At 34.6% G+C, this 287,398-nt stretch overlaps 20 protein-coding genes, 2 long non-coding RNA genes, 2 other non-coding genes and 4 pseudogenes across 47 annotated transcripts; 14 read left to right on the top strand and 14 right to left on the bottom strand.

Moving 5' to 3' along the window:
- Positions 1–1,297: 1,297 nt before the first annotated feature.
- On the top strand, positions 1,298–15,034 carry LOC132308799 (DDB1- and CUL4-associated factor homolog 1). The gene is made up of 14 exons (XM_059807028.1): positions 1,298–1,667; positions 4,520–4,601; positions 4,784–4,900; positions 4,992–5,170; positions 5,267–6,176; positions 6,286–6,383; positions 6,557–6,980; positions 7,150–7,752; positions 7,837–8,016; positions 8,139–8,699; positions 11,367–11,477; positions 11,755–11,873; positions 12,061–13,642; positions 14,109–15,034. The coding sequence occupies exons 1-14, from the start codon at positions 1,435–1,437 to the stop codon at positions 14,796–14,798; spliced, it is 5,889 nt and encodes a 1,962-aa protein (XP_059663011.1). The 5' UTR covers positions 1,298–1,434; the 3' UTR covers positions 14,799–15,034.
- A 733-nt stretch (positions 15,035–15,767) lies between these two features.
- Positions 15,768–27,976, top strand: LOC132308798 (uncharacterized). 8 transcript variants are annotated; one of them, XM_059807022.1, is made up of 17 exons: positions 15,772–16,083; positions 17,954–18,054; positions 18,549–18,723; positions 18,839–18,874; positions 18,986–19,135; positions 19,265–19,358; positions 19,537–20,072; positions 20,319–20,433; positions 21,160–21,215; positions 23,831–23,937; positions 24,054–24,141; positions 24,604–26,004; positions 26,095–26,179; positions 26,325–26,413; positions 26,546–26,829; positions 27,044–27,109; positions 27,908–27,976. In XM_059807022.1, exons 1-12 carry the CDS (start codon positions 15,952–15,954, stop codon positions 24,898–24,900), a joined length of 1,887 nt encoding a protein of 628 aa, XP_059663005.1. In that variant the 5' UTR covers positions 15,772–15,951; the 3' UTR covers positions 24,901–26,004; positions 26,095–26,179; positions 26,325–26,413; positions 26,546–26,829; positions 27,044–27,109; positions 27,908–27,976. The 8 variants fall into 8 exon arrangements, with proteins under 8 accessions (XP_059663010.1, XP_059663005.1, XP_059663007.1 ...); XM_059807024.1 differs by lacking the exon at positions 18,839–18,874; XM_059807019.1 differs by having other exon boundaries at positions 15,773–16,083; positions 18,839–19,135.
- A 2,688-nt stretch (positions 27,977–30,664) lies between these two features.
- Positions 30,665–31,750, bottom strand: LOC132308796 (uncharacterized). The gene is made up of 2 exons (XR_009482481.1): positions 31,038–31,750; positions 30,665–30,909 (listed from the first exon to the last, which is right to left on the bottom strand). It is a non-coding gene; the product is annotated as an uncharacterized LOC132308796 (long non-coding RNA).
- An 18-nt stretch (positions 31,751–31,768) lies between these two features.
- On the top strand, positions 31,769–33,025 carry LOC132310021 (F-box/kelch-repeat protein At3g23880-like). The gene has a single exon (XM_059808262.1). It carries the CDS (start codon positions 31,769–31,771, stop codon positions 33,023–33,025), a length of 1,257 nt encoding a protein of 418 aa, XP_059664245.1.
- A 2,148-nt stretch (positions 33,026–35,173) lies between these two features.
- Positions 35,174–36,905, bottom strand: LOC132308795 (uncharacterized; annotated as a pseudogene).
- LOC132308794 (uncharacterized) lies at positions 36,332–39,859 on the bottom strand. Of its 7 annotated transcripts, none has more exons than XR_009482480.1 (9): positions 39,778–39,859; positions 39,596–39,680; positions 39,357–39,459; positions 38,917–39,189; positions 37,797–37,865; positions 37,466–37,541; positions 37,324–37,388; positions 36,778–37,084; positions 36,332–36,400 (listed from the first exon to the last, which is right to left on the bottom strand). XR_009482480.1 is itself a non-coding variant. In XM_059807015.1 (9 exons), the coding sequence occupies exons 4-8, from the start codon at positions 39,142–39,144 to the stop codon at positions 37,013–37,015; spliced, it is 510 nt and encodes a 169-aa protein (XP_059662998.1). In that variant the 5' UTR covers positions 39,145–39,189; positions 39,357–39,459; positions 39,596–39,680; positions 39,778–39,859; the 3' UTR covers positions 36,332–36,912; positions 36,991–37,012. The 7 variants fall into 7 exon arrangements, 6 of the variants coding, with proteins under 6 accessions (XP_059662998.1, XP_059662999.1, XP_059662996.1 ...); XM_059807015.1 differs by having other exon boundaries at positions 36,332–36,912; positions 36,991–37,084; XM_059807016.1 differs by having other exon boundaries at positions 36,991–37,084.
- Positions 39,860–50,971: 11,112 nt separating this feature from the next.
- LOC132308793 (aspartate--tRNA ligase 2, cytoplasmic-like) lies at positions 50,972–59,276 on the top strand. 2 transcript variants are annotated; one of them, XM_059807010.1, is made up of 10 exons: positions 50,973–51,626; positions 53,615–53,725; positions 53,965–54,078; positions 55,012–55,302; positions 55,398–55,508; positions 55,709–55,762; positions 56,173–56,252; positions 56,368–56,483; positions 57,668–57,782; positions 58,888–59,276. In XM_059807010.1, the coding sequence occupies exons 1-10, from the start codon at positions 51,108–51,110 to the stop codon at positions 59,012–59,014; spliced, it is 1,638 nt and encodes a 545-aa protein (XP_059662993.1). In that variant the 5' UTR covers positions 50,973–51,107; the 3' UTR covers positions 59,015–59,276. The 2 variants fall into 2 exon arrangements, with proteins under 2 accessions (XP_059662995.1, XP_059662993.1); XM_059807012.1 differs by lacking the exon at positions 58,888–59,276 and having other exon boundaries at positions 50,972–51,626; positions 57,619–57,756.
- Positions 59,277–76,898: 17,622 nt separating this feature from the next.
- On the top strand, positions 76,899–101,203 carry LOC132310020 (aspartate--tRNA ligase 2, cytoplasmic-like; annotated as a pseudogene).
- A 1,969-nt stretch (positions 101,204–103,172) lies between these two features.
- LOC132308792 (aspartate--tRNA ligase 2, cytoplasmic-like) lies at positions 103,173–112,057 on the top strand. Its single transcript, XM_059807009.1, has 10 exons — positions 103,173–103,281; positions 106,035–106,140; positions 106,374–106,492; positions 107,659–107,949; positions 108,044–108,154; positions 108,257–108,310; positions 108,855–108,934; positions 109,074–109,189; positions 111,076–111,190; positions 111,979–112,057. Exons 1-10 carry the CDS (start codon positions 103,183–103,185, stop codon positions 112,055–112,057), a joined length of 1,170 nt encoding a protein of 389 aa, XP_059662992.1. The 5' UTR covers positions 103,173–103,182.
- A 469-nt stretch (positions 112,058–112,526) lies between these two features.
- Positions 112,527–118,181, bottom strand: LOC132308789 (beta-amyrin synthase-like; annotated as a pseudogene).
- Positions 118,182–119,706: 1,525 nt separating this feature from the next.
- Positions 119,707–130,244, bottom strand: LOC132308790 (uncharacterized). 7 transcript variants are annotated; one of them, XR_009482479.1, is made up of 5 exons: positions 129,988–130,243; positions 129,167–129,251; positions 128,605–128,685; positions 122,906–123,163; positions 119,707–120,173 (listed from the first exon to the last, which is right to left on the bottom strand). It is a non-coding gene; the product is annotated as an uncharacterized LOC132308790 (long non-coding RNA). The 7 variants fall into 7 exon arrangements; XR_009482473.1 differs by having other exon boundaries at positions 119,714–120,173; positions 123,073–123,163; positions 129,988–130,238; XR_009482475.1 differs by lacking the exon at positions 119,707–120,173 and having other exon boundaries at positions 120,182–123,163; positions 129,156–129,251; positions 129,988–130,244.
- LOC132310579 (U6 spliceosomal RNA) lies at positions 124,167–124,269 on the bottom strand. Its single transcript, XR_009482644.1, has one exon. It is a non-coding gene; the product is annotated as a U6 spliceosomal RNA (small nuclear RNA).
- On the bottom strand, positions 130,184–130,303 carry LOC132310581 (U6 spliceosomal RNA; annotated as a pseudogene).
- A 7,078-nt stretch (positions 130,304–137,381) lies between these two features.
- LOC132310578 (U6 spliceosomal RNA) lies at positions 137,382–137,484 on the bottom strand. Its single transcript, XR_009482643.1, has one exon. It is a non-coding gene; the product is annotated as a U6 spliceosomal RNA (small nuclear RNA).
- An 8,882-nt stretch (positions 137,485–146,366) lies between these two features.
- Positions 146,367–157,242, bottom strand: LOC132310019 (uncharacterized). The gene is made up of 6 exons (XM_059808261.1): positions 157,057–157,242; positions 150,941–150,962; positions 150,635–150,753; positions 147,607–148,223; positions 147,382–147,510; positions 146,367–147,183 (listed from the first exon to the last, which is right to left on the bottom strand). The coding sequence occupies exons 1-6, from the start codon at positions 157,240–157,242 to the stop codon at positions 146,367–146,369; spliced, it is 1,890 nt and encodes a 629-aa protein (XP_059664244.1).
- Positions 157,243–157,281: 39 nt separating this feature from the next.
- LOC132308788 (uncharacterized) lies at positions 157,282–162,862 on the bottom strand. 2 transcript variants are annotated; one of them, XM_059807008.1, is made up of 5 exons: positions 162,709–162,862; positions 160,619–161,224; positions 160,159–160,507; positions 158,559–158,839; positions 157,282–158,389 (listed from the first exon to the last, which is right to left on the bottom strand). In XM_059807008.1, exons 2-5 carry the CDS (start codon positions 161,160–161,162, stop codon positions 157,629–157,631), a joined length of 1,935 nt encoding a protein of 644 aa, XP_059662991.1. In that variant the 5' UTR covers positions 161,163–161,224; positions 162,709–162,862; the 3' UTR covers positions 157,282–157,628. The 2 variants fall into 2 exon arrangements, with proteins under 2 accessions (XP_059662991.1, XP_059662990.1); XM_059807007.1 differs by having other exon boundaries at positions 160,159–161,224.
- Positions 162,863–165,292: 2,430 nt separating this feature from the next.
- Positions 165,293–182,333, top strand: LOC132308787 (uncharacterized). Of its 2 annotated transcripts, XM_059807005.1 has the most exons (10): positions 165,293–165,338; positions 165,431–165,582; positions 166,379–167,683; positions 167,766–168,232; positions 168,456–170,186; positions 172,633–172,744; positions 172,864–172,953; positions 180,904–180,969; positions 181,049–181,144; positions 181,943–182,333. In XM_059807005.1, exons 2-10 carry the CDS (start codon positions 165,472–165,474, stop codon positions 182,060–182,062), a joined length of 4,098 nt encoding a protein of 1,365 aa, XP_059662988.1. In that variant the 5' UTR covers positions 165,293–165,338; positions 165,431–165,471; the 3' UTR covers positions 182,063–182,333. The 2 variants fall into 2 exon arrangements, with proteins under 2 accessions (XP_059662988.1, XP_059662989.1); XM_059807006.1 differs by lacking the exon at positions 165,293–165,338 and having other exon boundaries at positions 165,504–165,582; positions 166,384–167,683.
- Positions 182,334–184,215: 1,882 nt separating this feature from the next.
- On the top strand, positions 184,216–187,092 carry LOC132308786 (uncharacterized). Its single transcript, XM_059807004.1, has 4 exons — positions 184,216–184,668; positions 185,037–185,580; positions 186,219–186,501; positions 186,664–187,092. The coding sequence occupies exons 1-4, from the start codon at positions 184,265–184,267 to the stop codon at positions 186,798–186,800; spliced, it is 1,368 nt and encodes a 455-aa protein (XP_059662987.1). The 5' UTR covers positions 184,216–184,264; the 3' UTR covers positions 186,801–187,092.
- A 5,924-nt stretch (positions 187,093–193,016) lies between these two features.
- LOC132308785 (gamma-glutamylcyclotransferase 2-2) lies at positions 193,017–197,161 on the top strand. Its single transcript, XM_059807002.1, has 9 exons — positions 193,017–193,356; positions 194,922–195,045; positions 195,182–195,258; positions 195,463–195,519; positions 195,645–195,701; positions 196,021–196,061; positions 196,235–196,306; positions 196,408–196,487; positions 196,609–197,161. Exons 2-9 carry the CDS (start codon positions 194,937–194,939, stop codon positions 196,782–196,784), a joined length of 669 nt encoding a protein of 222 aa, XP_059662985.1. The 5' UTR covers positions 193,017–193,356; positions 194,922–194,936; the 3' UTR covers positions 196,785–197,161.
- A 2,587-nt stretch (positions 197,162–199,748) lies between these two features.
- LOC132308784 (proteasome subunit beta type-6) lies at positions 199,749–207,383 on the top strand. The gene is made up of 8 exons (XM_059807001.1): positions 199,749–199,978; positions 200,169–200,245; positions 200,838–200,893; positions 202,022–202,094; positions 204,943–205,054; positions 205,947–206,020; positions 206,856–206,930; positions 207,025–207,383. The coding sequence occupies exons 1-8, from the start codon at positions 199,870–199,872 to the stop codon at positions 207,154–207,156; spliced, it is 708 nt and encodes a 235-aa protein (XP_059662984.1). The 5' UTR covers positions 199,749–199,869; the 3' UTR covers positions 207,157–207,383.
- A 2,696-nt stretch (positions 207,384–210,079) lies between these two features.
- Positions 210,080–216,519, top strand: LOC132308783 (AIG2-like protein D). The gene is made up of 5 exons (XM_059807000.1): positions 210,080–210,343; positions 211,190–211,262; positions 214,254–214,346; positions 214,790–214,873; positions 216,158–216,519. The coding sequence occupies exons 1-5, from the start codon at positions 210,186–210,188 to the stop codon at positions 216,272–216,274; spliced, it is 525 nt and encodes a 174-aa protein (XP_059662983.1). The 5' UTR covers positions 210,080–210,185; the 3' UTR covers positions 216,275–216,519.
- A 4,056-nt stretch (positions 216,520–220,575) lies between these two features.
- LOC132308781 (glycosyltransferase family protein 64 C3) lies at positions 220,576–221,800 on the bottom strand. The gene has a single exon (XM_059806998.1). It carries the CDS (start codon positions 221,798–221,800, stop codon positions 220,763–220,765), a length of 1,038 nt encoding a protein of 345 aa, XP_059662981.1. The 3' UTR covers positions 220,576–220,762.
- A 93-nt stretch (positions 221,801–221,893) lies between these two features.
- Positions 221,894–225,529, top strand: LOC132308782 (uncharacterized). Its single transcript, XM_059806999.1, has 3 exons — positions 221,894–222,142; positions 224,337–224,468; positions 225,155–225,529. Exons 1-3 carry the CDS (start codon positions 222,020–222,022, stop codon positions 225,239–225,241), a joined length of 342 nt encoding a protein of 113 aa, XP_059662982.1. The 5' UTR covers positions 221,894–222,019; the 3' UTR covers positions 225,242–225,529.
- Positions 225,530–227,499: 1,970 nt separating this feature from the next.
- On the bottom strand, positions 227,500–228,036 carry LOC132308780 (auxin-responsive protein SAUR72). The gene has a single exon (XM_059806997.1). It carries the CDS (start codon positions 228,033–228,035, stop codon positions 227,538–227,540), a length of 498 nt encoding a protein of 165 aa, XP_059662980.1. The 5' UTR covers position 228,036; the 3' UTR covers positions 227,500–227,537.
- Positions 228,037–229,817: 1,781 nt separating this feature from the next.
- On the bottom strand, positions 229,818–253,136 carry LOC132308779 (uncharacterized). 2 transcript variants are annotated; one of them, XM_059806996.1, is made up of 19 exons: positions 252,884–253,136; positions 251,796–251,905; positions 251,440–251,667; positions 250,510–250,596; positions 247,511–247,600; positions 247,295–247,421; positions 246,706–246,806; positions 243,701–243,869; positions 243,399–243,520; positions 241,744–241,872; positions 241,565–241,663; positions 241,412–241,469; positions 241,254–241,329; positions 241,038–241,167; positions 237,700–237,857; positions 233,681–233,753; positions 233,265–233,459; positions 232,580–232,673; positions 229,818–230,934 (listed from the first exon to the last, which is right to left on the bottom strand). In XM_059806996.1, exons 2-19 carry the CDS (start codon positions 251,868–251,870, stop codon positions 230,027–230,029), a joined length of 2,919 nt encoding a protein of 972 aa, XP_059662979.1. In that variant the 5' UTR covers positions 251,871–251,905; positions 252,884–253,136; the 3' UTR covers positions 229,818–230,026. The 2 variants fall into 2 exon arrangements, with proteins under 2 accessions (XP_059662979.1, XP_059662977.1); XM_059806994.1 differs by having other exon boundaries at positions 251,796–251,900.
- Positions 251,885–256,181, top strand: LOC132310018 (uncharacterized). The gene is made up of 3 exons (XM_059808260.1): positions 251,885–251,930; positions 254,785–255,283; positions 256,160–256,181. Exons 1-3 carry the CDS (start codon positions 251,885–251,887, stop codon positions 256,179–256,181), a joined length of 567 nt encoding a protein of 188 aa, XP_059664243.1.
- A 7,618-nt stretch (positions 256,182–263,799) lies between these two features.
- On the top strand, positions 263,800–273,354 carry LOC132308778 (uncharacterized). The gene is made up of 15 exons (XM_059806993.1): positions 263,800–264,051; positions 264,651–264,778; positions 264,910–264,981; positions 265,063–265,176; positions 267,159–267,227; positions 267,322–267,378; positions 267,826–267,879; positions 267,988–268,050; positions 268,204–268,266; positions 269,194–269,358; positions 269,436–269,591; positions 271,217–271,297; positions 271,461–271,522; positions 271,662–271,778; positions 273,045–273,354. The coding sequence occupies exons 1-14, from the start codon at positions 263,883–263,885 to the stop codon at positions 271,741–271,743; spliced, it is 1,335 nt and encodes a 444-aa protein (XP_059662976.1). The 5' UTR covers positions 263,800–263,882; the 3' UTR covers positions 271,744–271,778; positions 273,045–273,354.
- A 3,126-nt stretch (positions 273,355–276,480) lies between these two features.
- LOC132310017 (NAC domain-containing protein 100) lies at positions 276,481–279,484 on the bottom strand. The gene is made up of 3 exons (XM_059808259.1): positions 279,313–279,484; positions 278,300–278,571; positions 276,481–277,041 (listed from the first exon to the last, which is right to left on the bottom strand). Exons 1-3 carry the CDS (start codon positions 279,482–279,484, stop codon positions 276,481–276,483), a joined length of 1,005 nt encoding a protein of 334 aa, XP_059664242.1.
- Between the last annotated feature and the right edge of the window lie 7,914 nt (positions 279,485–287,398).

The following is a 287,398-nucleotide window of genomic DNA, read 5'->3' as shown; positions in this document are numbered from 1 at the left end:
GTAATGGTGTCATCATAGTTTTCACAGTCAAGGAACCAACGAACTAGATTGATCTATATAACATTTTCTTTAAAAAGAAAAAGTAGGGAAAAAAAAGAAGAAAAGACGTATGAATAATGCTTTCAATGTATATATGTATCGTCGTCATTTTGATTTTGACATCGACTCAAAAGGCAATGTCGTGTGGACAATACAAAATTCCAACACTACCTTCATGGTCACGGAATAGGAATTGTATAGCCTTGATTGTAGCAAGACTTAACCTCACTCTCACAAGCAATATATAAAGTTCAACATTTGACTTCATTATTTTATTTACTACTGCACTAATATATACATATGTATGTGTATTGTGTAATGTCGATCAATACTTGTTTTCAGATAATGGATGTTGATCTTAACACAATCTCCCTCCATTGCACATGGAATAAACTAAACCCTAATCGTCACGAAACATAGCAGAATCTATAAACACTTTTGAGTGTGGCAACTGCCAAAGTTTAACCTCACTGTCACAAGGCAAAGTTGATGGATTCATTACCGTGTAATGTTTGAGTTCATTATATTCTATATATTAATACATTTGTGCATGCAAATAAAAAATGTGACAAGGGTTATTGTACAAATATGTACAGCACAAAAAAATAGGTGTGATATTGTTGTTCAAGTGACAGAGTAATATCTTAAACGACTACCACCATATGCTTGTAAGTGATAGTAAGTAAAATCTCTTGTAATATTAAAAATTAATGTGCAACAAATGACAGGGAACTATAAATTACAGGTATACTAATATTTATTTATTAATTTTTTTTTTAATGAGTATAAGTTTTGGATATACCATTCCACCATACCAAAGGTTATTGTTGGAATGACAGAGAGAAAAATTAATTATAAAATTCGTTTGCTCTTTAATTTAAAGTTGGGCCAATTTGGGCCTCTTTTATTATATATTTAATTTAAAAAATTATTAATAATAACTTATGAATCCAAATCTAAATATTATCAAAAGTAATGAAAAGATCAAAAATACAAATAATAAAACATATTTTTGAAATTAAACTAAGCAGATGAATTAAAGGACTTAATTTTTAACCCCGATTAAAATAAAGTAATCAAAACACTTTACTAGAAGAGGCACACCTGCGATTAAAAAATAAAAAAATAGTATTAAAAAAGGTGGTAGAGTGCGTCTAGATGCGACTCGGGTCAAGAGAAGTAGGGTTCGGGTTTGATCATTCGAATTTCGAGACGCAATTTCCCAATTATAAACACAGCATACGGCAAGAGAGGGCTTTGGTACTCTTCTTTTCTTGTGCCTCTGAAAACACAGTCGCACGAAGAACACAACACCAATAAAACGTATTTCATTCGTCCCCCCACTCTCTCTCTCTACATCTAACTCTCTCTCTCTTCTTTTTGGAGTTGTGACATATGGAGGCGGTGATGGGTCAATCTCAATCAGCGACACAACCATCGTCTTCAACGCCACCGCCACCGCCACCTCTAGCAGTTGAAGACGAAGAAGAGCAAGAATCTAACAACGAAGACGAAAGATTGATAACGAAGGCACAGACACTCATGGATAAGATCACTTCATCTCCGGATAACTGTAACCCCAATGTCCTTCATGCCCTAGCCTCCATCCTCGAAACCCAAGAATCAAGGTTATTTTCATTTTCTATATGTATGTGTGTGTATATATATGTGTGATTATGTTCGTACACGTATATCGTAATGAGGGTTCTTATAGTCGTCCTTGGGTTTATGAAAACTTTTGCTTTATATGGGTTTTGAAGAGTTCGGTTTATTAGGTGTTATTGGGTGTTGTGAGGTTACCATTGGGTGTGGCCTTTTTGTTTTTCAATTCACAAGAATTCATTTCTATTGTGAAATTAAGTTAAGCTTCAATCTCGAATGACCATTGTGTAATTCAAGACCTGGTGATCATTGTGTAATTCAAGACCTGGTGATCATGCTTTCAGAAGCTATGTTAAGGTTTAATTGTCATTAGTAATCATTTCTGCATTTCTGTAGGCATATAGTTAAGCACTCACGGGGATATGTGTGATTGTGGACAAGTTCGTTGATGTATTCACACAAATTTGTTTCATCTTATCTTCCTTTTCACTGTTGTGAGATAATTTTTAGAAGAGTTTCAAGATATGCTAAATAAATTTAGGAATCTGGCGTAAATATTTTTTTGTAAAATGCATTTTGTGTTCCAGTGCACTTTCTTTTGTTAAAACGTAGAAGAAGAGTGTTGATAAAAAGAAACATGTTATTGCTAGTGAGTTATTTAAAAAGCAAAGTGGCAGGTTAGTATTTTTACCCTAGAAAAACGAAGAAAGAAAAATCATACCACGAATTGAGATAATTTTAGAAATAGGGAAAAGAATTTTTATGAGTAGTCCTTTTTGTTTATAATGTTTTGATAAGTAAAGTGTATCAGTATATTCAGGGGGAAAAAAAAAAAGGGTATCCATATAGAACATCAAAAAGAGGCCTAAAGCCCATGCATACATGGCATCGCAACTTCCTCCCACTCTATAATTATTGAGGTCATCTGTGTTATTAAGTTCAATTTGGATACAACTTCTCAAGTGTTGATGTACACGCTGAACTGTCAGGTAAAGTCTGTTGGAGCAAGGGGTATGGTGCTCTTGATTGGGCTCTCTACATTCACATTGTGGAGAGCCACGTCAGCCCATTGGGATGACATGGCTCTCCATAACTGTGGCCAGCCCAGCCTACCGGTATGGTGCTGGCTGCGTTGGCTATCTCTATATATCTTAATTTGTTTCAGAGAGAGAGAGAGAAAGAGGGGGGAGGGAGAGAAATAGGAAGTGGGGCCCGCCTTTTATTTGTAGAGATTGCCAGCAGTGGTGAGTTTGCAAATATATATATATATATTTTTGTGTTGGGCCCGCCTGTTGGAGAGCCCCACACCATTGACTTGGGCTCGCCACGTGCCTCCATGAGCGCATACCGGTTGCTTTTACCGCTTGCTCTTAGTGGTTTTAACTCAAATTGAGGCTTAACGTTTTGCCTCATCTTGTCCTCACTTGCTGGCCATATTTTTTTTTCCTTCTCTTCTGACTTAATTACGTGTTCTATAAATTGATAGGGTGTGCTAAATAGCATGAAATATTCCATCATCATTTTTGCCTTAATCCCATATTCCCATATGAATGGGATCGGCTACATGAATTCTCTTGTTCTATTCTTTTCTATTACAAGCCTTCTCTCCTATTATATTTAAAATTTTAAAATCATTTCTTCGTCCTATGTTAGTCTTGGGTTACTCTCTGTCTTTTATGTCTAAGCAAACCAATCTTACTCTTTTTACTGGTGTATTTATATATGTATTTGTTGTATATATTTATACCCCCTAAGTCTACTTTTTCTTATCTTATTAACAATAGGCGCCACTTCTAGTTTCACCCACACACTTTGATCAGTAGTTCTATGTCTTTAGTCACTCCTAGTCTCTCCTACAATCCTGCTTAACATTCCCATTTTAGCTGTATGAATGCATTTTTTTTCTCTTTCCTGCCGCCCAACACTTTGCTCCTTATAAGATAGCTGTTCTAAGAACTATCATGCATAGTTTTCCTCTTAACATATTTGATATTCTTTTATGATATAAAACACCACTAGCATAGCTTGTAAGATTACTCGTTCTAGATACTATGTTTTTTTTTTTTTTTTTCCGGCTACCACTATGATAAATCTCCAAAAAAAATTATAACCTCTTCGTTTCATTTCTCGTGTCATGTGTCTTTGCTACTTTTTAAGTTGCTTAGATGATCCTCTTTAATAATATTTAACACATCGTTGGTTTTACTATGTTTGGAAGGTTTATGGGAGATTATGCGTTTTACTTGAGAAACAGAATGCTGCATCCTGTTCAGATATATCTTCTCAATAACATTCCACTAGTAGTTGTTTTTACTTATGAGTGCCTTGAATCTTGTAACTGATACAGAAATTGGATTTCAGTAGTGATCTGGAGCAAGATTGGGATCCATAGCACCCTTGCATTTCATCTCTTGATTTCCATATAATTATTTCACATTGTATATAATGTGTAACTGCAGGATTTTATTTGTTTAGTTGAAAGAGAAGCAGCTCTTTTTGGTTTTTTTTTTTTTTTTTTTTGGGGGTGGGTGAGTGGGTTGGGTTATTTTGGGCTTGTAAGATACTATCTCCATCTCTTTCTGTCTCTGCGGTAAAATTTCCACATACCATATGTTTAAAATGAACTTAGAATAGGCTGTAAGCTTTGCCTCCTACTTTAATTGCCGTTACAAAAATTTTTATGAATAATTTTTTTTTTTTCTTATATGAGTTGTGGTTTTCATACACACACACACACATAAGGAACATCAAATTGGTACTTTTATTTTTTTGGGCAGTGCATCATGCCTTGTACTCCGTAGATTTATTATTTTTGTTGTAGTTTACGACCTTTTTAAATTTCTTTTCTTTTCTTGTTTCTCTTTTTTGGTCAGTGCAGATACATGGAAGAGACGGGGCATTCCTCCTTGAATAATAGCCGGTCTTCTCATAACATCGGGCGGTTAGGGAACTTGGTTCGGGTAATTGATTCTAGTCTTGTTGACATCATACTTTTACTATTGGCTTCCTACTTGTTGCAGTTATCATTGTTTGCGTAGTTCATAGCAACTTTATTGAGTAAAGATACCTGGATTCTATCTAAAGTGGATTGTTTGTGGTTGATAAACATTCCTATCCTGAATTACCTTTTCTATATGTACAGGAGAATGATGATTTTTTCGAATTGATATCCTCGAAGTTTCTGTCTGAAACTAGATACCCAGTATCAGTCCAGGCTGCTGCTGTAAGGCTTCTTTTTAGTTGTTCACTTACTTGGATGGTAAGATGTGCTTTATTTTATTTAGTTTGATTTAGTATTGTCTTGTTTTTATACAATTTAGAACGATTTGATGAACTGTGAATGTATACAGTATCCCCATGTTTTTGAAGAAACTGTTTTGGAGAACATAAAACGCTGGGTGATGGATGAGGCAGCCAGATCTTCTGGTGAAGATCACAACTGGAAGCATGAACAGGGAAGAAAGAGATCATCAGACCATGATATGTTGAGGACCTATTCTACTGGGCTTCTTGCTGTGTGTTTGGCCGGGTATGCACCTGAAGCTGTTAATTTGTTATCCTATTCTCATGTATGCCTTTTTACTGGGTTGAAAACATTTATGGTTTTTGTTGCCTGATGATGCAGTGGTAATCAAGTAGTGGAAGATGTATTAACATCTGGATTGTCAGCCAAGCTCATGCGATATCTTCGTGTCCGAGCTCTAGGAGAGACGAGCACAAATCAAAAAGATGCTAATTATTATGCAGAGAGCAAAAACGCCTCTGCTGCTACTTGCACAAGAGGTAGAGAAGAAGGTAGAGGCAGGTTTCGGCAAGTTATGGAAGCTTCTCATGCGGATGTTCCTAGGATAATAGAGGATGGATCTTTAGATGATCAATGCGCTGAAAGAGACCATGACAGAAGCATTAGTAGGCAAGCACGTGGGGATGAATGCTGGGCTGATGGTAGTGAACCGCCTGATGGTATTGATGAAGGTGTTGATATATCTGAGGCAAATGCAGATGGCGAGGACAGATGGCATGATCAAGATTTTCATGATGGAAGGACAAAGTTTGGTGATAAAAATTGTCCCACCAGATCTGTACGGGATGAAGACTTTGCTGAGAGTGTCAGAGATGATTCCTTAAGGCGCAGGGCAAACCGTGGCTTGGCAAGATTAAGAGGAAAGGGAAGGGTCAGTGAAGGTGTTGTAGAGAATGAACAGGCTTTGGCCTCTCCAGGGTCTGGAAATAGATTAGGAGGACAGGGGCGGAGCATCAAGGAGAGGAGTCTGATTAGAAATCTAGATGCGAAAAAACTACCGGATGCCAAAAAGGGTTTGGGGAGGATCAGTTCTGATGGTTTTGCCATGGAGAGAGAGGATAATGATGAGTGCTTCCAAGAATGCAACGTTGGCACCAAAGATATCTCTGATCTGGTAAAGAAAGCAGTCAGAGCTGCTGAAGCTGAAGCCCAAGCAGCCAATGCACCTGCAGAAGCGATCAAAGCAGCTGGTGACGCTGCTGCTGAAGTTGTCAAAACTGCTGCTTTGGAGGTTAGCAGACTTCTTCTCTCTTTCTATCTTTATTTCCTTCTGATTTTTCTTTTAATCTGTATGCATAAGCTTTCACTTCTTATTTGTTCCTTACTCTATATGCCTTCAGGAATATAAAAAATCGAATGATGAAGAAGCTGCAGTTTTGGCTGCTTCGACAGCTGCATCTACTGTAGTTGATGCTGCTAATGCAATTGAAGTTTCAAGGTAGGTAATTTTGTTTGTATATGAAACATGCTTAGGGTAATTGATTGTGAGATGGAAATTATAATTATTCAGGGAAAAAGGGTGGATGTTAAATATGGCAATTGGTTGTTACATAATAATATTGTCAGGTTAACTTGGTCGGCAAGCTAATATGTTTCATGGGTTGTTGATAGGGCTTCGGGTTCTGTTGCTGCCGATTCAATGAATTTAGTGGGCACAGAACCAGAAACTAGTGAAGAAGCTGAAGAATTCTTCATTCTGGATAGTGATTCCCTTGCAAAGCTGAGAGAAAAATTCTGCATTCAGTGTCTTGTGATACTAGGAGAATATGTTGAAGTTCTTGGACCTGTACTGCATGAAAAGGGGGTTGATGTCTGTCTTGCTCTGTTGCAAAGAAGTTCCAAACATAAAGAGGCGTCAAAGATTGCAGCACTCTTGCCTGATGTGCTGAAGCTGATTTGTACTCTGGCTGCTCATCGGAAATTTGCTGCAGTATTTGTGGATCGTGGTGGCATACAAAAACTGCTTGCCGTACCAAGAGTTACTCAGACATTCTTTGGTCTTTCTTCCTGTTTATTTACTATTGGTTCGCTTCAGGTAATTACATGCAATTGTTTGGACTAATCATTAGTATTTGTGCTCTTCCATTGATTGATCTAGTTGTTAATTATTGTCCCGTTCATTCTGACCATTTACAGATTCTACTATTAGTTGTTCTCTTAATTTTTTATCCCGTTGGTTCCAACTTCATAGATTGTTCTTTCAGGGGATAATGGAACGTGTATGTGCTCTTCCTTCAGATGTTGTCCACCAGGTGGTTGAGTTAGCTCTTCAACTTCTTGAGTGCCCCCAGGATCAAGCCCGAAAAAATGCAGCTTTATTTTTATCTAATGCATTTGTCTTCAGAGCAGTCCTTGAATCTTTTGATGCTCAGGAAGGTTTACAAAAATTACTGAGTCTTTTACATGATGCTGCCTCAGTAAGATCTGGGGTTAATTCTGGGGCACTTAGACCATCTGGTGCAGTACCACTTCGAAATGATCGATCTCCTGCAGAAGTATTGACCTCATCGGAGAAGCAGATAGCTTATCATACCTGTGTTGCATTGCGACAATATTTCAGAGCACATCTTCTCTTGCTTGTGGATTCAATTCGTCCAAATAAAAACACTCGAAGTGCAGTCAGGAATATTACAAGTGCCAGGGCAGCCTACAAGCCACTTGATATTAGTAATGAGGCTATGGATGCAGTATTTCGTCAAATACAGAAGGATCGGAAACTTGGCCCTGCATTTGTGAGGGCTCGTTGGCCTGCAGTTGACAAGTTATTAGGTTCTAATGGGCATATTACTATGTTGGAGTTATGTCAGGTATGGTGTTTATATATTTCTCGAAATTTTATTGTTCTAACTTCTTGCTTCTCCTAGTTCTATTAATTTTTTATTTCGCTGTAGGCACCACCTGTTGAGCGTTATTTGCACGATTTACTTCAATATGCATTGGGTGTTCTGCACATTGTAACACTGGTACCTTACAGCCGCAAACTGATTGTGAATGCCACATTAAGCAATGATCGTGTAGGTATAGCAGTCATTTTGGATGCGGCTAATGGCATTGGCTACGTTGACCATGAGGTAAAAGCTTCTAAAGTGAATAACTTCTCTTCTTTGGGTGTGGCAATTGGATTCTTGCTGCATGTGTAGTCTTTATTTATTGATAATTCATACGTGGTAACTATTTATTTGTATTTCATCAGATAATTCAACCAGCATTGAATGTGTTGGTGAATCTTGTTTGCCCTCCTCCTTCAATCAGCAATAAACCACCTCTTGTTACACAAGGTCAGCAGTCTGCTTCTGTCCAAACTTCAAATGGTCCTCCTGTGGAGACTAGAAATGCGGAACGGAATATCTCAGATCGAGTTGTTAACATGCCGATACAAAATGAGCCGCGAGAGCGGATTGGGGACTCTAGTGTGGCAGATCGAGGTAGCACAGCAGTACTTGGTACCTCTTCTGTCAGTAACATTTTGCAAACAGCTGCTCCAACTGTTACTTCGGGATTAGTTGGAGATCGTAGAATATCTTTAGGTGCTGGAGCAGGCTGTGCTGGCCTTGCCGCACAAGTGGAACAAGGATACCGTCAAGCAAGGGAGGCCGTACGTGCCAACAATGGTATAAAAGTTCTGCTTCAGCTCTTCCAACCACGCATAGTCACACCTCCTGCTGCCCTTGACTGTCTTCGCGCTCTTGCATGTCGTGTCCTGCTTGGTTTAGCTAGAGATGATGCGATTGCACATATATTGACAAAGCTTCAGGTAGATGACCATTTTTATACCATTGACTGGTTTCATTATAGCTTCCATTATCATAGCCCGTGACATTGTATGAATACTTAACTGGTGTCTGAAATTGATAGAGACTGAAACCAATGCTTCCCAGTTCTGGCAGATGTAGAATGCTTAATTTGTTCTATGCATTATACAAGGTTTTTAGTTCATGCATTGCTTAGTATTCTGCACTTACAAGCTGATATTTGGATGAGGATAAGCTTGAATTGATTGTTGCTCTTACTGTTGTCGTCGTTGGTGGCATTATACTGCTCATAGTCATTGTCATGAGGTGATACTTGTTATCATCATTGTGATCAGGTTATCTAAGAAGCACAGAGGGCAGAGTTACGACATGACTCAATCATATTAACATGGGAAATTTTAGCAGATAAGATAAGGACACAAAATTGTAAATATATATTTTTATTTACATGATCATAAAATATAAGCACAAGTGCAGGGGTACAAGATCCCTGCACAGTGCGCACAAGTGCTATAATGTGTTGTTAATAGATGGCTTGTTTTTGTTATTGGGCCTATATTTATGACCTCAAAGATTGGCTAGACTCTAGAGAGTGATATTCTGTTGAGGCGATTAGTAGAGGGTGAGTATGGGAATGAGATGGGGGATTGGCAATCGAGAAAGGTCCTGATGGGTGTGTGTGTATGGGGGAGTAGCAGGAGGGCGTGTTGAATTCTCTTTTAGCGTGTATGGTTAGTAGTTGAAAATGAGCAACATGTTAAATTCTGGATCAATCATTTGTTTGATGTGGGGTTCGCATTTGGCCTTCCTGAACCTTCCAGAATTATAGCTGATTGTATTCTATGGTTGCGCTGACTGAGGTCCTTAGAGAGTTGGGTGGTGGGACATTCGTTTGCATAGGTTGCTGTAGGATTTGGAGTTTAGGGTGATTGTGCCTTTCTTTGACTTGTTATATGCTGTTGCAGTTGGTGAAGGAGAGGAGAATATTCTGAGGTAACGATATGTGTGAGAGAGAGGTTTTGGGTGGTGTGGGGGGCGGCATTCTTTGAGGTTCCTATTATGGGGTGCCTTGTGTGTAGGGTTGTTTGGGTTTTCATGGAAGGTGGTTTGACATGCCTAAGCTCCTCCAGTGATTTGCTTTCACGGGATGCAAGAAGATTGTCATCATTAACAAGTTTCGAAAGAGGCCTTATCTTATCAGGATAAAGAAACAATAGTCATATGCTATCAAACTGCCCCAAAAGTACGTGGTTAGAGGTTCCGTTATTTGCTCCCTCTAGTAATTTATGTGCAGATTGGCTAGAGATGTGCTTGCAAGTTGGAGAGATTGTAGTGTGGGGAGGAGAGGCTGGGCAATAAGGAAAGCATCTCCCTTTGTGACTTTGATGAAGCATACGGGCAGAGGGGAATATGAAGCTGTTTGAAGGACCGGACTGGTCAAAATTGTCTGTTAAGCACGAATATTAAGACCTTCCCCACCCCCTCGCCACCCTCTCTCTCTCTCTAATTAGAAGGGTCTCTTCTTTCTTGTTGGATTCTTTTTGAAGTTTTTGGGCGAGACAAGAGTATAGTTGGTTTGAATCCTCGTGCATACGTCTAGGGTACATGGGTTGCATCTTTTGGTTCTTTTAATGATTATAGTCACAAAAAATGGAAAAAAAGGGACACAACCTGTTACTCAAATCCTACCTTGGCTAGCCCTCAGCTCTGGTTTCTAAACCATGGAAATCCATGGGTCCCAATAGGAACATGATACAATACTGAGATCATATTTCAGCTGCTAGGATGGTGATGCAATCATGATGCCGCACTGTGGTGGCAGACCAATCTGAAGGAGATACTTGGGGTGTGCCTCGACCTAGGTAGGCATCAACACACAGTTGGATGGTCTAGAGGGGGTACCACAGGAGGTTGAGGGTAATGAAGTTCAGTCCTGTTGAAGGTCCAATTTTATCGTGTGAAAAGACTCCAATAATCCCCTTGTCTTGGTCCATGGTCCAGGCACTGCATGTGATACATTTATGTCCACAAAGAAGTTGAATTAAGTGATTGTATTCTGCATCCTTGTGGCATTTGACGGAAAGAATTTGTGGCCTGGATTGAGTAGCTATTTTGTGTGGTGCAGTTGCCTACCTTTCAAATTATGCATGAACTTTGAACAGGTTCTATGGTCCTTTTTTCTACACATAGAATATAGGTCTAAGGTGTAAACCAAACTCGTTTAAGAGCCAGAATCCTCTACAGTACAGCACACGTGGTAGTGTAGAGGATCTCAACTCATAGACATTCCCCTTTAATATTATTTGCACAAAGTGGTTGCCCATAGACTCTTAACTTGTGTTGTTACTCTAGACTAATACCAGCTTTTGCTGTTGCACCAGACAATGACCTCAATTTTCACTCCGATAATTTGATTATATACTTTAATTTGATGTTCACAGTAAAGCCACCTCCTGAAGGTGTTTGTTAAATGCAAGCAGAAGTATACTGCAGCATATTGCAAATGTGAACTACTTTAAAGTGCTTTTTTTCCCCCTCATGACAGCTTAGTTATCTGACAGGTGACAGTTAAAAAATTATTGATTATGTACTTTGCCTGGGGGAATGCCTATAGTAAGTATTGCATATTTGAGATCTCATATTTCTGAATTCAACCTCTGCTCTTTTAGGTTGGGAAAAAGCTATCCGAACTAATTCGAGATTCAGGCAGCCAGACTCCTGGAAGTGAGCAGGGCAGGTGGCAAGCTGAACTTGTTCAGGTGGCAATTGAGCTAATTGCGGTAAGTATCGTTATCAATGTAAACAACACAACTCTTCTTACTAGAAAGGGGTTGGTTCCTTCACAACAAATCAACCCACTTGAATCTTTTTTGTTGATGCCCTTGCACTTGTTCCGTAAGGCATTGAAACATATATTGGTTTACTGCTTTTTGGTAGAGTGAACGAGCATTAACAAGTTAAGCTATATGTTGTTATAAGAGATTAAGAGGCAAATCAAACTTCGATATCCTTTGATCTAATATGACAAATTTACATTGAAGTATTATTTTTGTGTAGATCGTAACTAATTCTGGGCGAGCAAGTACATTAGCAGCTACTGATGCTGCTACTCCTACTCTAAGGCGTATTGAGAGAGCTGCAATAGCTGCTGCCACTCCTATTACTTATCATTCCAGGTGCTTATTGTTTACTTGTTTCAGGGCATTTACACAATCATTCTCTCTCTCTTATCTTGATTCTTTTCTTTATTTTTTTGTTATTGTTATTGGTATCGTTATTGATATTGTTCTTATTCCATTGCTATTTTTACTTTAAATTGTTTTTTGTTTGTTTTAATGTGTGGCATGTGCATTTTGATTTCAGGGAACTTCTACTTCTTATCCACGAACACCTACAGGCATCTGGTTTGGCAACGGCTGCGGCAACACTTCTACAAGAGGCCCAGTTGACTCCTCTGCCATCTTTGGCAGCCCCATCATCTCTAATGCATCAACCCTCTGGACAGGAAACCCAGTCAATACAAATTCAATGGCCACTACGTACCCCAGGTGGATTTTTCTCCAATAAATCTAAACTTAATACGCGAGATGATGATTCCAGCTTGAAGCGTGATTCAGTTGCGTCATCAAAGAAGAAACCACTAGCTTTCGCATCTACCCTAAATCACCTGCACTCAAGCAGCATGACGAACAGTACTTCAAAAAAGTCCTCCGCACCTGCTGGCACACCAGAAACTCCTTCAGTATGTGCATTGAAACCTAATTTGGATGCAGACACTCAGTTTAAAACTCCAATTGTATTGCCAATGAAACGCAAGTTAACAGATCTGAAGGACACTGGGTCGTTATCAGGTAAGCGACTCAACACGGGGGAGCATGGACTTCGATCTCCAGTTTGTCCAACACCTAACTCCATCCGTAAAGGCTGCCTAGTGACCGATGCTAATTTGCTTTCCACACCTAGTTCTATTGTCAAAGATCATTTTGGGCGGCTGGTAACAAATAGTTCTTTAGCTGATAATTTGGATGATAACCAGTACAGTAACACTCATATGGCTCAGATGACACCTTCATTCCAGCTTGGACTTCTTAATGATTCACAACCTACCATCACAGAAAGGTTAACCTTGGATTCTCTAGTTGTCCAGTATCTGAAACACCAGCATCGACAGTGCCCAGCTCCTATTACCACATTGCCTCCACTCTCTCTATTGCAGCCACATGTCTGTCCAGAACCAAGACGAAGCCTTGATGCCCCGTCGAATGTGACAGCCCGACTTAGTACACGTGAGTTTAGGAGCATGTATGGTGGGATTCATGGAAGTCGTAGGGATCGCCAATTTGTTTACAGCAGATTCAGACCGTGGCGAACTTGCCGGGATGATGGTGGTGCTCCTTTGACATGCATAACTTTCCTTGGAGATTCCTCTCAGATTGCTGCTGGCAGCCATTCTGGAGAGCTCAAAATTTTTGACTCCAACAGCAGCAATGTGCTGGAGAGCTACACTGGCCTCCAGTCTCCCTTGACAATTGTTCAGTCGTATCTTTCTGGAGAGACCCAGTTGGTTCTCTCTTCGAGTGCTCATGATGTACGTCTATGGGATGCATCTTCAGTTTCAATTGGGCCTAGGCATTCATTTGAAGGGTGCAAGGCTGCACGGTTTAGCAATTCTGGGACCACCTTTGCAGCACTTTCATCAGAGCAATCCCGACGTGAAATTCTTTTATATGACATCCAAACATGCCATTTGGATCTGAAGCTGACAGACACATCTGCCAGTCCTTCAAGCCGGGGTCACTTGTATTCCCTCGTTCAATTTAGCCCTTCAGATAATATGTTGCTGTGGAATGGAGTGTTATGGGATCGACGGGGTTCAGGCCCTGTCCATCGCTTTGATCAATTTACAGACTACGGGGGTGGTGGCTTTCATCCTGCTGGGAATGAGGTACGGAGAACCTGACCCTGCTAAAAAATATTTTGGTATTTTCTTTTCTGAAATTAGGTTGGTCACTGAACATGGCATATGGAACTCACTACAAAATAAGCCTTGATGATCACAACAATTTTAGTAGTTCTAGATGCAATCTTTTTTTCTGAGAATTAGTTCTTATTGCAACTTGTAACCTTACAAGTTTATATCTATAACTTGGTCTTTTTGAATTTTTGTTAAAAGGTGTATATATTAGCAAATGATTTTTTAAGTTGAAATGGTAGCTGATGTTGGCAAATTTTGGGGTGGAGCAAATGTGAGAAATGTTTGTTGGGTCTTCTATAGGAGCTGTGACTTATTTTGCCTTCTTAGTAATTCCTCCCTTGCTGAGTGTTGATAATAACATTATTCTGCTACTCTGTGTTCATGCTAACTTGTTGCACTGCACATTTTGGCTATAACTTCTTTCTTTTTTAAACAGGTAATTATAAACTCTGAGATTTGGGATCTTCGGAAGTTTAGGCTCCTCCAAAGTGTTCCTTCCTTGGACCAGACGGTAATAACATTTAATGCCAGTGGGGATGTAATATATGCTATTCTAAGAAGAAACCTTGAAGACATTACTTCGGCATTTAACACCCGGCGTGTTAAGCATCCCCTCTTTAATGCTTTCCGCACGGTAGATGCTGTCAACTACACTGACATCGCCACTACTTCTGTAGAACGTTGTGTCCTTGACCTTGCAACAGAACCTACTGATTCCTTTATTGGGTTGGTCTCAATGGATGACCAAGAAGAGATGTATTCTTCAGCTAGGGTTTATGAAATTGGTCGACGGAGGCCTACAGATGATGACTCCGATCCTGACGATGCTGAGAGTGAAGAAGAAGACGAAGATGATGAGGATGTGGATGAGGACCCAATACCAGACCTTGATATGGATGGTGATAGTGATGCTGATGATATGAGCAATGATGATAGTGTGAGCGATCTAGATGATGACGATGAGGATGAAGATGCTGATTTTATCATCGATGATGTAGACTTCGGTGGTGGAGCTGGAATATTGGAGTTCATGACCGAGGGTGACGAGGATGATGACAGTGGGATAGTTGAATCTCTCAGTAGTGGGGATGAGGATGATTTTGTTGGCAATGGTTTTGGCTTCTAAATGTTATACAGTTATATGAATGGCAGATATTGTATTTATAGTATTTGTAGATGTAATTATGTTTATGGGTCTTAGGGAGAGGAAGAGGGATGATTCTTTTAATTTGAGGAAAGTGAATTGTCAGATCAAAATTTACTTTTTAGGGTTTCTTTTTTTCCCCACTCAATTACTGGGTTCAAGAAACTTGTGAATACCGATTTGAATGAAAATTTTGAATTGGCTCAGATTTTTCCTTAGATGGGTGTTATCAAACTCACAAACATAAAATGTGAAATGCAAATTTCTTTTTGAGCAAGCAAGGGATAGGCTCAAAGAAAGCATATTGCACATGGAGCTTCTCTCTCGAGTCGATGGACTCCATCACAGGGAGTCTCTCTCTCTTCCCCCACCCCCAACGCCAACGAGTAATGCTTATAGAAAAATATTTATTTGGCAGCCAGTCCATGACATATAAATAATTCTTAAACAAAAATAACTAGCAAAAGGTTGAATTCAAGTTATTTAGGCAGTTTGATGCATTCGTGTGGGAATAACTCGCAATTTGATGCATTCGAGTCATTTTTAAGAGTTTGATGCATTCAATTAATTTTTAAATAAATAACTAAAATAACGTTAAATCATGTAAGAGAGTTTTAAATGATTCATGTAAGAGAGTTTTAAATGATTCTTAACCAACAAACTAGCACAATGTTAAATTGCAGTCATTGTCACACATTTGATACATTTGTGGGTTCTTAAACAAAGAGCTAACATAATGTTAAATCATAGCCATTTGCACACATTTGATACATTCATGTGGGAGTATTTTAGGGTTCGCTGTCCATTTGATGTGGGAGGGTTTTAGCCTTATCTGCCATTTGATATTTGTTCATGTGGGACCTTTTACATGAATGCATCAAGTGGCTACAAATGGATCGGCCAGCGGCTAAGATACTGGATGATTGCCACACATTTGACACATTAGCTTGCCAAATTAGTCATAAAGTCCCCATGCGCATTCCAACCCTCTCTCCCCTACCAAGCACGTATAAATAGAGGAAGCAGAGGCATGTGTTTCATTTCTCATTTTCTACCGTAGGTATATAGAGAGAGAAGCACCGAGTTCTCTGCTTCACTCCTGTTCAATTACGTGCATTTCCGTGTATGATATGATATGGAAATCTTCTCAGAAAGCCCTAAATCGTTCAAGATCGATCGAAAATCTACCCTAGCTTCGAAGCTCAAATCATCTATTTCCAAGAAACTTTTCGAATTCCTCGGCAACTACACAGACGACGTTCTTGCTGTACTAACCCCCCTCTCTCTCTCACACACGCACACACAAATGCACTGGAAGTAAGATTTTGTAAAATGACTGTAATGTTATTTTCAATTGTTGACTGTGTTTGGTTGCCGAGAATGTTGCGGAAGTTGAAAAGAAGATTAGGGTTTATATCATAAATTATTGTCTCTCTAGTTTCTCGACAAACAAACTGAACGTGAATGATGTTAACTTTCCAATGCAAGTGCTGAAAAATTTCAGCATACGTAATAAGAAAAATGCTACTAATATGTGAACCTACCGATCGATAAATTTGTGCTTCTTGTTTATATGCTGCTAGTATGTGCATTGACCAGTCGGTGGATGCTTGAGAATTTAAATGGCTTCTCTGTAAACCTAGCTTTATTTTATTTTTTTCCTCCTAAAACATTTTTTCATTCTCAGACTTGAGCTTTCATACTGTTGTGAGTATTTGAAGTGGTAGGAAAGAATGACTCTCCATGGCTTTCTATGTTAATTGTAAATGGATTGATGCTTGCAGTGGTCAGAAGCTTTGTTAATTTTTTACTAAAAATACTGTTAATTCATGCCAATGGATGAGTTTGTGACTTAGGAAGAGAATATTCTTCTTCTGAAAGCACTTTTTCTGCATTAGCAGCCTAAAATATGATATGGCTATTATTCAGAAAAAAGATGTGATTGGGTTGCTTGGTTTAAACTTTAAATTAATCTAGAGCCTTCCCAACGAAAAATCATGACACTCTTTTCATCATTATTTTCTCATCTTTGCCGCAAAATTCTGGGGAGATTATTGTCTCAATGCTTGGACAAGCTTCCAGAAACTGGAAACTTTGGCCTTTAATCTTCCCTTTTTTATATAAAAGCTCTTAAAGGATCGAGAGTGAAGGGTCTTTTAGTCTGAATTTTATTGGGCTTGATAAGAGCAATAATGCCAATAACACTTTAAGCATCTTCAACTCTCAAACAAAATGGCGGATTTAAGTCAGACAGCTCAAAAGTTTCCTAATATTTTTTTCTTCATAGATAGACTGATTCTTCCTAATATCTTTGGAGGTTCAGGAGTCGTTTGGCAAAACTTTCCTTTTTACCCTCCTAGTTGAAGACTTTTACTTTGAAACTTGAGGAAGTACCACTAGGCTACAACCCTTAGTCATTTGGCTAAACTTTGAAAAGATTGTAGAATTGTTGCTTATTAATCTGGCAATTCTTTAAATTTTTCGTATCTCATAAGCTTATTTTATCTTGTCTGGTAAACTTGGTAATTTTTTTTTGATCAAATGAAAATCTATTTAAGAACTTCTAAAATGCCTTAGATATAGAACTTATTGGACCCGGAGACCTTAAAAGTTTGCTACCTTGTTACCATAATTCAAGCCCATCATAGTGTCCTTGCATCTATGTTCTTGTCATCCTAAATTTTATTATCTGAGTTCAAATTTTGGTACAACTTGGAAGTCCATATCTAATCTGAATATGTACAGATAATCTTGGGCTGACGAGTATGAGGACGCTATGTTTGACCTAAAATATTAGGTTTGTCTCTAATATTACACTATAAGCGCCCCACATAGTGGGACACATACAGGGTAATGCACTTTTTGATCCAATAATATTTGGTTATCATACTTTTGGGTTTCAAGTGAATTGCTGGTACTATAATTTGTTGATCATAGGACATTATTTCAGTTGAGACCAGGTAAGTAGACCTCCTTAGACTTGTTTACAGGCCTACTCTAAATGATGCTGACTTGTTTCTGAAAAGTAAAAAATTCTGGTGGACCCATCCTCGTAATGGTCAGATAAAAATAATGCACTGCAGATTGATCTATATAACAGGGTATATTACATTCTGATATTTTCTTTCTATTTTCAGGAGTATATTACAGTTCTTGTATGTAATGGGAAGCATCAGAATCAGGCAAGAGATAATCTGGAGGTATTTCTCGGGGAAAGGAGTGGGGAATTTGTATCTTGGTAACTTTTTCTTGACCTTTTGATTATTTTCAAATCTTCATCGAAAATACAAACTCAACATTTAATTTCAATAGAGGTTTCTTGAATATATTCATTGAAATTACGTGTTATTTATAGTTACTATATTATTTGAATTTTGCTTTTTGCTTCTTGGTGAGGAAATTGAGAAGCATGCTTGTGTTTGACCAAGATATGATGTTTAAAAAAAGCCATTACCCAGTGTTGATCCCTGTTAAGTAAGGGTAATAGGAGTAGTAGACTTTGCACAAATAGAGCATTCAACATTATTTGCAGTAAATTGTGTAATGTAGAAAACTTTAAAAAATATTGCCACAATAATGATTTTGCCTGAAATGGTGTAGAATTGCATGTGCTATCATGTCCAACACGTGAAAAATTCTAATATTTTATTTCCTTATCACAAGGATCATTTTGTTTTTATTGGCTGAATATTGTAGTCCAATCATTTTTCCTTCTCTTGTGTATTTGTGCAGGCTGTGGGACTTTCTCTTAAAATATGGCCATCAATCAGATTCAACCATTGGTTTATCAAACACAAAAGACGTCCCTGTGACCAGTCCCTGTATCAGTCATGCAAACAGGGAGTTGAGAAGCAGCAGGTCGCAGGACCATCAAAATCACAACGGTGGCAACACCGATAGCTCACTGGTAATAGTAGTATTATTTATGCATTTTTTCCATGCAAAATACTCTCCAATATTTTGATAAAATGTTACTTATCAAAAAAAATATTTTGATAAAATGTTAATAATACTGTTGGCAGACCAAAACTAGGAAATTCTATCAGCCTTCTACGGATGTGTGTAATCCTTTTCCTTCAAGTGATATGGTTTCTGCTGAAGGTTTTCAATATCTCAAACGTTCTGTTGGTGCTTTTAATGGGGTAAATTTCAATAAGGTTCAATTGCAGAAACAAAGAAGTGGGATTCTGAGGGAAGTTGGCGCGACTAAGAATATTCATGATAATTCCTTAATGCATGAACCTATTGGAATGGGAGGCTCTTCTGTGACTCCAGTTGGAGTTGAGCTAAGCACTCAGTGTCTGGATAAATCTAAGAAGGTTGGTAAAGCTGAACTTTTTTTCGTTCTCCTCCCCACCCAACACCCCCTTCCGTTTTTCCTTTTTCAGAGTTTTCAGTTAATCCTAATTCATAGCCCACCTGACTCTTGTATTGCCATTGTATGGCAGATTGTTGATTCTACTTGTGATGAGTTTCCTGATCATCTTTTGTGCTTACCTAAAAAGGAAACAATTTTCAGAAATATGCAGTCTTCTGTTGCAGGTACATGTGAAAGCTACCAATATGTGGATCTGCATGCTGACTTCTTTACGCATGCATGAATTATGAACATCTATGTTTAAGTTTCTTCATGTTAAACTTGAACTGAAATATAATGCGTTTAAGCATGTATCAAATATGGGTCCAACACATCAAGATAAGTGATCCTTTCCATGTGCAGAGGGTCCTTGCACTAGAAGAATTCATGCTGCCAATGTTTCTGCAAGTTCTTCTCCAAGAGAAGTTGGTTCAGTATCCAGTGGGAATAAAAAGTCACGGGGCAGTGTGTGGGACAGATTGGGCAAGCCTTGTGAAAACTCCTTCGTCAGCAAAAAAATCGACACGCATGGTGTTGATGTTATTGAGCAAGATCAGAAAACATTTGATGAGCATACAATATTGCGTCCTGATCTTAATGGGGAACTTGGTGAAAGAATGAAAAGTGAAGCTAATAAGCTTGATAAGAGGTGCAGTGTTAACAATTCTGCTGAATACCAGAAAATGGAGCACTATGCTGCAATAAGCGAACTTCATGTTGCGAATAATAATAGGCGGAAGAGACACTTCACGGAGAATACAACTGGCCCCAATTATTTTTCCGTTTCGTTGGTGGGTGAGAGTAACATGGATTCACAATATAAAAGAAATTCAAGGAATTCTAAAAGATCAAATTTGACCTCAGAGAAGTCAGAATCTGTTAAACCCGTTCTGGTTTCAGTATGTCCTCTTTTTGCTATTACTTTATTTCCTGTAAAATAGAAAACTTCTTGGTGCGATGGTAAATTCTTGTGCTGAAATACTGCTTGACCACGAAGTTTATGCATGCGCAAACTGTGACATCAACTTACTCCAAAAAAGGAAAAAAATAAATTGCTTTCTTGCTGTATTGTATCTCAAATATATCATGGCAGAGGGTTTCATTTGATCACTATGTTTACATGTCCTGGCTGTATTCTCATGCAGCAAGTGCAAGATGTGAAAAAAAGGTTGCATCAAATTGAAGCGGAAATGTCTAAGTTGCGGTCCAAGCAGCTCGGGATGAAAAAAGATGGTGAACCTAATGTATTATCAAATACTGGTGAGGCATCATCCATAATTGAATGACTTTTTGAAGTTATAATCATAAGAATGCCTTGTGCACACATGCATATATATTATCTTTAGTTTTGTATGTAACAATTTTCTAAACAAGGCTGTATGTTGAGAAGGGTATGATACACTTTTGGAATGGGCATGAATTACTTCTGAGCTGTCAACGGGGCAGGATTTCTAAGTCAGTAAATTCTACGGATTTGCTGATTTGTTAACTTCTCTATCATTTAAATAAAATTATTTAAAAATCAAAGAATTTAAATTTCCTTGGAAATGATCGAGAACAATGAAATGTTCCTTTCACTTTCTTTTCATCCTTTGTTTCCTCTTTTACATGCTTATAAATCGATAGCCACTATTTTGCATCCCAGCATTATATTGGCCTAGACAGATTAAGTTTTATCTGAGTGACACTATTTGGCATCAAAATTTGTGAATTGCTCTATTCAAACTTTTGATACTTTGAAGGCACAGCTTGTTTCATGTTGATCTAAAGCATCATCCAATGAAGCATGCCGTAATTTTTTTCATTCTTGAGAGTTCAGATATGCAAATTCTTCACTTTGGTTGTTAATCTCCGGATCTCACTAGATGAAAAACTGCAGAATATGTTCACTTAGCCTGGATAGTTGACATTGATGTTTTATGTATGCTGTATTGTATCTAAAGGCTCGTCATTGAGCAGGAAATTATTTCACTTATGCTTTTGCAGGTGCAATGAAGCTTTCAGAGGAAGATGTTGAGTCGAGAACTGTATTTGTGACTAATGTAAACTCAATAAGACATTTTCCTTGTGCATTCTTACAATTGTTTCTTGCTTATTTTTTGATACAGTTGTGTGGATAAAGCAAACTTCATTTTCTGCATTTGCAATCTATTAATGCTAGTGAGGTCATATAGAGGTTCAAGCTCATCATAGGCCTTTGTTGTACATGTACCTATGTGTCTTCAAGCTTGAGAAATAAATATACAGCTACTTCAAACTCATGGAACTGCCTACCCCTTTTTAGGCCTAGGCTCCAAAAAAGCCCCAAGCTCGTCAAGGCTCAGCTAGAGCGCCTATCCCGAGTATAGACCAGGCCCCTTCAGTCAAGCTCCAATAAATCCCGTAGGATTCTTTATAGAAGGCTCTAGGGCAAAAAAAAGGCGCACCTTTTATATCATATCATGATCATCTTTAATGGATCATATTGTTCAACTTTATAAAATATTTAATAAAATTCATAACTTCATGGTTCACTACTTACATTAAAAGCATTTAGTGCTTGATTCTGAATATTAATGATAAGTATGTTTAATGTTTGCATGATTAAAGTTTTTAATTGTTTCAGATTTGTAATCATGTTTAATTTGGCTAATGTATATGCATATGAAAGGATTTATGAGTATTAATTTACATGATCCTCTTGGTTGATATATAAAAAATTCCATTATTATGTGTGTTGCTTATCTTGAATTGTTCCGATTGTACATTGATTTATTGAATACATTTGCAAATAGAAAAGATATATGTATGTTGATTTAGTTAGTCCATTGAATTGGTATGTTGAAAGAATCCATTATTTTGGTATTTACAATTTTGTGGTGCATAGTTTAATTATTCTTTGTATACTTATAATTAATATGCATTATTACACAAGTGCCTTACTTTGATCAAGCTCGTGTATTCTATTGCGCCTCGCGCTTAGGCTCCAGGAGACCTTTGGGGACTTAGTGTGCCTTGAGCCTTTGACAACTATGCCCTTTTAGGATCCGTAAGTAAAAGTTTTTGCTTGCAGAGCTAGTAATCTTAATAATAGAGTTCATCTTTATATCCTGTTTATTTAATACAACTTTGGTAGTTGATGCGTAACGTTTCCAGCATCCAGGATATCAGATTTTTAGATGACAATATGTTATGGGAGAAGGAGAAAAATAAAATACTACATGTGGGTTTCAGTGGAAATCCGGCACAAATTTCAATGCAGTTCTGGTGTCGAAATTTGTAATTTGTGGGAATCTAAGATTAGATGGATGTTCACTAATTCAAGGTTATTCTTTTAGAGGCAAGGTTGCCGGGAAATTCCTCAAATAATTGCTTCATAGTCAGGTGTGCATTTTGTAGAGATTTGGATTTTTTTTGTTTAAAAAGAGAAAAGAAAAAGGAAAAAAAGGCTGTGCTATGTCAGTAGGAAAATGTTGAGAACGGCTCTAAAATCATGGCTATAAGGGATGTGAATGGGATTGGCTAGAATTTGATATGTGGTGAATAATCGTTGCTTAAAGACCTAGTCTGTGGTTCTGCAGTTTGGGCCAAAGACCAGCCCTATATCCTATGGCTTGTCTAATAGAATTGGATGGTTCTCTCTTGCTTTTGTCAGCCATTCTGACTGGCCAGTCCCTACTTTGACAATGCAACATGATGGATTAGTATTAAGGATGAGTTTCTTATATTGATTTAGTATTATATGTGTTCTTTTTCTTAGATGTTTTGAGTTTTAGTACAACTTTCTCTTCCTGTTTTGTGTTTTTTCAAGTTGTAGACAGATTAAATAGAAGGGGTTTAGTATATAGGGTCTCTATAGAATTGATTTTGCATCTTAAAAATCCCTTTAGTTCTTGTGGTCAAAAGTTATAATCCAGCACCGACAGTTATAGCTTGAAAGCAATACTTTACTGCCCTGTGGCAAGTTGAGTGTTGTTGGTGCTCCCTTTGCAGATGGTCAAATAGGAAACTGTGACTTTTTCAGGGATGATTTTTTTTTTTTAATGCATTCCTTTCCTGATGGTAGGGTTGTTCTTAAAACTATTAACTTCAGTTTTATTTTTGAGGGAGATTCTTCTATTGTCTAAAAGACTAAAAGTACTTTCTCAAGGCCCTTGGTGGTATTCTTATAAGATGTATGTTAAATTATTTAACCTCATTGTTGCGTCTTCTTTTTAATATGTTCTTTCTTGCACCAAATTTTTAATGAAAGAAATTTTAGATTTTTGTCCATTAGAAAAGATGAAAATTTTGGAAGGTCTAGCAACGAGATGGTGGTTTCTATATATTATATGTATCCCATTGGTTGAAAAACGAAAACCATTTTGAAGGCCATCCTTCATAAGAATCAGACATGTTGACTTGATTTGGGGGCGATGAGAGTTGATCATCCAGCTCTACTGATTTCTGAACCCAGAGTAAAGTGGTTCTATAAAAACAGTGTATATTTCAGTCCAACTAGTATTGACTTGAACTCTCTTTCAACCTGCTATATACCTGTTATCGTCATCTCATCATGAGCTCTCTATAAAAACAGTGTATATTTCAGTCCCAACTACTGATTTTCATCTTTTGCTAGCTTTAATTTGTACTTGCAGATGTTTCAAAGGCTCATGCCATTTGACTATTGGAATATCAGGTACATTTTGCTGCAACAAAGGAGGCTTTATCTTTGTATTTTGCCCAGTGTGGAGTAGTTCTTAACGTTGTCATGATGACTGACGGATTGATTGCCCAACCAAAAGGGTGATTTCTATTTCTCTACCTATTCCATTTAGCTATAAACAAGTACTATATTTTGTTTATCATTTTCTATCTCGAGTCTCTTCTGGATAATGATGTAATTTTTTATTCCAATCTAGGTCTGCTTACATTACTTTTGCCAGCAAGGAGTCAGTTGATAAAGCCATGGCATTGAGTGGGACCTCATTTTTCTCAAGGACTCTGAAAGTATGCAGTTCGGTATCTTAAAAAGATTATTTGTTAATAAATACAGAATTAAATAAAAGATTGAAAGAAAATAAATAATCGAATAAAGTTCAGGAGGAGCGTTCTTTATTGCAGAATGGACCTTGTTTGATAGACTCACCTAGTATCGGAACCATTTGAGCATATAGTGCGTGTGCAATAAAAGCAGATTTCGGAACATATCCTTTGTTCTCTCTTTATTTATATATTCTATTGCAATTGTATGCCATCCAGAATAGATAGAGCCAAGAGAATGATCAATGGTATCAGCTGGACAGGAAAGGGTATTGCCAGAGATAAGATGATCTTACTAGGATTAGTAAATCTGATGGGTGGGCTAACTTAATAATTGAAAATCATGAGCCTTGGTGTTGGATTCCTTTTTGTTTATTGCTTTTGTCATTGCCCTTGTTGTCAATCTTATTAAAAATAAATTTTGTGCAGGTTATGAGAAAGGCAGATGAAGCTGCACCAACCCAGCTTGCTGCGAAGCCATCACGAGCACAATTACCACGGATTAACCGAAAAGCAGTCACTGGCAGACCCTTTTATGCCAGTTATCATCTTAAGTGGCGGCGAGAACCTGTTCCTGCTGCATCTGAACCATCAGCTTCAACAAGCGACGAGGACAGAGTTGGTGCTTGTGTCTCCCAGCAGCAGCCTCCGAGTTCAGTTGCATCAGTAATGACCACACAAGCTGCTGCATCTTTGTCAACTGAGGAGGCTCCCATAGCTGCCTAATATCTCGGGGCAGAAACCTAACAGTGGGATTGGATTTTTTGTTCATAATGAGGGTTATTGACATAATTAGTGAAGGGGTTTGACTCAACTGATGCCACTATGTAGGTAGTTGCGAATTTAGTATACCATAATCAATCAAGCTGATTGTATGGACCTTTATAATACATATGCTAAATGCGATTTTGTAGCACCTTTTTATTGTTTCAGCAATAGATTTTAGCACAGGATTAATAATAATCCTATTCTACTCGGGATTTATTTATTCAATTCTAACTCTTTCCTAATCCAATTCTAATTCTCTTTACACTCCTAAAAACGAAGGAATTAAAACAAAGTTTAGGCTTGCTTGCGTAAGAAGAATATGGAGTGGAGTTACCAAAGTCTAGGTTTCTTCTTATAAGGCCTAAAGTAAGCATTGTTCATTAAAATTATACGTTACACATTTGTTACTGTTGTAATATGTTGGGTAAACGTGCAACTAGATTAAGCAAAGAGCAGTCTTGGCCAAGATCAACTATTCCATCACTTCGATTCTGAAATTGGGATTCCTCCAGCATTGCCCTTCCTCCAGAAGTATTCTCAATAATTGAAATCTGTCGCCCTCTTGCTACCGCCCTCCCCCAAGACCGCCGGACTGATTTCGCGCCTGTCATCCTTCATTAACAGCTAACAAGGCCGTTAATTGTGGTTATTAGCTTAAAATTTGATCCCCGACTATATTTCCCAGGTTTGGCCTAATTTTGGGCTTCTTTCCTGTCCCAGTTTTTGAGTATTTGGCCAAATGGTCGACATTGTAATTATACTTTATTCATTTATTACAGTTGCTTAAAATTCCCCAAAAAAAAAAAAATAAATAAATAAACTTTTGGTGGTCAACTGACATACCAGTGGAGTTTGAGTTCCATTTTTTCAGAGAAATGGGGCTATTACAAATAAATGATTTTTTACAGTTGGACTATTTACCTTTTTCACGCGAGATGACCAAATTACCATTTGACTACTCACTTTACCAAAGTCTTGATACTCTCTCGCACGATCTGATCTGCACACACCACCACACCCACATTCGAAACCCTAGCTCTCAGCAGAATGAACTGCTCGCAAGTAACTCTCGCCTTTCATATACATCTTTGATACACACACTTTTATCTTCACTTTGATCTCTGATTCGCCTGTTTCACTCTGTTCTTACAGTCTCAGGCGAGGTGCCGGAAAGCCGGTGGTTTCGAGGAAGTCTGGGTTTCTGTTCGTGAAGCGATTAATAGAGAGACATATATCGGTATGTTCTTCTTCTTCTTCTTCTTCTTTCTTTTTTCCTGTCTTGCGTGCTTTTCAATATGTTTTGTTTGGTTAGTGAGAAAACCGTAGGAAAAATGAAGAGATTAAGCTTCGGAATCTTACACGTTTCATTTTGAAGTTCTCAGGTTTGCTTTACTCAGCTTTCTAAAATCATTCGCCCCTGTAGCAAACCCACCATATTCAATCTTTCAGTTTAATCAATCACTCTCAATAGGTAAGATTGTTCTGCACTCTACTCTGTGCATATATAATTTATGTAAACCTTAATTTTAACCCTAAATTTGTAAATCCTTAGTTTTAGCTTATGAAAATCTAACTAATATGATTATCTAATTTCTCTAAATAGTCGTTCCATTTGAGCTCCAAGCTCATATAGTGTGTGTTGCGTGAAATGGCACCGGGAGGGATAGATGTCAGCTGCTCTGCCTCAAAGGAAGAAGTATTACCGGCTAATGTTGTTGTCGGCATGGACTGTTTGGGAATCGATGGAGGAACATCTTCTAATCTGATTCTAATGGAAGCTCCCAGAGTGACAAGGAAGATGACGAAGGTGGTGTGCAAATCAACTGCTTTTCCGAAGAGTCGGATAGTGTTACTCTCCACTTTCAGATCATACGTCTTCAAAAACAGGTTGGTTTTCGTCATTGAACCTTCCTTTCATGACTTGATTGCAGTGTCATCACTTATACAACCATTAATTTGATTATTCAATGATTTTTTTCTGCTTTATATTCGGATTCAAGCAATTTTCTTGATGCCCCATTTCACAATTGTTGGAACACTCTTATTGTTACTTGATTTTACCTGTTGAGGGTGGTTGTAATTTACTTTCGGAAAAACACAGATTATTGATGTGGTGTATGCGAAGCATTGCTCAGATGCAGTAAAATTACCCAATATAAGTAGTCAGGTTCGTATTTGTGTTTCTGTTTTTGTGTCAAAAACTAGATATTGTGTGATTATGTAGATTATATGCAGCTTTTATTTCCTATGTAAGTTTACATTTATCATACTTTGTCACTGGATTATTATGTACTTTAACCAATCTTTTTAAATTTGGACTGTCAATGTGCTTACAGATACATAAAGAATCAAGTGAAATTGATTCTCCAGGTCTAGTTTTTTGCTTTTGATTTTATGTTAATGTTGCCAAATTGAATTGACTTCATTTTTCCGAGAGATTATTAAAAGTCAAAGTGTCTAGATATTTCTTGATGCTGGCAGGAACTGTGTTCTGGATTGTGGGAGATGATTCTATTGACACTATATGAAAAATCACTTATTCTGAGGATACCACGTCAAAAGTCACTTTAACTAATCAATAATTTTATTTTATTATTATTATTATTATTATTTTTTTTTTTTGTGCGTCAAAAGTCACTTTCAGAAAGCTCGTGGCACCCTGAACCATTAGGCATTTGTTTTAAATGAAACTAACTTTGTGCGAACAAAAGAAATCAGCATGATGCACATTAGAACTCACAATTATCTAATATATAAATTTTTTTTTTTACTGTATTTATTTCTCTGTCTTCATTTTGTTTTTTTACTTGCTATGATATCATAACTGATACAAAGTATTACGCAGTCCTAAAAAGGAAAATAGGAAACTACTCAATGCTCCTAAACACATTTAAAAAAAGACTTTCTAGTCAGTTCTTTAGCTTTCTTCTCTCTGGTGGTTCTATTTTCTATACTGTTTTTGTAGATATATGCATGGATCGGTTGCAACTCAGCCAATTTCGGAAATTTATATGCCGCTCTGCTGGCAAGACCTGTAAGTTGACAATTTCTACATCATGCCTTTCTGCCATTCATTGTTGATTCTTTGGGATAAGATTTTCTATTATTTCAGCAAAAGTTTCAATATCTAAAGTTCAATTTTGATAATTTAGAGAGGGAATTATAAATAACTCCATGTGTTGATAATCTTGCCATACTTGCTTACAAATGTTCAAATCATCTGTCATTATTATTTGATTTGTCATCATCATCTTATAGTTTAATGGTTATGCGCAGAAAAACACAGTTAGTGTTACTTCCATAATTGGGGGAGCTTCTGATTATACAGGATCTGGCATTGCTCGTCGATTAGGTAAAATTGTGATATGCATTAATTACTATCACAATATTTTATTTGGGTTCATGGGCTGACATGCAACTGTCCTCACAGTTTTGAAGACTGGTCTAAATGTCATATTGGCTTGCAACATACCAAAAAACAGCCCCATGCTTGAGCTTTAATCTCTCTCTCTCTGTGTCTCTCTCAATGTGTATATGAACAATATAAATTTGCATAAATATTTTATTTCTCAAGTTCTATTTATTCCATATTTTGTGATGTTTAGCTATTAACAAACTGACTTGATAGTGTGGATTTCATCAATCAGCCTTGTTTGGGTGCATGCATAATTTAGCGTGTTGGATGTTCTTGTTCCTGGCTGTAATACATTGTCTGGCCTCTTTTTTCCTTAAGGTGGTTTTCAGGCAGATGCTGAGAAAAAGCTGGTGCAAAAACTAATCAATCTGGGATACGCTAGGCCAAAATCCAAAGGATGACCTTAGTAGCCGGAAGCTGAGACTGGTATGCTAAACATGAAAGATACAATTAGTTTGTTTATACTTTATAGCGATTCTGCTGGCACTGTGATACCCACTATAGCCCAGGAAACTGCAACCAGGAGTTCTGGCACCATTGATGGATCATGCTATAGTGTTTTACATTCTGGTATTCCTTTTTCCGATGATCCTGTGCTTTAATGTCCTGTTTGCGTTAAGTTCAACTGTTGGTAACAAGGTCTTGTTACATAAAACTCTTACAAGGTTTAGTCTGTACGCTGGCTTCTGTATAACTGAACCATTGTTGGATACTGTTGAAGCTCTCTTCCTTCTTACACGGGTCATCGATATAATTGCTCTATATTTAAAGGGTGCAACTGGAATTGTTAGTTTGCTTATGCGCAGTCTTTCTTAAGTTGTGATGCGCTTCTTGGAAATGTGTGTGTTTTTCGGTTTAAAAAAAAAAAAAGGTCGTCACCCATTATTAGTACCCACCTATGTGGGTTTCTTATTGGAAGTGTTTCTTTTCTTCTTTTCATTTTGTGCGCGCGCCTGCTCTCGTCTTCCTAGGGTGTAAAGACTTGTCATGGCAAGCGATTCATTGAGGTACCATGTAGCAGCAAATCACAACAATGGACAATCAGCTTGCGGTATGTGTAATTTAAAGGCAGAGCGAAAGCCTAAATTACTAAGCGTTTGAATGATTTATCCTTCAGTTGTCGTTGATTGTCTTAAGAATAAGTATTCATTTCCTCCTTTTCAGTGTCACAGACGTTCATTGTATTATAATTTTCCTGCTTTCGGTGTTTGGAGATGTTCCTTGTATAATAAGGTAGAAAGGATAATGAAAAACAAATATAAAGGTTAAATAAGGCCTTTACTGAGGATTAAACCAGAGATTGAAACAATTAATGAGAAACCATGCATTTACTGATTACTTCACAGTTAACAGTGAAACTTCAACAATTGAGTGCATTCACATGTTTTTGAGTGTGTTTGAATGCTGCCGTTAGGTCGTCTCTGCTTCTTTATAAAAGATATATAGATACATTGTATTAGAGTGCGGTGGCGGTATCGGATAGGTCTATTAGGGTGCGGTGGCGGTATTGGATACTTAATACACTTTTCTAATATGCGGATATGGCTCGAACATGTGTGGATACGGGTACGGCTAGAAGTATTCTGAATGGTAAATATTTTGTTTTCTGGTCGGACACGGCTGAGACACATGGTGGCAATGATACGTTTTGGATACTTTCAGGATTAGTCGGGTTGATTTTATAATTATTTGAAGGGAAAAAAAAATTCAATGCAATCTAAAATATATGTTGTGTTAATTAGAAAAACAATATAAAATTTAAGAAAACAAAAATAACGTGTAGATCTAAATTTCAAATTAGTGAGTTATTTATGACTATATGGATAAAATGGCAAAAATATATATTACTTATATCTTCTTCTTCTGTTTTTTTTTTTTTCTTTTTTTTTTTTATTGTTGTATCCTGATGTCGGAGGTGGTGGTGGTGGTGTGATTGGGTTGTTAAGTGGTGATGACTGATATAGTGTATTGTATTTGGTATCTCAAAACAGAGAGGAGTAAAATATCGACTTCACTGCTTCACACCGACCTGCAACGGAGTTGATATGGTGGTATACACTCTTTTCCGGGAGCCAATCTTGATTCATCGAGAGTTGTGATTATGTTTTTTATTAACAGGAACAAACCAACTACAAAGGAAAAGAAGCATCAACGAATAGAGCATGTATCTGAGAGATGGAATAACAGACCACTCAAAGATAGATGACTTAAAGACCTGAAACAATGGTTAGCGATGAGAATTTACTTTTTATAACATAAAGATTTCATCATAGGAAAAATGATTCAGATAATACAAAACAACAAAAGAGAAACCAAATGAGATGTTTTCAACAGAGGAAAAATGATTGAACAACACTGGGTAAATACAAGCAAGCCATATTGTTTTCTATCATAGGAAAAATGATTCAACAAGCGGAGTAAAACAAACCATAGATGGCTAATACAAGCAAGCCATGTTGTTTTCATTTATTCAACAAGCTGAGTGAACAAACCATAGAGTGCGAAAGAAAGAGTCCCTGCGAAACTTCCAATAGACAGCAGTCTTCCAGAACCTGCCATTTGCACCCGTGCTAAGATTAAGAATGATGGCAACTATATCCAGATTAATGGCAAATATAAACCCAGGAAATAAAAATAAAAATAAAAAGACACAGCAACACAAGCAGGAAATTATGTGTACCTCAGTGACATGATATCCCAATGGATCCGAATCGAAGGGCTTCACAATTTCCTACCCCGTGAAATCCACCAAAAAAATCCATGGGCAGCATGGTCTTCAAGAAGCTGCCATTGCCACCACCCCTCTCGTGATCCAGGTTCATGGTAAGTATGTCCGGCCCAAAATCAAATTCCCTCTTCACAATATTGAGAATCTCCTCGTCGGAAATGGTGCCAGTCCCGTATGTGTCTACAGAAACAGACAAAGGTTCGGGAGCACCGATATCATCATAAACATCCACGCTGCTCCTGATTTGCGAAGTCACCACGCAACCACGACCTTCTTTCCATCGATTTGGAAACATTTTAGGCTAAATCATACACAATCAATCATTTATATATGTTTCTTTCTTTCGTTCAGATTGTGAAAGTGCTAACTCCACTCCATATTCTTCTTACGCAAGCAAGCCTAGGCTTTGTTTTAATTCCTTCGTTTTTAGGAGTGTAAAGAGAATTAGAATTGGATTAGGAAAGAGTTAGAATTGAACTAAATAAATCCCGAGTAGAATAGGATTATTATTTTAATTGGTAACTTATTTAGTTGACCCTCTTGTTATATATGTATATATAGTCAGAAAGAAGAGCGCTCATCAAGCCAACTTTTCCCCTTCCTGCATGAATCCTTCTACCGCTGAGAAAAGCGAAGCCATGATAAAACGAGTGAATCCTTGTGCTGCTGACAAGAGCGAAGCCATGATAAAACGAAGAAGAATGCGAAGAAATTCATATGGTGACACGCCATATGAAATCATACACATTATACTCTTGAGACTACCCGTCAAGTCTGTGTTGCGATTCAGGTGCGTTAGTAAATCATGGCTTGATGCAATTTCCGATCCCCAATTCGCGAGATCACGTCTCAATGAATCAATTAAGTTTGACCGTCAAAGTATCATCCGCTGGGGCTACAACGGACGTAATCACAAAAATTTCGACTCCATAGCCTATGACTGCAGTGATAATTCACAGCAAAAACTATGCTTTCCATTTAAGAAGTATAGGAAAGCTGCTGTATTGAGTTGTTCTTGTAATGGTTTAGTACTGTTGTTTCTGGACGACATATGTGTACTGTGGAATCCATCCACTGGAGCATACAAGAGGTTCTCACGTCCTCCTAAATATCACAATTATCCACCACGTGGATTTTGCTATGATTCTTTCCTGGATGATTACAAGGTGCTGTTTTTCCGTGCAAGAGATTTTGTGGTTTACAGTTTCAGAAGTCAATCCTGGACAGAGGCTAAGCACTTCCCTTATTTGGGTTATCGCAGTGGTTCTGGCGTTATTGTCAATGGAGTGTTACACATGGTTGCTTATAAAGACTTGATCAATAATAATGATAATAGAGAGTCGTCGACCTCTGCTAGAGTTGGACCTCCCTCTCCCGGTAGATTGGGCATGGTTGGAACCTCTGATCCACCAACTTTTATGTTCGGTGATTCCTACAAAGAACATCTCCTCGTTTCTTGCAATGCAAAACCCGTTACAAACCAATCTAAGAAGCAATATGGGTGTGTGATTGTTTACTTTGACACGGTGGATCACAAGTTCATGGAGATGCCATCACCAAATTGTATAAATGATGGAGATATGTTTGATTTGACGGTTTTGAAGGGATGCCTCAGTTTATATTTTAGTACCAGTGATATGAACTATTTTGAGGTGTGGACTATGGAGCAATATGGTGAGCATCATTCTTGGACCAAGTTAATTGTCATCCCACACTGGATACGTGAGAGACATATAAGTTCTTTGAAGCTATTGTGTGTTACCAAGGAAGGTAAAATTGTGATGATACTTGATGACAAAAAACTATTCATCTATAATCCTAAAAACAACACGTGCACTCCTCTTGGACAAACAGAGGTTGACGCTAGGCTACGGGCAGTTTCTATTGTGGATAGTTTGGTTTTTCCCATTCCAACACCTCAAGGAAAAGGAAAGAGTTAAAAACCTACAATTGTAAGGAAGTCCATCAAATAATTTCTATTTTTCTAGTTTGTAAGTTAATTCATGTCTTATGATTGTTATGTTTGATATTAGATATTGAAAGAAATATAAATTGTTCCTTTTGTATGGAAAAAAATGGCGTAATTGTTCTGTTTTGTTTTTGTTGTGTTAATTAATTACCATAATTAGAATGTATATTCCCAAACTTCATAATAATCAGCATCAAGGTACATAACAGTAACGCATTAGAGAATCGCACACTCTCAACGATTAATCATCATTGAAGCTCTCCACGAACTCAAAATATTCCGTTACAATTCTTTGTTCGACATAAGCAAGGCTACAAACATAATTGATGACAACTTGGATCCGCTACTGCCAACAATGAAACTGTAAGCTCCATCTGCCGTAGGTTGTGGACAACATGAAAGAATCATGCAAATTGATCTTGCAATTTTGCATAGAGCACTACCAGGAACAAGAACCGAATTTGAAGACGCCACAAATCTCAACAATAAGCAAAGTTTATCGTCACCATGTCTATTTCAGTATGACGCACCATAAAGCACCAAAGTTCCATAACAATCTCCCAGCAAAGGAAGTGAGGATGCAAGAAGTTTTCGAGCAAAAAGGATTCCATTTCACCCCAAGCTGGACTGGAATTGACTACAATCACTTACGTTTTCAGTGCATGCAGAATGTTAGAAAACATAGGCTCATAAGCTAATTCCGGGGTTTTATTAGAACCATATAATATAGGAACTCGCAAAGCAAGGACGGAAGAATACACCTCCTCGTCGATTAAAACATTAAAAAGCCATCTAAGCTTTCTAGTGATCCCTAGTATTACATCTTCTTCAAGATCAGCAGCACTTTTCAAAAAACTAAGAAATAAAGCAACCCGACCAAGCAATAATATTCTTGCTCCATGCATAGCATTACAATTAAAAGATAGATTGAAGTAGTCCTATAGTTACCATTCTGACCTCCAGGGATAATCATTAAATCACTCTCATCAATGAACAACCAGTCCAGAATTTGGAACTTGTGTTCCTGTTTCACTTGAGCTGAATTTAATAAAGAATTCAGTAAATGTAACGCTGTTGGCTCTAGAAGTTCTCCCAACAATTCACTAGCCGATTTCAGGAGTTCCCCTTCACTCACTCAGATTCTGAAAGTTGAGATCGTCAGGACACAGTGTTATTTTTGTTTTTTTAAATTTTATGTTGTTCTTCTAATTAACACAATATATTTTAGATTGTATTAAATTTCATTTTTTTTTTTTAAATAATTACAAAATCAACATCCTGAAAGTGTCCAAAACGTATCATTGCCGTATCCATGTCGTGTCTCAACCGTGTCTGACCAGAAAATAAAATATTTACTATTCAGAATACTTCTAGCCGTATCCAATACGTGTCCGAGCCATATCCGCATATTATAAAAGTTTCCAAGTATCCGATACCGCCACGGCACTCTAACAGAAGTATCTGGGCTTCCTAGACTGCATCTACATATCTTTTATAAAGAAGCAGAGACCTAAGGCAGCTTTCTGACACACTCAAAAACATGTGAATGCACTCAATTATTGAAGTTTCACTATTAATTGTGAAGTCATCAGCAAATGCATTGTTCTTATTAATTGTTTCAATCTCTGGTTTAGTAAAGGCCTTCTTTAACCTTTATATTTGTTTTTAATTATTCTTTCGACCTTATCATACAAGGAACATCTCCAACACCGAAAGCAGGAAAATTATAATACAATGAACATCTCTGACACCGAAAAGGAGGAAATGAATACTTATTCTCAAGACAAACAACGATAACTGGAGGATAAATCATTCAAACGCTTAATAATTTAGGCTTTCGCTCTGCCTTTAATTACACATACCGCAAGCTGATTGTTCATTGTTGTAATTTGCTGCTACATGGTACCTCAATGAATCTCTCTCCATGACAAGTCTTTACACCCTAGGAACACACAAAATGACCAAGAAGAAAAGAAACACTTCCAATAAGAAACCCACATAGGTGGGACTAATAATGGGTGACGGACCTTTTTCTTTTCAACCCAAAAACATGCACATTTCCAAAAAGCACAGTACTACAACTTAAGAAGACTGCACATAAGCAAACGAACAATTCCAGTTGCACCCTTTAAATATAGAGCAAGTATATTGATGACCTGTGTAAGAAGGAAGAGAGCTTCAACAGTATCCTACAATGGTTCAGTTATATAGTAGCCAACGTACAGACTAAACTTTGTAAAAGTTTATGTAACAAGACCTCGTTACCGACAGTTGAACTTATCGCAAGCAGGACTTTAAAGCACAGGATCATTGGAAAAAGGAGTACCAAAATGTAAAACACTATAGCATGATCCATCAATGGTGCCAGAACTCCTTGTTGCAGCTTCCCGGGCTATAGTGGGTATCACGGTGCCACCAGAATCACCATAAAGTATAAACAAACTAATTGTATCTTTCATATTTAGCATACCAGTCTCAGCTTTCAGCTACTAAGGTCATCCTTTGGATTTTGGCCTAGCGTATCCCAGATTGATTAGTTTTTCCACCAGCTTTTTCTCGGCATCCGCCTGAAAACCACCATAAGGAAAAAAGAGGCCAGACAATGTATTACAGCCAGGAACAAGAACATCCAACACGCTAAATTATGCATGCACCCAAACAAGTCTGATTGATGAAATCCACAATATCAAGGCAGTTTGTTAATAGCTAAACAACACAAAATATGGAATAAATAGAACTTACGAAAAAAAATATTTATGTAAATGTATATTGTTCATTTACGCATTGAGAGAGATAGATTAAACCTCAAGTATGGGGCTGTTTTTTGGAATGTTGCAAGCCAATATGACATTTAGACCAGTCTTCAAAACTGTGAGGACAGTTGCATGTCAGCCCATGGGCCCAAATAACATATTGTGATAGTAATTAATGCATATCACAATTCACCTAATCAACGAGCAATGCCAGATCCTGTATTATCAGAAGCTCCCCCAATTATGGAAGTAACACTAACTGTGTTTTTCTGTGCATAACCATTAAACTATAAGATGATGATGACTAATAAAATAACAATGACAGATGATTTCAACATTTGTAAGCAAGTACGGCAAGATTATCAACACATGGAGTTATTTATAATTCCCTCTCTAAATTATCAAAATTGAACTTTAGATATTGAATCTTTTGCTGAAATAATAGAAAATCTTATCCCAAAGAATCAACAATGAATGGCAGAAAAAATAGGAAGACCGGCATGATGTAGAAATTGCCAACTTACAGGTCTTGCCGGCAGAGCTGCATATAAATTTCCGAATTTGGCTGAGTTGCAACCGATCCATGCATATATCTACAAAAACAGCATAGTAAATAGAACCACCAGAGAGAAGAAAGCTAAAGAACGGACTAGAAAGTCCTTTTTTTAATCTGTGTTCAGAAGCATTGAGTAGTTTCCCATTTTCCTTTTTACTGAGTAATACTTTGTATCAGTTATGATATCATAGCAAGTAAAAAACAAAATGGTAAATAAATACAGTAATAAAAAATATATATATATTAGAAAACTGTGAGTTCTAATGTGCATCATGCTGATTTCTTTTGTTTGCACAAAGTTAGTTGCATTTAAAACAAATGCCTAATGTTCAGGGTGCCACGAGCGTTCTGAAAGTGACTTTTGACACACACACACCCAAAAAAATTGACAAGTTAAAGTTTATGTAACAAGACCTTGTTACCAACAGTTGTACTTATCGCGAGCAGGACTTTAAAGCACGGGATCATTGGAAAAAGGAGTACCAGAATGTAAAACACTATAGCATGATCCATCAATGGTGCCATAACTCCTTGTTGCAGCTTCCCGGGCTATAGTGGGTATCACAGTGCCAGCAGAATCACTATAAAGTATAAACAAACTAATTGTATCTTTCATATTTAGCATACCAGTCTAAGCTTTCAGCTACTTTCATCCTTTGGATTTTGACCTAGCGTATCCCAGATTGATTAGTTTTTCCACCAGCTTTTTCTCGGCATCTGCCTGAAAACCACCATAAGGAAAAAAGAGGCCAGACAAGGTATTACAGCCAGGAACAAGAACATCCAACACGCTAAATTACGCATGCACCCAAACAAGGCTGATTGATGAAATCCACAATATCAAGTCAGTTTGTTAATAGCTAAACATCACAAAATATGGAATAAATAGAACTTAAGAAATAAAATATTCATGTAAATGTATATTGTTCATATAAACATTGAGAGAGAGAGAGATTAAACCACACGCATGGGGCTGTTTTTTGGAATGTTGCAAGCCAATATGACATTTAGACCAGTCTTCAAAACTGTGAGTACAGTTGCATGTCAGCCCATGAACCCAAATAAAATATTGTGATAGTAATTAATGCGTATCACAATTTACCTAATCGACGAGCAATGCCAGATCCTGTATTATCAGAAGCTCCCCCAATTATGGAAGTAACACTAACTGTGTTTTTCTGCGCATAACCATTAAACTATAAGATGATGATGACTAATAAAATAACAATGACAGATGATTTGAATATTTGTAAGCAAGTATAGCAAGACTATCAACACATGGAGTTATTTATAATTCCCTCTCTAAATTATCAAAATTGAACTTTAGATATTGAATCTTTTGCTGAAATAATAGAAAATCTTATCCCAAAGAATCAACAATGAATGGCAGAAAAAATAGGAAGACCGGCATGATGTCGAAATTGTCAACTTACAGGTCTTGCCGGCAGAGCTGTATATAAATTTCCGAATTTGGCTGAGTTGCAACCGATCCATGCATATATCTACAAAAACAGCATAGTAAATAGAACCACCAGAGAGAAGAAAGCTAAAGAACGGACTAGAAAGTCTTTTTTTTAATCTGTGTTCAGAAGCATTGAGTAGTTTCCCATTTTCCTTTTTACGACTGAGTAATACTTTGTATCAGTTATGATATCATAGCAAGTAAAAAACAAAATGGTAAATAAATACAGTAAAAAAAAATAAAATTATATATTAGAAATTGTGAGTTCTAATGTGCATCATGCTGATTTCTTTTGTTTGCACAAGTTAGTTGCATTTAAAACAAATGCCTAATGTTCAGGGTGCCACGAGCATTCTGAAAGTGACTTTTGACACACACACACAAAAATAAAAATTGCCAAGTTAAAGTGACTTTTGACATGGTATCCTCAGAATAAGTGATTTTTCATATAGTGTCAACAGAATCATCTCCCACAGTCCAGAACACAGTTCCTGCCAGCATCAAGCAATATCTAGACACTTCGAATTTTAATAATCTCTCGGAAAAATGAAGTCAATTCAATTTGGCAACATTAACATAAAATCAAAAGCAAAAATCTAGAGCTTGAGAATCAATTTCACTTGATTCTTTATCTACTGTAAGCACATTGACAGTCCAAATCTAAAAAGATTGGTTAAAGTATATAATAATCCAGTGACAAAGTATGATAAATGCAAATTCACATAGGAAATAAAAGCTGCATATCATCTACATAATCACATAATCTCTAGTGGCTGACACAAAAACAGAAACACAAATTTGAACCTCAAATGATGACTACTTATATTGGGTAATTTTACTGCATCTGAACAATGCTTCGCATACACCACATCAATAATCTGTGTTTATCTGAAAGTAAATTACAACAACCCTCAGCAATTAAAATCAAGTAACAATAAGAGTGTTCCAACAATTGTGAAATGGGGTATCAAGTAAATTGCTTGAATCCGAATATAAACCAGAAAAAATCATTGAATAATCAAATTAATGGTTGTATAAGTGATGACACTGCAAACAAGTCATGAAAGGAAGGTTCGATGACGAAAACCAACCTGTTTTTGAAGACGTATGATCTGAAAGTGGAGAGTAACATTATCCGACGCTTCGGAAAAGCAGTTGATTTGCACACCACCTTCGTCATCTTCCTTGTTACTCTGGGAGCTTCCATTTGAAGATATTCCTCCATCGATTCCCAAACGGTCCATGCCGACAACAACATTAGCCGGCAATTCTTCTTCCTTTGAGGCAGAGCAGCTTGCATCTAACCCTCCCGGTGCCATTTCACGCAACACACACTATATGAGCTTGGAGCTCAACTGGAATGACTATTTAGAGAAATTAGATAATCATATTAGTTATATTAGTTAGATTTTTCATAAGCTAAAACTAAGGACTTACAAATTTAGGGTTAAAATTAAGGCTTACATAAATTATATGTATATATAATTTACTTATTTTTTTACGCAGAGAGTGGAGTGCAGAACAATCTTACCTGTTGAGAGTGATTGATTAAACTGGGAGATTGAATATGGTGGGTTTGCTACAGGGGCGAATGATTTTAGAAAGCTGAGTAAATCAAATTCTTTCCCTGAGAACTTCAAAATGAAAAGTGTAAGATTCAGAAGCTTAATCTCTTCATTTTTCGTACGGTTTTCTCACTAACCAAACAAAACGTATTGAAGAAGCACGCAAAACAGGAATAAAGAAAGAAAGAGAAGAAGAAGAACATACCGATATATGTCTCTCTATCAATCGCTTCACGAACAGAAACCTAGACTTCCTCAAAACCACCGGCTTTCCGGCACCTAGCCGGACACTGTAAGAACAGAGTGAAACAAGAGAATCAGAGGTGAAAGTGAAGATAAAATTGTGTGTGTATTAAATATGTATATGAAAGGTGAGAGTTACTTAACAGTTCATTCTGCTGAGAGCTAGGGTTTCGAATGTCTGTGTGCAGATCGGGAGAGAGATTAGCGAGACTTTGGTAAAGTGAGTCGTCAAAGGGTAATTTGGTCATCTCGAAAAAATTCATTACTTTGTAATAACCTTTTTAAGAGATTCCATTTCTCTGAAAATATGGAACTTAGATTCCACTGGTTTGTAAGTTGACCACAAAAAGTCTTTTTTTTTTTTTTTGAAATAATTTTCCCTTGATATCACCCAAGCATCTTTCGAGTTTAAATACTGATATTACAATCTCGATTTAATCTACTTACACATTTATAAATCTCGATTTAATCTACTTACACATTTATACAACGTTTATACAACGTGTAACTAGTTATATGTTTATACGTGTAAATATTGATATATGTATATATAAATTTGCCGAATTCTCGTATTGTGAGTGTGCGGGTGGTGGTGATAGTTGGGTTTAATAATGAGAGTATAATAATAATTTAATTAACTTGATATTTAAGAATAAATGAGATTAAAAAATTAGGGACAAAGTTGCTTTTTTATTATTATTATTTTTTTAATTAATGAAGATTATGATGGAAAAGTAAAAATGGACTTAAGTGATAATTATTTTCGAAAGATATTTGAGAGTGATATTTGACCAAACTTGGGGGGTGCCAATGAAATTAATCCAAATATATATTTAATATTGTTAGGAGCTTGTTTTCTTGTTATAAGTGTCCATTAATATATTAATATTTAATACTTTAGTAATTTAAAGTTGGGCCAACTTTTTTATTAGCCTAATTTGATAACATTGAGCTAGTTTGTTTTTATTTATTTATTTTTTTTATTTTTAACTTTACATAATAATAAAAGTGGCATAAACCGCTCCACCTATCAATTAGACGAAGTACATGGGAGCGGAGTTAGTATTTTATCTACTGGAGTATGGATGGGGATGATATACTAATTAGAAATTTATTCCGAAATAGGAGCGGAGTTGGTAAGATGAAAATTCTAACGGGGCAGAGTAGGGTTAAGCCAAACCTGTCCCAACTCCGCCTCGTTGTCATCCCTACTTCCATCAAACATAGCTAAGCGAAATCTAGGGTGAGGTTGGAGTGAAGTCCGGTCCGTCCTGAGTAGCAAATTAATATTTTCTTACTTCTGTAAGTACATTATTTCTTTATATATTCCCATTGCTTAATTAGTTGTTGATAGTTTGTACTTCCTCTATTCCAAAATTCTTGACCTATTTGGGGATCCAACTTTTTATGAATAATAAAATAAAATAAAATTTATAGCCAATTTTAACCCAGCCAAAAAAAAAAAGTATTTGGCACAATTTTTAATTATTAATTATAGGCAATTTTATTTGGCCACCTCTATTGATAATTCCTAAATTCGCCCTTTATAATACTCTATAAATAGTGCACTTATTTAGTCAAAAAGATAATTTGATAATGTTATAAAAAATAGAACATTCATTTTTTTTAATGTAACATGTATTTTGGGCCATTTCAAAATAGACTAATGGACAAGTATTTTGAAACGGAAGGAGTATTTTATTTGCCTTTCCATTTTCTACAATTTATATATATATATATATATATATATATATATATATATATATATATATATATCTATATTGCACTACAATTTATATCAAAGAGTACTAAAACTGCTCTTAAGGATATTAATTTTCATCAATGAATTTTTACTTTCTTACATTTTCTAATGCTAATGTTTTGCTCCTTTTTTCAATAATCAATCTACATATCCTTGGGACTATGAGTATCTTATTTGTTCATTTATTTTTGCAGCTGAATTTAGTTTTCATTTGTGTTACCATTTTTCATTACAACAAATTCAGATTCAAACGGGCTATCTTCCAACGTGAACTCAACGACAGTGAAGTATGATATGATGTTGTTTTTCAAGAAAAGAGTGCGGATAATCTTACTAACAGTGCGAGACCCGTTGGACGATTTTCACTCTCTCTAGTGTACCTAGTCACTAACTCTATAAAATAATTTAATGAAAGAGTGTGAATTCGATGCAAGAAAATAAGAAAATTTAGTCCCCATACCTCAGGAAAATGAATTGAATAATAGGTAATACTTTTTCACATGAATCATGTATTTAATTTCATTTGGCCTTCCAAGTCTTCAACTAAGCTTACGGGTCCAAGTGACTCTCAGTCAACCGTTCGTGTGGCTTTGGTCAAAATAAGGTTTCAAAGACTCTAACTAAACCTGAAGAAAATTTTCATATTGCCAGGGATAATCCAATTTCAAATAAGACGATCTGAGTTATGTATATTATGATTAGTTGTATCGATCAATACGCAACGTATTGGCCGGTTTCGTAATATTTTTTAAAGGTGCGATATTATTACACTCTCATAAATCAGCTGATTAGACTGGTTTATATTTCGTTAGAGTCCGTTACACCTTGACTATTACTATTATCGTAACTAATATTGCGACTACGAACCATGATATATATATATATAGGTGATTGGATAAATGGATGGCCTAATATTCTTTAAAATGATTTGGAAATTTTGAAACACATAAATATGTCGAAATAATTAGGAGTCCGAGTCATCCCGTTAACTAGAAAATAAGAAAGTATTTTTTTATAGATGGTTTTAACACATATAACGAAAACTTGTAAATGGGCAAATACGACCGAAAAGACTAATTTTTATGAAGAGTACCAAGAAATGATGAAGGTGACTAAATAAAAAGAAATGATAGGCGACTTCAAAAATAAAGTTGAACACAATATGTGAAATAAAGTGTTATATAAACAAATGAAAATAGAGCGTTGAGGAGGCCCGAGATGACATGGGCCGGATATGACTTGCAAACGCGACATTCAGCCCGTACAGATGGGTCAGGCCCATAGAAAGACACTGCAATATGGGCCGAACGCGCATAAGCCCATCAAAGATGACCAGGACTCATGGAGGAACGGGCCTAGATCCAGCAATCCATCAACATTTGTAAATATCTATAAATAGGAGAAGTAATGGAAAGAAAAGGGAGAGATATTCTTTTGGTTGAAATACAAGAATTCTAGAGAGAGAAAGAAGGAGGGAATTTCTTGTATCTTCAATTGGCGCCGTCTGTGGGAACGCATGGAAGATTGGTTAATCAATGATTAATATCGCGTGGATTCAGACCAATTCGGTTGATCAAGTCTCGATCTTTGGGAGTTGGATCCAGATCTGAGCGATTGTGACCTACTCTGGAGGAATTTTAGTTCCTGAAGCTTTGGCAGAAGTGGCTTTAGATCTACGCAACAACGAGTTGTTCGATTGTGGCAGGATCTGACGGATTTAGAATTTGGACAATTCAGATCTCGTCAACCGTGAGCATAATTCGGAGAATTCGAAACCAGATCTGAAAAATTCCCACTCACGAAGCTCAGATCTACTCGCGAACTTGAGATTAATGCCTTTACTCCGTTCAGGAATAATGATAGGTGAAAGCTCCAATCCGATGGAAGCTGTCCAGCAAACAAAGCTTGAGGAGTTGATGAACTTGATCGAGGCTCTCAAAAAAGAGAATGCAGAATTGAAAGCTGGAATGCAACATCAGCAAATGCCCGCGGTTTCGCGTCCACCTCCGGCCGGAGAAGGAGGTGTTCAATCTAATATCGCGCATTAAGGCGAGCAGGACGAGAACAGTCAGTCAACTCTCCACCGTGATTTGCCGCCAAATGCTCGTCGAGTTAAGGATCACGAAGGATCGACTCACGTTGATCCGCGACATGAGCAGATCAGACAGAATGAAGCCATGACCTTAGATCCGCATCGGGAAAGGTTCAACCGAGAGGAGGTGATAGAGGTTGATCGCCGCCAAGTTGCGTCGCCTTGGCAAAGAGAGCTCATAGAGGAACGGTCGTTCGATCCGTCCTACCGGCCTTCCATGGCTACAATCACTTATCGCGGTTCGGAGAGCAGAACCGTAGCCCACAGAGCTACCACTGGGCGCCAAAGAGAGAATGAAGCGCTCCGATCCGCAGCTCGAATGGTTGATTCACCATTCACTGACGAGATCCTGAATGCCCCTCATCCAAGGAAGTTTGCTATGCCAGTATTTATTCTGTTTGACGGAACAACCGATCCGATCGATCATGTGTACCATATCCAGTTGAAGATGGCCCTGAATACGGAAAACGATGTTTTAATGTGCAAATGTTTCCCTACAAGCCTAGCTGGATCGACGCTCAGCTGGTTCAAGAACTTGCCTAAGAGCTCCATTGGTAGCTTCCAAGATCTGTGCGATCGGTTCATAAGTCAGTACTATAGGAACAAGCGTCCGCCAAAGGACATCTCAAGCCTATTCACAATGAGACAGCACAAAGATGAACGTCTCCAGGCTTTTCTCACCAGGTTTAATCTCACTAAGAGTATGGTGATCGAATGCCACCCTTCTACAGTGGTTCAAGCCTTCAAGTTAGCCATGACACGTGGCACTCCGTTCCATACCAGTCTGGTAGTGAACACGCTGACGACTATAGATGAACTTAATGAAAGAGCCGACGGCTTTGTGCGCCTAGAAGAAGAGGAGGCAGCCAATGCTCAGACAGCGTCGTTCGTGTCGACCGAGGAAAAGTCCAAGGCAAAGATCAGGCAGAAGCAGGCTCAGCCGCAGCGTCAGACCTCCTAGAAGGCAGAAAAGAGGTCCAGGGAGGAAGAGCTGATCACTCCGCTGAAGGTCACTCTGGCGAGGCTATATCAGGAGAACAAAGATAAGTTTCATCCACCACTGCCAATTAGGCAACCCCTCGAACAGAGGGATCAGACTAAACATTGTGCTTTCCATTCCGATTTCGGTCATCAGACTAATGAATGCAGGAATTTGAGAAGGCAAGTGGAGATGTTGATAGCTAGAGGGAAGTTCGCGAGTTACGTTCAAGGCTCGGCGACAGAGCAGAATCGACCGATGGAACAAGTAAAAATGAGCCATAAACAAAGCTCCCACAATTCACAACCAGTTCGTATAATCAATGCTATCCACGGTCGACCCGAGCCCAGCGAAGATTCAGATGAGCTGCTCCGACCGCGCTTACGGCAGGCGCAGATGAAGAAAAGGGTCAGCAGTGTGAATACTCTACACCAGCAGATCACATCGATACAGATAAAGTTCGACAGGACAGACCTGCAGCGTGTTCAAATCCCCCATGAAGACCCGTTGGTAGTCAGTTTGACAGTGGCGGACTGCTTGATACGCAGAGTTCTAATCGATCCCGGGAGCAGTGCGAATGTCATGCCGAGGGACACATTTGATCGGCTCGAGATTAAACCGGAGAGGCTCAAGCCCACTGGAAATCCCCTGTTAGGATTCGATGGCAAGAGGGTGGAGCCCGTCGGAATGGTGGAAGTAGAAGTTCAAGCTGCAGAACAAACTCTTATGGAAACTTTTGTGGTTGTAGAGATTCACCCATCGTACAATCTCCTGATGGGAAGAGGATGGATTCACAGAGTCCAAGGAGTACCCTCAACTTTGCATCAGGTCATGAGGTGCCTCGGACCCGATGGAAATAAGGTAATAGACGTTCGTGGGGATCAGGTTGCAGCCAAAGAGTGCTATTCCGTCACACTAAAGTATGCTGGGAAAGGGAAGGCGCCCGCCCGACCGGCAAGCCCCAGATAGCAATTACAGGAACCTCCACCCAAGCAGAGCAGGGTGGAGGGGTCAGTTGATTTGACCGAAGAGCCCCTTCTGGATGTGCAGATCGATCAGTCCAGGCTAGAACGAACTACCAGAGTAGGAATAAGACTGACCAGGGAAGAGCGGCAAGAGCTAGCTGACTTCTTGTCTCATAATGCCGATGTATTTGCATGGAGTCACCTAGACATGCCTGGAATTAATCCCTCCGTATCCTGTCATTCTTTGAATGTCAATCCCAATTTCAAACCAGTAAAACAGAAGCAACGAAGATTTGCTCCAGAACGCAACCAAATCATAGCCGAGGAAGTTGATAGGCTGCTTGATGCGGGATTTATCAGAGAAGTACACTACCCTGATTGGTTGTCCAACGTCGTTGTCGTGCAGAAGAATAATGGGAAATGGCGAGTATGCATTGACTTCACCAATTTGAACAAAGCCTGTCCGAAGGATAGCTTCCCGCTGCCAAAGATTGATCAAATGGTGGATGCTACCACCGGGTATGAACGCTTAACCTTTCTGGACGCTTATTCAGGTTATAATCAGATCCCTATGGACCCGGCAGATGAAGAAAAAACTTCTTTTGTAACCGAGCGAGGGACATACTGCTACAAAGTTATGCCTTTCAGACTAAAGAACGCGGGAGCAACTTATCAAAGACTTGTTAGCAAAATTTTCAAGGATCAAATAGGAAAAATTGTGGAAGCCTATATTGATGATATGGTGGTAAAGAGTAGGAAGAAGAATGATCATCTGAAACATCTGCAAGATATATTTGATGTGCTGAGGCGATATGGTATGAGGCTCAATCCAACCAAGTGCTCGTTCGGTGTGAGTTCCGGTCAGTTTTTGGGACACGTGGTCAACCGCAGAGGCATCGAAGTTAGCCCCGCTCAAGCAGAGGCTTTGATTAAGAATGCCGAGCCAAAGACGATCAGAGAGGTGCAAGCCCTTACAGGACGAATAGCTGCATTAAGTCGATTCATTTCAAAATTGTCAGACCGCTGCAAGCCGTTCTTTGACACGATTCGGAGTCATGGAAGATAGGTCTGGGGAGATGAGCAACGACAAGCATTGACCTATTTGAAGGAATATATGCAGAATCCACCAGTTCTGTCAGCCCCGGATCCAGAAGAAAAGTTATTTTTGTATCTTGGAGTATCTAGTGTTGCGACAAGTGCCGTTCTGATTCTTTGCAAGGAAGGCGTGCAACACCCGGTATTTTATGTCAGTAAAACAATGACCGAGGTAGAACGAAAATACTCAAAGGCCAAACGGGTGATACTTGCACTGGTAAACGCAAAAAGAAAGTTGAGGCATTATTTCGAATCCCACCCTATAGCTGTTCTAACAACTTTTCCAATCAGAATACTTATGCACAAGCCAGAACTCTCGGCAGAATGACAAAGTGGGCCATAGAGTTAAGTTCATTTGACATAACATATGAGCCGAGAACAGCTGTCAAAGGACAAGCGGTAGCCGATTTTCTGCTAGAATGTGACTCTGAAGATACGGAAGAAGACCTCAGGTGCGGCTCTTGGAAACTTTATGTGGATGGCTCCTCTAACCAGATGGGGGCTGGTATTGGGGTTAAACTGCAAACCCCAGAGGGTACTTCTTTGAGTCAAGCACTCAGACTTGAGTTCCGAGCCACCAATAACGAAGCGGAATACGAGGCGTTGCTGAATGGGTTAAAGTTGGCCAAAGAGCTACAGGTCAGAAGTTTGACTGTTTATAGTGACTCACAGTTGATTGTTCGGCAGGTAAATGGTGAGTACGCGACCAAGGATGACACGATGGGGGCATATCGTTCTGCCGTTCTGCATAAAGCCAAGGACTTTGCAAAGATTGAATTCATACAATTACCGAGGGAACAGAATGCAGATGCGGACCGGTTAGCATGTAGTGTTTCGAGTTCTGGTGAAACATTGGCGAGGGTGATTCCAGTAGGAATATTGACCCAGCCATCTATTTTCGAAGAACCTTTAGACTCAGACCCTTGGTAAGTCAACGTCATACCGTATGAACCGAGTTGGATTGACCCCATCATTACTTATATTCGAGATGGCGTTTTGCCTATGCAAAGGGATAAAGCTAGGAAACTCAAAAAGAATGCTGCAAAGTACGCCACCGTGCATAACCAGCTGTACAGAAGATCCTACTCTGGCCCATACTTGAAGTGTGTCACCCCCGCGGAGTCGCAGCAGGTATTGCGAGCTATTCATGAGGGTGTGTGTGGCAATCATTCTGGGGGAAGATCATTAGCGCATAAAGCAATGACACAAGGGTATTTCTGGCCGAACATGTCTAGAGATGCGGAGGAGTTCTTTCGAAGGTGCGATAAATGCCAACGATATGGACCGTTGATCCACCAACCACCTGAGGAATTGCACGTAATGGCCTCGCCATGGCCTTTCGCGCAATGGGGGATGGATGTGGTCGGTCCTCTGCCAACTGCAAGAGCTCAGAACAAGTATGTGTTACTGGCCACGGATTACTTCACTAAGTGGGTGGAAGTAGAACCATATCCTAGCGTGACTCAGACTCATGTGAGACGATTTATTTGGAACAATATTATTTGTCGTTTCGACGTTCCAAGATCAATAGTCATGGATAATGGCACGAACCTCGACAGCAAGCAAGTAAGAGAGCTGCTGGAGGAGTATGGAATTAACCAGAAGTTGGCTGCAGTAAGTCATCCTCAGGCCAACGGACAAGCAGAAATTACAAACAGAACCATTTTCGCCTGCATTAAGAAGAAGCTGGAGGACCATAAAGGGAAGTGGTTGGATGAGCTCCCGAACGTCTTATGGGCTTACAGAACCACCCCAAGGCGGCCGACTGGGGAGAGCCCGTTTGCAATGGCATATGGTACCGAGGCAGTTATACCGGTTGAGTACTTGGTCCCAACTATCAGAAGCTTAGCATGGAGTCGAGATCAGAACGACAAGATGTTAAGATTGAACCTCGATATGATAGACGAAAGGAGGGACGCTGCAGCAATAACGTTAGTATCATACCAGCAAGTATTGGCGAATAGTCACAACAAAAGAGTGAAACACAGAGACTTTGCCCCTGGCGATCTGGTTCTGAAAAGAAAGGTGGGGATAGTCAAAAAAATGATGCCACCCTGGGAAGGCCTATACAGAATTGCAGAAGTCATAGGCAAGGGAGTATATACGTTGGAAACCATGGCGGGAAGGTTGGTCAGCAAGCCCTGGAATGCCACGTCTCTGAAGAGGTACTACCAATAAAAGCTAAGTTTCGGCTTTATTGGGTGTTGTTTGTTGTCAATCAAGTACGTATGAATGTGTAAATTCCTGAAGTTTATAAAAATAACTTTCCTCTTCAATGGGTTGCTAAAAATAAAAAAATAAAAAAAAAATGAAAAGCCAAGTGGCAAGTGGCATTCTAGCCGAGCGCCAGGCACTTAAGCAAGATAAGTGGCAGCTGGCACCATAAGCCGAACGCCAGACACTTGCTAAAAAATGAAAAACCAAGTGGCAAGTAGCATTCTAGCCGAGCGCCAGGCACTTAAGCAAGATAAGTGGCAGCTGGCACCATAAGCCGAACGCCAGACACTTGCTAAAAAATGAAAAGCCAAGTGGCAAGTGGCATTCTAGCCGAGCGCCAGGCACTTAAGCAAGATAAGTGGCAGCTGGCACCATAAGCCGAACGCCAGACACTTGCTAAAAAATGAAAAGCCAAGTGGCAAGTGGCATTCTAGCCGAGCGCCAGGCACTTAAGCAAGATAAGTGGCAGCTGGCACCATAAGCCGAACGCCAGACACTTGCTAAAAATTTAAAGCTAAGTGGCAAGTGGCATTCTAGCCGAGCGCCAGGCACTTAAGCAAGATAAGTGGCAGCTGGCACCATAAGCCGAACGCCAGACACTTGCTAAAAAAAAAAAAAATGATGAAAAAAGCCAAGTGGCAAGTGGCATTCTAGCCGAGCGCCAGGCACTTGAGTAAGATAAGTGGCAGCTGGCACCGCAAGCCGAACGCCAAGCACTTGCCATAAACAAGCACACGACAAAGTTAATATAAAAGAAAAGAGAGAAAAGGTATATATATATTGAAAATGGGTTTGAACAGAGCGCAACACAAAGGAAAAAGAGAAAAAAGTTCTGTCATCTCATTCATAATAAGCATTGAGTTTACAAAAAATGAAATATTCAAGTCACATTGTTATAAAAAAGTATGGAATCGAAGAGTCCGGAGGAGTCCCCGACAGCATCCTGGTTGTGCCGACCCGCCTCTTCGGTCCCATCAGCCATCTCACCCTCACGAGGTGGGGAATCAAGATGAATAACAGAGTCATTCTGCTGGGGGCCAACGTCAGCAGTGGCTATGGGAGGTACCACAGTTGACGATTGAGGAGCGGTTAGAGGCAGAGCGGTAGGAGGAGCTGTAGTGATCTTTGAGGAAGCAATGTCCTGGCACTCATCAAATATGTGCTCCGCTTCGGTGGGTTCTGGGTCAACATAGACCCCCAGAGGGTCAATCCCTAAATCCTTATCGACCTCATCTGGAGTTGAGCTGGTCTGTCCCTCATCCGGAACTCGGTCGGAGAAACCTTCTCGGAATCCTTGAGCATATCTAAGAGCGCCGACCCTTGAGAACCGAGCATGAAGAGCCAGCATCCCACCGTTCACTCTGCTGATTGTATCAATCAGAGCAGTACGCTCGTCCAGAGCTCTCTTCTCAAATTGTTTCAGACAGATTACAGCTGACAACACGTATTCTATGGCCATTTTCACAACTAAAAAGCATATTGGTCAATTATTATGTTCTCTTTAAAGGAAAAGACATACATACATGCCCAATTGGGATCTTACTAGTGCATACAGTATACTTTCGCATGGTGAACTGCAGCATTTCATTAGTTGGTGTTATGTCACATGCAACCCATTTTATTATGGTAAATTGAATTGTATCCTACATTTCATTAATTTGCTAGATTTTCGAGGTGGATTTAAATTATACTTATACACCGTAATTTTAAGGGTTGGGTGATGATGCAAGTTCGACTACTTGTTAATTGTAGGAGAATATATATATATATATATATATATATATTTTGAGAACTTACATGGTGTAGTTTTCTTAACTAAATAAATAATATTTTTAAATATTATATATTTCATTGTCTAATTAGTTTTTCCTTTAATTGAATCAAATAAATAAAATTTTAAATATTATATATTTGTGTTATTATATATTTTATTCAAATATTATTATATATTTTATTCCCTAATTAGAGTACTTTTATTGAATTTTTAAATTGGAAACCTAATTAGTTATATTAGTAGAAGGAAAAAAAATAAAATTAGTAGAAGGATTTTAAATTAGAAATCCAGTTGAATTAGTAGAAATATTTTAAATTGGAAACTCAATTAGTATTTTATTTTTAGTTAAAATTAAAATTAGTTATTTTAATTAATTAAAATAGTTTTGTATTTTATGATAAGCTGGATATTACTGTGTTGCAGTAGAGATACAAATAAGAGGGAAGGTTAGCGTAATTTGTCCCCAACTTTTTCTTTGCCAAAACACACAACATTTCGGAATAGCTTTGCTTCACTTTCTAAACTTCTTCTGCAATCCTCTAATAAGACCTTGGAACCCTACCACACCTCAGAGCCGTACCACACCAAAAATGTCTGAACCCAAAAACCCTCCGGTGGACTCCGTGACGGAGGACCTACAAGAAGGCAGTCAAAGCAAGAAAGCCGCCAAGAAAGAAGCGGCTAAACTGGAGAAGCAGCGCCGCCGCGAGCAACACGCCTCCTCAGCCTCCTCCGCCTTGGCCGGTGTCTCCTTGGACGCGCCTGACCCTCTCGCCGCCAATTACGGCGACGTCCCTCTGGAGGACCTCCAGTCGAAGGCGGTCACCGGCCGTAAATGGACCGAGATCGGGTCGCTGACGGAGGACTTGAAGGACCAGAGCGTGTTGATTCGGGGCCGAGCGCATACTATCCGGGCCGTGAGTAAGAAGATCGCCTTCTTGGTGGTGAGAGAGAGAGGGTTCACCGTTCAGTGCGTGTTGACTGCTGCGGCGGACCTCGTCAGCGGCCAAATGGTGAAGTTTGCGACTAGTCTTAGCAAGGAGTCGTTTGTTGATGTTGAAGGGATCGTCTCGGTTCCCGGAGTTCATATTAAGAGCGCTTCTCAGCAGGTATTCATGTATAGACATGCATATATCGTATTCATATGTTCATAGATAATTTTATTTTAGCCTGAGCAACAATTTTGGCCTATGGTAATTGCGTACAGAGGCAAGAAATTTATACTCTCATTTTTGTCCTCTAGGGGATTCGAACCCTCCTCTCACATAGATACTACTAGACACTTTTGGTGGTGAATTATGAAGTGTTTTAAAAAACGCAACAAACTATTGACATTGCTTCAAACTTGATGATGAAATTAGTTAAAAACTGATCTTGGTGCTTGCGTTAGATCCCAAATGCATCTTTGTCTTAGCTCTATTGTAGGGCTTTAATTTTAGTTGTTTTTCTTTTTTCAGGGAACTGTATAGAAGACACAAATCACACAACAAAGACGAATCAATTAGGGCATTCTGTTCAATTCTAGTTACTATTATTCTTTGTCTTTACAATTATATAATTGTTTCAATATCTCTTTTTTATGTTGAATTTTGATTGGAGTTGCGAATTTACTGTGTGATACGACCCCTTAAGTATCTAATGTTAAATTTGTCTCTTAGGATTGATGTAGGACTGATGGGTTAGGCTAAGCACGTTAGGAAGTTTGAGGATGGAATTAAAGAATGAAGATTAATTAATGTTTATTATTATTATTATTGTGATTATATCCTATATGTCCTATTATTATTGTGATTATATCATTGATTATATTCAAATTTAGAGCCAATGCAACTCCTATTATTTTCTTCTTATAATTTGAGATCTCCTTGACATTATGCATTGTATGCATTGTGAAGAACGTATATAGTGTAAGCGTCAACCCTTGGAGAGTGAGACTATGAGAACTCTTAACGATTCAGTTGTCACATATAACTTGAGTATCAAATTTGATAAATGCAATCCTGTAGCTTTAGCTACTGGGCCATGTTGATTTTTCGGCTGAAAACCATCTAAATAGCCACCCGAATCGGCATTACAATAGCCAACTAAGCACAAATTTGAACCCTGATAACATAGCATGTAATCTGCAGTCTTATTGAATGGGAGATCCAAATTGCATAATTTATTCTTATATATTTGACAAACCCTAAAATAAATTAAAGAGAGAAGCGGCAGAACCTTTTTTGAGTTACAAATACTGTGATTGATAAATACATATGCACTTTTGATTGATCAATAAGATAATTATTGAACTCAATTTATCTGAAGGGATAATTAACACAGTAATTCTATTTCTAATATTTATTTTATATTTTGTGTGTGGTTCTAAATTTGGTTCTTGACAATTACAGTTGGGAAAATATTCTGAATTTGATTCATAGTGGTTTAGAAAGTATAAATTGGGTATCCTGGAGAAGATATGTTTGTCAAAGAGTTGAACAGTGATTTTTTCGTGTTGTCAAAGAGTGGAACAATGAAAGTACGGCATAGGCCATTGGGCAGTTGCCGGATCGGTCGCTCAAGATCTTTGGTCTCTATCCGGACCCGATTAAACAAAGCTGTGTCATTGTATTAAGCTTAGGGGGACCCATTGCTTTGGATAAACAAAGCTGTGTCATTGTATTAAGCTTAGGGGGACCCATTGCTTTGGACAAGCAAGCTTTGTTGTGTCAGAAAGCGGATTATGGGCTAAGTATATAGAAACTACATGTGGCTATATTACAATTTTATAGCTAATTCAAGAATTTTGTGGGTAAATTATACTCAATATTTTGAGCCTTTTGGATGTAAAAATGAAGGAAGAAATTTGGATGATACAGTCTAAATGAGTTTGGGGTTTTGAGAGTTTGTTTTGACATTAATAGTTCAGAATAAATAATTGATTTTTTGAATGAATTCGCAGTTATTGACAACATTTGTTATATATGGCACTACTTTGAGATTTTTATTATAATATATGGGAAATATTTGGTATTTTTGGTTAATAAGTTGTTTGGAAGTAACTTTGAAATTGCGTCTTAATTTTAATGATTCAAAGAATTTATATTTTCTGCTGTAGGTGGAAGTCCAGGTGAGAAAACTTTATTGTGTTGGCAAGGCACTGCCGGCGCTACCTATTAATATTGAGGACGCTGGTCGCAGTGAAATTTTTATTGAAAAGGCTTTACAGGTACCTGTAATTCTATTGATACTTTTAATGTTGCTTGTAATGAAATTCAAATAGCTTATCACTCTGTATGCAGTTGTATTCTGGTTGATATTGAGAATGTGTCCTCATTTTGCAGAATGAGCTTCCAGCAATTATCTATACTTTTTTGTCATTTGATAAAATCAATTAATCTACCTTCTATAGGAAAGTGCGTAACTGCGTATATTAATTTTGGTAATTTGGTATCATGATTGGTGCAGGCTGGAGAACAGGTTGTTCGTGTCAATCAGGACACTCGTTTAAACTTTAGGGTTCTTGACCTGCGGACACCTGCTAACCAAGGGATTTTCCGCATCCAGTGCCAAGTTGAAAATGTAAGTTCACATCCTTTGGTTTGAATATTCTATTTTCATCTTCCCATTTGTGTTCATTGCAAGATGCAGTATAGTTTCTTGGAGACCATTGATTGTTAGAAAAGGGAATAAGTAAAACACTTGATATTCTTAGAAAAGGATTTGTGGATTATATATGTTAAAGAATGTTTTCGTGAAGGACGAACAAATGCAACACCAGTTACACTAATATTTTGATATGTCACTAGCTGTTAGCCTTGCTAGAAGATACAACTTTAGGAATCCATCATAAATGGGGAAGGGCATTATGTTGAGTTCCATTTCGCAAAACTACCTATACCATATTTGATGTAAGAGCTGCTGTCATTCTTAGCATCAGTGTTTAAGAATATGCTAGTTTTCTATCCCTTTTGCTAATTCCAGTTTCTAATTAGACTAGAGGTTTTCTAACCAAATGGGCCTACTTGATATGCTAAATGCCTGAGGAGTTTTAGTGGACTTTGAGAATAGTTCTTTTTTATATGCAACCTTGATGCAACTTTTCATCCTTTCTTATTCCTTTTTTTCATATATTTTTATTTGTTTTGCAATATCTATAGTATATACTTATTTTTGCTAGAAAGTAGATGAGATGACCGCATCTTTAGTATAATATATGTATTTATTACAATTAGTATTAGTACTGAGATTATTCTTATTATGAACTTGGGTCACCTGTTCAGTGGAGTACTTATTACTATTCGTATTAGTGCTGAGATTATTCTTACTGCGAACTTGGGGCACCTATTTAGTGGAGTAGCCATTGTGTATTTATTTCTTTTTATTCAATTTGGGGTTGTCTCCTTTTTCATTTTCTTTTTTAACTAATTTTTACTATATTGCATAGTATACTTACTACTAATCTTATGAAAAACTGAAGAATCTGGTCCTTAATTATCGTGTACTGTTGTCCAGGTATTTAGGCAGTTTTTGCTGTCTGAAGGTTTTGTTGGGATCCATACACCAAAGCTTATAGCTGGTTCTAGTGAAGGTGGTTCAGCTGTTTTCAAACTGGACTACAAAGGGCAACCTGCATGTCTGGCGCAGTCACCTCAGCTTCACAAGCAAATGGCAATTTGTGGTGATTTCGGGCGTGTTTTTGAGATTGGTCCAGTTTTCAGGGCAGAGGATTCCTATACACACAGACATTTGTGCGAGTTTACAGGTCTTGATGCTGAAATGGAGATTAAGGAGCACTATTCCGAGGTAAATTTGAATGATTGGCTTCAGTTGGTGTAGGGACCAGCAATTAGCTATAAAATTATCTGTGCGTTAGTAAAAAATTGTGCTTATGTTTACAGGTGATGGATATTGTGGACCGCTTATTTGTTGCAATGTTTGACCATTTGAATGAGAAATGCCAGAAAGAGCTTGAGACTATAGGGAATCAGTATCCATTTGAGCCTTTGAAGGTTAATTACATTGATTTCTGCTATTGTTGAAACACTGATTCATTTTGTGGTAAAGCAAACTTTGATGTATTAATGTCCTCATTTATTAAAAAACTCTTTCAAAACGCAACATCTTTCAAACACTGATTTTTGAATTTTGAAAACCCAATAACAGTTTATCTTGTTCTGATGCTGAATATTAACTGTGTTTGAATTTGCAGTACTTGAGGAAGACTCTACGGCTTACATTTCAAGAAGGGGTTCAAATGCTGAAGGTATGCAGATATTTTTTGTATTAATTTTACCTGAATAGAGTTGGAAAGTCAATAAGATGAAAGTGGGTATGACATTAAAAAGCTGTTGCAGCTAGTTATTCCTCTTTTTTTTCTATAATTTTTTTTTCCCTTTTTTAGTTTCTTGGATGCATGTTGTGCCTCTTAATATTCAAACCATTCAGTACCTACCTGCTTTTTGGTTTTTGTTTCCATTTTTCGTTGTGTCATAATATAACTAAAGTTGTAGCATGAAGCAAAAGGAGATTTGTGTCGTAGATATACGACTCAGCAACATCTTCTGTTTTTAAGTTTCCTTTGGGACCTAATTACACTCATCTCACATGGACGTGTGGCATTTTGTTTCTTGAAAATATTCCTTTCTCTTATTCTTATAAGACTTGGTTGCACAGGATGCTGGTGTTGAAGTTGATCCTCTTGGTGACCTGAACACAGAATCTGAGAGAAAACTGGGCCAGCTTGTTGCGGAGAAGTATTTTGAAATCTCTAAACTTTAATTTTGCCTCCTTTTTTATTTTTATTTTTTGTTTCTTATATCCTAATTTTTCCATGGTAACTAATCTGGAATGAGCTGATTTTTCTTTTAGGTATGGCACTGAATTCTATATTCTTCATCGCTATCCTTTGGCTGTTCGACCATTCTATACTATGCCTTGCTTTGATGATCCAGCCTATAGTAATTCATTTGATGTCTTTATTCGAGGTATGCAATAAAATTTAACCGTTATGAATGCATTAATAGTTGAAAACATTTTGTATGTGTAATTTTGGTTTTATTTTATTTACTTTTTGTTGATTAAATCACCTGTTCCTTCTAAAGGAGCTTCTTTGATTCAATCTTATATTGCCCGGAAAATTGTTTTGTGCCTGTTATTGAACCATATGTTATATTGTGATCTAATTAAGCAACTCAGTTGATGGCCCATTCTCTGCCAAAAGAGACTTGGAATATTTATACGCAGGAAACTTGTCATTATGTGGTTAGTTTTGGAAAGTGGGAGATTTACACCTTCATTAGATTGAAATGTTGGTTAAAGGATTATGAAAAATAAAACTACAAATAAGTTCCTCCAGGAAAAGTAGAAGTACTCTCAATCTATAATATAAAGAGGTTCAATTGATTGTTGTGGTACGAATGAAAAAATGAGAATTAATGTGGCCAACCCCTTTCATATGGGATTAAGATAAGGATGATGATGATGAATTGATTGACGTGGTATAGACATTTTGAAATAGAAACTTGTTCAACTGCTGTAGAGATCTTCTCGTGATCTGGCTCTAAAAGGAAAAGCGAGACAGGGATGATTTTTTGCAATATGCAATGTTTTTATTGCAAGAGACGTAATTTCTGGCTTTGACGCATTTTAGCGTCTGGTTTGGTGATGTAACGGATGAATTTTGTTAAACAAGTGCAAATATAGAAATTCCAACACTAGTTCTGGATGTTTACGTTACAACAATGTACCATTTGGACACAATAGCTGGTGGGTTTAGTATGCATATCCAACCCTAAAAACTTTTTAAAAAATCTTTTGAGGATAATCTGAATCCATTATGAGTACACATTTGCTTTTGACACTCGTAACAAAGTCAATCTTAAATAGCTTGCACCTGTCCTATATTTTACAAGAATGTGTTCTTTATTTCCATTCAATAGCTTCTGATGTTTTGACATTCTTTACTTATATTTTGGCTCAATTCTGTCAATTTATTTTGAGGTTTTTGAATGACCCCATCCCCCCATTAGCCTTTTTTATCTGTTCGACGTGCTTATGATTGTTGTGTTGTGATGGCTGTTTCCTTGAAATATTTGAAAATTCTCTTTCCACTTTCTTTAGGTAATGATACATTTGATCCGACTTAATTGGTTTGTCCCATTTCCGTTAGGGGAGGAGATCATTTCCGGAGCTCAGCGTGTCCATATACCTGAATTCTTGGCAACACGTGCAGAGGCTTGTGGAATTGAGGTGAAAACAATATCAACATATATCGATTCCTTCAGGTATACTTCTTTGTTGAGGGGTTTTCGTATTTATTCCTTAAATTTCTTGTGGTAGCTCTCGAAGTCAACAGTAGTCTTGACTTCATATCCTAGTTGGTAACCAAAATAAATATTATATCGTTTTCTTTTGCTTTGCTTTTTAAGATGACGAGATTAGTTAATATTGACGAGAAATTATATTGACAATTAGTGTTCAAAAATTTTTATTTCCAATTAATTTGTTCGAAGCTACAGTTTCTTTTATCTTTTAGGCTGAAGGTTTTTACCTATGCAACAATATGATATGTGGAATTTGTTTTTACCATTTTAAAATAAAATCAATAGTTAAAATTGGACTGGTAAATTTGGGAAGTTGGTTTACTTTCTTCTGCGTTTTTAGTTGTTGATGTGATAAAAAAACGTAAGCACCACATAACAATTCTTTCACATGCATAGGTGTTACTGTGTCTTACTCTAGCCCTGGACTTAACTTATATGGTGAACTTGTTTTTGCCAGAACGGTCATGCATCAAATCCACTTTTTTGCCCTTTTGGGTAGATAATCCTACAAATTACCTTCCTAAAACGTTTCAGTAGTCTGTAGGTTTGTACTTGGTTTCTTGGTTATTAGCAATTTCCAGTGAAGCTTTTGAGATGACAAAAACGTTTTGTGCAAAACGGAAATGGTGGTGTCCTCCTTTTGCACCATTTGGTTGTCTTCAGAAAGGATGGTATCCCGTTATTTGTGGCTTAAATTTGATTTAGTATATATGTGATGAGATAAAATACCTTTAATCAATAAAACACCTTGCACATGTGCTCTTTTGGATATATACAATTGAGTATTCTTGATTTTGCAGTTATTTTTTCCCCTTCTGTTTAGATCTTTTATTAGTGGCATTTTTTTTTTCATTTTCTTTTTCTTTTTCATTTTTTTTTTTTTTTTTTTATCCTTACAATGCCCGTATCCTTTAGAAAGTCACAGAAAAGATGATTATCTGCGAATTTTACCATTCATCTGCCACTTTTTGATGTCGTTAAAGATGCAAGAAGTCAATGTTGTGGAACATTCGAGCTTTTCCACTCCAAAGATTTGCACCTCTGATCTAATTGTTCTGTGTTGCAGGTATGGTGCACCCCCACATGGTGGGTTTGGAGTGGGGTTGGAGCGTGTAGTGATGTTGTTTTGTGCCCTTAACAACATCCGCAAAACATCGCTCTTCCCTCGTGACCCTCTCAGGATTACCCCTTAGATCGTGCCATTTTTCTGGATGTAGTGTTCTTTGAAATGTGAGGACAGATATAATATTCACCGAGAAGAGTAGTATGTTTACATTCGACTATTGATCACCTTTTCTTCTTATTCGATATCTCTATATTTTCCCCCCTGCATCTATATGGTCAGTTTTTCGTTTGCAATAATTTGTAATTCGTTAGGCATTTTCAAAGGACTCTTGGATGTTTGAATTTGTACACTTGTTGCGCTTTATGTGTGTACATGGTTCAGTTAACTTACGAATTGCGCAATTTGAAACTCTGTTTCCAATAATATGGTAGGTTAAATGATATGAAACGGAAAAGTTTTGGATGAAATGAAATAGAATAAATTAGTGTGGGATTAAGGCAGAGAGATGATGAGAGGGTATTTATTGTCCCATATATATTACATCTATGTAACTCACTTTGGTTTATCACAAAAATATTGACAGCCAGAAATCACCATCACCCTACCACGCCTTCTAAGAATGAAGTGAAACCCGTTTACAAAATATTCTCCAAGCTTTCATAAAGGGTATATATTCCGTAACAATTTGTTAAAAGCCAAAAACAAAAAAAAAAAGATAAAAAAAAGCACCATAGTCCATTATCTCCGTCAAAGTACAATGGATTAATATTTGTTATATGCAACACACAAATGCAAGTCATGGGTACGTGCGATCGATATCTCAATTCAATCAATTAGTTTTTCATCCACTTGTATTCGATCATCTTATATAAATAGTTAACAAATGGCTTTGGTTTTTGTAGAATGAAGATGGAGGTTGGGGACTACACATATATACGGGTGCAACTTGGGCGGGCTAACCCAGCCCAACCCGATTTCAGTTCAGAAATTTTAAAATTTGGACTTTTAAATTCACATATTGGGTTCAAATTGGTTTGGGTTTTGACAAACCCCAAGTTTGTTTGGATTGGGATGGGTTCAATCCGGACCCAACCCAAAACCCCAAATTAAACAATTCTACAATCCAACCCTAACTTGTCCATGCTTCTCAAATGGAAGTTTGAAGGCCTGTTTAGTTTTAAATTTTCAAATCAGATCTCAATACCACAATAAATATGTGTGTATATATATATATATATATATATTATACTGTAATATTGTAATCAGAATGACTTTTGCTTAATTGAGTTTTCAAAATTTGTGAGCCAAACAAATTTTTGTAATTTTTTTTAATTTTTAGTTGAATTAAATTAATTAATCGAGCCCTCAAACATTGCTGTTGTTTTGTTAATTGACTGGAAAAATAAAAAGACAAATCAGAAAATCTTGTTATTATTAAAAAAGAAAAAGAAAAAAAAGATAAACATTCATTTCCTTTAACTTTGGACTGCAGCTAAATATGGTGCCGTAAACATAGCTGCCTGATAGTATAATTAAATTTTTTTTTTAATATATATATATATATAAAACAAAGTACGTTTAAAAATTCGGCATAAAAAATGCAAGTCATATATGGATATAATATGAATGTTAGTGAAAATTCGTGGTATAAAATACGATAGCAGTTATATATAATATATTTAATATATTACAATAATTATTAGTTTTCAACTATTGTTTTTTATTTTAATGATATTCCAATATCAAATGAAATTAAAAGAGTTTCAAAAATAATATAAAAAATTTATAATGTTGCATATTATTGTATAGATATTTTTTTAATTACCCAAAAGAAACAATTCTTGTATTCTTTCAATTGTAATAAACAGAAAAATGGTATGCTTATGGATGTTCACATTTGCACTTCTACGTATTTATTAAGGAAAATGATAAGGTCACCGAATGATTTCCCCGAATAAGTCCCGACGGGTTTTTGTCCACCTCATCTACTTAAACAGTTTTCAAAAAATAATTGTTTAATACGTGATAAGTATATCCAACCACGTCAAATTCGGTGTTAATTCGGGAATTCCTTTTCGGTTCCCTACCATTAGTCATTTATTAAATGACAAGTATTAATGAATTGAAAAATAAAATTTTCTTAAAAATTTTGATTTTTACAAAAACATGGAAAAAGAAAAATGTAATTTGTATATTTGTAAATAAAAAAAAAAAAAAAAAAATTGACCCATTAAACCTGTCCAGCCCGTCCAAATATTTGGGTTCGGATCCATTTTTTGCAGACTTTGGGCTGGCTCAACCCAACCCGATTTTGGGTTGAGGTTGGGTTGGGACCAGGCTGGGTTGGGTTGGGCCTGCCCAACTTGCAGCCCTACTACATAGAGGATCATTGCACCTCGTTCAGTACCACACTTAGCTACATTTGCACAAGGTTAGGACCTACAAGGGCCCTATGGTGGTGAAAACATAATGTTGCTTACATATATGTTGGAATAAATATGGAAAGAAGCTGAAAGGTTTTGACGACTCCTCTCTATCTCTCTGATTTCTTTGTTCTGGTGCTTCTTTCATTCTTTCTTTCTCGGTTCTCTCTTTTCCACTTTCATGTTTTTTTTTGTTTTTTTTTTTTCAATATATATTTTGGCTTCAATATATTGTATTAGTTTTGGGGATTTGATTACATAAATAAATAAATAAATAAGAGAGAGAAAGAATGAAGGAAATAGTGGAATGAAGATACTACTGTTGAGATTGAAAGGGGTCGTCAAAACCTCTTCAGCTTCTTTCTATATTTATTTTTGTTAGGTAATTACGCGGCAATTACAAGTAAGATTTCGACTAGAAGTAGGCTAATTTGATCGAACAGAGTATTATTAACAGAGTATTGAGAAATCTCTATTGGTTCATAAAATCAAAGGAGAAAATACATACAAACGTTTATGTTTGCTTGAAGAGAAAAAAACAAACCCTAATAAGATTGAAGAAACAAAACATTATTGTCATTCAAAAATCTAAAGTTGGAGGCATGATTTGGAAGATGTTAATGTTGAGATTTGTGAAGAGGCTGAGAATAAGACTCATCCATTTTATTCTCGACAAAGAACTAGTTAAATTGGAAATCTAATGTACAAATGAAAGATGAAAATTCCATTAAGGCTTAGATTTAGATACAATATTTATGTTGTTTTATGACGGTAAACAGTTGAACTTCTATAATTGAATTGTTGGTGTTTGGTAATGTTTTTGTTTTCAAATCTTTCTTTTTGGTAAACCTTGAAACACTGATAAATAGATCAATAAGATTTCAGTTAAAAAGTTAAAGCTTTCATTGTCTTCAATTTTTCCTTATACATTGGTAAATACTACATATAATGGAAAGAGAATTAATGAATGATTCGGGAATGGCAATAATTATATCCTCTGATAAATGTGAGTTGTGTTCATCCAAGAGATTCTATTCAACATTACTTTTTGCTTATATATATAATCTGCTAAAAGATATATGATCCACTTCGTAATGAACTTTTGAAGTTTTTTATTTTTTATCTAATCAAATCCCCAAAACTGATACAATATACCGAAGCCAAAATATATATTGAAAAAGAAAAAAAAAACATGAAAGTGGAAAAGAGAGAACCGTGTGTCAGAGAGAGAGAGAGAGAATGAAAGGATGAGCAGAACAAAGATATCACTATGAAGAAATTAGAAAGATAGCTTTTAGCTTCTTTCCATATTTATTTTTGGTATCTTTAGTGCGCAAAGAAAATATCAACGATTTAGGTAATTATGCTGCAATTACACATAGGATTCGGATTAGGGGTAGGCTAATTTGATCGCATAGAGTATTATTACTCCAATAGAATGCGAGTTTTTTTACAATTCTACCAAAATATAACCAGGCCATATAATTTTAGGACGAGTCCAAATAATCAAATTTTATATCCAAATATATATATATGCACAAAATAAAAAATTAAAAATATATAAGAATAATTTTGCATTATTATTAAAAAAAATCATATTATTTATTGAAATAAATAAAATTATAAAAATTTAGAATAAAGTATAAAAAAACTAAATATAAAAATAATTTTATTCATAAAGAAGGTGAATTACAAAATGAAAGTAATATTATTATTTATTTATTATAAAAAGTAGAGGAGTGCTAATTGAAGTCGAACTCCTAATTGGTTAGAATTTTTAGAATTTCAAGCTTCTTAATTAAATGTCTCCTACTATTATGGGATATTTAAAATATAAAATTACAAGACAAAAGTGCTGTAATGACATGAATCCGTGGGTCCGAATTGCTAGCCGGGTCCTTATCCGAACCTGAAAACAATCGAGGGCAAAACGGTTAACTAGGGTGCGTAAATTAATTATATGACTCTGAATGAGTCTAAATAGCTTAACGTAAGTCATAAGAGTCATTTGAACCCATGATGCAAAGTCCTAGACCTAAGAATGAGGATTTCACACAATTGCACCCTTTGTTTTCAAGGAAATCTGGAGCAGTCCACACTAAAAAGATTATAACTCTCTCTACGATTTGAATTATTGAGTAAAATTAATTTCATTGGAAAGCATACTGAAAATGCTTGAAATTTGACTCAAGAATAAACCCATTTGGTTTTGAAACGAGAAACTTATAGCTACTCAAAGTCAGAATAAAGAAAAAGAGACAAGCAGCAAGGGAGCCGGCTCCCATTTTGATGGAACCGCCTTCTTCCTTCGAAAGAAGCCGGCTCCACTCAAAAGGACCAGGCTCCATTCATACCAAAGGAGCATGCTCTATTCCAAAGGAGCAGGCTCCATTCCAAATTTTTGACGAAATGAGGCTATTAGACTAAAAAGAATCAACTCCCAAAGGGGGAGAGCTGGCTCTCCACCTGGGAGGTCTGAAATTTGGTCACTGCAAGTGCATAGGACCTTGGGGATCTCATTGGCATCTACCATGGCTAAAAATTAAGCTTTAGACTCATTTCAAAACATCCTATAAACCTGATATTAAGGCTTGAAAATGAAAAATCCCAATAATGCTTGTAAAGAAAAGGTATGAGCAATATTCAATTTGATTCAAAATGGCTTCATGGCCTCATTATACATCAATTACAATTTACACCATGAATCCTACATGGACAAATATACATTGATTTACATGTATTAAGTACAAGTAAAAATGTTACACATATAATGTCCCAAAGCTTCAATAGAAGTCATCAAACACCCGTTAGAAACTTCAAGACAACCTCCATTTCCTGAAAAATGTTAATATAATAGGGTGAGCTCAACAGCTCAGTAGAAAAAGCCTAAAGTACATTCCTAGAAATCCCGTGAGCCGCAACTAAAGAAAAAGACATCAGAGAAAATGGATCATGGGAATATAGGCTATATCATCATACATGAATTTCATAAATTCACAAAATCATTCTATCACACATGCAATGCAAATGCCCCCTTCTTCCTTTTCAACCCAACCTTACTAAAACCTTCATAACCATTACCTTAACTTACAACACCAACCATTATCTCACTTCCAAACCTTCTCTTCCACATCAAACTTTCATCCTCTCAACTCACCCCATACTAAGAATATGCATATTATACTACCATTCATCAATATACAAATCATTATTTACATCATATATTATTATCATATCAAAACATTCAAACATAAAATCAATCACATAAATCATACTTTCACATTTTTTCATAGAAAAATAGCATGCTTGGCACAAATACAAGAAACCATCGTATTCTCAACCCACAACAATTAAATCAACATTATCTCATGTTTAATATCACAACCAAAATTTACAACTAAGCATGCTTCACAACATCAAAATTTTCATGGAATAAAGCACATAAAAACTCATAAAAAATTATAGGACTTGTAATTTAAACTTTCCCTATCTCAATGGAGCAAGTCAAACAAGCCCTAAGGCTAAACCAATTTTCAGATCTCCCCAAAACCCTAACAATACTGGCCTCAATTTGAAACTCATGCCAAGCTCTCCAACTTTCCTTCTTCCTCTCCCTCAAAATCCCACCTTAAATCCTCCAAATCAAAGCTTTTTCCTTAGAAGACATAAATGTGTGCATGTGTATGAATATAGAGAGAGATAGAGAAAGTGATAGAGAGAGAAGAATGGTGCCCAAAAATGAGAAGGAGAAAGGGGTGAAGTGGTTGTCTTGGATCTTCAATAGCCAAGGTTGTGCCGCGTGTCACCATCTTAATTATGGTTACCAACTTATGCTTAAATTACCAATATGCCCATACACTTTATACACAATACCATCCACATCGCACAAATATCTACCTCTAATATATAGATATAGATGTATACATATATACGAGAAAAGTCCATTATGCCCCTTTCTTAAAATGACAAAACCGGGAAAAGTTCCCGAGTCTAGAAATCGTCCCGATTTCTGAAAAATTCTAAAAATAATACCGTCACTTCAAATTGACTTAAAATGATTAAAAATAAATTTTCAAAACCCTCGCCTCAAGGAATTTACTAAAACGGTCCTCGAGACCCACGTGACACGTAAAACGAGGCAATGATTAAAATAATCCCAAAAAAATCAAATATATTCCAGAAAAATAGAAAATAGGAAAAATTGATAACATTACAAGTGCGTTTTTAATTATATTTTCTTTCCTAAGTTGATCCTTTTACATATTGTATATATATCAATAACATTCTCATTGTGAATTATAATTTGATTATTTTTTTCTATCTTTTTTTTTTTTTTAATTATATTTTATGATACTATTATTTCTTTTTTTAATTGTCTTTTAGCCATATACGGTGTGTGTATATAATTATTATTATATATATATCATTTATCTTTACTAATCAATATCTTTCTATTATGAATCCATATATAGTATAGATATATATACGAAAACCACAGTTTGTATATATAGATACTCAATCTAAATATATATCTATACTAATATTAAAAGTACAAAAAGTTTCAGTACATTATTTTTTAATAATAAATTTAATTAGATAAGGAAACATATAAAGAAAATGAATAATAAAGTTTTAGTTCATTAATGTGTTTTAGTATATTTTTTTTTAATAATAATTTAATTAAATAAGGAAATATATAAAGAAAATAAATAATTTAGTCTTTCTAATTAGACAAAAAAATATATAAATAATAAATAATCTAGTCTCTCTAATTAGAAAATGAAATATATAAAAGAAATATATACATCTTAATAGAGTTTTCATAAAACTCTAACACAAATTACTTATTTATTATGAATTTTTAATTTTTTAATTAATATTAGATGTTTAGAAGAGTTTCTATAAAATTCAAATAAATTTTTTATAAAAATCTATCACAAATTACCTAATTAGAAAAGGAAACACTTTAATATATAATATTTAGTATCTTTTCTTGTCTTTCTAATTAGACAAAAATATATATATAAAGGAAATATATAAAGAAAATAAATAATTTAGTCTTTCAAAAAGTTTCTATAAAACTCTATCACAAATTACCTAATTAGAAAAAGAAATACTTTAATATATACTATTTAATATTTTTTTTTTTGTCTTTCTAATTAGACATTAAAATATATAAAGGAAATATGTAAATAAAATAAATAATTTAGTCTTTCTAATTAGACAAGAAAATATATAAAGGAAAGATATATATATATATATATATATATATATATATATATATATATATAACACTCCAATATATAATATTTAATATATTTTCAAATCTTAAAGTTCTATAAAACTCTATCACAAATTAACTAATTGGAAAAAAATTCTATACAACTCAAATTACATATTTATTATGATTTTTTTAATTAGATAAGGAAATATATATAGAAAATAAATAATTTAGTCTTGTAATTATACAATGAAATATATAAAAAAATATAAATAATTTAGTCTATTTATAAAACTTAAATGACCTATTTATTATGAGTTTATATATATATATAAAAGTAAATATAATCAGTTAAGGAAATATGTAAATAAAATAAATAATTTATTCATTCTAATTAGACAAAGAAATATAAAAAAAAATATAAATAATTTAGTCTATTTAGTCCCCACATCTTTTCTAATTTTATAAATAATATATAAATAATTTTCTATTATATAAATGAATAAATATCCATTTTTATTTGAAAATTAATATAAGGTGTTTAGAAGAGTTTCTATGAAACTCATATTACCTATTTATTATGAGTTTTTTTAATAAAAGAAAATTTAATTAGATAGGGAAATATATAAAGAAAATAAATAATTTAGTCTCTCTACTTAGACAAGGAAATATTTAAAAAATATAAATAATTTTATAAATAATATATAAATAATTTTCTAATATATAAATAAATAAAATATTAGTAAATTGTAATAAAGAATAGTCTTGATTTTGATATTATCTTAGGAGTTTGAAAATACATCTATCAATAATTGAATTCCTATGGTAAAGTTCAATTAAAAAATTATATTTTTAGTTTTTTTACCTTGTGTCAATTTTTTGTTAATTGATATTTTATAATTTATAATTATTTAATTACTTTATTAAATATTGATTTTAAATTAGATTTTACTCACATGCAATAGTATATTATTTTTCAATAATAAATTTATATGTTTAGTATGTAAGTTTAATTTTCCTTTTAGAATAACACAAATTATCTATTTATTTTGAGTTTGTATTTTAAAATTAATATAATCGGTTTAGAAGTCTATCAAACTCAAATTACCTATTTAGAAGAGTTTTTATAAAACTCAAATTACCTATTTAGACAAATTACCAATTTATTATGATTTTTTTTTAATAAAAATAAATATAAGTAGATAAGGAAATATATATAGAAAATATATAATTTAGTCTTTCTTAGTCAAGGAAATATATAAATAATATAAATAATTTAGTGTATTTAGTCTACACATACTTTATAATTTTATAAATAATATATAAATAATTTTTTAATATATAAATAAACAAAATATTAATACATTGTAATAAAAAATAGCTTGATTTTGATATTGTTTTGGGAGTTTAAAAATGCACCTATCAATAATTGAATTCTTATTGTAAAATTTAATTTAAAATTATATATTTTTATCTCTTTTACGGTGTCAATTTTATGTTTTAAAATTTACAATTATTTAATTACTTTGTCAAATATATATATATATATATATATATATATATATATATATATATATATATAGTTTTACTATACAGTTTTATTATATATTATATGGGAGAGAGAATTAATTAAGATAGAATCATTGTAATAAGGAAACAAATAATCATTTTTTTCTCTCTCTTCTCTCCACGTCTCTCTCTCTTTTGGTTAACACTCTCAACCAATCTGTCTCTTTATCTCTCTTGGTTAACCTTCAACCATTCTTAATTATTTCTCGTGCAACTTTTATCACATTCTTGAAAGGTTTGATAATGTAAAGCTTGAAGGCTTGATTTTGGCCCATTTTTTCTCTGCCTGTCCCATCACTATAATGAAATTGAGACTATTACTTGTATTTATAATGCATACTTTAAGTACTTCATATTTTAGAGCTTCCAACAAACAGCAATTCAAGGGGGCACTTAATATGGCCATGAGAAATAAAGAACCGATACTCTTATTCCTCACCGTACGATTGAAATAGAGTAGAATTGTTACTTTCTCTTTTACCGTGTCAATTTTATGTTTTAAAATTTACAATTATTTAATTACTTTGTCAAATATATATATATATATATATATATATATATATATATATAGTTTTACTATACAGTTTTATTATATATTATATGGGAGAGAGAATTAATTAAGATAGAATCATTTGTAATAAGGAAACAAATAATCATTTTTCTCTCTTCTCTCCACGTCTTTCTCTCTTTTAGTTAACACTCTCAACCAATCTGTCTCTTTATCTCTCTTGGTTAACCCTCAACCATTCTTAGTTATTTCTCGTACAACCTTTATCACATTCTTGAAAGATTTGATAATGTAAAGCTTGAAGGCTTGATTTTGGCCCATTTTTTCTCTGCCGGTCTCATCACTATAATGAAATTGAGACTATTACTTGTATTTATAATGCATACTTTAGGTACTTCATATTTTAGAGCTTCCAACAAATAGCAATTCAAGGGGGCACTTAATATGGCCATGAGAAATAAAGAACTGATACTCTTATTCCTCACCGTAGGATTGAAATAGAATAGAATTGTTACTTTCTCTACAAACAAAACTGAAGAATAGTTTCATAACTCCTCCAATCTAATTTTTATAAAAAGGTTTGGATTCTTTACCTTTTCATTTAGTTCTTAAAATTCGAAATAATTAACAATTGAATAAGTTATGAAAAAGGCTGTAATATCAAATCTTTCAAGAATGGATTAAGCAAGAGAGAGAAAGAGATAACTTGGAGAGATCGAGAAGAAAGAGAAAAAAGGATTATTTGCTTCCTTATTATAAAGGATTCTTTCAAATCTCTAAAAAAGGAATCATGTGAATAAAGGAATCATGTGAATAATATATGAGTATCTATATCTATACTATTATTAAATGTGCAAAGTGTTTCAGAGTTTCAGTATTTCAGTATTTATTTATTAATTGATATAAATTCTATAAAAATCAAAATTACCTAATAAAATTAAAATTAATTTAAATTAACAAAATATAAAAAGAGTTTAATTCAAATTACAAAGTCCCACTTTGGTTTTAAGTAAAAAAGATTACATGAAAGCCTTTTATAAAACTATAGAGCTAAAGAAGTAATAATCACACTTTCTCGGCCTTTTGGCTAAAATAAAGTGTAGTACTAAATTTTTTTGAGTCGGCCTTTTGGCTAACATTTTTTGATCTTTTGGCTAAGATCAAGTATAGTAGTACTTCCTCGGTCTTTGTGTAAAGAGTTTCAGTATTTATTAATTAATTGATATAAATTCTGTAAAACTCAAAATTACCTAATAAAATTCAAATTAACAAAATATAAAAAGAGTTTAATTCACAATAAGGAGTTTTCATTAATTATTATATCCCACGATATAAATTCTATAAAACTCAAAATTATCTAATAAAATTAAAATTAATTCAAATTAACAAAATATAAAAAGAGTTTCTTGGCCTTTGTGCAAACAGTTTTAGTATTTATTTACTAATTGATATAAATTCTATAAAACTCAAAATTACCTAATAAATTTCAAATTAATTCAAATTAACAATATATAAAAAGAGTTTAATTCACAATAAAGAACTCTCATTAATTATTATATCCCACGATATAAATTCTATAAAACTCAAATTACCTAATAACATTAAAATTAATTCAAATTAACAAAATATAAAAAGAGTTTCTCAGCCTTTGTGCAAACAGTTTCAGTATTTATTTATTAATTGATATAAATTCTATAAAACTAAAAATTACCTAATAAAATTCAAATTAACAAAATAAAAAAAGAGTTTACCTAATAAATTCAAATTATACTACTACTCACACAAAATATAATAAATTCAAATTATACTATACTACTCACACAAAATATAATAATAGTAATTACCTAATAAAATTCAAATTTACAAATTATATTATATTACTCTCATTTATTATTATATCCTCTATACTATTATTAAATGTGCAAAGTGTTTCAGTATTTTAGTATTTATTTATTTATTAATATAAAAAAATATTTATTAATTGATATAAAACTCTAAAAATTAACTAATAAAATTTAAATTACCTATTTATCTATTTGTTTCTAAAAAAAATTACCTAATAAAATAAATCACGACTTTCAAATTACTATATAAACCTCTAAAACTTAACTAATAAAATTCAAATTACCTATTTATCTATTTGTTTCTAAAAAAAATTACTTAATAAAATAAATCATGACTTTCAAATTACTTCTAAAAAAAATTACCTAATAAAATAAATCACGACTTTCAAATTACTTAATAAAATTTAAATTACAAATTTCCTAATAAATCTATATTATTAGTAAAAGAGTTTCAATAAAACTATAACACAAAATTTTTATTTATATCTATACTATTATTATAAAAGATAATGACATTTATCCGCCCGCCCATTTATGATTATGTCCTTATCATAATACATATCATCATTCAAGAAGCCTATAAATAGAGACATTGAGGAAGGAAGAAAGGTATAAAAATTAAAAATTCTATAAATCTAATAAGAAAATCAATAAGCACATCTAAAGTCGTCCAACACCCAAGCTTTGCAAGCTTTGAAGAAAAAGAGAGAGAGACTGTTTTGGGCTCCTCTTACCCAATCAAAGTTCATATTATGAGCATCAAGTTGTGACACGTGGCGATCATGTTATGAACCTCAAGACCATTAATTTTGATGATCATTCTGTGTGGAAGATTTTTAAGGTCAAGAAATTGAACATGAAAGCTGCCACTGATTGAGTGGTCAAGACTGGCCAATAGAATCTGGGACCAACGTGCAATTTATTCATAATAAATATATAAATACAGGTTGCCAATAGAATCTAGGAGCAACGTGCAATTTATTCATAATAAATATATAAATACAGGTTGCCAATAGGATCTAAGATCAACAAATACAGGTCATATGTGATAAAATTTTATAAAAAATAAAATAACTAATTTCTAATAGATAAATTATTTTATTTTGTTTAAATATATTCTTATCTAACAAGATTTTATTTTATTAAAATTTTATAATAAATAGATAATGTGATAGAGTTTAAAAAAAAATAAAAAGCTAATTTGTGGAAGATTTTATAAAAAAAATCTTATTTTATAAAAATATATTATTATTTAATTATATTTTCTTTTGTTAAAAAAACTCATAATAAATAGATAAATAGGTAATATGTGTCAGAGTTTTATTGAAAATCTTTTAAAAACTCTTTTAATATGAAATAATTAATTTACCACATATTATCCTCATAATTTTTTTTTTTTTTTTTTAAGTAACAACATTAATATATTACATTAAATATTAAAAGGAGTGCTATTGATAATTCAATTTCAAATATTTTAACTTTTAATATATAAAATAAAATAATTTTTTTAAAACTCTACAACAAATTATCTTTTATTTTCAATTTTTTTTTAATAAAAGGTAATCTAATTAGACAAGAATTATTAATAAAAAAAATATTTATTAATTGATATAAAAAGAGATTTTAAAAGATTTACTCTAACATATATTACCTATTTACCACAATTACATATTTTTTTTCAATAAAACTTTATCACATTAGACAGAGATATATTTAAAGAGTTTCTATAAAACTATAACATAAATTACCTATTTATCAATTTATTATGAGTTTTTTTAATAAAAGAAGATCTAATTATACGAGTATTATTAAAATAAAAAAATATTTATTAATTAATATAAAAAAAGAGATTTTAAAAGAGTTTATATAAAGCTCTAACACAATTTACCTATTTATCTATTTATTATGAGTTTTTTAATAAACGAAAATCTAATTAGCCAAGAATTATTAATATAAAAAAAATATTTATTAATTGATTTAAAAAGAGTTTTTAAAACTGTTTCTATATAAAACTTTAGCACATTACCTATTTATTTATTTATTATGAGTTTTTAATATAAAAAAATCTAATTAGACAAGAATTATTAATATTAAATATATTTAATAATTAATATAAAAAATAAAATAATTTTTGTTCAACTCTAACACAAATTTTCCTTTATTTTGATCTTTTTTAATAAAAGGTAATCTAACTAGACAAAAATTATTAATATAAAAAAATATTTATTAATTGATATAAAAAGAGTTTTTAAAATATTTACTCTAACACATATTACGTATTTGTTATGAGTTGTTTTAATAAAAGAAAATAATTAAACAATAATATATTTAAGAGAATAAAATGATTTCTATAAAATCTAGCACAAATTAGCAATTTTATTTTATATAAAACTCTATCATATAATATATTTATTATGAGTTTTTTAATAAAGTAAAATCTAATTAGATAAGGATACATTTAAAGAAAATAAAATAATTTCCATGGAACTCTACCACAAATTACGTATTTTATTTTCTATAAAACACTATTATAAATAACCTGTATTTATCTACTTATTATGAATATATTAACATAAAATAAAATAATTTCTATAAAACTCTACCACGAATTACCTATTTTATTTTCTTTAAAACTCTATCACATATAATCTGTATTTGTATATTTATTATTAATTTTTTAATAAAAGAAAATCCAATTAGAAAAGGATATATTTGAAGAAAATAAAATAAATTTTTAAAAGAGTTTATATAAAACTCTAACACAAATTACCAATTTATCTATTTAGTATGAGTTTTTTAATTAAAGAAAATATAATTCGACAAAAATTATTAATATAAAAAATATTTATTAATTGATATAAAAAAGAAAATAATTTTCTAAACTTTAACACAAATTACAGTTTTTTAATAAAAGAAAATCTAATTTCTATAAAATTGTCCCACAAATTACCTATTTTATTTTTAATAAAATTCTATCACATTAAATAAGGATATATTTAAAAAGTTTCTATAAAAAACTAACACAAATTACCCAAACTGTACCCCAAATTAACTATTTTATTTTCTTTAAAACTCTATCACATTAAATAAGGATATATATATATATTTAAAGAAAATAAATAATTTTTATAAAATTTTACCACAAATTACCTATTTTATTTTCAATAAAACTCTATCACATTAAATAAGGATATATTAAAAAAAGTTTATATAAAACACTAACACAAATTACCTAAACTCTAACACAAATAAACTATTTTATGTTTTTTAAAACTCTATTACATATAATCTGTATTTATCTATTCATTATAAGTTTTTTTTAATAAAATGAAATCTAATTAGACAATGATATATTTAAAGAAAATAAAATAATTTTTATAAAACTTTATCACAATTGACAAATTATTTTATTAAACTCTACCACAAATTACTTATTTTATTTTTTATAAAACTTTATCACATTAGACAATAATATATTTAAAGAAAATATATAATAATATAATAACACATATAAATAAAATATAAAAGTATAAGGAGTTTTAGCATTTCAGTATTTATTTTTTAATATAAAAAATATTTATTAATTAATCTTAATATAGAACTCTATCACATATAATTAGGAGCACAATACACTTGTTAAACTTTTTTTTTTTTTTTTAATAAATATGACAATATAATTTTTTTAAATCAAAAAAGCAAAGAAGAAAAAAATAGTTGTAAAATAATATACTAAATAAATACCGTAAAAATATATATATATATAGTTACAAATATAAGAATCAAAATATTAATTAATAATATTTTAATTAAATACAATCACAAATGTCATCGATAAAAAGAAATAAGTTTAAAAAAATAGAAAAATACATAATTATATACATAAGTGAAAAAAGAATTTTTTTGAAAAAGTAAACAAAAATTAGAAAAGGAAAAATATATTGTATATTCGGTGAAGGGCTATATGTAATTTTTTTTTTTTCAAAAGGAAATTAAAAGAATTTAAAATTTTGAGGGGAGCACTATTTAAAATTACCATGTAAGTATATATATATATACCAAAAATATGTATCTATGTATAGTAGGTTGAAGCAAAGTGAGCCTTAATTGGCTCTGCCCCTGCATATAACCTCTGTATTTATTTATTTATTATGAGTTTTTTAATAAAAGAAAATATAATTAGACAAGAATATATATAATTAAAATAAATTTTTTTCTATAAAATAATAAAAAAATATATGAAATGAAAAATTCGATAAAAAGCTTTTGTTTGTATATATATATATATAGAGAGAGAGAGAGAGTTAAGTGCATTAAACCCCCCTCAATTATAACCCGATTGCAAGAAACCCTACTGAAGTAAGTAAAACTCCCTAAACTATCATTTTGTTGCACTTAGTCAAGAACCGTCAATGTGCCGTTAATAGAAAACGAAAATTACCATTTATCCTTTCGTGTTGAATTTTTTTTTTTTTTTTTTAAAATTATTATTATTATTATATTTGGATGGGCTGATGTAACAATTGTAATGTCTATGTCCAATGAAAATTGGCCAACTTAGAATTATTTTATTGAAGTGGACAAAAAACAATTCTCCACCAATAAGAGAATGACAACTCAATTAGTGGAGAATTATATATATATAATAATTGTAATTCTTCTCTATCGGCAGCCACCACCACCCTCCTCTCTGTGTCCATCTCGTCAATAGTATTTCTTGGGGCCAACAAGAAATTGAAGGAGATGAGAGGAAATTGTGAAGTAATAACATCAACATATCAAAATGGGTTTCAATTTAAATAGGTTGTATATTGGGATTGATCGGATTTGTTGCATGTCTTTCTCCATTTAAATATTTTATTTGTTATGGTCGGAGATCGGCAAACATAGACGGTTGACCTTTTTCCGACAGAATTAAGCTGAATTCACAGTTCAAAGAACATTAGTAATCACTGCAAATTGTTTATTATATAGCGCCTCGGAAATATGCTAAGAACAATCCTTTCCCAGATATAAAACTCTTAAAGTAGGGAAGATAAATTATTAGTTATAGTCCAAGCACCACTTAAAACCAGACCATTCTCGTAGTCTTTGCTATCAAAATCTCATACATTCATAATTGGCCTGAAGAAAGAAATCATTTTCACCATTGAGAGCATCATATGCTGAGAACGAACCCAAGAAATTGCAAGCGAGGACTTGGTCTTGAGTTTGGATATATATATATATTCATCATATCCCAAGAACCCCCAAATTTGAAGCCCTAATTTTCAGTCTTAGCAAATCCTCTCTCATTCGCCATTGATTTTCAACAAATCCTTCTCATTTGCTCTCAAATCTCCATATCCAGTTCAGTTCCATTGCTCATCGGTAAGCTCACCGGCATCTTCCAAATTCATCGCCACCATTGCCGTAATTCATTGAAGCTTCACGACTCCTACAGTCGTTACCCCCACCGTTCTTATCCGCGACCATCGTTAAGAACAATCGTCGCCGTCCCGCGGGTTCATCCTCGCTTGCCGCCTCCGTTTCAATTCAACTCACTGCCGTCTGCCCATGTGGTTCAGCGTCGCCATGGCGAATAGTCATTGTGTTCTCCGGCAAGCTCGCCGTCGCCGAGCACCTCTGTCATTACCGCTGCAGAACAAACCCACTTCTCGCCGGTATTGAAGTTCTTGTTGTTGCCGGAGTTGGAGGCCAAAGAGAGGGAGGTGGATTGGGAAGAGAGCGGTTGTGGTGGCGGCCGTGGACGGGTAGGTGGTTGTAAGGGAAAAATATTCTATGGGGGAGAGAACGGTGGCGGTGTCGGTGGTGGCCATGGGCGGACGGTGGAGGTGATGTGTATCTGTATATGTTATTCCTCTCGGTCTTCGTTGACGATACAGTGGTCTATAAGCGAACTTTACATATTCAAGGTTATTTTTGTCTTTATTAATTTTAAGCTAGTCACGTGAGTCATGTGCCTTCTTTGGACAATAGTTTTTAAACGGCCCACTAACATTTTGCAACAATTGAACAATTGAATAGTTTAGAGAGTTAAGTGTATTTCACATTTATTGAAAAAAGAAGAAAATTGAGGAAATTTAATGCACTTAACCCATATATATATATATATATATATTCAATTTTTTACACACACACACACACACGTCATTTAAGTGAGGGGAGAAGGAATAAAGAACACTTTTGTCCTATAAATTTAATTCTAAATGAATTAGCATGTAATGTGTAATTTTAAGAATCTCACCGATTAAAAATACCACTGTGCAAAAACAATAACATGTTCCTACTGCAATTAGAACTCTTATTGCATGTCCTACTACAATTAGCACTCCTTTTCAAGATAGTATTTGACTAGTTGCTTCACTTTCTTAGCTTCTTCTGCAATCCACTAATACTATAAGACCTTCGAACCCTACCACACCTTATAGCCGTACCACATAAAAAACATGTCTGAACCCAAAAACCCTCTGGTGGACTACGTGACGGAGGACCAACAAGAAGGCAGTCAAAGCAAGAAAGCCGCCAAGAAAGAAGCGGCTAAACTGGAGAAGCAGCACGCCTCCTCAGCCTCCTCCGCCGTGGCTGGTGTCTCCTTGGACGCGCCTGACCCTCTCGCCGCCAATTATGGTGACGTCCTTCTCGAGGAACTTCAGTTGAAGGCGGTCATCGGCCGTAAATAGACCGAGATCGGGTCGCTGACGGAGGACTTGAAGGACCAGAGCGTGCTGATTCGGGGCCGAGCCCATACTATCCGGGCCGTGAGTAAGAAGATAGCCTTCTTGGTGGTGAGAGAGAGAGGGTTCACCGTGCAGTGCGTGTTGACTGCTGCGGCGGACCTCGTCAGCGGCCAAATGGTGAAGTTTGCGACAAGTCTTAGCAAGGAGTCGTTTGTTGATGTTGAAGGGATCGTCTCGGTTCCCGGAGTTCATATTAAGAGCGCTTCACAGCAGGTATTCATGTATAGACATGCATATATCGTATATTCATATGTTCATACGTAATGGCAGCCACATATACAATGAGTAAGAATTTTGACGACAAATATATACTTGGACAAAAAAAACCCCGACTTCCACTTGGCAACAGACTATTTGCTTACAACACTCTCTCTCTTCCTCTGCTCATAGTCCTTCCCTCTCACTCCTCTGCAAAATCCTCCCCTTTTTTCACGTGATGGGCGCCCGTTCTACCACTCTGAAACGACGTGAACTATGACGAGGCCGCGACGGACTGAACATTGAGCAAGGACTCCAGCTGCGGCAAGGAATAATTGCACCTGCGACCCATGGATTCGTGGCTGTGATTCAGTCAATCTCTTCTATTTCCGGCGTTTCTCCGTCACCGACTGCTTTCCCTCCCTTCCTGACTTAGTGATTCCGTCAATCTCTTCTCTTCTATTTCCGGCGATTCTCCGTCACCGATTGCTTTCCCTCCCTTCCTTCCTTGTCTGTGGGTTCCTTTGTTTTGGGGGTATGGATTGCCCTGTCCTTGTCGCTCACCATAAAGAGAGGACTGGCGGAATTGGTGGAAAATAATATAAACTGAAAAAAAAAAAAAAAAAAAAAAAAAAACCTGTACATTGATTTTAGTAGCCTACATCCTAGTAGCAGTAGGAATCGGTTTTTGTCGGGTACGTGTTTATTATTCGGTTTTTGTCGGGTACGTGTTTATTATTCGGGCAGTTCTATTTCCAAATTAATGGAAATTTAATATAATTTTTTTTTTGATTCTCAAATGGCCCCTCCTATTGTTATTGTGAAATTACACTATTAATCCTTACTAACGTTACTAATTAACTTCACAATTATATATGTGTATCTAACCATTATATATCACCATGTCTGTTTGATTTTCATTACTTTTGTTTATATTTTTTCATTCAACAAATAAAATACATGAAAAAAACCTTAAAATATGGCAAACGAACATAAATTATTATTATTATTATTATTATTTTGATGAAAATGAACATAAATGGGAAGAATAAAAAAAGGTAATAAAATTAGTAATACAAACTATAATGAAATCATCAAATAATCAACACATACAACAGTAATGGATTTTCATAATAAAATAGGACTACTGACAATGTTTCAAACAAGCAATTAGGCATCCCCAAATTCTAATTAGACAAACAGCAATGTTGAAGGCGTTTATGATGAATGGTTGTTCTCCTACCAAATTCATATTTCTAGTCAATTTTTCACTTATAAATAAAAAATTTATACTTCTGTCAATTTCTCATTGATGAAACAAGTAGTGCATTCGGCATTCCGTTCAATTCTAGTTACTATTATTCTTCGTCTTTATGGTTATATGATTGTTTCAATCTCTTTTTTATGTTGAATTTTGATGGGAGTTGCGAATTTAATGTGTGATACGAACCCTTAAGTATCTAATGTTAAATTTGTCTCTTAGGATTGATGTAGGACTGATGGGGTAGGTTAAATGGAATTAAAGAATGAAGATTTTATTAATGTTTATTATCATTATTATTACTATTATGATTATATCCTATATGCTCTTATTATTGTCATGATTATATCCAAATTTAGAGCGATTGCTACTGCTATTATTTTCTTCTTATAATTTGAGATCTCCTTGACATTATGCATTGTCAATAACGTTTATAGTGTAAGTGTCAACCCTTGGAGAGTGAGACTATGAGAGCTCTAACGATTCAAATGTCACATATAACGTGAGTATCAAATTTGATAATTGCAATCCTGTAGCTTTAGGTATTGGGTCATGTCATTTTTCGGCTGAAAACCATCTAAATTGCCACCCCAATCGGCATCACAATGGCCAACTAAGCACAAATTTGAACCCTTATAACATAACATGTAATCTGCGGTCTTATTGAATGGGAGATCCAATTTGCATAATTTATTCTTATATAGTTGACAAACCCTAAAATAAATTAAAGAGAGAAACGGCAGAGCCTTTTTGAGTTACAAATACTGTGATTGATAAATACATATACACTTTTGATTGATCAATAATATAATTATTGAACTCAAGTTATCTGAAGGGATAATTAAGAGTAATTCTACTGCTAATATTTATTTTATATTTTGTGTGTGGTTCTTGTAACAACCCACTCCACCACATGGTATGATATTATCCGCTTTGGGCCTGAGCCCGCACGGTTTTGCTCTTGGGCTTCACCCCAAAAGGCCTCATACCAATTGGAGGTGACACACTTACATATAAGTACTTCACCTTTCCTCTACCCAGGCGATGTGGGACTGTGCACTCGTAGCTCGCCAGTGTGGTAGCCTGACAGTGTCTCTCGCACCCGCCCACGGCACACCCGCCCACAGGGTCATCACAATCACCCCCCCTTGGGGCCCAACGTCCTCGTTGGCCACACTTCCGGCTGGGTCAGGCTCTGATACCATTTGTAACAACCCACTCCACCACATGGTATGATATTGTCCGCTTTGGGCCTGAGCCCGCACGGTTTTGCTCTTGGGCTTCACCCCAAAAGGCCTCATACAAAATAGGTATAAGTCATTCAACTTGTTCAGCTGACATGACTTGAATATAAGTAGGACTTAACATTTTAGTTAATCCATTCCCTTATATAAAATAGGTAGGACTTAACTGATAAGTTAATCCGTCCCTAGAATGCCACCGTCCCATACCGGTGCATTAAACCACACAATCCAACAATTGATGTAATAATTAAAGAAATACATCAAACATTCCAGAAATAACTATGATAATATGATATCAAGTTATCACAGAATATGAATGACTTATGATTTATTTAAGCTCATATATCATATGTCCTACACAAACTGAATCTGATACATGATGATATTTTATTATATCGTCAAATAAGCATTCTCCATATCCAATTCATCCTACACATTTATTCTCAATTGCTAAAGCATTTTAAAAGATTAAATCCATTCGTTTGTGTAAACATTTAAATAGCAAGCATCGTTATGATTGAGTGTATTTAAATTTATTTAAACCCAAACCTAGTCCCTATTTAATGTTCAGGAATCCTAGGCATGTTTCTACGTTCCATCATTCCACATATATGAAAAATACACAATTCAAACATATAAAAATTCACACCAGAAATCAAATCAAAATCATGCATTTTTTAATTTATAACACAAGAACAGATATGACCCAATTTCACAAAAACCTATACTTTAATCCAATTAAACATGCATAATTATTTAATTTTATGTGTTTAGTAAATCCTGGAATTTCCTAGGCATGTACAGAAACACGAATCAAAGGGAAAGAGATAGAAGAAGAACTTGCCTTAAACTTTCGGATTGAAAGTTAAACTTCTTCTTCCTTGATCTTCTCTCTAAAGGGTTTTCTCCTCCTTCCTCCCTCTTTCTCCTTCTCTCTCTAACTCTCTCTCTAGAATATATTACGTGATATATTTTCACTCCTTTTTCAACCTATAGTTGTGTATTTATAGGCTAAATAATAACCCTATTCCTTTTCCCAATCCAAGTCAACTTAATAAAAAAAAATAAAAATGAAAATATTAAAAAGGTAACTTAAAATATGTTACGTATATAATCTATGTATATCCTTATTAATTAAATAATACATTAGATTATTTAGTACTACTAAAGTTACCATAATATTAAAAGGTAACTTAAAACATGTTAAGTATATAATCTATCTGTATTCTCATTAAATAAATAAAATATATACATCAGATTATTTATTTATACTAAAGTTACCATAATATTAAAAAGGTAACTTAAAACATGTTACGTATAAAATATATGTATATCCTTATTATATAAATATATAAAATATATACATCAGATTATTTATTAATACTAAAGTTACTATAATATTAATAAATTACTTTCCTTTTTATATATATGTATATACATATATATCTATATATATACATATACAACTATCCATGGATAATTATCCATACCCATCCAACCTCCTATCCAAGCAGTCCATGGGATCCAATTGGTTGGCCAATTACCACTAACCATAACCATAAAAGAAAAATAAAATAAAATAATAAAAGAAATGAAAACATTTAATTTACAATTAATTAACATTAATCAAATACATCATTTAAGCACACAATCTAATTAAACAAATAATACAAATAACACCTAGACAAAATACAAATAACACATAGATAAGTAGCCAATTAATCAAGTAACACTTAATTCAATTAAACACATAAACAATTAGTCAAATAATCAATTAAACAATTAAAAAAAATATAATAAAAATAAATAAATAAATACCGAGACTATCCTTTTAAAATTAGGGGTATTACATTCTTCCCCCCTAATAAAAGGAATTCCGTCCTCGGAATTCGCCCTTACTTTCTTCTATTATGCTTGGAAACTATGAGCGAAAAACATCATCATATTCCCAAATAGACGCAACCTCACTATAAGGGCTCCACTTAACTCTAATATACCCAGTGGTATACAGAGTTCCTATATTTTAAGAAACACAATAATCATACAATGTGTAGGTTGTATCAAATAACAACGTAATCCTCCTATGTCGACAAGGGAATGATTTACATACCTCCAAGTGCCATAGAATATACGCACAAACTCCTATGCACCCAGCGCTAATAATTTGGTAACGCTAATTCAGAGGTGACTGCCTCAATTGCGAAACACAATCGTGTAAAAGTCAATGTAATAAGTAAACTTGACCTTTCTCCAAAAATCGTCTTTCTTCCTACATAGAAAACAGAACGAGCAAACTACTCCCTGATAGAAAAACTCTAGTATACGAGTTCAACTATTTACAACATCCTACTGTTGCTTCCCAACCGCGCGCAGTTCAATATAAAGGGAAGTATCTATTTCCGATATATTTTTAAATGAAGTCAAGGTCTAATTGTACATCCCTTACTTCCATTTCCAACCAACAAATGAGAGGTATGCATTGTGAAAGATACAAAACCTCCAAAGTTGTCACACTAACCTCCTTGTGCCAACAATATCACAGACAAAATTCCGACAAGTGAAGTAAATTCTTCCAACAGTCTATGAAAATCTAGGATATACGCCTCAAACATATCCTTTATGGTCTAATTTAATCTCTCGATTAATTCCCCCGTCTATATTTATGAAGTAGAGCTGCTACTCTAAAATCTTCATAAAGCTCCTTCGAAATAGCACTTTGCATCCACTAATATGGACATCCACATGCTATAACACCACTATCACTGAACTATAAAACTACTATGAAGTTCTAAAATAAGCATCACTCAAATTTATGTCCTCAAGCAATCTTTCTCAATCCACCACTCGGATTCCATATGGAAAATTGAAATTCCAAATCAATGTCGATCATTCCCACCGACTATCACTCCTGTTTAGTTCAACTTCCATATTTGGTATAGGAAGTGGCTAAAGATTCCTATGATATCTAATGATCAACTTTCCACCTTTGTAGCAGGTTTTACACTTAGGGCAATTATAGACACGTCCCTATCCGTACCTGTTCACCAAAACCGATATTTGATGTCGTGATGTACCTTCTAACCGTCTGGGTGTACCAAAAAAAAATTATAAATTTCCATCTCAGTCGCTCGACCGTCATATCACTATTTATAGAAACTACTAACTCCTCCTCCAGTACCTTAAACTCCATCTGAGTAAGGTAACACCTTCTCGAGGGTCAGCTCCGATATTCAAAATTGAACTCCTCAACTACCGTAGTAATAACAAGTGTTATTATTACACCTGCTATAAATGCATCTAATAACTCAACAACTAATCGAAAGATTTAAATATTCTATCATTTGTTAAGAGCATCCACTTCCATAATTGCTTCCACCAGACGGAATTTGATATAAAGTGTGAATTACCACTTCTATCTATCTAAACCGTCTCGTGATCCGTTATATTCGTATGAACTGATATCTTACCAGCTCGATCAAAATAGATAAAATGAAACTGATTTAATTTTATCAGTCAACCAATATCCCATCTAGAATCCTGACCCTTGCATCAAATCAGCAATCCCTCAACTAAATCCGTGAAAATGCTCTGTCATTTCCACTTCAGTATAGAAAATAGCTGCAAGAATCCAGTGATCTCTGATGGTCCATCTCTACTATTTAATAAATATTAGACTTAGAGAAAAAACACTATATTCCTCTTCCTGCCTGTCCTCCAAACATCTGCTTCATACTGTGAAGCATCATGTTTCTACTAGGGTGAATAAAGAACTAAGAGTTGTGAAACTCAGTCTTTGCATCCTCCATCCAATTTGTCTGCAGAAAGTACTGTTAATCCGGTACCACCAGTTTTCGTCTGTACCCATTATTTAAATTGGAGCATCTTCAAAAGCAAATTCTGCAACTAAATCTATCCACTACTGATCTGTGATAAACTTACCGATATTGAAAGTCAATCGGTAATTCCATTTATCAATAGTCAACTATGACTTTAACTCAACAAAAGTCAACAAACTACGACCTTTCCATATATACCATGCACCTCATCTTTATATAGGTGTTTGGTCTTACCATCTTATCTTTGACACACCCTGCTTCTTTAAGACAAGTTAGTGTCAATCCAACTTCTTTGTCTAACTTCAAAAGAATATGAAATCTTTCCATCCTCCACATAAGTCATCAATTTCCTTGCAACAACTATTTGTTGCAAATTGTGACTAAAAAAATAATTCTATATTATTTATGAAAATAAAAATACTTAGCTTCCTCTTCCATGTGCAACACCGGTAAATTCCTCCTAATGACACACCCTCTTGAATAAATTCTTGATTAAGAATTTAGTGCTGAATATTTATTCAGTCTCCTATCCTCACTCGGTGTCATTCCAATAAGTACTTAATCCAGTACTAAATCCTCCTTCCGACTTGGTAACAACTTCTAAAATTTTCAAGAAGATGTTCAGCAAATCCAGCACCTCTGATATATCATCATGGCGTTTTAGTGATCTTTATTTACCACTACCTCACGCATACCGAAACATTAACAATCACCAATATCATGGCGTTGTAATATGATACGAATCCACACCTAACGTAAAGTATATCAAATTAATCGTTCTAGATTGTTTGACTCGTAGTGATGGTTTAATTATCCCATCCCAAAACGCACCATAATGACACATGTCCAGGTCCAATAGATTGGTTAGATTTATGTGTATCTACCAAATCCTATGACCGTATGCTCACAAATTTAGCGTAAATAGCGCTATGACTCCATGTTATTAAAACAATAATCGATTGATCACACACTTATGTCCCCAACTAAACCACATACCAAATCCCGAGTAATTAACAAAAAAAAAAAAAAAAAAAGATACCAAATGTAATACCCCTAATTTTAAAAGGATAGTATCGGTATTTATTTATTTATTTTTATTATATTTTTTTTAATTGTTTAATTGATTATTTGACTAATTGTTTATGTGTTTAATTGAATTAAGTGTTACTTGATTAATTGGCTACTTATCTATGTGTTATTTGTATTTTGTCTAGGTGTTATTTGTATTATTTGTTTAATTAGATTGTGTGCTTAAATGATGTATTTGATTAATGTTAATTAATTGTAAATTAAATGTTTTCATTTCTTTTATTATTTTATTTTATTTTTCTTTTATGGTTATGGTTAGTGGTAATTGGCCAACCAATTGGATCCCATGGACTGCTTGGATAGGAGGTTGGATGGGTATGGATAATTATCCATGGATAGTTGTATATGTATATATATAGATATATATGTATATACATATATATAAAAAGGAAAGTAATTTATTAATATTATAGTAACTTTAGTATTAATAAATAATCTGATGTATATATTTTATATATTTATATAATAAGGATATACATATATTTTATACGTAACATGTTTTAAGTTACCTTTTTAATATTATGGTAACTTTAGTATAAATAAATAATCTGATGTATATATTTTATTTATTTAATGAGAATACAGATAGATTATATACTTAACATGTTTTAAGTTACCTTTTAATATTATGGTAACTTTAGTAGTACTAAATAATCTAATGTATATATTTTATTTAATTAATAAGGATATACATAGATTATATACGTAACATATTTTAAGTTACCTTTTTAATATTTTCATTTTTATTTTTTTTTATTAAGTTGACTTGGATTGGGAAAAGGAATAGGGTTATTATTTAGCCTATAAATACACAACTATAGGTTGAAAAAGGAGTGAAAATATATCACGTAATATATTCTAGAGAGAGAGTTAGAGAGAGAAGGAGAAAGAGGGAGGAAGGAGGAGAAAACCCTTTAGAGAGAAGATCAAGGAAGAAGAAGTTTAACTTTCAATCCGAAAGTTTAAGGCAAGTTCTTCTTCTATCTCTTTCCCTTTGATTCGTGTTTCTGTACATGCCTAGGAAATTCCAGGATTTACTAAACACATAAAATTAAATAATTATGCATGTTTAATTGGATTAAAGTATAGGTTTTTGTGAAATTGGGTCATATCTGTTCTTGTGTTATAAATTAAAAAATGCATGATTTTGATTTGATTTCTGGTGTGAATTTTTATATGTTTGAATTGTGTATTTTTCATATATGTGGAATGATGGAACGTAGAAACATGCCTAGGATTCCTGAACATTAAATAGGGACTAGGTTTGGGTTTAAATAAATTTAAATACACTCAATCATAACGATGCTTGCTATTTAAATGTTTACACAAACGAATGGATTTAATCTTTTAAAATGCTTTAGCAATTGAGAATAAATGTGTAGGATGAATTGGATATGGAGAATGCTTATTTGACGATATAATAAAATATCATCATGTATCAGATTCAGTTTGTGTAGGACATATGATATATGAGCTTAAATAAATAATAAGTCATTCATATTCTGTGATAACTTGATATCATATTATCATAGTTATTTCTGGAATGTTTGATGTATTTCTTTAATTATTACATCAATTGTTGGATTGTGTGGTTTAATGCACCGGTATGGGACGGTGGCATTCTAGGGACGGATTAACTTATCAGTTAAGTCCTACCTATTTTATATAAGGGAATGGATTAACTAAAATGTTAAGTCCTACTTATATTCAAGTCAGGTCAGCTGAACAAGTTGAATGACTTATAGAGGATTAATTTATTATATAAGGGAATGGCTTAACTAAAATATTAAGTCCTACTTATATTCAAGTCAGGTCAGCTGAACAAGTTGAATGACTTATGGAGGATTAATTTATACTGGATAGGATGGTCACTAGATTTTATATATATAAGTATGGTGCCATGATATGAGCTTGAGTCTCAGGATCAGTGGTTAGGGTGCGTATATCGCCAGGGATGTGTAGCTAGATATAGTGTAGTTGTGTACCCTGGTAGGTCTAGGTACTCATGCCCACTATATGTGCGTTTTGCATGTTGCCTACTATTCAGGTTGAGACAACCCTATAGTCTAGTGAGGTTCCTTTAGTGTGTATATATATATATACGGACTACTAGTTACTGTTGGATTGACTAGGATGTATACATGTATCGGATCTCTGCTTGGACTGTAGTAGAGTAGAACTTGTTTGTGGGCCTGACCCACCATTATTTTTCAGGTGTTCGTCACGAGTAGAGGTTGTTCGTGCTGAGCGGGGATCAATCTACTTCATTCTTCCGATGCTACATAGGAGTTCCTTTATGATTCAGTTTCCTGTTTTAGAATACTGTCATTTGTTTAGTTTGGATTTTCTAGGGGTCCACACAGTATGGATTCCCGAGTTGTATTTTGGAGGATCAGTTGTATCAGAAGAGTTTATTAATTAATGGAAATATATTATGAGGTTTATTATTAGATTATCATTTTAGTTTCTTGTCAGCATTTTATTTATTCTTCTTTATTCTTTTGTACTCTGTGTTCGTTTATTATCAATTTGTTTTGATATCCTCGGGTATTCGGGCGTGGGCCTGGCCAACCCACATTCGAAAATTCGGGGGTATCACAGTTGGTATCAGAGCCTGACCCAGTCGGAAGTGTGCCGACGGGGACGTCGGGCCTCCAAGGGGGGTGGATTGTGATGACCTTGTGGGCGGGTGTGCCGTGGACGGGTGCGAGAGACACTGTCAGGTTACCACACTGGCGAGCTACGGGTGCACAGTCCCACATCGCCTGGGTAAAGGAAAGGTGAGTGCTTATATGTAAGTATGTCACCTCCAATTGGTATGAGGCCTTTTGGGGTGAAGCCCAAGAGCAAAACCGTGCGGGCTCAGGCCCAAAGCGGACAATATCATACCATGTGGTGGAGTGGGTTGTTACAAATGGTATCAGAGCACTCCAGGTTCAAGTGTCCTTAGGAGTGTCTTTCGTTATGTGACTTCCGCGTTGCGTCTCTTAAAACTTAGAGCTCATATTAGGATTCGTTGTACTCTATTTACGGTTCGTTAGGAGGAGCTGATGTCAATTAGATTCTGTAGTTACAGAATGGTTGGCATTAGGAGGAGGATTGGGTTCAGGGCGAAAGCAATAAAAACCCAAAGAAGTAAAGGAGTAAGTTATCGATTTCATTGCCCGAAAGCAGAGTTAAGGATTGACGGTTTAGGTTCGTTTGGCGTTACTTTAAAAGTATAAGCCAAGGAATGATTTAGGTGTACGTGATAGGTCACCGCATATCGGGACCAACACGACTTCAGTTGATCTCAAAAAGGAGACAAGCGAAGAGTAGGAGCCGAAGAGGATCCTAATGGAGGAGATTTATGTGCATTCAGTAGAGAGGGTACTAAATCTTGAAGCTGGATGATCGCACGAGGTGATCTGAATTACTAATAGTATAGCGAATGTTATTAGTAGAATTAGGGTTGATCAATCTACAAATAATTAAGCTTTCTTATCATCTCTAAAAGAGGTATATAAGAAGTATTGTTCAGGAGTTTGGGGATCGGATGTGTTCTTATCAGAACGAAATACATAATTTTTAAATCACATACAAAAAGGCATATGGATTATGTTGTGACGTTTTAATTCACTTTATAAAGCCAAGTTAGATAGTTTACATTCCGTGTATAGGGAGGATGAGGGTTAAGCCCTTAGTATTTGCTTAGACTAACAAATGTTGCTTTTAAGCTATGTTTTAAAGGATATGTTTCGAAGTTGAATGATTATTTACAAAACTATAAAAGTAAATTTTGAAACAATCTAGTAAGGTTGATTTCAAAGGAGACTTTCTTTTCTAGAAAGAACGATGTCCTAAGTAGGAGTATATTTTGTTCTGTTGTGTTTATCATACGTGCTTTATGTTTGATTGTGATGACCCCGTGGGCGGGTGTGCCGTGGGCGGGTGCGAGAGACACTGTCAGGCTACCACACTGGCGAGCTACGGGTGCACAGTCCCACATCGCCTGGGTAGAGGAAAGGTGAAGTACTTATATGTAAGTGTGTCACCTCCAATTCGTATGAGGCCTTTTGGGGTGAAGCCCAAGAGCAAAACCGTGCGGGCTCAGGCCCAAAGCGGACAATATCATACCATGTGGTGGAGTGGGTTGTTACAAATGGTATCAGAGCCTGACCCAGCCGGAAGTGTGGCCAACGAGGACGTTGGGCCCCAAGGGGGGGTGATTGTGATGACCCTGTGGGCGGGTGTGCCGTGGGCGGGTGCGAGAGACACTGTCAGGCTACCACACTGGCGAGCTACGGGTGCACAGTCCCACATCGCCTGGGTAGAGGAAAGGTGAAGTACTTATATGTAAGTGTGTCACCTCCAATTGGTATGAGGCCTTTTGGGGTGAAGCCCAAGAGCAAAACCGTGCGGGCTCAGGCCCAAAGCGGACAATATCATACCATGTGGTGGAGTGGGTTGTTACAGTTCTAAATTCGGTTCTTGACAATTACAGTTGGGAAAATATTCTGAATTTGATTCATAGTGTTTTAGAAAGTATAAATTAGGAATTGTATTCCCATTGCTTTGGACAAGCAAGCTTTGTTGGGTCAAAAAGTGGATTATGGGCTAAGTATATAGAAAATACATGTGGCTATTTTACAATTTTATGGCTAATTCAAGAATTTTGTGGGTAAATTATACTCAATATTTTGAGCATTTTAGATGTAAAAATGAAGGAAGAAAATTGGATGATACCGTCTAAATGAGTTTGGGGTTTTGAGAGTTTGTTTTGACATTCGTAGTTCAGAATAAATAATTGATTTTTGAATGAATTCGAAGTTATTGACAACATTTGTGATATATGGCAGTACTTTGAGATTTTTATTATAATTTATGGGAAATATTTGGTATTTTTGGTCAATAAGTTGTTTGGAAGTAACTTTGAAAATGTGTCTTAATTCTGCTGTAGGTGGAAGTGCAGGTGAGAAAGCTTTATTGCATTGGCAAGTCACTGCCGGCGCTACCTATTAATATTGAGGACGCTGGTCGCAGTGAAATTTTTATTGAAAAGGCTTTACAGGTACCTATAATTCTAATGATACTTTTAATATTGCTTGTAATGAAATTCAAATAGCTTATCACTCGGTATGCAGTTGTCTTCTGGTGGATACTGAGAATGTGCTCATTTTGTAGAATGAGCGGTTGGGTTTTAATTAAATTAATCTACGTAGAAATTAAGAATACTTAATTAAAGATTAATTTAAATATCATACTTGATTGATGATTAAATCTCACATATACCTTTAGAATATTCATGTAATCCTCTCTGAGTTCTTGCAAAATATTAAAGCGCTTTACCCCCTTCTGAGAGTTGTCGATACGATAGGTCTGAATAAGGGTTTTAAAACCCTTATGTGTATAACAATAACAGGGGGGATGACTTCTCTACAAACAAGTATACCTAAGTTTCCCTTCCTATCATGAAAATTTACATATTAATGGTTAGAAATAAATCACACCAAATAAGTTGAAAAACCACAATCCAACGGTATAAAACCATACTTCCAATTAAACCACCAAATTAGAAAGAACAAACCCAATCCATCAAGTATCAATAATCACATTACAATCCTGATTTAGAAAACGTAGTGGATAGGATCATAAAATAATTTTTATTATTTATACATATAAAAATTCCAACAATCTCCCACTTGGTCCAGGCACTCTAAGTTTTATAAAATGACACTATGAATTGCAACACACTTTATAAAAGTCGAGTGGCCACATATTTTTATTTAGAAAACACAATTATTGAAATTAATGGATTGAAACTTTAGAACACTCTCCTCCATAAATTTCCTCAATAGTGGATCATGAATGCGTAAACAAGTAATATATTAGTCTAAACAGTTCCATGGTCTCAAAACCGATTCCATCTAGGATTCAAGCAAATATAGTGGTTTTACTGTATTTCATGAGATATGCAAACTGCATGTGGTCCAAATGCACACCTCACTATCCGTCCTGCTTCATACCATCGCGATATGTCACCTGAACATATTACAGCAAACCGCCAATCTTCTGTTCAGTGTGAGGGTTTTCCAATATGGAGCCAATATCATATCTAGCCCAAGGTATCCTCATAGAGCGTTAACACTCCCACAGACAAACTTTAATATTTATGTTTGGATTTACCAATGTGGTGTCAATCTTACATCTAGTCCAAACAACCTCATGAGTGAAATACCACTCCCAGACAAATCTTATATTTGGATTTACCGATATGGCGTCAATCTCATATCTAGCCCAAACAACCGTATGAGTGAAATATCACTCGCAGACAACTTTTAATAATTATTTTTAGATTTACCGATATGGCGTCAATCTCATATCTAGCCCAAATAACCGTATAAGTGAAGTATCACTCTCAGACAACCTTTAATAATTATTTTGAATTTATCGATGTGGTGCCAATCTCACATCTAACCCAAACAACCTCATGAGTGAAATACCACTCCCAGGCAAACATAATAGCACGTGCATAAACCATATATATCAAAATAATAATAGTTATGCATCATAACTTTATTTTTGATGCAAATAACTGTCACCATAAGGTGTAAACTAGAGGAAAATAATTGTCACCACAAGGCGTAAAGAAACTAACTGCAATGTAGCATATACAAAAGAAATACTAGACATCATAACATAATGACTCTTGAACACCTATTCGAATCACGTGCTCTTTAAATACTTTATTATCTTCGGCTGAAGACTTTAGTAAGAGGATTTGTAACAATCTTTTTGTAACCATATGGAGAAATCTTGATAACACGTAAACCTTAACCTTCTCAAGCTTGAAAATGTACTTTATGTCAATGGGCTTACTAAGCTTACCCATGTCCTTTATGTCAAAACTTTACATAAAATTCTTAATGTCATGTATCACATGAATGTCATTGCTACCTTGCAAAAAATCATCAACATATAGGACAAGGAAAACAAAAAAAAAACGACTCCCACTGAACTTGAGGTATATGCATTTATCCATAACATTCTCTTTGAACCTACAATTAGTAACCACTGTATCAAAATTTTGATACCACTGCTATAAAACTTGCTTAAGCCATAAATGAGTGATAATGAAATAATGACTTTTAAAGAGTCATTTAATGAAATTGAAGAAAAAAAATCTCAAAGAAATCAACACTTAACTTTTGCTTAAGCATTTGGCCATTAATTTTTGGTCTTATATCCACTAGACACCTCAAAATCACCAACTATAACATACTACCAAGCTCAAGAAGATCTCCTAAGCTAAACTGGCTTAGGAACTTGATTGAAAACTGAAAGAAAAGACTGCAAATGAGAAAATAACTAATTGAGTTGGAAAACTAAAGAGTAGGAATATGAGCTTTAATTGAAACCACTAAAGAAAGTGGAATGAAGCCTGAAAATGTGTTCTGTAAAAGAAACTACAATATCTTAAACTCTCACTGGATTCACCACTCTCATTAAATATGCATGACATATTCCAATAATCTCCATAGGTCTACAAGACAGTAAAATCTCGAATCCTTTAATCTTTCAAGATGCCCAATAAAATAATCATTGATAATATGAGTATCAAGCTCCTTCTATTTTATAACTCTGTCTCTATAAGACATCCCCACACTTTTTCTTTTCTGTAACTTTATTTTGTGCAGGAGAACTAGGAATGGTGTATTGTGGCACAATGCCCTACTTTTAAGTATGTACTGAAAGTACTTCAATTTACACCCTCCTTACCATTCTCCCATTAAAACTCACCACCTTAAACCGATCTTAAAACCATAATCTTTATACCAACTACTTTCAACTTTAATCTAGTAGATTTTACACATATCAAGTGCTTCGGACTTCTGGTGGATTAAGTGCACGATCATACTTTGATAACCCATCAATGAAGACAATGAAATACCTTTACCGCAAACGAGCTACAGTAAAAAATGGACCACAAAATTCGGTATAAAATATAGTTTAACCAAATGATTGACTAGCCTCAAAATTTGCGTTTTTCTGCATTTGTCCTTTGATACAACCAACGCATAAAATTTGTAGCCCAATTAATCTCATCCTTGACCAAGCGTTCAAGTCTCTTTTAAGAAACATTCCCCAATATCCTATGCATAGCATGGATGAATCCTCTCTAACTAAAGCACGATTTTATTCGGAAGGTATCGAGTCTATAAAAAAACAAGAAACAAGTAGGATCACACCCGAATCCATCTACCATGTCTATACCTATACTTTTACCAAGTTTGGCTCAAATATTAACATGACAATTTTCTTTTATGCTTTGTTTTTCTTTTCACCACAATAACTTTTTCTTTTGATGTTTTTTTATTTCTACAGAACCAACATTTATCATTCCATGATCAATGTCTTTTCATGTATTGTTCTGTCTTTTTTTATTCTGTTTAGCCTTATACAATTTCTTGTTGCCTAGTTTATTTTTGAAATGATTCTCGCTGTCACGGCAAGATGAGCTGATTCAGTTTTAACACCCTTAAGTCGCTCCCTTTCAATCACACAAAATGCTAACAGCTGGTTAATTCCACAGCTAACTTCTTGTGAATTATAATTCACCTTGAAAAGCTGAAAAACTTAAGCAGAGAATAGATCACCATGTGAACTAATAACTTATCAACAAATATGATTCTCTACTTCCTCAGATCATTAATCAGCTTGCATATCTTATAGATGTACTCCCTCACTGAACCATTGCCATCATATCTCACTAACATAGTTCATGTCAGATAATAGTATTGTAGTTGCTTCTTAATAGTCATTAACTCTTTCTTGACTAAATCAAGAAGCTCCTTGGCAATATCAAAACTAGAATACCACCATGAATAATATCACCAATAGAAGCATACATTAACTTAATGGCATGGTAGTACCTTTAGTCCACCTAAAATGCAACAATTTTCTACCTAAGAAGACTCCGCACTGGGCATATAGGTTTCTTCCTCAAAAAAACATAGACTCATGGTCTAAGAAACCCAATATAATATCAAAACATGTCTTCTAGGCAATATAATTTTAACCATTCAATGGTTCAATCCCTATGAGCTATCTTTAAATTACGGAAACGTCTGCACCAGAATAAATGTTATATTGAATAACACCACATAAACAACATATAAAACAATATGTCATAGCTTCAGGGATTATTACTTTAATTCGTGCTTGGGGTTTTAAGCCGAATTTCTCAGGGTGTTGTACTATGTGCAAAACTGTCCACCCTGCGGGAACAGATAAAATGCCATCTAAAAATCACTTTTTGGCAAAATTTTAGATTTTACTTTACCTCCCAAACCTGCGATAAAATATCACATAAACCTATTTGATTATAATTGAATTATTGCTAAACATTTCCACTACCTTTTGGCAAGAGGGTTATTTAGTTATAATCCAAGCACTCTCAAATATTCTATTCACTTATCTCAACTAAGACATTGATCACCTTTTGGCAGAGCAAATGCCCTCATGTAGGTAAGTGCACTGTGAGACCTCAATAAGACCAATGTCTTAAAATTTAATAAAATAATAATCTCCATGAGCGTGTCACCTTTTGGCAGGCAGCACCCACTTTAGCTATTACCATTGAAACGGTCACTTTACCGGTCTTCCTAAACCCCAAGGAAAAACCTAAACTAAAGTTCCATTTATTTAAGTTAAATAATTTCTTTATAATGCACATAAACTAAACCCAAATATTATGGAACACTTAATTTCACCGTAATATAAATAGCTTTAACATAAATAATATTAACCCTCCTCAAACATACCAAGAAATTACAGTGAACAATATAATAACATGCACATCAATCAAGATTTAAAATCTTAATTCTTTATGTACTTTAATTAAAATAAAATAAAATAACAAAACTTGATACGTGTATATTATATATCTGATGAACAATTTAAAGTATTAGAATCTTTAAATCAATCAAGTTAATATTACTTGCTTATGGCATTTACCCCATAGATTTTTCCAGCTAAAGCTGACTTGTATACGTAATACAGTCTTAAGAACATCTATTCCATTTATTATTCACTATTCATGAATAAACCATTTGTTCACAATATTGTCATGCAAACAATTTAATTGATGATAAAATTTCAAAGAAAATTTCTATTAAACTATTCTTTGATATCGATCAACTAATTACTGTACATATATTAGAACTTGAATTGAATATCATATTGATTAAATGTTCAATTAGTTCACCATAGATCAGTCAATCATATCACATATATTCACATACTGAATATATACCCAAAACAATAAAAGAAATAATCCACAAATTGACATCTCAAATACCATGAAATGAATCATCATATGTGTGTAAAGTAACTTTATATTTGTGAATCTACAAGCTTCACTAGTGAGTATCTCATCAAAATCAAATTCTAAATTAGTGTATAGATCCATACATATTTACCATGACATTTAAAGTATTCACTACTCAATTGTGCACAATATAATATTATTTAAAAATTCATGTTCAATAGCCTCATTGCTTACACATCACTGTATTTATTTATTTAAAAATAATTTATTTATATATATACATATACAATCGAATATATATATATATATATCTATATTGTGAATACAAAATTATTTGATTGCGCAAGAAATTAGGGAATACAAAATTGATCCAAAATATATGGGCATAAGTAATCTAATCACTTGGTCTCCATATATGCTATTAAAAACAATACTTTTCAATGCACGAAAATGAAGATCTGAACAAATCATAATTTTCCACTAAACTTAATTTCAAAAGAACCATAGATGCATGTACTAGAATATATATATTCATTCAGCTTTTTGATAGCCATCACACATGTACTAGAATATATATATTCATTTAGCTTTTTGATAACCATCACACACAGTGACACGCACACACACACACACAAAACAAAACCCCTAGTTTAGTGGCGTGCACACACAACAACAAACAAAACCCCTAGTTTGGAAGCTACTTTTCACTATTGGAACAAAGGTAAAGGCAGACGCTTCTCTCCTTGCTATTTCCGACTCCTTACGAGCAAGAGCCACGTACACAATTTGCGATTAAATATATATTTATATATTTATCATGTCTCTAATTTAAAATAATATATAATATGTAATCAATTCATTGATCTTGATTACTACAAGAAAATCTAAATCCTAACATTACTCTGATACCAATTATTAGGTTTTAATTAAATTAATCTATATAGATATTAAGAATACTTAATTAAAGACTAATTTAGATATCGTACCTGATTGATGATTAAATCGCACATATACTTTTAGAATATCCATGTAATAGTTAGAGCGCTTTATCCCCTTAATTATCGATACGATAAGTCTAAATAAGGGTTTTAAAAGATATATATAACAACAATAGGGGGAGACGGTTTCTTTATAAACAAGTATAAATCTCCCTTCGGAAACTTAGATATCAATGGTTAAAAATAAATCACACCAAATAAGTTGGAAAACTACAGTCCAATAGTATAAAATCATACTCCCAATTAGACCACCAAATTAGAAAGAACAAACACAATCCATCAAGTATCAATAATCACATTACAATCCTAATTTAGAAAACGTACTGCATGGGACCATAAAATAATTTTTATTATTTATATATATATAAATTCCAACATGAGCTTCCAGCAATTATCTATACTTTTTTGTCGTTCGATAAAATCAATTAATGTACATTCTATATAGTAAAGTGCGTAACTGCGTATATTAATTTTGGTAATTTGGTATCTTGATTGGTGCAGGCTGGCGAACAGGTTGCTCGTGTCAATCAGGACACTCGTTTAAACCATAGGGTTCTTGACCTGCGGACACCTGCTAACCGAGGAATTTTTCGCATCCAGTGCCAAGTTGAAAATGTAAGTTCACATCCTTTGGTTTGCATATTCTATTTTCATCTTCCCATTTGTGTTCATTGCAATATGCACAGTATAGTTTCTTGGAGACCATTGATTGTTAGAAAAGGGAATAAATAAAACACTTGATATTCTTAGAAAAGGAAGTGTGGATTATATATGTTAAAGAAAGTTTTCGTATATAATATGTATTTATTACAATTAGTATTAGTACTGAAATTATTCTTATTATGAACTTGGGGCACCTGTTTAGTACTGGAGTACTTATTACTATTAGTATTAGTATACTGATCGAGATTATTCTTACTGCGAACTTGGGGCACCTATTTAGTGGAGTAGCTATTGTGCGTTTATTTCTTTTTATTGAATTTGGGGTTGTCTCCTTTTTCATATATTTTCTTTTTTAACTAAGTTTTACTATATTGCATGGTATACTTACTATTAATCTTATTGAAAAGCTGAAGAATCTGGTCCTTAATTATATATCATGTGCTGTTGTCCAGGTATTTAGGCAGTTGTTGCTGTCTGAAGACTTTGTTGGGATCCATACACCAAAGCTGATAGCTGGTTCTAGTGAAGGTGGTTCAGCTGTTTTCAAACTGAACTACTTTGGGCAACCTGCATGTCTGGCGCAGTCACCTCAGCTTCACAAGCAAATGGCAATTTGTGGTGATTTCGTGCGTGTTTTTGAGGTTGGTCCAGTTTTCAGGGCAGAGCCTTCCAAGACACACAGGCATATGTGCGAGTTTACAGGTCTTGATGCTGAAATGGAGATTAAGGAGCACTATTCCGAGGTAAATTTGAATGATTGGCTTCAGTTGGCATATGGACCACCAATTAGCTATAAAATTCTCTGTGCGTTTGTTTAAAATTGTGCTGATGTTTACAGGTGATGGATATTGTGGACCGCTTATTTGTTGCAATGTTTGACCATTTGAATGAGAAATGCCAGAAAGAGCTTGAGACTATAGGGAATCAGTTTCCATTTGAGCCTTTGAAGGTTAATTACATTGATTTCCGCTATTGTTGAAACTCTGATATTTGAATTTTGAAAACCCAATGATAATGGACTAAACAGTTTATGTTGTTCTGATACTGAATATTAACTGTGTTTGAATATGCAGTACTTGAGGAAGACTCTATGGCTTACATTTCAAGAAGGGGTTCAAATGCTGAAGGTATGCAGATATTTTTTGCATTAATTTTACCTGAATAGAATTGGAAAGTTAATAAGATGAAAGTGGGTATGACATTAAAAAGCTGTTGCAGCTAGTTATTCCTCTTATTTTTCTTTATTTATTTATTTTTTTTTTAGTTTCTTGGATGCATGTTGTGCCTCTTAATATTCAAACCATTCAGTACCTACCTGCTCTTCTTTTTTTTTTTGGTTTTTGTTTCCGTTTTTCGTTGTGTCATAATATAACTAAAGTTGTAGCATGAAACAAAAGGAGATTTGTGGGGTAGATATACGACTCGGCAACATCTTCTGCTTTTAAGTTTCCTTTGGGACCTAATTACACTCAGCTAAGACATGGACGTGTGGCATTTTGTTTCTTGAAAATATTCCTCTCTCTTATTCTTGTAAGACTTGATTGCACAGGATGCTGGTGTCGAAGTTGATCCTCTTGCTGACCTGAACACAGAATCTGAGAGAAAACTGGGCCAGCTTGTTGCGGAGAAGTATTCTGAAATCTCTAAACTTCAATTTTGCCTCTCTTTTTTTTTTTTATTTTTTTGGTTATATCCTAATTTTCCCTTATGGTTTATATTGTGGTAACTAATCTGGAATGGGCTGATTTTTCTTTTAGGTATGGCACTGAATTCTATATTCTACATCGCTATCCTTTGGCTGCTCGGCCATTCTATACTATGCCTTGCTTTGTTGATCCAGCCTACAGTAATTCATTTGATGTCTTTATTCGAGGTATGCAATAAAATATTGAGAAAATTACATATAAATGGAGTTAAAGTTCCATATTTACTTAGAGGCTGAGTCAAAGTTCCATATTTCTCTAAAATGGATTGCTGAGGTGGCACATGGTTTTTTACTATTCAGAAATTGTGGTGCCTAAAATACCCTTCCGCGAAGGTACTACTTTTTTGAACTGAAGGTACTACTTTTTGGCGTCCAGGTACCATGTTTTTTAAACACCCGCGAAGGTACTACTTTTTCTCCGAAGGTACTACTTTTTTGAAGTGAAGGTACTACTTTTTTGAACTGAATGTACTACTTTTTTGTTAAGGAAGGGCATTTTAGGCACCATAATTTTTTAAACAGTAAAAAACCATGTGCCACCTCAGCAATCCATTTTAGAGAAATATGGAACTTTGACTCAGTCTCTAAGTAAATATGGAATTTTGACTCCATTTATATGTAATTTTCCCTAAAATATTACATGTAACTGTTACGAATGCATTAATAGTTGAAACATTTTGTACGTGTAATTTTGGTTTTATTTTATTTACTTTTTGTCAATTAAATCACCTGTTCCTTCTAAAGGAGCTTCTTTGATGCGATCTTATATTACCTGGAAAATTGTTCTATTGTGATCTAATTAAGCAACTCAGTTGATGGCCCATTCTCTGCCAAAAGAGACTTGGAATATTTATACACAGGAAACTTGTCATTGTGTGGTTGGTTTTGGAAAGTGGGAGATTTACACCTTCATTAGATTGAGATGATTGTTAAAGGATTATGAAAAATAAAACTAGAAATAAGTTCCTCCAGGAAAAGTAGAAGTACTCTCAATCTATAATATAAAGAGGTTCAATTGATTTTTGTGGTACGAATGAATAAAAGAAAATTCTTGTGGTTAACCTCTCTCATATGAAATTATGGCAAGGATGATGATGATGAATTGATTGATGTAGTATAGACATTTTGAAATAGAAACTTGTTCAACTGTTGTAGAGATCTTCTCGTGATCTGGCTCTAAAAGGAAAAGCGAGACAGGGATGATTTTTTGCAATATGCAATGTTTTTATTGCAAGAGACGTAATTTCTGGCTTTGACGCTTTTTAGCGTCTGGTTTGGTGATGTTGTAACGGATGAATTTTGTTAAACAAGTGGAAATATAGAAATTTCAACACTAGTTTTGGATGTTTACGTTACAACTAGGTACCATTTGGACACAATAGCTGGTGGGTTTAGTATGCATATCCAACCCTAAAATTTTTTTAAAAAATCTTTTGAGGATAATCTGAATCCGTTATATGTACACATTTGCTTTTGACACTCATAACAAAGTCAATCTTAAATAGCTTGCACTCGTTCTATATTTTTCAAGAATGGATTCTTTATTTCCATTCAATATCTTCCGATGTTATGACATTCTTTACTTATATTTTGGCTCAATTCTGTCAATTTATTTTGAGGTTTTTGAACGACCCCATCCCCATTAGCCTTATTTATCAGTTTGACTGTTGTGATGGTTGTTTCCTTGAAATATATGAAAATTCTCTTTCCACTTTTTTTAGGTGGTGATACATTTGTTCTTACTTAATTGATTTATCCCATTTTTCGTTAGGGGAAGAGATAATTTCTGGAGCTCAGCGTATCCATATACCTGAATTCTTGGCAATGCGTGCGGAGGCTTGTGGAATTGATGTGAAATCAATATCAACATATATCGATTCCTTCAGGTATATACTTTTTTGTTGAGGGGTTTTCATATTTATTCCTTAAATTTCTTGTGGTAGATCTCGAAGTCAACAGTAGTCTTGACTTCATATCCTAGTTGGTGACCAAAATAAACGTTATATTGTTTTTTTTTTTTTGGTTGCTTTTTAAGATGACGAGATTAGTTAATATTGATGAGAAATTATATTAACAATTAGTGTTAAAAAATTTCTATTTCCAATTAATTTGTTCGAAGCTACTGTTTCTTTTATGTTTTAGGCTGAATGTTTTACCTATGCAACAATGTGATATGCGGAATTTTTTTTTACCATTTTAAAATAAAATCAATAGTTAAAATTGGACTGGTAGATTTGGGAAGATGGTTTACTTTCTTCTGCGTTTTTAGTTATTAATGTGTGATAAAAAACCTAAGCACCACATAACAATTCTTTGACATGCATAGGTGTTAAATATACAATTGTAAAATATACAAGAAGTCAAATGTTGTATATTTTTTGATGTTGTAAAATATACAAGAAGTCAATCGTAAGCACCACATATATGTTATTTATTTTTTGATGTCGTTAAATATACAAGAAGTCAATGATGTGGAACATTCGAGCTTTTCCACACCAAAGATTTGCATCTCTGATCTAATTGTTCTTTGTTGCAGGTATGGTGCACCCCCACATGGTGGGTTTGGAGTGGGGTTGGAGCGTGTTGTTATGTTATTTTGTGCCCTTGACAACATCCGCTCTACATCGCTCTTCCCTCGTGACCCTCAAAGGATTACTCAGACTATTTATTTGAGTGCAATTTGTCTGGATGTAATGTTCTTTGAAATGTGAGGGTAGATGAAATATTCACCGAGAAAAGTATTATGTTTGCATTAGACTAATGATCACCTTTTCTTCTTATACTATATCTCTATTTGAGTGCAACTTCATCCTTCCAAACCTCAACTGCTCTCTCTCTATATATATATATATTAATGTCTTCCTTTAAATTGGTGCACATACTTGTCCATCGGATTCGGCCGGTAGCATTCTGTGTTTCGTTTAATTTCAGTGTCAAAATGCGTCTCTCTCTCTCTATATATATATATATTAATGTCTTCCTTTAAATTGGTGCACATACTTGTCCATCGGATTCGGCCGGTAGCATTTTGTGTTTCGTTTAATTTCAGTGTCAAAATGCGTCAGATTGAACTCAATGATCGAAAGCAGAACCACAAAGATGTGCAAGCCTACTTTTTTTTTTTTTCCTAGTTGGGAACTCACACACACATGTCTCCACCGAGGCTCGAACCACTGACTTCTCTTTGAAAAGTAGGGGCTTGATACCGCTAGACCACTAACCTGTTGGTTACAAGCCTACTTCTATTATATTAGAAAACGATTTACATGTAGCATATTCATTGGAATAGGTTAAATATGGTTACAGTGCCAGTTTTTTAACAATTGTGCCGATCCATAATTATATTTATATATATATATATATATATATATATATATATATAACACACTTGCAATGCACAAAATAAAAAATTATAAAACATTAAAAAATATATAAATAATTTTGCACTATTATTAAAAAAAATCATATTATTTATTAAAATAAATAAAATTTTAAAAATTTAAAATAAAGTTTTAAAAAATTAAATATAAAAATAATTTTATTCATAAAGAATGTGGATTACAAAAAGAAAGTATATTTATTATTTATTTATTATAAAATGTAATGGACTCAAACACAATAACGTATTGAAATACAATTATTGAAACTCTATTAAAAGGAAAGTAAATAAAAATAAGAAACCCAACCCTACTATTTGAATTAATATTACAAGGAAGGTAAATTTATTATAAAAAGTAATATATTGAAAGTTTGAAACACAATTTGTACTTTTTTTTAACAAAACAAAATCATGTCGCCTGAACCCCAAAACCCTTCGGAGCCGCTGTTGTCTCATTGGACGCGTCAGACCCTCCCGCCAATTACGGCGACGTCCCTCTCGAGGACCTCCAGTCGAAGGCAGTCATCGGCCGGAGATGGACCGAGCTCAAGTTGCTGACGGAGGAGTTGAAGGACCAGAGCGTGTTGACTCGGAGACGATCCGTCCCTTAAAGAATGTGACCTTCTTAGTGGTGAGAGAGAACATTCACCGTGTAGTGTGTGTTGACTGCTGGCGCTCAGGGGCGGAGGCAGCATGTGCCCGGGGGGCAGCTGCCCCCCTGCCCATGTTGCCCCACTATAATTTTTTTATTTTTTTATACATAAATTTATAAAAATTGACACAATGCCCCCCTAAAATTGATAAAATGGCCTCTCTACCCCTGAATTCACTAAAATTAATTTTATTTTATGCGTATAATTTGTAAATATTTATAAAAACACCCTCATAAAATTTATAAATTATCCCCATAAAATTATCTATTTCTAAAAATGTCTTTAATTTTTTATTCTTTTTTCCTTTTTATACTTCAAATTTCTTTTTGTCATCTTAAAAAACTTTTTCATTCTTTTTCTACAATTAAAACCTATTTTTTCCTTCAAAATTCTCTCATATTTTTTCCTTTTTGTTTCATTTTCTTCTTAATTTTTTTTTTTTTTTTTTTTTTTTTTTGGCACTCTAGCATAATTTATGTGCAATAACCTTTTTTTTTTTTTGCTATTCTTATTCATTTTTTATTCATTATTTTAATGCACTTTTTATACACTTATATTTTCAAACTGCTTGAAAAAAATTATTTTATCAGTGTTAACATGCCCCTCTGAACCAAATTCTGGCTCCGCCACTGCTGCCACTAACCTCGTCAGCCACCAAATGGTGAAGTTTGCGAGTAGTCTTAGCAAAGAGTCTTGTGTTGATGTTGAAGGGATCGTCTCGGTTCCCAAAACTCCCATTAAGGGCACTACTCAGCAGGTGAGACAGTCATATATTGTATTTACTTACATATGTGTATATATAAATATCATTTTGCGATAAGCTTGTTTTTTTTTTTTAGTAAAGTGCAATAAACCCCCCTCAATTATACCTCAACAAACAAAAAACCCCTGAATTTTTAAAGTAGCAAAAAACCCCCTATATTTAGTTGTTTGATTGCAACTTACCCATTCCGATGGCCGGCCGATCATTTTTTAAGGTTTGCCGGGCACGTGATTAGGAATATTTGTTTAAAAGACCATACAGCCCTTATGGAATATAAAAGACCGTACAGCCTTTGGTTGACCACTCAATAGTCCAATACCATCCAAACAATCCCTAACGCCTTTAAAAAAAAAACAAAATAAAGAAACACCATAGATCAAGTCAGGATGAAGAAGACAATGTTCGCATCCACCGACAACATGTTCGGTCTTCTCATCGACCGACGATGTGCTCAGTTAAACCCAATACAGTGCTTGGAAACTCAGATTATTCATATCGAACCCCACACACACACCATAAAACCCAATTGAAACCACAAACCCACTGCCACAACCACCATCACTGTCGATCAGGTTGAGGATAAAGAAGATGATGTTCGCTTCGACTGAGTGCTCCGATTCCGCGCTTGGAAACTCAAATAATTTCCGAACCACACACCACAAGCCGTCAAACTCAATTGAAGCCACAAACCCTCCACCACTGTCAATCTCAGATCGGAAATGAAGAAGATGATGTTCGTATCGCCCGATTACTTGCTCGGTCAAACCCGATACAACCCTTGGAAATAATTCATACCGAACCTCACCACACACCGCTAAACCCAATTGAAACCACAAACCCACTGCCACAACCACTATCACCGCCACCACCATTTGGCACGACTTTCTCTCTCCATTGCCATAAGCACACTGCCACAACCACAAACCCTCTACCACCGTCAATCTCTCCATCGCCTTGAACGAGACTGTGATAAAAATAAAAAAATAAAAAAAAACAACAAAATCAATGGCAGACACATTTTAACAGAGACTCAGAAACCTAGTTTCTTATCGGACTCTTCTTTGCACCGCAGGTCCGTCACAGCTGCTGCACTACCCGCCGATTCCACCGGCCACCGGCCGAGCTCGCCGCCGAGTCTCCACGGCCGAGCCCGTCCTCATTACCGTCCGTCCTCTCCACCGTCCAAGTTCATCCACGCCGAAGCTCTCCACCTTGCTCGCCGCTAAGTCTTCAAGGCCGATCCCGTCACCCATCGCTGGGCTATTCCTCCACCGTTTGCTTATTGCCATCGCCACCGCCAGGCTGTTCGCTGCCGCCGCCAATCTAAACTATCCCGTTGCCCACCGCTATGCCAGTTCTGTTTCCTTCCCCGAGCTCAACCCCGTAGTTGCCGCCACACCACCACCACCATTAGATCCATCTCCTCTGCCATGATGCTTGGGTTGTGTTTGGTGAACGTACAGTAGATGGTAAGTAAGTTATAAGACGTAGTCTTCTACGAGGGTAAACTGGTCTTCCACTTTTTCTGGCGCTGGAAGTTGACTTGGTGGGGTAAAATGCAACCAAACAATAGTTTAGGGGGGTTTCTTGCAAAACCCCAATAGTTTAAGGGGGTTTATTGTATTTTACCTTTTTTTTTTTTTTTTTTTTTTACAAACTTATGGGGAATCTATGTAATTTCAAAATTCTTTCGTCTCCGCATTCTTCTACATCATTGTTTCTGTCGATTGATTAACCACCGACGGCGGCAGGACCACAACCTGCAGTCGCCGCAACACTATCACAACCGTCCGTCGCCGCAACAATATCCGCCGCTACCACCATCCTCACCCTCACCCTCACCACCACCACCACCATCCTCACCCTCACCCTCACCCTCACCCTCACCACCACCACCACCACCATCCTTAACCCCACACCACAACCAACACCATATCTATGGAGTTGGCTCAGCACGTCATCGAACAGACATACAAATTACAATCACACAACGAACATCGATTCGGTGCCTTGATTGTCCGATTTGGATATTAGGGTTTTGGGCAGCGAAGAGAGGTTGGGGAGTTCATGGATCGTAGTCTTGTAGAGAGAGATTGAAGATGAGGTGAGGGCACTTTTGCTCGTCGGCGGCGGAGAAATCGTTCTCTTCAGTGGCGGCGTTTTTGGTTGAGGCTAGGAGGGCATCGTTTTTGGTTAAGATCGAGGAGGAGATATTGATTGTGTATACGTTTAGGTTTTTAAAATTACATAAATGTTCCAGTCTTAAATGATGTGGCAAATATTAGCAAAGGTTTTTTCCTTTTTTGTCCAAAAAAAATTGGGACCATGAAAGAGGTGATATATATATATATATATATCGTAAGCAGAAAGTTTGGCATACGGTAATTACTTGCAGAAATGCGGTTGGAAATTGTTCTGAATTTGATACATACTTCTGAAGGTATGAATTGGGAATAATACTCTGGACTCTGGAGGAGATTTATTGAGAATGATGCATGCCAACTATTTTATAATTCAAGAATTTTGTGGGTAAATCATACTCGATCTTTTGGGAAAATTTTGGATGTGTTGATACAGTCAATTTGAGAATTTATTTTATTTTATTTTTAAATTTGAGATTTTTATTATAATATATGGGAAACTTTTTGTATTTTTGGTTAATAAGAAGTTTGGAAGTAACTTTGAAATTGTGTCTTATTATTATTATTATTTTTATGGCTTCAAAGAATTTATTTATGCTGCTGCAGGTGGAAGTTCAAGTGAGAAAATTTTATTGCGTCAGCAAGGCATTGCCAACGCTACCATTTAACCTCGAGGATGCTTCTCGCAGTGAATTTGAAATAAAAAAAAAGCTTTACAGGTACCTGTAATTCTAATGGTGCTTCTAATATTGCTTGAAATGAGATTCGAGTAGCTTATCACTCCGTACGCAGTTGTATGCTGGTGGATACTGATAATGTGTCCACATTTCGCAGAATGAGCTTCCAGCAATTATCTATACTTTTTTGTCGTTTGATAAAATCAATTAATGTACCTTCCATAGTAAAGGGCCTATATTAATTTTGGCAATTTGGTATCTTGATTGGTGCAGGCTGGAGAACAGGTTGTTGGTGTCAACCAGGATACTCGTTTAAACAACAGGTTTCTTGACCTGCGGACACCTGATAACCAAGAAACTTTTCAGATCAGTAGCCAAGTTAAAAGTGTTGGTTCTTATCTTTTGGTTTGCATATTTTATTGGGCTAAAATCATAAACCCCTTTTGTTTCCAAAAGCGTCATATAACCCCACTCAATTATCAAACCACCTTCTGAATGGAACCGTTAAATTGTTGTGAAATGACAATAATGCCCTTGATAATATATTAATATTTTATTAAATTGAAACTATAGTGTGAGAAGGGCAATTTTGTCATTACGAATTACAAGGTTATTTCGGTTAGCAAAATGATACAACTGTTGACAAATCACGTGATACAATCCCGTGGGTGATATTGTAGACTTTTTAAAATATCAAGGGGTAATATGATAGTTTCATTAGTTGAGGAGTTAGTCAATAGTTTTTTTTGAAACAAGAGGGGAGTTTTAAGATTTTAGCCCTATTTTATTTGCATCTGCCCATTTGTGTTCATTGCAATACACAACATAGTGTTTCTTGGAGACTATTGATTTTTAGAGAAGGGAATAAATAAAACACTTTATATTCCTAGATAAGGATATGTCTCTAGCTGTTAGCCTTAGCTAGAAGATAGAACTTTAGAAACATATCAGAAATGGGGAAGGGCAGTCTGAGGTGTTCCATATGGCAAAACTACCTGTACCATATTTGATCTAAGAACTGATGCCATGAATGACAGCAATGTTTAGGAACATGATATTTTTTCATGCTTTATGCTATTTTCGGTTTCTAATTAGACTAGAGGTTTTCTTAATCAAATGGACCTACGTTGTTATGTTAAATGCCCAATGATTTTAGTGGACATAAAAATAGTGCTTTTATATAGAACCCTGACACAAACCTTTTATCTTTTCTTATTCCCTTTCTTTTATACATTTACATTTATTTTGCAATATCTATAGTACTATATATTCTTGGTAGAAGTTAGATGAGATTACCCTATCTGTAGTATATAATATTATATTTATTACTATTAGTATTAATACTGAGATTATTCTTATTATGAACTGGGGGCACCTGTTAAGTGGAGTAGCTATTTTGCTTTAATTTCTTTTTATTCTTTTTGGGGTCGTCTTCTTTTTCATTTTCTTTTTCTTTTTTAACTAAATGTTACTAGATTACAAAGTATACATACTACTACTATTATGGACAAACTGAAGAATAAGGTCTTTAATTACGGTGTACTGTTGTCCAGGTATTTAGTCAGTTTTTGCTACGTGAAGAGTTTTGTTGGATTGATACACCAAAGCTGATAGCTGGTTCTAGTGAAGGTGGTTCAGCTGTTTTCAAACTGGACTACAATGGGCAACCTGCATGTCTGGCGCAGTCACCTCAGCTCCACAAGCAGATGTCAATTTGTGCTGGTTTTGGGCGTGTTTTTGTGATGGGTCCAGTTTTCAGGGCAGAGAAATCCGATACGACCAGACATATTTGCGAGTTTACAGGTCTTGATGTTGAAATGGAGATTAAGGAGCACTATTCAGAGGTAAATTTGGCTGATTGGCTTTCAGTTGCCATATGGACCAGCAATTAGCTATGCAATTCTGTGCGTTAGTAAAATATTGAGCTTATTTTTGCAGGTGATGGATATTGTGGACCACTTATTTGTTGCAATTTTCGACCATTTGAATAAGGAATGCCAGAAAGCGCTTGATACAATAAGAGAGAAGTTTCCATTTGAGCCTTTGAAGGTTAATTCATTGTGATTTTAGCTATTGCTAAGCACCAGTAATATTGGATGTAACAGTTCATCTTGTTTTGATACTTATTATTGACTGTGTTTGAATGTGAAGTACTTGAGGAAGACTCTACGGCTGACATTTCAAGAAGGGGTTCAAATGCTGAAGGTATGCAGATTTTTTTTTTTGGTATAAATTTTACCTGAATAGAGATATGAAGTTATTAAGATGAAAGTGGGCATGACATAAAGAAGCTGTTGCAGTTATTTTTCTTTATTTTTCCCTTAGTTTCTTGGAAGCATGTCGTGGCTCTTGATATTCAGACCATTCAATACCTACCTGTTCTCTCTCTCTCGTGCGCAAACTGTGTGCCTTGATATAACTAAAGCTTATTCAAAGCTGAAGCCTTAAGGTCAAAACAGGGAAGTGGAATAAAGATACCCATGGAGAAGAGCAAAGATGTAAAATGAAACTAAAGGAGATTTATGAAGCAGATATTTGACTCAGCAACATCTTCTGTTTTTGAGTTTCCGTTGGGACCTAATTACCAAACTTCCCGGTGAACTTCCTCCATGGGCCACTTCATCTTTTCCACGGCCGGTGACAGAGCTGCCATTGTTAATGTTTTTGGACTCTTCTAAGACGTGCAAATGTAGCATTTTGTTTCTTGAAAATATTCATTTTCTTATTGTTACAAGTCTTGATTGCGCAGGTTGCCGGTGTCGAAGTCGATCCTCTTGGAGACCTGAGCATAGAGTCCGAGAGAAAGCTGGGCCAGCTTGTTTTGGAGAAGTAATTTGAATTTTGCTAAGCTTCAATTTTAAGCCTTTTTTTTTTTTTTTTTTTTTTTTTTGTCCTTTTTATTTTATCCTTTTAAGGTTTATATTGTGGTAACTGATATGGAATGAGTTGTTTTTTCTTTTAAATGTAGGTATGACACTGTTTTTTATATTCTTCATCACTATCCTTTGGCTATTCGACCATTCTATACCATGCCTTGCTATGATGATACAGCCTACAGTAATTCATTTGATGTCTTTATTCGAGGTAAGCAGTAAAATATTGCACGTAACTGTTACATATAGTTGAAAACATTTTGTTTTGTATGTGTAATTTTGGTTTTCCTTTATTTACTTTTTGCCAATTAAATCACTGGTTCCTTCTAAAAGAGCTTCTGTGATGCAACCTTATATTGCCCTGAAAATTGATAACAAAATGTGATAGCCCAATGCTGCCATGATAGAACCCATATGTTCTATTGTGATCTATTTACTCAACTTAGTTGATGATCCATTTCTTGCCAAAAGAGACTTGGAATATTTATACACAGGAAACTTGTCATTATGTGGTTAGTTTTGGAAATTGGGAGATTACACATTCATTGTATTGAGAAGGTGGTTAAAGGATTGTGAGAAATAAATTAGAGATAAGTTTCTCTGAGAATTGTAGAAGTACTCTCAATCTATAATATAAGGAGAGGTTCAATTGATTGATGTGGTATGTATGGAAAAAGAAAACTCATGTGGCCAACCCCATTCTTATGCGATTGAGTAGTGATACTCACACCAAACACGCAGTGAATTGCCAAACCGAATAATTTTTAATTGGTTATTTATACCAAATACAACTAAGTGGAGGGCTCCACTTCCTTATTTGTTGCATAATTGACCAATTAAAGGAGTATGTCTAGTGATTCACTGCAACTATTCGGTGCAAGAATCATTTTCCTATGTAATGAAGGCAAGGATGACGATGAATTGATTGATAGAATAAGTTTCTCCTGAAATAGTAGAAGTACTCTCAATCTATAATATAAAGAGGTTCAATTGTTTACGTGCTACAAATGGAAAAAGAGAACTCGTGTGGCTCACCCAATTCATATGTGATCAAGGATGATGATGAATTGATTAATTTGGTATGGGCATTTTGAAATAGAACATTGTTCAACTGCTGTTGAGATCTTCTCATGGTTTGGCACTAAGAAGGAAAGTGAGGTAGTAATGATATTACGATTTACAATGTTTTAATTACAAGAGATGTAATTTCATTTTTTACCATATATGAAAGCTTTTGAGGGTCTAGTTTGGTGCTTGTGTAATGGATGAATTTTGTTAAAGAAGTGCAAATATAGAAATTCCAACTCTAGTTTTGGATGTTTAAGTTACATTGTAGTACCATTTGGATACAATGGCAGGTGGGTTTAGTATTCATGCATGACCCTAAAAACTTTCTAAAAAATCTTTTGGAATCATTTGTATCAGTTACAGGCCCCAGCTGGAGCCTTAGATACCCTATTTAAAAAAATATATGAATATTTTTTGTTCTTTGTTTAATTTCAAAAAATTTAAAATCATTAGATGATGATAGTTTGAGGAAATAGTCTTAATTTAGAAACTCTTTTTAAAATATGACTAGTCTTCTGATGTTTGATTGTTTAGGTTTATTTTTAGAATTAAACGTGTTAAAGGAAATTTTACAAATTGAAACAAACATTCCAGTTGAAATGTTAAATTGCAACTTGAATTATATATTAAAAGGCCACTTTTATATATGTCTTAGGCCTCAAGTTAAATTGATCCGCCCTCAATCCACTATTTGTACTCATTTGCATCTGACACTCGTAGCAAGGCCAATCTTACATAGCTTGCACATGTCCTATATTTTACAAGAAGGGCTTCTTTATTTCCCTTCAATTATCTCACACTCATGACAAGGCCAATCTTACATAGCTTGCACCTGTCCTATATTTTATTAGAATTTCTTTATTTCCCTTCAATTATCTATCCTATTTTTGTTCTTTATTTCCCTTCAATATCTTGTGAAGTTATGTTATTATTTATTTATATTTTGGCCAAATTTTGTCAATTTGTTTTGAGGTTTTAAATGATTCAACCCCATGTCCTCCTTTCTTTGACTGGTTTGTCCTTTGTTAGGGGAGGAGATAATTTCTGGAAGTCAGCGTATCCATATACCTGAATTATTGGCCGCTCGTGCGGAGGCTCGTGGAATTGATGTCAAAACGATGTCAACATATATAGATTCCTTCAGGTATAGTAACGCTTTTTAGTTACCACGTGACAATTCTTTCATATGCTTAAGTGTTACCGAGTCCTTACTGGCCTTGAACTTGTCCTATTATGGTCACCATGGTTTTTTTGAATTGTCATTCATTTTTTTTTTTTTCTCTGTACGTTTAGATATTTTCTTAGTGGCAAGTATCCTTGAGAATAATAATGAAAATTTTAGCATTGATCTACCACTCATTGATGGTCGTGAAATTGTGAATGCTTATTGTTCTCTTTCTCTGTTCCATCTTGTTTAATCATTGTTCTTTATTTTATTTTTCTACTTAGTTCATTTGGAATAAATCATCAAAATTTGGTTATATCCTATTTTCAAGTTAATTTAGAATTTGAAAAATCTGTTTGACAAACTTTATTAACACAAGTCCCTTAGATACGACACATTTACAAGTAAACCCTATCTACAAAGAGTGGTACATGTAAATCTCACAAGAAGTGTTACTGAGTCCTTACTGGCCTTGGACTTGAACTATTATGGTCACGATGGTTTTTTTTTTTTTTTTGGGGTAAATAACATTACAAATTACCTGCATAATACGTGGGTTCTAGAGTCTGTTGATTTCTACTTGGTTTCTTGGTCATTAGCATTTTCGAGTGAATCTTTTGAGACGATGAAAATGTTTTGTCCAAAATGGAAATGCTCATTTAGTGACCAGTATCCTTGAGAATAATAATGAAAATTTTTGCATTGATCTGCCATTCATTGATGGTCGTGAAATTGTGAATGCTGATTGTTCTCTTTCTCTGTTGCAGGTATGGTGCATTTCCACATGGTGGATTTGGAGCGGGGTTGGAGCGTGTGGTGATGCTATTTTGTGGTTTTAACTTTTAAGAACATACGCAAATCATCACTTTTTCCTCGTGACCCTAGCAGACTTGCTCCTTGACCTTCTACATGTTTGTTTTGTCTTTTTTTTTTTGTTTTTTTGTTTTTTTTAAATGTTATTAGAAATATGAAGACAAATAAAGTATTCACGGAGATATTATTTATATATTCCAGAATTGATCTTTTTTCTTATTATTTTCCATCTCTATTTTTTCTAATTGCATGGATGGAAACTCTATGTTTGCAAGAATTTCCTGAATTAGTGTTATGTTAGGCAGCCAATGACTTCTTCAAGAAAACTAATAAGTATATTTACCAACGTAGACAATGTTGAAATTGAATAAAAAAATATATAAAAAGCCAAAATCGTTTGGTTTGGGTTATGCTTTTAGAAAGATAAATACAGTAGATGAAATTGACAAGTAATAAAAAATATTTAGAGAGAGAGAATTAATGTGGAATTATATTTGTTGTAGACTCCATTCATGGAATTATATTTATTGTAGTATAAAATAGGGGTTAAACCATACATGCATTATACCATATATCCAAAACATGGTTTTACTTTGGTCCATCACCATCTCCCTAACTAAAGTAAAGTTGGTGATACTGTGGCCCACTGGCCCACCACCACCACGACGCCTTCTAAGAAGGAATGGAAACCCGCTTACAATATTCTCCAAGAGCCCACAATGGGAATATGTTCCTGTAGGCTGCATAATGTAACATACAGTTCCTCAAGAGAACTTCACTGATTTCTTGTAGTGAAAATATATACTACTCTATCAGTTTAGACAATAATGTTGGAAATTGATTAATAAAATAAAATTTGATGTAACCAAAAGAAATGATTATCCAGTTAACTCCAAAACTGTCCGATCATATGGTTGGCAAGAAAATGGACAAAAAGAAAGAGAAAAAAAAAAAAAAAACAAACATACCTCTAAATTTTTGTCTGAAAAATAAATTAAGGATGCTTTAGTATCAACTATATATATATATGTCCAAGTGAATCATTTAATTACCTGTTGAGGGACATCTCCATTTTCCATTTGCGAATTGATCAGTAACTTTGCTGCACGGTCTAGAGGTGTTGGATCTCTGTCAGCCTTCTTACAATCAAAAAACGATTATGATCAGTAAATCTCGTTTGAAGTTTGAAATAAGAATTGATGTTATAACTTGAAAATGTACCTGTCCACCATGAATTAGCCCCATCATAGCCCATGCAGTATGCACCAAGTTAGCTCTGGTGTCTTCTAGACCCACATATTTCTGCTTTACCAAGCATTTATATATATATATAGAGGGAAATTTAAGCATTTGAAGAACATATATATATATATATATGGATTCAATGAAGAACATGTTTTAAGCATTACCTTTTGAGGACATGAAATATAACTCTCTCCCCAACCTCCATTCTCTAGCTGTGAACTTATTAAAAATTCACAGCCTTTTCGAACACTTGTACAGTTGCTGTAAGTCTTACCTGCGGCTGCCAATCCTCCTGGTGCAAACCAAGTCCCATAAATGAAACAAATATCCCACTTCCCATACCTGGACAACAAGTTACATTGTTTTAGAGATATGTATATCTATGGGTTCGTGTGCGTATAGAGAGAAAGAGAGGGAGATTCAACTTAAGAACGTATTTTTGTTCATGCTGGAATTATGTGAAGGAGAAAACGGACCACGACCCATCTGGCATTTGCTCATCTTCAAGGTAACGAACTGCATTCGTGATGCAATCTTCAATTTCTTTCTTGCGATGTCCAGGGTATAATTTCTTAAACAACACTAGAGGCCTGGAGTGCCGATCCAGTGCATTCTACATACTCATGTTCAATGACAATGTCCTCAAAAAATTCGGTCGGATTAATAAGCTGCGAAAAGAAAATGAATTCATTTTCACTTAAATTTCATTTCTTCTCTAAACACCCAAGGTACTAAAGAATATGTTTGCTATCAATGGACTCTCCTCTCTCTTTGGGGAGGTTGAGTGTTTGAGCTGCTGTGGGGGGAAAAATATATATATATATATATATATAGTGTGTGTGTGTGTGTGTGTTAGCTTGAACTTCCGAAAAATAAAATGTGTTTGCTGCGAAGAGTGTGATTATCTTACTTCTAGCCATGCTTCTGCTCCTGCTGGCTCCCAAGCTGGTAAACCTCCATTTTTACTCTTCAAATAGTGAAAATAGGGAGTAAACTCAAGAGTTTTCAAATTTGAGTTATATATTATTTTGCAAGTGTTTCACAACAGAGTATACACCAATACTTGATATATTTACTCAGTTCTTACCTGTAATGACATGATGATATTCACTGCATCATAGAACCTCTGAGGCTCCAATTTTTCACCCACAATTTCTGGTGACAGTTGAGACATCAACAGACAACACTGCAACGGGGAAAATAAAAAAAATAAAAATCAATTATATAAAAAAAGGGACATCATCTTTGAAATTCATCAATGATTTATTACATCAGATTGAACTTGCTTATGGGGTAAAAAACAAATAAACACCTTAAGCGCTTCTGCAGTGCAGTCTGATACTTGCCAACCATGATCTCGATCTGAGAAAGTCCAAGATCCTTTAGAAATGTGCCTATACATGCTTCGAAAATCACCAGACGGGTTGTCTTGGTCCTTGAAAAATCAAAGAATAGAAAAATTAAGAAGACAGAATAGACACGCTTCATAATATAAAAATCTGTAAAAACAAACAAATAATAGTAGTAGCCAATATCTTCAAACTTGAGGTGAAGACCTGTGACTTCTTTATGTAATCATGTTCTTTCCTAAGAGTTTCCCCTGTTTCTTCAATCAGATTACTAGCCAATATTGCTTGAACTGCGAAACCTGTGTCCCATAGCTGACTTCCAAAACTCTGCCATAAGATCAGACTCAAAAATTAACAAAACTAATATATCATGACTCAAGTTTAAGATTCCTCTTCATAATTTTCCTCCATTTTCTTGGCAGACAAACAAAGGCAAATTAGCTTAGCTCTGACCTGCATCTTCATTCCATCTTCCGCTACCCACATGTAATCTGGGATCCTTGCAAGACGATACTTAAATTGGTCACCATTTGGATCTTCCACCCAACAAGCAAGCATACACAACACCTTCTCCACACAACCTATAGTAAGATATCTACTATTTTCATCTTCATAATGAATGTGTTTCATTGTTTTTTCAAGTGCACTCTCCCTCAATTTGTTGAGTGGCCGCCGCGTAAGTAATGGCTCTGCGAATATGTAAAGACCATCCCATAGCAGATTCTGTATAAGGTGATGAGGGTAATACAGATCTTCCTGCAATACGAAATTTGTATTAGCCACTGGAAATCCTTAAAAATGTATGTGTATGTGCATCGTTTATAACATGCAGAGAACCTTGGCGCATAAATGGCGAACATTTTTCCACCTAATTTCATGGTAAGGTTGAATATGAAGCTCTTCTCTTAATTGTACAATGAGATCTGTGATCGGTCCAACATATCTCTTCCCATATAAGTACGACATCGGCATGTAAACTGTCCGGCAGTAGCACCACATTTTTGCTGCATGAACATAATGAAACGATATGAAAATGAGATATAGAAGCTAAAGCATTTTTGTTTATAATATGAATCAGAGACCACATTTACAGAGTTGTCTACAGGGGTGTGCATATTCTGTTTAGTGTAACAAACATGTTAGCTTTAAGAAATGAAGACTATTCGGGCCAGTTTTCTGAGAGTAATTTTTTTATTTTCTGAAAATTCAAAATCAAAAACCTGTTTGCTTGACATTTTTTAAGAACTATTTTTTGAAAACTCAATTAAATAAATGTTTGTGTCTTTTATAGTTTTATGAAATAATTTTTGTTATCTGAGTTTTTGAGAACTATTTTTTGAGTGACAAACTAAGCAGATTGAAAATTATACAAAGACTACGTACTGAAAAATACCTGGATGCATTGGTAGACATGAAGGAAGCAACCAAAACTCTGGGGGCATCGGATTGTTGCCTGACCAATCAAATACACCAAGTATCTGCACTAAAAAGGAATACAATGATACAATAAATATATATAGCAGTTCATGCTTAGAATGATCAACATATATATAATATATATACGCATTATGTGGATTCAAAAGCTAATCATACACAGAGCCATATCTTTCCCCAGGAGGGTATCTTGGTTACACCACCGCGATCAAGGATCCACTTTCTTGCCCTTTCAACCACGAAGTTTTCACCACCATAGGGCCCTTCTCCTATTAACCTCATGCAAATGTAGCTGAGTGTGGTACTAAACATGGTGCTATGACCCTCTATGTGTAGTCCCCAACCTCCATCTTCATTCTGCAGAACCAAAGCCGTTAGTTAGCCATATAAGATGAATACAAGTGTGTGAAAATTAAGTATCTGATTATATATATATATATATATATATATATATATATATATATCACACGTACTTGGTGGTTGTATATGTACCGAAGAATCTCTTTGCGATGTTCTGATGGAAATATTGTATTAAGATGCCCTGTAATATACAAACACATGACCTGCATTTGTGCTTTGGTGGAGATAATGACTATAGTGATTGTGGAGGTTCAAACCCGAACCTGTCAAGTGAATAATTAAGACAGACTAAAGTTTATTTGTTTTTTCTTTTAAAGTAAATACTCACACATTATAGGGTTCGAATCTCTCACCTCCCTTTTAAGGAAGAAAATATTATAGCAGCTCGGCTAATGACTCAATACTGATAAGTTTTAATCATAAATTATTAATTAGATTATCTGGTCATATGGCTGGTCCTGTCTAGTCAATACTCTTCAAACTAAAACGAAATTTTTTATTGAACTAGACCACTAAGTGATTTATGATTCAGGACAATTTAATAATTTCTCGCTTAAGCATGAAAAAGATGACTGTGAGTCTACTATGTTGATTGGAATAACAAACCAGTGGAGGAAGGAAGAATAAGGGGCCTGCATTCTCGGCAGGCCAATGCCCATCGCTGGCCTGCATAGCGGAATAGAATAAGGGGCCTGCATTCTCGGCAGGCCAATGCCCATCGCTGGCCTACATGTAGCCACGCATACATATATATACTGGCTGGAATGTTGATACCACTGCCAAGAGACAGAAGGAAAATATGAAGAGAAGTTAATCACTTGGGTGGGTGGGCATCTGCCTTTTTATCACGTGTGAGCAATCTTTCCACAAAGAAACTCAACATTGTACAAATAATTAACTAAATTAAATAAGCTAAATGAACTGGGGTCATATCAAGTATATATACATGTGTGTATGCCTGTGTAAGTTGGTGGTTGAGTACCATTCACTCACATTGGTATTGACCTGATTGATAATCTTCAATCTGATAGCATCAATTATACCAGCATTTATAAAGAACACAGCTTGTCTAGCAAACCTGCATCAACAAATTTGGCATAAATTAAAAAGTTTCATAATGGAATTCGTGATGCACATGATTTGCAAGTGATTGTGTATTTATAGCAATTATCCCAACTCAAAAAGGGTTTAGAACATGTAGGAATTCCAAACGGAGCATGAAAAATTAAAAAACTGTTATATCAAGAAGAAAAATATGATAGTGACAATAACTTATCTTTTACTAATATAATTTTGGTTTGATAGCCTAGCTTCTATTGTGAGAGAAGACAGCCTAAATATTTTAGAAAAATTATAGAAATTAAGCAAATACTGGTGTAGTTGGCATCTAAATTTGTGATGAATTGAAGAAACCAATTAAGGGACAAATATACAAATACATACATACACAGATAGATCCATAGAAAACACGCACACACACAAATCCGGAAAAAAGAACTGCTATTGTCAGAAGTAACCCACAAAAAAGAGCGAGAAAAAATAAAATAAAATAAAATAAAAAACAGATGAAAACCACTAGTGATGCTACTACTACTACAAGGGAAGCCAAAACAACCATTGAAGCAAAAACTGGTTCTGTATTGAAAATTATCACTTACAAGGAACGAACGCTTCGGCCAAAATGCTAACAATAACAGCATATGAAAACAAATCAATAACAGATATGTAAACCCCACGAGTTCTTGTCATCAGAACTCACCAGAACAATAATTGATGTGTATATATGTGTGTGTGTATAGAGAAGAAGTTGAAATTGGTAGGGGAACGCGGAGACGAAGGGAAATTTGGAATTGCAGAGGGAGCTCCACCGTAAGCTTACGGTGAGTCTCAAAGGGGAGGAGAAGACACGTGGAAAGACGTCAGGGGCAATGTGGGAAAGTGACTAATTAAGAGGGTGTTTTGGTAAAAGCAGATGCAGAATTCGTGGGCAAAATGGGTAAGAAAAAAATTTGGACCATTTCTCGATTTGTGCGTGTCATCCTTGCCAATTTTATCGGATGTCCCCTAAGGGACGTACCTTCGTTATAATCTCACCGTATATTAATTCTCAAGACTTTGTTTCTTTTATCGATGTGGGACATTTTAGCTGTACGGGTTTGCACAGCCTAGTAAACCCACACTCTACCCTACCTACATAGGCTATAAATTTTTGCAAATCAATTAAATTCCTATCATTACACAGTAACTATTTATCTATCTTAACCTCGTAATTTAAACTTAGTACGGAGTATACAATTTTGGATGTCCAGAAGGAAGTGGATGGAAGCTAGAAAAATTACCTAAAAGGGTATGTTCTTCTATATGAAATTAGAGTTTTAAAATTAAAATAAGTAAAATTTGAAAAAAAAAAATTGATTCAATTTTTTTTAGATATTTTTTTCAAATTTTATCAATTTCATTGTTTAAGCTTCAATTCCATATAATCAAACATACTCTTAAAAAAATTGAGATAAGAAAAAGATGTTTAGTTACATGCACTTATATACGATTATAATACATGAATGTATGGATCCAGATCTTCTCTAGTAGAACAATAAAACGATTGAAATTCTTAACCAACTTCCCAACATTTTTATAAGTTATATCACTAATTTGTTGGAACATGAACCAGATGAGTGCATATCTTGTCTAAACTTCGTAAATCACAAATGAATTTAAATATATGTAAAGTTATATTATATAATAAAACTTTATAGAATATATAATGTGATTGTTCTTAAGAGTATAATTAATTACAATTTAAATTAAAGACAATGTGCTTCAAATTTTTTATTTTTTTATTCTTTTTTCCTAGTTGATACTCACACACACTTGTAACTCTTGATCACTTTTTGAGAAGTAAGAGGTTAATACCGCTAAGCCACTTGACCGTTGGTAAAAAAAAAAAAAAAAAAAAAAAAAATTGGTTTTCATCCTTAGAAACCTCCTTTATTATCAATTAAAAGAAATTTGCTCTAAAATTGCATGACATTATGGAAGAATGATTATCAGTTAGTTGTAAGAAAAATTATCTTCCGAATCCAATGTGGCATTTTAGATCGACGGATATATCATTTTAAAAGATTATGGGTTGTGTTCGTCTTCTATATTCTATGTTATAAACGCACATAGTAGCTAAGGGTACCGTCATATATAGTTCTCAATATTAAGAATATCCAATTTTCCTATGTAATAATGATAATAAAAAAATTGATCCTGATTAGCATATATAAACACAAGGTAATTATTATATTTTATAAAAAAAATAATAATTAACTACAAATGCTGTAACTTTCCAAAAGTGCTTTATAATGTTTTCATCTCTACAATAGCAATAAATTTCTCTACTGATCTAGTATTCAATAAAAATTTAACAAATATAAGTCAAGAAGGATTCATCAAAAGCATACTATCATGCCCTCTCTTTTTTCCCTCGTTAAGTGATGGCATTAGGTATAAACTGTTGCTCTGTCCATTCCTGTGCAACTCCTTCCGCTGCTCCTTAGCTTGTCACACTGAAAGTCCTTTCCTGAATGAAAATATTGGACTCTCGTCTCTCTTACACTTGCTGTGCATCACCACTACATGCGTACCGGAGGTTCACTGTCACTTTATCAACAATAGCCTCTTTCAACAATTCCACTGTTACCTTCCCGAGGTTTTATAGACCAAAATTGATTCCTGAACTGATTTAGAGTCCTCCTCAGCAGTCAGCAATGGAACTACACAAAATTAGTAAATTATTATATATATTTATTGAAATTGCAGGCCAACATAAGATATCTCATCATATGATAACTCTCGTTGTACTGTTTCAAATGGAGTCTCATTGCTAATTTACTCAAACATCCAAATTATGCTTGTGTATTCGGCCAGAAGCATAACATGCCTAGCAGACCAATCATGATTTTGCGGTAGAAGGAACAGCAACATAACAAGGTGAGCAAATTTCAGCGCTATCACAAGCACCTCAAAAGTCTCTATGACATTTGGATTGGGAAATCTAGAGTGCAATGTCCATTAGATCAAATATCTTAATCACACAACTATGTCAACCAATACCATTTGTGCAGTCTGAGCAGGAAAAATGAAAATATATGAGAATTCATAACTACTAGTAGTGCCTGAATGAGGATTCCCAAGCCATAGAGGTTGAAAATAGAGAACTACTTCATAAATAAATATAATGCATCTATATACTATTAGGTAAGTGAAGTTGAGAAGGCATAATGCATGGAAACAGAACCGTAAAAATCACCCATCCAACAACTAGTTAAGCTTTCCGAGCTTGAGCGAATAGGATCACCATCCATACAAATTTAGAGACAGTTGACTGAAAAATATCATTTATTTTTTATTTTAGAAGGATGCAATGGTCATTATGCATATTAAGAACTCCTTATGCTAGGAGTCTTGTTAATTCCCAGCTCCCTATCGAGGGTTCTGTTCTCTCTTCTCAAGCTTCTGTCCATGAAACCCTCTCTCTTCCTTGAGGACATCCTGCCCCATAAACCCCTGATGGTTATACAACAGCATAAACTCCAGTTCCTTAAATGTCAGACCAGGCCAGAATAATCATACCAATGGCACCAAACTCTATCGTCAAGTTCTCAGCCAGAACTATGTGTTTCAGCTGAAAGCCTAAATTGGCCCAAAATGGAATTGATACACATTAATTCTAACAACCAAGAGCAGGGTTCTCTTGCAGTCCTTGATGCGAAAAGACCACCAACCAAATCTCATTCTTCCCTGAGAAACCCTTTCTAAACATACATCAGCTCCCCACAATAATTGAACCTGAGATGCAAATTATCACCAATCGAATCAATTTAAGGCCTGAAGATTAACTCAGCAAGGCGCACAATAGCTGGTGATTCTGGGATTCTTGGTCTTCCTATGAGCACAAGTACAATTAGAAATGTCCAGTGACACGTATAAAGTAATGGTCTCTTACTCAGCCTCTTTTGAAAAAAAAAAAAAAAAAAAAAAAAAAGAAAATGATACAAGTGTTAGGGAAAAAAAAAATTTATTCTGAAGAATTTTAGCAGTTTTTATTATGAATATAAGTTTTTTTTTTCTTTCCTAGTTAAGCATAAGGTAAGTCATTAGAGATGAAAAAAGTTCAAAGAAAACTAAGAGCTTTGAGCTCTCTCACTTAACCTCATCGCACTCTTCTATATATGCATATGAGACATGGAAGTTTGCAGTTGCTTCCTCCTTCACCGCTCCTCCCTTCTCTCTTCTCCCATGTCCTCCTCTCTTGTGAACGAGATGCTTCAAACATGTGTTGTGCCCGTCTCTCATATTTCCTTGTTCTCAATTTTTTTTAACATTATATATACTAAAATGAAAGTGTTTTACTGCCCACCACATATTCAAAGACACTTTCAAGAACCAGTTTAAGCGTTGAACCCAAAATATGATCCTCACAATGATTTAAACCACTACAACATAATGGCTTTGATAGGAGATAATATGGATCAATGGACAAATTTAACAATTCATTTGCATGGATTAAATCTTAATAATTTCACGTTACATACACTTCAAGAACATACTCTAGTTTCAGAGTCTCTATCGTTCCTTCTAAAATCCAAGTTCTATTAAATATCAAACTTTTTTTTCACAACAATTATTATACATATATTGTTCATGAAATACAAGCAGGAACTAGAATTATTTATCTGCTACCAATAACATACTCATATTACATTGACATCTTTGTACTTACGAATTGTGATATACCAGTCAATATTGATACTTTCTTCAGTGTTCCATATTTCCAGAAGCAGTCGATGCAGCTATTAGAACAACTACTGAGATGCCATTTTTAAATTTTGAATAACTGTCATAAAAACAATAGTCATAGACTATTCTTCTTATTTTGAAATAGAGCAAACAAAAATTTAACGAAAGAGCCATATTATATGTCTACCCATTGACCATGGCACACTAGAAACTGTTTCATTATGTTGCCGTCCATTGCAAACTTGCAATTCAACTTGTACAGGTAAATTCAACCATCCTTTTCCCCACTTCTAATTTTGGCAATACATAATATGCTACACTAATCCAAGCAATCCATTCCCAATACATGAACTCCAGTCAGTTCATTCCAAATTAACCAAGTACCTTGTTACTAAGAAACATATCAGTGCTATTAAATATCAAAATTAACCAAGCACATTATTAGTAAGTAATGTATCAGTGCATCGCATATCGTCAGTTAATAATTCACAATAATAATAAACATATTATGCATCTACATGGTCCTAACCTACATACTAGTCTGTCAATTACAGCCACAAAGTACATCGATTCTCCCTAAAATGACTTAAACAGATGACAACTACGGAATCATAAACATATGTAGCCCACACACACATATACACTAGCTGGAATACTGTTACCACTCTCAAGACACACAAGGAAAATATGAAGAGAAGTTCATTACTTGGGTGGGCGGTCGATCATCCACCTTTTGATCACATGTTCGGGCGAGCTTCCACCAAGTAACTCAACATTATAAAAATAGATTAACTAAGTGAACTAGGGTCATATCAAGTAGATTTACATGTGTGTGTGCCTGTGTAAGTTGGTGGTTGAGTACCATTCACTCACATTGGCGTTGACCTGATTGATAATCTTCAATCTGATAGCATCAATTATACCAACATTTCACTCACATAAAGAACACGCTTGTCAAGCAAACCTGCATCAATAAATTTGGCATAAATTAAAAAAGTGGCATAATGGAATTCGTGATGCACATGATTTGCAAGTGATAGTGTATTTATTTCAATTAACCCGACTCAAATAAGGTTTAGAACACCGTAAGGTAGCCCACGAAAAAAAAAAAAAAAAACGAAAAGAAAGTTTCTACAGAATTTCAACCAGAGCATGAAATTTTGAGAAGAAAAATATGATGGGGATGCTAACTTATCATTCACTTTTATAATTATGGTTTGATTGCCTAGTTTCTATTGTGAGGAAAGGCATCTTAAATATTTTAGAAAATTCATAGAAATTAAGCAAATACTGGTGTAGTTGGCATTTAAATTTGTGATGAATTGAAGAAACCAATTGAAAAATACACTATATACACAGATAGATACAAAAACACACAAAAATTCACAAATAAAAGGGGAGGGGAAGCAAAAAACCAAATGAATTCAGAAAAAGAACCACTGTAACAAAGAGGAAAAAGAAATCCCAGATGAAAACCACAACTAGTGATGCTACTACTACTACAATAGAAACCAAAACAACCATTGAAGCAAAAACTGGTTGTGTTGAAAACTGAATCTTGCCAGGAATGAACAAACTCTTTGACCAAAATGCACAGCAACAATATTAGCATAAGAAAACAAATCAAGCACAGATACGGAACTTATATATGCGTCGAAATCATGAAGAGAACCTGGAACAGAGTGAAAAGGGAAGAGACGACTACCCTGTTTTCGAGTTCTTGTCATCAACACTAACCAGAACAATAATTGATGGAATATATGCATATATGTGTGTATATATATATATATAGAGAGAGAGAGAGAGAGAGAGAGCGAGCGAGAGAGGGGAACACGGAGGCGAAGGGGAATTTGGAATTGCAGAGGGAGCTCCACCAGAAGCTTACAGTGAGTCTCAAAGGGGGAGGAGAAGACACGAGGGTGTTTTGGTAAAATCAGATGCAAAAGTCGTGGGCAAAATGGGAAAGAAAAAATTTGGACCATTTCTCAATTTGTGCGTGTCATCCTTGCGCAGGGGCCATGCTAATCTTCTCTGTATCGTTCCAATTTTATCGGATGTCCCCGAGGGGACGTTTATTTATTGTGATCTCACCATATATTAACTCTGAAGACTTCGTTTCTTTTATCGATGTGGGACATTTTAACTGTACGGGAGTCAGTATTTCCACAGCCTACTAAACCTACAACTCTAGCCTACATACATAGGCTATAAATTTTGGCGATCCATTAAATTACTAAATTTTATCTATCCTTGTAATTTGAGCTTAGTATACTACTACAATTTTAGATGTCCAGAGGATCAGTAGGAAGAAAAATCACCCTTCAAAAAAATTGGAGGGAAGAAAAACATACTCATAGTTACGTGGACTGTACATGAGTATGGCATATTAGTCCGTATGGTGTCTAATCTTTGTAAATCACATTATCACATATGAAGTTAGATACGGTATAAATAAACAAACTGGCATTTAAATACATTATATATTCTATAAAGCTTAGTATACAGTGTGATTGTACTTAAAAGTATGCTTAATTAGAATTTAAATTAAAGGTTATGGGGTGGCAAAAAAAAACAGTATTAATCCATCTAAATTTTTGCAGTAAATTTGAGCTTATTCTTCTTCTTTTATTGTAATATCTAAATAATCACATAGTTACATACTTGTTGTACACATGTCATTTCGTGTTGATCTTTGTACATGAGACGAAATAAGAAAGTCTTTCTAACCTAATGAATAATGTCTTTTCACTGATCTTACCTCACATTTGATAAGTTCTTTTTACAAGCTTGCTATAGACTAGCAAAATATGAAATAATATTCCAACACCGATTCAAATCTTGCACAAAATTAACGAATTTGGGTTAACATTGATCGATTTTGCATTGTAACTGGCAAAATATGAAAAAATATTCCAACACAACTCAAATCTAACACAAAGGGCCGGTCTAGACTACAGTTCTTTTGTGCTTTTGGTTTGACTCGAAGCAGAAACAATATTTCTACTTTAGAGTGTGTTCAACACTATTTCGAAACTTATTTGATAACGTAAATTTGTTATAAGATTTTTAAAAGCAAAAACATGAATGCATGTTTGGTAGAAAGTGTTGTAAGTTCGAAAATTTGAATGGCTACTTAAAAATGTTATTTTAGTAAGAATTTTTTTTTTTTTTTTTAACAGTGTTTTGCTACAGTGCAAAAGCAAACAAAAGCATCTTTTTGATGCTTTCGATTTTGGCCTCAATTTTAGAAACGCTTCGGTACCATTCAAATTATAACAAACATTACCAAACATATTTTATACTTTGTGCTTTTGCTTCGCTACAGTACACTAGCAAAAACAAAAAACACGAAGTAAAAGCATTAGCCAAACTGCCCAAAATTAACGAATTTAGGTTAACACTGATAGCTTTTGCGTTATAAACGTGAAAAAAAAAAAATTAAAATAAAAATAGAAGAAGAAGAAGAAGAAGATTAACCTATTAGAATAAACAAATATTCTTGTTCAGTTTTGAGAATTCAACTTATTTAACTTGATTTAGCTTGTTTAATTTAATATGTCAAATCAACAAAGATATCTCCTTAACTTTAAAAATAATCCAATCAGCCTAGGCCAACAATATCTCACATTCGGCTTCTGACCCATTCTGTCCAAGTTTTATGTGGGGGGCATGCCTCAAATACTGTATCACGGTCGAAATAAAATTAAGGCCACAGCTTCACACATTCTGATGATGAGTTCTTGAATTTAAAAAACCATGAGAATCGGCTACTGAAACTCTGAAACAATTCTGTTTGCCTGAAAAATATACCATTAATTTTGATTTTAGAAGGATGTCATGGTCACTATGCATGCTAAAGAACTACTTATGGGAGTAGAAGTCTTGTGAATCCTGAATTCATCCTGGACAAACTGAACATCATAACCAAACTAATATAGACTTAATCATGAATTGAGCCAACAATGTCACACTTGCATAAAAGAGAACAGTGTTATATAATCTAATTTATTTATGCTCTAAACGAAAGAGGAAGATAACAGTTGCTGGATAGAAAAATGCAGCACTGAGTTAGATGCTTGCATCATTATAATTGAACATACAACACTTGCACAATAGACTCTTTCAACAATTTCAAAGTTTCCTTCCCAAGGTTTTATTGTCGAAAATTGATTCCTGGACTGATTTAGATGCCTCGTCAGCTGTCAGCACTGAACTGCACACAATTAGCAAATTGTTCTATATACTGAAATTGCTGACCAACTACTAACCAAGGAAAGGAAAATTTTAAAAATATATGGTGTATTCGCCATAGATAACTCTTGCTATCCTGTTTCAGATGGAGAGTCTCATTCTATTTACACAAACATGCAATGTATGCTTGTGTATTCGGCCAGAAGCATAACATGCCCAGCAAACCAATCATGCAAAAGCATGAGGTAGAAGGAAAAATAACATGACAAGGTGAGCAATTTTCAGCAGTATCATGAGCACCTCAAAAGTCTCTGACATTTGGTTTGGGAAATCTAGGCCGGAATGACCATTAGATCAAATAACTTAATCACACAACCATGTCAACCAATACCATTTGTGCAGTCTGATCAGGAAAACTGAAAATCTATGACAATTCATAACAACTAGTAGTGCCTGAATGAGGATTCCCAAGCCATAGAGGTTGAAAATAGAGAAACTACTTCATAAATAAATATAATGCATATACTTTTAGGTAAGTAGAGTTGAGAAAGCATAATGCATGGAAATATGAACGTAAAAATCATCCATCCAATGATAAAATAGTGGCATAGTTGGACAACTAGTTAAGCTTACTGAGCTTGAGCAAATAGGATCATTATCCATACAAATTGAGAGACAGTTGACCGGAAAATGTCATTATTTTGATTTTAGAAGGATGCAATGGTCATGATGCATATTAGGAACTCCTTATGCTAGGAGTCTTGTTAATCCCCGGCTCCCTACCACAAGGGTTCTGTTCCCTCTTCTCAAGCTTCTGTCCGTGAAACCCCTCTCTTCCATGAGGACATGCTGACCATAAACCCCTGCTGGTTATACAATAAAATAAACTCCAGTTCCTTAAATGAAAGACCAGACCAGAATAATCATACCAATGACACAAAAATCTACCATTGAGTTCTCAGCCAGAACTATGTGTTTCAGCTGAAAGCCTAAAGTGGCCCAAAATGGAATAGATACACATTGGTACTAACAACCAACTGTAGGTCTCTCTTGCAGTCCTTGATGTGAAATACCAAAAACCAAATCTCATTCTTCCCCGAGAAACCCTCTCCAAATATACATCAGCTCCCCACAATAATTGAACCTGTTTCACCAAATATACATCAGCTCCCCACAATAATTGAACCTGAGATGCGGAGTATCACCAATAGAAACAATTTAAGCCCTGAATATATTTTTTTTTTCCAGTTGGTACTCACACACACTTGTCTCTTCTGATACTTGAAGTCCTAACCTCCCTTGGGAAGTAAGAGGCTGATACCGCTAGGCCACTGGCCCGTTGGTTAAGCCCTGAATATTAACTCAGTAAGGCGCACGATAGCTGGTGATTCTAGGATTTTGCTCTTCCTATGAGCACAAGTACAATTAGAAACATCTGTCTCTTACTCAACCTCTTTTTGAAGTGCATCAAACAGCTCCCTCTTTTCAGAGTTTATATTAGAAACAAAGCTGGATTTTTTTAAATATATATATATATATATATATTATATTTTAAAAATATTGGATGTCTCAAGGTTTTAATGATGGATTTGTCCTAACATGAATCAATATTGATTCTGAAGAATTTTAGCAGTTTTTATGAAGCATGTAAATTTTTACTATTGGTTTAAATCAGATTGGTCCTTAGAGATGAAAATGTAAAGAAAACTAGGAGTTTTGATCTCTCTTTCCCCTCTCGCTTAACCTCATCGCTCTCTTCTATACATATACGAATGAGACGTGGAAGTTTGCAAGTGCTTCCCCCTTCACCCCTCTTCTCTCTTCTCACATCTCCTCCTCTCTTGAAAACGAGATGCTTCAAAGACACGTTGTGCCCACCTCTCATATTTCCTTCTTCTCACTCTTTTTAGCATTATACTAAAATGAAAGTGTTTTATTGCCCACCACATATTCAAACTTCAAAGACATTATCAAGAACCAGTTTAAGCTTTGAACCCCTAATATGATCCTCACCATAACTAAACCAAAATAACATCATGGCTTTGATAGGAGATAATATTGATCAATTGATAATTTAACAAAAAAATTCATTTGCATGGATTTAGTCCTAACAATCTCACTTTACATACATTTCAAGCACATATTTTTGCATCTTATTCTTGGGTAACCACGCATCTTTATAACAAATTTACAATATTATCACTCTCAACTTACTCATCATAATCTAGTTTCACTGTCTCTAATAGATACATAATATGCTGTAGCGGCTGCTACACCAATCGAAGCAATCCATTCCTGATACATGAACTCCAGTCAGTTCATTCCAAATTAACTCAGTACATTTTTAATAAGAAATATATCATTGCATTGGATATCCAAATTAACCAAGAACATTATTACTAAGAAATATATCAGTCCATTGCATATCGTCAGTAAAAAATTCACAATAATATAAACAGATTATGCATCCACACACAAGTCTGTCAGTTACATTCCAATTCAATAGCCACAAAGCACATCAATTCTCACTAGAATTACTTAACCAGATAACAACTATGGAATCATAAATAGATGTAGCCACACACACATATACACCGGCCGGAATATTGTTACCACTCCCAAGGAACACAAGGAAAATATGAAGAGAAGTTTGATCACTTGGGTGGGTGGTCGATAGTCAACTAAATTAAATTAAATAAATGAACTAGGGTCATATCAAGTATATATACATGTGTGTGTGCCTGTGGAAGTTGGTAGTTGAGTACCATTCACTCACATTGGCAATTGGCCTGATTAATAACCTTCAATCTGATAGCATCATATATATCAACATTTATAAAGAACACGCTTGTCTAGCAAACCTGCATCAACAAAATTGGCATTAATTTAAATTTTGTCATAAGGGAATTCGTGATGCACATAATTTGCAAGTGATTGTGTATTTATAGCAATTATCCCGACTCAAATAAGGTTTAGAACACCAAAATGTAGCTCACAAAAAAGAAAAGAAAAGAAAGTTTATACAGAATTTCAAACCGATCATGAAAAATTGAGGAACTGTTGTTGTATCATGAAGAAAAATATGATGGTGACACTAACTTGTCTTTTACTAATATAATTATGGTTTGATAGCCTAGCTTCTATTGTGAGGAAATATAACCTAAATATTTTAGAAAATTTATACTAGAAATTAAGCAAATACTGGTATAGTTGGCATCTAAATTTGTGATGAATTGAAGAGACAAATTAAGGGACATATATACACATACATACACATATAGATACATAGAAAACACCACACAAAAAAATCACAACAAATAAATGAGTTCCGAAAAAAGAATTGCTATCTATTGTCAGAAGGAACCCACACACAAAAACCAGATGAAAATCACAACTAGTGATGCTACTACTACTACTACAAGAGAAGCCAAAACTAGTTGTGTGTTGAAAATTATTTAACTTACAAGGAACGAACCCTTTGGGCAAAATGCTAACAATAACACCATAAGAAAACAAATCAATCACAGATATGTAAACCCCAAGACTTCTTGTCATCAGCTTTGTGTCTGTATATATATAGAGAGAGAGAGGAGTTACTGAAATTGGTAGGGGAACGCGGAGACGAAGGAAGAGGAATTACAGAGGGAGGAGCTCCACTATAAGCTTACGGTGAGTCTCAAAGGGGGAGGAGAAGACACGTCGAAAGATGTCAGGGGTAGTGTGGGAAAGTGACGATTTACGAGGGTGTTTTGGTAAAATCAGATACAGAAGTCGTGGGCAAAATGGGTAAGAAAAAAATTTGGACCATTTCTCGATTTGTGCGTGTCATCCTTGCGCAGGGGCCATGTGTCATCCTTGCGCAGGGGCCATGCTAATCTTCTCTGTATGGTTCCAATTTTATTGGATGTCTCGCGCAGGGGCCATGCTAATCTTCTCTGTATCGTTCCAATTTTATCATGTCCCCGAAGGGACGTACATTAGTCCTGATCTCACCATATATTAACCACAAAGACTTCGTTCTTTTCGTCGATGTGGGACTTATTGGCTGTACGGGCGTCAGTCATGATTACACAGCCTAGTAAACCTACGACTCTACCCTACATACATAGCCTGTAAACTTCTGCACTCCATTAAATTATTATCATTATAAATTGATCTATCTTAACCTCGTAAATTTAGCTTAGTATACAATTTTGGAAGTCCAGAAGGAAGCGGAAAAAAGAAGAAAAATACCCTTAAAAAAATTGGAGGGAAGAAAAACATGCTCACAGTTATATGGACTTGTGCATGGAAATGGCATATAAGTCTGCATCGTGTCTAATCTTGGTAAATCACTTTATTACATATTAAATTAAATACAAATAAACCAACGGGCATTTAAATACATTATATATTCTATGAAGCTTAATATATAATGTGATTGTTCTTAAAAAGTATGCTTAATTAGAATTTAAATTAAAGGTAATGCGGTGGGAAAATAAAAGGTTTTTTTTCATCAAAACCTTCTCTACTAGTAAATTTGAACTTATTCTTCTTCTTTTATCATAATATTTAAAGAGTCACAAAGTCCAATTTAGATGGTTGAACACATAATTTCATATTTGATGTACATGTCATTTGATGTTGACCTTTACACATGAGGCAAAATAAAAGAATTCTAATGTAATAGATATTGTCAATCTTGCTTCACATTTCATAAATTCTTTTTAGAAGCTTACAATATAATGACAAAATATAAACGACCCACAAGTTCTTTTTAGAAACTTATAATAGAATGATAAAATATGAACTTATTCTTCTTCTTTTATCGTAATATCTAAAGAGTCACAAAGTCCAATTTAGATGGTTGAACACATAATTTCATAATTGATGTACATGTCATTTGATGCTGACCTTTACGCAAATAAGAGAATTCAAATACAATAGATAATGTCAATCTTGCTTCACATTCCATAAATTCTTTTTAGAAACTTACAATAGAATAACAAAATATAAAACGATCTTTTAACACATAATTAACGAATTTGGAATTAACAATGATTACTTTTGCTTTGTAATTGTGTGAATCAGATTAACATGTTTCAAAAAACAAGTAAACTAGTTCAGTTTTGAAAACTCAACTTATTTAACTTGGTTTGGCTTGTTTAATTAAATATGTCAAATTAGAAAATAAAAATAAAAATTAAATATGTCAAATCAACAAAAAAATATATATTCTTAATTATATTTAAAAATAATCCAATCGACCTAGGTCAAATGCAGAATAGTGAGACTCCGGATGGTGAGGGCCACACCAACAATATCACACATTCGGTCTGACCCATTCCGGATCATATTCAAAACAAAATTCAGGTCAGACATTCTGCTGATGTCCTTTTGGGACACTCGTGTGGTTTTAAAAATCATGAGAGTCAGTTACTGAAATTCTTAAACAATTCTCTTGGAAAAAAGGATTATGTGATGTTTCTCTCTGTGATGTTTATAAAGCTCGGGGTAGTCCTGTCATATTTAGGTCTCAATATTAAGAATATCCACTTTGCCTATCTTATAATTGAACATAAAAAAATTGATTCAGGTTAGCATGCTATAAACACAATGTCATATTTGTAATGCTTTCACTACTACAATAGCAATAAATTTCCCAAGTGATCTTATATTCAATAATAATTTAACAAAATACAAGTTAAGATCGACTCATTAAAAGCATACAATCACGTCCTAACTTTTCCCTCGTCTCTCTTACAGTGGCTGTGCATCACTGTCACTTAAATTCAATGTTTCATTCCCAAGGTTTTACTGTCCAAACTTGATTCCTGAACTCATTTTAGAGGCCTCCTCAACAGTCAACAATGGAACTGCACAAAATTGGCAAATTATTATTATATATTATAACAATCATACAAAAGTTTGCAGTAGAAGGAAAAATGACAAGCACCTCAAAGGCTATGGGACATTTGTGCAGTCTAATCAGTAAAAATGAGAATCTAGTGTGCAATGTCCATTAGATCAAATACACAACCAATACAATTTGTGAAGTCTAATCAGGAAAAATGAAAATCTATGATAATTCATAACAACTAGTAGTGCCTGAGTGAGGCTTCCCAGGTCATAGAGATTGAAAAAAGAGAAACTATTTCATAAATAAATATAGACTATATAATACTTATCAAATATATATATATATATATATAGACTATATAATGCACACTTTTAGGTATTGATCGAGCAGAAGGCAAGGAGACAGAAACGTAAAAATCACCCATCCAACAACAAAATAGTGGCATAGTTGGACAACTAGTTAAGGTTTACTGAGCTTAAGCAAATAGGATCAAAATCCATACAAATTTAGAGACAGTTAACAGTTGCCTGAAATATCATTAATTTTGATTTTAGAAGGATGCCATGGTCACTATGCATGCTAAAGAACTACTAATGCTAGGACTAGGAGTCTTGTGAATCCTCTGCTCCCTACCCGGGGTTCCATTCCCTCCTTCAAAATTTACATTCAGTTACTGCAGGATGCTTTTAGTGGTCTGCCCAACTCTGTCCAAGCTTTTCGTGAGGGCTACGCCCAAAATATTGAAACCGGATTGTGTATATTGATACACCCAAAATATTTAAACTGGAGAAACAAAATTTGGACCACAACTTCACACATTGTGCTTATGGCCTTTTGGGAGACCGGTGTGGATGAGGAGTTCTTGAATTTTTAAAACCATAAAACTGTAAGGGTCATTCATTTACTGCAGGATGTTCGAAGACCATACTTTTAGGGGCCAATTTGTATAGAGGAGAAAGATTTTGAAAGATTTTTTCTATCTTTTTCTATATAATTCTAGTGACAAAGATAAGAATTAAAAACCCCAATATGATCCTCACCATGACTAAACCACTATAACATAATGGCTTTGATAGGAGATAATATTGATCAATGGACAATTTTAACAAACAATTCATATGCATTAATTAAATATAAATAATCTCACGTTACGTATACTTTAAGCACATCCTTTTTGCATCCTATAAACTGAATCTTATTCTCGGGTAACCATGCATTTTTATAACAAATTTACAATATTATGACTCTCAACTTAATCACTCAAATCTAGTTTCACTGTCTATAATGTTCCTTCTAAAATTCAAGTTCTATTAAATATCCAACCTTTTTTTCACGACAATTGTGATATTCAATAACTTTGTCACGTATTCATATCTCCTTTGACATCTTTCTACTTAGGAAATCATTAGGGCAGTCAATATTGAGAATTTCTTCAACGTTCCATATTTCCACAAGCAGTCAATCGATGCAGCAATTAGTAGAACTACAACTACTGAGATGCCACTTTTCAATTTTAGATAACTTACATACAAACCAAAGTCATGAACCATTCTTCTAATTTTTAAATAGAGCAACCGAAAATTCAAACACGAACCATATTATACATTTACTCGCTGGCCACATCATATCAAAACTGTTTATTGTGTTTTTTTTTTTTGTTGCAATTCAACTAGTACAGGCCACTTCAACCATCCTATTGTACTTTTGTATTCTTTTAATGAAACTATCCATTCAAGGGGCAGGGAAAAAAAACTTCAACCATCCTTTTCCCCACAACTTCCACTTTAGGATTCACACTGTCCTCCATTATCAGCAAGATTAATGCAACACATAATATGCTGCTCCACTAATCCTAGCAATCCATTCCTAATACATAAACATCAGTTAATTCCTTCCAAATTAACCAAGTACATTATTACTAAGAGACATATTGGTCTATCACATATCATCAGTAAATAACTCACAATAATAATAACAGATTATGCATCCACACACAAATCCAATTTAACAGCCACAAAATACATCGATTCTCCCTAGAATTTTACTTAAACATATAAGAGCTATGGAATCATAAATACATGTAACCACACACACATATATAATGGCTGGAATAAGTTGATCACTTGGGTGGGTGGTCGTCCACCTTTTGATCACATGTGCAAGCTTCCACCAAAAAAGTCAACATTATACAAATTATTAACTAAGTTAACTAGGGTCATAGTAAGTATATATTCATGTGTGCGCCCCTGTGTAAGTTGATGGTTCAGTAACATTGACTAACAATTGGCATTGACCAGATTGATAATCTGATAGCATCAAATGTACCAACATTTATCGAGGACTCTAAAACATCTTATTGTCATTATGGTGTTCCATTTTTAAATCAAGTAACACACTAGTCTAGCTAACCTGCATCAACAAATTTAATATAAATTAAAAATTGTCAATATGGAATTCGTGATGCAAATGATTTTCAGGCCTAGCAGCTAACTCTGACAAAAGCAAAATTTTCTTCTCCGGTGTCACTGAAGCTGCACAGGAATGTATCATGAACATCATGCAATTTCAAAGAGAAGACCTTCCATTCACCTACTTAGGTATCCCTCTTATCTCATCTATGCTCAGTTCCACTCATTGTACTAGCCTTGTGAATAAGATCTCTGGTAGAATCACTCACTCGTCAAGTAAAGCCCTATCCTATGCTGGTAGACTCCAACTTTGTAAATCTGTGCTCTGCAGCATCCAATTCCACTGGATGAACATCTTCAGTCTCCCCAAGATGACCATCAACCTCATCAATTCCATCATTAGAAAGTTTCTTTGGTCAGTTTCCAGTCCAATTAAAAGGAACTCCAAGGTGGCATGGATTCAGGTATCTCTTCCTAAGGCAAGTGGTGGACTTGGTCTCCCATTCTCTCTTAATTGAACAGAGCTGCAATGCTCTACTATATATGGCATCTCTTCAAGGTTCCAGGCAGCATATGGTCCAAATGGATATACTCCAACATTATCAAGCAAAAGAATTTATGGGATGTCAACATCCCCTCTCACTGCTCTTGGTCAACCAGAAAGATCATGCAGCCTAGCAAGACCTTTAATTTCTGCAAAAATTGGAAATGGCCGCATATCTCTCTCTGGTTTGACTCTTGGCTTTCCATGTGGTCCACTTGTCAACAAAGTTCAGCATTCCAGCTCCCCAAGTACCACAATTGGAAGATATTCAAAGGTGAGTTCCATCACTCTCGATGGGGAATGGTCCACTCCATACTGCCTTCAAAAACTCATCCCAGAGTTGAGAGACACCTCTTTTCTCCCACCACTGAACCCTTCTATCAATGACCACTTCCTTTGGAGCTCTCTTCCTTCCTTCTCCCTATCCCTAACCATGGATGTTATTTCACGTCCACTTATGCCACTTCACTGGCCACGTGTTATCTGGTTCAAGCATAATATCCCTAGACATAGTTTTATTCTATGGGTTACAGCACTTGGTAAGCTTTCAACAATGGACAGACCATCCATGGCCTTTAAAATGACCCATGACTTTTGTTCCGTATGTTTAAATGACATGGATCCCACTCCTATCTTTTCTTTCGATGTCCATACTCATCTCTTAGTTGGAACCGCTTCCAAAGGTTTTGCAACTTCCAAACCAATCTTCTGAACTGGGATGATTTGCTTGCTTGGATATCTAACAATTGGACATCCCCATCTTTCACCTCTCTCCCAGACCGGTGTATACTTCATTTGGAAAGAAAGAAAATGTAGATTGTTATAGGATAAATGTTCTTCTGCAGAAAACTTAAGCTCCAGCTCAATCTTGAGGCCATCAAGCTCAGATTACTTTCATGCTCATTCAAATACTGTAAGGCGGTCAGAGGTCTAGTAGCTACTTGGCAACTCCCAAGCTCAATCTTAAGGTCTCCAAGGAACCTCCAGATTACCATCATCATTAACTCGGGAACCATTTTCCAGAACTTCGTAATTGCTCACTCTACCTCTCCATCCCACCTACAGCATATTGATGCCTACTGCTCCTAGTTCTAATTCTGCTCTCTTATAGTTCTTGCTCGATTCTCAAATGTTTGTTGTTAATTGTTTTAGGCCACAAAGCCGGTCCCTCTCTCAGAGAGACTTGTTTGTACATTTAAATTACTATGTATAAAATTATTATAAACCAACTTACCTTAACAGTAAATAAATAAATAAATTCTGCAGAATTTAAGATTGAACATGAAAAATAGGATGAAAAGCCAAAAACAATGCATAAAAAAGAACAATATGATGGTGACACTAATTTATATTTTACTAATATATAATATGGTTTGATAACCTAGCTTCTGTTTGTGAAATTCATAGAAATTAAGCAAATACCGGTGTAGACTGTAGTTGACGTTGACATTTAAATTTGTGATGAATTTTTGAAACCAATTAATTGACAAATACACACATATATACACAGTTAGATACATTGAAAACGCACAAAAATTCACAAATAAAAGGTGGAAGGGGAAGCAAAAAACCAAATGAATTCAGAAAAAAAGGACCACTATACCAAAAAGGAAAAAGAAAACCAAGAAGAAAACCACTACTAGTGATGCTGCGACTACTACAAGAGAAACCAAAACAACCATTGAAGCCAAAACTGGTTGTGTACTTGTGTTGAAAATTGAATCTTACAAGGACAAACTCTTTGAGTTCCAAAATGCACAACAACAATAGTAGCATAAGAAAACAAATCAAGCACAGATATGGAACTTTTATAACCGTGCGCGAGTCGAAATCATGGAGAGAAGCCGGAACAGAGTTAAAAGGGAAGAGACGACTCCCTTGTTTTCGAGTTCTTGTCATCAACACTCACCAGAATATATACATATATATGTAAGATTACGTGTGTGTGTGTGTGTGTGTGTGTGTGTGTGTGGAGAGAGAGAGAGAGAGAGAGGGGGGGGGGGGTGGTGTGGGCTATGGAAATTGATAACGCGGAGACGAAGGGAGGGGAATTTGGAATTGCAGAAAAAGCTTACGGTGAGTCTCAAAGGGGGAAGATGATGACACGTCGAAAGACGTCAGGGGTAATGTGGGAAAATGATGAATTACGACGGTGTTTTGGTAAAAGTAGATGCAGAAGTCGTGGGCAAAATGGATAAGAAAAAATTTGGACCATTTCTCGATTTGTGCGTGTCATCCTTGCGCAGGGGCCATGCTAATCTTCTCTGTATCGTTCCAATTTTATCGGATGTCCCCAAAGGGACGTACCATAGTTGTGATCTCATCGTATATTAACCACAAAGACTTCGTTTTTTTAATCGATGTGGGACTACTTATAAGCGGTACGGGAGTCATTCACAGCCTAGTAAAATCTACAACTTTACCCTACATATATAGCCTGAAGTTCTGCCAATCCACTGTTCCTATATCATAACTCTTATATCTATCTTCACCTCGTATTTTGAGCTTGGTATACCATTTGGATGTCCAGAACGAAGTGGAATCAAGGAATAAAAATTACCATGAGAGTGAGTTATTAAATAATTATGTTATCAAAAATATTATTGTACCTGATTTTTAGAAATACAAATTTTTTTTAAATACTTTTTAAGGGTAAGTGTAGAAAACACCCCTCAAGTATACTCTGAGTTGTATTTTTATTCCTTATTTAAAAAAGTGTGCAATAAATATCCCTAATCTTTTAAAATTGTGCAAAATTACTGTCATAAATCTGACATAAATTATTAATGTAATACCTATTTTGTCCTTTAGTCTTCCGAAAATACCATCCTTCTCTCTCTACTCTCTACCATTCAAAACCTCCTCCTCACACCATACACACACACACACACACACGTGTTTATCTATCTATAGATACACACACACATCAATCTCATCCATTCATATATATATATAAATACACACACACACACACATATCTATCTATATATATAAATATGGTAGCTGCGAATCAAGGTACCACTGGCGGTATCGATGGCTTGTGGGTTGTGGATTAGAGGTGGCGGTGGCCGGATCTCGATGCCAAGATTGTGAACTCAGGATCAATGGGTTTGTGAAAGGGAATCGGGATCCACTATCTTCGCCGCTCCGAGCCTTCACTGTCGCTCCGTCTTTCTTACTTAATGGCAACTCAATCAACGTGGCAGGGGAAACCACCGATGGAGGAAACCGATTTGTAGCGACAGAAGGCTAATGAGGCGACGAGGATATGGCGCGATTTCGCCTCCATTTTCTCTCTTCGTTGATTTCTGTTGCCCGATTGTGGGGTTTGGGGATAATGGGGGTGGCGGCGCCTCCACCATCGATGTTGTAATCCAACATCTCACCGCTGAGAAACATCGATTGCAACGCCATCGAGGAGTAATCAAATGTGGCAGTGGAGCGGCGGCAGCACCATTATCACTACCACTGATTTGACGTCATCTATGTTTCGTCGGCGTCATGAGCCTCAATCGGGTCATAGTTCACAGCTTGATGAGTCTTAATTTTCTGGGTCCTATGGATTCGTTATAGTTCACAGTCGCCTTCGAGCTCACCATCTTCTATGACAGTCTTGATGCCTCACCCAGATCGAATTGCAGAATGGGTGGGCAAAATTGATTGCACCAAATTGAAAATTGATTGCAGAATTGTCCTTTTTGGTTTATTTACAAAATTTTGTATTTTTATATATTTTATAAAATTGTTGACTAAGGGTACTTTAGTTAAGTTTGATTTTAAATGTGCCAGAGGGATTTGATTGCACCAAATTGAAACTTGAGGGGTGTTTTTTGCCCAAGAATGGTGTGATCTGCACTGTAAACATACTTGGGGGGTGTTTTTTGCACTTGACCTATTTTATGCGAGTTAGTAGCAATTCTAATTTGACATTAAATGTGATACCCCCCGGATTTTCAGATGCGGGTTGGCCAGGCCCACACCCGATTACCCGAGGATATCAAACCAATTAGCAATAAACGAACACATAATACAATTAAAGAAATATGAACAAATAAAAATTTGCTGAAAAGAAACTAGAATGATAATCCAAAACTGAAAATCTCAAAATAAAATTTTATAAGTAAAGTATTAATCTGATATATCCAACTTTTCCAATTCCAATACAACTCGGGAATCCATCTGATGAACCCCTAATCAAAACCAATACTGGAAAGCTAACAACTGAAAAGAAGCCCACTGCTAAACCATAAAGAAACCTCCTACGTCGTCGGTAGAATGAGTAATCGTCTCTACTCAGTACGAATAAGCTCTAAGACCTGGAACCGTTCGTTACCTGAAAAATAATAGTGGGTCAGGCCCACGAACAAGTTCTATCTTAACTACAATCCAAACAGAGAACCGATACGCAGATACATCCTAGATGTCCCAACCATATCTATATAGTCCGTAATAGATAAATATATATCCACACTACATGACTTTCACTAAACTATGCTGAGGGTCTTAACTTGAATAGAAGGCAATATGCAATACGCACCTGAGTGGGCATGACTACCTAAGCCTAACAGGGTATACCTCAACCAACATAGCTAGTTACGCATCCTACTGCATATACGCACCCTAACCGTCGACTATGAGACTCAAGCTCAGATTGCGGTACCATAATTATATATTTTAAATCCATTCATATCCATCCACAGGAAATCCAATAAATCGTTCAGCTTATTCAACCGCACAGACTTATATAAAAGATCCAATAAGTCATTTAGCTTATTCAACTGCACAGACTTAAATATAAGGAGAATTATATTTTTATAATTCGTACCCTTATTCCAAAATAGGTAGGACTGAGTATTTTAAATCAGTCTGTCCCTAGTATGCCACCGTCCCGTACCGGTGCATACAATTCACAAAATCCATATAATTGATAGAGCAGGTAAAGTTGTTCACCAATTAAAATCTATAAGGTAGAAATTAGCGTTTTGAGCTAAACCATACCTAGTATGTCACCGTCCCATACCGGTACATAAAATCCTCCATATCCATGTAAATTACAATATATAAATAATAAGCAAGTAATTTACAATTCAAAACCAAATATCCAAATAATTGTAGAAAGAAGATTAACAATCTCGCAATTAAAATCCAGTATTAATCCATGTAATTGCATCAAAGAATTTAATATTATAACAATTAACATCCAAGGCATGCATAGTTCCAATCTAAAATAAAAACCTTATCATGCATTTAAAACAAGTTTTATTAACATACTGGATCCCATTAAATTGCTAAAAATTTAATTAAGCAATTAATCCGTCTTTCATCCGTTAACAGCGTAAGAAATTTATTAATTTTATACTGTTTGTCCCATTGATTTAGAAATCAACTTTAATCAATTCAAGGTTTTAATCACACCCAAAATTAACTATTTAATCCCTCTGTGAAGTCCCATTAAATTTCTGAAATTTAACACAAGCCACTCAGTTCATTTCTTCTGTTAATAGCATGCACAGTTGTATATTTTTACACTGCTTCATCATTTATCATAGAGACTTAAACCATGCAATAATAAGTTTAATAACACTTAGAATTAACCATTAAGACCCTCTGTAAAACCCCATAGTCAACAGAACAGTTCCCATGCTCCAACAGTAAACAAACTGTTCGTAAAAGAAAAATTTCAGAAAACACTATTGAAAAGAGCCTTCTCTAAAAAACAGAAGAAGGCTCTAAACCACCTAGAGCAGGCTCCCACATTCTAGAGCCTTCTCCTTTCCATTGAGCCTTCTCTTTTTAATTCTAGAGCCTTCTTGTTTCCCTACTACACGTCTTCTACTTCATCTCCGGCACATCCGACCTTACTGTTCTTCCTCTAAATTGAACTTACAGGTCTTAAATTACATCTAGTATTAATCCAGACTTTGATTTATTGCAGTAAAATTCAATACCAAAAATAACACAGTGGTGACTTCTATGTTAAAACAGAGACGATAAAAGCCATACATGACAGAACTATTGCAGATAAGTTTTCACAAATAACAGATGATCAAAGTCAAATATAAAAATCATGCATTTTAAACAAGATTTATATATCATGCTATAATCCAACAAATTGTTAAAATTAAATTAAACAATTCAGTTCCTCCCATCCATTAACAGTATGCTAAATTGTTTACTTTTATACTGTTCCATTCTTTTACATAGGATATAAACCATGCAATAAGAGATTTTAATAACTCTTAAAACTTCACTTAGGAACCCCAGTACACTCACAAAGCAGTTCAGGAACATTAAACCATCCAAACACTGCCCAGAAAACAATTCCTATGGGAGAGCCTGCTCTAAAACTTGTAGAGCAGGCTCCAGAAAACAAAAGAGCAGGCTCCAGAAAACAAAAGAGCAGGCTCCAAATTCTTGGAGCCTTCTCTAGATAGGTAAAGCCAGCTCTGCCTCTCCTAGAGCCGGCTCTGCAATGGGGGGGAGCCGGCTCCCTCCTCCTGGAGCCGGCTATCTCCCTCTCTGAGAGCCGTCTCTTGCGTCTGCACTTTCTGCGACCTTCTTCTTCAACGCCGGCCACGTCCAACCCTTTCTATCTGGTTTTAAACTGTTCATAATAGTCTTAACCGTGTCCAGTACAATCCCCATGGTGTGTTTACAGCAGTTGAAATCCAATACAGAGATTACAAGTTCTACAAACTAAACATGCTTTATGAACACACTTTAAATCAGACATGCACGAACTATACTTGAACAGATTCAACACATACAGAGCATCAATATAGCATATAATATAACTGTAAAACTCAGTTCACGATTAATTAAACCCTAGAGGCTACCTAGGTGCATAGAACACAAGCCAAAGGGAAGGAGGAAGAAAATAACTTGCCTTTATAGTTTTGGATTCAAAACTCTGTTGCCATCTTTCTAAGTTTTTCCCGACAATCCAATTCACTGTTCAATCTCTTATTGCTTTATCTTCCTCTCTCCTACGTCCGTCCTTCAAGCCACGGCCAAACCCTCACCAAAGTTGCTCTGTTTGTTTCTCACAACCTCTCTCTGTTCCTCTCTGTTTTCTCTCAACAACTCTGAACGTAAATAGGGTCTGTGTTTGCTAAAACCCTAAGGTGCCATACTGTTATATATATATCTAGACTTAATAAAACCCCACTCCTTGTAGGATCAAAGATAGATCCCTAATCTAAATCCTAGTCGGCCCATAGAACAAAACCTAAGTTATCATCCACGACACCTAAATTATAATCTACGGCTCCACATACGTGACGTTCAAAAGACTGTAAGTAATTAACGTAATTAAAATACAATTAATTAATGTAACCACCGAAAATCAAAATACAATTAATTAATTCAAATAAACACAATAAAAAAAATAATTCATTTAAATAAAACAATTAATTAAAATAAACCACTATTCAAATAAACAATTTGACACATAGAATTAAATTTAAATTTCAATCTTATCCTTTTGAAAACTATGGGTATTACATTAAAGTCAAACCTATCAGGAAACTTTGAGCATAAAGAAATTAATGTTACCTTATTAAATAAACATTTTTCCCCTTATTTTAGACGTCTCTTAATTTTATGGACATTAAGTTTCATGCAATTTGATTTTAATTTCAATAGAAGTGTTATTTCATTGAGAATATATCTCAATTGATTGTTAGCTAAGAATAGTACACATCTTGATGAAAATTCACATGTGTAGTTAAATTGTGAAATTTGAGTCTCTACTACAATTACTAAACCTAAAAAAATATTTGAAGTACCTTTCTCTAATGTTAAAGATTGACTATTCCTTGTCAAGTAAGCGACTTTGAGAATGTTCTTAAATAAATAAATTAATTAAATAATGTATGTGTATAATAAAGAAGTAATTTTTTTAAATTGCATAAATGTGTAATTCCAGATATTAAACAGTGGTTTGAAAATGTATTTAATTGCTTACTGAGTCGTATAAGCATGATGTAATTTAATCATGCTTATATATTTGAATAATGTTGTGATTAATTTGCAATGCTTTATTGGAAGGGGTGAACGATTACCCATTTATAAAAAAAGTTTAAGCTGTTGGGTAAAACTGGATACCCACCTATTTATACCTAACCACTTTTCCATCCAGATCCGATGTGATATATGATCCTTGTTACATTCTCCCCCACCTAAATTCGTAACACCCTCGTTGCGGCTCGGGCCACCCTGCCTACCCGGGGTGGCTCACACGGACGCCTTTCGGGCCAAGCGCTTGACGTGACACCGAATCAATGACTGAATCTGGCTCTGATACCAACTGTAACGGGTGGATGCTTGCCATTTACCTAAAAATTTAAGTTATTAGATAGTGCTGCATATCCATCTATTTATACCCAACACTTTCCTATCTAGATCCGATGTGGAACAAATGACCCCTTATAAAATTCTCCCCCTATCTAAACTCACAACGCCCTCGTTGTAGTCGGGCCATCCTGCCTACCCAGGATGGCTCACCTGGAAGCCTTTTGGGCTAGGCACTTGGCGTGACACCGAATCAAAGACTGAACCTGACTTTGATACCAACCGAGACAAATGACCCTTGTTACACTTATGTTAGTGGACTTGGTATTTATTGTTGATGTGATAATTAATGTAAGCCTAATTTTATGTGAGCGGTTGAGAATTTTTTCTACTTTCCCAGAGTACGTGTATCGGTCCCATAACACATGCACCATTCAAGTCAAGAGTGTCATTCGAAAGTGAGACCTCGAGGATTTACTTTCTGCATCCCTGCCAATTATAATCTTATGAATTGTGATATACATTGAGTTATATCAATCAAAATTGAACAAATGTATATATATATATATATATATATATATATATATATATATATATATATATATATATATAAAGGTACTTTAATTTTTAGAATTGAAATAGAATAGTAAAATAAGGCCAAATTATATAATTTGATTCGATGTGGTCCAATTTACTAGATAATATGGTTGTGAGATGAAAGGTAAAAATGAATTTACGGTTTCAACCCTTAACTAGATTTGTATAATTATTTTATTTGGAAAAGATAGTAAAACATTTAAATGATTTTTTTTTTTTTTACCACGTGATATTTCAATTGTTATAAAAAGTAAGAAATGAATGGTACAATCACAAACTTCCTCGTCCAAATTATACTATAGTGAAATCTTGGGTGAGACAAATCTTTTCCTTCTCCAGTACATGTAAAATATATATATGTATATATATTTGCACATGTTGCTGAAGAATTTTCTTCAGTGGTTTGAAGGCGTAGAAACATCATATCACAGCCATACCATAATGAGATATTTTTAATCGATTTTCCATTTCAGGCTTTAAGCAACTTAAGATCATACTCGACTTTTATGTGGGGTAGCTTTTCCCATGACAAGCAAATTTGTTTCTTTTTGTTGGGAATAACGATACGTTTAATTACCCGCAACTAAAAGCGCGTGGACTATGGTTGCAGAACAAAATGCCATAAAATGTTTTTTTTTTTATTTATATATATATATATTTTTGGTTTTTCCGGGTAATGCTGTAAACATGTGTTTGAGTTCAAACTTGACTGGTTATTTTTTTGAAAAGGTTAAACTCGACTTGTCACTACCTACGTGGATTGGTACAAATAGGCACCCATAGATTATAAGTTACATAATTTCACATCGTTTAGGTAAGGTAAAGATGAAATATTAATATGTGCTGGTTCGATTTTCAAATGGTATGAGGTCTTCTGGATAAAACTCAATAATAAAAGTGTGCGGGTTCAGACTCAAAGCAGACAATATCATACCGCGTAATAGAAAAGGGGAGTGATTGTGATGACCTTGTGTAAAGTAAATATGAAGTGCTTACATGTATTTGTTGAAGAATGGTATGAGATATTTTAGAGTAAAAACCAAGAACAAAATCATGTAGTGGAGTAGGTTGTTACACAACTTGTTTAATAACAAAAGCCGATTAGGCTTAATTTAAACTCATGTTCAAAATCATTTTTGTCTCACTCGCAAACTTATACGAGTCTATACAAACTTATATTCACGAGCATACTCACGTGCTTACATTTATGAATCTAAACAGTTCTATGTTTATGTTCGTGTTCATGAGAATACAAGTCCGTGTATATGAAGATACGAGCTTACACAAGCTTATGTCACAAGTCTAAACAATTTTAGTCAAATACGGTTGTTGGCTTATTAACTAAAAAATGAGCTCCAACTCCGCTTGTTTTATCAAAGAACAAGCCCATGCTAAGTTTTAGTCGAGCAACTCTTCATGAACCAACTTGGTTCATTTGCACCCTTATGCCTTGTGTAATGTATTTTAATTAATTTCTATCTGCTTCACAAACTTGAAAATGCCAGTAAAGCTGCATTCCCTAGTTCCCTACCTATTATTCTCTCGTTAATATATTTTTGAGGGATATTGTAAAAGAACTTTATTCTTGTGAAAATTAAAACTAATATTTGAAGCAGGAAATTTTTATTTGCACCCCAAAATAGGCCTATGTGCTCCACTTACTTTTGTTTTTCTACAATATTTTTTTTATTTTTTTTATGGTCTTGTTATGGTAATGGATACTAAGGAATTAATTCAAGGAGATATTATCTTCAAAATGGTGGTAATACTCATCTAGATTCTCATTCAAATGGGTCGTAATTTGTTTATTTATGATTATTATTATTCTAGATTTTGGTTGTTTGTGACTTTGTGTTGTTAATGTACATTTTTAAAAGCATATCTATAAATCATATGTGTAAAATAAATGGAGAGGAGATTAGTTCAGAGTCGATAAAGTTATCATTTGTAGAGCATTCTTTTTCTTCAAAGAATTTATGTACGTGTGTATATAAATAAAGTATTGATATTTTTTTTTTTTTTTGAAAGATAAAGTTAATTTATTTAAAGAGAAAAGGATATTACAATGAAGTTCAACAGTTAGCCCATAGCTAACAAGAGAACAACCAAGCAAGGCCCCAAGAGCTCAAAGGCAAAACCCATTACAATAGGAGAACAACCAGCCTAAGTGAAGAGGCCCAAGACCAACACAATGAAAAGTAGAGAGCAAGAGTTCTACAAATCAATAGGAGTGCGATCAAAGCTTCGAAACTGCAATTAGCACATGGAATAAGACTCCAACAGTGCACTAAGCATCTTATCTTCTAGGGTCAGGTGGTTTCTTTGGAGGTCGAATAACAGACTCAGGAAGCTCCCATTCAACAGCAACTCTACTAACATTGAAGGTATCAGAAATTGTTGATAAGAGAATTTTGGAGCGGATTGCTTCTAAGGTGAGGTAGAGCAAAAAGTTAGCACTGCGAGCTTTCTTCTTGAAGATTCTCATATTCCTCTCAATCCAGATGTTGTAGACAAGGGAAGCTAGTGCCAATTTTGAGACTGTATTGTTGTGGTGATCAGAATTTCCCCTCCAATGAAAGGCTGCCCAAGCAATGAGCTGAGTCCAGGAAGTAGGTTGAATATAGAATCCACAACGTGCCTGTAGAAATTTCCATAGAGGCTGGACAAATGAACAACTAAAAAACAAGTGATCATGAGATTCAGGTTCTGCATTGCACAGGGTACACATTGTGGAATTAATATGTGCTGTACATATTCTATCCAGTGTAGGCAACCTCTGCTGAATTGCAACCCAAAGTGTAAATGAGTGCTTGGGAATGGAAGAGTTGAACCATACAAGGTGGGTCCAAGGTAAACTAGGGTACTGTAGGTTATAGTAATCCATGGTTCTTGCTATGGAAAATTGGCTAAACTTGGAAGGAATCCAAATGTATTTGTCAATGCAGTGGGTTTTAAGATTAGGCAGTGAGGAGGTGTCCAGTAGTTGTGGCAAAAGGGTTGTAATGAATTGGGGAAAGGACCATGAGTTGTTGCTAATGAAAATGTTCACTTTGGTTTTGCTGTCAAATCCAGCTGAAGTAATCTGATGAGGTAATATGTGTTGATGCAGAGGGCTATGTTGACACCATTTGTCAAACCAGAAATTGAATGAAACTCCATCACCAATTTCTAACTTGACAAGAGGCTTGATTGAATCCCTAAGCCCAAGCAATCTCCTCCAAGTCCAAGAACACTGTCCAAGTACTTTAACCTCCTATACACTTCTACCTTTAAAAAGGTATGTGTGAATCCATTTGACCCACAACATATACCTTGAACATAGAATGTTCCAAAAATGCTTCATGACTGCACTTTCATTCCAAATTTGCAAGTTTGGAATACTAAGACCTCCAGCTTTACTGGGAATGCAACACTTTTCCCAAGCAACGTTGGCACCAGTCCTTTTTAGTTCAGGGCCAGACCACAAAAAAGCACCAAAAATGTTTTCAAGCTCATGTAGAATACTCATAGGAAGGATAAACTTAGAGCTCTAATACATTTGAGTTGAAAAGAGAATTGCTCTAATGAGCTGGAGCCTTCCGGCAAATAAAAGGTGCTTGCTTGTCCAGTAAGCAATTCTTGAAGTGATTCTGTCCACAAAAGTTCTACAATCATTGGCTCTTAGCATTTTAGTAATCAATGGTACACCAAGGTATCTAACAGGAAGAAGACCTTTCTCAATTCCCAGCAATCCAAGGATGTCAGTTTCCAGTTGTGTACTCACCCCTGAAAGAAAGACCTGACTCTTGCTTAGATTGACTTGAAGACCAGAAAGAGAGTAAAACATGTCCATGGCACCCTTAAGTGTTTGAATTGATGGCAGACTAGCATGTGAGAACAACATTAGATCATCTGCAAAAATTAAGTGAGACAACCCCAACTCATTGCATCTCCAATGGTACTTGAAGGACCTTTCAGCAATGAACTTGTCAACAATTGAGGTGACGCCTTGCATAACAATAGTGAAAAGGAAGGGTGAGAGAGGATCACCCTGCCTTAAGCCCTTGACACTTCTAAGATGACCACAAAGTTCACCATTAATTGAGATGCTGAAGGAAGCTGAAGATACACAAGTTTTAATCCAGCCCATGAACATAGGAGGGAAACCTAGAAGCTTTAAGGAATCAAATAGGTAATCCCAACAGATCATTCTCTTTCAGTAACTGCATGCATGTTGAAATAAAAGAAGAGATGGAATATTACTGAACCAGAAAGTCCAATCTCAACTCAGGAATATTCATACATTGTAATTAAGTAACGGCCAATCCTCATTATTTTTATTTTTATTTTTTTGGTTAAAACCAATCCTCATTATTGTTCTTTTTAAATAAATAAAATGCATTTTACTATTAATTCCATCTCATTTTACTAAAAATTGGAAAAAAAAAATCATTTTAATTGCTATTTAAGTGTGTTGAACCTCCAACAACACATCAGGCGGGAGGTCCTTCACATATTATGATATCAAATTATGCTCAAGAACATGAGCTGCAAGCTTCAGATATAGGAAGAGAAAGGGATCAGGATTCAGATCCTCAGAGTAGAGAGAGAGAGAGAGATTTTAAGACCTACGTGTTTTAGTTTACTTATTTAAAAGCGCGGTTTTTAATTACTTTAAAAACAATTTTGAGAAACAATAAAATCAAACATTTTTAATCACAAGATTTGGCTCAAGTGGTAAGTCATTTGACTCTAATGTTCCAGAAATTATCAAGTCAAAAGTTTGATTTCTCTTTAGTGCAAATAATTTTTTTCTACGTAATTAGTTAAGGAAAAAACATTTTTTGTATGTAATTAGATAAAATTGGGTAGATTAATGTGGGTTGTAATGCTCCATTTAGAGAGGGATGGTCTTTGGTTTTATTAATTAGTTGCTATTTTAGGTACAGTGTATCTAATTTCATGTAGATTCGTTTGAAGAATATATATATATATATATATATATATATATATATATATATATAGTAATTAATAAACTATGCATTTCACAGAATTATAAGCTATATATAAATAATTACAAATTAATTTGAACAACTAAACCTTTCAAATTCCAAATTTCTTTTAAGCAAGAGAAAAACACCATGATCATAAAACATGACTGGCAATCAAAAAATAAATAGTGAGTTACCTCTCATGTGAATGTGAATGGTTTTGCTATATGATGTATTTAATTCAATGCATGTATTTGTTCCGTCTAATTTCTATTATGCGTGTAGGCACGTGAGTGACAAGAGGGTGCGTGATGTGTCATGTCATATAATGTTTGGGTTTTGTTAGGATTTGTGTCAAAAAAAAAAATATTTTTATTTTAGAGGTATTTTATATTATAATAATTATTTGTGAGGGAAATCTTGACCATTAAGGATTTATAATTCTTGTCCATCATGGGCATGAAACTCTAAAAATAGATGCATGAATATTATTGAGCGGTATAAGTGGAGAAACACGTGGCACCTGGAACTCTTGGGGAATGGGTGGCAAGCGGTTGCGGGAATATGTGATATGGTGTGCGGGTTTTGTTAGTTTGTGTCAAAAATTCTTTTTCTATTTTAGAGTTATTATATGACAAATTTGTAGAAGGCAAGTTTGACCATTAAGAATTTATAATTCATGTCCACCAATAAGTGGGTATAAAATTCTAGAAATATGGTGATAGTGTCTCGCGAAATGATACAGAGTGCAGTAGTACACACGGAGCTTTAAGAGTTGTTCACAATCTTATATTAGAAATTGGGTAAAGTGCAAAAAGCAGTCTTAAAATATATTTATAATATATTTTTATATTTATGATGTGTAAAAAACACATTTAAAATTTTTATTTGTTGTAAATAGGTCTCCGGAAATATTTTTTATTCTTGAAAAAAATTATATATATAAAATAAAATTATTTACTTATATGGCAGCACCAAAGAAACCAAACACCAATGTTACAGCCAAAAACAACCTTCTTCGCAAAACGGCCGCAACAAAACAAATTTTTTCAATTTATAAGAAAGACAAAATATACGTTGAAACAAACGAAGCTTGTAGAAGGGAGTCTACTAGAAAAGAAAAAAAAAATACAAGAAGCAGTATTTTTTGCGGAGCATCCTCATGAAAATCTTCCAAAGCTTGCTGATAAGGTATTGTTGTAAATCTAGCGTAAAAATGGAAGTTGCTTGAAATTCTATCCGACAAATTTAAATTCTAAATGAACTAAATTACTTTTAGTGAACTATTTTATAAAATATATAAAAATAAATAATTTTATAAAATAACAGAAAATGACATTGTTGAAGGATGTCTCTCTCTTGTGAAAAAAACGCCCTCAAAGTTTAAATGTGATGCAAGTAGGTTCATCTGACAAATTTAAATTTTAAGTCGACTAAATTACCACTATTTTATAAAATATATATAAAATGAGTAAAATGATAGTATTGGAAGACGAAAAGTGTGAGAGAGAGGGAGCAGGGCTTCTGGGTTCTTGTTGTTCAGATACTACAAACATTAGAAAGAGAAGATTCCTATAATTGCTCAGAGAAGTACCTTTCCGGCGTAGTGGAGGAGGCGTTCGACGGTGAGGGAAATTCCCACGATGACGGTGCAGACGGTACTCCAACAAAGACCCTCTTCTGCCCTAGCCTCCTCCAGTCGTTTAAGTGGTACTGTACAGTACCCCAAAATCGAAAACTAAAAACCACACCATCCTTTTGGAGTTGCCAAATTCCTTAACAAATTTGCAACTAGTTTTGAAAATTGTTGGTTTTCTGTTAGATGTGAAAAAACGAAACTAAGTTTACCAAACGCTTTTTGTTTTGTCTCAAATTTTGAAAATGACAACCTAGCTAGTACTTGTTAGAGAAAGAGAGATAACCTGCAGACGTAGAAGACGTAGAGAAATTGATCTGCAGACAGAAACTTTGCTTACTTCTTCTTTTAAGTAAATGAAGCAAAATGGAGAGTATAGAGCAACATTAATATATATATATATATATAGATATAGATATATGTATGTGTGTGTGCGCGCGCGCCACAGAGCTAGACAGAGAGAGAGAGGTTGGCAGAGACAAGTGGTGCAGATATGAGAGTAAACATGCATGCATCCAGTTATATAGATGCAAAAAATAATATAATTAACTATTAAGGGCTTCCGTAGAATTAATTTAATTTTTTGCTTAATATATATTGTTCTTAATTACTTTATACTATAATTCCTCTATATTTTTCAGTATATATAAATTAACCAAGCGAGTGAAATTAAGAGGGTGGGAGAGAGCTGCACAGCACAACACGTAATTCCTTTATGAACTTCCTAGCATAATGGGATAGGCCTTTTTAACATGTAATTCCATGTTGGGCTTTTGTCCCCACTGAGTTTGGGCCTGGGTTCACTGTTTCTCGGCCCATTGTATTTTTTTTTTTTTAATTTATACAATATATATACTTTGCTTTAAGGTAATATATATATATACACACACACTTACATATAAACTTTTGCTTCAACTTTCAAAAAATAATAATAATAAAATAACAGAACCTGAATTGGATGTCAGAAATTCATCGTTACATTTTTTAGAGCATCCATAAGAGTATCGAAAGAAAGTGGGTTAAAGTTACATTTTTCTTTTAAAAATATTTTAAAAAAACCTGAAAAATATGTTAAATGAACATAAAATAACACTAAAAGTGATTATATTGATTATTTATGTTAAAAAAAATAAATAAAAAATTTAAAGTGAATGATCGATATTCGAACCTTCAAAAGATCAAAATGAATGTGTGAATTATATTGTATATCATAATACATATTCTATAAATATATATATTGCATTAATATTATGAGAACTACTATTGCTAGTCTGGTTTCATTTCCAATTCCCTGGGTACTTATACCCAATTTCACATTTTTCACACTTAGCTTATAATATTCTCCATTCTAAATTTTTTGTGTATTACATCTATTTAAGAAATTATAACTTAGATTTTTTAAAGACATTCAATAGTATTTCAAGATTTTTTTGTTAGAAATTCTCTATAAGTGAATCGTTAACCATTTCAGGACACTTTCGAGCTATTGATTTAAGGAAATTTCTCTGCCTTTAAGATGAAATTATGTTGGGTAATACAGTAAGGCTAGTAAAAGTGATTTATATAATATATCACCAAATGCATAACATGTTGAAAAAAACTATTTTATCATTACAACAACAACGTCAAACGAGTTCTAGAAGTTAGGGGTGCGAAGGCTCGACAACTGGAAGCAACCGATTTAAATATATATCATCAATAAAATTTACAAAATTATTCTTCAAAGTTACCTTCACACTTTAAATTTATCCTGAAAAATACTCTAGCTATCTACTTTGGATGATATTAGGATAAATTACACTGACACCCAAATAAACATTTTAACAGGTTAGGTCCAATGACCGTTTTAGTTTTAATTTTCACTTATATTTGAAAGAATGGATCCGTATTTCTCTTACACCCCAAATGGCACATTTGGAGTGGTGTCAAGTATTTTTTAGGTGTAAAATGACTATACTACTGTGTTGACTTGGGAAAGGGCATCCGAATTTTTTTCATGACAAAAATAACTCCAAGGGACCATCCAAGCAGTTGTGTACATAGGATGTTTCACATAAATTAAAAGCCGAGATGAAAATTTAGATGCAGACATTTTCTTAAATTTCAAAATAATTACATCTATATCAATTATAAGATAAGTCACATAATTCTTCTCAATGAGTGTCGCTCTCACGTTCTGAGCACTCCTACTCTCATGTTCCGCACGCACTCTCGCTCAAATTTTCACTACTTATGAAATAATTCTACCGCTCTCACACTTCCGATCTCAAATTTCCTCCCGCTCTCCCTTTGTGTAACTTAACTTATAAGGAATGCATATTAAGATGCAAGTAAGAGAGCTAAGAACACCTAATGTTACATGGCAATGGGAAAGTTCTTCACAATCTTGAATGAGTACAAAACTTCTGTCAATGGTAAAAGTTATCATTCACCTAAACTTCACACATTGATCTGTGTTTCAATATTGTTGAAAAATAACAACATAGGAGTTCACAAATAATACAAGCAAGGGATCATAGAGAAAAACACCCAACTAAAACAACATAATAAAATTACAAATTCCAGTTTCAAAATTAACAAAAATCCAGACCCATTGCCTCGAATTCCCAAATTGGCTTCAATCAAACCAATAAACTTCAACCCAAAAATCTTGAATCTTCTACACTCAAGGCAACAACTCAAAGATCTTACTAATAATAATTCCAAGGCTTGAGACGAACCTTAAAAAATGCCTATTTTGATCCCCGAAACCTAAAGAGTAAACATCAAAAAGCAAGCCGGAACCAAAAATGGGTAAGAGAGAACAATAAATTAATTAATTAAATGATTAAAACCATCGACTTTATATACACTTGCATTCCAAGTCAAATAAGCATAAATGCTTGTGAAAATGGGCATACCCAACAAGTAAATTCAAACCTCAGACAAGTAAATTCAAAGAAAAACCCTAAAACTTTAAGTTGAACAGTCAGTTGTGACCAAAAGACTCAAATTTGTCAAAGAACAAAAAAAATAAAAAACAGATGGGGGTACAAAGATAATATGATCAGAACAAAAAATGGACCCCAAAAAGAGAGTTTTCGAGAGAGAAAGCATGCCTTAATTAATAAAAAGTGATTTATGTAATGTATCATCAACGCCTAACATAAGGAAAAAATATTTTTATCATTACAAATGCATACGAAAGTTCGAAGTCAGAATTTCAAGAACAACGAAAAACAACCCAACCGCTGTGATACAAGGGCGTTCTTTTTTGAGTTTGAAAACTTGAATATATATATATATGTATATATATCTTGAGTATATACTATATAATATAAATATTGTTTCTAGTAATTAGATCAAACCATTAGTGGAGTGTATAGAATAAATCTATATTAAATATATATATATAGGTCATCGCATTCGCATCTGATATGTTTCACATGATACTGCACGTTTAATCTATGATCTACCTATCATTGTACCTTGCTTTGAAAAAATTACATGTATTTTTTTTTTTTCTTCAAATCACAAACACGGTTTCAAAAAATGCAGTAATAGGCTTCAAACATGGGTTTCAAGCTAGAAAAATTCCTTAATTCACACCATAAATGGATTCATGTTAACTGTGGACAATTATAGTAATAGGCTAAGAAGAATGGACCCGATATGATAGACATATAGAAATGTCAAATTTTAAAAAAATTAGAACAAGAACAAGACTTATAGAAATACAAAAAAATTAAAATTATAGAACTTTAATTAGTTTATAGTTTTTATACTAAAGTTACATAAATTAGATGGTGAGGACTATCTGTATATAAAAAAGAATATAATATATTATTTATAAAAATACTATTTTATCTTGTCTAGTCACGTTTTTGTTCATATTATATACTATGGTACGTGTTTATTGTCAATTTTCTAAAGAAAAAAAATGTTAGTTTTGGGGGTAGTTTTGTCACAGTATTCCAATCTAAGATAAATTTTAGAAAATGTTTGCCATCTTGAAATTGATTTGTCTTTTCTGAATGATAGGATGTTGAAAATTATGCAATCAATTTCTTGTGGACACAAAGTTAGAAAAGATACTTGCCCCATTAATTAGTTGATTCTTGTAAATTGATTTGATTTGGGGTAAACAAATTAATCAGTGCGATGTGAATCCATCACAACTGGGTTTAATTTTCGTAAAATAAGTATATATAAAAGAAAATTACAACTTAATCTTACTTTTATACTTTAAAGATAAACAAGTCCAATAAAAATTCATTAGGATAAAGAGGTCTTATTTTTGTTATTTATTTCCAACAAAGTTCTTTAAAAATTAAAATACCTATTTTACCCTTTTCATACATTAGAGGAACACTTTTTTTCTTTTCCTTTTTCTGTGCCATGTCATATTCTTCCTTATTTTCCTTGGTTCCAATTGTATTCTTCTTCTTGTGTTAAAAAAAAATTGTATTCTTCTCAACATATTCTTCTTTACTCACCATCCACCATAATTTCAAGTTATTGGTAATATTTGTATATACTTTTTAAAAATATATATATTATATTCATTTTTATTTGAGATTTGACGATTGTATGCAAATTTTGATTATGGCTCAATTTGTTTCGACATATAATATTTTACTTTTCTAAGTAAAAATATTATTTTATTTTTGAGTGTTTGGCAAAAGTATAGGTCAAGATTGAGATAGAGTCCATCGAGTGGGGTGTATAAAATAATTTATCAAAAATTAATGGATAAGTTATTTTTATTTTAAATTTTTTTTTTGGTTCATAAATATTTTACGACAACCAAACACTAAAAATATATATATATATAATTTTTAAAAAATATTTTACATTTAAACAAACGGAGTCTATATTTTACATTTTTAGGTTAGGTTTTCTGTTTTTCTTCGTATCCAAAAAGGAATAGGTTTTACTTTACATTCATTGTGGACCAATGCAAACCAATACCTAATGGGTTATGTTTGAGTAGATTTCATCAAACTACAAGAGGTCAGTAAGAAGGACTAACCCCACAAGCATGGTTGGAGTAGAGACCACTAACCCCACAAGCATGGTTGGAGAAGCGACCATTAACACATTCATTTGTGTATAAAGTCAGCCACAACAACTTCAAAAAAAAAAAACAGCACAATAAACGGATACGAGCGTGAGAACAAAAGGAAAGAGTTCATGATTAATTGGTACGTTAGTAATAAGGGTAATAGTGGTTAAAAATTAAATTTAAACTTGCTTAAAAATAAATCTCAAAAGTAGGACTTTTTTGGCTTAATGAAATTTTTATAGGACTTGTTAAGATCCAAAAGTAGAACTAGGTTAAAATCCGGAAATCTGTTAATCTAGAGTTGAGCAAACAATGAAGTCATTTGATAAAATGGATTGAAGAGTGAATGAAAAGAAAGGTTAGGACAAGAGAGAGTCCTGAGAAACAGAAATTGTGTTTGGCTCTCAAATGAAACAATTTGTGTCATTTACCAAACCAAACATTATTACCATGTTCTTCATGAAAATAAATTACCAAATCAAAAACCAATACCACCTAATATTGTTTGGTCTGGAGAGAGCTTACAAGACTCCGGCCACTATAACTATCATTCGGGATAAGAAGTTCATGTTGCCGTTTGAGAGCATCAAGAATAGGTATAAATTTATTTCAATTTCAATTTTAAGTAACCGATTCAGTGCTCCCAAACTTAGCTGAAGCACATTATCGCATCTATTTCAACAGATTCAGTGCTCCCAAACTTGGCTGAAGCACATCGACACATCTATTTCAATGTCGTCACAAAGCGTCATGGTGATAAAGTCTTGTCTATCAAGCATGAGAATGCAAGTTTACGTCAATAGCGTCCCTAATTAACTTGGACCAGAGCCTTAAGCCATGAAATGTAACAGTAAAGAGAACGGCAGGATGTTAATCACACAGGGTCTGGTACATGCCTGAAACGACTCTTGTGAAGTTAAAATACATTAATACACCATTGCCTCGTTCATGCTAACAAAAGATTAAATAGATTATCAAGGGCTATGAGGAAAAGGCAAACAAAAATCAACACCAATGTGGGAAACCACCTCTTGAAGTAACTTGGAATTTTGCCGCTATCACAAGGTTTCAAATAAAATTCATACATTTAACACTTGCTTTGTATAGAATAAAAGCAATCACGACGAAGCAAGAAGCTGCTAAAGTGGTAAAGCAAGGACCGAATGGATCTCACCTCCATAACAGTAGCAACACTGATCTCCACTTTTTCACATCCACCAGCCAGATTCGCTCCATGGTGAACACAACCAGGACAATGCAATCATGTATTGTGCACCAGTATCTTGTCAACCTGTTATAGTAGATATTCCTGTCTATTACTTTACTAGTGCCACACTGTATACATATGTTGTTCTATAATCAACTGCAATGGCATTTTTGAGGAGTGATCAAACTTCAGCATAACAAGCTTCATGTTCTTTCCCTCCGGTTTATCACAGATTAACATTACTTTTATGCATCTGTTAACCTGTTTCTCTTCCAGACTCGGAAGAAACTTTCCACAGTTGAAATATAACTTCATTTCTCACTTCTATAGAGTTTAAACTTCGAAATTCATCAGTGCATGAAATGGGACTGCATATAATTCTAATTACTAGTTAACTAGCCGTTGCTTCTAAGTCTAGAAGAATTAATACAGGATTCTGTGGTCCACAGTCCATGCATTCAATCAATTCAAAATCTTAACTAGCACAATAAAGGTAAATGATGCCAATGTTCCTACAGAATAAGTTGCAAATACTCCAACTCGATGGAACAGAACAACTGATGTCGAGCTAAGAGCACCTTCATCGGGAAATGAGGAAAAAGGGGCAAGGAAAAAAGAAAAGAAGAAGAAAGTAAAGAAACTAACCAGCTATCCTTCAGTCTCGGATTTCTTACTACAAGTAGCAACACATTCAACTGGTTTTACCTTGTGGTTGCTCTTGCGCTCATGGATGAATGGTAATTGGTGCTTCTCTGTTTCCTATAAGAAGTATAAACATCATCATATTGACTTTCCTCGTTTGGATTAGCTGTGGCACCAAGTCCCAACCGTCCTGAGCCACCTGATCCAGGTTTCCGCTCTACACTTCCATCAGGAAAAGTCCCTGTTTCCGGGTCAATTTGTAGATTAGGTGGTGGAGGGATGCAAGCTCCACCCTTGCGAATGGGAGGCTCTCTCTCATACTCATCATCTTCGTCGTTTGGATCAGATGGTTTCATGGGTCCCTCAGAAGGGTTAACCTCTCCAATTTCTTTGAAGAATTTTGAAACTCTTTCGAGAGTTTCAGATGGTGATGCATTGGAGGGTGGTATTACAGTCGGGATATCCAAAGGACTCATGGGAGAGTAAGGCACTCCACTGCCAATCTGCATCTTTCTGACCATTCCAGGAATAAGACCAGGTGGGAACAAAGGGTATGGAGGCAATTTTTCACCAACGTTAGCAGCTGGTGTGGGCAATACATGAAGCGCAGGTTGATGAATTGCTGGTTGAACAGAAGATGGTGCGGACCCCACGAAAGCACCCGTGGGGACTGCATTTGGAAGAAATGACTGGGCTACCAAGGACGGTACGAGAGGAACTTGTTTATCAGGATGTTCTTGATCTGGAAAATGTGAAACCGAACTTTGCTTATCGGGCTGCCACTGTAGGATATTATGATTTGTTGCCTGCTGTGACATTCCTGCATGAAAAACAAAAACTAGTAACTCTTAACAAAAACCTCCCAAAATTTTCATGGACAAACCTGGAGACAGCTTATGCCGACTACTGGACAAACTCCAATATTTTGGGGTACAACTTGGGTAACAATTATATTGTTTTTCAGGGGAGAGAGAGAGAGAGAGAGATACCTGCAGCTGAGGGATCTGTTATAGCAGCAGATAATTCCTTCAGAGGCCCAGGAAAAGAACTTGCCGGTGGTCCACCCATCATCTCATTCTCGAGCACACGAATAGTATCATGATCATAAACTTCCTTCGAGGCCCAGAATTGTAGAATTTTCTGTAATCGTGACTGATTTTCCTCCTTATTTTGAGGGTTGTGGTAAATCCTTGCAAGCATGGAACCTAAAACAGGCTTAAATGCAAGAGCCTCATTATCAAGGTTGTGAGGGTCAATCCGTCGCTGCAAGCTGCATAGATTCAGAAAGATCTGGAAATAGTTATTTGCTAGAATTAATGCACAAACTAACTAGTTACAAGATTCAAAATTATAGGCAGTAATCAAAAAAATAAAAATAAAAAATAAAAGGGCAAATTACACTGACACCCCTTCAGGTTAGGTCAAATCTCACATAGATGGACATTTTGGTAAACCAAAATGTTGGCAAACCAAAATGTCCATCTACGTGAGATTTGACCTAACAAACATGTCCATCTAGTGTAATTTGCCCAAAATAAAATCTCCTGGTGCTCATCACAATAGTGATACTCTCCTGAAGCCAACCTAGTTCTTAAAACTCCATGATGAAATTTGTTGTCTAGCCAGAAGGAAGCACCAGGGCAGATTGTTAGATATTGTCAGTGCAATAGCATTGTATCGAATTAAACAGTATCACATTATTTAATATATGTTAAATATGTTCATAATGATCCACAACAAAATATTTTTAAAAAGCGTGAATTAAATAAAAAATAAAGAATATATGAAATAATAGAAGAAGATAAGAAGAAGAGTCTTAATATGATTTAAGTTCTTTTTTTTTTCTTCTCATAAATACGATTTAAATTCTTTCTCGTTATTAAATCTATTTTTACATTATATTTAATGTTGGACTTGAGTCTAAAGAATTTACAAGTAGTAATATTAAGTAAGGAACGAAATATATAGTAGAATGAATTTCTATTAGTGTGGCCTTAGGTGGTGGCCTAGCCTTCTAGCTGGCCCTGCCGTAACATTTTGTGGTTAATCATTCTCCTTTTTGTAAATGATTCCAGATTATTGGTCATCAATTTCATCATGCTCAAAAGAATTGCACACATCAAACACATCTTCAATCAATTCTTCCGTTTTTCAACCCCAACTAATTTTGTCACTTAAAGGGAAAAAAAAGAAGCATTTATATATATATATATATATATATATATATACACAAAGTTCACTGAAAGAGGCAATTATGTTCTATAAGAATGAAATTTGCTGACAGAAAGAGGCAATTATGTTCTATAAGAATGAAATTTGCTCAACAAGTGAAATGAAAAGCAAACAAAAATTGCCAAGAGTTTTCATTCTTTTTTGGTGTGCGTTGTGGTTGCACACACGTCTTTGTGTGTGTGTGTGTGTGTGCGCGCGCGCGCGAGAGAGAGAGTGAGATGCTACTAAGTGATCAATTAAATTGAAATAGAATAAAGAAACATTATAGGACAATCACAGAACAATTCAATGTAAGGCTCGTTTCTGGATGCTCAAATTTATGTTTCACTAAAGAATGCAAGAGCACTTAAGAAGTACCTGTCAAATAGTATGTCATTAGCGAGATAAATTATGTGCAATTGTCTATCAGAATCATCCATGGTGAACACTCTGTCTCTAAGTGACTCAGCAAGAGCAGGTGCAAATGGAGACCTCTGCATAAACCAGATCTTGGCACCTTTAATCGACTCTTTAGTACCAGTGAGATTGCTAAGTACATTATTCAGCTCCATTGCAACATCAGAAGGAAGTGGTCCAGACAGACCTTTAAAGGACCTAGAAGATTGATCGTAATCTGGTCGACCATGACCAACAAAGGGCTGAGGATGCTGCTGCTCATAGAATGGTGGAAAGGGAGATTGGTGCATTTGAGGTGCACCCAACCCAGCTGCAGGTGATGCATTTAGCGGAGCATTCAAAGAGGATTGATTAATCATAGAGTTAGGAGGATGCATCATAGGTATAGAAGAGGAGGGGAAAGGAGGATTGAAAGGACCACCTGGAGGCCGTGTCGATAACCAAAGCTTGTAGCGGTAGTAGTTATGCCCCTCACCACCAAAGAGGAAACTATAAGCAGGATTATCTTGTTGTTTTTCACGGATCATGGCCTCAAATTCAGGGCCATTCTTGGCAGAATACTCGATAAGCTTATCAATACGCTTTTGTAGTTCAGGATCAGAAGGGGGAGCAGGAGGGGGTGATGCAGAATCATATGGACCAAGGAAAGGTGAAGGAACAAGATGAGGGGGTGGATGCGGAGGAAAAGCTGGCGGCGACTGCTGATGCTGCTGAAGATGAAGAAGATGAGGATGGGATTGAGGATGTGGATGGAGTTGTGGTTGCTGCATGTGGCGATGGAAAGGGTACTGTTGGAGAGAATGATGTGGGGGTAAGAAAGGAGGACCATGCACTGATGGAGGGAACTGTTGATGTTGTGGATGGAAACCAAATTGTTGCTGCTGTTGAATATTAGCTGCTTGTTGCTGCTGTTGGGCAAATGCCATAGCAGCAGCAGCTGCATAATCATGAGCCTGTCGATCCATCTACCTTCCAGAAAAATTAGCTGAAGAAGAATACTCAAGCTCTGGGAAAACAACTAATTTACCTGACCAAATAAACAAAACAGAATAAATATAATAAACTAAGACAAAAGTCCATTATTAACAATAGCAAAAAGGATAAGTAATTAATTTTAAATAGAATTATAACAAATACAAGACAATATCAATATCCCGTGATAATAAAAACTGACCCTACACAAATAAATTCAAATGCTACATAATCTGGAATAATGAGTGATCAGATTCAGGTCACCCGCAGATCATGGTCTTACTACTTAGTCCCAGCTGGGTATTCAGTATAGCAGCTCACCTTCATTTGCACTACATGTTGTTAGCTGCTCGAAATATGGCTCTTGAGCAGTGGACAGTGGTGACATAATGGGCTTTCATTTACCAGTCAACATTCTCCCACATTGGCTTAGTTGGTGCCACCAATAATAGATGCATTCCTAAATACATCATTTCTTGTCCTCAGTTGGACCTAGCCCTAAAAATCAAATACACACACACACACACACACACACACACACACACACACATATATATATATTTTTACATCCTGTAGCCATATTTTCTGGGTTGCCCATCAATCTGAAACATAAAGCACAGTTTGTTTGTGAAACAGACAGGCCTCGATTAACTTGAGAATTGAGAGCCATCATTCTATGCAGAAGACTCTGACAAAGTGGAAGTAACAGTCTGTGGATGCCACTCAGTAAGTATGTTCAAAGAAGATCCAATGTTTTGATTCAGGAACAGATGCCTTACATATGCCTAAAGTCTAATGGGACACGGTGTCACATTAAGTTACAGCTGCACCTTATCAGTGACTGATATGAAGATACAAGAAACAGTTCAAAATAGAGAGCTTAGCCACTATTAACTTAGTAATGAATTAAGAAGTTTTGGGGATTGAAAGACCTGTCCCCACTGTTTTTAATTCGTCAATAATTGTCAATTCTGTTATAAATAAATAAAAAATCCTAGAATCTCTACGAAATTTATCAGAGGAACAGCAATAATCTGATATCTCTTAAAGAAAATTAAAAATAAACTTTTTTTCACTTATTTTGAGTCTCAACAGGTAAGTTTATAAACAGGGTCATTACTCTCCCTTCTATTCCTTTCTTCTTTTCACACACACATAAATAAATAAAATAAAAATATATATTTCATTCATCTCTTTCCTTTAGCCCTTAGTGTCACCGAAAGGACCAATTTTTTTGTATCACTGTGAGCTTTTAACCCCAAAAATTGTTCAATTGCTTTCTTTTTTGAGAAATTTTCCATGAAAAAAGAACAAATTCCCTATAAAATAACTGAGTTTCAATGAAACAGACAATAAAAGAAAAAACCTAAGCGCTGATTGTAATAAGCAGAAGAAGAAAGCGTGAGGGTAAATAGATCTATACATCGTTTCTTATCGTGTAAAATCAAGGAATTTATGGGTAACAGAATCATCGTCAGCCAACGCGAACAAATAGAAACCCTAGAAAATATATATACAGAGAGACATATGTATGTATACCTATTGAATCCACAGTTCATCGTCTCCGTCTTCATCGTCTTCTTCTCTTCTGCATTCTCGTCTAACTATGAGCACAGAGCCCTCCTTTTGCCCTTTTTATTGTTTACACACTGAGAGCCCCTTGTTGTCTTAAATTTCACTTTAAGCCCCACTAACTATAAAATTAATCATAAATACCCTATCCTCTATCAAAAGTTCTTTTAAATAAATATCATGCACAAAATGTTTTAAATGTATCGGTGGCCAAAGTACCAAAATAACCATCACTTTTTATACTAATCCTTTCATTATTTTTTCTTTTTTTTCAATTTTGAATCTTTATTATGCTATATAAAATCTCATAACAGTTTAAGCTAATTCTTTTTTTATTTAAAAAAAAACAAATATAATTCTAATAAATAATAGTTACATACACACAACCTAGTTTAAAAAGAAAGATTTAATGGTATTTATAGTCTGAGCAAAGGCTAAATATTCTACTCTATTTGGTTGAATTGAATAATGCATTACATTTTATAATTTGTTTTTTTACCAGAGGAGGAGGTGAGTCGAAACGTGGCTCTCTAACTACACATGGACAGTACCCTACCACTGAGCCACCAGCTCACCTCCTTCCTTTCTTCATTCCACAACTATTCTCCTTTTTTCGGCCACCCTCTTTCTTATTTTCTATAAAATGAAAATGAGATTATAAATAATAAATTATGCACAAATAGAAATCAAATATTCAAAATTTAAATTTTGTGCAACTACATTTACCTACATTACAGCTATGCAAGTTTTCTCTTTTTTTAGAGTAGGCGTCCATGGTTTCATTCTTTATTATTATTATTATTATTATTATTTATGCACACTTACTTTTCTTCAAGTTTTCCTTCATTATTATACCACTAAAATCAATAAACTAGTGATATTTATTCTTCATTAAACAGAATCATGAGAAATTATTGTATGGACCAAGTCCATACACCTCACTTGGCTGAGTTGGTGGACTACACCAATTAATTGTAGACACGTGTAATAAAAAACTATTTTTATATTCAATTTGCCACATTAGCAATATCTCCCTCCTCTTTCAGCCTTCCCAATCGACTCCATCTATTATCGTTCTCAACTCTGAACTTGCCTTCTCTCTCTCTCTCTCTCTGTGCAACTACAAACTACAAGCTACGAGAATCAAAACTCATATATTTCAGTTTATCTATCTGTCTGCAAGAAACAGAAGTTGAAAACCCATATCGGCATATCATTTCAGATTGTTCAAAAAATAAAAAACCCATATCTTTCAGTTTCCATCGCCTGCTGTTCCATATCTTGTTTGGAACATACATAAAGAATCAGTGGCCACAACCGGGGAATCAGACCCTTTTAACTCACCATCGTTTTAGAGAGAGAAAGAGGAGAAAGACTATTGGGTTTTGAACTTCTGATTCTTGTAGATTTTGTAGTTTGCAGTTGCAGAGAGAGAAAGAGAGGGCAAGAAATGGAAACTGATTGGGAAGGAACAGCAGGCGATGGAAACTGAAAGATATGGGTTTTGATTTTTTGAACAATCTAAAATGATATGCGGGTTTTTAACTTCTGATTCTTGCGGACAGATAGAAAATAATTTTTTATTCTAAAGAAGAAAGAGTGGCAAATTGAATATAAAAATAATTTTTTATTACATGTGTCTACAATTAATTGGTCTAATTGGTATAGTCCACCAACTCAGCCAAGTGAGGTGTATGGACTTGATCCATGCAATAATTTCTCCAAATCATGGACACTAGCATACGCGTAAAGTGTGCAGTGAAAATGTGAATGTGGAGATAGATTTACGGTATAAAAATGATAGAATAAAAAATAAACATTTGGAGATGGCTGTAGTAACATAAATTGGGGACAAAATTAGAAAAAAATAATAATAATAATGAATGGTTATGATAGTTAGAAAGAGTGATATAGTCCACGTTTAGGGTAATAGCATGTAATTCGACAGGTTTATGGCTTTTATACAGAGCCAAATGAAATTATAACCAAGTAATTAATAAAAAAGTTTGTTATTGTTATTGTAAAATAGAGAGTTATGTTAAAATTTCTAAAGAAAAAATGTGGTTGACTGCTTTTGTTGTCAAAATTAAGCTCTATTTGTACTGATGTAAAATATTTTTTTCGTAAAAAATATTTTATTTTTTAGGTAAAACATTTTTTTTATTTGTCCACTTGAAGGGCCGTATAAAATAACTTGTCGAAATTGATGAGTAAATTATTTTTGTTAAATTTTAATATATTTTTTTATTACTAAATATTTTAGGATAATCAGACACAAGAACAAATGGAGCGAAAAGAATTTTTCTATTTTATTTTGTCTTACACCATTATTCGATACGTGTGTTTAGGCTTTAAGCGGAACCAATCCTGTATCAGCCCAATCTCACAGCCCAACGCTTTTCCCTAACTAGGGTTTCCATTCCGTTTTGGACCCGTTAAAATATCTCCCATAAATACAGTAGCCCAACCCAAAACCCCAAAACCCTCTGAGTCTGAACTCATTTCCCACAAAACCCTTTACCCCTCCCCCCAAGCCCCCCCCCCCCCCCCCCCCCCCCTTCTCTCTCTGGGCGACAAACCATCCCAATGAAGCCATGGTCTCTCTCTCTCTCTACATTTCTCCTTCCGAAGTAACCCGTTTGAATCTGGTCTAACGTTGTTTTGGTTTTTGTTGAAAATGATGTTTCAGAGAACAGTATTCCTATTTGGATTTCTTCTTTGAAAGCTTTGATGGCGATTGTTCAGCAGATGCACAGAAGCTTATTTGCCGCCTCTAATTATCGCCTTTTCTTTGGGAACTTCTCCAACTATTCATTTCTGCTTCAGCCTATCACTTTGAAGGTTCTCAGTTCTATTTCCTTTCCATATGTATATATATGAATTTGTTGATTTAGGTGAGAAATGATAATTCAAAATGATGAATTAGACTAAGAAGAAATGTTAGGAAATATGACAAATCCCAAAGTAATTCATGTTATTCCTAATGTGTGATTCCGAAAATATTGATACATTTTATGGTTACACTCTTATCGTTAAACTTTTGTTGTCATATGAAGTAAGTATATGACTGGGATCCAAATGGTGCTGACAGCATGAAGACGTGAACTTAGATATTTTTCATACAAGTGGAATGCTATATATGGAATTGGAATTGTTGAACTCATTTTCTTTCAATTCCAATTCCACGTTTCTAAATGCAACATTATTTTAATTGGTGAAAAGAATTGCACTTTACAAGCCTTGCGGGGTATGTATGTTAATTGGTGGAATCGGCAGTTTGGTTGAACAAAGCAAAAGCTTTTAAGTGGAGTTTACTGGCCTGTGCTATTTTTTTTTATTTATAAAAAAAATAGTTTTTTCTTGTTCATGTCATTGTCTATATGTTCAATGATACGATCTTATTATGTAGAAAATACATTTCTTGTGGACTATTTTTTTTGCTGGAAGTCCATACAGATTGATTGTTGCAATAATACTTTCAAATCAATGGAAAAACAACCGTGTTTGTTTCGAATTGAAAGAAAGATGATTTTTTTTTTGTGTCAAGCTATTTTAGTATGTCATGGTACTTTTTTCTTTGTTATTTTTCCCATGTTAATAGTTTTATTATTTTATGGAATTGGTACTACACTTGCAGAACAGAATGTTGCAGAATTTCCCAGCCACAGGTTTACGGTGTTCGTCATTTGGCACTGGTGCTACAGATGAAAAATACTCAAAGCTCAAATTTAAAAAAGTCAAGATTTCTTGTATTATAAAAGCCAATCAACCAAATGTTCTCAGACTAAAGTCTGAGCGAAATACTCATATTTTTGGAAGCGTTGCTGATGAGTCCAGGTGTGCCATTACCGTCCAGCCCCAATTAAGAGTTGGCCTCTGTACAACTGGCATTCCCAGGAATATTTTCGGTTGTGGGTCATTGGGTGGTGGTATCAGATTGAGTTCACCTTATTATGAAGCTTTTGCAAGGAGGTCTTTCTCTAAGATTCCAAAAGCAGTAATGAATAAAAATGGTAATTCAGGTGTCACAGATGGAAGGACCGGTGGGAATACTTTGTCCAAAATATTTAATAAGAATTGGAAGCAGGCAAAGGGATCGGCTGTTCAGAGGAAAAATGTCAAACGCAAGGTGGCAGTTGCAGCTTCCATTCAGGCAAAGGGATCGGCTGTTCAGAAGAAAAATATCAAACGCAAGGTGGTAGTTGCAGCTTCCAATCAGGCAGCTCCCAATCAGGCAGCTTCCAATCAGGCAAAGGGATCGGCTGTTCAGAAGAAAAATGTCAAACGCAAGATGGTAGTTGCAGCTTCCAATCAAGCAGCTTCTAATCAGGCAAAGGGATCAGCTGCTCAGAAGAAAAATGTCAAACACAAGGTGGCAGTTGCAGCTTCCAATCAGGCAGCTTCCACTCAGACAAAGGGATTGGCTGTTCAGAAGAAAAATGTCAAACGCAAGGTGGTAGTTGCAGCTTCCGATCAGGCAGCTTCCAATCAGGCAAAGGGATTGGATCTTCAGAGTAAAAATGTCAAACGCAAGGTGGCAGTTGCAGCTTCCAATCAGGCAAAGGGATCTGCTGTTCAGAAGAAAAATGTCAAACGTGAGGTGGTAGTTGCAGCTTCCAATCAGGCACTGGGAAAAAGTGGTTCTAACTCTAAAATTTCAGCTGTTAAAGATGTTGATATGGTGAATTCGGGAGGGCAGCCAGTTGGGAATGGCATGAAAAATCTGAAGCAGCAGTCAAGTAAAACAAAAGCTAATGGAAAACTTAAGCAGCAGTCTAGAAGCAAGACAAGTGGTGAACAATCTTTGTCCAAACTATTTAATAAGAATTCTGGCACTAATGCTGTTTCTGATGTGGCAGCTGAGCAAAAAAATTCCAAAAGAGCTTCTCAAGCAAAGAGTCAAAATCTCACAAAGAATAACCAATCTCCAGCAGCTTCAGAGGTTAGAAGTTTTTTACTTTCAGACTTATCAAGTTAAGCGTTTATCTCATTGCAATATGTTGGCTAACGCTGCAGTTTTTCAGAATAATTCAACTGGGAACACCCCCGTCAAAGTAATTGATAGTTCTGTTTCAGCAAAGCCGCAATCCAAAAAGACAACTGGGAAAACTCATAAAAAGGGGAAACCTATAAAAGGAGCTAATGTACTTGTGAAGTCCATTGAGGAACTTCAAGCTTCATCTGCCCATAAATCACAACAGAAACACACCCCTCAAGTGACAGGCAAAGCTAAGACCCAGGGACGGAGGACAACAAAGCATTTGTATCCTGCTACTGGTAAATCTGTTGTGGTGGTGGAGTCTGTCACAAAGGCAAAAGTTATCCAGGGCTACCTTGGCGATATGTATGAAGTTATACCTAGCTATGGTCATGTAAGAGATTTGGCTGCAAGATCAGGGTCTGTGCGGCCCGATGACGACTTCAGTATGGTATGGGAGGTCCCAGCTGCTGCCTGGACTCATCTTAAGAGTATCAAGGTTTCTCTAAGTGGGTACGATATCAGCTCTTTTTTCTATCACCATAAATGTATTTTTCAAAATGCATGATATGCAAAATTATACATGTTGCTCAGTTTTTGGTTTTGAAGTGGCATCTAGTAAGGTATTCTAGATGCCACTCTTCCTCAAATCTCTGCTATTTTCTTTTTGCTTATATACATTTTTGTGATTTTTAGTTGGCCGCTAATATCTATCTTGTTCTGCCTTGTTTTTCAGAGCAGAAAATCTTATTCTCGCATCAGATCCTGATCGTGAAGGAGAGGCTATTGCTTGGCACATCATTGAAATGTTGCTGCAACAGGATGCTCTACCTGAAGATATCACTGTAGCTAGGGTTGTCTTTAATGAAATAACTGAGTCATCAATCAAAAGCGCGCTGCAGACTCCAAGAGATATTGATGTAAATCTAGTCCATGCTTATCTTGCACGGCGAGCTCTTGATTATTTGATTGGATTCAGCATTTCACCATTGTTATGGCGTAAATTACCTGGTTGCCAGTCAGCTGGACGAGTCCAGTCTGCTGCTCTGTCTCTTGTGTGTGATAGAGAAATGGAAATTGATGAATTTAAACCACAGGAGTATTGGACAGTTGAAGTTTTTTTTAAGAAAATGGAACTAGGTTCTTCAGTGAATAACTCTTCTTTTTCATCATACTTGACCCATCTTCATTCAAAAAAGGTTAACCAGCTTTCAATTAGCTCTCTTGCATACGCTAAAGATATTGAACAGAAGATTAACCTGTCGAACTTTGAAGTCATTGGCTCTAAAAGAAACAAAATGCGAAAGAACCCTCCCATTCCATATATAACATCATCACTTCAGCAGGATGCTGCAAACAAGTTAAATTTTCCAGCGACATATACAATGAAACTGGCACAGAAACTGTATGAGGGGATTCAATTATCAAACGGCAAGGCAGCAGGATTGATAACATACACCAGAACAGATGGGTTGAACATTTCTAATGAAGCAGCAAAGGACATTTGCTCATTGATCATTGAAAGATATGGACAAAGTTTTGCATCAGAGACTCCTCGCAAATATTTTAAGAAGGTGAAGAATGCTCAAGAGGCCCATGAAGCTATTAGGCCCACAGATATCCGGAGTTTACCTTCAATGCTTGCTGGAGTGCTTGATGCGGATTCCTTGAAGTTATATGCTCTTATTTGGGCTCGTACGGTGGCATGCCAAATGGAACCCGCTATTATTGATCAGTTACAAGTTGATATTCAGAATGCTGGTCATTCCATTGTTTTTCGATCTGCATGCTCAAGAGTTGAGTTTCTTGGATACCGAGCAGTGTATGGAGATTTGGAAGCTAAAGCAATCAAGTATAATGAAAATGAAGGAAATGACCGTGAAGAAAATTTTAAGGTTCTCAGTAATTTGAAGCAAGGGGATCCACTGTGTCTTTGTAAAGTTGAACTCAACGAGCATCATACACAGCCTCCACCACGCTACAACGAAGGATCATTGGTTAAAAAATTGGAGGAACTTGGTATTGGAAGACCTTCTACATATGCAACTACGTTGAAAGTGTTAAAGGATAGAAATTATGTGACAGTAAAAAGTCGGACATTATACCCAGAATTTCGTGGTCGTATGGTGTCAGCATTTCTTTCTAACCATTTTTCTGAGGTCACGGATTATAGTTTCACTGCAGATATGGAGACTGAGCTTGATAACGTTTCTGCTGGATTTACTGAATGGAAAGGCCTCCTTAGAGATTATTGGACAAGATTCAGCAAGTTTTGTGACCAGGCTGCTAAAGTACATATTCATGAAGTGGAGAAGATGTTAGAGAAAACGTTTGGGGATTTCTTGTTTGCCTCTCTACCTGATGAAAGTAGGACATGCCCAAGTTGTCAGGAGGGCACTTTGATTTTCAAAGTTAGTAGGTTTGGTGCAGGCTATTTTATAGGTTGTGATCAACACCCAAAGTGCAAGTGAGTATGACTTCACATGATTTCAACTCTTTTTTTTCCCCTTCTATTTTCATATATTAATTCATGACCAACAGGCTAGTGGCCTAGCGGTATCAGCCTCTTACTTCCCAAAGGGAGGTCAGGGGTTTAAGTCTCAGAAGGGACAAGTGTGTGTGAGTGCCAACTAGTAAAAAATATATTAATTCATGCTGCTTCCAACTTTTTCATGTACTGCTCACGATAAAAAGATATATTCTTTGTGTGTGTAATTCAGATTTTCTATTTTCTTGGTATAATTTGGTATGCTGTATTCCAAGCTTTCACTGTAGTCCATGTGACCGACTTGTTCAGCCACTTGTTTTGGCTATTGGACTCTGTCTTTGTGCTTTGTGAACTGTGAAGTAAGTAATCAGACTTTTTTTAGTGTTCTTGATTTATGTGGAGTAATGGTATTTAGTGTTCTTTATATGGCTGTGTAGTTGTGCTATATATCATGTATGTTTTTGTATAAGAGTTTTTTTTTATAATCTTTTACATGTGTTGAATATTTTGTGGGATTTGAAAATGAACTGGAGTTGGAGGTTATACATATATATATATGGAGTTTTAGTGTCATTAGATGTACACTTACCAATGAAGTCACTGAAGTGGTGCAAGAGATGATTCGCTGGTTGGAAAAGAGGCAATTTATTGAAAAGGGGAGGCTAACTCTTTTTGATTGTAACCTTCCTGTGTACCATATGTCCATATGTGGCAAATAGATTAGAAGCTTCAAATAGATTTCCTGGCAGGTGGTTTGGGCTTTGAATTGAAATATCATACAGTGGAGTGGGATGCAGTTTACGCCTCCCATTTGGAGAGAGGGTTCCAGCATCAAAAAGTGTTGGTTGTGAAAGCAGCTCTATTAGAAGTGTAGGTTGTTGGCATAGGAAATACAAATGCTTTCAGGTGGTTTGAGGATTCAAATACTCAATGGATTCAAATGCAGTTTGTGCTTCTATTAGGAGAGAGTGTTCCGGTATCAGAAACCTTAGGTTGTGAAAACAGCTCTATTAGAAATGTGGTTGCTGAGATATGCAGAGGACAAAGGTTGCATGGTGGGGAATTTGGTTCATAGGAAATACTAGTGCTAGGACTGATTGGACTATAAATGAAGTCGGGAGTTCTCATTGAACCAAACTATGGAAAGGCATTAGTATGGGAGAATTTCTTACCAGTAGTAGAGGGGGTGTGTAATTGGCGTGACACTTGGTGTGGGGATATTACTGTATGAGTGGTGTGTTCTTAGATCCTTTTACCATTGCTGTGGGCTAGGAGTTCATCGCTACGAAATGTAACTGGTATCCGTCAGAAATTGGAGCAATTTGGGATCCTTTGTTGAGCAGGGTTGTACAGGACTGGGAGTTGGTGTCCGTGGAATCTTCTTTGGCTTTTTATGCCGTCATACCGTCACAGCAATAGAGTAGATGCTTTGAGGAGGAAGGCTTGAGTGAAAATGGAGATTGCTGGTTCCCATAGAAGATATTTGCTAGCTAGAGTGTGTTCCGAGGCAGCTTTTCCTTTCATGGTTTACCTTGGATGACTGCACTAGAGAGATTTCTAATGAGAGCAAAGGTGGAGTATGGTCCTAATTAGATTGCGTGTGGAATGGAGTAAAGGAGACAGTAGATAATTTGTTGGTGCACTTCGGCTAACAGAGCTATTGACTCTTATTGTCAGCAGTCAGTTTGGAGAGACATAATACTACAACTGAATTTTTTTTTAAATTCAAGGAGGGCTTGGCTCCGAGGAAATTTTTTGATCCCTTTTTGCTCATGGGTCGTGGACCCTAATTTGTACTCTCTTGTAGTCCGATATATAAGTGCATTTAGGGTTTGGAGTGAGTTGTGAGAGAGACATTGAAATTCGTACAGAATAGACTGAGGGGCTGAAACTTGTAATCTCTAATTTTACACATAGTGAAAACTTTCAATTGTTTTTCTTTTTTGAGATTCCACTCTCTAAACCATACTTCCTTCAATTGTTTTTCTTTTTTGAGATTCCATTCTCATGAATGCATGTCTACCACTAACAATGTACACCATATTTATCGTAACATACAACATATTCCATGTGCTTCTCCATGCTGCAGTATTGTAGGCAATTGTATGGATTTGCAGAACAAACTGATCCATGGGCTGCCTCATGGACCCTAAACTGTTCTCTCTTTAAATAATAACTTCATGAATACCATGTAGGTTGATTTAGTTTTTCTTCTTAATTTTCTTGTTCATTAATTGTAGGAAATAACATAGTAAGTGGTTCTTCACATTTCATTTATTTAATTAGAAGTTACTTATAAAAATAGATTTATTTAATTATAAGTTTGTTTGATTACAGACAATTTTGTGATATTTCATCCTTTTTATTTTTTATTTTTTATTTTGTTGCCACTGTAATTTGCTGCAATGTTTGGATTGGTGTACAGGTACATTGCCAAGACATTGTATGGTGATGATGACGAAGAGGATGCTCCTCAAAATAACAACACGGCTGAGGAGCCAAAAGTGCTCGGTCTAAATCCGGGTTCTAATGAGAAGGTCACTTCGGGTCTTGACTTATCATTTGATCAAATCAGCATGCATTTTCAATTTTTACTGAAGTTTTTTGTTTCTTTCAATATATTTGTTGAAACTTGAAAATATTATTTATCTTTCAGGTCCTGTTGAAGAATGGTCCTTATGGGTATTACGTGCAACTTGGTGAAGACAGGAAGGGTTACACACCTAAAAGATCTTCTATTTGTCAAGTATGTATAGACTTCTGCATTTATAATGTGACTGCAAACATTTTAGACTCCTTACCTATTGCCATTGTTTCGTATGCAAATCTATAACCATCTCTGCTTTCTTTTCCTTTTTTTTCCCATTTGGTACTCACCCTCCAAGGAATTGTTTGCACCCAAGAGGATTCGAACCTTAGACCTATCTCTGCTTTCTTTCATATATTGCTACCTATAAGAACCAATCAATATCTTCAACCAATATAAAATTGGCAGTGTTATTTCTTTTACGCTGGGGAATCCTTAAAATTCTGTTTTTTCCCTTTTCTTTTCCATCATAATATTACATATTAACTTTTGACTAAAAATGACACAAAACAATATATATACACAATGTCATTAAATATACCCTGTGAGAATAATTATTTGACATACTATTCCATTTTAACTGATTAAGAATAAAAACATAAAGTAGGAAAAATTAAATGTTTAACAAAGAGTGTACCTGTCAGGACTATGTCTTAAGTATCAAAACCTCACTCTTGCCCAATTTGTTGAGGCCAAGAGTTGTGGCACTGGCCTTTGGACTTTATGGAGGCAGAGCACACAATGAAGATTTGATATTTGATGCAATGCCAAAAGTCTATTCCGTGTAGGAGATTTGTCCACATTTTAGTCTAAGGATGGAGAAACAAGATTAATTGCGGGGAGGAGGAGACGTGCCACATGGGTTGTTGTAGTGATAGACACATGGCAAGATTAACTGTGAAAACGATATGTTATCTGGCAGACATGGTGAGGTAGGGTCCAGGACCTTCATCATGTTAGTTCTATCAGGCGTGAGAATATAGGTTGAATCTCAGAATTGTCACTATGTAGAAAGCACGGAACACGGATACGATGCGACACGACACGGAGGCAAATCCTTAAAAGTAGGACACGGACATGGCAGGGACACGATGAATAATAAATATATATATGATGTTGTACTTTAAGAAATTAAGAGTAATATTATTTTTTTATCAACCTAATAGTGAAAACAATTGTTTTTTGGTAGGAATAAGAGAGAATGATAGAAAGAACAGGGGCGGAGCCAGAAATTTCAATTTTGTGGGCGGTGGGAATTAGTACTATGTAGTTGTAATTTGAAAACATTATAAATCAATTGTAAGATATTTTTCTATATTAGTATTAGTATATATATTGAGGAAAATATAATTTGAAAAATGATAAAAATGCAACTTAATAAATAGAGACAAAATATGAAAAGGAAAAACACATAGAGAAGAGAAAATAATAAATTAAATATAAAAGGAGAACTCGTAAAGCAATATATTGTTAAATAAATAATTTTTCTTCAACAATTGTTTAAAATTGAGTATTTTTATTCCATTTTGGGGAGAAAAAAAAAAATCATTATTACCTAGATGGAATATTTTTCTTTCTTTTTTTTTAATCATTTTAATTAAACAAAATATTGCAAATTAATGAAAACAAAATAGAAAAGTACTTCAATAACTTATACAAGGAGTAGCTATAGAATTTGTCATTTAATAAGCGAGAACTAAAAATATTAGTATATATGATATATATCGTTTCTTAGTGCTTCCAATGCTGACCGAGATTAACAAATAATTCTAGTTATTCTTTTTGTGTAAAAACCGTCAAACAAAATGTTTTATAAGAAATGTTTGTGTGTATTTTTATTAAACATTAAAAAAAAAAAAAAAAAATTCTCTCTTGAACTCATAGTAGGCAAATTAGGGATAATTCCATAAAAATGGAGTTTTGGGGGTCAAAGGACAAAAGAATTGAGTCAAAATTAAGTTTTCCAAATTAATGAAATTTTATAAAAGTCTGAAGTGGACATGAAAATTTATTGCACATCATCTTTTTATTCCCAAAACACCTTTCTCTCATATCTAGAGAGAGAAGCCCATCTATGGCAACCCTTCTTCCCAAACGAACAATCAACAATCCTATCTGCCATCTCTCTCTTTCACCCACCTTACCAACAAACCTGTTAAAAAAAAAAAAAAAAACAACAACAACAAATCTTTGTTCTCCCTCTCATGTCCCTCCAAAACATCTTTTCCGCCAAACCCGATTTAGACCCAAAATCCATATCAAACAAAAGAAATATCAAGATCCAAGCGGAGATTCAAAAACCAACACTAAACATCATGAAAAAACCAACCCAATCCTCTGTAATGGTCGATCCATGGCTCGGCAATACAAAAGGTTGATACAAATGCTTGTGGATCCACAAGAAATCTTCAAGTGGGTCTGTGAAATCCAAGTCACACCATAAAAATTGGAATATTCACAAATGAGAACTAGGCCTCTCTCCATTTTTCTTGAAGGTTTATAGTATCAAAGTAGCAAATATGTACCTTTCAAAAAAAGAAAAAGAAAAAAGTAGCAAATAAATCTTAATTTCTAGGGTTTGGTTGGACTTGGCGACGTCAGCGAAGGCTTGGGCGTAGCTTCCGGCAGTGCTGTCGGCCATCCTGGCTCTGCCGCGTTGTTTTCCGGTGGTTTTGACGGCGTGTTTCGGGAGTTTAAGGAAGGAGGAGCTGCCCGAGAAGGAAAGTTTGAGAGGATTGACATAGATGGGTTTCTCTCTCTAGATATGAGAGGGGTAGTAGCATAATTTCATAACAACCATAGAAGGGTATTTTGAGAATAAAAAGATGATGTGCAGTAATTTTCCATGTCCACGTCAGACTTTTATAAAATTCTACTAATTTGAAAATTTTGATTTTGACTTCATTCTTTGGTCTTTTGACCCACAAAACTCCATTTTTATAGAATTATCCCGGCAAATTATACATTATATGTAAATGTAAATATACTAATAATAAAATTATTTTTATTTCCAAACTCACTAACTCAAAGTGTGTGAAAAACTTTAGGTAGGCCAACTGAAAGTTTTTTGTAAGTTTTGAGGCATACAATTTAGGAAAAAGAGGTACAAAAAGAATTTTGTTGTGAAAGGAGAAAAAGAAGTATTTACGCTATGTTTGATGGAATGGAATGCCCATTCCAATCATTTCTTTGTTTGGTATGCAATTTAAAGTGGGAATCCATTCCATTGGAAGGAAATCCATTACGGAATGAAAATTCAATCCGCAACTAAACCTATGGAATGGCCATTCTATTCCTAAGTAATTTAAAAAAAAAAAAATCAAGTTCCTAAAAAACTCTCATGCTTCGCGTTGAAAAACCACCACCACAACCAACACCGACTTTCACCATCGCCATGACTTCCGTTGCCTTCCACCATCGTCACTGCCACCGCCACTATTGTTGCCACCTTCAACTAACACACCGCCACCACCTCCACTGTGGCCACCACCACCACCAACTTCCACTACTGCCACCGCCTTCCACCAATACCACCTTCGACCACCGCCACCTTTACTGCCTTCCAACTTCGTCATTGCCACCACCACTACCATTGTCACCGCCTTCACCATCACTACCACCTTCCACCACCACTGCCGCTTTGCACTATTTCCACCACCGTCACTACCACTGTCACCACCGTAACTGCCTTCTACCACCATCACACTGCCACCGCCTCCACTGCCTTCCACCGCCACCGACTTCCATAACCCCCACCACCTTCCACCGCCGCCCCCACCGCCACCACCACCACCACCAACTTCCATAATCACCACCACCGCCGCCGCTGCCACTTCCACCTCCACCACCACCACCACCTCCACCTCCACCTCCACCTCCACCTCTACCACTAACACCACCTCCACCGCCACCGCTACTGCCACCAACTTCCATCACCACCACAACTACCTTCCACCACCGCCACCGCCACCTCCAACTCTAACGCCACCGACTTCCATCACCATCACCATCACCACCACCACCTTCCACTGCCGCCACCTCCACCGCCACCACATACACTACCGTCTTTAACCACCACCATCACCTCCACTGCCTTCCACACCCCCGACGCCTTCCACCATTACCACCACCGCCACTACCACTGCCGTCACCCTTCTGCCTTCTGCCACCACCGCCTTCCAACGCCACTATCTACACTACTACCGCTTTCCAGCTCCACCACCATTGCCACCACCGCCTTCCATCACCACCATTTCTTTTTAAAAAATTTATAGAAGAATGTTATTTTGCCAATTAAATTATTTGTCACTAGCATGGGTATTTTGGATAATTTAATTTAAAATTCATTCTTTTCTAAATTTTACATTAGTCAATTCCTATAGATTTCATATTTGCAACAAAACAATAGAATGGGAAGAGTATTCCATTCCCATTCTTATTCATTCCATTTCTGTACACCAAACGCAACATTAGGGTCTGTGAAGAAAAAAGAAAAGAGGAGGATAAAGAAGAAGAGAGAAAAGAGGAGAGAGAGAGAGAGAGACCATTCACAGTTAGCAAAGCTTGGTTGGTGGGAGAACAAGAGAGTCAAGGATGATCATGCAAGAGTTTGAACCTTTCAACTAAAATATTAGCATTAATATCTGATTGTTTTAATATAAAATTATTTTATAAAACAACTAATTTTAAGTAATTATGTAATGACCAAATTATTAATTACTAAACAACTCATATTTACACTTCAACCCAGGTTTCTTTCTAAAACTTTCTTAAAAATCCCGAAGAATGCCTTAGTTATCAATCAAAACAAAAATAAAATAAATCCCCAAAAGTGGAACATGCGTGTCAAACATGTATCCATGGCAAGTCAAAAGCGCGTCCGTGCCAATGTCCAACTATTAAAAAAAAAAATAGGGCTAATTCAATAAAACCCCCACTGCTTTCAAATTTTGATCATAAACCCCCAACCTATTTCAGAAAACCCCCTACACTTTAAAATTTGATCACATTGCCCCAATATCCGTTCTGACCCGTTCACTGGGCTGTGAAATGACAAATTTGACTTTTCTATTTATTGTTAAATTAAAAACTGTAAATTATTTTATAAAAATTACAAAAATACCCTTTTTTCTTACTGTTCTTCTTGTTTTCATTATCGCCGAAAGCCTTGCTGTCGGCAAGAAAAAGCATCGGCCGGTCATTGCCGAAGTCTTTACTCTAGCGCGAAGTCGCCGGTCTGAACAGAAAACCGGTTGCTACACAAGGCAGCCACCTGGAACCATGAATCGACTCGAACAGGTCGCCGACAGCGACGTTTGTCGTTCCTCCATGAACGGAAACCATCGTCGTCCTTCACCCAAATCTTCGTGTTCCCATAACTGCTTATACGTGTATCACCCTCTCTCTCTACCTCTTTCTCTCTACCTCTATTTCATTCATTCATCGCATTGTTCATTCATTCACAAATCATAGTCAAAATTCAAAATAAATAATCATGGGGTTAGCGAAATCTCTTCAGTCGCAAGAAAAAACGTAGTAATTCTTCACTGTCGATCACGAGCGCTTTCCACCAATCCTCTAGATCACTGTCAATGGTGTCGAACTCCATCTCTCATGCCTAGATCGAGGAAGAGCTAACGTAAGTGTTCAAGCAATTCATCGTGAACGGCGACGACAAGATTTCGTCGTCGGAGCTCAGTGCAATAATGGGCAGCCTGGGCAACGACACCACCGTGGAGGAGCTGGACATGATGATCCGAGTGGTGGACGCCGATGACTTGGCATGGTCGCGTCATGGATCGGTCCTGGTCGGCTCACCGAATCAAGTCCTCGTCCTCACTAAACTCGTGTCTCTGTATTTCTCGGGTTGGTCCTGGTCGGCTCACCCAACAAATCAAATTACCTCTTTTAAGTGTCAGTTTAATTATTGTGGAAGATGCATATAATTAAAATGAATATGTAATGTCTGTTTTTGTATTGGATTTATTGGGTGGTGTTGAAGCCAAATTGAGGTGATGCTTTCAATAGATTCGCCATGGTCTATTTTATAGAGAGAGAGAGAGAGAGAGAGGAGGGGGGGTTTGAAGAAAAAGATATTAAAGGGTGTTTTTGTAATTAAAAAAAAAAAAAAATTAGTTTGAAATTTAGCATTAAATAGTAAGGTTAAATTTGTCATTTCATAGCCTGGGTAATGGGTCAGATACGGATATTGGGGCAATGTGATCACTTTTTAGAGTGTTGGGGGTTTTTTGAAACAAGTTGGTGGTTTATGATCAAAATTTGAAAGTAGTGGGGATATTTTGAAATTAACCCAAATATATATATATATCATACACGATTTTTGGCTTGTCCGACACGTGCCTAGACATGTCCGGGTGTTTGACACGGATTCTTTGTCCTTTAGGCGCTGTGTCCGTTCTTCCTAGATTGTATCCCTCTTAGAACCCCACACACGTGGGACAAAATAGAATTGACGCTATAAATCATATAAAAATATTTTTATATATTAAAACTATAGATCATTATATATTCTCTCTCTCTCTCTTTGAATATAAGGAAGCAGTCACCAAATAGAGAAATTCATTACAAGTAATATACACCCTGTAGCCTACCGGTGTGGTAGCTCGTCCAGTGTTTCGCACCCGCCCACAGAGTTCGTCACAATTTTAGGTTGTGATAAGGAAAAATATGATAGTTACTTGCCCAGAAAAGATAAGAAAAAATATGATAATATGTGATTGACCAAAATTATTGCCTTAAATAGAGTGGATTGGTGAAGCAAGCCTTGTGTAGCCAACCCCCAAAACTTGGGAAAAGGCTTTATTTTTTAAATAGTCAAAGAGAATCATTTATTTTCTTTTCTTTTCTTTTTCTTTTTCTTTTTCTTTTATTTTTCTTTCTTGGTGCACCTAGGCACTGGAGCATAAGGGTGCACAAAAAACCAGTGAAACCAATAAACCGTACCGGACCGGTCGGTTCATTCTGGTTTTCTTATGGTTCGGTCTGGTCCAGGTTCCAAAATCATGGAACCGTAATTTTACAGTTCGGTTCTGGTTTGGGGTCCTTTGGGACCGGACCGAACTGAACTGTTTATATGTAATATATATACTTTTCTAGCCCTCACTTCGTTCACATTGCTGCCCTACTCTCTCTCTGTCTCTCTCTATTCTGTTATCCCTCAGGACCCTCACCTCACCACTGCACCTAACTTGCACTAACATGCTGTCCAGATCTGCTACTTTACAATATATATATGTGTGTGTATTTCTCATTTGTTCCAGATCTGATCTGAATGGCTATCTTTGCCGTTGATTTTGATGACTACTTATGTACTGTCACCGGCATCGACGTACTGGGTCATGGGATGTTGGTTTAGTGAAAAAGAAGTTGGAGATCTGAGGTCCTTCCTGAGCTTTGTTCAGATTGTGATTTAAAGTCCTTCAGGAGATTCTCCATTAAACTACACTATTATGTTTCCTCCAAAAGAAAGAAAAAAGAAACACTATTTTCATAACACTGGTCTGCAATTAGTGCCAAAGCAAATGGAATGGATTTGATTTTTTGTTTGATTGTCATGGATTGTGCTGAAGTTATAGTTAGTTGCAGAACTGTGGAACCGAACCAGTTCTTCATGGTTTGTTTTGGTTCAGTTCCATTGGTTCTCACGGTTTGGTTTGGTTCCAGTTTTTATGGAACTGTTAGGACCAGTTTGGTTTCAAAATACCGCCAAACAGGTCCGTACCAAGCTGTGTGCACCTTGATATGTACTTCCAATAAACAGGGTATATCATTCACAAGTTTCAGTTGCAATAAATTTTTTTTTTTTGGAAGGTTAAGCAAACTCACACACCCATGCCTCCACTAAGGCTGACCTCCCCTTCGGAGAAGTGGGTTTGTACCAGCTGGGCTATTGCCCATTTGGTTCAGTTGAATGTTGTTTATCAATTCTTATACGTAGTTCATTCATCCCTAATCATTATCTTTCTTCCCCCCACACCTCAACCTCCCTCATTTTTTTGCCATGCAGTTATGCTTAATTATTTAATTTATTTGCTATCAGTTGGAATGTTTAACCCATATATTGGGACTGATACAATTTGTCTATTTCAGATAAAAAATGTAGACTCCATCACACTGGATGATGCCCTTGAGTTCCTGCGCTTTCCTTTGACTATAGTATGTTTCCATCTAAATTGAGTTTCTTATTCTAGTTTTTATTATCACAACACTTATTTTTTTCCCGACTTTGCATCAGGGAAACCATCCGGAGGATGGCCAACCAATTGTAATAAAGGTTGCAAAGTCAGGATATTCAATTCGACATCGGCGTTCAATCGCTCCCGTACCTAAGGTATATGTTCATTTTTTAAGCACAACTCTGTTATACTATGCTATATAGTGGTTACCTTTACTAATATTTCTTCTAGTGTATGCTATTTGTAGCTTCATTCTCGTTTATTGTTAATGTTGTGGCACATGTGATTCAAAGCATTTTTTTATCAGATTGGAGAGTAGGTATAGAGATGCATGAGATACTTAAGTGGAACATGTATTTTTCAAGGAGGAGTGTGATAGTGGGCAATAATTTAGGATAATGTATAAAGTCCCAATTGGAAGACTATGTCGCGACATATTGGGAGCATTAGGGAGACAAGTGTCATTGAGTTTTACTTGACTGTAAAAATCTATTCTGGAAGCGTGTTTGCTTAATTTTTTTTTGAGATTCTCCTACTACTACGAGCAAAAAGAGTCTTGGAAACAGTTTATGGCCCATAGTTCGATTTTTGGGTAAGCTCTTGTCATTTGAGGGGGTGTGCTCGAATTTTTGTAAGTTGGGATCACCGCAAATCATATAACAACTTGTTGAAGTGGAAAGATGTCTCAAAATGAGTAAACCCTCCCTAACAAAAGAATGGAAAACAAAAAAGTACAAAAGATGAAAAATAAAATAAGAAAGTAAAAATTAACAATTAAAAAGAATGGTTGTGGAAGCTAATGCAGCCCACCCTATCTCATGAGCTCATCCCGAGTTAATAAAATCTGCATCAAATCATTTCTTAGACTTGGCCCTTGAGTTGCTTAAATTGGTTATCTTTTCAAGTCTTTTGCTGCTGCACTATATTTTTGTTGGTTTAAACCTTGTAAGCAGAACATGAAGGCAAAGGACATAACTCTGGAGAAAGCCGTAAAGCTTTTGTCGAGTAAAGATGTAAAGAAATGTGGGCGACCCAAGAACAAGCCAAAGCGTGAAATCTATGAGACCGCGTAGGCTTTGTATGTTGTGTACCAGAGGCAATTTATCCCAGTTAACTCATCCATATATGGAGTTGACCAAGCAGTGCATCAAAGTCCCCCGATAATTTTTTCTTTTTCAACTACAGGAATATAGTTGTATATTAACAGTTACAATAGCTAGTTTTGTGGCAAGTTTTTCCATCTTTTTTGTATTATCATTGGTTCCATTCTTTTGTCTATGTACTTGTTATGAATTTTGTAATCCCTTTATTTAATATATATATATAACCATAATTGTTTCTTCATGCGGCTGGCTCTCAAGTGTCAGTTACATAGACCTCTAAATCCTTGTGTCATAGATTGATTTATTAGTGATGCGATTTGCTGGTGAGTGTTATGTAACATAATTCTCTTAAACGAGTTTTGCTCTCATGTTCCGTGCTTGTTATAACCTTCATTTCAGTTCATTTCACATATATTACCTGCGAAGCAGTTCTTGTGGCTATTAGCAGACGCACGTGTAACTCCTTTTTAAGTTTGTAACTGTCATCCAACAATTGGCCCGTGATTCCAGCAACTTCACACCAACATCTGAAGGTCCGCTCGTGTGCAAGTGTATTACACCCACCCACAAATGTTATGATTAATGTCCCAAGTGTACTGACTCCATCATAATTTTGGTTTTGAGAGAGAATATATAATTTTTTATTAGAGAGAGTATATACGTATATAGTATATTTTTCAATATATATATATACACACACACACACAGTTATACACACATATAGAGAGAGTATATAATGTATAAGTTTATTGTGGTAAGTGAGAAAGACTTCCATGCACCTTTATTCTACAGTTATATGTGACATCAATCAATTGTATCATGTCAGTGTCAATATTTAATAAGATAGTAATACTGGTCTAATTAAAACTTTCTCTTAGTAAGGGAATAGTTTGGAATTTTTTTTAAATGAAAGGAAAATTACAAGACATGCTTGGTTTGTAATTTTAAAAACAATTTTGATAAATTCAAAAATAGAGAACAGTTTTTAGAGGATTATAAAAAATTATTCTCTAAAAACAGATCATCACTACAACCGGTCCAATAAACTTTGAATAGTTTGGAATTTTTTTAAAATGAAAGAGAAACTATATATACTTGTATATACTTGGTGGATTCATTATGTGACTCTGTGGAATCTTAATCTTGTGACCAGATGTTGTGAACTTCAATCCAAGAAAATATTTTGATTGATTTATTTATTATCTTTTGGGAGACCCTTAAAGAAAGGAATATGGAAAAGAGAAAAGCCGTGTTGGATTACTGTTAAACTCCTTGCTTGAAACATACTACTACCATATGATGGGGGCAAAAGAACTCACGGGACAAAGCAAGGATGCTTAGCAAGGATGCTTATTGCTTTTCCTTTCCAACTTTTGTGCGTGTGTGTGTGTGTTTGTGTGTGTAGCTTCCGGCACCTTAAGCTTTTTGCAGTTTTTAAAATTTATTTATTTTTTGTGTTTTCTACTCCTTTCACCATTACAATTATCTAGGATAGGGAAATCTGATCCCAAATAATTTTATTTGCAATTTCATGCCATTTATTTAACAAGCTTTAAGTATTGGTTGTGAAAGTACTATCTAGTTCATTGTAAGTTGTACAACATTAATAAAGACTAAGAGATGATTTTAGGGTTTGATTGGTAAATATATATATAGAGAAATTGATAATAATGGTCATGATTTATTTTTTGTTTGGTCAATTAGTGTAATCTGATATATAACTAATCTTACAAATGATATCCTGAAAATAAGTAACTTACAAGATATTTGATTCAAAATTTTATTACTTTCTCAGTGAAAACTCTTCTACAATTTAAATCCGTAGCTACAAGATTATTATGATATATATATATATATATATATATATGTCAAAAATTATATACTCCGTAGTTATTATTATTACAATATATTAATGCTGAACCATAAATTGAACCACTTGTTGTCCTTCCTTCTTATATTAATGTTGATTTTCTTCGAGAAAACAAAATTAATTAAAAGTTTTTACAAAATAGACTATATAATGAAAAAGTACGCATTCACATGCTCATAGTGTTGAACCAACTGTTACTTTCTACATATATAATACACACACAAATACACGCACTTACTCACATATATATGACTCCTTTGTAGTACTCTTCTAGATATTGTGATCTGCAGAAAGTTGAAGCAATGAGTCCCATTTCTCACTCCGGCGACACCCACATCGACGTTGAATTTACCGATCAACACGTGTCATTTTCCGATCAGATTGACGAGCCTATCCAAGCCAACGTTCCCTTACTATTACAACGTTCTTATGCAAGATCAAGATCATCTATATTTGATGAGCTAAGAAATTTTAGGATAAGCCTCAAATGGTGGGCACTTGACCACTCTTCATGCATGGGCAAGTTCATATCCTACCTTACATTCACAATATTCACCATCTTCATCCCCGCCGTGGCCTCCTTTGCCGTCCGAGTCCCGGCCACCGCACTGGCCGACGACCCCATTTCCTTGAACAAGCTGGTGCAACTTCCGGCCTCAGGATTAGCTGTGATAGGATTCTTCACGTTGTCTAGGTTCTTTCGAAGGTACAGTTAATCACCATTTACTCTAAAAATGTTAATGTTCAAAAATTTTAAATCACTTTTTCAAGAAATTTGGAAATTAAAAGCATTTTTCCCGGCCTTTTCCATGCAATTGAGCATTTTTAACTCAAATTTCATACAACATTTTTCGCAAAATAATTGCTTGTTAATAACTATTTACTCTAGAAGTTCAAAAGTTCATTTAAAATTTTTTTTATTTTATTTTATTTTTTATAATGTGCGGGGTAACATGTGCATCAATTATGATTATGAGCATGAAACTGAGGTTCAATTTTTGGTATTATTCACAATTCATATATTCTAGAAGTTGTAAGAAATGATGTATCTACAATATTTATATCCTCTAACAGGTATGGTCTCCGACAACTTTTATTTTTGGACGATTTACAGGACGACTCGATGCACATTCGTCGTGGGTACACCGGAGAGCTAGACAAGGCCTTTCGATACCTAGCTTGCATACTTTTACCATCCTTTTTTGTTGAACTAGCCCACAAAATTATATTCTTCTCAACAGTGACAACATCAATACCATATGTTAACCCCAAAAATATAGTTCCAATCAATTCCGTTTTATTTGTGTTGGTTTTGGCTTCATGGGTTTATAGGACAGGTGTATTCTTGCTTGTTTGTGTGTTGTTTCGTTCGACTTGTGAGCTCCAGTTGCTTAGGTTTGAAGGGCTCCGTAAAATGTTGGAGGGATGTGGGTCAGATTCCGGTGTCATTTTCGAAGAACATCTGAGGATTAGGAAGCAGTTATCAGTTACTAGCCATAGATATAGGTTCTTTATTATTGCTTGTTTGGTTACCATCACAGTTAGTCAATTGGGAGCCTTGTTGCTGGTGTTGACATCAAAATCGGAGAAGAATTTCTTCAATTCTGGTGATCTTGTGGTAAGTACACATCTCTCTTTATGTAAGTAAATAAATTTAGCAATAACATCAATTGTAAATATTGTATAGATACAAAAGACTTTAGGACCATAATGATTTATTAAGTTCGAATAATCTTGAGTTATCATGTAAGGGCTCAACTAGAATTCGAACATCTGTTTGATTTGATTCACTCGGTATGAGCTATTAGATTGCATTTGCATTCTTTTGTTGAAAGTTCAAGCAAATGCACGTATACTAACAATATATATTGCCCTAACATGGCTCAAACTCTCAACCTCCCCTTTGAGAAAAATATATCATATGATCTGTGTCTTTTGTTCTTGAATATTGCATCATTATCTATCCAAAAAAAAAATTGTTCAAATACTAGATTGTCCGTTATAGTCCACATTTATAGTTATTATATATATATATGTGTGTGTGTATTGTATGCATGGTTCGCAGTATCGTTCGACATGCAACGTATCGACTAATACGCGACCTTTATTTAAGTTCGATACATTACTCTTTTTCAAGTCTGATACGCGAATCGTATCAATCAGTTTATACTAATTTTGTCCAAATCCGTTATACCACAACCGCGAGCGATTGATATCACGACCTTGACTATAAATTATTTGTACGATGAAATGCAGGTTTGTTCAGCAGTTGAGATAAGTGGCTTCTTTTTGTGTCTGATGGGAGCAGCAAGAATCACACACAGAGCTCAAGGGATTGTGTCAGTTGCAACTAGATGGCATATGCTTGTTACATGTGCCTCTACTTCTTCTACTTGTGGACCACCACCAGACAGGCCAAAAGGTCAAAATATGTGGACACCAACATCTAAATACAGTGACAGTGACTCTGATTCACCACAAACTTTCATCACAATTTGCTCACAACACCCATCCTGCTTCCGCACAAGGCAAGCTTTAGGTCAGTAAATATTTCATCTGCACAATTAATACTTACAACAATTTTTTTTACAGCTGATCAAAAGGAGTGGCAATTAGTATATGTAACCCCATAAATGAGGACACAAATTGCAGCTGTCTTTGTGTCTCTGTAGTATATAATGTTCATGTCTGCACAATGCAGTTGCATATTTGGAGCACAACAATGGAGGAATAACGTTGTTTGGTTTTGCACTTGATCGCGGATTGCTTCACACGCTCTTTGCATTCGAATTCTCTCTGGTGTTGTGGATACTAAGTAAGGTGGTTGTTCTGTCTTAGAGCCGAAATTCCAAAAAACAGATTCAGGAGGTGCTTCTGTTCTGTCCCTTCAATTTTATATATGATGCACAGAGGAACTTTTGAGTTACAAATGCAAGCCACTTAAATTCACAATTATTGTTCTTATATGATCCACTCAAGTTTAACTATAACTCTGCATATTTGCATTCTTGAAAAATATGCTTTTGTAATTGTCTTTTTGCTATGATTTGTTCAAACTACTGTTGGAAAAAAAAATACTGTAAGAAAATAATGTGTATCAATGATTATTTTCATGGAGTTTATTTCTCAGAGTGGGTATTAGGTATATGTATTACATCATCTGTGTCCAATGTTAATGTAGAAGATTGGCAAAAATATTCATTAAAAAAAAAATTGCATAAACATATAAATCTAAAGTTAATTGGATTGAAGAATCACAGCAGATTAATTTGGTTAAAGTAACAGAGTAAGTGCCTCTTTTCTGGTTTAGTAAACTAAATTCTTGATAAAATTAAAAATTAACCACTCGTCATAAATTTTAGAGTTAGTAATTTAAAATTTAATATTTTTCTTTTAAATTTTAAATATTCAGCATTATTATCACAAAAAATTTTATTCTCTTTATTAACTTTGTAAGAGCATCTACTCTTTTGTGTAAAAATATACACTCTCAGTCTCTTTATTTTTTTTATCTCTAATATACAGTCACGTCATTAATGTATAAAATTATTGTATATTTTACATGATCTTTTTACACAGTCACATCAGTATATTTCCTTCCTTCTTTCTCCTTTCATTAATTAATCAACCATATTTTAAGTAGGTTTGTAAAAATTATGTGGGTCCAGACATAACATATGTTGATTGTTATTAAAGAATATACCTTTTGTGTATAAAATAACTGTTGTAGTTAAAAATAAATATTTTAAATTTTTTGTATAATTCTATTATTACATATCAAATTTACAAAAAATATATATACACACACAATAATTGAAGATGCTTTAGGCAATAACCAAATAGATTTATTATACACAGCTTCAAGTCAAGTACATAATTCAGTTTTTAGGTATGAACCCAATTAGATCCGTTCTTCATCCACCAACTTGCCATTTGTGGTCCACGTAAGATTGACAACTTGGCATTTGTGGTCCACATAAGATTGACAAAACTTGGCATTCATGGTCCACGTTAGTTTCAATTCTACACCAAAAATACTCCTAACAAAAGCCCAATACCTACCGTTCGGCATAACCATTTTTTTTTTTTTTTTTTTGTCAATTTCAAAACAATAGCTTTGTTGTACTAGTATTTTGGGTAAAAATCCAAATCATATTTGATAACCAAATTTTGTTTTGGAAAATTCAGAAATTTGTTTTATAATTCATCAGTTACATATCAAAAACACACAATATCACCAATTTAGTAGCATGGATTTTGACCAAAAATATCTTATATATTATGAACTATGTCAAACCAATATTAACAGTCCCAAACATGATATAAGCCCAAATTTAAATATTAATTTTAGAAAAACAATATCATAACACTTCCCAAACACTATTATGTATAGATTAAACCATACATGTGTTGGTAGAGTGCCCAAATATCTGAGTGGGTGTGTTCGTATTTAAGTTCCCTAGTGTATTGGAAAATAAAAAATAAAAATAAAAACCTTAGTATTCATGTAATTCTTAATTCCTTTAAGGCCCAAAATTAGAAAATCAAAAACTCATGATACTTAATTGATGTCTACCTTATTATAAATTTTGGAAATCTTTAAGTAGAATTGGTTTGGCTAGATGAAAATTAATACTGAAAAGTGAAAGTAAAAAAAAAAAAAAATCAAAGTGAATGAAAAAAATTGAAGTTTTTGATTCTCTATTTTATTAAAAAAAATATTTACAAAAAATATGAAAATTAAATATTAGGAAACTTATCATAAAAAAAGTACGTTATTGTAAATTTATTTTTTAATAAATCATAATTTTCCTGTGCTTTTTATAGGAAAATTTTATGAAATATTTAGGTGGTTATGAAAAGTAATTTTTTTTCTTCAAATTTTCTTTTTCCTATTAATCAAACTTTTAAAATGTATATAAAAAAAATTAATTTCTTTAATTTCTAGTTATTCCCATAATCTGAAATAAGAGGAAGTTCGCCATTTTAAGGAAAGGATGATGGGGATGTTATATATAGACCTGTCAACAGATCGAATTTTGGACCGGTTCTTGCTTGATTCGATCTAAATTCGATAAGTTTTTTACTCGATTCAATCCGATCCGACAATTCGATGTTTTTTTTTTTAAGTGAATTCATATCTGATTTGTTAATAAATGGATATTTGATCCTATCCGATAAAGGTGTATTTTTAAATAAAATAATAATAATAATGTCAAAAAATAAAATAAAAACAATGATTACAAAAGAAAATGATAGAAAAATAAATAAAAATAAAAGATAAATAAAATATGAATATAACATTATGGTTATTATTATTATTTTTGTTTACCTCTGAATTATAATACAAATTTATAAGAGTATTGATATATATATATATATATATATATATATATATAAATAATTTTATTTAAATTAAATTATTATCGAATAGAATCAGTATAATTCAAACACATTTAATTTATTAGATTAACAGGCTATTGAATTCGATTTGTAATCGAATCATTGAATTTTTGTCTTCAACTCAAAATGTTGTTCATTGTCTAAATGAACAAGTGCAAGGCTGTGATCCAGTGGAGTGTTTCAAACTTGAACAAGAATTGGGAGCTGTATGGAAGGATGAAGAGCTTTTTTGGCTTCAGATGTCCAGAATCTCTTGGTTGAAACATGGTGATAAAAATACTAAATTCTTTCATCAGAAAACAAAGATCCGGCGCCAAAAAAATGAAATTATTGGGTTGGAAGATCCAAGTGGCCGAGGATTATTTCCATACCTTGTATGCATCTCTGTTAGACCATGTGGATGATAATTTTTGGTCCCTAGTCGAATCCAAGGTTACCCCAGATATGAATACAGACTTATTGAAAGATGGAACCGTCGAGGAACTTCACAAGGCCGGCTTTGAAGAGTAGGGGCCGTATAAGGCGCCTGGACCGGACGGATTTACTCCACTGTTCTTCCAATCAAATTGGGAGGTTGTTAAATTTGATCTTTTACAGGGGTTTAATTCTTTTATTCGGGGCGGTTTGCTTCCAAAGAGTTTGAACTCCACCAATCTTGTTCTCATTCCGAAAATAAAACATCCTACAATGACCAATTGCACTGTGTAATGTAGCCTACAAACTGTTTTTCAAAACTTTGGCTAACCGTCTCAAACCTCTTTTGCCTCTTCTTATCAATGAAGCCCAGAGTGCTTTTGTCCCTCATCATATTATTCATGATAATATTATGCTTGCTCGCAACCTTATACATGTTCTTCAAACATACGGCTTCGGATAAAATTTTTTTTATGTACAACGATTTTGGAAATTTTTAACGTGGGCTGGCAGTTCTCTCGACTCTTCCTAATTATGATATGTAATGCTTACGGCTTCCAAAGAAGAATTGTGCTGATTTGTCTAGTAAATTTCTTAATTTTTGGTGGAGCGGGGAAGAGAAATCTAACAAGATTAAATGGGTTCGCTAGGATAGTCTCTGTTACTCCAAGGTGGATGGAGGTTTGGGTTTCAAGAATGTCGAAGCCTTCAATCTTGCTCTGCTTGCAAAAATGGTGTGGCGTATGGAATTAGGGGAAGACTCGCTCCTGTTTTGATCTTTCAAGCAAAAATATTTCAAGAATTGTGATTTTGTTGAAGCTTCTCCCAAAGGCCACTCCTCCTGGGTGTGAAGAAGTATTTTGTCAGCAAAAGATGTCATTAAGAAAGGTTTGAAATGGTGGATTGGCGACTGCTCGAAAATAAATTGTTGGACAAATACCTGGTTGCCCGATGTCTTTAACGCTTTTGTCACCTCGAATCATCTAGGTGTGCCTTTTCATCAGTGGCTGATCTGATTATCCCCTCTTCATATAGTTGGAATACGTCGTCGTCATTTCAATATAAAAGATTACGGCCTTATTTTTCAAATTCCTATCACAATCAAAGGGGGTGTGGATTATAAGGTCTGGGGAGCTTCAAAAGATGGGTCTTTTTCGGTTAAAAGTGCTTATCACATTGCGCTCTCCATTTTGAACAAAAAGTCTGATGTTGTTTTATAAGCCGGATGTAGCTTTGATGCTACCAAATCTTTTATGTGGCGCAACATTTGGAAATTTCAGGCTCTCAGAAAAAATTCTCTTTTTTCTTTAGCAAAGTCTTCATGAGCATATCCCTGTTAATTTTTTGCTCTCCTTGCGTAGTGAGTCTATGGTTCCTTCTTGCTTCTTTTGCGACAACCCAGTTGAAACGGTTGATCATGTTCTTTGTACATGTCCTTTTGCTTCTATGGTCTGGAAGTTAAACCCGTTGCGTTTGGATTTCGGGAGTTGTTGCCCTTCATTCTGGCCCAAGAGGTGGGTGGATCTTTCCAAGAAATTGGCTCAGTCTGATTGTCCTTCGCAATGCCTTAGTCTTGCAGCTTTTATATGTTGGACTCTTTGGAAACGTAGAAATGATCTTCTTTTTAATCAACGTCGATAGGACCCTTTTGAGGCAGTTCAAAGGGCTCTCCAGGATTTCTTGGAATTTCAGGAGATTCTTCGACAGTCTTGGTTACTTTCTTCCCCGCCTTCATCTTCCACGCCGGTTCAACCTCCTCTTACATGGTGTCCTCCTCCGCTGGGGTTTTTCAAACTTAATTTTGATGCTACATTTAATCAATCTTGAAAACTATGTGGGGGTGGTTTGATTCTCAGAAATTTTTTTGGGCAACTTGTGAAAGTAGCCTCTGTTTTCTTTTCTAATGTTGGTAGTCTTTTTTTGGCTGAGAATCCTGTCCTACATGAATGTCTTTCATTGCTCCATCTCTGGGCTATCAAAATGTTATTGTTGAAGGGGATTGCCAACCAGTGATGCAGCTTAAGCCTTCGAGTGAGGCCTTATATGTTGTTTTTGTTGATGTTTCTCATTTGCTTTCTGTTTGTGAGGGATCTTTTTTGGCATGAGTTCCTAGAAGTGTTAATTGTGTAGCTCATTTAGTGAGCAAAATGGCCTTAGCAACTTCTGTTTGTGAGGGATCCTTTTTGGCATGAGTTCCTAGAAGTGTTAATTGTGTAGCCCATTTAGCGACGGAGTGTGACTATCTGAAGTGAAGTGTCTGGCCTAAATGACTTTCGAATGCTTTATCTCTGAACTGTATTTCTTATGTTTCTCAATGAATTGTCTCTCTTGCTGGCGTTAAAAAATAATAATAATAAGTCTAGTCGTATCTCACAATCCAAACATTTTTAGGCATTCCCACGTCGAAGTCTGGTTGTGGGCAGAAATTATGTCTAGATTCAATGAATATTTGTATAGCCTGTTTAAATTTATTAGATTGGGAGTTGCAAGATTTGCAAGTAACCTTTTAACAAAAAAACAAAAAAAAGATTTGCAAGTAACCGACGCGACAATCGATATTACTCGCAAACTGTCCAAGTTCAATGAACCTAGGCATGTATGGTTTTACAACTTCCATGCATATACATACATGATTACATGCATAAAATTAATCCACATATGACGTCCATTCTCTATTTCTAAGTGCACACTTTTGCCAACTTCGATTTACAAACTCTCGCCATTCACTCTTACAAACTACAAGTGTTTTTAATTTCTCACTCGATCAAATTTGTAAGTCTGTTTTGTTAAAAAGTAATAATAATAAATAAATAGATTTGAAATAAAGGATTGTATAATTTGAATAAAAAGATTTAAAAAGACAAATATCATACAATTACTCTACTATTAAAATTTACGAATTTCAAATGACCGTGTTCAAATTAAGACATACTTGAATTTCAAATGTATCATTGAATATTACAGTATTTTTTTAATTTTCGTGTTTCAAATCTTAAATTTAAAATATTAAATCTGCTTTATTTTTAAGTGGATGCTTCTTATTTGGAAAAATTGGGAGGAAAAAATACAAACAAAAAAAAATTCAACAACTACAAATCCAAGATATATTTGCGCGTATATATGTGTGAGTATATATATATATGCATCATGCATGGAAGGTGGAAACACATAGGACACATAGGTGAGCCCCACACCACAGGTTTGGTTTCCGCTTCCCACTATAAATGTATCTCCTCCTCCAACTCCCGTTACCCCTTGTATAACTGAAAAAGCTGAAAGAGAGGAGAGAGAATAGAGAGAAACAAGAGCCCGATTTTTCACGGTCTAGGGTTTGCAACGACGGAGAACGCTTAAAACCCTAGACTCTGAGCATTCTCTCTTCGTTTTCTCTCGTAGCCAGTATATTGATCGATTGCTTTGCAATCTCAATCCAATTTCCCTCAAATTTCGCTTCTTTTTTCTGTTTTCTACATTTCCACCACAGAGCTAGAGTGGGTTTATTTCAAGTTTTTCTTTCGTTATTTTGAGAGATTTCAAAGGCATTGCTTTTGATCCGGTCGTCTCGGTTGAATCTCCTGTAAGGACTCGGATCTCTTTTTTGTTTTGATTTCTCTTTCAAGCTTCACATTTATGCTAATTTGATATGGCATTTTGTTTTTATGTTTCGTTGTGAAGAAAATTGGGGAAAAAGGCACAAAATGTTGGATCTTTAGTTTCTGTGTTTGGTGTTTGTTGAAAAGGTGGCGAACTCAATAGTAATTTATTAAGGTTGAATACTGAATTTTAATTATGGGTAGTAAAACAGGGGAACAAGCTAAGAATCAGATCAATTTATTTTATTTCCTTTCTAACCAAACGGGAAATCAATTTACTTCTTGGGAAATTCTTACACGTGTTTTTGATATTTTATTCTGTTTTTTTAGTTTGATTTAGTCCTTTAGTTTGCTGTATATGATGTGTACTTCTAGCTGCATTTTGATTGGTTTGAGCGAATTTATCATATGCATATGTTGTACATTTTTCTTGTTAGAGAAGATGGATGGTTCCTTTTTAACGGTATCTGTTGACGGTTGATCCACTCATTGTGTGTCTATATATATATATTTATAGTCTATAATAATTTCTATTTTATGAAGCCATCGAATAATCATGGCTGGCAAAGTCATGTCTTATGGAAATACTTAAACGCCTCTTGGTTACCATTAGACTGTAGAAGAGAATTAAAGTTTGATATTTTTATGTTTTATTTTCCTGATTTGTAGCTTAAGAAAAAATAATAAGGGTAACTGGCTGATGAGCCCATATAAAACCACTCAAGAGTAGTTGATGTGAGTTTTCTATTTTTCTGAGGAAAATTATTTAGTGGCCGAAATGGCTTTGGCTCCCCATGCACATGATAGTTTCTGTGGACCCATGTTTGGGTCGACACCATTGATCATGTGGATGTGGAGCACTTCTGCTCCCCATTGTCTGTCCATTTCGGCTAGCCTATCACCACTCTTTTTTGCTTGTGGTTGTTTGATTCTCATGTGACTTGTGGTGTGGCAAGTGGGTATTGGTTGCGTCCACATCAATTGTGGACTCTATTTTAATCCTGCAGTGACCTTATTGTAGCGATTGGTTTCGTTTTCTAATATGGATCAGGATTTGAATTAGGGAGATTAAGTTTGTCCGTTAGATCCTGTCAGAAACAAAAATATTGCTTATTAATGCATTTTCTTAGGAGTGAAGTTTCAAGTTGGGGTTGGCAATAAATACTAGAATTCTTGAATTTGATCCACTGTGCTACTGAGTACATGGCTGTATCAATGGGATTTGTTTATTTTTATTTTTCTACAATTGAAATTTCATTGAGAAGCAGCAAAAAGAAATAGGGTGCCCGCATGAGTAAATGAACTTCTTGTAAACGAAAAAGCAAAAAAAAGAAAAACTATGGAGCTAAGTGCTTATATCTTTCATTAAATTATTCATTAATCCAAATGTTATGATTGTAAAATAGAAAACATCCTACTGAGCTGGGGAGGGAGGGGTGTTCCATTTTCCTTATTTTAAATCTGAATGCAAATGTTTTTTGATTCACCTTCTTCTCTTTGAATTATGAACAATTGATGTTATTGAGTGTTAATAGAACTTTATTTTCAGGATATATATACAACCATGGTGTTCTGGGTTTTTGGCTATGGTTCATTGGTGTGGAACCCTGGATTTGAATACGATGAAAAAGTGATAGGCTTCATCAAGGATTACAGGCGTGTTTTTGATCTTGGTAAGGTTTTTTTATTTTATTTTTTATCTGCGATCTTGGTAAGTTGCATATTAGTACAAAGGAAGTTAGAAATTTCGTGATCAATATATGGTTTATTTAATTTTTAATATCTTCTCCATCTCTTTTTACATGTCAGCATGCATTGATCACAGAGGTACGCCTGAAAACCCTGCAAGAACTTGTACGTTGGAACGGAATGAAGGAGCCATTTGCGTGAGTAGATACCAATTACAAATATCCACGCATCTTATCTAAATTTCATTTTTAGTTAGATACAAGTGGCAGTTTTGCTGTTTTCTGATTATCAAAAGTAATGAATTATATCTGTTGGTTTTCCCATTGGCGCTCCAACAACATTTTAAATTCTCTGATCCATTGTGTTTTTATATATTTCTGATTCATGAATTCTTCTGGCAGTGGGGTGCCGCTTATTGTGTACGAGGAGGCCAAGAAAAGGAGAGAATGGCAATGGAGGTATGTGTTAACTGAATTTAGTTTAGATAAGCCGGTCTAGATGTATGTGCTGTTATAGAAAAGCATGTCGTCACATGCGTTGAGCAGTCTTAATGTTGTGGTGTTTCGGACATCTTTGTTTGCAGTATTTGGAGCGGAGAGAATGTGAGTACGATCAAAAGACTTTAGTAGACTTTTACAAGGTGAGCTATTTGGTTTTGTTCAAATCTCTTATCTGAAATCGTTTTTCTACACTGTATCTCTTCCTTCTCTGATTCAGTCAGTTATGTCACTTCATTGCCCCTTTATTTGTCCATTTTACGATAATCTCTTTTGTACTGGTGGATAGTGGTTTTTCTGTGGGTAATGAGATCTGTGATATTTCAAGTTGAAATGGAAGAGTCAATAGTTCTCCCCCCTCCCTTTTCCTGTTTATAAGAAATCCGAAATGATTATTTTACCAAGATGTATAGACTCGTATGCTTGCACTTATTCTGCTGTATGCAACTTTTTTTATTTCAGGAAGGGGATGACTTACAGCCCGCTGTAACTGGAGTGATAGTGTAAGCTATCCCTTTTTAGATTTCTCAAAACAATCTGTAGTTGCTCATCTTCGCATCCCCCATTCTCACTCTACTCTCATAGTGCATACTTTAAAAATATTATAGATAAAAAGTATGGATATTGATTAATTCCTATGCATTTGCCAAAAAATTTATTATTTCCCATTTTGCAGCTTTACATCCACTCCAGACAAAGAATCAAATAAATACTACCTAGGGCCTGCCCCATTGGAGGACATGGCCAGGTAATGCGGATGAAACGAAACCCCTCCCCCACCTTCTATTTTAAATTTAAATGCCTTGCATTCGATCACTTCCCTTCTGATTCCTTGTTTACCTATTCCAGGCAAATTGCAACTGCTTATGGTCCATGTGGGAATAATAGAGACTATATTTTCTTGCTGGAGAAGGCTATGTTTGATATTGGTATGTTGTTTTCTTGTTTGATTCTTAGCATGACTATTAAAATGTATACGCCTACTTGAAATTTGAAATCTTCGTGGGACTTTTATTTTACATTTGACTGATTCAGTAAATATGCTAATAGGTCATGAAGATGGCTTAGTTATAGAGCTGGCAACTGAAGTGAGGAGGGTCCTTGGAATCGGGGGAGTAGGGATACCAAAGGAGAAGTTGGTTGGGAGTTCCCATATCTCACTCAAGTCCAATATCCCAGCCCTTCATCTGCGACCGCTCCCAGAAGCTATTGCGATGGACTCCTAAGGAGTCACTGAAGAAATGAGAAAAAACATGAATCTTTATCTAACTCAATTATATTGTTCTCTTGCATAATCTCTTCTAACACATCATAATAGTGAGAACAGTTGGAAGCTTTTCGTGTTTTTAACATATTCATTCTTACGAGTAGGGCCATTTATTTTGTTAACCCGTATCCCGGTTTTCTTTATCATTTTTAGACTTCTGTTTAAGGAATGATTAACCACCATTGATACACATCACATCATAGTGAGAATGTACTCTGCAACACCATTGGTGATTTCAGTTATAGTTTCCAAGCAAGAGAATTGTGTTTGGCAACATTTTTTTTTCTTTTTAAATTTAGTTGTTAACCAAGAGAATGGAAGATTTTGTTGGAACCTTGATTAGTGCTTGATACCTGAATTTGACTTCTTATTTTTATTTTTTTATTTTACTGATTGATTGCTCGACACTGGACTGCTAATTAGAGGAGGCCGTGGGGTGATTGGTAGATAAAAGCGCCCTCCCACTCACAATAAAGAACGTTGGGACCAGGCATTTCAGTATTTTCCTATGCATACAATAAACTAATCATTCGATTAACCAAAGTAAACAAATATAACATGCATATATATATATATAGATATACCGTGTATCCGAGAAGTATGGTTCTTCACTTTTCACCACATCCCAATAGATTCAGCTTATGGGTATTAGGTTTACTGCGTATTGGGTCAAGTGTCAAATGTCGAATATTGGAAAGAGGCTATAATTTAATGGTGAGTGAAAGCCTCCTTCCACTTACAATCAAAGTTGCTAGAATCAGGCATTTCAGTATTTTCCTATATATGTTGGTAAAGTGAAAAAAAAAAATTAAAAAAAAAAAAAAATTAATGTTATATGTAAAATGTGTAAATGTAACATTCTACATTTTTCAAATTGAGTACATAAGAAAATTTTGTTAATTTAAATACTGAAATATTTTTAAAATGCCCTAAGACAAAATAAAAATAAAAATAAAAAAACATTGAATTAAGTTTTTAAGGATATATTAAAGATATTTTGGAGTTTTTTTTTTTTAAAAAAGTCAACATTGACTTTCAACATATAATAAGAGACAGTTTGCATGTATTTTCAAATGTTAGGAATTTATATCCACATACTTTATAACATGATTTTTTTTTTTTTTTTTTTTTTTTTTTTTTTTTTTTTTTTTTTTCACTTTACCTATATATACATAAACTTATCATTCTTATATTGGGCATGCATGATAAGAGATTAGGGGTATTCATTTAATCCGAATCTGTCAATTCGTGAAATTGGTCATATCTAATGTCATTCGTCTGAATTTGATTGGTTTTTCTTGATTTCACGGTTCGGTCACGAATCAATAAATAGGGAATCTATAATTCATGGATCAATTTTAAAGTATTATAGTCAATTAGTATGGTCAAAAAAAAAAAAAATGGACTTGGCAATGGTAAGTAGAGTTACTTGACTTCACGGTTCGGTTACGAATTAATAAATAAAGAATTTGCAATTCACAGATTGATTTTAACGTATTGTAGTCTTAAAAAATCAACATGGTCATTATTTATTTATTTATTTTTTTTTTTTTTGGGACTTGGCAATGGTAAGTGGAGTTACTGTGTATTGGGTCAATTGACTCAATTTTAGGAAACCTCGCATATATAGTAATTATACAATATTGCGAGGGGATCCGGGGACAGAGGCTATAAGTTAATGGCGAGTCAAAGCCTCCTTCCACTCACAATCAAAGTTGCTAGAATCAGGCATTTCAGTATTTTCCTATATATTTGGGGTAAAGTGAAAAACAAAATTAAAAAATGTTATATGTAAAATGTGTAAATGTAACATTCTACATTTTTCAAATTGAGTACATAAGAAAATTTTGTTAATTTAAATACTGAAATATTTTAAAAATGCCCTTAAGACAAAATAAAAATAAAAATAAAAATAAAAAACATTGAATTAAGTTTTTAAGGATATATTAAAGATATTTTGTAGTTTTTTTTTTTTTTAAAAAAAAAATAGTCAAAATTGACTGTCAACATATAATAAGGAACAGTTTGCACGTATTTTCAAATGTTAGGAATTTATATTCACATACTTAATAACATGATTTTTTTTTTTTTTGCACAATTTTTATAATAAATGATTTTTTTTTTTTTTTTTTCTTTTCACTTTACCTATATATACATAAACTTATCATTCTTATATTAGGCATGCATGATAAGAGATTCGGGATATTCATTTAATTCGAATCCGTCAATTCGTAAAATTAGTCCTATCCAATCTCATTCGTTCGAATTTAATTAGTTTTTCTTGATTTCACGGTTCGGTTACAAATTGATAAATAAGAAATCTATAATCCATTGATCCATTTTAACGTATCATAGTCTTAAAAAAAAAAAACATGGTCATATATTTTTTTTTGGGGGGTGACTTAGCAATGATTAGTGGGATTAAGGAGTTGGTGGGGAAGAAAAACGATGGTGGTGGGTTTCAAACATGGGCCAAAAACCCCAAACAAAACACACCTTATCACTGAGCTAGTGCTGCACTTACATCAACCATCGGTTCAAATTATATAATATATATACACACACTATTTCTATTTCTATTTTATTATTTTAAGTTTTATTAACTTTTAACCTCGGTTGAAAATTCATCTAATTGGATCATTGGTTAAAAAAGTTTAATTCGCATAAACAATCCTTTCAATTCGGCTTAGTCAGATCCAATTCAATAAATTGTAAAAAAATGAATCGAATTAAATTAAATTTTTATGGATCTGCAAATATCAAATTGAATTAATCTGGGATCCAAGAATATCACCACTAATTTACCAAATTAATCTTACTCTGTTATTAAAAGATTAGTCATCAGTGAAGAAGATTCCAGCCAAATTTACCAATTTGACCCTACTTTGCTTGTGCAATAAGTAGGGATTTAATTTTTCTCGGTAGCCTTTATTATACTCCCTACACTTCTCGTTCGATTAGGTTTCTCCATTGAAATTGTGTATTAGGGTTTCGAGTATTCGATCTCTCCCATTCCCCACTGTTCAAACCCTCCAATTGCTGTGATGGATCACGATATGGGTCTAAATGCTCCTCACTCCATGGGAACAACTATCATCGGAGTTACTTACAACGGAGGGGTTGTTCTCGGTGCCGATTCTAGAACCAGCACCGGTAATTTCTTATACCCTTTCCAATTTTTGGGGGAAAAAGCCACAAGTTTGTGAATTTTAAATGTTTCTGTTGTTAGGAGCCCAAATACATATATGTATATATATGTATGTTTCAAATTTACCTTTCAATTTGTTATGATTCTCATATATGTATCTCCGAGGTTGAAGCCACACTCTTGATTTGTTGCTAGGGGTTTATGTTGCTAATCGGGCTTCTGACAAGATCACACAGCTGACGGATAATGTCTACCTTTGTCGCTCTGGATCGGTATTTCTCATATTCAACTATGCTTGTTCTTATTTGGTTTATCAGTAAAGTTATAGCAGCAATTAACTTGATATGGTCGTATAGTTTCGTGGGTTGGCGATGAACATTGCTTTGCTAATAGACATACGTATACATGTTCTTAGTTATCCACTAGGACTAGCATATATTGTGGTAGCTATGTAAAAGTTTGTGGTATCTCATGATACTTGTTTTGGATGGAATTATTTTCTTTTGAAATTTCTGCAAATTGTGCTACTATTAAAACAAATTTTCCATATAAGTTGTGAAACTTGTTTTGAATAGAACACTTCTTGTTGTGGTTTCCCCCTTTTCTTGTTATTCTCCTTGCTTTGTATTTTTAGGGAACCCCTATGAGGAATAAGATGACAAAGTTCAAAAGTAATACACACATACATATATATATAAGATATGATCATCTGTTTGATTATAGGCTGACGTGGAATTTGTTTTTTTGATGCAGATATTTTAGTTATGATATATTGAGAGAATGTAATTTTTTATTTTTTTACACATATTATAGTGGTCTCTACTTCTTCTTCAAATGGATCACTTACAAGTATTTTTCTTACAGGCTGCAGACTCTCAAATTGTATCCGACTACGTTCGCTACTTTCTTCATCAGCACACGTGGGTGATATATTTCTTGCATATTTTCAAAGATTTGTTCCTCTGAATTCCTTTAGGAGTTACATCAGCGGTGCTTATGCATTTGTGATTATTTGAATACTTTGTGTCTGTTTAATCATAAATTGCTGATAGTTTGATATATTTCTTGATCAGCACACGTGGGTGATATATTTATTGCATATTTTCAAAGATTTGTTCCTCTGAATTCTCTTAGGGGTTACTTCAGCAGTTCTTATGCATTTGTGATTATTTGATTTTGTTAATACATCTCTTTGCAAAACCTCTAAGTCATAGATATCTCTTGGATAAGAAACAACAGGCTTAGTTGGACTGTGAACCCAAAGACGGAAGGCTACCCAAAATCTAATGCAAGATCATTGATTCGATGGGACGATGCATTGTTTCCAAGGAAAGAATTCACTGAAGTTGCCCATAAGGCCTGATTTCCCACTGATGCAGAATGGGTTTCTGAGCAATCCATTCCAAGTTATGTCCAAATCTTTGAAGTTTGAAGGCTCATCTGTGGAAGGACACCCTTGAGAGTGATTTGGGTCATTAGGTTCTTTTAAGTTTGTAGTTTCACATATTAGGGCTGCTTTATCTCTCAGTGGGTTTTCTTTGGTTATGGTCTAAATGCTCTTATTTCTAAATTCTATCTGTAATTATTTTTTCCCCTAGATCAAGAATGTCCATTTAGGAACAAGTAGATCAATTATAACCTATCTGCAAACCAACTTTATGTTCATTGTAGTTATGACCATTATATTTTTCCCCCCACATCAAGAATTTCCTTTTTATGAACAAGTAGAGGAATTATAACCTATCTGCAAACCAACTTTATGTTCATTGTTGTTATGACCATTCCATCTGCGGAAGATTAATAAGTTAATTGGATCATGTGGATCATGTTTAATAGCTTGTTTTGCTATTATTTTGAGTTTAGTGATGTTTGCTTACCAATAGTAGCGGGCTGTTGTATTTTGTAATCCTGTTTTGTTTCATTTTTGTAGCTATTGATTTGGTTTTTTGCAATATATCTTGAGAGCAAGCATCGTCTGTTACAACCTACAATTCCAAAATTTTCCATAGATGGACCACCTCTCATGAAGTAGTTTTCTTTTTGTGCAGGATTCAGCTGGGGCAGCCTGCAACTGTTAAAGTTGCCGCAAACCTTGCAAGGCTATTGTCATACAATAACAAGGTCCGAGTTCACAAATTTAGTTTGTAGAGGATATTTCAATCATGCAATTGCTAGTCATTGTTTTAGTTATTTACTAAGGTCCTTTTTTCCCTAATTTAACAATAAAATGGAAATTGGTATTTATGATTGTTATTGGAAGAATTGTTCTGTTTTTTTCTTTTTCTTTTTTGTAATTTTTTTTTTTTCCCCTTCTTAATGTGGTTTTAATGAAATCTCATTGTAAGGAAGAGGATCTAGGATCAAAATTTAGAACACAGCATGTGAACAAATTTTTATTTGTCGATGGTGTTTACAGCTATAGATTAGGTTAGACCACCATGCAGTTGTAAAAATTTTAAATATCTTTAATCAACTAATCAATCTTTTCAGTTTCATGCAAATATTGCCACCCTTCATTTCTCTGTATCATGGTGTTAACAAAGTGGCTTGACTTACGAGGCTGTATTTGAACACTGTGCTGCTCATGAGGTTCGAAGGGGTGTGGCAGAATGTCACAGGCTGCATGCCAAGTTATTTGCCACATCACCCACAACACACATACTGGACAGTCATCAAGGCTCGGTTTATGACAGCATTTTTGTAAAACATAGTGGCATTCTTCTAGTATTTTTTAGGATTATAATTTTACACCTACTATGGTTATAAAATATAATTATTAAGTAGGTGCAAGATTTTATGATTGTGACTCCTTATGCGGTGGTAATGTTGTGTTAACAGTCCCAAAAATGTGAGTTTTGCGTATATAAAGGAAATCCAGTTGGGTAAATTTCGTGTCCATTTGCTTGTACATTGCACCTGAGTCTAATTGCAGTTTGGGCCCAGCGCAACCCTTTTTGTGACTACATTTGTTATTACATTCTGCCGATTAGTCATTGCTAACTTGTTAGTTTGCTTGTGGGTTGGCTCGCACTTTTAGCGTAAACCTCATTCATGGGAATGCTCTATTATTATTATTATTATTCTTAGTTGGTACTCACACACTATGTTACATGGACTCTTCAAAAGTAGTGAAGTACCCATGTCGGACACATATTGCTCGAACATGGGTATGGGATATGTGTCTGACACTGTTGGTTGGACGTGTACTTAAACATGTCTAATCATTCAATTATATTATGTTATTATTTAAAAATGAGTTAAATGCCTATATTGAACATTATATTAGATAAAAACATTACTTTACTCTAAAAAATAAAATAAAATAACTAATAAAATGAACATTTGGCCGTGTCCGTGTGTCCTTCTGTTTGGAGATTTGAACGCATGGACATATACCCGTATCCGACACACCTACCTAAGTCCATGTAATATAGTTCACACTCACCCCCTCCAAGGAATTGTTTGCACCAAAGAGTAGTCAAACCTTAGACTTGATGCTTCTTGAGGCACCAGAGTCAAGTGACTTTTCCACTTGAGCCAATGCCTTGGGGTTAGGATTACTCGTTTGTGTACATGGCACATCAGACAACTCTCCTTTCTTACATATGAGAGTGGATTATGACTTTATCAGAGCTAAAGATCAAGCTGTAGATTATGCTCATATTGTGTCAGGTTCTGTTTATTAGAATTGTTTGTAATGGATATCCATGGGCATTCATTGCTTCCTATGAAAGGGCCTTGGCATTATTTTGGTTCCCTCCTTTTTCTTCTATTTTTCATTATATATTCTTTTCCTGTGGGAATTTACAAATTTGGGAAGTGGACTTTCTTGATGATAACCTATGTAGGAGTAACCTTTTTATGACTTGCTCTTGTTTAAACTGGGAAGGTTTCTGGTATGCCCCTTTCCTAGGTCTTTTGCTACTATTATGGAGGGGAACCTACTTCCCCAAGATCATTTGGTATGTTCAGCTGTTTGCAAAGGTTGCCTTTGCTCTTGGGTTTTTTCTACAAGATTCTCACATTGTATAACCTGATCACTAGGAATTGGGCAAAGATTCTCAGTCTATAACCTGATTGGTAGGAATTGGGCTTTGCCTAGCATGTGTCTGTGCAACTCCAGTTGAAATTTTATTAACATTTCCTCCATGGTACCTCCTTATATGGCATTTGGCCCCTCTCGCTTCATAGTTTGAATCGTCATGGTTTTCTTCAATTGGGAAATTCATTTCTTATATGGTTAAGGATCCAGTTTCATCTCCTTTGGAGATTCTTCTTCGTGATCTTATGGAGTTAATGATATGAGAAACTGAAGAGGCATTAATGGAGTAGAGGGGTTTAGTGGCATGGCCTTTGTCCTATAGTCACGATTGTTTTGATTCATTGTATGGATTTACCCTATGATATTGAGAAAGTGGAGAGATACTAGTGATGTGGATGAGATTGTGGGATGCCTTTTTAGTCTGTACTATAGTCCAGGGTTGTATCGGTTCACTTTCTTTATATTCAGAGATTGGGTTTTCATGGCTTGGGAGGCTCGGACCAACTTCTTTAGAGAGTTTCTTTTACACCATCTTCTGTAGTACCTGGCTAGAGAATAAATGGAGAAGTGTTGATGGCATAGAGAATTTGTTGGTTTAGCCCTTTTACATTAACAGAAATGGTTTTGGTAAATCATATATATATATATATATATATATTAGAACTGTTTAGTTGCTCCCTAGTGCAGGGAGCAACATCCGAGGCTGGAAGCATATGCGTTCTATTTCATCCAATGGCTTTAATCTAAAACAGCTATTTTATATATTTTCCAGTTTCTGAAAGGTGGAAACCAATCTTGATTGTGTGATGGTTTATTGTATTTTTGCTTTTGTCTCAAGTCCAGCAGCCAATCTTGCCCTTCATTTTCGTTTGTTGAGTTTGTTAAATATTTACATTTTGCTATATAAATATCTTATGGATTTTACAGAATTTGCTGCAAACTGGTCTAATTGTTGGCGGATGGGACAAATACGAAGGAGGCAAAATATTTGGAATTCCTCTTGGTGGAACACTAATAGAGCAGCCTTTTGCCATTGGAGGTTTATTTTCATTTCAAACTTATTCATCTCTCTCTGTGTTGCTTTATTTTTGGTTGAATTCTTAACAGAGAATCTCTCTTCTTTGGAAATATTTACTGTTGAATCAAGAGGAATTTCTTTCTAATATCATGCTTTTATATGAATATTTAAGTAAATATAAAATATAAATATTTTACATTAATTACCATTGAACTTGTCCGTTTCAACATTGAATTTTGAAAAAATGTAGCACAAGTTATCCCATTCTTTGCTCAAATGTAGTGGTGAAATTTGAGGAACATTCAAGATACTAAAACTGAAGTTTGGAGTTGAAGGGCGCAGTGGAAGGTCATGGAGTTGGAGGTTGGGACTGCAAAGAAACTTGCACAACCAAGGTTTTAGGTTTTTAGCTATGATGAAGTATCTTTATCATTTTACTTATCAAAAAAAAAAAAAAAGTGTCTTTATCATTTCTACTTTTCAATAAACGGGGTGGAGCAGAGAGGACCCTGTTGGAGCTCAAGTAGCGCCTCCCTAATCTTAATTACAACTCTTTGATATTTTTTTTGGGCATTGACATGGGTACTAATCCCTCTCCCAATAAACCCTCCACGCCTTGCCTTGTACTGGGACTTGAACCTTGCACCATTTCTTTTAAAATCAAGAGATACAACTTGAGCTAGATGGATCGTAGCTTTACCTAATATTACAAGTATGTACTATCCTGCGTCTTTCATAAAATTACACGTATTAAGTTATTTCTCTTTAGCTTTTGATGATTAAACTTTGTTGTGGCTGTTACTAAAATTATCATGTTGAAAGATTTGTTGTGGTAGTAGTACGTTCACCTGCAATTCCACTGCAATTCTTTTGTCTTTTTATGTGGGTTTTATAGCTTGACAAACTTGTACAGGATCTGGGTCTAGCTACTTGTATGGGTTCTTTGATCAGGCATGGAAAGAAGGAATGACCAAGGACGAAGCTGAGGTATGTAGATTTTGATGTTACTTATTGGAAGGAAATAATAGCTATGTCAGAATTAGTTGTCCAAAGCTCCATATTTTTCTTTGGTTTGGTAGGACTTAAACCTGCTAATAAACTTAAATTCATGTACAAACTAAAAAAACAAAAAACTAATATGGTATAATCTTTATTTAGTTCTATCAAAGTGATCATTGGAATTTTCCCAAGAAAACAAATCTGATGACTCAACTGTTTTGTCCTATAGTTGCATTTTAATTCCAGTCTGTGTGTGTGTGTTGGGGGGTTATAATAATAGATATTTCTTTGCGATAGGTGTCTCAGTAGGTCCTCATCATCTTTCCCTTTATACCATATGTATGGCCACATTTCTATTACAAGTCATATATCCTATTATTTCTGTAAACTCATTTCTAATTATTTAATCCCATGTGAGTTTTGGTCGGCTTTTCTGTCTCTTACCTTCTATGCAAATTAATCTACCTCCTTTTCAATGTTTTCATACCTGTCCATACAAGGGTCTTGGTTAACATGACCATATGACCTGAGTCTACTTTCTCTATTTTATAATTAATAGGTGTTTCAGTAGGTATTTTTAATTTAAACCTTGACATAATAGAAGGTTTAAGGTAAGATTTTATGGTAATAAGTTCATTATTCATAGGAAGGGTAATTGCTCACCTCCTTCCCGCTCTTACAGAGAGCTTGATAAAAAAAACATTGATTTTTACACCATTAAGCTGCCTAGGAAAGATAAAAAGAACAGTAAAGAATTGTTGTTTCTTTAGCTGAAATTTGTATTCATTCTTAATATCTAATGGCTTTTGGTGTTCTGCTGCAGCAATTGGTGGTTAAAGCAGTTTCCCTTGCCATTGCTAGAGATGGTGCTAGTGGGGGCGTTGTTCGCACTGTTATTGTAAGATTTTCTCATCTAACTTGGGTCTCTGGCTTCACCTTTGTGTCCCTGTATCCACTTACTGACGCAGCTTCTTGTTTATGGGCATTTTCAGATTAACGCTGATGGAGTTACCAGAAACTTCTACCCGAGTGACAAGCTTCCACTGTGGCATGAGGAGTTGGAGCCTCAGAATTCATTGCTGGACATATTGAATGCTCCTGGACCTGAACCCATGAACATATAGTGAAAGATGATCTGATTCTTGATTAGTGTTTTGATCTTTCTTTCATTACCTTGGATTGTATGCACTGTTCTTTCTTTGGTCAAATGATAGAAGAATGACCGTACACTGATTTACAATTGCTTTTAAAAAGTGCTGGGTCATTGCAAAAATTGGATTTCTACATGGTTATTATGGCTTCATAAAAGCGAAATTGCATTCAATCATATGAAGGGTGGATGCAACGAAAATTATATGGTGTTTGTTCTTTGGAAGTTGTTTTGGGAATTAAGTATGCAGAATCGAATTTATGTTTCTTTCTCAACAAAATCTATGGTTAAGGACTATAAATGCAAATGTACGTAGTTAAGACTTTGTGAGAAATACGGAACAATGAAAGAGAGAGGCCTTAACAGGGGATTTGAGGGGGAGAGGTGTGGTTGCCGGGAGTTGTCACGGGTAGGATTCATTCTTTTGCTTAGCCACTGGAATAGGGCTGAGGTGATCTTGAACAGGGAATTGAAATGGTTATTGATTTAGGACTCTGGCTGACTTTGTTCTATATATATTCTCTGGTTTTTTTTTTTTGTTTTGGGTTTCTGTATGGATGTAATGTGTTATCTTTCTATTTACAGACATGGGTAAGATTTTGCTGAATTATGTTGAATTGCATCGTGTACATTGTTTTTGTTGATGGTTTTGTTATTGTTTGATTTGTGAAGTTTTTATAGCCGGTGTAACAACTCACTAGTGGTATTAGACCTTTGTTGATTGTGAAGTATTAAGTGCTTTGGGTAAGTCATCTTGAAAAGGCCTTGAATTGTGTGTAGATTGGTTTTGGCTTTTTAAGTGGTATTTCTTTTTAGAATATATATTGTTTATTAATTTTTGGGTAAAGTGCAAATAACCCCCCTGAACTATGGGGAAATTTGCAACTAACCCCCTGAACTACCAAAAATGCAAAAAACCCCTCAAACTATACAAAAAAGTTGCAGATCACCCCATCCGGTGACCGGCCGTCCAAAAATGAGCGCGTGATTCACACGCGACAGACAAACTAAGTTTTTTGGACAATAATGCCCTTCTATATATGAAAATACCAAATTATCCTATAACCACCACCACCGTCGTCTACGACCACCACCACCTTCTGCAACCACCAACATAACCACCACCACCGTCCGCAACCACCAACATAACCACCACGAAACCCTCCTGAACTCATGCCAAAACACACCGTTAAACGAAATCAAACCCACCACCATCACTACCACCTCCATCGGCATCTCAACGGCACACCACCAAACCCAATCGAACCAGTACACAAACCCACAGCCACCACCCCAATCCCGCCACCACCATCACCCGTCATCACCAACCACAGCCTAACCTTCTCTCCATCAAACCCATCACACACCGTGAAACCAAACCCCCACTAACCCACTGCCATCACCCCCTTCAATCACAATCTCTGGTTCTCCCTCGGGAACGAAGGCGGTATGGAACTGCTACTCGGTGGCGTCGAATTCCGGTCTGATAGCGGAGCACTAGTATGGGCGGCGATGGATCCGTATGCGAGCAACGAAGCTTTCAATTGCAGCAACGGCGATCTGTTCAAGTGGAAGCACTTGTGGAGAATGATTGCGGAGTAATTTGGGGTCGATGAAAACGAGAAGTGGGTGACCGTCCCGATCGGAACAGGGAGGTTGGTGGATGAGGCGAAGCCCGGCCGCTGTGCAGCTAAGCCGCAACCAGCCCATCGCCGCGAGTTAACCATGGCCGAACCAGCCCATTGCCGTTCAGCCCACCTTGCTCGCCGGTCCTCTCCACCATCCGAGCTCGTTCCAGCTGTCACCGCAAGAGACGGTGGCGGGGCAGGCGCAGGAGATGACGGCAGCGAGATCCCAGCGGCGACGAGGATGATTTGGGTTTTGACGCGTCGACTCCGCATCGTCACCATAATCGCCGACTTACCTCCTCTTCCGTCACCATAATCGCCGCCGCCGCCACCATCTTTTTCCTTCATTTTCTTCATGATTCAATCTCCAGCCTGATGCTTCTCTCTCTCTTCAATCTCCAATGTTATATATATATATAAACACATATATATAAATTCAGAAACACACCAGAAATATATATATATATATATATATATATATATATGTTTATTTATTATTTTATTTCTTTATATATATATATATAATCATAAGGGCAATTCAGACTTTTTATTTTTCCGGTTAAGTCAGTCACCGGAATGGACTGAAATGCAACAAATTCATAGTTTAGGGGGTTTTTTTTAGTTTAGGGGGATTAGTTGCAATTTGTCAATAGTACAGGGGGGTTATTTGCACTTTACCCTTAATTTTTTGACGATAGATTTTGCTAGTTGAGTCTAAGATTTTACTGGATTACTGTTTCAAATTTCTATTTCGATTTAGATTTATGTTATATGTATTTTTTTTTTTCTCCTTCTGGTAAGTGAAAAAGTACTGGACTTTAGGACTCCATAAATGTATAGATGCCTAATTTTGCTCAGTATTAATGATTTAAGCTACATATAGAAGGAAGTGTTTTTCTATCAAAAAATCAGAACCATTTAGCTCGCTATGTTACACATATTACAAGTGATACAGTCGTTAATGTGAAAGTACGTAATAGTAACAAAGTCAACATATTAGCAGTTTGAAGTGTTGACTTTGCAAAAAACCCATTTAGCATTTTGAAACTGAACCGTGAAGTAATTTGTATAAATCTTAAATTTCAATTCTTTAAACTTTTTTAACACTTAATTTTTAGTTTTATTAAACGAAATCAATTTTTCATAATTATCCTTTAAAAAAAGAAAAAAGAAAAAAGAAAAAGAAAACAAACATCTTTCTTAGTATTTCGGGCTCTTAAAAACGGTTGTGATGTGGATTGCAACGATTGGAGTCTAAGGAGTAAAAAGCTAGACAAATTAGGTCCAATTATCATTTTCCAAACAGAAAATGTATTTCAATGCCCTTGACACTGCAAGTAATGCGTAAGTATCAAACAAATTAGAGAGAGAGAGAATGGGATCGACTACGGTGGTTTCAGTGGGTGCCAATTCTTCTTCTTCTCAGGGGATGGTTCATAACGTCTTCGTATACGGGAGTCTGCAAGCTGAGGAGGTTGTTCGAGTCCTATTGAAGCGTGTTCCTCGATCTTCTCCCGCCATCCTCAACCACCAGTCAGTCTCTCTCTAGATTTCACTTCTATTTCTCGTTGTTTTTCTTGTTTCTGTTATTCTAATTCATTGGATTATACTCTCTCAAGAGTATTTTAGATTCATTTACATTCTCTTATAGCAAATGATCGTTGTATGCAACACCCATTCAAGGGGGGTTTGATCAGGTTTTACTTCCGAAGAGGGTTTTGGAAATAAATTATGGTGATGACGATCATGATTTGTGGTTTTTTGGTTTTTAGGTATATAATTTTTGGGTTTCAGGTGCAGTTTTTATTTGAGCATAACAAAATAGTGTTTTTTTTTTTTTTTTTTTGTTACTTATAAATTAGCAAAATTAATATTGGATGATAAGTAACAGCAAGAGAAATTTATGAATCATGAAGAAGGTAATTAGTCTTTGAAGTCTTATGCTTGAATTGAGAAACCAAATTTATTTAACTTCATGTGTATACGACCCACTACTGAGTCTACTGAAGTGCAAACTTAGTTAAATACTCCTATTATACATGTTCGTTAAGACCTAATTCTACGAAGTAAAAAGATGCACATTAGTCAAAAAAATCTGAATCATAACACGAAATACTTGTTCTTTTAATTAAACAGTATATAATACATGTAATAAGCGCGTGCTATACATGATTCTAAAATTTAGAATCTTCCCGTTATTTCAATTTGTAAGTGTGTCACTCATGGATCATTTTCTCGGTTCTAAAATTATTAATTGGATTTGTTACTCGTGAAACACTAAAACATTTCATTGTTGTAGATAATTGTAATTTTTTTCAACTTTTCTAGTGCAACCATTTCCGGTCTCTAATAGCATTCAAATGGCTTGCTTTCTTGTAGCCATAGGTTTAGCATCAAAGGACGTGTTTATCCTGCTATTCTGCCTGTAGAGAATAAGAAGGTTACAGGGAAGGTTTGTTTATTATGCTATGAGATTTGGTTTCTTTGGTGTATATATGACTTTATTTTTTATTTAAATGAAAAATAAAAAATTTCTTTCTTTGCTATTATATTTGAATTCTCTTCATGTGCACTTTCTCTAACATGTGACAGTGGTAATTAAAGTTGCTAAAGTAACAAATTTTATTTGTAGAATTATTTGTGATCGGAAACATAATTACAAAATAAGTTCCTTGTCTTAGGAGTTTACCATACAAACTCATCAAAACAAATTGATTAAGGTCATAAGAATGTTGATGAAAATTAATTTATACATATTTGAAGCAGGAGACCACTTTATTTTTGTTTCTGGTGGCATTAGTTCTTTTCATAGTTATTAAAGGCCCAAGGCACACCAAGGCACTAGAGGTCCTTTGGAGCCTAAGCGCACGGCGAGGCGCGTGCCTGAGTGAAGTGAGGTGCACAATTGAAAATTTAAACTACCATAATAACATTCATATCTCATAAGTCATATCAATATTCTAAAAATTAATATCAAATATAAAAAAGTGAATCCATCAACTATACAAGCATCCAACAACCATAAAACAGAGCACAAATTTGTTTTCTTGAAAGGCAAAGCAAAATGTGTTTTTTGAATGGCAAAACAAAGTACAAAAAGAAATAAATATGTTAACAAAAAAAAAAAAAATTCTTAACAAGATAAAAAACGAAAAGAAAAAATAGAGCAGAAAAAAGAAGACAGAGAGATGAGAGAACTAGACGAAGAGAGAGATGTAAACAAAGATAAAAAGAGAGGAGAGATCTAGAGGAGAAGAGAGAAAAAGAAAAGAAAAGAAAGAACTGACGTGGCTTCCTCGTTCATCTCTGCAACTAGCGCTTCGTCTTCGTCTCATAATCTCATTCTATCATTGTTCGGTTAACACTTTGACTCATGGCTTTCTTATTTTTTTATTCTTTTGAACAAAAGTTCCTTATATCGTATGATTGAGCTCTCTTTTTTGTTTATTAAGTTGCCAAAAGTACCATTTTTGGCTTAAGAAATAGAACAATCGTATTTTTTTAAACAAATATCAGTGAGGCACGCCTAGGCGCATCTCACAAACAGGACGAGGCGCAACCGAGGCGCGCGCCTAGTAAACATCAGTGAGCCTGGAATGACAACAAGCACTAAACCCGAGGCTCGAGCCTAGGCGCGCCTTTAACAACAGTGGTTCTTTTATGTCTCCTTTGCCTAATGATCATGGCTTAAAATTATAAACGCGGGAGATATAAGATTATGGATGGAACCTACTGAATTGATAACGTAATGCATAAACAAGTAGGTTCTTTCCAATTTATGTGAAGTATTTTGCTTGATGCCATATTTTTTCTCCTTTTCCTTTTTTGGGTGCTTTCAACACCCTCTGTTTTAGTTGCTCAACTTTATGTATAAACGATCACATTGATTGATATGTAAAAGTAGATTATTCATAGTTCCTTAAGCTCTTTTTTTTTTTTTTTTTTTTTTTTGAGATAAGTCGGAGCTCCTTAAGCTCTTATCATATTTTCCTTTCATTTGCTCTCAAGTCTTTGTCAAGTTCGCATTATCTTGAGAAAGTTATTATTGTTTATGTCACAAATCTTAGCAAATATGTTATTATTATTGTTATTTGATAAGAGTATATATGTCAAGTTTCGTATGTTATTTTTTACTTCAATTCTCACTCTCTTTCATAAAGTACTTGTAATTTTGATGCAAGAATGGGCAATGAATTTTTTTTATTTCAATTGGTTTGCTCTGGTTTCTAGCTTTCTATCAATTGTCTCAGATGTTCCTTATTGTTGGGAACCATATTGTAGTTTTTTGCAACAAACTGGTGAGTTGGATGGTATAAGATTGGGACTGCATCTTCATACAACGATATGTAGAACTCTGAAGACATGCTATCTTAAATGATGCAAATAAAGATCTTAATTTCCTCCCAAGTACTCGCATTATTAATTTTAATTCTCTGTTATTTCTCTGATTATGATTTGCAACATCTTATGAGCTTTTTATTGTTTATTTTGTCAAATTTGCCCACAATATGATTTGGATGTCTTACTCAACTAGAGATCTGGTTATAGATCTTTCTGGAGCATTTTATTTTCTCTATTGAATTTCATCAATGGGTTCAGATCGTCTTTCCTCAGACCATCCTAATTTCGTACCTACTGAGAAACTGCCAGTTGAGCCTCCTGTAATTAACTTCTTGACCATGAAACCTCTCACCTAGCATTAGAAAATAAAAATTATTGTCGAGTGGTTGATTCCAAGTGAAGTGGATTTCTTATGGAAATTTTAAATGTATTAACTAGGAAAATTTTGTCATGGCTCTTTTGTTTATAATGTTTGCTAGGCAGAGAATGGAAATTACATTAAAGGCCAATAAGAAATGTGGATATCAAAAGAAAACATTAAGAAGTAGAAAGTACTTGATGCCATGCTTTTATCTCATTACTTGTTCTTTTTGTTCTTTGTTATCGAAACTCGAACCTGATTATCACATTCCTCGGATTTTGGAAGAGACCAGGAAACTTGTGTACATGTGAGTTAATGTGTCATTAGTCCTCTTCCATCAGTTAAAAGTAGCTAACCATGTTAACTGCCTGATATGAATGTGTCTACCCCTCCACCCACAATTATATTACGTTTTCAAGTGGCGTAATATAATTGAGTTAATGTGTCATTAGCCCACCATGTTCTTTTACTGTCCTGCATGGGCTTAAACATGAACAGGAGAGTGAAAATGCTTAAGCAGTACTCCAACCATTCACATTCCTTTGGAACATTGACCTGACCAGTAACTGGCAAAAAATACTTTTCAGACACAATTGACGCATATGTTTTATTTTGATTGATTTATCCTCATGTTGAGGTTCTTTGCCACTCCATAACTATTCTCACTTAGTTCTACACCCTTTACAATAAATAAATATTTTTATTCCATCGATATTTTATTTCAATAAAATTTTGCTGCAGGTCCTCCTGGGGATAACAACTCCCGAATTAGACATTCTGGATACGTTTGAGGATGTTGAGTATGAGAGGAGGACTGTTGAAGTTTCTTTGATGGTATGTGCAACTGAAATTACCTTGAGGACTTTAAATGCTTTGTTGATGAACTAATAATATCACTTAAAATATAAGAGGCTTGAAATGAGAGATTTATGTAGAAAACGCAGCAACCCCTGATTGTTGGAAGAGTTATTGAGTTCTCCTGATTACTGGAGCCCTTTGGTGGCTAACCTACTTGACATGGAGAAGGAGAGCTACCAGTGAGTTTAAATGTGGGAATAATGTAACTAAATGGAATATATCTGATAAAAACTAATACCAACAATCTAACTAAGCCATAATATTTTATACTTTTTTTGGTCAGGGGAGTATATGGTCAATTTTAAGGAGTATGATTCGAGTTTGATTTCTGTCAAATTTAGTGATATAATGTGGTTATCACTATATAATTTCATTGTTTTTTAACTGTTAAAGAAGGACGTTGTGGGGAAATTTTGCAGGATAGTTCTGAGAAGTTACAGACTTACGCATATATTTGGAGCAACCAGGATGATCCAAGCTTATATGGAGAATGGAATTTGGAGGTAACCCTGTTATCTTTTCTTCAACTTGCTCATATACTTGAACTGCTGCATGGATAGAACCTCTGCAAAGAAACAAAAAGCAGTAGGGGATGGAGTGGGGGGAATGAGCTGTGAACTCACTTAGATTTAGCAAAGAAATGACATATGCTAATTGGATATAAAATTTATTCAAATAGGTGTGGTGGAACTTTGTCCAGCTCTAAAAAGGATTTGTATGAACCTAATTTGTTGAAGTTGGAATTTGTTTGGTGCAAGTTTTGCAGTCTACAATCTTGCAATGCTAGTTATAGACATTAGGTATCTTTTTAATGTCTTTAAATGTCAAACAATGAGGTCCTAAGTTGGCACAAATAACTTGAAGTTGTATGGCGGTTGTTGTTTCTTTTTTCTTTTTCTGTAATGAAAAAGAAATCAATTTTGTAGTGGAACTCGAGAGCAAAGACTTAAAGAGGAATACTGAAAGCAAAGCGTAGGCCTTAAGGGTTTGTGCACCCCTCCTTATGAAATAGAGGTTGTAATGCTGAAATGGGGTCTTCCTTGCTATTATTGTTACCAGAACGCTTTTTTTCTTTTCTTTTCTTTTGTGTTGTTACATTTCCATTGATAATACATGTAAGCAGAGTTGCTGACAATGCCCAAATAGGGAGGGAGAGTTAGGATCAACTAGAGAAATCGAAGCATAAACATAGTTCAAAAAAATATGTGGAAATGGTAAACAAGAAACAATTCAAGTGGACTAGGATTCTGATGGGACAAATTACTGAAAATCTTGATAAAACAAATAGTGTAGGTTAGGAATTTGTATTGAAAAAAGAAAACGTAGTAATTATGGAATAAATAGAAAAAAACTGTTAAAAAAAAATTCATTTGAATTTTGACAAAGAAGAAAGGGCTTGGGAAGCATTGTATGTGTGTGTGAGAGAGTGAGAGAGAGAGAGATCGTTCCAAGGCAAACTAGTCTCTCGTAAGTTTCCCATCATTTCCAACTGCTTTGAGGATATTCTCAATGAGATTCTAGTTCGTTAAAAAATTGTAACTGTTTCCATTAAATTTTCTAAATATTTTTCAAAAGTTTTGCCTAAATTGTTTCGGGCTTTCTTTCTAGCTTCCGAAACTGATTTCTGAGAAAGCAGGTATCCACCTAAATGTTAACAGCTATTATATTGCCAATGCTTTAACTGTGGAAACTTTATTTGTTCTTGCTTTTACCAAATTTAGTATTGGGTAGTGATGAAAATGAGCACATGAGTTATAGAATTTAATATCACACATTCATTTTACAAGGAATGGAAACAAGTACACATGAATGATTTCGTGAAGATGACCATGGGGTTTGCGGAAGAACTGGAGGTACCTGAACCAAAGACGAGAGTGGAAACATATGAAAACTTCTATCAGTAGAGTGGTGACAATTTCCCCATGTCTTGATGCTATTATTTATTAAAAATAATGTTTATACCCTCATGTCTTGGTAAGAATGTATGTTTTTAAGTACTATGCAACTTTTTTTTTTTTTTTTTTTTTCTCTTTTTTCTGGTAAGGATTATTCATCCCATATTCATTATTACTTTGTTATAATTGTTTGTCTACCCTCTTATTAGAGAGTTTGTTTGTTGGGGGTAGACCAAATTCACGTTTGTTTTTTATTTTTTATTTTCTTCTTTTTCTTAGGCCAATAACATATGGCATCATCTATTATAGAAACTTGAAACCTCAACGGACCATTCATTTTGAGAGGTGAGGGGATACACTGAGTTACAATCTTTGATTTGTTTCTGAGTATTAAAAATATATATAGTATAAACATATGTTTTGAAGTGTGCAAAAAGTATCAAATATTTACCCAAAAAAAAAGTATAAAACATAGAGTAATGTTAATGTGGAGGCTCCACTGTTATATTTCTCATAAAATTCGACCGGTTGGACTTATCCCGAGATAGTTTTAATGCAGAAAACTCAATTAACTGGCAATATAGTAAGAGTAATTTTCTTGCATAAAGTACAACCGGTTGGAAATATAGTAAGAGTGATTTTCTTGCATAAAGTTCAACCAATTCTAATTTGATATTCAACCGGTTGACCCTTTAGATCAAAATACTTTAAAAAATAAAAAATTAATGAACAAATTATATTATCACGTTGCCAATGTTAAACTGATTTCACACAAAAAAAAAAAAAATGGTTCAAGATATCATAAAATTAAAACATATAAGGCGATCAAGGTTGGTATTGTAATTTGTTCAAAAGAAAAAAAATTGTAAAACTTTTACTGATTTGCATGATTTAGGATAAATGAATTTTAGTATGAAAAATTGGCTATAGTTATCTTTTCAGTCATCTTTCAAGTGGTTAGATTCATACATTAATATTATTGCATGATCGTGATAAAATGACAACATTTATAAGAAATGTTAGCACTTAGTAGAACTCATCATAACATTACTCTAAATCATGGAGTCAAAGTATTTATTAATAAAAATCATTTAGTTAAAGTATTTATTGATAAAATTATTTTTACATTACAGATCTTTTTAGGAAGTATTAAACACATAAAAGTATGATTGCAGTATTTCACCATTAAAACAAAAGGATGATACTTCATTGCTTCCTGGTTATTTATTTAATTTTTTTTTTTTTAAAGGAAAAAAATGCAGGGAATATAATAAACTTTTCAATACGCTTGGGATAAATACAAAAGTGGAGGGCAATTGCATAAAAATATATATAAATATGAAAAGCGGAGCGCCCGTCAGTTGGTCTATATATTGGGTCCAAAGTCCGCAGTTGGTGACAAAGCGTGCTAGGGTTAGGGTTAGGGTTAGGGTTAGGGTTCATACTTCATATCCAATCATAGACGGCGGCCGTCAGTTCGTCTATATATTGGGTCCAAAGTCAGTGACAAAGCGTGCTAGGGTTAGGGTTCATATTTCATATCCAATCCCAGACGGCGGCTTTGCGTTTGTGTAGGGCGATGGATGGTACTGAGAGAGAGAGAGTGATGAGATATCTGTATGTCTTTGTGTGTGTGCTTGTGTGTGTATGTGTGAGAGAGAGAGAGTGATGAGATCTCTGTATGTCTTTGGGCGTGTGTTTGTGTGTGTGTGTGTGAGAGAGAGAAGAAACGTGTGTGAATTGGGTGGGTTATGGGACTGGAGTTTGGCTCTTTGGCTGTTTAAAGAGTGCCTTAGAGATGAATGCAGCTCCCTATATCAATATTCGACTTCCCCCATTATATTCTGCTAGAATTTTCTCTATTTCTAGTGGAATTCCTTGGTGAGTTGATACATTCATTTTTAATCTTTTAAGAGTTCCTCTCATAAACTTTGTTTAGTTGACTCTAATATTTCAAATTCAGCTCTATGCAAAAATAAGCCAATGCTTACACACACTCTCAATCTAATTGAGTTAGGTTTACTTAAAATTGATTAAAATCTTCATTGAAAGATTATAACAGTTTTTGTTTTCTAAGAATTAAGAATCAGAAAATTGGTTGACAATTTCTGAAAATTGTTTCTACATACTCAATTTAAAAATAAAAAAAAATTAAAAAAGGGCTGTTTTTGTTTTTTGAGTTTATAAGAATAGTTTTTGTCCTTAGTTTCTAAAAATTGTGAATACGTTATTATTTTTTATCTGAGTCCCTGTTTTGTAGGTGGATTTGATAGGGGATTGAATGATCCAAATCCTTTGGGGTTAGCATTGTTGAGTATGTTTGTGTCTTTTGGCTATTTACTCGTGGACAGAGTGTAACGCAAAGTAACACGGTCCGTTTTACTTTTCGTTTTAAGTTTTGAGAATCTCTCTCAATAAACAAAACACATCGACTCCTAGCAAATCAATGAGTCATTCTATTAAGGTTGGAGTAATTGTTGCGGTGGAATGAAATAAAAAATAAAAAATAAAAATGAAATGGTTTTTATTTTATTTTTATGTTTGGTGTTTAATTTTAAACCTAGAATGGTCATTCTTCACTATTTTTTGAAAATGGTCATTCCATCAAAATTATTTCACTTTTTTACAAAAGAATGATCATTTCATCCTTACTTTAAAAAAATACAAACTAAACAAAATATTAAAAAATAAAATCTAACAAATTACAAACCCAGCCGGCATCATCATCTCTTTATCAAACTCACTGCCGAATCGACATGAAACATGCAACAACACATAACCCAACCCAACCCATTGTCTAACAAACATAATATTGATCTTGAACTTCAAAGTGACAGATCAAGACACAATAAAACTCAAAAGTAGATCTAAGTGAAGCAAACAGTGAACAGGACCCAAAAGCATAGAAGCTTTTTTGTGATTCTCTCATCGATTTTGTGAAAGAATTGTTGAAACCATTCTTTCCAAATCGGATCGATCCGTCCTCACCCTTGTTCGCACTAAAGTTTGCAAATCTGATCACCATTCTTTCCAAATCGGATTTTTCCAAAAGTACTGAAGTTTGTAACGGAGCTTGGATCACCACCGTTCGTCGCCGCCGATCAAATCGGATCCGTCCTCACCCTTGTTCAATCGCTTCCTTCTCCCCATTGCCTTTTCTCGCCCCAATCTCCAACACCTCACTTGCCCAGTTTCTTTCTTCTCTCTACTTTCTCTCTCTGTCTCTTGCCCCAATTTCATTCTTACATACCTCTTTAATTTGATATTAATTGATAAAGGTAAATTACATTCTCATTCTATTCCTAACTTCATTCCCATTCCCATTTCATTTCATTCTTGCACACCAAACTAGCCCTAATATCATTCGGCCGTGAACTGCTCTATGATTACAACTTGTAAAGTTTTAATACAAGCTAACCAGCTTGCTTCCCTCGTTTGTCCGCTTGCTCCCCTGGTTTGTCCGCTCCCTATATATATATATATATATATATATATATATATATATATATATATATATATATATATATATATGCAATTTTTTTTATATAATATCTCCTAAAATTATTAATTTTAAAAATTATTTCTTATTTTTTTATTTTTTCTAATTTACTCTTCAAATTCCTTTAAAAAAAAATTTGTTAAATTAAATTTTAATTTTTCTTTTTTAAGTTGTCATTTTTCTTATTTTTTTTTCCTTCTACCCCTTTAAATATTTTTTTTTTTCCTAACATTTTGCCTCCCCTAAACTAAAATTCTGGTTCTGCCCTTGAAACTAACAGTATCGATGTAATGAAAGCAGTAAATGCATAATGGAGGGTGCTTAGATATAAATGAGCTCTTGCCCTTTATTTATTTATTTTGGAAAGAAAAGAAGAATCCGGACAAAATCAATGAAACAGAAGAGATCCGAGCAAGTGAATGGAAAGAAAAAAATAACAAACGGAATCCACTTTCACTTTAAAGAGTCATGCTATCAAAATAGTCCAATTTCTAAGAATTCTTATCTAAATGAAAATCAAAAAATTTTGAAATTAAAAATAAAGAAAATTATATAGAAGAAAAGAAATACCGATTCAATGTGGGCGCAAACAGTAACAAAATCTTTATATGGACTTTGTATCATGAATGATGTGATGCGGTAACAACACATTTAAAGCAAAATGAAACTTTAATCGTCGAGAGACGAAGTCACAAAATGTTGTATCAACTTTTCTCAAGTCGGTCGGTCCTTGTAAACCAATTTTATTGGTACAGTATTGAATATTGATTATTCTCAAATATCATGCATTAGTTAATTTAACGCATTTCCGTTCCATACAATTTAAATTTGATAATATAACCAATAAATTTAAAAATACTTTTTCTAAAAAAAACTAAACCAAATAAAAAGTGACAAATAGATATGGATTTTCAGTTTTTGTAACATTACTCCATCCATTAATAATACACAAAACTACAACAACTAGGTAATTCATATTAAGAGGGAGGGAGGGAGGGTCATTTGGCAACCTGTTGATCACAAAACACCAACTTGCCACCTTTTTCACACAACCCTTGTTCCCCAACTGAATTAACTACCTTCCCATACCCATACCTCAGAGGCATCCTCCCCAATATCCTATGGAACTCCCTTATACACTCCCCTCTCCTCCTCCTATGCCCTCCTCTCCTACTACTCAATCCCACTTCCCTCACTCTCTTCCTTTCCTCTCCCTCCATTTCCCTCCCCTCTCCCTCTCCCTCTCCCTCTCCCTCTCCATTCCTCCCATCCCCCCAATCCCTCGCCCTTTCCGCCCCCACCAAAATCGGCCCTTCATTTCCCTCCTCCGACACCATGAAGTTCATCAGAATGTCCTCACAATTCCGCATCCGATTCACCCTCTCTCTCATTTCCATCATCGCTTTACCTCCTTCGCAGCTATACTTGTACAAGTACTCGGTTTTCAAGATCATGAACTTGGTCAGCAGAATCGAGTACTTGTCGTGATGAACAGTGTAAATCCATGTCCTTTCGGTGAGATCGATGTCGTGTGACCTCGCGAAGAACCCTACTAGGCGGTGTTGGTTGGAAGTCCAGACTCTGAATGCGAATTCCACAGATTTGGGGTCGATTTCCACGTCGTCGTCGCAGATTGCGACGGCGCGTGTGGTGACCGACGGCCGCGGGAGGAAGCGGGCGTTGAGACTGTCGGTGGAGTGGCGGACGACGGAGATGGGAGCGGAGGAGGATGAGATGGAGAGGTTGTAGGAGAGTTGGATTAGGGTTTGGGCTGGAGTGGAGGGGTTTCCCCATAGGACCACCACGGATGAGACTGATGGGATTGCGGAGTACGTGGCGGCGATCGAGCGGAGGAGGGGGATGCGGGACTCGGAGTAGCCGTTCATCAGGACCGTCATTTGATCTGCTCGGAGGATTCGTGGGTCCGGTAGGGTTTTACGATCACACAGGTGAGAAGAACGTTGACGGAGAGAGCAGACAAGAGAAAGACATGTCATTACAAAGAAAAAGAAGAAGAGAGAGAGTTTGTTTGCCATTTCCGGCGACGTTCGTCAGATTCCGGCGGCTAACATGCGCCAGGAGGAGCTCTGACCTAATATGCGCTGCTCTGTTTTATGAGCTTAGGGAGTGGCAGTCTCGTAATTTATGGAACATTCAGGGGTATTTTGGTTGGGTTTCTCTTATTATATACGGCAGTGGAAAATGAGTGGACATGGACAGTGTGACGATCTTTTTGTAGCGTAGGAAACACTAAAATGGCGATGTCTATTGCCACTGTAAAGCTCAATTTGTTGCAAATGTTGCCATTCGAATCGTCGGCGAAGAGGCGTTCCCTGAAATTTGTGCGTTGCGCACCCCTCAAGCAAATTGGGGATCAGGTATGCATTTTTTAGGCTTATGAGTGAAGCACCACAAACTGCGTATGTATATGCCAAATGAGTCTCAAATATATCGGTGTTAATGTGTGTATATGCATGTTAATAACACTCGTTTTTTTTTTTTTTTTTGGTAAGACATACTGCATTTATAAATGTTTGTATGTATCTATGGAAAATATATGTTCATATATATATATATATATATATATATATATATATTGCAATTTGTTTAAAATATAATTTGTTGTTCTATATTAGAAGTTTTTATGATCTCCCTTTTGTTTGAGGATGTTAGGAGTGGTGTACTCCAGAAATGTGATATTGAAAAATGTAGAGAGATGTAGGAGATAGAGAAGGACGAGAGGCAGAAACACAGATAATTAAAGCAATGGGAGCATATTGAAAAAGTGGTTGATGGCAAGGGAAATTCTCAATTCTTTAAAAATTACTAATTGGACATTTTGTTTCTTTTATCCTGATACAAGTGTAGTGTAATATCTTAAGGAATAACAAAAAGATTGATCATTTCAAGAAATAACCGTTTCACTTTTAAATGGCAATTAGGAATCTTTTCACATTATAAGATGTCAAGCACAAAATACAGGTTGTATACAACTTAATACAATATATTTTGGTTTGATGTGACAAGGTTGTAGGGAATCTAGGGATGGTAAAATAATAAAAAAAAATCTGGCCTGGCTGGGATCCAATGTTGAGCCAATACCGGCCAAAGCCCAAAAGTTCGATTCCCAGAGTCATGGAGGAGTTTTGCTGGTCCTCAAACAGTAGGGATTATTGAGTTTTCAACTTTTATCCCCAATCTAATATGGAGTTTATCTATGTTGTCATAGATGAAAATAGGTGTAGACATTAGGGTTCGTACGATGATAACATGTGAGTGTTAATTCGATAGATAGCGTTGTTTTTTTTTTAAAGACACCTAGAATAGGCATGATGATGCTTCCCTACAAAGTACAAACCATCTCATGAAAAAGTCACCTTAATTTCTGCATCAATCACTGATCACTTGTAAGTATTATTCGCCTACCTGTATTGATAGCAAACTGAGTAGGGATGCAATGTGATTACTTGTACAATCTATTTATGGTAATGCCGAGCAGAACATTTTTATTAAAATCTGCATTCTGTAGTGGTTTATTAATTTGCCTGGTAGGTGTTGATTTTGGGATTGTAATAAGATTTTGGAGTTTCCAACTTTGAGTTTCTTATTTCATAAGGTAAATTTGTATATGTTGATTAGACGGCTATGATTATGCCATCAATTGCTAAGCAAAATTACTCGAATATAGAACTAATGTGCAACAAAGACTATGGAATACAGAAGAATGAAACGCAATGCCAAAATATTGTGGTTTAAATAGTTAGAGAGGACTTCGTAGTGTATGTGCAAGTAATTGAGGCGTCCTGAATGGAGTGGCATGAAGAACAAAATTGTTGTCACTAAATGGTTGGATTGAGCTCATAAAGCCACAAGAGTGTTCCTTCTGCTATCTTCTACCCTTTGCAAATCTGCTTGGCCAACACCAACCATGTAGACATGAAGCCTTAGTGCTCTGAATAATATCTAGAATAGCGAGGAAAGTATCAAAGTTCATCTCATTTAATAAACTAGTAACAAGTCTTTTCATTGAAAGAATGGTCATCTTGGATATGGAATTATTGGGTGCTGCTCCCACTTCATAATCGTGATTGGGCTTTATGCTTAAATGGTTGAAAAGTTGTGGTTTCTCGATGTAGGGTATGAATTCAGAATTTGTTTCGTCAAACAATAATTTATTTTGATAAACAAATGTTTTCTTATTGCTAAATTATTACTGAAAATTCAAGCAAAACAAATCTCTCAATCTTCTCATGTTCCATTTTAAATAGAGAAAAAATGCTAGTAATTTGTTATTTCAGTCTGTTGATATTTGTACCATAGGGATGTTATTACTGAATTATGCTTTATAATTAGGATGTATTAAGAAACTTGTATACTCATGACATGCACACATTGTGTACCTTTAACTTCTGAAGGCCCTTTCTTCTCTGCTGCACTAGGATCTGTCTTCAACCCTACTATTGCTTCGTGGTGTTTAGCTCCTACCGCACTAGGATCTGTCTTCAACCCTACTATTGCTTCATGGTGTTTAGCTGCTACCCAAACTCTGATCCAGTTCTTTCAATTTGAAAGCTTGATGCAGGAATTATGTGTGAATCTTGTAATGGCAGAGGATGGTTGCTTTGTGATTTCTGTAAAGGGCAGAAGACCAATGTGAAAGCTGAAAACAAACGGATCTACCGTCGCTGTCCATCATGCAGAGCTGTAAGTCCATTAGTTCACCTCTTGGAATTGTATAGAAAGAACTTAAATGACAAATTTTAATGGCATATAACTCTTTCTTTTCAATAAAGGCAGATCGATTTAGTTCAGAATTGGGCATTATGATGGAAACATAAAACACATTGCACTATAAAGGGCTAATATTCATACCCATCTAGCCGTTCTTTTAGGTGAAAAAATTAGCTGAAGTTATAGCCATCAAAGGAAAGAATTTACTGTAAGTAGTCAGTCTTTTTTATTAAGGTGGTATGGTCATGATCATTGCTGACCCAATGATGCTCCTGTTAAACGAGGAAGAATTGCTTGCCTAGAAGGTAAATGACGAAGAGGCCGACCAAAACTCACATGGGAGGAAGTAACTAATAACGATTTTAAAACTTAAATCTAAGAGAAGATATGATATATAATAGGAAAGAATAGAAAAAGAGTATTCATATGGCTGACCCTATCCATATCAAGGATGATGATGATGATGAGTCATTCATTTTTATTATTCAGAAAATGCACTTATTAGGATGACACAATTGTTAGAAAGCTTTAATCTAGGAGGACTCCTATAGTGAGCTGTCCTAGCCTTCCCTTGTCAGTGGCATATCCCCAAGTATGGACTCATATCATGGAAACTTAAATTGAAAATGCTAACTGCTACATCTTACTCTTGGCTGCAGATTGGATACGTCTTGTGTTCAAAGTGCAAAGTTTTCAAATGTGTTACCTTTCCTAATTATAGTGATGGTGAAGACCTAACCTTTTGAGCCTACAGTTCAGCTTAAATGCTAGCTTGAGCAGACGTGTCAACCAAGGTTCATCCAGCTACCCACTTTTAGAGGTAGCTCTGATTGTTTTGGTAGCTTGCGTTCAGGTCCTCTTCTTCCTTTCTTATGTGTATCTTTTAACATGTAAAGGTTTTCCTTGAGAGGCATTTGTGTGAATGTGTATTATCAAGTAACAAATTGTTTACTTGTACATTATGACCTGCAATTCTTTGTTACTGAATTGGAGCAAACTGCAGTTGAAATGTTAATTGGTTTCAGTTTTTGGTCGTTTGAAGATATTCTTAATTAACAAGGTGAATATTGTGTTGAATGGACTGAACCCATGACCCTTACTGTATCTTATTTTTTAAGGCTTGAGAGCTCTTCCATAGTCATTTGATATAGACTTTTTCCCTATTAGTTTTCCTTGTTTTAGCTTTAAGGGGTTTTTATTTATTTATTTATTATTCTAGTTATATGGTTAAGTTTGACAACAGTTTTTTTTTTCCATTTGCTTGTTCACTGATTAGCTCTTTACTTGTTCTCTCAGTTTCATTAATTAATTAAAAAGGTAAACTATACTAATCTGTTTATTTTTCTATTATGTGAGTTTGAATAGGCATACCTCTAGCAACCATTATTTATTCTTTCTGTTCAATGACACGTCTCTATAAAGTTTTCTATTGCATTGTACATTTAGATGGTTTGGCCATGCATAAGGATTATTGACAGCAACAACTGCATTATTAAGGAAAAGTGATGACCTTATTGAGGGCAATGGTGGAGTAAGGAGAGGCCCAAAATTAACATAGGTTGTGATAGTTAACAAACATACAATAGCACGTCGTTTAACTATTCACATAGCCGATCCGAAATAGTTCAAAAAAGCGTTGCTGAGTCAAGACTTCTAACATTGACTCACTAGTTTTGCAAAAAATCGTTCGAGTATCTATTACTTTGATATATTGGGATTGGTGAGTTGCTACTAATATTTGGTTATACTTATTGAAATTTTAAGTGTATGGATGCATGTGAACTGAAAGGTGATGCTGTAATAGTCTTTTGTTTATATCGAGTAGAGTGCAAATGGTTACATTATGGAATGCATTATAATATTATTAGCACATTTGTTTCTGTAATCATAATCATTGGATGCTGCACATACAGATGATTATATATACAATATATATTGCTTATAATCTTGATAGACATAAATAAATTGTAGAATCACGTTCCAATCACTTCTAACCAAAGCATCTGATTTTAGACTTTGACAAAAGGACAATTCCGTAACTGTTAATTTAGATCGGATGGTTAATACTATCTGTCTCCAACTTTCTTAGGTGATGGACTTCCTATGTTGGAAATATTGATGTTCTTAAACCAATTTTGGAAATATGTTTCGCTTGCTTATTAATGTCGTGGTAGAATGGTGACTTAAGGAAGTCATTAACAAGGAGAAATGTCATATTTAACTCTTTTCAACTATGTTTCTAGTCTGTTTGATATTTTGATGTACAGTAACTCACCAAATCTTATACATTAAAAGTATTCCATTTCATGTCATTTTCTATATATCATCAAAATACTTATTTCTTATTATTGTACTTTTAAGGTTGGGTGGATGCTTTCATCTTTTCTTGAGTGATGAGTGTACACTGATTGTTAACAAGGAAAAATGTCATGTTTGACCCTTTGATGTCATGTTTCTAGTTTATTTGATGTATTAAATCTTGTACATGAAAACTATTCCATTTCATGTCATTTTCTGTATATGTCATCAAATTGCTTATTTCTTATTAGTTATTACTATACTTTAAGGTTGGGTGGATGCTTTCATCATTTTCTTGAATGATGAGTGATGAGTGTACATATTGCCTGAAGCTGTGCTCTGATTATTATGCTTTATTTCCAAAGAAAATGGTACCTTTTGCATTGCCTATAGCTGTGCTTTCATCAGGCAGAAATCTCCATTGGAGATCATTTTCAAATGGGGATTTCTGTCTTGTTTGCTTTATATGTATAATTAATTATAGTAGGAAAATTAGGAGGATTCAGATATGAGATATTGCTTTCTTTTGAAAACGCATGTGATTATATCTCATCTGGAGAAGAATGGGTAAGAAAGAGAGGTTAAACTCAAACCACTCTACTGAAACTTCTTTACTAGTGAAGCAACAAAAGAAATGAAATGGAAGGTTACGGCTCTCTCTCTCTCTCTCTCTCCTGGATCAAAAGAAATGAAATGGGGGGGGGGGGGGGGGTGTGGTGTTTGTTACAGAGGATTGTGTGAAAATCATCTGCACATTGGACTTTGCGGTTGGCGTGGTTGAGTTAACTGACTTTCTGATGAACAACATCCCGCTGTTTCCTGCATGAAGAATGTGCCCTTCTCCTCCACCAACTTTAAGATCTTCTCGAACACAGGAACCTGGCATGGAATTCTGAGAACACCTTCTTGTTGAAACCCGAATTCCTCTTCTGCTTCTTTCAATAGGACATCAAATGCTGTATGACTCAAGTACTCCATTGGTATTACAAATCTCTTTAGCTCACCTCCAACACAAACGGCAAGGAACCCTTTTGGGACAGAGTCCCTGGAGAACCCCAGGATGGAGTTATTGTCGGAGAAGGATAGCGTCTTTTTGAGAAATTTAACGCTCTTATTGCTATTGTTACTATTGTTGCTGTCCTTTCTGCTGGTTTTTGGTGTGTTTGCAAGCTTTCTCCACTTCTTGAGAATCCGTTGAAGCCTAACAATCTCACTGATCTTGTTTGACTTCTTGGAATCCATGGTAGCTATATTGGCTAGCTATTTGTGATGGCTAGCTTTCTTTTCTTTTGAAATGCTTGCTAGTGAGTGTCAATCTCATATGGGTACCTTCAAATATATAGAAGAAGTTAGGTTATTGGGATTCTGATTTTTTATAATATTTCCTAATAAAATATTTGTATCATGTAAAGTTAAAACATTGTATGACCAAAACCCCATCAAAGAACTTTCTTTGTTTAATCCCAGTATGAGTGGGTTCCAGGTTTCTGAAGGTACTCTTTTGTAACTACTCTCTCTCTCTCTCTCTCTCTCTCTCTCTCACACACACACACACACACGCATAAATTGTTTGGGAGTTGTGTATTTAAATCAGGTAATGACTGGGACTCAGATTGTGAGGAGTTAATATATGATTTTGTCTTCAGTTTGTGCGTTTAAAGTCAGTGATTGTAATTATGAGTGCTTTGGTTCTTGATTCAAACTGCCTCAACAGTCAAGATCCATTGTTACCTCCTATCATGTAGTTGTACAATGCAAACTCCAATTTTTTATTATTATTATTATTTATTTAAGTTTTTATGGTTGTTTAAGACTTCCAGGAGAATACCATGTGACAACGGTCATTTAAAAATTAAGGGAGAAGGTAGAATTGAGTTCTAAGAAAATCTTACTTTTTTTGGTGTGCCCTAATCAACAACCCTTCATTATAGAATTTGTACCTTTGTTTCAAATTGTATCATCAGGTTTACGGGGTTTTTCATGTTATATGTGAGGGTTCAGGTTCCATGATCATTATGTTTTATGTGAGGGTTCAAGTTCTATGATCATTATGTTTTATGTTCAATTTAGACAATGTTTTGACACTATACTTACAAAATGTGTTCACTTTGGACTAAAAATTTCATCACATGGTTTCCTTGTGGCTGTTATTCCAAACGGCTCATATTCTGATCAGTGGTTATCATTTTTTCTAATATACAAAAGAATCTGTCAAATGATTAGCACCAATCTATCTACTATTCTCTCTCTCTAAATATATATACATATATGTGTGTACGTGTCTATTTCTAAATTATTTCTTTTAAGTTGTAGTATCATCTTCATCATTAGCAAACTTTCTTTTTTTTTTTTAATTATTATTATGTAAGATGCAATGTGAATGTTTCAATGATTAGATTCAATGATCTCTCTCTCTCTCTATAATATTAGAAGATTTAATAAAAATTCGAATAAAAATTTGGCATAGGGAGACTTCACATTATGCTTGAATTATTGGGCCAGCAAAGCAATCCAAACTATAGTACAGCGTCAATTAGCTGTCTTTTATGTAACGCTTGAATGAATATTGTCACATTCGTTTATTCAATTTAGAAATTGCAACACAACCAGATTGACTTTCAATATTCCTTTCATATATATATATATATATAATTTCTTGGCTTTCAGTTGCTGAACCAACCGTCTCTACAAATCCATGAAATATAAAACTCTACCATGAGTTGGTTTCATATTTTTGAGCTTAACGTTACAATATATGCTGATATATATATATTATAGATAATAATTTATACTTCTCCTAAATTGTAACTTCCGAGTTCCGACAACTGGGATGACCAATGTAAGCTTGAAATTTCTTTGTAGTTGCTCCCTTTCATGCCTCACTTAATCTTGAATCCGAAAATGGCTCTAAAATTATAAAATAAAATAAGGAATACGTACCATCATGACCTCAAACTTTAGTTTTTCTGTTGTTGATTAAATGCCATCAATATGGTCCATTTCGTATTAAAGACACTTGAATAATGTATTCAGCTTCTTGTGTTTCTTAATCTATATTTCTGGAAATTTCCAGTTTATATTTTCTTACAAACTACATATAAAACATAAATACACAACAACATTTGCCTTGGGAAATAAATATCATGCAATTCAAACGTTTCCGTGTGGACTATGAATATAATGTGTTTAACTAAATATAACAACGACAGATGAGCAAAAATGTTGTTCCTTCCTCAGTTAATCAGAGGCCCCTCCATGTTTAACTGCATATCAGGTCTCCTCTCACCAGATCTGGAATATTCCTCCGGCAATGGAATATTTAGCTCCGAGCAAACGAACTGAATTATGTTTCCAGTCACAGCCCCAAATGACATCTTGTTTAGGGTCACAGCAATAGCAAACCTGTTTTTCATGTCACAGTAGCCTGTTGATCCACCCATGCCCGAGTGCCCGAAACCAAAATAATACCCATCCTTGGAACTGAACCTCCTAAACCCTAGCCCAAATTTCCCATTTGGGTAAACCAAATTCTCATATTCTCCAGCACCCAAAAATGCATCATGAATTCTAGGATTACTAAAAATCTTACTGACATTTTGATGATATTCTGCATTTGCACAGCTCTCGGTTGTACTAAGAGTATTGCTACTTCCGCCGCTACTATCCGTAGATACCCTAATGTAATGGTCTCTGCTCTCTGTTTTATTATAACCGCCGTCATTTGAATTAGTGTAATTTTGCGTCGATTCAGAAGTATTAGTTCTGCTTGAGGATGCAGTCATGGATTTCCTATTGCCACCTTTCTGCTTCTTGCGGATTTTCAGTGGAGGAAATTTGGGAATATGGGGGTGGCTGCCAAGAGGCGGCTGGGAAGAAGAGGAATGTGGTGGTGGGACCACACCACCGTCAACTAGGGTGGCATAGTATCGGGCAAGTGCACGGGCTGAGCAATGTAAATTAGCAGCAGGTAGAATGGCACGACGAATATTGAGTGTATTGAATAGGACAGGAAGGGTGGTCACGAGCTGGGAAATGTCACCTGGCTGAAAACTGGAGGGCAGGTCTGGACGGCTGCTCATCGCTGAGAGCTTACTGAGATCATTCGTATCTACCGTCAGTGTTGCAAGTCGAGATTCCACACCTGTAAGGAAGCCAACAGACATAACAATGGTGATTGAAAACAGAAATGCTATTTTATAATCTGATAGTCATCATAACATCTAAACTAGAATGACTGTAAACGGTAAGGATGCTTTTACCCAAAAGGACTTGCACTAGTGGAGTTTTCCTCACCCATTTATTAATCCCAAGATCATCCATTAGGACCATTACACACATGATGTGAGCCGATACACACATCCATGACAGGCTCCCTGCTCAAATCCTTGTGCCCTCACAAGGGGAACCCACACCTCCTTGTGGGACCCGCGCAATCCCCCACCCACATTGTAGCACCCTCAAGTTTTGATGCCATTGTCACGATGTGTCAGTTCGACACCTGAAAAGGCTAATCACTTATTGATGTGTTACAAAGGGAGTCTTGTCCCACATTATAAATGGGTCGAGTGTTGACACCACCGGCTTAAACTTTTGGGTCGGATCGCGGAACACCCGGCCGTTACAGTTAGTATCAGCGCCAGACCCAGTCTTTGATCCGATGTCATGCTAAATGCCCAGTTCGGAGGCATCCGGATTTAACCCTGGGTAGGTAGGTGGCCCGACCGCAACGAGAGTGTTGTGTGTTCGGGTGGCGGACCACATCCCATCTAGATGGGATGTGAAATGGGTATAAAAGGGTTGGTGTTAACATTACCTAATGGCTTAAGCTTTTGGGTCGAATGGCAAAGCACTCGGTCCGTTACAATAGGGATGTAACACAGGCATGTTCAAGGGCCAACCCTCTGTGATCTCGTCCAACCTGCACTATGAGCAATGCTACCCAAGCTTGAGTTGAACCCGATCTTAGGTTAGGAAGAGCTAGCCCATGATCGGACTGGTCGGGTTGAAAGGGTTGGTATCACACGTGTGTGTGTGTGTGTGTGTGTGTGTGTGTGTGTGTGTGTGTGTGTATAGAGAAATCTATGTTCAAATTTTTACTTTTGGGTTGTCAGGCTAAACACAAGTTGATTGGAGTTAGCTTTGGATTAAACTACTCCTAAGCATAATTTTTTAAAAAAACTTAATGCAAATTTCTAAAAAAATTATAAAAAAAATAATGGGAAATTAATTCTCCAAAGTGTCAATATACAATAAATTAAGATTTAAACAAAGGAAGTGCAAAAGAAAAAAGGTGATCGTAATTTGAAATATATAATATTTAAAATTTAAAAAATATATTTAAAAGAAAAAAAAAAAACTAAAATTGGAATTCAGATTTGGTTATATATTTAAAATTTTAAAAATATATTAAAAAAGAACAAAAAAAAAAAAAAAAAAAAAAAAAAAAAAAAAAAAAAAAAACTAAAATTGGAATTCAGATTTGGGTCGGGATCGGGATCGGGTTGCTGGCACCTTACTCCAAGCCCAAGCCCAACCCTAAGTCCGGGTTGAGATTTTCAGCCCAAGTCCAACCCTAATTGTAAAAATGGTTGCCCAAGCCCGTGAAAAACCGGGTTGGGTTTGCCCGCCCAAGTTGCACCGCTAGTGGAGTCTCCTGTCTCCATTTATTAACCACAAGATCACCTAGTATACTGTATACACCTAGTGTGGGACATAACAATTAACACGTCTATGTGCCCGTGACAAATACTAAAATAAGGCAAGATTAAAACAAGTTTAAATCATACCTGGAGGAATTCCAATATATAGCTCCCCTTCAATCTGAAGAGGGTGAATAAATGCTTCTTCGAGAATCTCCTGAAACTTCTTCCCAGATGCATGCTGTTTTATTCCAAACACAACATTGAACAAGTGGAAAGTCAACAGCAGAAAACTTACAGGTATAGTCAAGTCCTAATCCTGTCAAGCATGACAAACAGGAAATCCAGTCATGTCTGCTAGATGTGCCACCCACGGAAACTACTATGAAGGTGATTGCTTAAACAAGAAGCATCTAAGAGAGCGTATATTTTGGGGAAGTATATCCCTTCAAGGTAAAGAAAACCAGGTTTTTTTAATGAACTGAACAGTTTTATGCATTTTGTTAAGGGAAGCAATCCCAGTGCCCTTTGCATTTATGCTACAGTCAAAAATTCAATGTCAGTTAAAAGCGAGGAAAGAGGAATAGATTGATTTACACTATCAAGCCTCTTCTTCGTGTCCAACTTGTAGCATTAACACTTTTGAGTTCAGCTGTAACTGTACAGTGGATCTAGATCAAGCTCAACATTTTTTTTTTTATCAGCTTGAGGTCTGAACCTATCTGAATTTTAACTACACACACTCAAAGAACTAAATGCTCTGAAATTCATGAATGAGCCAAAATAATTTGTTGATTCTCAATAATCAGAAAAACAAAGTATGCAATAATACCTCAATGATTCCACCGCATAGCCAGCCAAAAGACAGATAATGATACAGCTGCTCATGGCCAGGTACAGTCTCAGGGACTGACATAGCAATGCGACTCAAACACTCATCCCAGTCAGACATTAGCAAAGGATTTTCTCGGGTAAGGCTGGCTAAAGCATTGTGCAGACCAGATGTATGGTTAAGCACGTGATGAACCTTTCAATTAAAAAAAAATCAATTAGATATACCCTTTTACAGTTGCACGGCTTTGTGGAGTTAAGATGTCAGATTCCAAAAGCAAGAACATAAAAAAGATTTATTTTTTTATTCCCCTTAGTTTGCCTCATTTTTCTCAGCAACCAAAAAGACAGTAAAGATAATAGGATCAAATACTCAAAACAGCAAGGAAAAAAATTATTCAGGACTTAAAATTGCACCTTTATTAGGTCCTTTCCATTTGATCTGAATTCTGGCCAAATATTTGCAACATTTTCCTCAAGCTTCAGTTTCCTGCCAGGTAAAATACTAATTATTCCCTTTTTCTTGACACTAGATACATCCATCATTTTAAAATTTAAAGAAGGTTTAAAAAAAATAAAAAATATAGTTATGAAAGAGACTGATATATATATAAATGATGAGTTGATGACACTGAAGTTATCATTTTTGTTGATCAGCAGCATGCTTCCACTAGAAAAGGAAGTTATATGCTCCGTACAAGGAAAATAATAAAATAAAATTTGCAATTAATGCATAACATCTAACTCTTATTTTGTAGAGAATGAGCAAAACACTCTGTGCAAAATTCTTCATTTGCATGAAAGAAACTCCCTAAAGAGAATAATAAAAGAAACAAACTACCATAATCATATCCTGTGTCCTTGTATTTTAACTCTTGCATTATTTGTGGTTGATCAAGATCCATGTTACATAGACACGGGTTGTCCAGGTTTGACAGCATGTCTGCATGTCAAATTCTCCCAGTCATCACATCTTCGAATATGGTGGCACAGCAAAAGGTGTTGTAGTGTCCAAATATTAGTTTTGAGTACATTTAAGGATTAGATAAATACAAAAAAAAAAAAATCGTGGCCGCAAATTTAAATAAAAAAATAGTTACGAGTAAACTAAAAATTCAGCCAAAGAAAAAAAAAAAAAAAGACTGAAATGGAATGTTTACAGATACAAGAAACAGAAGGGGGTAAACTGGTAGTTTATGAGAATGTTTAGAGATACCAGAAATAGAAGGGATTATTTTCATAAACTATGATAAAACTATAGTAAAAAGATATTTTCATTGTACCTTTTACTTAGTTTAACAAATCATTGAGAGGATAACCTGACTAATTTAACTGACATGCCTTTGACAGCTTTATTCTGATTACAACATTTAGTTCCATCTCAAATTTATGCTCTACAACAGAACACAACGTGTGAAACCTGGACAAGAATATCAAAAAGGTATTCTTGTGAATGTTGATTGCTAAGAGTGTCCCAAATAAGAGGTGTTATAGATTAACACAGGACCTAAAGGGGGGTGAATAATTTAAAATCAAACTTTGATCATTTTCACTGATAGTATTTTTTTTATTAGTTTAGGGGGTGACAAATATTATCCAGAGCCGCCCATAGATTGCCGCTTTGGGTGAGTCAGAAACATATTTTATTAAAGGGACTCACATATTTAGTGGGTTGGAATGGGTTGAATAAGAGTTCCCGTGCTGCATTAACCGACTTTGAACCTGCCCGGTGTAGTATATAAGATTGCAAAAACACGAACCTTAGACCTCTATTACCTTGCTGCAGAACCTTTTTTTTTTTTCTTTTTTTGATAAGTACCTTGCTGCAGAACCTCAATCACCCAAACAGCTAAAATCATCTCTCCTGAAACCCTAGAGTTCTCTATATCTCTCTAAAGCTCTCTAGGAAACTCTAAAACATCGTCTTAGGATTGTTGGTGTTGATAATTTTACAAATTTCTGAAATGGACCGAATAGATTTTATGTTTTGATGTGGGTTGAAGAGATTTTTAATGGCGAGGGTTGAGAGGTTGAGGGTTGCTTCTTGGATGGCTTCTGCTGGTAGTAGGGATCAGAAGTAGGGGTTGGGGTTTGATTTTGTTGCTAGTGTCTGGAAGAGATGAAAATAGACTCAGGTTGAAGAAGATTAGGCTTTATAAATGATTTTCTTCCGCTTACATCTAAGGATTTTTCTCAATTATTCATTTAGCAGTTCACACTAGTCTTGATTCCTATGCATTTCTGACGATATGTATATGCGACTAGCTGCATATTTTTGAGTACTGTTGAATATGACTCTGCATGGCTTGTTTCTTTTCTTAGAGCTTATTTGGGTTTGTTATTGAGGCCCTTTTGAAGCAGAAATTTTTGTTATAATCCTGATATGGATGAATTTCCATGTTTTTCGTACTCCGATTATTTGTATAATGTTTTGCAGCTTGCGGGTGTTCAGCCCTGACGAAAAGATATTCAATACCTCGCTAAAATAATTGTTATACTAAATCAAAATTTTGTTTACTAACTGGGACAATATGGATTACATGACAGTAGGTTTTTCGATCAGCCAATTTATAATTATTTTTCATATTAAATTTCCTAATAATTTTCTAATTGGTTCATCAAACACTCAAATTAAGTGTGGACCAAACTGATCAATTGATTAAGCAATCTAAAACCTTAGGGTTATTTACCATTTCAGGAGCTACACGATCAGGGAAGATTATAGATTTTTAGTGATGTGTTCATGAACTATTCTTAGGTCTTGAATCTTCAATCACCAAGTCAATGTCAAGACACCAAAAGAAACAACTGGTGAGTCAACCATATCAAGTTAATTTTACATCTTGCTCACAGAATGTTCCTGCACATGATACTTTATCCAAAAAAGATGTCTTTAATGATAGCTGTTTCTACACATAACTCAAACCCATGCAGTGTCATATCAATACAGATCCAACCAGTGGCTTGGGTATTACTAAATAACGTCATACTATCATAACAAAATCATTTACTAATAAAATAGAATTAATGGGCTACTATTATAATTGAGACCCACAAATCATATAAAAAGTCCACTACCATCACTAGTATGGCCTGTGCGTACAAAGACTTTAGAGGCATAAGGCTTGAGAGAAGTTTATTTTTTCTACTCATTCAAAAGGCTATATAGAATGATTTTAGGAGCATAAGGTGCAAAAACTACAAGTTTGATAGTAATCCTATTCCTGCAAACTCTTAGTTCGCTAAGTTTCTTCCTTGGGGAAATGTTTGAAAGAAAAAACAGAAGTTGAGACGTTAGGCATAAGCCTTAACATGTGTTTGCACAAATTTGGGGGAGGAAAAAGAGAGAAGGGAGGGAGGGAGGAGGCATGAGCATAAACAAGACAATAGGTCAATTATTCATTAGTTATGCCATTTCAACAAAAAATCACTTTGGGCATATCAACAGTTCAAAGAAAGAAGGAAAATATGAACATAAAAGAATATTACAGACATAGTAATATATGTTTACTCTTCAAATTTCAGCTGCGAAGCAATATTCACATGTACAGACAACGGTGCTGACAATGCAATTCATTCATTTGAACAAAACCTCTAGTCAGGCCATGTAAGTTTTCTTTGTAACTGTTGAAGGGTATAAATATTAAAGTTGCACCCTCTCCAACAGCTTAAGGTTTTGGAGTAGATGGCTCCTTTGCCGCGTTTCCGGCAGTTTTTATTGACTTATTTGGGCTGCCGGTGTGTTCGGTAGCATTGTTCTTCGCCGTTGCCGTGTCTCCAGCATTTTTTGTTGACTTGTTTAGGCTGCCGGTGTGTTCAGTAGCATTGTTCTTCGCCTTCTCTCTTCTCTTTTTATCGTTCACACTTGTTGCTACTCGTCATCTCGATGGCAAGTTGGGCATTCATGCTCCAGCTTGAGAGGGAGTATTGAAGATTTAATGGAGGAATCAGTGGAGGAAAAACCTCCAGTAGATGTTGTTTCTTATTATTGAAGATTTACTATTACTAGAGGAATCAGTGGAGAAATATCCTCCTTGTTTCATATTTCTATATCTTTCCATTCTCATCCTTTCGTCTCCTATATAGAGGAGCCTCCACCATTGTATTGTGTATGAAAAGGGAAAATATTATAAAAGTGATGTAGCCCTTTGGGCTCTTTGTGCCGTGGATGTAGGCCCTAGGGGTTGAACCACGCAATATCTATGTGTGCTACTCGTTTCATTTCTCTCTTCACTTCTATTTCATTATTTACAAGAGTAACAAATTTACATATTGATGCACATGTGACGCTGTATAAATTTAACCAGTAAAATCAAGCAATCTCTAGTAAGTCCAAGTTAATATTTTAGTTAAATATAATAACTAAAATGAAACTTCTACACATCAAATATATTTTAAGAATGTGAAACAGTCTGCACATAAACATTTTTGCATACCCATGGTCGACCAGCCAATGTAGCATTCCAGCTGTGATTCCTTTTGTTACAGAAAATACAGGAAATAGGCTATCCAGCTGAACTGGACGAGGATCATATCTCCCCAGCACACCAGCAGCAGTATCAATGATCACTTCTCCATCTTTGTAGGCACATACCTTGAGAAAAGATTATTGATGTTGAGAATGCAGCAGAAAGTAAAATTACCAACTAAGAATTCATCTGATAGTTATTTACCGAGGGAAAAAAAAAACTTTGATGGTTTTAAGAAAAAACACAAAACAAACCAAAGAAAATGTCAATCAATCATAGAACAGACTAACTCTGCAATGGACCAATGGCAACTAGATAGCTCCAATAATCTTAGTGCCAACAGCTAAGGATTCACAGAATCTTTTGACAAGCAGGAGAGAAATTATAACAGCAGATATTACTTGCCCATGCAAAAATAAATAAAATAAATAATAATAATTTGATAACAGCAGATATTATTTTTCCATATGATGATCTAGAAACTCATAGAACTTGGAGACGAACTTTCCATCATTAGGAAACTATGGTTCAAGAGGCCTCTAATAAACCTTGAAGATTTCTTGAAATTCCTGAATTTTGTCTGTTGCTTCCGCTAAACTCAATCCAACTTACTCAAGAGATTCAATCAGACACAGGATTTAGTTTTTCATATTCAGACCTAATTGAGCCCATATAAACTGTCAATCCCCCCTAATTCTAGAAAATGTTCTCACATTCACATGTGAAGTAAGCTGGAGATTTTCATTCTGTCTTCTAGCCTGGAAATCTAAGTAACAGTGACTTCCCTATGCACCACTTCTAAAAGCCACCACGCCAGTTTCATTTAATTTTGACCATTTCACTGTTGTCTAGAACACCAATATGGTCCAACTGATTGCTGAGAATAAATAGCAAAGAAACAAAAACTACCTGTGTAAGTTAGGGTTGATTTGACCAATGAAAAATTCCAAATCTTCTTTTTATCTCCTACATTTTCTTCAGACTGACATTAAGAACTAATAAAAGCCTGATTTCATTATCAACAAGTTTCTGAATCATGACTGGATTTCCTAAGGTATAAGATTTTATTCTCATTTCAAGACATCTATGTTATACGAACTCTAGTACGCGTGCCGGGTGTGAGTATGTATCCAAGTGTCGGAAGTATCAAATTGCTAAACAAGACACAAGGACACTGCTAAATATTCAGATTATTCAATATTTTTCTTTCATTTCCCAATTCCTAGTGTAATATCATGTTTTTATGTAACATAGTATTCAGCATAGACATTTCACTTCTTTTGAAAAATAATCTAATAAAAAGTATCGGACATGCATTTTAGGTGCATGTCCAATCAAACATGTCAAACATGTTTCGTATCCTTGTCCTAGTGTGTGGTGTTAGTGTAAAATAGCAAGTCATATTGTCATATGATCAATTTTTAGTATTGTACAAAATATGGAGAACTTAATGATTGATGAAATAGTTTGTTTTCAACTTATTCTAACAAGCAGCTCACCTGTCCTTTTACATTTGAAAAGAGAACAAGGAAGCTCAAACACTAAAACTAAGGCCAAAACTGAGATACAGTACTACACTTTTTGTTCAACTTCCAATTAAATCGGTGACTTTGTCAGATGAAGAAGCTTTGATCATTTTGATTGCTTGCAATACTCTAAAGCAAAATATGGGAAAACAACAAGTGGACGATGACAACAGTGAAACTAATAGGGACGATGACCAACCTTGTAAGTCTTGTGCCCTTTCCTACACAAAAGGATGCTGAAGAAGAAGATTCGTGCAGTTGTACTTCCAGAACACTATAATAATGGACAGCTGGCTATCCTTATCCTAGTTCATAAACTCCACACAAAATAGACCAGGTGAAGAACACCCATTTGTTCATGAGAGCTGCTTTGACTTGTTCCTTGGGGAAATTTGAGTTTGACATATTGAAGATTATGATATCCATGACACAACCTAACCTTCGGTGGTGAAGTCTGACATTTCTATATAATTCCCCCCCTTCTTCCTCTACGTCTACTTCTTTTTAATTCCATGCAATTTGATTTTGTTTATAATAGTTACGACCAGTGGCAGAAATATATAAAACCAGATCATTAAACCATTTATGAGGATTACAAATATTTAACAATGGACTGTTTTCAAAATTTTGGTTTAAAGGTTCAAATTTGAGGTTAAAAAGAAGACTCAGTTTGGAGAATTTTAAGGAAGAAAACTACGATTGCCATTATAGAAAAGCAACTTATGGAGAACTAGAGTGAGCCCTCTGGAGGAGGAAGAGAAAAATGTAGAAAGAGAAGGAAGGGAAAAGCATAGGAAAGATCTTAGGATATAAATACTCCCCTGTAAGAAGAAGATAAAAAGAAAGAAAGAGAGAGATGGCTGAAAGAAGTTCTTGAATAAAATCTTAATAAGAGAGTTTTTGAAGAAGCATCTCTAAACCTTAATTGGCGTACGAAAAGGAAATTTCTAACCTCTCTATGAAGCCTAAAAAATCTGTCCCAAGCCACAACAGCACCAACATGCATCATGAAAGGGCTTCCATGAACCACCATAAATTTGTATTATGTTTTAGTTGCATAACCTCTTGGGTTGCTATAGATTCGACTTGTGTACATGCATTAGTATTACGATCCTCATTTTATATTTTTTTTCAGTAATAGAACTTAAAATTTCCTGCCTAAAAGGAAAAGGCAAAAATTCAAACAGAAGAAGTGTCTGAAAGAAGAAATCAATAATGAAACCCAAGAAGACTTAGATATTGTTTATATTAAGAATTATACCCCAGAAAGGTGCTCAATTTTTAGAATCCTCCTAAAATGAAATGTGCTATTGACATACAAAAAACCTTCTTGTGTAGAGATATGATAATAAATAACACACTTACAGTGACGGTAACACCAATGACCACATCAAATTTAAGAAGGTAAAAATTCCTACTAGACTCCAACAAGGAAAGAAAAGACTAGCCTTTGATTAACAAAGAATGCCTGACATGATGATGCAATGATAAATCCATTGATTCCTATCTTAAATGAACAAAAACAAAGAAGTAAAATTTTAAGAGAATGAAAAGAGAACAAATTTGAACGTGCTGCTACTCTTATTTAACAAAATAAACAAGGGTTACTGAAAGTGATAAAACAAGACATATAATGAAGAAAATTAAGAACAGCACAAGTGGAATGTAGTAAACACGAGTGAGAGAAATACTATTGCATTCTCTGATAACAGCTATGCGATTAGAAAAATATTAGTCGGGTTATCACACCGTCATACAGAATTAAACAGTGGCATGTACCTGGATTCCAAGTATTTTATCACCATTTCCTAGCTCAACTAAGAGCTGCCTCAGCTTAGCCTCCACATCAGAATGGACAGGCGTGTTGTGGACCCATTGTGCATTCAATGCTGGTCCATTATTAATGTTGCTGACACAAGTGAACCCACAATTAAACGAAGAAGTGGGAAACTAAAACTTTTAACCTATGAACCACTGAATTCAGGACAGACATACCCTTGCAAAACAGATTCAGCAAACGGTCTCATGACATCTAAATAGGCTATTTTAACATCCATTGTTGATGAAAGTCCTGAATCCATGTCAATAAATAAATCAAATAGGAATGTTTTGTTAACACAGTGAGGCAATCAACAAAGGGATTCATTACAGACCTCTCAGCAGATTAATGACACGTGAAAATATCACAATATCACCTGGAAAAGCATCAATCTGGAGACAAATTTTTATCAGTTTCTTGAACATGGATAAAATTTGTCAATACACATGTCAAAATGATATCAAAAGAAAATGATATCTGAACTTACAGGATTAAAACGTTTAGCTTGTTTTTGGTCGAGTTTCATCTTCTCTTGTACAGCTTTCATGCCTTTGGCTCGTTGATCGACCAAAGATTTCATGTTTTCCTTAACCAATAAAATAGTCAATATATGTTGCAATTTAAGAAAAGGTGAACGGAATTAGAAGCAACCAGTGGAGTACTTACAATAGCTGCACTTGCAGGTGTCGAAGTACGGAAGAACACACTCATTACCTCCATAGCCTGTTCTGGTAAGTCCAGGCGCAACTTAAGTCCCATTTCTGCAAACGCAGACAAAAGAGCCACATGATCCCCCTGTAAGAAAAAACATCAGAATTGTTCATCAATCAAAGAGTAAAGGCTTGAAACAATCCCAAAAATAACCTAACATAAGTGCTGAACTGGTTTAGAGATGTAAAGCTGATATTTCAAGGCATTTCTTTGTAAATTTACTCAATGAATCTAATAGAGCAAGCTAAACTTCCCAAAATAATTGCAAATGGAAAGTTTAATAATAATAAATAATAAATAAAAAGATTGCAAAAAAACACTCTACCATGACATTTCTGACTCCGCAACTAGAGCAGAAGATAGCTGCCAATTGCTTCAACAGTCCCTACTTTTTCCCCACTAATTGTCTTCTTTCACATCACGATATTGCCTTTACTGTATAACTAGTTAGCCAATTCATGCAGAATCCTAAACTGCCACATTAGAATGTAGTATGCCCTAACCTGATACTCCCTCTGTCCCAAAAGGGATGTCCTGTTTGGGGAACTGTGACTCACAAACAGGACATCCTTTTTGGGACGGAGGTAGTATCTTAAGAGAGCAGTAGACACAAGAAACTGTACTTTGTGAGTTATAACCTAATAAATTGGAAAGTAAAAGGTGAATTTTTGGCTGAGGGAAAAAAGAAAAAGAAAAAAAGGGTAGAGTTTGGAGCTAAATCTAGAATGTGGATTAAATATAGAGCCATTCTGCACATTGCATGTGAGACGCTATGAACAGCCACCTTTTCAAGAGATAAAATTTTCTAGCAAAAAGTATGTGCAAATTTCTAGAAAACCAAGCTGCTATTATAATGCAGATAATCAAATATTTGATGAGAAAAAATATATATATTAAGGTGGATAGTCGTTTTCGAAGGAACTTTGTAAAGAATAAACAAATATCTACCTCCGGTGATGGGGTGTTCCAGAATCAGCCAAGAAAAAAAAGGTTTTAATTGTAGGGAACAGACTCGTTGCTATCATATCTATACTCCACTATATTTGTCAACTTATACTTTATTGTATTATTACATACAAGCGTATGACTCCTGAGATTGTTTGCCTACGACATCTTCTTGCCAAATTGGAGCTTATTGTTTCCACATCAGCGTCTACCATTATATGTGCACTTCACCTTCAATAATAATACCCGTCTCTGCATGTAACAGAAGCTTGCTTGAGGTCACTTGTTAGGCAAACCACCCAAACTCGATCTTCATATTTACACTCATTATTTTGTTGGGGGTCAAGCTTGAGCAACCTAATACTCAGCTCAACTTGGTTCACTTGTAGTCTCTCTCTCTTTTCTATTGATCTCGATCTTTTTATGAATCCATGAAGGTTCAAAACTACTCATCGTTGTCCATCAATTAGGTAACATGGCATTAGTGCTCAAAACTACTTAAGGAGGAACTGAATAAATAGAACTACGACTTTAAATCTCATGAAAACGCTATTAAGTCATTGTGGCTTAATAAGCAATCCATTTATGAAGTTACTAAATCTATTCTCCTAATCTAAAATTTTAAGTTTTAATTTATCTTACAATAATAATAGGAATTTACAAACCTCGGCAGATGCTAGAAACATTTTTGCTAGAGCATGTTTCACAGAGCTTGATAAAAACTTTGTAAGCCCAAAGTCGAGTAAAATAGGACGATGTGGAGGTTCTCTGCTCACAAGAAAATTTCCTGCGGGAAACAACACAGCGAATTATCAAGAAAATAGAACAAAAGAATAATTTTAAGCAAACCACGTTACATTTAAACAAAAAACGTGACTTTGTACACCGGAAAACTCAAAAAGAATTTGGTGGCATTGACGATGGTGGTGGTGGTGGAGGGGGGGAGAGAGAGATGCATAAACAGTACCAGGATGAGGGTCGCCATTGAAAAAACCATCAACATAAATTTGATGGGCATATGCACGTGTGATTTCTTCAACAAGCTTTTGTTTGTCAACACCCAAAGCATCCAGTGATTCAGAGTCATTTAAACGAACCCCATCCATGTACTCCAAAATGAGGACCTTTTCAGTTGACTGCCATTACAAGCAACATCACGTAAAAATAATAAGATACTGACAAACGAAAGGCTGCATTACCCATTGTATTAAAAATGATATCTAATCAACAACCAGGTAAAATATTATATGGTAAACAATATTTTGGAATGGACAGAAAAGAAAAGATCCCCTTTCTATTTTAGGACCAATTATGCCAAATGCTTGAGCAGATATGAGGGCTCCACCAACCTATTTGATGGGGATTCATTGAAAACCTTTAGCATTCAACAGTATCGTCATAATTTTAGACTAGCAAGTTTCTGATGTATGTATCATTAGATTGTGGGCTTAAATATGAGTAGCAGTGTCTATTTCACAAGTCCGCTAGTTACAGGTAAAACAGTGCTGCAAAGGTCTTGCGTAACATGAAACAAGAAGAAAAGAACTGGAATCTTTCTTTCACATTTTCATTCTCTAAGTTTCACAGAATTTATTACCATTTGATTTAATATAGTGATATATTTGGGGCCACATGAATTTAAAAATACGTGAAATGCTGGAGTTGCATGTCTTGTTATGACACATCATGAACGAGGCATCCTACCCCCCTTTTTTTTTTACATACCTTGGAACATATTTTTTATATCTTGACTTTAATGGTCACTTTGGTGCCTCCTACCAAATGATCTCGACCTACCAAGTGTAAATCACTTCATTGCCATCACTTGTCTAATCATAGTAACTAATATTTGCCTGCGGAATTTTTTTAATAATCTCCTCTAGGTTTACTTGTTCAAGGTCAGCACAATCTCTCCGACATATTTGAGCACTATGTTTATCTCTAGCCATCTCACCAACATTGTCCACGTCCAGACTCCAGAGTCCACAGTCAATAAACTGCTATTGTCTCAAATCACTTTTTTCTCATGCAGTACTTATCTTGAGGATCGGTATTTTCAATAGAGCTATTATTACCTTTCAACAGACTTGATCGTGCAATCTGTCTCATTCTACTGGTCGCCCCCAATCTTCGTATTTACACAGGTCTGACAGCAGACCGACCTTGCTGTCTTCTCAAAAGTCATTTGTGATCTCCTAAAGGGCCTGACCTGAATAGGCACTTACAATCACAAAGCCCTCTTATCCTCAAAAAAAAATTAACAGCTGGTGTAAACTTCACAATAACTACTACTACTCGGAAAAGTCTTGCCACAAGGAACTCTTCTCCACAGATATGTCTCACCTCCTTCTCCATAGCATACTTGAATACCATGGCAAGAACATTTTCTCCTCTGACAAGCCTTTTGAGGACCTTTATCCTAAGCTAAGGTTTTCTTGCAACTTAAAGATGACATTCTGATGCACCTTGTGCATTGCGTAAGTTGGGAACTCATTGTTTTAATGGCCCACTTTGAGGAACGCGGATGTGCCATAACATTTTGAATACAGGTTATTGTCATAACCCACCAAGTGGTACACAGACATATCATAGTTTACTGTGATCTTATAAGATGCATGGCTTGGTGGCTAAATGCCCAGGTTCATTGAAGTAAACCTCTCCTTGAGCTCACTCTGGCTTGAGAAGAAAGAGACATCACTCGACTCCCACATAACATATGTCCTCGTGAGGTAACAACACCATAACAGATCACATCTTCCCCGTACAACCACCGTCCAAGAGACCTTCACAAACCCCATTAATCGATAAAGCATATTGGGAAGTCTGTCACCTTGACATGACCCTAGCACATTGGCCACCCCCATAACTGAAATGCCACACCTATCACATTCCAATCAGACATCTCCAATCCACATGGAGGCATCCCATTAGACCCTGGTAGAAATGTACATTTTAACCTGATAAGATGACCACATGTGAATGTAAAATGCTAAATAGTCCTCTAACTTCTACTTAATGATTCATTTTGCATGAAAGATGGAGAAAAGGGCTGGAAGGAGAATAGAATGATGAATGTGGCATCCCTAGAGAAGTGAAGTGAAGGTGTCCTTCATCCCTTTTGTTAGGTTGAGTGGAAGGGAGTAGAAGGTGATACCTTCCATTGTTTAGTAAGAGGGAAGGGAATGAGAGGTATCATGTATATTTTTCTGACAATTATACCCTCATTGTATAAACTAATCATGTAAACATTCATTCCAAAAGCATGCAAAATTGGTAAAACTTAAGAAAGGGTGATAATGAGACTTTACATTATATAAAATTGTTGTCCTCTGCTTCCCTCCTCTATCCATCCAATTTTGGACCTTGCAAAGACTCCACTAACATTGACGGACTAAACTCTCTCTCTCCGACCTATGATTCCACCATTCCCATAATCACTCACAAGAGCCACCAAATGGTTATCAAAAATTTGTGTCAATATATGTTTACCAAGTTCTCTCTCTCCCTACATCGCACACCCCCACCCCAAAAAAAATAATAATAATAACTCCACCATTCCCACTATCACTCACAAGAACTATAAAATGTTTATCAGAAATTTGTATCAATATATGTTTTAGCAAGTTCATTTTTACAAGTTTCCATGCAGTATGAGTATTTCCAACTTGCCTATGACAAGGTAAGAGTAACTTCTTGTCATCAAGTTCAATACATAAGCTATGCGGAGAAAAGTGAGAATATTTCCATAAGAAATTTTACGAAATGCATTACTGAATCTAGATTGTTGTTCTAACCCATATTTACATATTCCTTTTCTTTTCCTTTTTTTTTTAACAAATAAGTATCACTTTTCGTCAGGTCTCTGTTATTAACAATGACAACATAAGGGCATCATTTTAAATCCTGATAACTGAAAATGCTAGCAATAGCTAAGAACTGAAATTTAATTAGAAGGTTAGTGCAGGATAATACCTGAATAACCTCTGGAATCAATACATCCACGTGATTGGCAATCGTGTTATCCTCACCTCTGTTTTTGCAGCCTAGATTTCTAGAAACTGTTCTAGTATTTTCTACAGGAACCAGGAGAAGTATCGATAAGAAACATAAAAAAGTATAGTGAACGGATGAAATACCTCAACCAAAAATGACTAATAATGTTACAAAAAATACTGTGAGCCAAGAACACAATCAAGAATCACGACAGAAAAGTAAACACGCCACACACAAAGAACACAAAGATTTACGTGCATTGGCATAAGCCTACATGTACAGTAAAGATCCGGAGAAAGATTTCACTATGTGAAAAATAAGAGATTACAAGTTTCAACCCCCAAACCCTAGCTCTCTCTTTTTCCTACGATTTTCAGTATTCTCTCATGGCACACCTCAAACCCTAAACACCCTTATTTACTGAGCTATAAGATAATTATAAACCAGGTCCATGACCCACAAGAGGAAAACGGATCAAAACAGCCCACACAAAGCTCATTGTTTTGCAAAACAAAATTCGGGCCACAACATCACAAATAAAATAAAAGTGAAATCAACCATAAAATACCAGCTTCGTGGATGAAGTCTAATTCCTTAGGCGCTTCTTTGCACCATTCATCTATCATTGGATTGAAGTCGTACTGTGGTTCTGCCCATGCTACCCAGTCAACTATTGATTTTGCATTCTTCAAGTCCTATAAAACAACATGTGCCTAAAATAAGATACGATTTCAAGTTTTAATTTTTTCATTCCAATCATCTGAAAGGCCAAAGCATTTATAACCTCCAATATTATTGTCTTGATTCCCTCGTGTTGAACTTTCACGACCACCTCCTCCCCGTTACTCAGAGTTGCACGATGAACTTGTGCTATCTGCATTTAAAAAAATATATGGAAGCATAAGATTATACCCGTATGTACAAAACAAGCAAAGACCTAAATTCTTCCTGGTGTTCAACAAAGGATAATATAAAAACTAGTGCCGTTTTATTCAGGTGATTACATTGGGTTGTTTTAAACCCTACTCAAAGTTTTGCCCAGTATGTACAAAACAAGCAAAGACCTAAATTCTTCCTGGCGTTCAACAAAGGATAATATAAAAACTAGTGCCGTTTTATACAGGTGATTACATTGGGATGTTTTACACCCTACTCAAAAGTTTTGCCTAGGATATATCAGCTTGAAATGAATTTGAATAGGTCCAACTGAACACTGGTCTCTTCTCCTCTAATAAGCCCCAATAGTCCTACTTCTGATGAATTCCAATTGTTCAACCTTTTTGCACACTTTACTCCCCTTATATTTCTCTTTATTTTGTGACTACTCATAAATAAAACGATAAGCAGGAAATCTCAATTTGCCTACTATCTAGACAATGATATCACAAAACGCTTTTGTTGGGGGACGACAAATTTTGGATTTTGTCCTTATTGCAGGGGAATGTGTTGACTCTAGGTTGAAGAGTGGTGTTCCTGGTATTTTATGTAAACTTGATATCGAGAAAGCCTATGATCACGTGAATTGGAAGTTTCTTCTTTATCTGCTTTGGAGGATGGGGTTCAGAGATAGGTGGATCAAATGGATAGAAACTTGTATCTCGTCCGTTATGTTCTCGGTGCTTGTGAACGGATCTCCCGCTGGTTTTTTTGCGAGTTCGCGTGGCTTGAGACAAGGTGACCCCAATCGTCCTTCTTATTTCTCATTGTCATGGAAGGGTTGAGTAGATTAATGAAAAAAGCTGAGGACTTGGGTTTTATCAGAGGTTTCAGAGTCGGTAGAGAAGCTGCCAATCAGATAGAGATTTCCCATTTGTTGTTCGCGGACGATACATTGGTTTTTTGTGATGCTGACGTCTCTCAGTTGAGATACTTGAGGTGCATTCTTACTTGTTTCCAAGCGGCGTCCGGTCTTAAAATCAATGTAGGAAAGAGTATGATTGTTCTTGGATGTGGAGTGGGCGCTTTTCCACTTCCTTATTTGGGATTGCCTTTGGGGGTTTCCTCTAGGATAGTGGGGAGTTGGGATCCGGTGGTCAATAGGTATGAAAAGAGATTAGCAGGATGGAAAAAACAGTATCTCTCGAAAGGGGGGAAGGTTACTCTTATTAAGAGTACCCTCTCGTCCCTTCCCACTTATTTTTTATCTCTGTTTCAAATTCCATGCTCTGTCGCTGAACGGATTGCAAACTTGATCCCAATTTCAAATTTCAAAGGTTTGCAAACTTGAATTCCTCTCCTCTTCCACCCCAGAGAAAACCTTTGAAATTTGGTGGATTAGGCATTCGAAAGCTGGTCCCTTTCAACAGAGCTTTATTGGGTAAATGGTTATGGAGATTTGGCAAAGAGTGTCATCATCAGTGGAGAAGAGTTATCTCGTGTAGATTTGGGGAGGAGAGTGGGGGTTGGTCCTCTCGTCCTGTTTCTGGCACGGGAGGCGTTGGCGTGTGGAAATTCATTCGGAAGGGTTGGGATGTGTTTTCCACCCATATCAGATTCAAAGTTCGCAATGGTAGGCACGTTTGCTTTTGGGAAGATTTGTGGTGTGGTGATCAGCTGCTGTCTCTTTCTTTTCCTCGCCTCTTTAGTATTGCCGAAAACAAGCATTCTTACGTAGTTGATTGTTATCATCTTGATAACAGTAGGGTTACGTGGGATATGCGTTTTAGGCGCTCTTTTCAGGATTGGGAGTCGACAGAAGTTTGCGCTTTTTTGCACTTGTTGTATAGAAAGAAGGATGTTGGCAGAGGTTGTGATGATATTGTGTGGGTGCCTTCCCCTCATGGTAGATATGGAGTACGATCCATGTTCATGTGTTTGTCAAACTTTAATGGCCATGAATTCCCTTGGAAGTTTATTTGGTGCTCTAAAGCTCCTCTTAGAGTTGCTTTTTTGTTTGGACTGCCACCTAGGGAAAGATTTTGACATTGGATAATTTGAGAAAGAGGGGTAATACCATCGTGAATTGGTGTTATTTATGCAAAACAGATGGAGAGTCTGTGGATCATATTCTCATGCATTGTCCTGTCGCGTTTGATTGTTGGAATTTAATTTTCAGCATTTTCGGTGATCAGTGGGTGATGCCTGAACACTCTTTTCAATTAATCAACGCATGGAGAAGATACCTATTAAAGGTCATGCGCGTGCTTTTTGGAGGATTGTCCCACATTGTGTTTGGTGGTGTATTTGGCGAGAGAGAAACAACAGAAATTTTGAAGAGAAAGAATCAACTATTGCTCACTTAAAATCTCATATTCTCCGTTCTCTTTTCTGTTATGTTAGAGTAAGCGCTTGCTTCTCGATTGCTGATCTTTTTTACCTTTTGGATTCTATTGGTCCTTAGGGTTTTTGTTTTTTTGTATTAGGGACACGTTCCCCTCTTGAACGTTTCTCTAATATATTTTACTTATCAAAAAAAAAAAAAAAAATCCATGAAGGGTATAACAGTATAATCAATAACAGAAATAGTTGTTGCGTGTATTTGGAAATAATTGCAACCTACTTCTGATGAATTCTAATTTTTCAACCTTTTTGCACACTTTACTCTTATGTTTCTCTTTATTTTGTGATTACTCATAAATAAAATGATAAGCAGAAATCTCATTTTGTCTACTCTCTAGACAATGATATCTACTAGATAAATCCATGAAGGCTATAAAAATATCATCAATAACAACAAAAGTAGTTGTAGCATGTATTTGGAAATAATTGCAACGAATACAAATGGTCCTGATCTAAGTGCTTTATCAGTTTTGATAACCAACTTTAGTTTAGGAAGAATCTTACCGACGCCGTTGCCAATGGTGTTTCAACAAAATCTAAGAAGAGATCATCCATTGTTCTTCCCAACTCTTTTTGAATAGTCCCACAAACCTGTTTAGAAGGGGAGAAAAAGTATAACATAACCAATTATGTTTCTACGGATTTTCTAGATATGTAGGGAAACAAGACTATAAATACACCGATAAACATATGAATATATATCAGTGGGGATAGCTAATTTTCCAACTCCTTAGAAGAGCTTAGCCCCCTACCCAAATACCCCTTTACCATTCTGAGAACATTTATCGTCTTTTGAACTTTCTTCCTTCAGTCAATAGAATAGAAAAGCCTCTCCCAGTTTCTTGTTCCCCTCTAGCCATTCCGCCATCCCAATGGCAGAGATGGCAAGACATCAAGACAAGCTCATGATATGGAATAATGTTTTCTTTGTTCTACAATATTAGTTCTTGAGAGCACCAAAATTTTGCTATTGATTTGGAATCTTATGTTGCAATGAGAAACATCTCAAATATGTATTTAACTGGTAATACATGATGGATTACACCAGAATTTAGATATAAAAAAATAGACATAGTTGAGTATGAAACCTGCTTTTGGAGAGTAAAGTCAAGCAAAATCAATCAATAAGCTGAATATACCCTCAAAGAACATTTATCTAGCCTAACATCAATTGATCATTATATATTTTTTGCTCATAAAATAAATTATTGAACATGGCATTCTCCTCTAAAGCATATATATAGTAAGGAATATTGGAAGTACAACAACTACATCAGTGATCGGACACACAAACAAATAGATGTTCCTGGAGAACAGTCTAATCACTAGATTTGCTTTCATTTCATTGCCTGCAAATCATATAAATAAGTACAACTCACAGAAATTTTAATTTTATTATTACTCTTAAAAATATTAAAAATCAACACAAATTACCTCTTCCAAGGGGCGGGGGGGAAGAGAGTCCTGTAACTGCTTGAGAAGGGATACATAGGCCTCAGGAAGCACATCAGCGCGTGTAGATAAATACTGCCCAAGTTTCACCCACAAACCTTCCAACTGTATTATCAAATTGAGGACCCTCCTAGCATTACGCTCATGGGCTTTCTCCCATAGAGCAGCTCTTTTAGAATTGCTAGTCCATTTCTCTCTCTGCTGCAAGGCCTTCAGGTATTAAAAGAAAATAATTAAATCAAGAGAAAGCCTTCAGGTATAGAAGAAAAAAGTAATTTGGTTTTCCACGTATTAGAAGCCATAATCATGTTGCACAGCAATCAAAAAACAAAATATACCTTGTAATCCAAGTAAATTACAACAGCCAGTGTGAAAACTTTTATGCGCCTTCTATAAATGTTTCCCCACCCCATCAGATGTAGACGAAATGGATCAACGAGCAACTAAACTTGCACATGTTAAAAAAACAAAGGGTAAAAAGAAATCATCAAATTCCATGCAACACGGAATCATCAAAACAAAAATATTGATATTAAATAGAAAAAGCAGGACTCTAGTGATGATCGTGTCTAAATTTAGGTCAAGTGTTTGATATATGTACGGGGTAACGAAACCAAACATAGTTGGGATCCATTTGGTCCTTCAAAAAGAAAAGGGAGCATGCAAAGAAAATGGTAGAACGCAACACCAATGGGCATTAGCCTAGATGTTATTATCTCTCCTCCCAAAAGGGAAGATTGAGTGTTCAAGCCCTGCCAGGGGCAATATTGGGGGGTTGCATTTGCTTAAACTTTCAGAAAATGGTAGAATACAACAAAAAGTGAAAACATCATCAAACTTTACCTCTCTTCTACCGCATTATTTCTAAGAACCACATGGGGCCTTCATGTTCACTAAATGCAAACTATTGAGTCAAGCTTTACATTCAGAGTGACTTGCTTCCAACAATAAAGAGTATGACAATTCAACTTAAAATGGAAAGACAAGTGATCCCAAAAGAGTAGCTACAACTTACAAGCTTCACTAGTCACCAAAGTTCTCTAATATCTCCCATTGAAAATGTAATTCAAATTCTAAACAACTAATCTTCTCCTCTCTTTTTTCCCAGAAGCAATCATAAATACAAGCATTATATACATATAGAGAGAGCGAGAGAGAAAAAAGCAGCCTTCAATGTCAATTTAGCAGCAAATGTCCCAGGGCACCCTGATTTACATTTCTGATTTAACCGGATACAACAATTCATAAATCATCGAATGTAATCGAAATTCAGGACATATAACTTCAAAATAGGAGAAAATTAGCATAAATTTTAGAAATAATAAAACAAACAGTACTTGCCAAACAACGAAACAGAAATCAAATAAAATCATAATATCATCCTTCAAACATCGATTAACATTACATAAATTCATCAAAATCGCACCTGAAATTGAATTCAAGACGAAGAACTGAGAAAGACACCACCGGGTTTAGGCGTCGTATATGATGAAATTCAGAATCAGTTTTGGTTGGCTATATTGGCCACCTGCTCGTGCCACGGAAGACTGAACGCTTCCGTTCACGAGTGGACACGTAACCATCAGTGTTGAGGTGATGCTTACGTGTCGCGTGTGGGGTTGCTTTTTCTGTGCATTTCGGCGTGAGAATAACATGGGTTTTGAAAGAGAGTTAACATCATGCCAAATGGGTGAAAAGAGGTTATAGGAAGTCGCGTGGAATATCATAAAGGAATTTATGACCGTGGGATCTTGTGAGAGAATGAAACGGCAGCCGTTACTTTTTTAGAGGCGTGGCTAAAAGCTAGCCTATGCCTTAACCCAACTGGTCTAACCGAAGATTCTTCTTCAACGTTTTGGCCACAAAGTCAAGGAAAGCGAAAATTCAAATTCAATTCAATTAAATAAAAAATAAAGAACAATAAATCAATTAAATAAAAAATAAATAAAGTTGATATGTATGCTTTCTAGGAAATATCGCTTTGACAGTTGGATTGGACCATAAGACTTTGCAACATCAAATATTATCAAAGAAAAATATTTAATATTTTGTGAACTTTATCCTTCTTAAAAAAAATTGCACATCATCAAACAGATAATTTATATATATATATAATAAAAATACGTTAATAAATTTATTACTTGATACCGATCAGCACCTAATATCATGCTATCCTAGAGTGTTTGAAACAAACTTAAGTGCATGTAACAATGAATCACATAAACTTTAATATGCATGTGAATTTCAATATATATATTCTCAATTCTCAAACATTGAAAGACTCACTAAACATGGAAATTTTATGGTATATTTTTTTCATTTTTTGATATTTGATTGTCTTAAAATATTTATAAAGAAAAATTATTACAATCTAATAAAAATAACTTACTTATCAATTTTCGACAAATTATTTTACATATCTCTCTCAATGGAATCAACATAAATGGTTAAATATTTGTCAAACACCGAAAAATAAAAATAAAAAATATATTTTATTTCAAAAAATAAAATATTTTCTGAAAATATATTTTATGTCAAAACAAACACATAACGGGAGAGCCAACGGGAGTAATATTTTGCAAAAATATAATGAAAAGTGATAACAGAACCTGAAAAATTAATTAATTAATTAAGTAATGAAAGAAAAATATATTTATAACATTCATTTGATTATTATAAATTTTTTCAAGAATGTTATAGAAAATTACTATTTTATGATGGGAAGCTATATTTACACTCCACTTTTCTTTCTTTACCCCACAATTTTAAAAGAAATGCTAATTTTAACACTAACTTTACAAGTAAGTGATGATTATTTTTTAAATGACACAAATGCCCTTCCAAATTTCCTCTCTTTATCTCTAATCTTTAATATTTAGGTCTCTTTTGACAAGTAAAAATAAATAAATTTGTTGTTGAATAATCATATTTTTACCAAAAAAAAAAAAAAAAAAAAAAAAAGGTATCCAAATTAAATAAATAAAAATTATGTTGAATAAATGGCCTCTTTAGACCGGACCAGAAAAAAAAAAAAAAAAAAAAAAAAAAAAAAAAAAAAAAAAAAAAAGTACCCATTAAAAAAATTATCTCTTTTGACATGAAAAAACCCTCCAAAAAAAATATATATCTTTATTAAACAAATTATCTCTTTTGTCAAGATAAAAATAAAAAGTACAAGAAAAAAAAGATTCAAGAAAAATTATCTCTATTGAATAAATTATATCTTTTGACTAAACCAAAAAAAGGGTTATGTTCTTCTCATAGAAATACAAAAAAGTATCGTCCACTTCCTACAATCCGGCCTGAACCTTTGGGTAGGCTCTGCAGGATCAACAACAATAGCTGCACGGAGTGCGATAGAATTCCTTGGTACGGTCATTCGGGAAGTCCCTCCGAGGACGACTCCCAGTAAATTCTTGCGAGAGCTGGAGAAGCGGCTACGGGTAAAGCACCGTATACATATAACTGCTTGCCACCTACGCTCCGCCATCCATGGAAAGTTGAGGAACCTAGGTAATAGTATCCCGATCAAACAGCTTATGAAGGGGATGAGCGGAACAAGGAGTCTACTGGACGCGGTTCAACTAGCGGAGACTCTTGGAACAGCTGGAGTCAGAAGTCCCCAAGTGAGCGTATTATGGGGGACCGTCAAGCACATCCGGCAAGGATCAAGGGGGATCGAGTTCTTGCATAGCTCAGGTCGGAGCAAGGTGCCATCAGAAGTTCAACAGGCAGTCTCACGAGCGGCCATGAGTGTCCGGAAGTTGTCATTGTATACTCCCGCGGTTCGGAAGGCGGCGGGGGAAGGAGGGGGACACTGGGCGAGGTTGAATAAATTTTCTGTTTATATTTTACAAAAAAAAAAAAAAAAAAAAATCACTATTGAATAAATTATCTCTTTTTAATTGGCAAAATAAAATTATTTACATAGAATAAATTATCTTCTTTGAAATGACTTCAAAAAAAAAAGTATAGCACAGAAAATATATGTGTGTGTATATATATATATAGTATAGAAGGTAAAAAAAAGTTAAAGTTGTATAAAGAGTAGTATGACATTATAAAATGAAAAAATAATACTATTGACAACTTTAATACCTCGACTTAAAACTGGCGGACATAAAAATATGATGTGATTATTCAAAATTTCAATTTAAATAGACATCATTACTACTTTTGTTTATTTCCATAAAATACTCACTTTCATTTTCCTTATCTTCTCAGTTTTTTATAGTTCATTTCATTTATCCTTTTAGTTTTCTATAGCCATATCAGCTTTTTTTTTTTTTTTTTCATAGTAAGTTTCAGGGTACTTTAATTTAATAATTTAATTTGTATAAAATTTAGAGCAAAAATTGCAATGTTTTATAATTTTTCCATGCTTTTGCAATTTTTTATTTTTATTTTTTTATAATGTCTTTGTTTTTGGGAGTTAGATAGATTATTAGTTTTGATCAATTTAGCAATTAACAAATGTCTATCAAAGTAATAGATAGATATTAATGATCAAAAACACAATCTGAAGTATCTCAATAATTCTTATAAAGATACAATTTGAAATATAAAACGATGACTGAAACTTTAATCGCTAATAAAGGTACTAGATTAAGATAACTTAGAAGAAAAAAAAAAATTACAACTTTTGAAATAGTCAATTACCTTAAAATTTAAAATGGTCCCATTATATTTGACATGTTGGTAGCTACATGGACTCGGCGAAGTAGTAGGTTTTTATTTGTCGGGCCAAATAGCAAGACTCTTACAAAATAAGGGATGATGCATTAATAAATTAAATACCCTATATTTCCTTTAAAGAAAAAAGTGAGTACAGTGCAATTAGAGAAAAGTGGATTGCGAATATTCCTCCCCTTTATAGGTTGGAAAATAATTAAACTTGTAGTCCATTGGGCTTTTTAAAGATCTGTTAGCCTTTACTCTATTGTATTGGGTTGAATTATAGTTGGGCCCCTATCTTGTTTATTGGACCAAGTCTGCTTCGTGTGTGCCTGTCCCTCGTCTCTGTACATTTTTTCCATATATATTCACTTGAATTTTTTATTATAAAAAAAAATAATAAATAAAAAATGCATGAAACTTACAAGAAAATAAAGGATATTTATTATAAATTCATAAAAAAAATCCAAGAAATCAAAATTTTGATGTATTATTTTTTTTATAGACAAATTTTATGCAAATTTTAAGTGGTTATGGAAAATCACTTTCTCTCAATAATTTATTATTTTTTCAACTATCCAAACTCCTAAATTGATTAGAAAATTTCAATTTATTTTTCTTTCTTACTACTTCCATTTGGAGGAGCCTTAGAAATGTCAACATAAATTCAAATATTTTAGATTTTTGAGAACTTAGGAGAAGTTTGATTGATTTGTAACTTTAAAAACAGTTCTCAGAAATTCATAAAACAGAAATGTTTTTAGAGAATTATATACTGAAAATAAACATTTTTATAATTGAATTTTATGAAAATTGAACCAAACAAAGTTTTTTGTACAGTTTTCTGTTTTCAATTTTCCGAAAACATAAAACTATTTCCTTAGTTATGAACCAAGCAAGCCTTAAACTATATTGAATTTAGTGTTTCTATTTTTGTATTTAGATGATATTGAATTCTATCCGGTTTTGTCTATGGCTGTCTCAAAAAGTATAGAAATCTATTGTTCTTTTTTTTTTAGAGATAAAAACAAAGAACTAACTATATAAATTAAATTTCAGAATTTAATTAAAAAATGACTATTGAAGTTTGATAGTAAAATGTAGATTTTAGATATAGAAAAAAATAATAATAATAAACCATACAAATTAAGTTATGAAATTTATTTTTAAAAAGGACCATTTCTTAGTTTGGACTATATATATATGATGACTATTATTAAAATTTATTCAGTTGAAAAACTATGGTTGGTTTGTTTATCTTAATGAGAAATTATAATTTATTTGTGATAAATAATAGGGCAAAGTGCCAAAAAAAAAAATAAAAAAAAAAATCCCTAAACTATGTCAGGATTTGGAAATAACCTACTTGAAGTATATTTTGTGCATATTACCCCCTGAACAATCACATTTAGTTACAAAATGCCCCAATGCCTTAACTATATTTCATTAAATGACCTTAACGCCTTTTCTATTGAATTATACTTAGATCTATTTTTCTTATTGAAATAAATTATGAAAAAAAAAAAATCATGCTAATTTGACAACATGTTCTCCATTAAATTTGCATAAATTTACATTTAATTTTTTTAATTAATTGTTTAGATAAAAATCTTAAGTAATGTTTTTTAAAACAATTTAAGTAATTTCTTAATTTTTCATGAATATACTGCATGTAAAAAAATGTACTTTTATGGTAAAAAAAGTTTGAAGTGAGTACAATAAGTTATATTATAAATTGTAAGGTTTTAATTATAAGTTAATCATTTTATAAAATTGTACTTACAAATATTTTTATTTATTTATTTTTTCAATTTTATGATAAATTGATAGTAATAATAAAATTCGGATAAATGGTATAATTAATTTTTTGATAAAAGAAAAGATAATAAAAATAATTTAATAAGAAGTCGCAAAATTAATGAGAAAGGATAAACGGTCTTTTGTGATGGTTTGTCATTAATTGCAACAAATTAATAGTTCGAAGGGGCAATTTGTAGTTCAATTTTTTTTTTTTTTTTTTTGCACTTTACTTTAAATAATATTCTGTATTTTCTTTATTTAAAATCTCTTATAAATATTAATATTGATATAAAACAATATATTGTTTTCAAAACATGTATATAAAAAAATTATGGTAGAAAATTTACCCATTAATTCCAATTGTAAGGAAAAGAACTATACAATTTTGTTACGACAATTAAGTTATACTTTTTGGTAAATATTTTCAATTAAGGTTGCGTTTGTTTGGATATAAAATATTTTCTAGAAAAATATATATTTTTATTCTTTGGCGTTTGGTTGTCGTAAAATATATTTATAGGAAAAAAATATTAAAACTTAATAAAATAAGTAACTCATCAATTTTCGGCAAGTTATTTTACTTGTCCCGCTCGACAGACTTAACCTCAATCTCGATTTGGACCTTTGTCAAACATTGAGAAATAAAATAAAAAATATATATTTTACTTGAAAAACATTGGTTTTCTTCCAATATTGTCCTTCTTTTTATAAAAGGACAATACTTGCCTACTCACCGGTGAGTAGAAAGTTCATACTTACCCTGATGTGGTGCAAAATTATAGGAACACAAGTCCCTATAATATAAAATAATAAAAATTAAAATATTTGAGAGGTTATCCGGATTAAATTTAATATGATCCAAATCTAACTCCCCCACCTCTCTCTCCCAAGCTACTTTGGTTTTATCTTTTTATCCCAAGGGAGTGAATGAGAAGGGATCTTGTCGATAAAAAAATATTTTAAGCTAAATTTTTTAAATAAAATAATATTACATGATATAAACAAAGTTCAGAATGATTAATAAAAAAAATAACTATAAATGTAATGAGACATAGATATTTGTTTTCCGCCAAAAGAAAAATAAAATAAGAAATAAGCAATAACAATCTATCCTGCAATCAATCAACAAATCATCTATCAAATCATGTGAACTAAATTTTATTTAATTGGGTGTACTTTAGATAAATATAATTGATAAATATTTATAAGGATTACACATTAAATCATGAAAGATATAACTCAAAACTTATAATATTAGTATATTAAGATTTTGCCAGAGTAGTTTGAGAGAGAGAGGGGGAGGAAGAGAGAGTAAATTAGGATTTTATTTTTCATCATTTTGACCGGATAAGCATTCAATTTTATTAATTTTTATTATTTTCTATTGTAGGGATATTTGTCACACTACTTTTGCGCCACAATAGGGATAAGCATGAATTTTCTACTCACCAATGCGCAGGCAAGTATTGTCCTTTATAAAATATCATTAATGTCATTTTATTAAATAAAAGAACATAATGATAAAAAAAAAATTATACTATCTCAGACACAACTTACATTTTATATATATATATATATATATATATCATAAACTTAAATTTACGTAAACTTATTTTTAATTATTGAAATCACTTATTTGTAAAACAATATAAAATAGGAAGGAAAAAAAAGGGTGAAAGGATATTTAACAATTCATTAATTGTTCACGAATACACTTCATATATGAACAAATAAAAAAATATTGTGGAACTTTTTTGGGCTTTTAAAAATATATATTTTTATTAAAATTGGTTTAATTTAAATAACTTGTTAAATATTTGTTTAAAAAGACTAATTTTGGTGACATTTAAAAGTATTTGTTTTTTCATTATTATTAAAAATCAAAACTAATTACAAAAATAGAGTTAATAGATATAACTAGTATTGTGATAAGAAAATAACATTGAAGGCATTTATGAGAAAGGGTAATATTAATTAATAAAATTTTGAATTTAGGCTTCGTTTGTTTGGACGTTAAATATTTTTCAGAAATTTTTTTTTATTTTTTATTTTTATGTTTAGTTGTCATAAAATATTTACGAAGAAAAAAAAATATTAAAATTTAACAAACATAACTTATTTATCAATTTCGGGGCAAGTTATTTCACATGTTCGTCAAATGGACTCGACCTCAATCTCAACGTAGACCTTTGTCAAACAATAATAAAATAAAATAAAAAAATTACTTGAAAAAGAAAAATATTTTTTTAAAAAAATATTTCACGTCGAAACAAACGGATAGTTAAAAATATTTATTGAAGTAGGACTTTATGGTCTTTCTAAATTTTCTTATAACTTATGTCTTTACAACCAAAAATAAGACTAATCGGCATAGTTAGTAAAATATGGTACGGAAAAAATATAGGTACGAAAACGTACGAGTATAATTCGATATTTTTTTAAAAATACGTTTAAAAGTTTTGGCAAAAAAAATACAGAGATGTAAAAATATGAATACGAATACATACGTGTATAATACATTATATACTCTAAAAATTCGGGATCAAAAATTCGGCTATACACATCGTATTATTTTCTTTTATATATATATATATATATATATATATTTGTAAGGATAATAAAGAATATGTAACAAATAATGAAATAAATATATTACAATTAACACTATCACAATAATCATAAAAATAAAAAAAAAATTATAAGTATATAATGTAATATTCTACTAAAACATCTGGGGGGTGTGGTGATCTACAAACTTCTGAAATAATAATAATAATAAAGATATTAACAAAATTTAAAAGATCTCACAACAAAACAAAAATCTATAAATATCTACAAATATTAATAAAAACTTATGATTCTTCAAGATTGTAGTGTTTCATATACATATATATATATATATATATATATATATCTTTCATTGCTTTGATTAAATATCATAATTGGAGTGATTACAATAAGAAATTGCACAACAAATAACATTATTTTGATGGCTTGAAAGATAATGGCTATACCAAGCAAAAGAGGGTACAAAACACAATAATTTGCACAACAAATAACATTATTTTGATGGTTTAAAAAATAATGGCTATACTAAGTAAAAGAGGATAGAAAAGACAATATTTTGTATTTTAGAAAAATACGTTATTAGAAACGTGAATTTTGTAAACAAAAATAATAATAATTAGGTTACGAATTAAACGGAGTAACCAAAACAAATAAACGAATAAACGCCGTTAGATACGGGGTGATGAAAAAAAATGCGTATTTTACCGTGTCTTTTAACTCTAATCGATAAACAGAAGTATTTTTTTAAAATTCGTACGTATGCGTTTAATTCACGTATCATACGCGCATTAACTAACTAGACTAACCGGTAATTAATCGCAATTTAAAAAAAAAAATTTGCTGATAAGATGTAGAGTGTTAGTTTATTTATACTCCGTGTGTATATATATACATATATATATATATATATATATATACTATTTTTTCACCGGACTAGGTTAACTTATCTTATTTTTTAAACCTCTGTAGTGGTTGGACGATTGGGACCACGGACGTTAAACTACGTAAGTGTCACCTTGTTATGCGTACCTTATATATGATGTACTTATTTGTCTGTCGCTCTCGCCAACTACCACGTGTCCAAATAAAACCAACCTACTCGGTTCCAACCGAAAGGTGTCAGTGGATTAATCTAAATCACCATCAAAACTAAAGGGAATGGTTTGTCGCCCAAGTTTTTTCTCATCAACAAGTTCCAATCTAACGGCTCAAACGTGTATCATCAATATTTTATTTTATTTTTATTTTGCGTGTGTGATGAGAATGTTATAAATTAATGGTTAGTACTAAAATCGAACTTCCACAAAAAACAAATAGTAAATTTACCGCTTGAATTAGGAAAGTGTATCATCAAATTTATTTATTTATTCTTGTGACAAGAATATTATAAATTAGTGGATAGCACTAAAATCGGACTCCCACAAATAACAAATAATAAATCTACCATTTGAACTAGGAAGGCATTCATAACGTGTCGTCAAACTTGACCTTAATGCATAATTTCAATAAAAGAAAAAAAAAGATGTAGAATACGATAGAATAATAATAATAACAATATGGTGTGTTTCTAACTTTGAAGACCTTATGGATAAATATAAGAGAAAAGATATTCAGTGGAAAAAAAAAATGGAAAAACAAAGTAGAAAGTTTCGCTTATTAAATATTAGCCCCTTTTGGGATTGTATTTTCAGCCTACAAAAACGCGTTGAATTAAAAAAATAATGTTTAGTGGTGTTTGGTGAAAGAAAAAACCGCGTTTAAAGAGTAGATGTTTGATTAAAAAAAAAATTGCATTTTGATGAAGTTAGGGATTAGAGTTTCTGAAATTACGTTATGGGTAGAGAGGTTAGTATACGTCTACTCCCTCTATAATTTTTTTAATTACACATTAACCTAGGTTAAAAAGTTTAACTAATGGATATAACCCATAAACACACCGTATCTTGTGGGTCTGCACATATCCTACAAATATATATTTATATATAGATATAAAAAGTTTTGAACATTGGATTATTTCATTTTAAGTTTTTCTATTACTTGTAAAAAATAAAAAATCACAAAATATTCACAGACTAATGGGATTCAAATACTACAACACATATCTGGTAAAATTTTATTATTAAATATCTTATGTAAAACATTATTTAGTTAAAATTTATTATTAAATATTATATGTGTAAATATGCTATTTTATTACTAAAAAAAATCAAATATCAACCAAAAATTAATATTTTAATTATTTATACTTGAGAGTAATGCAAATGTTTATTACTACAATATGGATAATATAGTAAAATTAGTAATCGAAGTATTTTAAACAAATTGTTACCAAATAAATTTAAAAGTACTTTAAATATAAAAAAATACGTTATATAATGTATTATCAAACACCTAATATACTTTTTAATGACAGGTCTAAAACATAGCAAAAACACGAATTACATTAGACACAATAATTTTTTCAATAACTAATAAGGAAGTGATACTTATTTATCTAATAAATATACGTTATCACTTTTGAAATAAATGATATTGTTACCTACTAACTCAATTATTGATTTATGTGCATTGTGTAGCATTTATCTAATAAAAATTATGAATTTCACTTCTCTAAATAGTAGTATAACAAAATCACTTTTCAAAAGTGTAGATTATTAGTGTATTTTTAATAATATTTTATTTTTATTTATAAAAAAATAAGTGTGGAATGTGAATAGAAAAATGATATAACCAACTAGTATATTTAGAATTTAAGTACAGCAGAATTAAGTCATAAATATTAAAAATTTAAACAAGAATGTATGAAAAATGTGAAAGTGAGAGCGCGCTCAAAACGTTAAAAGTTAATTTATTAAAAATAATTATGTTAGTTAATATATATTTATATATATATATAAAAGGTGAGAACAATATCGGTTGAAAAGTGTAATGCACACTTCATTTTCTAATAGGTGAATGTAAAACACTAATACAAGTTGGCTTTGCATACTTAGATGCACTTGAGTGAGAATGCATTGACTTCAAACTTTGACTTTAATGGGTTTCTTTGGTGAATGTAACGTTAATAAAGTGTTCAAAAGTGAAATGGACTTAAAAATGCTAGTACTCTATTTCAAAATATATATATATTTTTCCATAACCCTGGTTTTATAACAACCGAAACAGGGAAAAAGAAAACAAACACAAGTCAGAGGGGGCTAGTACTCTATTTTGGGTAGGTAGTTTTTGAAAGAAACAAAAAAAAAAAAGTATTTGATTTTTAAAATATATTTGGAAGCAAACGTCGAGAAAAAAAAAAAAAAAAAAAAAAAAAAAAAAAAAGGTCCTAAACTCATAATCTGAACGAGTCTCGGTGGAGAGGTCTCTTGTTGGCTCTCCATTCCATGGCGACCTCAAGACTCCTCACACTCTTCATCTTTCTTGCCCTAATTTTCACGAAGATCGGAGCAGATTCTTCAATCACCGGAGAAGAAGTCGGATCGGATGGCTCTGATTCGTCGTCGTCTCTTAAGATCGAGTTGGATCAACTCAAGTCTAAGATCCATTCCCTTGGTTGTTCTCTCCTCCTATTACTACTCTTTTGATGCTGCAACTATATCTGTATATATATTACATACGTAATACCTTCACACACATATATATAGAAGTAAAAGTATATATATGTGAATTTGACTTTTATTAATCCTGTTCATATAATTCAAATTTGAGGGCCTTTTATTAATCATCGATAGTAATTCTTAGACTAAAATCGACCAGGTTTCTGTATAACACAAAATTTGAGAATTATGTTTTGGTTTAGAGACTTATGTTTCATTTATAACCGTGTAATATTGTACTATTTGCCAAGTTTTTTTTCTCTATAATTTGCCTATTGGAAACCAAATTAAAATGTAGAAATAATTTGACTACGTATATACAATGTCCGAGAGTGTGAAACAAAACCCACCTACAAAAAAGAAAGAAACAAAAAGGGCAACATTATAAACGTTAAATGAACTATGTGGAGAGTTTTTCTTGCTTTTAGTTCATGGTATGCTCATTGTGATTTGTTTAGTTTATGTTTTTGATTTGATAGTGATGTTAATTTTTCTTATTTTTGCTCGTTTGGTTATTGTGTTGTTGTGTTCCTCTGTCTCCATTTGCTACTGAAGAATCATGGGTTGATGAAAAAGCCCAAGAACTGAAAAGCAAAGACGAGACTATAGCAGAGAAGGAAAAGATCATCCAGGAGAAGTCAATTAGCATTGCATCGTTGCAGAAGGAGATATCATCCTTCCAGGTGAGATTTTAGAATTTCTCAATAGTCCTGCTGTTTGTAATATTGCTTGTTCAATTTTGAGTCGAACAATAATAACTTTTTTGCTCATTCTCCAAGTGTTATTAAAAATCTGTGATTGGAATTTTGTTTAGGAAAAAGGGAAGCTAGATGTTGACAGTCGGGTGGAAAAGGCTTATGCTCGGGCTGCCGAACTAGAGAAGCAGGTCAAGTCATGAGCAAACCACGCAATTTAATTAAAGGCAACTATTGTTGGTTATGTGCTATAAATTCTATCTCCCATGCAGGTTGACATACTTAAAAAGGAAATAGAAACAAAAGATAAGGAAAAAGACGCCCTAGAAGTGAAGAGAAATGAATCCAAGGAGAAAGGGCACAAATTGAATTTGAAACTCGAGAATGTAAGTTCTTTGTTTATATCACTGTGACTATAATTTTAGTCATCATTTATTTTGTACTCAATAATGTTTTGGCATTGCAAAATATAAAATTGTATCATACTTAATAAGAGATATTCATCTCATTTGCAGTTGTTAAGGAGTTTTGATCTATTAAATATTTATTGTGGTCCTATATGATGCATCTAAGTAATTATCCAACATGATTAAGGAAGACCACTATACGTACCGGTTAGGAAGAGTGACATAATCCACATTAAGGGTAATGATGAGAGATGGGAATACTGAAATTAACACAGGTAGAATTAGTGAGTAAAAACATGATAACACGTGGTTTAATCGAGACTATGACCTTAGGTGGAGGAGAAAAGGCTTTGCAAAGTTGACTAAGCTATATATTCATATAGCATATTTAGTCATTTTCTTACTTATAAAAGAAAACATATTTAATCATTTTGATAAGCCATATGGGTCTATATCAAATTTCAAACATTGCGAGCAAATGCAATGGTGGAAATGTTGCTTCATAACCTCCATATTTTCATAAGAGTGCTCATGAGCCTTTTCTATGCCCTAAGAATAAAGATGGAAATAAGTAGAAAACTCCTTATAACCACAAGAAGGGGAGCCCGTTCTATGCCCGGAACAAGATGAGCGTGGGAGAACAAACATCTCGTAAAATAGCAATATTAACGATCTTATAACTTTGTTAATAAATGTGGAGTCCAGTAAATTGCTTTTGAGATCAAGTGATCAACAATAAATGATGACTTGTTCTATCTTTCTCTCTCCATGTTGGGACAAGCCCATGACTTACTGCCAAAAAATGTACCTCCACCATGTGAACACACACACATATGCAATATATCTGCCATGTGAGGAGATATTCTCCAGTAGAGAGTTCTTTGTATCTACAATGTGAATCTTTTGTAATACTATTTCAGCTTTGTAATATACCATCTGTAGCAATAAACTTGTAATCACATCTTTGTTCCCTTTTGGATGTACTTTATATCTGTTTTAACATTAGTATTAGTTTTTTAAGTGCTGTTATATCAGTTTTTCAGGGCAGTTTTTTACATAGGTCTTTAGTTTAATAGTGTGTTAGTGTTCTTGATGGCAATATTAGTTAGTTGATTAGTAGCTTTATTAGTGTTGTTGTAGTGGTATCATGGTCAATAAAACTACTAATTAACTGATTTATACTTATCAAACTAATTACAATACTTAAAAAAAATCTAATACTAATGCTAAAATAAATATAAAGTATAACCAAAAGAGAGCAAAGCTATGATTCCGGATTACTAACAAGTTGTTGGACATTGTATTATACAAAGCTGAAACTGTATTACAAAGGATTTACACTGTCGATGCAAAGAACTCTATAGTCTCAAACTTAGTTTTCTCACTATAATACAAGATTTTCTTTAGGAGTCCTTCCACAATATTTCATGCACAAAAACTTCCCATTTAGGCCAGTGTCCTTTACGTGTCATGTATCTTTTAGAAGGTGTCTTTGTGCTTTTGGGTTGGAGGTATCTCTTCACATGGCTGATATATTTCTTAGATGTATGTGTGTTTTCACATGAAGGATGCTTGTCTTCATATGGTTGCTATTGTTTTTGGTTTACTTTTAATGCATTAACACATTGTTCATGAACATAAGGATTTTCATTGCAATTTTGCGTCTATTCTGGGAGAAGAGAAAGTTGAATATACTAAAATGGTGGAGTACAAGAGGAAAACTCTCTCTCTTGCTATAGAATTTCGAATTTTAGTAACATTGTGTACGCTTATTGTCGCAGTTGGGTTATTTTAGATTTTCCTTTTATATGTACCGGAATGAGTTTATGCAACCAGTTCTTCTTTTTGTCATGAGACTTGAGTTTCGCTAAAATTTGATCAAGTGAAGTCATCTTTTGAAGGTGATAAATGATATTATTTAGTGTGCTTATTTTATTTTCCTGTTATGTTTCTTTTTGCAGCTACAAAAGATCATTGATGAACAAAAGGCCAAAATTCAAAAGACTGAACGTGCTCTTGCAGTTGCTGAGGTACACTAGTTAGTGTTGCTAATACTTGTATGATATTATATGCCCAGGTGATGGTGATTACATATATTTTCTTTCCAAATGAAATTCTTTTCAGGAAGAAATGCTGAAGGCAAAGATCGAGGCCACATCAAAAACTAAGGATCTAGTAGAGGTAAGAAACATAATTGGTTTACTCTATGATTCAGTTCATCTCTTTGTGTGCTTATTTTCTTTGTTGGCCTCTTATGAGTCTCACAAGTAGTTTTGGTTCAAGTGCTTGAATCAACCCTTACCCATTTGGAAGTGGAACGATTTTGTTTGCTCCTAGTGGTTATTACTGCAGAATTACCAACTACATAGGTCATGAGCCGTGCAAAGCTTGAAAAAAAAAAGGCACTGCCTTAACTTCTATTGACTTATATTGTACAGTATGTGGTTTAGTTAACTGGATTGTGCTTTGTGTACTGTTATTGCAATTTGCATTAGAGACACGGTGCATCATGTTTGATGTATTCACAAATTCAAAATCGCTTCACCATGGGATAGCATTTGGAAAATGAAATTTCAGACAACTTTTTTGTTGTTGTATTACTTGACATAATATGTGATCCATTATTAGGTTCATGGTGCATGGCTTCCACCTTGGCTTGCGGTTCATTCAGGTCGTTGTCAGGTAAACTTTTGGTGTATATGGTGTAATTCACCATGAGCACTTCTTTTGAGTTTTGGTTATTTTACTTCTTTCTTTTTCTGTATTTTTGACTATTTTTCTAACTTGTAGTCATTTGTTGAGACACATTGGAAGGAGTATGGAAAACCTACTGTGGATGCATTGATGCAAAAGGTACTGTTTCTCTGGGTTTCTAGGTCAATAATTAGTTTATCTTCCACAGTAGCTGCTGATTATGTTGTCTAGTAACATGTGTTATCAGTTAATATCGCCAATCAATTCCTCTGGGATTCATTAAACAACTAACATTGTTTTTTAAACTTACAGGCCCTGGAGAAGAAAGCCCAAGCTGGAAAGTGGGCTGCACCCCACATGGAAACAATTAAAACTGTAAGCCATCTCTACATATTTATCGATTTTGTGCTGATGATCCTCTGCGATTATATGGTAGTTTCACATGCCTTTTAACTCTGCTTCACCGGTAAAGTTATCCAATTTTAAAATCAGAAATTAATGGATTGGGTGGTTGCTGGAGCTGTAACTCAGTGGGTTTGGCTGGGTTGAAGTTCATGTTGCTCAACCCAGGTTTTGAGTGTGCTGCCTGAATACCTTGGGTTGGGATTGCCCAGTGCAAGTTGGGTGAACCACATTGGTCAATTCAATTGGTTAGGGTGGAATTATCACCATTCTTTTGAATGGCTCTACATACTTTAGAACGCAATTACCATATAAAGTAATGATATAAGTCACTTTGAAATAAATTTCAATATTAGAGCCAAAAAAGTAATGGGGAAACTCGAATGACATCATGCAAGTTGATGAATAAATTGCAACTAAGAATGGAACTGGTATATATTGGGGCCTCTTATCATAATTATAATGTCCAATAGTAGAATGCATTTGCTTTATGTATATCAACATAAGTATGCTAGAGATATTATATATACATATAACACCATTGCCACACATTAGAATGGACCCAGGTTGATTGGATTGCCATGGCCTCAATCGTATTCCTACGGTTGTTGGCATTTTTCAGCTCAAGCCGAAGTCTATGCATAGAAACCTTGGCCCCAGCTTTTTTTTTAAAAAAATAAAAAATAAAAAAAATGATTAAGCTTGACTACTTTTTATGTATCAAAAAAAAAAAAACCTTGGCCCCAGCTTGTTCTTGGGCTGGGTTGGTTGGGCTCAAGTTGCCTTAGTTGCAGCCTCTGCTGGTTATGGGAATTTACTTATTCCTAGAGAATTTGCTTATTCCTAGAGAATTTACTTTTTCCAAATATTTTCTTATTTATTTTGTTTCGCCATGTGAAGCAATTGATCCCAGCTGTAAAGGAGCAGTGGTTGGTGATGACAACGTATGTTGAACCACATGTGAAATCACTAACCACAAAAACTGTAGAGGTTTACGAGGCATCCAGAAGTACTATAACACCACATATTATCAAAACACAAGAAGTTTTCGACCCTTACTTTCAGGTATACTTTATTATACCTGTTCTCCTTTTTTTACCTGTTCTATGACATGCATACTCAGTGAGTTAATTTGGTGGCAGGAAGTTAAGAAGTTCAGCCAGCCGTATATTGATCAGGTTGCCACTGTGGCAAAACCTCATGTTGATAAAGCACATGATGCTTTGAAGCCCTATAAAACGAAGGTAGTTCATGCTTGTAGGAAGTTTCTTGAATCTGCAAGTATGTACCATCATCAGGTATGTATTTGCTATTCTGTTCTCTTACTCCAGTGATTGATGTATATTTTTAGCTTTTCCATAAGTTTATTTTTTCTATCCATGGTCTCCTCTAGGTGCTGGTAGTCTTCTTTGTGGGGCTTGGTGAGAGATGGGACACAAACTTTATTTTGTCTTAAAAGGGATCCATTACTCAATGACAATCTTATCGTGTAAAATAAATAAATGAATAAAGAGCTTCATAAACTTCTAAGCATCTGGATATCGACGAATTCTACCAATTTTAGGAATAATCTTGCTTAGCAAGATCTTTAATTTTTTTCTATTTAGTGGAATAAATTATATTCCTTTGATAAGTATATTCTTTTACTAGTGCCAAAAAGGGGGCATAACCTATGTGGTCACATGAGGAGTAGAAATTTATAGTAAAAAATCAAAAGAAAATACTCATATTCCAAAAAGTCAACTGAAGGACCTGTGGAGTTCATCTTAACCCCTTCCAAACTCCTATTGCATTTCCTTCAGATGTACCACATAGGATGTGGAAGGGCCCAAAGCTTCAGAGCAACATTATAATGAAAAAGGAGAAGATTAGCTGTTACCTCATCTCCCTTACACTTGTGGAACCAGGCTTACATTTGATATCCTCTATGCTTCAGATTAGTCTATCATGAGGATTGGCTCCACAGCTGCTGATCATGCATTAAACACCATCATCAAGGTACTATTTGAATGCCCAATACTTCATGGCGATTCGTCTCTACCGTGCATTGAGTGAACAATATTCATATCTGACATTAAGTACCCTATTATTGGTTGCTTTCCATGTGACCAAATTTCCCCTCCCTCCTTTATGCGAACCTCTTGAAGCAACTGTAGTAGCTTGCCCATTGAGTCCAACTATCAATTCTGGAAAGCTCAGGGGCCCATACCACTCCGTTCGAGGATGAAGCAAAGTTAGCTATTCCAGTGCCTTCACTCATAGGAGATAGCTTAGGCCATCTAAACTATCATTTAAGGTTTTCTAGAGGCCTTGAAGTACTTCTCTTACTTTTATATCCTTTTGTACGTGTCTTTCAATGGTACCCTTAATGCCCCCTCCTATCCGGAATATTGTTTATACGACTCTAGATGAGGGCTTCCCTTGAGATTTGGTTCTCTTATGGGGTTTCACTCCATCTCTGATACTCCTTTGGGGGTTGTTTGGGTGGAAGAAACGCTTATGTGAGATTAGAATCCTTGTAGTGGCCTCTGAATCAACAATTAGCATTGTATCCCCTAGGCGAAGAATGCAGCCAAACGAATCTTGCCTTACCTAAGAACCTAATATTCCCCTGTAGCTAGTAGTTTCTTTTCATTTTCTTCCATGCATTGTTTTATGTTTTTCAGTTTTCTGAAAACAGAAAACTTTTCAAGTGGACCAGGCACATTTATTTAGGGCCTGCTTGGATCACTTTTCAGTTTTTAGTTTCCGGGAACAGTGTTCAGAAATCAATAGAAAACAGTTTTCAGTTTTTAGTTTCTTGGAATGTCTGGTGTTTCTTGTTAGAGATGGAATTAGCAGTCAATGTTTTTATATGGATGATACATACTATCGTACTGTCTTGGTTATAACATATCTGCCTACCCTCTTATGTCCTATTAAGGTTCAAGGCACTGTGCAAGAAACATTGAAAAAGCATGAGATGACAAGACCTCTTGCTACTAAAGAGTTAGTCTGGTTTGCGGTACGTATTTGTTGTTGTATTCTAATGCCTAATCTGTCCATTGCTTCCCCAAATTTTATTATTATTATTTTTTATTTGCTAATTTTTTTTTGATAAAGTATTTTTTATTTGGTATTTGCTTGGCATTTTATGTGCTTATCTGATTTGTAATCATATGCTTTAGGCTTCTGCTTTACTGGCTCTACCGATCATGATTCTGTTTAGAATTTGTTCATCCATTTTCTGGTCAGTTTTTTATCTGCAATTTTTATTTTTATTTTTTATATATTTGAAGTTATTGCTTGGCTTTTGCACTTTCCTTTCTCATAAAATATTTCACTAAGAAACTATAAGATCCTTTTTCTCTTCGACGTAACAATTGCAGCAAGAAGGCCAAGAAACCTATTCGAAATGGCAACTCGAACCATGCACGTCGAAAGGCTAAACGGGGACATTCTGAGAGATAGTGCAGTTTGATTCTCTTTCTTTTGGCACATTTGAGGTACACTTGCCAGTTTTTAGATTGAATGAATTTCAAGTTTTTTGAGAACTTCGTAAAGCCGGAGAGTCAAACTTGAATGAATATTGAGCATATGTACTTTCTGCTTTGGGTTATGTGCAGTTAATCAGCTAATGTTGTTGGAATAGGCAAAAATTATTCTAGTTTTTTTTCTTTTTGACTACTTTTTCTTTTTTGATAAGTTTTTTGACTACTTTTTAAGGAATCCCCTTTTGATCTAGTGAATACTGAACTTTCTGCCTTGGGTTAATAGTTATTGTTCGAAACTGTATAAGTGATAGTAAATAAAGTGGATAAGGCACAAGCCTAATTATAGAAAGTAGGGTACTGGCTTCGCTTCGGCTGGGAGACTTGCTCTATTACAGTAAAACCAAATAACTTCATGAACTGTCGTGTTTGATAATAATGATCTTATTGATATTCATATCCAATAGCCCTTATGAGAGGTTTTACGGTTCAAAAAGGATTAGTGAGTAAAGATAGCGGTACTCATAGCACCACCAGTCTCTCTCTCTCTCTCTCTCTCTATATGTATATTATATCACTACTGATCTCTTGCTCCTTAGCAAGTAGGAAGCTATGTGCACGACTAATATTGTGTCTCTTGGATGACATCCAATGGATGTAATCTAAACCATAATTTCTAGCACCTTTTGTTTCTTAAAACCAGGAATACCATTTTCAGGAAATATCCAAAAAAATGTGGTTCTTTGTAAATCACCCCAGGAGAGAAATTGCCAAGAGAACACGTTCTGCAGGCCAATCATCGGATATTCAATAAGCTATAATGTTTTTTTTTTTTTTAAGAATGAAATTTAGTTGACTTATTTATACACAATTTTTCATCAGTTGCAGTAACTAGATAAAGAACTTTTGATATCATGCATATACAAGGAGTTTTCCAATTTTAGAATTAGTTCTGAAGCCAATGATAATGATAGGATAAATGATTTAAGATATATTCAGTTATAATTACAAATCAGTTTGTTATAGATTAGGGTCCTGAATCACGTGACATATATAACTACATATATAACTACATTTTGGAACATTGAGATACTATTTCCAGATTGTCAATGAAGACCTCCAGGTCCTGTATTTTTAGTTAAAATTGAGATACTACAGCTACACATCCCGATATATATATATATATATATATATATAACTGTTATTTCAGTTGGTATTCTTGTAATAGGTTCTTAATTTAATACATCGTGGACTAAGCTTTTACCTTTCACCCTCTTGCAGATGGGGATGACGCTACTCTTGGCTTGGTTTTTGAAGATTTTAAGTCTGTGTGTTAGTGAATTCAGCTGCTGCGTTTCAAGTTCTTGCCTTATTTTATCTTTATTTTGTTTCTGTGCAGAAAATCTGGGTAACTCATGTATTCTGTTAATTTTGATGCTCTGCAGTCACGGTGTAATTTTCCTCTTAATGTCAAATTCTTTTTAGTTCAGATTTGGGTTGATAGTTTTTTAGTTCCACATCCCATTCATTGTTAAATTATAGATGTTTATTCTCATAAATATTTTTATACCCACTCTTCTCCTTACATTAATATGTGTGTGTATTTGGGAATATGTTTATTTATTAGTTTGTTATTTCTATCTAAACATCCATACCTACATTATTTACATAGCCTCCGTGCATGGCTCATAGAAACATCCAAGATGAAAGCATGCCAACCCCAAAGGGTTGAACTAGTTGGAAGAGTCTTGGGGGTACCTCGTGAAGTATCAGGTCTCGGGATTGATATTAATTTCTGCTAGGTACAAACAATTCTTTCGAGGGGAGTGTGTGAGTACCAACTAGGACAAAAAGAAAAGAAAAAAAGAAGCATGCCCAAGATTATATGAATATGAATATAAGCATCAATAGAAGAAGTTCCTGAGGGATGTGTCCTCACACATGATGCCTTTGATAAAATTATTTTGACATAGGGCAGTTTTCTTCCTAATAATATTGGTAACGAACGCCATCGGTGATTCTCAAGTCAGGGTATTTATTATTATTTTTTTTGAAAAATAAAGAAAAAAAGAAACCTGTAAATATCATCCAAGGGAATGAAAGTAAAGTTGCTTTGAACTTTTTACGAAATACTTGCCATTCTACTAAAGGCTGAGTTGTGTAAATAAGAACTTGTAAGAGTAAGAAACATAGAACATATACACACACTACCACCTTAGTTCTGAATGCCTGGAATTTGTATTCGTTCCTTTTAATTGAAACACCAATTTAATTTTTGATTTATTCGAACAACTATAAGTGTTTAACATAAATATTTTACACACCACATTCATTTTGTTTCTTTGAAGACTCGAATTCTTACCACCCACTTTGCAGAGGCGGCTCAATGTAACTAGAGGCTTTAGGCAAAAAATAAAAAGTGGTTTTTTCATATCCTAAATTTTTTGTTAGGTTTTGATTATTAGTTGTAACAAATTTATCAATAGCTCCCTTTTGAGATTGAATTAGTTTATCTAATCTTGGTTTTTTTTTTTTTTTTTTTTTTTTTTTTTTTTTTTTTTTCAAATCTGGATTCATACTTTCTAGTAGACATATTAAAAAATATGGGTAAAAATAGTTACAAGACTCACAACTCACAAACAAATATACAATTATATGAAAAATGTTCAAATTGAGATTTGAGACTAATGAATATTGAGTCAAGAAGAAAAAAAATTATAAAGTTGTAACGAGAGAGGACTGAGAAGTGAGAAGGGAGATGACTTATAACTTGTAAGTAACTTCTTGAGTTTGCTAAGAGAGGAGAGAAATCAGAATGAACGCAAGGATTAGGAATAAGAAAAAATAAATAAAAATCTTAAAAAAGGGAATATGGAAAGTTTCTTCACTTCCCCATATAACGGCTAAATATTTATTAAGATAGACAAAAAAAAAATATTGATGAGTTTAGGAGATAAAAAAAAAAAAAAAAAGATATTTTAGGAGATAAATAAATTAATGAGATATTTTAAGCTTGCTTAAAGTTTAATGAAAATATGTGAATGATGATAAAGGAGAGAGAAAACAAAAGTAAACAATTACAATATATTATATACACAAATTATAATATTTTGGGAACTTTTTATTAGTTAGGGCCTTAGGGGCGTCTAACTCGCCTAAGGCTCCACCCCTATCACTTTAAAAGATAGAAGATATATCACCATAACACAAGGCCCTGTGAAAACAAATAATCACCATTCTTAAAAACATTGTATTATTATTATCATATTTTTTTTCTTTAAAGGTTGTAGCTGATGTACCATTCCCGAGCCTTCCTTCTATAGTTAACCATTTGGAGAAGATAAGTTGTACTATTAGGTTAGAAGCCTTTTAGTAAAGTCTATTATGTGGCAAAAAAATATTAAATCCTAACTGTTGTATCCGTTGAATTAGTGAATATCTCTATTTTATTTGTTTGAATGAGAGTTATAATGATATAATTAGGGACGGAGACACGTTGAAATCAGTGAGGGCAATTGCCTCCACTGAATTTTTATTTATTTATTATTATTATATAATATTAAATTTTCTTATTTTCAATTATATACTTACAAAATTTTTTCTTTGTTTCCCTTAAAATTATAAAAAAATTACACTGAATTCAATTTTTTCCCCTCTCACAACTTCCTGTGGATGGGAAGTGGATGAATGGAAAGGAGGCTTAATGATAATAAAATATCATATTGTTAATGTTAATCCCATAATATTTTAACCACGATGGGTTCATCAATATATATTTTTTAGAATTAAATTCATGTACACCTCGTAGATTTGTCAATACTTCAATGAGGCTGCCTCACTCACATTTGCATAATTTTAATCAAGACTCCCTTTCAAATCTTGTCGGTTAACTTTGTTTATTGGGAAAATAAAATGACTAATATACCCTTTTGTAACAAACAATCCCTCTAGAACGTATATGTCGTTTTCACTCTCTCACTCTTCTCCTACAGGTCTCTCGATCTCTCTCCATATATATAGATATATACACATACAAACACACACATATGCTGCATTTCACCCTTTTGAGACTGCATGGTATATACATTAACATTACTGGATGCTCTTAACTTTCAATCACCAAGGCCAAATATTTATTAGGAACCTCTCTCTAGATGGCTCACAAGAGCCGATTTTTGTGAATAAAGTCTGATATCATTAAACCAAGTATGATATATAATCATATGATTTGAACCAAAACCAACTAAGGTATTTGTAGTTGAGGGATTCCCTGCCAAATGGCTCTTTTGTTGTGTCAAATATCAATTTCAGCCAAAAGAATACTCATAGTCCAAAGTGTTGGGGGCTTTGCTCCGTCCAATTCACATGACCCTTGCAAGACGCCCTCACAGTGGGTGTTGCTTTCATGGAAGAAATAATTAGTTGATTGAATGAAGCAAACAGAAGACTAGCTAATAGTAAAATCAAGCCAAATTTTTAACAAAATGTCTCTCTCTTTCTAACCCTTCACAACTAAAGGAAGAAAATGAAGGGGAAAAGAAAAAGAAATTTATTCCTAATTACAATATTGTAAATCTACCTAGTAGCACTGGGACACTTTTATCCATTCTCATTCAAATGGTGTGTGCGCCACAAACTTTCAATAACTAGGCATTTCTCTAACCCGGCCTAAACCGTCTTACCAAGTACTTAATCATACAGCACTTCACTCATTAAATCAATAGGTCGGCCAGTAATTATCTAGATCAACACAATGGTCCATGGTCATAAACCTGTTGTTGGTAGGACCATTTCCATTATTCATTTCATGACCACTATAATTAACTGCCTGATCACTTCCAGCAAGACCACCAGCACTCATCATGGTGGAATTCAAATCCTGCTGCTGATTATTCATGGAGGGTTGTGGTGGCATTGGGCGCAAAATTGTCTGCGCTGAGGTTGCACCACCGAGGTTTAAATTCAAGCCGGATATGGTGAAGCAGCTGCCTCCAGCTCCCACCGGGTAGTTTAGTACCTGGGATTGGACCGGAATGTTCATGGTGCTTGTTGAGCCGGCTCTTAGACTTAGAGCCCTTTGGAGCTCCGCCAGTTCTGCATTGCTCATGTAGTTTCTTCCGAAAGGGAACTGGCAAGCCTCGCCCTGCATCATCTGGGATGGCATCACATGACTTGGACCTATTTCCAGGTTGTAGGGATTCACTGCTCTTGTGTGGTTTGAGGAGTACTTTTTCGCGCCAGCGCTCTTCTGGAATACGCGGCAAACTACCCATTCATCCTGCTGCATATGTATAAACACATGTTACACATGTATGTAATGCAGAGTAAAATCAAACAGCTTGATTAACTAAAATGATCTCATTATATAGATACACTTTTTCAACTGCTATTTATTTAGACTTAATTCCCTAAATAGTTGGTTGGAATTAATTAAGTATCAATATTTTTCATACTAATACATACGGAGTATCACTTTAGTTACTACACATCAATGTTTCTTGGTCTATAACAATTTATGAATTGATGTGGATATGTTTGCATGAACAGTCTAGCTAGCTTCATCATATTCATGCTAACATAACAATCATTTTGTCTCTCAGTAGTTAGTTACACTAACTAAAAATGATTTGATTAAATATATATCCTTTTTAAACTAGTATTTAGACTGACTTACCGAAAAAAAAAAAAAAAAACTAGTATTTAGACTTAATTCCCATATCATTTTGTCTCTCAATAGTTTGTTGGAATTAAGTTTTTCAGTTTAATTACTAAAAATAATTTAATTTCAGGAAAAAAAAAATACTAAAAATCAATGCTTCTTGGTCTATAACAATTTATGTATTGATGTGGAATTGTGGATATGTTTGCATGAAGAGTCTAGCTTCATCATATTCATGCAAACTTAACCATCATCCTCTTCAGTAACTAGCAGTTTATTTAATTATGGATAAAAATCATGTATAGTTATTAGAAGAAACTTCAAGAGAAGGAATTCTAATTAAAATCATGTTATTATCTTTTTTTTTTTTTTTTTCTCTTTTTAAAATAACATCTAATTTTGATCAGTTCAAAAATAATTTTATTTTAGTCACTTGGATAATTTCATTTCATATATACTATTTCCACATTCATGGAATATATATATATATATATATATATCATTTCATTTCAGCCAGTCTTAGTAAAGGAGGATAAGCATAGCTCCAAATTAAGGAGCTTCTCATTTTCAAATATATCACTTTAATTATTTTAGATACAAACATGCATGGATAGTTTTGAAAAGAAATACCTGCTAGCTTAGAGCTTAATTTAGAGTCAATAAGATGAAGTTTTCTTGAAAAAAATATGAAGATGTTATTGATCTCATTTAATCGTTATATTCAGGTAATTATCATGATCATCTTAATTGACACAGAAAATTAAAATCAGAAAACAGAAAGGAAAAAAGATGAAGTAAATGCAACCATATATATTATAATATGAGAGGTAGAGAAAGGGTTTTGTTGAGGTGAGTTGAGAGTTATAATAATATATACCTTGGTGGTTCTAAAGCCGGTTTTGGTATGAAGACGGTATTCATGCATGACCCAATTGGTTTTCTCTCCTCTGGGAGCTCTCCCTCTGTAGAACACCAATGTCTTCTTCATCCCAACTAACTCTGAGCTTACACTGTTGAAGATCTCCTTGTCCTTGCCGGTGGTCTTCCAATAACCGGTGTTCGTTGCTCGGTTTGTTCTCACTCCAGTTGGGTACTTCCGGTCACGAAGGCTGAAGAAATACCACTCTTTCTCTCCCATCTTTGCCTTCCCTGATTTATTTATTTAGATGGAAAAACAAAAACACCATATTCAATTAAATAATATTCGATGATCCAGTTACATAAGTAATTATTTAGTAAGTTTGTTGAGAAAATAGAGAACCATACTTCATCATTAGCACAAGAAATCACTACACTGTTGAGACATCTAAAACTATAGCCAAAGTGAATCTTAAGCTAATTGGTTTGTCTACCCCAAAAGATTCCCATGAAAATTATGATAAGAAGAAGAATTTTTTTATTTTTTATTTAAAAAAAAAAAAAAAAAAAAAAACCATTGCTTGGACATGAGCAAGCATTTATATTGAGTTCATGCCATACTACACAAACTAGCATGTTTCATTAAAATGATACAAGTGATAGAAAGAGTGTTGAATACAATTTTATATTTATCATCCAAATTCATCAAACCTCAAAGGGTTAATTAAACCTGGATAATATGTACATCAAACAATTATATATATATATGTAGCTTATTTGCAATATATATATCATTGCATCTTGAAGGGTCAAATTAACTTGGATAAGAAGAAATAAATAACCAGAAAAAACTATATATTCTTCAACTTTTTCCTTCTTCCACTATGATTTTGTGGAACAAAATTTGGTAGATGTTGATGGAAACATGAGCTAAGACTTAAGACTGTTTTGCAAACATCCTCAAGATGTGAAAGTAGTTATATGATTACCAATGGTTTGATCGAAGATGAGGTTTGAGGTAACAACAACTACCTGGAAGATCCCACGGCTCGCACTTGTTGAGATCAACATCTCCAATGGCTCTTCCTGTAAAATTAGCATCCGAAATCTTATTCATGAGATAGTAAGTAATGAGCTCTTCATCCGTGGGATGAAACCGAAACCCCGGTGGTAGTGTTTCCTCCTTCACTTCTGATCCTTCCATTTCAAACTACTTTTAATTGAATATTTTCTAACTATGCTACTGTAATTTAAGAACTATGCTAAAAAACCCTAACAGACTCAAAAGCATACATGCATGTATAGAGAGAGAAAGAGAGATGGCAAAAAAGGGCTTCAAACACTCCCTAAATGAATCATATATTGTTCCTAAGAGAGAGAGAGATACTAAGCACCTAAAATTGGATCACTCTCTAGGAATGATTTATAGGTTTCTTGCATGAAGAAGATTGTGAATATTTGTACAAGATTGATAAGTTTTTCATAGTTTGTAGCTAGTTGGAAAAAGTTGGAGTGATATTTAGGGATATTCTAGCTAGGATAAGATTAAAGTACGAGTTTTTTGAAGCTTTTCTTGTTAAATATGAGCAACAAGTTTGGAATTTAAACTTGTGGATCTGGAGAAGGAAATTGAGAGAGAGAGTGTATAGGAAGCTCTCACCTACCATGGGTCTTAAGGTACACGGTATATAGTGGTCATGGGCAACCATCTATATACTATGGACTGTCATTGAGGAAATTCTTGTTTTACCATATAATTCCATTATTGCCCATTAGCAACAGTGTTAATGAAAATGACCATATATTTAAAAAAAATAAAAATAAAAATAAAAATTGAGTTTATATATATATAAAGGCGAAGAGACGACTTTTATATTCACGTGCGCGGCTTCTAAGAAATTGTTGATATTCAAATGATCGAATTTGATTAGACCTAATATTTTATGAGGCATCAGACCTGAATAATTTAACACTCAAGTCAATCCCTCAAATTTCAATATATATATTGTTGCGGTAACATGTGAAAAAGTTTTATGAATAAAAGTTGTGAGTTGAAGATCCAGTGATTTTTGCTAAATCATGTTCTTTATCGTTATAGTAGTATATAACAAAGCAAAAGTTAAAAGAAAAGCATAATTAAGAACAAGGTTTTGTGATACTTCTATTTCTTTGTTTTTTGACGTAGAAAATAAAGAGTTCATGTCCCGATCAAGTTATTGAATGTGTGAGTTTCTTGCTAAGAAAATAAAATAAAATAAAAAAATTGTGACTATTAAAAATTGTAATACAAAGATGAGGTTGTTTCATCAGTCTCATATCCCAATAATTGGGGCGAGCCAATCATCATGCCATGCTAATACAATCTGAGTTTGAAAAATTATTGCAGGCACATCGTTGATAGGTCCTACAAGTACGTGCACTGTTTACACCTTAAAAGTCAGCTTCGTTAATTTTATTGGCTCTAATTTTTTATTTTTATTTTTATTTTTTATGATGAAAAATATTGTTAAGATTACTAGAAAAATAATATTACACGAACATAATTATTTTCATATATAGAATTCCATATAGCTAGATCATTCTGTATATGAAAGATTTATTATATAATATTTCTTTTTATAGCATTGTAAAAAAAATTAAACGAGTTACAGTCTGCAAGAATATACAACGTAACAATTTTTCTTGGTATTAAATATATTTTTTTGACTCTCCTTTGTTTGCTTATGACCAGAATTCTTCTGCTTGATGATAAATTTACCAATTTTTTCCTAGACAAACTTCAACCATCCCTTCTCCTTTGAAAACTCGCGCGTGTGTATATATATATATATATATATATATATATATTTTTTCCCTGACAATTAACTCTTGACAGAATTGAATTCTCGCCATCTCCTTTGAAAGAATAAGTGAACAAAACTTAAAGAAAACAAAAAACGAAAAAACAAAAGATGTATATCTTATCACAAAAATAAACATAAGCGGGTATATTATTAGCTAAAACTAAAAGATGGATGGAATTAATAAATAAAAAACATAAATCACAAATGTGAATGCAAATACTAGTTAATACAATGAATATGTAGGTAGTAAAGTTGGACATGCAAATATGAGAAAGTCAGGTATGCTTAATTTGTTGACCACTGCACGGAAACCGCGTTTACATTATTCAGATCAATTTAAGAACATGAACCACCTACACCACTATAGGGTGGTATACATGGTCGTCATGAGACCCAATAAACGAATTCAAGCCTAGTCACTCATAGCTAGGGCCCACAAATTTAGATGGAAGATTAGGAAATATTTCATAAAGTGTCCGTATACGCATCTGATTAATTTTATGTAAGTAAGCGATATCAGTCACGGTCGTTGTATCAGTAGCGATACAACGAACTCGGATAAAGTCGGTATAAACTAGCCGATACGGGTCGCATATCGGATTTAAAAAAAAATCGCGGATGATACAGCGAACCATAGTAAGAGATGATGTCATCATGACATTAGCGATATTAATAACATCATCACAATGATATTAGTTCGCACACACATAAAACAGTCGGATATGTTCGACTTCAAATTATTATCCTTGGATCAATAATAATAATAATAATAGTTGTGTAGTCTCCTGCGTCGGAAACATCCAAATCTGTTTTTTTAAAGCATAAAGAAAAAACTGAGATTCGTGAGTCCATATATATGTAACTGAAAAACCTGAAATTTTCTTTCTCAACTTTAGATTAAAATTGAATTTGGGAATACATTATATGTATAAATATATATAATAATATACATGTTGCAAAAGAAGATGTTTCCTCCATGTTGTTGATGTTGCTATGTTTTCCCTTGCGAAATGAAATGACAAAAACTGAAAGTAGAGTGGTAAAAAGAGGATTCTTATTGAAACAAAAAGGCAAAAATACAAGGGATGCGTATATAGATCTGCATTCACAGATTTAATACTTACATTTGATAAAGTTTGTAAAATCATCAAAGATCCATAAAACATGGCAACCATGGTGAACTGAAGCAAGCTAGCTAGAAGGTTTTGTACATCCTCTGTAGCAATATATGAGGCATGCATGGCACAAGTTCTTCAAATTAGAGTAGATCGCTCTGACTGATCCTTGGACCTGCATAAAAATTATTGCTTGCTTTGATCTATTGTATATATATAATATATAGACCTGTATGTCAACTCTTCTACTATGTTTGCTAAATGTGTGAGTATTCCTTCAGTTATCTAAAACCTATACTTTTACTTGGTTTTTACTTCAAATATGTTGTTCTGAAAGATGTTGAAATCAAAGTATACCTGTAATGCTTGCTGGTTTTTCGACTAGCAAATTTGTGGTTCATAAAAATTTAACTTCATTGAGATCAAACAGAACAATTTAGGAGGTACTTTTTTTAAGTATTTAACTAAATAATGATGATCAATTCTCAAAGAGAGAGAGAGAGAGAGAGACAGTTATGTAATACTCTATATACTTCATGAGTAATAAATCAATCTCTTGAAACCATAGGTTAAGTTTCAATGTGATTGTTTTATTGAAAATGTTAATTTCAACAATCCTTCAACAAACTTAAAAATTTTAAAACCTAATTAAAACACACTACATTGTATCACTCAGGCTACCATCAAAAGCCAAAGTTTCTTGAAGTTCTAAACAACAACCACTTATATTTTCATTTCTTTCTTTGTTAAATCAGAAATAAAATTGAATGTTTTCTTAACGAATTAACACATATAACAGTTATATATATTGTCCAACCTGCAGATGTTTATTTTTTTTTTATTTTTTTTGTGTGCGTCGGTGTTTATATAATTCTGAATTTGCATCTAGATTGCATTTCAGCAAGCATACTTGTATCCAAAACCTAGATTTAGAAACTTCAGCTGTCAGTAGAGTGACAAACATAAAACTCCAAATCTGTTAAAAGTCATTTTGTCATTTTTTTTAACTAATCCTATGTGCGTAGATGATCACTTTACGTGTTTCTATGTTCTGTCGGAAAATTAAACTATAATTGTTGCGCCTTTTGTGTTTCGCGATCTATTTCAAAAGTGGATCTGTTAAGGTGTGGAAAAGATTAATAGGGTTAAGTGGTTAACAATGTATTATTGAGCCACAGGACTTTTGAGAATAAATCAAACGCAAGAGTAGCAATCTATCACAATCTTTTCTTTACTTCTCCAACACTTCAAATATTAAATTTCATATGAGTCTTCATCACACTCACCTGTCTTGCAGCCTATCTTGAAAAGCCAAATTGCAAATTTAGAACCTACGAGTCGTCACTGAAAAGGATGATGCATTACTAAAATCATTGAGATTAAGAAACAAGTAGCTAGAATAAAAATCAAAACCATAAAATGACTGCATATTAGGCAGAGGCTATATATGATATATACCATGAAATCTCAGGAATAGACAGTGATGATAAAGTAGCCCTAATCTTGGACAGTAACGTACACCTGAATACATGCACAATCAAGTTTTTCCTATAATACAGGCAACAAAGAAAGGTATAATTAGGGTAAAAAAAATGGTGGTCAATCAAATTGTCCTCATATTCCCTATTTGTCAGTAATAAATCAAGCTCTTTTTTCTTTTTTTTTTCCCTAAAAATAAGGCTAACATATTGAGTTTTGAATAATTATGTTCAAGAAGGATAAATATTCTAATTATCTGTAGGTATATAGGAGGATCTATCTGTGCTTTAGGTATATATATGGAATACCTGCAAAGATCTAGCTCCTTACATTACATTAATTTACTTTGAAAATTAATACAAGCTTTATGGGAGAACCAAATATTCACTGATAATTTTTTTAAACATAATATAGAATCCCCCAATCAATAGGGTTAAGCTTGGATGTTCAATAATTTGGATCAAATTTAGCTGATTACTGTTATCTTGGATATATCTCTTTTTATTATTATTATATGATCTTAATTAAGAGCTGTAGTATTCAAGTTCTCCTTCCATTGTCCCAATCAAATCCTATTTCCCTACAATTTCTTTCCAGATCAAACAAGATTCAATTGCTAATTGTTTGTCAAGTTGATCAAATAACTAGAAATAATAAAAGACCAGATTAGTTGTGCACAGAAGATCAGTCGCCTACTTGTCGTGTACTTCAAAGTATAAAACTGTGTTGACGAACAGTCTACATTATATATATTTTTAAGTGGATTTGTAAAAATACAACTACCAACAAATTAATAAAATTAAGTTATAGAGGAGATACTGCTGAAATATATAAATTATCTAAACATGCATGAACATAACTAAAGTTTTAATGGATATTAGCAGAAAAATATTTCACAGATCATTGTTTCTTTTTTATAATCAATATCATTTTGTTAATTTTGTTAGCATATGTTTAGTCATACAAGAAATCATATTAAATCAAGCTTGAAATCATCTTGTTATCACAAAATAATAAACTACATTTGCGTGTTCGTTTGGGGAAAAAAAAAAATCAGCTTTAAAATTATTATATTTGCAGCTTCATGAATACGAATGTAGGAGACGTGATTTACGCCTCCTCTGATGAGGCCTTTTCCATAATTATTTCAACGATGACTTTGTCGAATCACATGGTGAATCATGTTGAAGCAGTTGCAAGGCCTTTGTCAAGAAGACTGTCTAGAGGCATTGAAAAAACCCTAGTCCAGTTAATAGATTCATGCTTGGCAGGCTACTTATCAAGCACTTCAAAATAAAATAAAAGAAAAAAACACAAAAAAAAGGTTTAATCAAATCGTTACGTATTTCCCGGTGTGTTTTACCCTAAGACAATGATTAAGAAGAAAAATAAAATTTATCAAGTGGTTGGAGTAAGAATGCAAGAAAGAGGAGTAGTGAGAGTTAATGTTTTTGCTATCTGTTTCCAGAAGGGGTGCACATATTCAAAATAGTAGTTGTATATATGTCATACACACACACACACATATATATATGACCATGAAAGTTGTACAAGCTAGACATGTTCGTTTAAGTGCTTGTTATCAATTTGCATTATTGCTTTTACTTCCTCACTCACTATCTGAGTTTTTAGTTGTCGTGTGAATGGTTTTTCTGGTATTTCTTGTTCAGAAACACTAACGTATATAACCCTTTCTTTAGTTCATCTTCATATATGTTAGGTTGGAGTAGTTGGAAGTTATCTAAAGTGTCAATTATATATATATACAAAAAAAAATATATATATATATATATAGAGAGAGAGAGAGAGAGAGTGTTTTGTGTGTGTCTATATAACGTACAGATATTAGTACAAGAAGGAACTGGGTATAAGATTATTTATAGCAAGTTCAATTTCCTTGATACAAAAAGGAATTTGGATGAGTTTAAAGATTAATTCACTAGTCTATATATAGTTGCACAATTAATGCTATATGTGTACTAATTAATTAATTAATTCAACAGTGGGAAGAATATTTTCTAACACAATATATGGAAGTTTAAAAAGAAAAAGAGGTAAGCAAGCTATATATGTTAGCGACTAAGACACAACGTACAATGATAACATAAGCTATGCTGTACGTGATAGGGTTTAGGATAGCACTAGATCTAGATAAATTTGAAGTGTTAACTGTGAGAAAAAATTTCAGTACTGTAGAAGTCTTCTCTGATGCAATTATTCCCATTGTTTAATTTGTGAACCTAAAGTGTTCCTCAAAGCCACTCCTCCACGTTCAATCTAACCATCGGACTTGAACATTTGTTGACCGTTACACATGGTGGTGTTAACGGTTAACCACTCTCAGGTGCATGGAAGGAGTGTGTTTGACTCGCCCAACATCTTCAGGCAAGGTGAAAGTCACATAAAGGCGGCAATTTTTGGTGTTGCATCATACTATTACAAGGAGAACTTGTTCCACAAATCCGGGTGATAAGTGTAATAGGGTATAAATGGATTGGATATTAGTCCCATTTGATAACCTAAGTTTTTTAGTCAGATATTTGCGAAGCACCCGACTTGTTACAATTGGCATCAAAATTAGACCCAATCTGACCAATTCGGAGGTGTCCCAGTCTTCTTCCCGAATAGGTAGGGTGACAAGTTCGGATAGAAGAGAATGTTACAAGGAATACATGTAATGGGTATAAATAGATTGGGTATGAGCCCCCACCTAATATCTTAAACTTTTGGATCGTATAGCGAAACACCCGACCCGATATGAATATCCTATCTACAGAAACAACACACTGCTTTTGGATCGAATAGTGAAGCACACGACCCAATATGAATATCCTATTATATGAATCTACAGGAACAACACACTATTATTATTCGATTTTTTAACCAAATCTAATTTTACTTATGTCAAGTACCTCCACCCTCGTTATTTCCTTTCTTCCGAGAGAAATTACTTTTTAATGCCGAACGTGTTTAGATTTACGACAAAAATGGAGAATGATTTAAAAACATATTTGTTGAAGCATTTTTTATTTAATTTTTCAAAAAAAAAAAAAAATGAAGAGAATTTTTGGAACTCTCATCTATTGGGGTTGAATTTTCCAAAAGTAAGAGATCAACTCTCTAGATTCTTCAAAAATGTTTTATATTTCCACGGTAAAAGGCATTTTATGTTGGCTGTATTAGAAAGTGAGATCTTGATACATAATTTTTATTTTATTTTATTTAACTTATAGGTAAATCGCAAGAAAATGACTACTATATTGTAGATTTACCCTACTTTCGCTTATTCAAAAGTAGCTGCTGATGGGACTTAATTGCTTCCACGGACCGCTGTGTGTTCACAAACACAATTATAGTCTTTGGGGGTCAACACGACGGCTAAGGTATGAACGGGCCTGATCCGTTGTTAAAATTGGAAAGCCCATTATTCTAGGTAAATAAATAAACGAATTAAGTAATAAACTTTTGAAAGAAACTAAATAAAATTCGGTCGAATTACTTTATTGAAAGGACTGGAAACTTTGGTATGGTTAATTCTCCTTTCATATATTTATTTATTCTAATGAGAAATAATAATAATAAAATCAGACATGTTCAAGTAAATGAGAGTTGAATTTACCATTATTAAAGCTTGAATATTTTCATGATTAAAAATTGAGTTTGAATTATTTTATGAACTAA

Source organism: Cornus florida, unplaced genomic scaffold, assembly GCF_030987335.1.
Source record: "Cornus florida cultivar Cherokee Brave unplaced genomic scaffold, ASM3098733v1 CherokeeBrave_3.0.0_Hap2_Chr05, whole genome shotgun sequence".
NCBI classification, from domain to species: Eukaryota; Viridiplantae; Streptophyta; class Magnoliopsida; order Cornales; family Cornaceae; genus Cornus; species Cornus florida.
The sequence above is the reverse complement of the archived record's forward strand: the minus strand, read 5'-3'. Positions and strand labels throughout refer to the sequence as shown.

What these genes read in the sequence shown, in the direction of transcription:
- LOC132310021 (XM_059808262.1), top strand. Translation starts at nt 31,769, where the DNA reads ATGATAAAACGAAGAAGAATGCGAAGAAATTCATATGGTGACACGCCA.
- LOC132308799 (XM_059807028.1), top strand. Translation starts at nt 1,435, where the DNA reads ATGGAGGCGGTGATGGGTCAATCTCAATCAGCGACACAACCATCGTCT. An exon ending in GTTGTTCACTTACTTGGATG is followed by an intron (nt 4,901 to 4,991) that starts GTAAGATGTGCT and finishes GAATGTATACAG; the next exon opens with TATCCCCATGTTTTTGAAGA. An exon ending in TTCATCCTGCTGGGAATGAG is followed by an intron (nt 13,643 to 14,108) that starts GTACGGAGAACC and finishes TTTTTTAAACAG; the next exon opens with GTAATTATAAACTCTGAGAT.
- LOC132308785 (XM_059807002.1), top strand. Translation starts at nt 194,937, where the DNA reads ATGGTGTTCTGGGTTTTTGGCTATGGTTCATTGGTGTGGAACCCTGGA. An exon ending in AGGAGAGAATGGCAATGGAG is followed by an intron (nt 195,520 to 195,644) that starts GTATGTGTTAAC and finishes CTTTGTTTGCAG; the next exon opens with TATTTGGAGCGGAGAGAATG. An exon ending in GAAGGCTATGTTTGATATTG is followed by an intron (nt 196,488 to 196,608) that starts GTATGTTGTTTT and finishes ATATGCTAATAG; the next exon opens with GTCATGAAGATGGCTTAGTT.
- LOC132310019 (XM_059808261.1), bottom strand. Translation starts at nt 157,242, where the DNA reads ATGAAGTTATATTTCAACTGTGGAAAGTTTCTTCCGAGTCTGGAAGAG. An exon ending in TCCTCCACTACGCCGGAAAG is followed by an intron (nt 148,224 to 150,634) that starts GTACTTCTCTGA and finishes GATTCCTTAAAG; the next exon opens with CTTCTAGGTTTCCCTCCTAT. An exon ending in TGGAACATTCTATGTTCAAG is followed by an intron (nt 147,184 to 147,381) that starts GTATATGTTGTG and finishes GTGTCAACATAG; the next exon opens with CCCTCTGCATCAACACATAT.
- LOC132308792 (XM_059807009.1), top strand. Translation starts at nt 103,183, where the DNA reads ATGGTGAAGTTTGCGAGTAGTCTTAGCAAAGAGTCTTGTGTTGATGTT. An exon ending in TTAAGGGCACTACTCAGCAG is followed by an intron (nt 103,282 to 106,034) that starts GTGAGACAGTCA and finishes ATGCTGCTGCAG; the next exon opens with GTGGAAGTTCAAGTGAGAAA. An exon ending in TTAAGGAGCACTATTCAGAG is followed by an intron (nt 107,950 to 108,043) that starts GTAAATTTGGCT and finishes TTATTTTTGCAG; the next exon opens with GTGATGGATATTGTGGACCA.
- LOC132308778 (XM_059806993.1), top strand. Translation starts at nt 263,883, where the DNA reads ATGGCGACCTCAAGACTCCTCACACTCTTCATCTTTCTTGCCCTAATT. An exon ending in ACATGGAAACAATTAAAACT is followed by an intron (nt 268,267 to 269,193) that starts GTAAGCCATCTC and finishes CGCCATGTGAAG; the next exon opens with CAATTGATCCCAGCTGTAAA. An exon ending in ATTTGTTCATCCATTTTCTG is followed by an intron (nt 271,523 to 271,661) that starts GTCAGTTTTTTA and finishes TAACAATTGCAG; the next exon opens with CAAGAAGGCCAAGAAACCTA.
- LOC132308788 (XM_059807007.1), bottom strand. Translation starts at nt 161,162, where the DNA reads ATGGATCGACAGGCTCATGATTATGCAGCTGCTGCTGCTATGGCATTT. An exon ending in AATGACATACTATTTGACAG is followed by an intron (nt 158,840 to 160,158) that starts GTACTTCTTAAG and finishes GAATCTATGCAG; the next exon opens with CTTGCAGCGACGGATTGACC. An exon ending in AACAGATCCCTCAGCTGCAG is followed by an intron (nt 158,390 to 158,558) that starts GTATCTCTCTCT and finishes TTTTTCATGCAG; the next exon opens with GAATGTCACAGCAGGCAACA.
- LOC132308784 (XM_059807001.1), top strand. Translation starts at nt 199,870, where the DNA reads ATGGATCACGATATGGGTCTAAATGCTCCTCACTCCATGGGAACAACT. An exon ending in ACCTTTGTCGCTCTGGATCG is followed by an intron (nt 200,246 to 200,837) that starts GTATTTCTCATA and finishes TTTTTCTTACAG; the next exon opens with GCTGCAGACTCTCAAATTGT. An exon ending in TATTGTCATACAATAACAAG is followed by an intron (nt 202,095 to 204,942) that starts GTCCGAGTTCAC and finishes TGGATTTTACAG; the next exon opens with AATTTGCTGCAAACTGGTCT.
- LOC132308782 (XM_059806999.1), top strand. Translation starts at nt 222,020, where the DNA reads ATGGCGATGTCTATTGCCACTGTAAAGCTCAATTTGTTGCAAATGTTG. An exon ending in TCAAGCAAATTGGGGATCAG is followed by an intron (nt 222,143 to 224,336) that starts GTATGCATTTTT and finishes TCAATTTGAAAG; the next exon opens with CTTGATGCAGGAATTATGTG. An exon ending in GCTGTCCATCATGCAGAGCT is followed by an intron (nt 224,469 to 225,154) that starts GTAAGTCCATTA and finishes TCTTGGCTGCAG; the next exon opens with ATTGGATACGTCTTGTGTTC.
- LOC132308781 (XM_059806998.1), bottom strand. Translation starts at nt 221,800, where the DNA reads ATGGCAAACAAACTCTCTCTCTTCTTCTTTTTCTTTGTAATGACATGT.
- LOC132308780 (XM_059806997.1), bottom strand. Translation starts at nt 228,035, where the DNA reads ATGGATTCCAAGAAGTCAAACAAGATCAGTGAGATTGTTAGGCTTCAA.
- LOC132308794 (XM_059807013.1), bottom strand. Translation starts at nt 39,144, where the DNA reads ATGGCACCGGGAGGGTTAGATGCAAGCTGCTCTGCCTCAAAGGAAGAA. An exon ending in CAGCTCTGCCGGCAAGACCT is followed by an intron (nt 37,542 to 37,796) that starts GTAAGTTGACAA and finishes GGTTATGCGCAG; the next exon opens with AAAAACACAGTTAGTGTTAC. An exon ending in AAAACAGCCCCATGCGTGTG is followed by an intron (nt 37,085 to 37,323) that starts GTTTAATCTCTC and finishes GGTGGTTTTCAG; the next exon opens with GCAGATGCCGAGAAAAAGCT.
- LOC132308779 (XM_059806996.1), bottom strand. Translation starts at nt 251,870, where the DNA reads ATGGGGTGGGGAAACATTTATAGAAGGCGCATAAAAGTTTTCACACTG. An exon ending in TGTCATTAATCTGCTGAGAG is followed by an intron (nt 241,330 to 241,411) that starts GTCTGTAATGAA and finishes ACATGGATTCAG; the next exon opens with GACTTTCATCAACAATGGAT. An exon ending in GCTGAATCTGTTTTGCAAGG is followed by an intron (nt 241,168 to 241,253) that starts GTATGTCTGTCC and finishes CACTTGTGTCAG; the next exon opens with CAACATTAATAATGGACCAG.
- LOC132308793 (XM_059807010.1), top strand. Translation starts at nt 51,108, where the DNA reads ATGTCTGAACCCAAAAACCCTCCGGTGGACTCCGTGACGGAGGACCTA. An exon ending in TTAAGAGCGCTTCTCAGCAG is followed by an intron (nt 51,627 to 53,614) that starts GTATTCATGTAT and finishes TTTCTGCTGTAG; the next exon opens with GTGGAAGTCCAGGTGAGAAA. An exon ending in TTATTGAAAAGGCTTTACAG is followed by an intron (nt 53,726 to 53,964) that starts GTACCTGTAATT and finishes TGATTGGTGCAG; the next exon opens with GCTGGAGAACAGGTTGTTCG.
- LOC132308783 (XM_059807000.1), top strand. Translation starts at nt 210,186, where the DNA reads ATGGGATCGACTACGGTGGTTTCAGTGGGTGCCAATTCTTCTTCTTCT. An exon ending in CTGTTGAAGTTTCTTTGATG is followed by an intron (nt 214,347 to 214,789) that starts GTATGTGCAACT and finishes GAAATTTTGCAG; the next exon opens with GATAGTTCTGAGAAGTTACA. An exon ending in ATGGAGAATGGAATTTGGAG is followed by an intron (nt 214,874 to 216,157) that starts GTAACCCTGTTA and finishes TCATTTTACAAG; the next exon opens with GAATGGAAACAAGTACACAT.
- LOC132308787 (XM_059807005.1), top strand. Translation starts at nt 165,472, where the DNA reads ATGGCGATTGTTCAGCAGATGCACAGAAGCTTATTTGCCGCCTCTAAT. An exon ending in GATCAACACCCAAAGTGCAA is followed by an intron (nt 170,187 to 172,632) that starts GTGAGTATGACT and finishes ATTGGTGTACAG; the next exon opens with GTACATTGCCAAGACATTGT. An exon ending in TGCGCTTTCCTTTGACTATA is followed by an intron (nt 180,970 to 181,048) that starts GTATGTTTCCAT and finishes ACTTTGCATCAG; the next exon opens with GGAAACCATCCGGAGGATGG.
- LOC132308798 (XM_059807020.1), top strand. Translation starts at nt 15,952, where the DNA reads ATGGAAATCTTCTCAGAAAGCCCTAAATCGTTCAAGATCGATCGAAAA. An exon ending in ACACAGACGACGTTCTTGCT is followed by an intron (nt 16,084 to 17,953) that starts GTACTAACCCCC and finishes TTCTATTTTCAG; the next exon opens with GAGTATATTACAGTTCTTGT. An exon ending in TTGATTGCCCAACCAAAAGG is followed by an intron (nt 23,938 to 24,053) that starts GTGATTTCTATT and finishes ATTCCAATCTAG; the next exon opens with GTCTGCTTACATTACTTTTG.
- LOC132310018 (XM_059808260.1), top strand. Translation starts at nt 251,885, where the DNA reads ATGGATCAACGAGCAACTAAACTTGCACATGTTAAAAAAACAAAGG. An exon ending in ACATGTTAAAAAAACAAAGG is followed by an intron (nt 251,931 to 254,784) that starts GTAAAAAGAAAT and finishes TAGGCTCTGCAG; the next exon opens with GATCAACAACAATAGCTGCA. An exon ending in GGAGGGGGACACTGGGCGAG is followed by an intron (nt 255,284 to 256,159) that starts GTTGAATAAATT and finishes ACATGTTGGTAG; the next exon opens with CTACATGGACTCGGCGAAGT.
- LOC132308786 (XM_059807004.1), top strand. Translation starts at nt 184,265, where the DNA reads ATGAGTCCCATTTCTCACTCCGGCGACACCCACATCGACGTTGAATTT. An exon ending in TCAATTCTGGTGATCTTGTG is followed by an intron (nt 185,581 to 186,218) that starts GTAAGTACACAT and finishes GATGAAATGCAG; the next exon opens with GTTTGTTCAGCAGTTGAGAT. An exon ending in CCGCACAAGGCAAGCTTTAG is followed by an intron (nt 186,502 to 186,663) that starts GTCAGTAAATAT and finishes TGCACAATGCAG; the next exon opens with TTGCATATTTGGAGCACAAC.
- LOC132310017 (XM_059808259.1), bottom strand. Translation starts at nt 279,484, where the DNA reads ATGGAAGGATCAGAAGTGAAGGAGGAAACACTACCACCGGGGTTTCGG. An exon ending in CGAGCCGTGGGATCTTCCAG is followed by an intron (nt 278,572 to 279,312) that starts GTAGTTGTTGTT and finishes TAAATAAATCAG; the next exon opens with GGAAGGCAAAGATGGGAGAG. An exon ending in CCGGCTTTAGAACCACCAAG is followed by an intron (nt 277,042 to 278,299) that starts GTATATATTATT and finishes CATATGCAGCAG; the next exon opens with GATGAATGGGTAGTTTGCCG.